Source organism: Orcinus orca, chromosome 14 (genome assembly GCF_937001465.1).
Source record: "Orcinus orca chromosome 14, mOrcOrc1.1, whole genome shotgun sequence".
NCBI lineage: Eukaryota > Metazoa > Chordata > Mammalia > Artiodactyla > Delphinidae > Orcinus > Orcinus orca.
Genome location: NC_064572.1, coordinates 11,766,866 through 12,015,243, shown reverse-complemented (window position 1 = coordinate 12,015,243; position 248,378 = coordinate 11,766,866). Strand labels below are relative to the sequence as shown.

The 248,378-nt window shown below is 40.6% G+C and overlaps 4 protein-coding genes, 1 long non-coding RNA gene and 1 other non-coding gene across 18 annotated transcripts; 4 read left to right on the top strand and 2 right to left on the bottom strand.

Moving 5' to 3' along the window:
- Nucleotides 1–11,532: 11,532 nt before the first annotated feature.
- Nucleotides 11,533–22,949, bottom strand: GGPS1 (geranylgeranyl diphosphate synthase 1). Of its 5 annotated transcripts, XR_007471443.1 has the most exons (5): nucleotides 22,721–22,930; nucleotides 18,896–18,988; nucleotides 13,984–14,054; nucleotides 12,442–13,737; nucleotides 11,533–11,920 (listed from the first exon to the last, which is right to left on the bottom strand). XR_007471443.1 is itself a non-coding variant. In XM_033431272.2 (4 exons), exons 2-4 carry the CDS (start codon nucleotides 18,963–18,965, stop codon nucleotides 12,979–12,981), a joined length of 900 nt encoding a protein of 299 aa, XP_033287163.1. In that variant the 5' UTR covers nucleotides 18,966–18,988; nucleotides 22,875–22,949; the 3' UTR covers nucleotides 11,533–12,978. The 5 variants fall into 5 exon arrangements, 4 of the variants coding, with proteins under 4 accessions (XP_033287163.1, XP_004271594.1, XP_033287164.1 ...); XM_033431272.2 differs by having other exon boundaries at nucleotides 11,533–13,737; nucleotides 22,875–22,949; XM_004271546.3 differs by having other exon boundaries at nucleotides 11,533–13,737.
- Nucleotides 22,950–23,302: 353 nt separating this feature from the next.
- Nucleotides 23,303–149,908, top strand: ARID4B (AT-rich interaction domain 4B). Of its 7 annotated transcripts, none has more exons than XM_033431262.2 (24): nucleotides 23,305–23,561; nucleotides 24,560–24,614; nucleotides 71,023–71,133; nucleotides 73,941–74,006; nucleotides 78,429–78,519; nucleotides 80,943–81,022; nucleotides 85,937–86,028; nucleotides 95,138–95,276; nucleotides 99,030–99,109; nucleotides 100,836–100,912; nucleotides 102,298–102,452; nucleotides 105,630–105,702; nucleotides 107,383–107,477; nucleotides 108,515–108,612; nucleotides 109,398–109,641; nucleotides 109,946–110,121; nucleotides 114,018–114,161; nucleotides 129,049–129,133; nucleotides 131,949–132,147; nucleotides 137,064–138,278; nucleotides 141,526–141,639; nucleotides 144,092–144,307; nucleotides 145,294–145,440; nucleotides 148,142–149,908. In XM_033431262.2, the coding sequence occupies exons 2-24, from the start codon at nucleotides 24,609–24,611 to the stop codon at nucleotides 148,267–148,269; spliced, it is 3,831 nt and encodes a 1,276-aa protein (XP_033287153.1). In that variant the 5' UTR covers nucleotides 23,305–23,561; nucleotides 24,560–24,608; the 3' UTR covers nucleotides 148,270–149,908. The 7 variants fall into 7 exon arrangements, with proteins under 7 accessions (XP_033287155.1, XP_049553298.1, XP_004271593.1 ...); XM_012533692.3 differs by having other exon boundaries at nucleotides 114,018–114,269; XM_004271543.4 differs by having other exon boundaries at nucleotides 23,305–23,727; nucleotides 114,018–114,269.
- A 3,098-nt stretch (nucleotides 149,909–153,006) lies between these two features.
- Nucleotides 153,007–166,222, top strand: RBM34 (RNA binding motif protein 34). 3 transcript variants are annotated; one of them, XM_004271542.4, is made up of 11 exons: nucleotides 153,007–153,149; nucleotides 153,260–153,434; nucleotides 153,657–153,793; nucleotides 156,683–156,911; nucleotides 158,186–158,245; nucleotides 161,401–161,444; nucleotides 162,527–162,610; nucleotides 162,761–162,824; nucleotides 164,094–164,133; nucleotides 164,361–164,479; nucleotides 165,883–166,222. In XM_004271542.4, exons 1-11 carry the CDS (start codon nucleotides 153,097–153,099, stop codon nucleotides 166,159–166,161), a joined length of 1,284 nt encoding a protein of 427 aa, XP_004271590.1. In that variant the 5' UTR covers nucleotides 153,007–153,096; the 3' UTR covers nucleotides 166,162–166,222. The 3 variants fall into 3 exon arrangements, with proteins under 3 accessions (XP_004271590.1, XP_033287151.1, XP_049553300.1); XM_033431260.2 differs by lacking the exon at nucleotides 158,186–158,245; XM_049697343.1 differs by lacking the exons at nucleotides 164,094–164,133; nucleotides 164,361–164,479; nucleotides 165,883–166,222 and adding an exon at nucleotides 163,825–164,081.
- A 4,942-nt stretch (nucleotides 166,223–171,164) lies between these two features.
- Nucleotides 171,165–182,893, top strand: TOMM20 (translocase of outer mitochondrial membrane 20). The gene is made up of 5 exons (XM_004271540.4): nucleotides 171,165–171,419; nucleotides 175,807–175,853; nucleotides 176,439–176,520; nucleotides 179,507–179,649; nucleotides 181,377–182,893. The coding sequence occupies exons 1-5, from the start codon at nucleotides 171,299–171,301 to the stop codon at nucleotides 181,419–181,421; spliced, it is 438 nt and encodes a 145-aa protein (XP_004271588.1). The 5' UTR covers nucleotides 171,165–171,298; the 3' UTR covers nucleotides 181,422–182,893.
- Nucleotides 171,864–171,995, top strand: LOC117202002 (small nucleolar RNA SNORA14). Its single transcript, XR_004484158.1, has one exon. It is a non-coding gene; the product is annotated as a small nucleolar RNA SNORA14 (small nucleolar RNA).
- Nucleotides 182,894–209,923: 27,030 nt separating the features above from the next.
- LOC105748086 (uncharacterized) lies at nucleotides 209,924–220,149 on the bottom strand. The gene is made up of 4 exons (XR_007471449.1): nucleotides 219,964–220,149; nucleotides 213,419–218,436; nucleotides 212,922–213,175; nucleotides 209,924–210,370 (listed from the first exon to the last, which is right to left on the bottom strand). It is a non-coding gene; the product is annotated as an uncharacterized LOC105748086 (long non-coding RNA).
- Nucleotides 220,150–248,378: the final 28,229 nt, after the last annotated feature.

Sequence of the window (248,378 nt, the reverse complement as noted above, 5' to 3'; positions counted from 1 at the left end):
CACCACTGACTTCAGATCACCAAGGTGGTTTCTTAGTCCTCATATCCCTTGATTTCTCAATAGCATAGGTCGATAGGGTTACTTATCCCCCTTTGTTGTAAAGATCATATTTAAAGCACTGTCTCAAAAAAGTGCAAACTTAAAATATCAAGTATTTGTAATGCAATTCATTTTAAGTCTCGTCTTTCATGCATCAGGTAAATAAGAGCCAGCTCTGCAGCAAACACTATTTTTAGGCACTGGAGACCTAGCAGAGAAAAAGAGATGCAATGTTCCAGTTCTGGATAAATGTGTATCTTAATGGTATGAGACAGATGATATATAAATAAAATGAATAAGATAATTTCAGATTATGTGAGGTGCACTAAAGGAAACAGATGGTTCTGTGATATGTTACAAACTGAAAGTAGGAAGTAAGGGGAGGATAACTTTCAAGGTGACATTTGAACTGACAGCTGCAAGATAAGAAGGATCAAGCAATGTAAAAAAAAGAAAAAAGAACTGGAGGAAGATCTTTCTAGTTCTATAGGTAAACAGGAGTGGGAAGCAGGGCTGAGGGAGGATTAAGAGGGTCACTTATGGTGAATTCCCTGGCGGTCTGTGGTTAGGACTTGGTGCTTTCACTGCCAAGGGGCCTGGGTTCCATCCCTGGTTGGTGAGCTAAGATCAGCAAGACGAGTGGCCAAAAAAAAAAAAAAAAAAAAAAAAAAAGAGGGGTCACTTATGAGCTATTGTAGTCATTTCATCTGGGGCACAAAAGGAAATAGTGGCTTAAACCAGAGAGGTTGGAGCAAAACTGGAAGACTGTGGGGTCACCGCTGCTGAGAAGTCAAGCTAGATGAGAAGACAAAACTATTCGCTAGATTTCACAAAATAAATGTCAGTGTCGCTGACAAGAGAAGTTTTGGTAGAGTAGCAGCCTCAGAAGCCACACTACAGTGAGCTGAAGTGGAAAGGAGGTTGAGGGAGCACAACTAAATGACTCTTCAAAGAAGAGACCTTCTAATTGCCATACTGATTGAACACTTTTCAGTCAATATCCTATTGGGTATCTCTACTGCATTATACTTGAATGGTTCACTCCTTGAAACCACATGCTTTCTTTCCAGTGATTATTTTTTGGTTTTGTTTTTCTTTTCATTTCTTTTTCTTTTCTTTGTTGTGGTCGTTTTCATTGACCGGGAGTTAAAAAATAACTTTGGAAATCTGATGACATCTATCCACATACATGCAAATTTCACATATAATTTCAGGGAGTTAATTAACCTTTGAAGGCAGTTAATGGGCCCCAGAGAAGTCCATGGATCACAGATTAAGAACCTCCTGTCTTTTTAATTAGCTGGTCTCTTCCTTCGTGGTTTCCTTATTCCTTTAATTGTTCCCTCCTTGATAACTGCTCTTCTTGGGCTACATCCTCTCTCAGTGACTACATCTACTTTCTTAATTTTTGTCACGGGGACCATGACACCTATTTTACTTTTTTAAAAAAATTTGTTTTATTGAAGTAAGGTTGATTTACAATGTTACATTAATTTCTGCTGTACAGCAAAGTGATTCAGTTATACATATGCATACATTCTTTTTCATATTCTTTTCCATTATGGTTTATCACAGGATATTTAATATAGTTCCCTGTGCTGTAGGACCTTATTGTTTATCCATTCTCTTTTTAAAAAAATATATTTATTCATTTATTTATTTATTTTTGGCTGTGTTGGGTCTTCATTGCTGCACGTGGGGTTTTCTTTAGTTGCAGCAAGTGGGGGCTACTCTTCGTTGCGGTGCGCGGGTCTTTCACTGTGGTGGCTTCTCTTGCTGCAGAGCACAAGGGCTCTAGGTGCGTGGGCTTCAGTAGCTGTGGCACGCAGGCTCAGTAGTTGTGGCTCATGGGCTCTAGAGCACAGGCTCTGTAGTTGTGGCGCACAGGCTTAGTTGCTCTGTGGCATGTGGGATCTTCCTGGAGCAGGGATCAAACCCGTGTCCCCCGCATTGGCAGGTGGATTCTTAACCACTATGCCACCAGGGAAATCCTGTTTATCCATTCCGTGTATAATAGTTTGCATGTGCTAATCCCAGACTCCCAATCCAGTCCTCCCCGATCCCCCGCCTTTGGCAACCACAAGTCTGTTCTCTATGTCTGTGAATCTGTTTTGTAGAAAAGTTCATTTGTGTCATTTTATATTCCACATATAAGTGATATCATATGGTATTTGTCTTTCTCTTTCTGACTTACTTCACTTAGTATGATAGTCTCTAGGTCCATTCATGTTGCTGCAAATCCATGTTTCATTCTTTTTATGGCTGAGTAGTATTCCATTGTGTATACATACCATATCTTCTTTGTTCATTCATCTGTCAATTGATGCTTAGGTTGCTTCCATGTCTTTGCTATTGTAAATAGTGCTGCTATGAGCATTGGGTGCATGTATCTTTTTTGTTTTGGGTTTTTTTGGCTGCACTGCATGGCTTATGGGATCTTAGTTCCCTGGGCCAAGGCAGTGAAAGTGCTGAGTCTTAACCACTGTTTGCCAGGGAATTCCCAACTATTTTTAGTTTTTTGAGGAACCTCCATACTGTTCTCCATATTGGCTGCACCAATTTACATTCCCACCAACAATGCAGGAGGGTTCCCCTTTCTCCACACCCCCTCCAGCATTTGTTATTTGTAGACTTTAATGATGGCCATCCTGACTGGTGTGAGGTGGTACCTGACTGTAGTTTTGATTTGCATTTCTCTAATAATTAGAGATGTTGAACATCTTTTCATGTGCCTGCTGGCCATCTCTGTGCACGATGCCTACTTTAGTACACAAGCCCTTTGGAGTTGTAGGGTAACGTAAAAGAAAATCAAGATCAGTTAAACCCATTCAATTTCTGGAGATTTATTTGATTTCACAGTGTTTTACTGGACACCACAGGAGTTGAGGCTATGAATAATTGTTCATAAGGACATCCTGAAAAACATTTATATAAGAAAAAAAATCAAAAGCTAATTCTTTTATTGTAACATTTTACAGTCTTCTTCCTATCTGTCCTCCTCACAGCTCCATCCCAAGGAGGAGTCAGCCTTCCACGGGGGACTTCACAGTGGCAGAGGTTTATCATACCAAGTTCTCTCCAGCCTGCTTCTAAGGAACTTTTGGTACCTTCTGATGTGCAACTTTTAATCTTGGCATGTGGTTGTGAAGGTTAATTTTATGTGTCAACTTGGCTAGGCCATTGTACCCAGAGACTTGGTCAACACCAGTCTCAGTGTTGCTGTGAAGGTATGTTTTAGATGAGATCAACATTTAAATCAGCAGACTTTGAGTCAAGCAGATTGCCCTCCATTATGTGGGTGAGCCTCACCCAACTGGCTGAAGGTCTTAAGTGACACAGACTAAGACCCCCGAGGAGGAGAGAATTCTGTTTTTCCTAAAACACATGGCCATGCAACATGGGGATAATATCAAAAAGGTTCTTTTCATGAAGTAGAAGTGCGGGATGACTGTTAGGAAGATAAACAACAACAGCGGCCATAGATTCCATTCCATATCCCCTCAGATCTCTCCAGTGACACTACTTACAGATTGTGGTTTGTCTTATTTTGTTTTAAGGTGTTCTCTGTTTTTTCTGTTCCCTCTGAGTTTTTCTGTATTTTTCTTGTTTCATTTTGGTTTTCTTTTTTTTTTTACCTTGGTCTTTCTCTGTCATACTGCAGGTATTCTATAAATGTGTGGGAGTTTCTGGTTGTCCATTTGTGTTTCAGACAGAATGAGGCATGAGAAATCCTAAATGGGAGCTAATGGGAGCTCAGCTTATGCAAGCAGGGCTGGCTGGCTGGCTGGTAAGTTTCAGTGTCATGTGATTGGGAAGGGAGCAGCCATGATGCTCCAGGAAGGCTCCCTGATGCCAGAACAGAAGAATGTAGCTCTTTGACACCAATACCTTTCCTATTTGCTCAAATTCTTCCCAGAAACTCACTTCTACTTCTCTAAAAAGATGTCTTACTCTTCTGCTTGAGGATAAAATATCTGGCAGTGATGATTTAGTTTGCCCATTGGGGTGTAAGAAAGAGGTAGCGTGGGGAGATGTACACTTCCATTTACAGACTATCAATTAATTTCTGTTTTCATCCACATTTATCTCTCCAGTCCTCTTTGTTGACAAGTAGAGAGCTGTTCCAGTTCGTTTCCTATTACCACAAACTTACGGGCTTAAACAACATATATTTATTATATAGAGTTCTGTAGAAGTCCAACACTTCTCAAGGTATCAGCAGGGCTGTGTTCCCTTCTGGAGACTCCCGGGCAGAATCCGTTTCCTTGTCTTTGTAGTTTCCAGAAGCCACCTGCATTCTGTGGCTTGTGGCCCCCTTCCTCCATGTTTAAAGGCAGAAACGGTGGGTTGAGTCCTTCTCATCACACCACTCTGACTTTGGTTCCAATGTCACGTCTCATTCTGACTCTCCCCTTCTGCCTCCTTCTTCTCCTTTGAGGAAGCTTGTAGTTACAGGTGGGTCCACCTGGATAATGCAGGATAATCTCCCTATTCTGAGATCATCAATGAGCAACCATAATTTCTCTTCACCCTTAATTCCCCTTTCCCATGTAATCTAATCTGTTCACCAGCTCCGAGGATGAGGACGTGGGCATTGCTGGGGCTCCATTATTCTGCCAAGTACTTTCAGTTCTCCTGAGCCTGCTGGGTCCCGTTTCAGCCACAGCCCCTTCTCTACATAGCCTTAGCTCTGGCCATATCCCCACTGCTTACATCAATCAGTAGTCTTTCTGCTTTCTGTAGTCCAGACATTTTTTGGAATTTCTCATCCACTAACAAAGCCCTTCCAATTCTCAAGGTTATTTTGATATTTTAGCCTTTTTATTCTTTTTCTTTCCTTTTAGTATTCTCTCAAGAGGGAGAAAAGACAAACACGTACTCAGTCCAGCATCTTGAAAGGACGAATGTTCTTTTTTCACTCCCTTCTTGCAGGGCTAGCAGAAAATTTAATCTCAGTCAGTGTTAGGGCCTCCTTACCTCTCAACTGCAGGCATCAGACTCCATTGGCAGGTTTATTATTGAAGCCAACAGTGATCCCTCAAAGCCTGGCACTTTTCTCCTTCCCTGTCCCAGGAAGAGAACGGGAAGGTTACTGTCTAGTCCATCCTCCATGAAGTCTTGCTCACCTCCTACAGTACTACCAACAGCCATGGGAACTTCTGGCTTTTGTTCCTTCCCAGGAATCTCTCCTCTTTCCTCTGTTCTGTTTGCCCTTAAAGTCACTGCTCCTTTTCTCTGTGTCTCCCTTCCAGTACACCTAGCCTGATCTCTTCAACAGGCTCAGGTTGTAGGAAAATTAATTCAGAAAGGAAGTGTTTTACAAGAGCCTTCTTTTAGCTTTATCATCATAATACTTCCCTGAGGCAAGAAAGTACAAAATGGACTGGGTACCTTTCTGTAACTAAAGATGGAAAAAACAGAGGGAAAAGAACACGAATATCTAAAAATTATCTTGCTACTATATATAGTACGTATAGTATACAGATAGTTTTGCTGCATTAAGTCACTGAACTGTGACTTAATCAATTCATATTGATGAACATTTGTTACTTTTTTTCTATTACAAATAATGCTGCAGGGACTTCCTGGTGGTTCAGTGGAGATCCCACATGCCTCCCGGCCAAAAAACCAAAACATGAAACAAAAGCAATATTGTAACAAATTCAATAAAGATTTTAAAAATGGTCCACATCAAAAAAAAATCTTAGAAAAAAACAAATACTGCTGCAATGAATATACTTTTATGTACATTTCTGTACAACTAAGGGAGTATATCTTAAGAATATACTCCCTCTTCAAAATGTAAAACAAAGGTACCATATGACTCATCTAGGTATTTAACTTTCTTAGTTGGCTTGGGCTGCTGTAATAAAATACCACAAATCAAGTGGTTTATACAACAGAAATTTATTTGCTTACAGTACTGGAGGCTGGAAGTCCAAGATTAAGGTGCCAGCTGACTGGATTCCTGGTGAGGGCTGTCTTCCTGGTTTGCAAGTGGCCACCTTCTTACTGTGTCCTCACATGGTGTAAAGAGAGAAAAGGGCTCTCTTGGGTCTTTTTTTTTTTTTTGGCCGCATGGCACGTGGGATCCTAATCCCCCAACCAGGGATTGAACCTGTGCCCCTGCATTGGAAGCACAGAGTCTCAACCACTGGACCTCCAGGGAAGTTCCCTTGGGTCTCTTCTTGTAAGGAAATCAGATTCCCACCTTTATGACCTCATTTAACCTTAATTACTTCCATAAAGATCCATCTCCAAATACAGAGATACTGGAGGTTGAGGCGTCAACATATAAATTTTGGAGGGACACAAACATTCAGTCCATAATATTACCCAAGACAAATGAAAATATATAGCCACAGAAAAACCTGGACACAAATGTTCATAGCAGCATTATTCATAAAAGCCAAAAAGTAGGAACAATCCAAATGTCCATCAACCAATGAATGGATAAACAAAATGTGGTATTTTCATATACTGGACTATTATTCAGACTTAAAAATTATTGAAGTTATGATATAAGTAGTATGGATGAACCTTGAAAACATTATGCTAAGTGAAAGAAGCCAGTCACAAAAGACCACGTAGTATATGATTCCACTTATATGAAACAACCAGAATAGGCAAGTCTATAAATACAGAGAGTAGATTAGTGACTGTCTCGGGTGGGGGTTAGGGGTGGAGTGGGGGCAATGGGAGTGAGTGCTAATAGTGATGGTGGTTTCTTTCAGGGGATGCAAAAATGTTATCAAATTAGATTGTGGTGATGATTGCATAACCCCATGAATATACTAAAACCCACTGAATTGTATCCTTTAAAAGAATTATGTGGTGTGTGAGCCAATAAAGCTGTTTCTAAAAAATTATATATAAGTATAAATATATATACATGTATATGTGTGTATATATAAGATGAGAAGCAGATTACAGGGAGCTTTGACTGTGAAGCTAAAGTGTTTGTCCTAAAAGGAAACGATTTATGAATAGAGGCATAAAGTGAAAGCAAATTCATTAAGATTAGTTTGGCAGTTCTGTGCAACATGGGCTGAAGGAAGAGAAGGGATTCCAGTAAAACAAGTTAGGTGACATTAATTATCCATATATGCTATGATGATACTCCAAGGCAGGAGGAAATGATTGGTTTGATCTTTTGTTTGTTGCAGCAGTTACTAGCTAAATGATACTCCTGTCTGAGCCATGATGTAACACAGTAAACTGCAATAAATTCTCCCAACAACTTCCTCATTAAAGCGATAGTCATGGGACTTCCCTGGTGGCCCAGTGGTGAAGACTCAGTGCCTCCAACGCAGGGGGCGCAGGTTCGATCCCTGGTTGGGGAACTAAGATCCCACAGGCCACGCAGTGTGGCCAAAAAAAATAAAATGAATAAATTAACAGTCATAGGTGACTTGTGGTCTCAATAAATTGAAAATTTCTCCCAATATTAATAACATTCTTTTGCTGAATCCTCTCCTGGTTTCCTCGGAACTACCAGGAAGTATATTCAACATTCTTCTAAGCCTTATAATAGTGTCTAAAATTATATATTTTATATCTTTAGTGCTAAGTCATTTAGTGAATGCTGTCATTTTATTTTTGTTCTTCTTCGATCCAGAGCTTTACAAACTTAAATTGGCCAGGTTTCAGGATTCAATATATTGAACTTAAAAAAAATTATGCTTTCGTGTCTGTTATCAAACCACAAATGCATTTTCATAAACCATATTAGAAAATCTATTAGTTTGCCTCTTAGGATAGCTACTTTGTTTTGTTTCAAAGGGCTTATCATTATTTGTTTCAATAACCTTCTGCTTCATTTTCAGTTTCCTTTAGTTTAATTGACTTTTTGACTTTATCTGTCAACTTTAATAAATCATTTCTTTCTTGTAAAATATGGACAGCTGTTAGAATATAATTTACTAAAGCTAAATCTTTTTAAATTTTTTACTTTTCAAATATTTAACTATTCTCATTTTGCAATTTCTATTATGTGACTTTACAAGTTTAGGTAAGATTTACAAATTACTTTTGTAGCTTACCATTAGTACTGCTTTGCCCATTGAGGTCTAAATAGCTTCCATTATCCACTATACCAATTTTCAATTCTTCAGATATATTTTTCTTTCTGTACAGTAACAAATATAATTCAAAGAAAATAAATGGGTCATCCTCCTAAAGCATAGAGTGCTTTATAAACAACGTGCATGACAAGGCAGGTAGTGCTGCAGATGTTTCCCAGATATCTCTATGACAAGATGCCCATTAAACATTCTACACAATTAACTTTAACTAATGGGTTAATATGGAAATTTGTATTAGATTTTTGCTTACTGCACATACTATTATAATCTTTACCAAGAGTATAGTAAAATTATGCCATACAACTGTAAGGTCCAATATAGTCAATCACATAAAAGCTGAGGTTGCATTATTACAAGATTTAATGAGATAACCAAGTAAGTGTGCAGTTAGCCAACTGGAGGTGGTGGGAGGTTGAGAAGCCAAATGCCAATTGTATTCTGAGTTCATATTATTGTAGGGTTCATTATCACGAGTCCTTTTCTGTATTCCAGCCACCAAATATCAGCCCTGCATGTATGGCAATAAAGGCTGTTCTAAGTGCCACAGTGAAAATGAAAAGGAAGTGAGAAGGGAAAGTAAGGGAGAGATAAGAGATATCTCAAAGGACAAGTCTATAGGACTTAGGACTGGATAGGAGGCAAGGGTAAGAAATAAAGACACTCCTGGATCACTTTAAGAATGACAATGGTGATAGAAGAGGCGGGGGTAGAAGTGGTTTCATTCCATTATTTGGCTTGGTAAAGGGACAGGGAGGGAGGTATAAGTTGGTTTTAAATATGATTTAAAGCTGATAACAGAAAACTCAGATGAACAGTTAAAATACAGGACTTCAATATGAGGAGGTCAGGGTTTTGATACAATGGTAATTATGGACAAAACTGAAAGTAAACAGTCTAAGAATGCTTTCAGAAGGGAAAACATTGAGTAAGAATCATTAGGGAAAGAATTAGAGGGAGAAGAACCACATTAACATAAAAGCTAACATTTGAAGTTTATGATATCTTTTCACATACATCATATTTAATGGAACCCTTGAGAGGTGGGAGATTAGTTTCAAGTAGATTTATTCATTCACAAGTATTTATTAAGTGCTACTGAGAAGAGGAGGGTAAATCACAGTCCTTGCCCTTAATGAGTTTCTAATCCAATGGGAGAAGCAGACATGTAAACAAGAAATTAGGGGCCCTGATTCCAGCACTAACAATACTGTTTAATAATTGGCTACTTACTTCCCAGTCTCCATTACAAAAAAATCACATAAGGCTAAGAGATAGTGTCTATCACTCTTCTATCTCCAAAGCCTAGCAAAGGATTTAGCTTATAGGCACTCAAGAAGTATTCTAAATGAAATGAATGAAAAACAGAATAGTGTCTCAGCAATGACGAACGTTATTTTCTGGCAGAGTATAACGTGTGTGGGGAGAGTAAAATATTAGGAAATATGGTTGAAGTCGTTTGGAGATCAGATTTTGGAAAGCCTTATATACTCTGCCAAGGAATTTACAGGTGGCAGTATTGAGGATTCAGAGAATTTAAAACATGGGAATGACATAATCAGATTTGTGCTTTGGAAAGACAACTTTGGTTGGAGTGTGAAGGATAGACTGGAGTGGGTAGAGATTATAGGAAGGAAGCTGTTTAGTACATTACAATAGACCAGTGCTTTCTAAACTTTTAAACATATTTAAGTGTGCATTTAGAATGGGAGGCCAACAGTACAGAAGAGCAAAGTGCTCTGACCTGTATTCAAGGTCCTGGCTCTGCTCAGTAAATGCTTGAAGAAAAAACATAAAACAGTGGTACCTAATAGGTCCTTCACAAATATACATTTTCTTCCCTCTTTCCTTCCTCTCAGTGCTGATTAAAACGGAGCCAATGGATAAATCTTGAGGATATAAGGCAGGGAATAAAATAAGGCCCTCAAGAGGCAGAAAGAGGGAATCAAAAACAGGAGAGCTTGTTTGGTCTAGGGCAGGAGGACAAACAACTTTTCTTGAGATGAAAGGCAGACCTAAAGAAGCATAGGGGAGGAAGGTTAGAAGAATTTACATTTAACAGGAGAAGAATGGAGGAGGAGGGAATGCTAGATTGACAAATCTCATTTATTTTTAATTTTTTTGTAAATTTATTTATTTTTGGCTGTGTTGGGTCTTCGTTGCTGCGCACGGGCTTTCTCTAGTTGCGGCGAGCGGGGGCTACTCTTCGTTGCGGTGCGCAGGCTTCTCATTGCAGTGGCTTCTCTTGTTGCGGAGCACGGGCTCTAAGCGCGCGGGCTTCAGTAGCTGTGACACACGGGCTTAGCTTCTCCGCAGCATGTGGGATCTTCCAGGATCAGGGATTGAACCCGTGTCCCCTGCATTGGCAGGTGGATTCTCAACTGCGCCACCAGGGAAGTCCCTAGATTGACACATTTTAAACCTCCATCAGGATTAGATGAAAAATAAAAGGGCTACTGAGGTTTTAATACATTAATTTGCAATGGCTATAGCAGTTGTGAAAACGTTCCCCAGCAGCACTTAGCAACGTGGGAGGAGCAAAGCACGTGGACCGTTGGATTCACGCAAGATTGGGAACTTGCAGGATGAGAGGAGCCTAAGGAAAGGAGGAAAGTGATCCGAGAAAGCTCTTGAAAGGCTCCCTGAAGTGAACGACTATAGGTTATAGGTTAAGAAGAGAAGGAAGTCAAGTAAGGAAGTTGACAGTGGAATAAGAGAAGAGCTGATGTACTTAAAATCTTGCTGAGGTCTGAAAGTCATTTATAGCAACATAACTAGCCTTCATTCTTTTGATTTTGCCAACAAAGAAAATCAATTTGATTTTCTTCTGTATTAACCATCATGACTATGGTTCAAGTGAAAAGAATAGATTTTTGATGATTTAATACATAACTCTTTTTATAAGTCCCCAATTCAATGCCAAGCATTTCTGTCACTGAAAGGCAAGATAAAAATGACAAAAGAGGACTTCCCTGGTGGCACAGTGGATAAGAATCTGCCTGCCAATGCAGGGAACATGGGTTCAATCCCTGGTCCAGGAAGATCCCACATGCCATCGAGCAACTAAGCCTGTGTGCCACAACTACTGAGCCTGCGCTCTAGAGCCTGCGAGCCACAACTACTGAGCCCACGTGCCACAACTACTGAAGCCCACGTGTGCCTGGAGCCAGAGGCCACTGCAATGAGAAGCCCGCATACTGCAACAAAGAGTAGCCCCCACTCGCCACAACTAGAGAAAGCCCGCGTGCAGCAACAAAGACCCAACATAGCCAAAAATAAATTTAAAAAATAAAAAAAAAGCGAAAAGAATAATGAGTAGCACCAGGCCAAAATTAATTTGATTAGCTAAGAAATAATCTACTTAAGCAATCATTATACTTATAGGTAAATAACTTCATTTCTGTCTATATAGTTAGCATTAGATCTTTTTTAATATCAAGTTTGTTACAGGTTCATAAAAACAAAGTTCAAATATCCATAGTATAACACAAATATGTATGATTTTCAGAAGAGGTTTCCTTGGATCAATTAAAACGGAAGATTCAAATTATTCTAAAAGTAAAGGCAATACCGAACTTTTCAAAAAAGATTTAGGTTGAGTATTTTGGTGAGAATTTCTCATACAAAAATATGGTGGGTTTGATTTAAGATAACACACTGTACAACCAATCAAGCAAAATGTAATGCTACTGAGAAGTACAAACTTTCATTCTGGGATGTCAGTGACACTTCTCATACAGAAATCAGGGTCTCTTTTTTCATACCTCTTGTGCCATAAGATGGCTCCAGGGGCTGAGGGCCTAAAATGAAACAAAAGGGATAGTCAGGGTTAAGGCACTATAAAGCTAACTGTGCCTGATAGTATAGCCTTTGGCTAATTTTCAGTCAGGCAGTAGCTCTCAGGTTAACACTTTTCTTTCCTTTAATCATAGAGGTTAAAGATGCCTACTTCCTTTTCCATTCAAGCACCAACTGCCTACAGAGGGATTAACAATGCGGGTGGGAAGGAAAAGGACAGTTCCCCCAGCTTTTGTACTTGTGAGCAAACAGCTTTTATGATTTTTACTACTAATGATAAAGACAGCATAAAATGGTTTAAAGGCTCCTTCCTAAAATACTTTTTCCATGTACCTTTTTTCCCCCCACAAATGGAAAGATAACTGCTGTACCCAGATACTAATTAGTTTTGAGGCACAAGTTACATTAGAAGGAAAAAGAACTTGGGCTAGTGTGTAAATTTCATTCAGTGGAGACTCCTTGGTTAAATAAACAGCAGAATTTGCTGGGTTGGAAGAAAGGAAAAGAGGCCCAGAATGCTTACTGCTTGTCACTGTCAGCTTTCTCATGGAAGACTTCACTAAGGGAGTTTCCAGGGAGGAGAATGAGCTATTCTAAGCAACGACATTTAGGAAGAAAGAGGAGTTCCTGTGGTCTTCGGGCCAGCTAGCTATAGAAACTGGTCCCAAGTAGTCAATGGCTTGGAAATGGGGTAGATGAATTGTGAACTGCCCGTATAGTACAGTTAGGAAGTATGTGGATAAAAATTCCTGGAGCTGAAGTCTTCTTTATTGACAGAATCAACAGAACATGCATGGCAGAGTTGGCCACAACGTCCTAACACAGCACATTCTGACATTCAAATTAGACTCATTTAAATGTGGCTCCTTTTGATTCCTTCAACTTGGTACTATGATTATCTGTACACGGGGATTCTATATTGAAACAACCTCACTCACATCACCACTATCACTCAGTTTTTGGATACTAACAGATTGGTCCAAATTTTAAAAAATGTAATAGGCTAAAAGACAAAAAAAAGTCAACTAAGCTATCAGGCCTAATCAAGAATGGCTTAATATTATTCATCCTCTTTGAACATTTTACTTAAGTGTTTTACTAGAGCTACTAGCTCAGGGTTCCCACCACATGCATCGATTTGTTTATAGGCTTTAGATTCAAGCTCTTTAAGAGTATTCCGAGTGTATTCAAAAGAACCTACGTTCTCAAGATAATGTACACAGTATTTTTTAACATCTACATTTTCGGTTCTCTGGCGCAAGATATTCTGCACCTGGGTGCTTTCAGGCCTAGACCAAATAGCATGAATAGTAGGGAATGAGAACTTTCCCTCTGTTAGATCTTCACAAAAGCTTTTGTTTGCACTATATTCTTTGGAGTGTAGATTAGCATAATCATCCCTAATTTGGAAAAAGAGCCCAAGTGTATTCAGTAGTGGCTTTAAATCTTCTTTGTAATCAGAGAACAACTGCATGAGACCTACTGCTAATCCAAATAGTCCACCTGTCTTTTGCAGCACCATTGCTTTATATTCTTCTTCAGTGGGACAAGTGTAATTATCCCTCCAGTAGATATCCAGGCCTTGTCCCTGATGGAGTTCTAAAAGCTGGCGGGTAAAAAGCTTTACTGCATCTGGGTGATCAAGGGTTAAGACTTTCTCTAGGCCAAGAAAATATACATAATTGGCAGAATTGATGACAGATGGAATTCCATAGATGCTGTGTGCCACTGGAAAGCCACGACGGAGTTTTGAGTTGTCTTCAATATCATCGATGAGTAAACTGGCATTATGCAACATTTCCGTCACTTCAATGATAATCTAACAAGAAATACAATTGAAAAATTTCATTTTATTTGAATTATTCAAAAGAGCTTATAAATACTTAATGTATATTAACAGATAATCAAAGTGTCAGGTGCCTTAGTTTTTACAACTAGTTATTATCTAGCAACCTCAATGTAAGATATGTATGATCATTAAACTGAATTAAGAGCTAGGAGTATTTTTACATGATATCTATTAATTTCTTAGAGATTAAGAATAAGGTTAGAATTGCCTAAATACCTGTAGCTTGTCTTCTGGAACTTTTAGCCAATGATTAAACGCCTGTGAAAGTTTGGTTCTCACTTGTTTACCTGCATTTAAAGAATAAAATTTGGCAATAAATTAATATTTTTAATTACAAGAAACACATTCAGAAACTTCCTGTGAAACTAATAAAACTTGACAAATCCAGCCCCACCAATCCATTATCTACTGTAGAGCTTGTCTTCCACTGCTGGGCCCTACTACCTCCCTCCACCAAAACTCATATCCTAAAATGCACAACCTTTTAAAATTAGGGCAGGCAAAAGAGAGTTCTAGGACTCCAGGGACCCATCAGTAAGCTCACTCCTTTCATCTTAACTTATATCAACAGTTTTGGAATGGAATGTTTTTTTTTTTTTAACATCTTTATTGGAGTGTAATTGCTTTACAATGCTGTATTAGTTTCTGCTGTATAACAAAGTGAATCAGCTATATGCATACGTATATCCCCATATTCCCTCCCTCTAGCTTCTCCCTCCCACCCTCCCTTATCCCGTCCCTCTAGGTGGTCACAAAGCACCGAGCTGATCTCCCTGTGCTCTGCGGCTGCTTCCCACTAGCTATCTATTTTACATTAGGTAGTGTATATATGTCAATGCCACTCTCACTTCTTCCCATCTTACCCTTCCCCCTCCCCTTGTCCTTTATTCCTGTCCTGCTCCTAGGTTCTTCAAAACCATTTTTTTTTTAAAGAGTCCATATATATGTGTTAACATACAGCATTTGTTTTCCTCTTTCTGACTTGCTTCACTCTGTATGACAGACTCTAGGTCCATCCACCTCACTACAAATAACTCAATTTTGTTTCTTTTTATGGCTGAGTAATATGGAATGTGCTTTTAGGGAATTATGATCTAATTCATTCTTTTGAAAAGGGAGCCAGTCTAGTTAGTGGCAGTTAATTAACACCATCCACTTCAGAGGCTATCGGTATTTTTTTTTTTGACATGTAGTTGATTTTCAATGTTGTGTTAATTTCTGCTGTACAGCGAAGTGATTCAGTTATACATATATACACATTCTCTTTTAAAATATTCTTTTCCATTATGGTTTATCATAGGATACTGAATATGGTTTTCTGTGCTATACGGTAGGACCTCGTTGTTTATCCATTCAATATATAACTATAGGTATTTTTTTGTTTTTGTTTTCCTTTTAGTTTTCCTTTTTACTATACTTTCCTCTAACATCAAATGGATGGTTTTGGATAGTTCCTTTTTCTTTTTTGTAACTTACTAGTCCAATATACAATGTAACTGAAAGGAATTTTTTTTTTTTTTTTTTTTTTTTTTGTGGTACGCAGGCCTCTCACTGTTGTGGCCTCTCCTGTTGCGGAGCACAGGCTCCGGACACACAGGCTCAGCGGCCATGGCTCACGGGCCCAGCCGCTCCGCAGCATGTGGGATCTTCCCGGACCGGGGCATGAACCCATGTCCCCTGCATCGGCAGGCGGACTCTCAACCACTGCGCCACCAGGGAAGCCCAAATATAGGTATTTTAAAGTAAATGTACTTTGCTATTGAATTACCTTATAGAATTACCTCTTAAAATTATCTACCATTCCTTTATATTAAGATTTTAGAGACTGGACAGCTCTGCTTCTTTCCTATCAAAAAGTGAATTACCACTCCATGAAGTATTCCCTTTTAACATCCTGAATTTAGTCAAAAGTTAATCTCTTTATTTTGACTAGGGCCATTAGTTTTTCAATATTATCTTTTTCTTACACAGAAAGCTCAAGAGAGGTCTTTGGGTAGTAGTCACCATTAGAAGTCATTTTAGCCCAAATATAAAGGAATGGTAGATAAAAACCACAACCAGTTCATTTAATAAAAATGTTCTTTCTATGAGCTTCCTGCTAAAGCGAATGCACAGTTACACCCTAATTTCAGATTAGGTTTCAGGAAAATAGTTACATAAAGTTTCAGTGAACAAAAACAGTATTTTCTGAGTCCTATCTGTGTTTTCTCTGCACCAATCAGCCAAACAAATGAATACACACACCCTCATCACATACCCAAATGGAACAAAGTTTCACTTTCTGTGAGAAGTCTAAAAGGGAAGGATCTCTTAGGGTTCTGGAAGCAGTATCCTCTGTCTACTAGCCTTTAGAATGTGGTCTGAGTAGCAATTATATCCTTTATCCTTCTGATTTACTTTCCAGTTTGACCAAGGTCAATCTGGGCTATACTGAGAAGGCACAACTGTGCAAAGTAACCCTATCACCTTAAAAAAGAAGATGAAGAACAGAGAATCAATGTGCAGGCACATTTTCCCCTTCACTTCAGAATGTATTTAGAAAACAGTACAATAAATGGCTTAACTTACAGGTACTCAGGTATATATGTATGTATGTATGTATGTATATATTTATTTATGGCTGTGTTGGGTCTTCATTTGCTTCATGGTCTTTCTCTAGTTGCGGTGAGCGGGGGCTACTGTTCGTTGTGGCACGTGGGCTTCTCACTGTGGTGGCTTCTCTTGTTGCGGAGCACAGGCTCTAGAGCGCAAGTGCAAGGACTTCAGTAGTTGTGGCTCACGGGCTCTAGAGCGCAGGCTCAGTAGTTGTGGCACACGGGCTTAGTTGCTCCGCGGCATGTGGGATCTTCCCGGACCTGGGCTCGAAGCCGTGTCCCCTACATTGGCAGGTGGATTCTTAACCACTGTGCCGCCAGGGAAGTCCCCTCAGGTTTTATTTTAATATTACAGTAATTACTGTTTCTTTTTTAAGACTTTAACGTTACTGACTCCCTTTCTGCAGGCCCTCTTCTTCCTCCATTTCAAAACCCACCCTCCACCTCCCACTGCAAAGGCCTGGGGACCTACACTTCTACACTAGAGTAAATAAAGAAACATAAATAAAAGTCATTCTACTTCACTAATTTCAGAATATCCTAATATCAACAATTATTAATTATTATAACCTCTTTTCAGCAAGATTAACTTTACAATAGAATAAATGGCCTGGCCCATCTTTAAGTCACTTTAGTAACTCTGAAGCTCTCTGTGAAAAATAGTTTATGCATAACACAGTTTCCTCTTTCTTTAGGAAACTCTTTTGAGGTTCTATTCTATCATGGGTGCAGGAGTATATTTGATTTGAAAAATAAAAAGATGGGATACCTAATGAGAGTCTTAAATATGTTATCTAACGGCCTAAAACATTACTTCCAAATAATGAGGATTAAAAAAAAGTTAACAGAGGTAGTTCATTACACAGGTAAGCATTACTGTTAAAATGTAACTACAGGCAGTCCTTGTTCTGCACAGTAGTGGAGCAGAGACGCTGGGTGGTGCTAGTTGGACACTTGTCATCACTGGTAACTGGCATGTTTTATGGTAGCCCAGTTCCAACCAGTGTTTGTCAGCGTGTAACAAAATAAGTCCAGCAATAGGTGGGAAGAGTACAAGAGAAATAGTGCTACCTTTCTCAATATGAGACTCTAAAATAAGTAAAGTTACTGGCTGCTGAATAAATGTCACTCAAAAGCAGTCTCTTGGCTTTTTCTTAAACAGTAGGCAACTTTTCCCTTGCATTCTCTGCTTGTCTCTCCTCCATTCTTTTGAAGCATTGACATTAACAAGTATGTCTCCATGAGGGTCTGCCAGAATAGAAATGACACTAATCATGATGGTTTCCAAGGTGGAGGAAGGGAGCTACCACTCTTCTGGCTTCAGACAACAGTACTTATCCTCCCCAGACTCAAGAATAGAAATGCCATTGAGGAGTGCTCATCGAGAAAAGTGTGCACTTTAGAACAGAAATGACAACCTTTTTGTGATTGAGATCATCACTACAGTTGAGCCACACTATGGGCTAAATGGGTTTCTATAGTTGTCAACTTATCACCGTTTTTTTTTTTTTTTTTTGAGCCATGCTGCGCAGGTTGTGGAATCTTAGTTCCCTGACCAGGGATTGAACCCGGGCCCTCAGCAGTGAAAGTGCAGAGTCCTTACCACCAGACTGCCAGGGAAGTCCCAACTTATCACCTTTTAGTTTTTTTTTTTTTTTTTTTTTTGCGGTATGCGGGCCTCTTACTGTTGTGGCCTCTCCCATTGTGGAGCACAGGCTCCGGATGCGCAGGCTCAGTGGCCATGGCTCACAGGCCCAGCCGCTCCGCGGCATGTGGGATCTTCCCGGACCGGGGCACGAACCCGTGTCCCCTGCATCGGCAGGCGGACTCTCAACCACTGTGCCACCAGGGAAGCCCTAGTAACTGGTTTATACATGAAGCTTTATTACAAGAAGCCACGCTTATCACATGCATGAGTTTTTCTTTGCTACTATCATTTCCCAGAAAAGCTTAAAAAAAAAAAAAGAGCAAAATAAAACAAGCACATACATATGATTAGGCAGGTGTTTCTTTAGGAAGCCATGTTCAAGTGACTCATCTTTATATAGGAATAATGTGGGCTATGCTTCCAAGTAATGTGCTTTGGATGCTTTACTATTTGTTTCTTAAAGGAACTAGTAGTATAAGAAATGCAGTGTATGTGATAATGGAAAACCTGAACAGGAAAGTTAAGTGAAGCTTCTTCTTGTTTCACAAATTGGCAGATCATCCCCTAATATCTAAAGAGTAGGGAATAGGAATGTGTGGCATGCATAAAGAAAAAAACTTCTAATGAGATACTCAAATGTTTTAAGTGTTTTTATGTTTTTAGTTGTTATAAAATTGGATATTTTTTAAGGGGTGCCTCAAAAACATCCCTTTTAAGAACAAAAAGTTGTAAAAGTTTATTATTATTTTCCTCATGTGTATCTTCTTACAAAATAGAAAACAGAAACTCTCAAGAGCTGGCAATTCTAACCTTTTCTGTATGCTAATATTTAAATGACGATTACTTTATATAGATGACCCTATATGTACTGTAACTAAACTGTTACCTGGTAACTGAAGTAAGTACTTGTAAGGTTCTAGAAGAATTCTTTGGGCTGTTTCTTGAGTCTTCTCCATTGTTTTTTAATTTCAAAGCTGATCTGTAAAAAAGGAGAAACATAAAGATGATGTAGTTAACTAAATTATCTGAGTATCAAAGTACAAAGGAATTTGTATTTGTATTTCAAGGTGTTGTAGTAAAGGTAAACTTTCAGTTTGGTTTTAAATGAAAACTCTACACCTATGAAATCTTGAAAACATTATGTTAAGTGAAGGAAGATGGTCACAAAAGGTCACATATTATATGATTCCATTTATATGAAATGTTCAGAACAGGCAAATCTATAGAGACAGAAAGTAGACTCATGATTGCATAGGGCTGGGGTGGGGGGAAGAGAGAGTGACTGCTAATGGGGTTCTTTTTTTTGGGGAGATCAAAATGTTCCAGAATTAGATTGTGGTGCTGGTTGCCCAACCTTGTGAATATAACAAAACACACTGAGTTGAATACTTTGAATGGGTAAACTATATGATATGTAAATTATATCTCTTTAAAAAAAAAAACAAAGTCTTCATTTAAGTGATTATATTGGTCAAGGTGTTCACCTGGATTTTAAGTGGTTTCCTTAGTTACAAAACTTACACTAAAAGCCGTTCCTATTTTATCAACCATAAAAGGCTTAAATTGTTGACATCAACATCGAAAGGCAACAACAGAATTAGATACTTCTATACTTGACTGATCACGTAAATTAATAAACATACTTTTTTTTCTAAGAGCATTAAAATGAGTATGTTTTGGGGCTTCCCTGGTGGCGCAGTGGTTGAGAGTCCGCCTGCCGATGCAGGGGACACGGGTTCGTGCCCTGGTCCGGGAGGATCCCACATGCCGCGGAGTGGTTGGGCCCGTGAGCCATGGCCGCTGGGCCTGCGTATCCAGAGCCTGTGCTCCGCAACAGGAGAGGCCACTGTTGTGAGAGGCCCGTGTACCGCAGAAAAAAAAAAAAAAAAAAAAAAAAAAGAGTAGGTTTTATACATTTGACCCTTAAACAACAGCGGGGTTAGGGGCACCAACACCCCCCCTCCGCACACACACACACAACTGAAAATCTTCTGCAGCCACAGATTCAACCAAGTGCAAATCATGTAATACTGTAGTATTTATTAAAAAAAAAAAATCCATGTATAAGTGGAGCCCAGCAGTTCCCACTCATGTTGTTCAGGGTCAACTGTGTATTTAAAATATAAGGAGAAAATCCTATTCTGCATTTTCTTCACTATCAATCAATTTTCGACATTCTGATTAAGACATGCATTTACTTGAGTGCAATTATATTATTAAAAATATTCCCCTGTAGTGACTTATTATTCTGAATTTTATATTTACTTCAATATTTCCTAGAACATCACTCAGTCTTCCTAGAATCCCCCTTTACTATTGAATCTCTACTATTTCTTTGTAAATATCTATTGCTATTTTTGTTTGTCCTCCTATTAGGAGTCTTCATTACTGTTTTTGTTTTTTTTTTCTCTTTTTGGGGGGATGGGAGGGAGTTTTCATTTCTAATTGGCACACTTCAGAAGGTTTCTCACCTTTGTCTACTTTCTTTTGCTTCTTGGGACAATGATTTGGTCTCTAGGATCATGAGCCTAAAAGACTGAAAAGTGTATTTTCTGTATTTTCTTCTACATTTGCCTTGACCAACAATTAATGTTAAGTATGTTGCAAGGGAAAAAAGTTCAGAAAATATTTTGAAATAATCCAAATACCAGTTTAGTAACCTATTACCTATACTGTTTAAAGTTTGACACAGATTATCTTATTCTTAAGAGATTAAAGAAAGAAAAGAAGATGATGCACAGGAAGAATAATCACTTAGGTTAAAAGATTATTGAACAGAATTAAAAGTAGAATTTTAAAAAAGCATCTCATATACTGTTATATTTAAACCAGTTAGTAGCCATCTCTTCCCAACTAGGTTGAGAAAATTATGTTTATCTTTTTCACAGCCTCCAGAACACATGTGACTTAACTTAAAAATCAGTAAGACCAACTTTCAATAATTCTCTTTTGTCTCTGTATCAGTAACAATACGCCACTAGACAGATTTTCAGCGCTAATCTGTTTCAATTCTTAGGGCTTAGCTGGTTGATGTCTTGTTCGACTGAAAATATTAGTTATGAACTTTAAAAAAATCATTCTTTCCTTTGCTCACTCTGGTAAGTTTAAGACTACTCACTTAACAAATAAATCAATTAATGTTCCTTCCCCAGATAATGTTTGTATGCAAGTATTCTCAACAGTGGGAAAACACAGAAGCCTCAATTTTGCTAGGTACTGAAAACTAAAGTTTCCTGTCTTCTGAAGAGTCTGAGGGTTTCTACATTACTGTGGCATATACTCTGATTTGGCTCTTTTTCTTTTCTTCTTTTTTAACCCAAAAGACTCCAATTTATCACACCTAGAAATTTCAGCTATCACATACTGGACCCGAATATAAAAAGGCATTAATGTGTTACATGAACTCTACTAATTTACTTTTTTAAAAGTAATTAATTTTTAAACTATTTTACCGAAGTATAGTTGATTTACAATGTTGTGTCTAATCTACTTTTAGAACGAACCACAACAGGATGCCTCTGTGAGAGTCTGAAACTACTCATTTTCAAAACTGGGAAACTGCTTTACATTTGTTCAAACAACACACGATGAATATTAATTAACACAAAATCAGATTCTCGCCTCCGTCTGGACTACTGAAGCAATATCCCCCTAGTCCTCTACTCTTTAGCCAGTGACCTTTTCGAAATTCAAATCTGGTCCTATCTCCCTTCTGACTGGCAACCCTCCGAAGTTATCCCATGGCTCTTAGATAAGAACAAAACTCCCTAACATAGCGTATCAGGTTCGGACAGCCAAGCCCCGCGCCCTCCCACCCCCGGCCCAGCTGCTCCTCATGGTTTAAAAAGCTCCCTCCTGGAAGAAGGCTTTCCAACGTGATGTTCTTCTCTCTGGAATGTTCTTTCCGTAGTTAACTCCCGCTAACCCTGCCACTCTCGGCTGGATCCTCACTCCCTCGGGAAAGCCTTCCCTCATCTCCCTAAGGCAAACTCCCTATTTCCAATTCTCTTATCACCACGAAACTCTCCTTCGCGGCACTCACACCTGTTGCAATATCACACTGACTTGTGTGGCCATCCTGCCTGTCTCACTAGGCTCAGGCTCATGACGGCAGGGACCACACCAGGCGGTGGCGTTCAAATGTGGGAAAGACGAAATGAATGAAGGGACGTAAGCCGAGTACCTTCCAATGCGTTAGAGGACGAAATCCGGGCACACGAACAGAAAAGGGAAAATATCGTGCAAAGTAATTTTTTAAAAAGGGATGGGTCTGTTTTCAGAATTGCTAAATCGACAAAGTGTAAGCGCGGCTGTGAAGCGTGGAGTGCATCCTTCCACTCGAACTCCGGGAGACGATGGATGGGTGTGAAGTAAATTGCCGGAGAGGTACATGGAGGGAATTTAAATAACTTCGAGGCATATTTTCCACACAGGCTTGGCAGAAGGGCTTCCAACGCCGACTCCGTCTAGCGGAGCCCGCAGGGTCGGTAAGGTTCCTGCTTCCTCTCCGCCCCGAGGCCCCCTTCCGCTCCGCGGGGTCCCCTACCGCTCCTCCCCTTCTCCAGCGAGAGGATGGAAAATTCAGACACAATCCGGTTCAGCATCCGGGTCCTCACCCTCCTTTCTTTCTTTCCTCTCAGCTCCGCCTCCCAACCTCCCCCACCCTCACTCCCCATCCGGGTTCCCCCCAGCCGCCACCACAGCCACTCACGGTTCGAGGATGATATCACAACTTTCACGCCGGGGGTCCGGGAGTAGCAGTACCCAGCATCAACTTCCCACCTTATAGTTCAGAACAAGGCTCCCCCGGATGCCTACATGAATCCCTCCCCTCACTTCACGATAGCACTCTCCGCCTTCCTCACCAGCCAGCAACACCGCATTGCTCGGTGCAAGAAAATGCGCCATCCCGCTCACACTGCGCAGGCGTCGTTGCCACCTCCCCTTTGCTTTGTCGCCCCGCCCCCTTTCCCTCCCCCCCTTCCCTGTCTCACGTAGGCGCGGGGCGTTGCGGGTCTTGCAGTTCTCAGGGGCAAGGCCTCGCGCATTGGCCCCAGAGGCTGGACTACATTTCCCGGGGAGCTATGAGGCGTAACTTTCTGTTTCCATAGAACTGGTGGGAAAATGGCGTCGTTGTTTGTATCGCGGGGACCAATAGGAACAGAGTATGGGCGGATTCTAAAGAAGTCTAACCAATCCGAGGTCGTCTAAGAGGCCATCCGGGAAAGAGGTAGGGGAGGGGAAAAAAGTCTAGGGGAGGGGAGAAAGGAGGGAAGAGGGGGGCACTTGGGGTGGGGGGGAAGCGATGTTTGCCCGTCAGTCGAGTCCGGAGTGAGGAGCTTAGGCGCCGGAGCGGAGGGAGACTCTTGCGCTTAAGCTTGCAGCCGCCACGGCCACCGCCTGGACCTTTGCCCGGAGGGAGTCGCAGAGGGTCTGTCGCCGCCGTCCTCTGCAGGGCAGCGCGACTGGGGGCTCGGACCTCCAGTCCAGGAGGGATTTTTCGTCGTCCCCCCTCCCCCCAGCGAGGGAGCCCGAGCGGCCGCCAAACAAAGGTACCAGTCGCCGCCGCGGGAGGAGGAGGAGCCGGAGCTTTAGCCTCAGCCACCGCTGGACCCGCCGCCCTTCTTCCCCCATCTCTCCCCCGGGCCTGCTGATTTTGGGGGGGAGCAGGGGAGGGGACTCTGGACGTGCCAGGGTCGGAGCTTGCCTCCCAGGAAGGTAGGGGCATTTTCTGGGGCTTTCGCGGTCTCGTAAGGGGGTCTTCAGGGGAGTCACTGGGCCCGGCCGGGGAGCCGGGGAAGATCGCTGGGATGGTGTCCCCCGGCGCCCCAATTCGGGGCCTCGGCCTCCGAGGAACTCGCGCCGCCCCCCTCCCCCCCGCAGTTGCCGAGTCCGAGTCGCCCCCCACCCTGGCGGCCGCACACTCGGCGCTTTAGTGCCCCTCGGCCGCGGTGGGGGGCCCCGACCGCTGGGGGGGCTCTGCCGCCGCCCGGCCCCTCGGCGCTCTCGCCGTCCCCGCGGCCGGCAGACGTGGATCCCGCTCGCACTTGTCGGGTGTCCGCCCCGGAGCGGGACGTGGGCTGAGCCTCTGCGGCGGGTTGGTGTAGCCCGCGGCCCTCCGGCGGGTCCGCCGCCCCCGCCGTGCTCCCCGAGGCCCGGCCCGCGCCCGCTCGGGCGCGGGGTGCGCAGCTCTTCCGAGGGGGAGCGGCCGGGCCGGCGCGCAGGCCTGCGGGCAGGAGGGCGGTCGACCCCGCGCCGGCCCCCGGGCTTGTAGTGAGTTTCTTCTCTGACAGAAATGGCGTCATTGTCGGAGACGGGAAACTCCGTCGGGTCCCGACAATGGGGACGGGAAGCTGTCGAGCTGTGTAGGTGGTCGGGTTTGCGGGGATGGCGGGGCCAGAGGGGGCCCCGGCTCGGCGTTTGGTGGTTCGGGGACTGACGCCTCCTTCGGCTCCTTGTCGGGGTGCAGGCTTCGCACGGTTCCCTCCGCCTCCGCCGGTGCAGAGGGGTGCCCGTGGTGTTGACGGGGTGTCTTTTGTTTCGCCTTCAGGTGCAGGTGAATCTGGTGTTTTCGAGGGGATCGCGGCCCCAGGATCATCATGAAGGTAAGATCACCTCCAGAAAGCCAGCCTCGGGGGCTAGAGGATCCAGGATGTGGGGGGGTTTGATCGAGGTCGTGTGAGCGACCCCGAGTTTTGCCGAGGAAGGTGTGTGAGGTGGCTTGGGGCCCGAGCTCGTCCCCGGGGACGACGGGGGTCAGCTGCCGTGGATCTCGGTGGGCTTTGCTGTGGACTTGGAGCCGGTTATAGGATATCTCGCTGAGGATGATGTTTTTTCCCTCGTATAGAACCTCTTTTTGCCGGGAATGAATGATAGGAATAACTGCGTGAATTTAAGTGTTTTAAAAGCAGGTCAAGTAATCTGACTCTAGAAACTGAACCGTACTGTGGTTCTATCGGTTACGCCGATGAAAGAACATCTCATTTATTGTGTGAACAGTACTGTGAATTTTTAGTAGAAGACCTATTAGATTAGCGAAATCAAATATAATCTTAATCGAAAGATTTTTCAGGAAAATGTTGGTGATCTTTAGACAACTCAGAGATAGCAGTTGTTCCTTGTATTTCCGGGGATTTAGGATTATATGGTGTGTTTTTCTCTACTGATCCATTTGGTCTCTAAATTATCAGATGCTCTATTGTATTGTGATAAAACCGATGTGGAAAACCGATGGTCAGGTTCCTCTTAAACGTAAACATGTTAACTGAATGTAGGATGTTGTCTAAAAAGTACAGTCTACTTAAATGGTGGAAGAAATTACAGTCATAAAAGGACAGGTTTTTTTTTTTCATTTTAGAGAATATGTAATTGAATGCTGTCGTATTTTTTAACGCACTTGAGGAGAAAAGCCTTAGATATCTGAAATGTCTAGATTCAACTGGTGGAACTTAGAGACTAGCAGATATTTTTCATCCATTACAAATTCACAAGTGCTTGAAAGGAGTACAGGGTTTTCACAAGGATAGAAACACATCAGTTAGTATGTTAAAATGTGGGTGTCATCTACTTTTGATAGTTCCTTTGAATTTTTTTTAAAAAAATTTATTTCTCTTCAGAATCAGGACCGCTTTCATAGTACTGCATTCAGATTAAGATTTGCAATACTTATGTTTATGGTGGAAAGTGAAAGCTGTGGCCACTTAAATATTTATCATTATACAAAGTAATTAAATTTCATCCAGTTTTTTGTGTTTTTTGTTTTTCTTTTTTATGTTTTTTTATTCTTGAGTTTGGGATGCTGTAAACTCCTACCTGAAACAGTTTATATCTGCTGAATTACTATTTCGCCTTCATGTAAATGAAAAAAACTGATGTTTCAGAAATGAATCCCTTTTGTTAATCACAGATGCTAGCTACACCTTCTGTGACCTGTATGAATCAGTGACAAGTAAATTTATCAGGGAAAACTATATATCTTCTTTGGTGTTGGACAACAATTTCTTAAGAAAAGTGTCGGGTTGAATAATATATAATAAGATCAGAAGCTGATTAATACGGGATTTAGTTTGGAATAAATGTTGTAATCTGTCACAGTTTCCAGTGTAGTGCCTGGCACATCTCGAGCACTCTGTTAATGTTTGGTTAAAAGAAATGTAGTAAGTTGAAGGTCTTTTAGATTTTAGATTTTCTTACCTTTTCTTTCTTCCTTTCATTTCCTTTTTTTTTTTCCCCTTCAACTTATCTGTTTAAAAAAATGAAAGTACGTTGGAAGCTTCAGCCTTGAAAGTTTTACGGTATTAGGCAAATGCAAATATTTTGGTATCAGTTTAGAACTACTCATGTTAAGGGCTCAGCATTTCCATTATTACTGGCTTATAAAAAAAGTTACTAGTAATGTTAAAAGGAAAGAATTGTTAAAGTAATCTAATTTTATGAAAGAAGAACTGCTGTTATTGTCAGTATAGTAAGTCCTCTCTTTGGGAATCTGCTAGTAATCAGAAGTCCTAAAAATGTAGCTTATTTCTTTCAACTTAATTTTTTATGTTGTGAAAGTTGAGAGGCTGCCCATGATTGGTATTTTGCTTTAACAAAATTGCAATTCAAAAAGTATGTAGTATTGATTATATTAGGCTTAGATTTTCTTGTTTGTGTGTTCCCAGTTTCTATATTGTAATGACAACTGAGCTGTAGAAGGATTTATGCAATTATCAGATCTTATCAAACAGATTTGTATTGTGTAGCAAGCTTTTAAGTTTGTAGTATGTGTCCTACTAGTCACAGAATTAAATTTTATTAAGTGATAGTGTATTGAGGCAATTCAAAGTGTGTAGGAGTACACTTTTTTGGTTGTTGCTTTAAAGTCCCAAAACAAGGAAAAATATATGTAGCATTTTAAGTGCTATATGTTTTAGAAGCAATTTTCCTGTTAGAATTTACTTAAATAAATAAATAAATAAATAAAGGCCTCTTTACTGACGAATATAGTGTATCTCATGGTATTTTTGCCCAGTGTGTTTTTGAGACATGACTGTAATGTAAAAGCAATTTTGTGCTTTAACATAGATCATGATGTTGGTGTTATGTTTAGTTTATTTTTCATCTTTTTGGTAAACCTTTCAATGTCACTGATAGCACATTATCAGGAAATAATAGATTATTGAAGTTTATAAATAATTCTAAGAGTTAATTATGTCAGATACATTTCTTACTTTTTTCTAAAACTTTTTTTTTTTGCTTTTCTATTACGCAGGTTATTAACATTTCTCATTACACTGCAGTAAATTTTGAAGTGGAAATGGACTGGATAGAGTAGACATTTCAGAATCTTTAGGGGATAAGTGATTTAGGTGGTTGTACTTAGGATCTGGGGAGATGGGCTTTTTCAGATGTACCATTCTCTCCTCAGTAATCACTGCCTGAGACCACATAAAAATAATGGATTGATTACAAGTGCCTTTTTTAATGTCTTTTGCTGTGTGAGTATTCTCAGTCCCTTTCCCCTTCCTCCCCCCCCCTTCCTTTTCCCTTTCCTCTCTCTGGATCCCTCCCTCCCTCCCTCTTTCTCTTCTACCTTTCCTTCCTCTCTTCCTCCTTATTCTTTCCTCCCTCCCTCTCCCCATCTCCCTTCATTTCTCCCTCCCCCTTTTATAAATCATTCATTTAACAACATCCCCTTCCATGTGTCAGGCAGTGTGGCATGAAGGTAAATACGCTCTCAGACCTGCTGTCAAGGAGCTCACAATTTAGTTGAAGACGCAGAAAAATAAAGCAAACAGTGCATATTGAATTATAAGAGTATTTTTTGCAATATACAGTATTTGTGATAAGTGCAATGGGAGGGCATAAGAGGACACTTAAAGCAGAGAGCCATTGAAAGTTCTCTGGTGGAACTGGCATCTAAGCTGAGGGTTAAAGCTTTTGCTAGGCAAGAAGAGTAGAAGACAGTGTTTCAGATAGGGAACAACATATTGGAAAATAAAGGAAAGAACAAGATGAGGTATCTGGAAACTGTAAGTAGTTCACTATGGCTGGATTAACTTAAAGCATGATGTGTTTGGGGTGGGAATAGGAGGGCAGTGATGGGAGATGAAGTTAAGTTAGGGAGTTGAAAATTTTCTCGAAAGCTACATGGAACCGCTGAAGGTAAAGACACTGATTTGTACTGTAGAGAGATCACTTTGGTGGTATTGTAGTGAATACGTCAGAAGGGAGATCTGAATGGAAAGTCTGGAGATTCCAGGTGATAAGTCAAAGTGAGAAGTGAATAAGGACCTGAACTAATGTGGTGGGAGTGGAACAGAGGGAATAGATCTGAAATACCTAGGACATAGAATTCAGGGCTAATAACTCACCCTGGGGTGGGAGAAGATCGAGGTTTCTCTCTTGGGGCATGAGATAGATGTTATCGTCATTTGAGTCATGCTGTCACTGGAGTAAACATGAATAAGGTTCTGAGTATTTAAGGGACCTGTAGGAGGTCCACATCCAGGTGGACTTACTAATTAAGATGTAAGGGTAAGAGCAGGTCGAGTGAAGAGAAAGCAGAGACTTGCTTAATCCAGTGTGAATGTTAACCTGTAGTTAATAGTCGTAATATTTCAAGGGATTTAGACCCATAATATGGCAAATGTATTTTGTGCTATAAATTTGTGGTCTTTTCGATGAACAGGTAATTTTATAAAATACCGACTTGTTTTCTGTCCAAATTTCTAATCCTTTGCTTATTGTAATTTTAAAAAGTATGCTGGACGAGTACATATTACACTGAAGAGTGTGTTTTTGCTAACTTAGCTTGTAAATTCAGTCTCTGAAGAGATATTGCATGCCTTCTTTGTACCAGACATGGTTGTAAGTATTGAGGATACAGCAGTAAACAAAATAAGAATTCTTGTGGATTTACTGTCTACAGTTGACCCTAGAACTGCACTTATATGTGGATTTTTGATAAATACAAATATGCAGTGTAAATGTATTTTCTCCTTCTTATGATCTTAATATTTTCTTTTCTCTAGCTTACTTTACTGTAAAATACATATAACACTCAAAATATGTGTTAATCGACTTTTTATGTTACTGGTAAGGCTTTGGTTAACATTGGATTAGTAATAGTTCAGTTTGGGGGAAGTCAGAAGTTATACATGGATTTTCCACTGCATGGGGGTGGTGGCGCCCCTAACTCTTACATTGTTCAAGGGTCGACTGTATTAGGGTAGACAGACACCAAACCAGAAAAAAAGAAGTGATAAGTGGTATGAAGGGAAGTGAAGCAGAATCAGGATAAGAGGGTAGAGTGACCGAGAGTGTTGCTTTAGATTAGATTGTTTGACCCTGAGATGTTTAAGGAACAGGAAGGTGGCCTTTAGGGCTGGAGTGGGAGGAGATGAGGCTTGAGCGGTCACAAGGGCCGGAACAATGTAGGCCACAGCAAGGACTTAGAGTAAAACCTGAGTGTGCTAGGAAGTCACTGCAGAGTCTGGAGCAAGAGAGTGAAGTGGTTGTGTAGAGAATAGAGTGTAGGCAGCAAGAGCGGAAGCAGGAGATGAGTTGCGCGTCAGTTCTGGTGAGAGAGATGGTGGGGGACCAGGTGTGGGAGATGGTTGTATTGAGGGTGGGGACATAGAATTCTGATGGATTGGGTGCGAGGGAAAGGTTCTGCTTGCTGCTGCTTACAGATGACTAACCCTCCCATCCCTGGCCCCTTTAAATAAAAATCTTTTTGCTGTGATTAGTTGGTGGATGGGATTCTTGGAACTGAGTGTAGCCAAGGAGCTGTTCCCCACTCTTAGCCTTCCCTTACTGGTGAGCAGTGAACACTGAGCTGAGCAGTCCTTTGTTTTTGTTTTTGTTTTGAATTTTAGGAAATGAGGTAAAATTCACCGTTTAAAGTATGCAGTTCAGTATTTCTTAGTCTTCTCACAAGATCGTGTATCCATCACTACTGTCTAACTCCAGAACATTCTCACCTCCCCCCCAAAGAGTTCTCTCTTCCCTTTACCCCTCCCCTGGTGATCACTAATCCACTTTCTGTCTCCAAGGATTTGCCTATTCTGGACATTTCCCAGCAGCAGAATCGTACAATATTCCTTTTGTGTCTCACTTCTTTCACTTAGCATAATATTTTTAAGGTTCATTCATTTTTGTAGCATATGTCAGTATTTCATTCCTTTTTATTGATGAATAACATTCCATTTTCTGGATGTACCACATTTTGTTAATCTGTTTATTAGTTGTTGGACATGTGGATTATTTCTACTTTTTGCCTATTTTGAATAATGCTGCTGTGAACATTATTTCCAAGCTTTTGTGTGGACATGTATTTTCAGTTTTCGGGGTGGTGATACTACCTGTGGTAACCCTGTTGAGAGCTGAGTGTTGGACTTCAGATGTTTTGTGTTGCTGTGGCAAATGGCCACCAAGAAGTTGGTCGTTTAAAAAATTCACTTGAGGCTTCCCTGGCGGTCCAGTGTTTAAGACTCCGCACTTCCACTGCCAGGGGCATGGGTTCATCCCCACTGCTTCTCAGTGTGGCAAAAGAAAAAATTAGTTCAGCATTTACTGAGCGCTTACGTGCGAGTCTCCGATCTAGCCATTTAGGATATATCAGGGAATGGGACAGGTAGAAAGTCCTGGCCCTGCAGATGTTACCTTTTAAGGTGGAGAGGTGGGCAGACAAATCAGAATAAACATAGTAAGTAGATTATCTCACCTGTTAGGTGGTCAGCAGTAGGGCAGTAAGCGGGGAGCTCAGTAAGGAGGATTGGGACTGTGGAGTGGGCAGGTTGTAGCACTAAGTGAGGTGGTCACGTAGGACTCATTGAGAAGACATTTATGCAAATGCGTGACAGAAGGATGTAACGGAGCGAGTCATGTGGCTTCAAAGGCATCTGGACATGTTCAGTGAAGTGCACAGAGGCCAGGGTGGCTGGAGTGGAGGAAGGAAGGAAGGAAGGAAGGAAGAGATCGGGAGTGGATGGGGTCAGACAGGTAAGGGGGATGCATGCTGGGGGTGGAGCAGATCAGATCACATCACCTGGGACCTTGCAGGCTTTTGTGAGAATTTTGGCTTTCACTCTGATAGAAATGGGGAGCAGTTGTGGGTTTGGAACAGAGGAGTGATGCAGTCTCATTACAGAGTGGCAGATTTTCATTATATTTTTAAAGGATCACTGACAGCTGTGTTACAAACAGGCTGTAGGCAAATCTACAGGATAGAACCTGACCAGTTAAGAAGGTGTAGTTATAAGGGATGGTGGCTGGCTGCCACCGCGAGGGAGGTGCGGAATGGTCAGATTCTAGATGTGGTTTGAGGGTAGAGCCAAAAGGAGTTCTTGTCAGATTGAATGCAGAGGAAAGGCAAGGAGGTTACCAAGATGTTTTGGCTGAATAACTAGAAAATTGGGATTTTATGATGAAGTTAGGGCTGCATAATTTTTGGAAGTAAACATTTATATTTAATAAATTTATAAGATATATTTTATATTTAAAGTATAAATATACTTCACTGTATACTTCAGCATACAGTGAAGTATGCTGACTGGTATGTTGCTCTGTGAAATGTGGCTGTAAACAAAATGTAGGTATGCTATACAGTGGACCCTTGAAGAGCATGGGTTTCAACTGCTTGGGTCCACTTAGACGAGAATTCTTTGCAGTGAATACTACAGTCATACTACACAGTGTGTGACTGGCTGAATCCGAGAATATGGAACTGTAGATACGGAAGGCCAGCTGTAAAGTTATAGCGGGATTTTCAGCTGCGCCCCTAACCCCGGTGTTGTTCAGGAGTCAGCTGGGTTAGCTTTTTAGTAACAGACGTTTAGAAGCGTTGGAGCCTTTCATTCTTGTTGAATTGTTTAAAAACAGGACTGCTGCTGCCGCCTTCATTTTGGTGCCACAGAACAAGGATGTTTCTACATTCATGAGACACGTGCACTAGTATTCTGTGTAAGATGACACCCACAGTCATCTGTGGGTCAAAAAGGATCAAAATCTTTTTGATATTTAAATGTTGCAGATTCTAGAAGGCGTGGATTTTGATAAGGCATATACTGAAAGTAGAATTATTTAAAATTTGTGTTGATTACCTAAGTGCAAAGCATCACTTTTAGCTTGTAACTTAATTTGAATATAAAAGACAAAATATTAAAAAAACAAACGTGTCACTATTTCTTTTAGTTGGGCCTTCTTTAAACCAGTGGACATTGAATGAAACATGAGCTATAAATAATGAGCTTTTGTTCCCAAGATGATTGAACTTTTTCATTTATTTACTTTACATCAAAATAAGACGGTATATTTGTTATCTCTTAAACTACTAATCAGTATGTTTAACTTAATTTTAAGAAAGAGCTTTTGTTATAAAAATTACTACATTTCTCTTCTTTTAGGAGTGCAGGAAATCTTGACATTTGAGTTTTCCATGGAAGACAATGTGTTTCTAGAAATCTGATAATTTTCATACTAAGATTGGAGACAACATTCAAGTTTGGGGAGGAAAAATGAGTTTAAAAAAGTATGTAAACAGTTTACCAGAAGATAAAAAGATCTGCTAGGGTCAGTTTACAAAAACAGAGAAACCAAACTTCATGTTCACCTTGTATACTAACAGTCATGTTTTAGGCTGGTTAATAGGACTAAAGGGACAAAATAAAAGCTGGAGAAAAGCAGGTTTTAAAACAACACTTGTCTTACTCTGAGGATAATATCCAACTGTGAATAACTAGATGTACTGAGCTTTAGGACAGTTGGAGATAAGTATACAATTCTACTTACTCTGCCTGGTGTGTCTTCCCAGCTTAACATTGGTGCTGGCAGTCAGGTGGTAGAGAGCCCGATTCTCTGGGCCATTATTATGATTAGAAGGAAGAAAATCTTTACAGAAAGTAATGTATCACCTTTAAGTTATAAATTTAGCTATTAAGAGAATAATAATTCCGTACGTAGTCTTTTACTATTCAAATGTGTCAGATTACAGTCCATATGGGACAATGGGATGGATACTTTACCTAGACTTTCCTTATTTAAGCCATTTTTTTCTAATAGATGAATTTTTGGCAGTGTGACTTAACTCTAGGATATCTAAAGTCCTATGTCAAGGTTTTGGCAAGTAACAGACTGCTGTCTCCTAATTTGATAATCTTGAAGGGCGTAATTGCTTATGAGAGTATAGTCATTGATAACTGTTTAATAAGTTTCATTTTAAGTCACACTAATTTTTTATCATTTTCTTTAATAGCAGAAATGAAGATAATAAACTGCCAAACCTTTGATCAAATGGTACTTAAAGAAAAAACTCATACTGATAGTCAAAGTTATACTTAAAAATGGCTATAAAAAACACTTTGTTTAGTTAAAGTACTCAGTAAATAGTGTAGCTTAGTGATTAAGAGCACATGGCTGGGAAAGAGAGAGGTCTTGTCGCCACTCCTGTCTTTCTGTGTTCTTTACTTGGCTGATGAAGTTTAGGTAAAGTTATTTATTTTTGAATTGAAAGTAAACATCAGTTTCATTTTTTGCAAAGTGGGGTAATAATAGTTACATCACAGGGCTGTGTAAGTACTAAATGAAATTACATTTGACATATGCTGTGCTCGGCATTTTTCTGAGCAGTCAGTACATGGTAGCTTCATTATTCTGGTAAAAGCCTGTCATTTCTGTTTTAAATGGATAGAGTGAGGATTCTTTCATCAAGACTGCTTGGGATTGAATTGGGACTCTTGTGCTACCAAGTTGTGAGCAGTTTTCTTAAACTCTCTAGGAAGGCTGGTGTCCTTGTCTAAGAAGAGGAATGGTGGTAGCACTTAACCTCACGGGGCTGTTGGGATGACTAAGTGTAACAACAAGACCTACTCCATGATAAGTTATTACTTATTATGTAAAATTGTAGCTATTATTATTAGTTCATGGAAAGAATGTGTAAACTCTTGTGAATTTAAGTAGACTTTTGGGGTGGTGCAGTGACTCTAGTCTCTTAAAGGTTGATTTGGAAGTTGGGGGAAGAAGTTACAATTTTGCGATTGAGATTAAAGGCTGTTATTGCTGTCTTTATGAAATCCTTAAAAACAGTGTTCAGTGGAAGGTGAAAACCAGATTTCTTTATTCTAAGAACTCTTTGCTCCCATTTCAAACCTTTACTTATTCTAGCACTTCCTGATGCAGAAGCTTCTCTTAGTAAATACAATTCTTGTTCTCTCTTCTCATTTGCTGCTGGCTTGCCCAGATGGGATTCTTTCAAGGGAAAAGTAAATTTTACTTCCAAGCCTAGAGGGTGGTTATTGCATTAAGTGAGCCACAGGAGATCTTCACCTTCTAAGTGGCCATCCACCTCCAGACTTGCTTATGCGGGGACATTTTTTTTCTTCTCAGGGTCAGATCACTGTTGTGATGTGGCAGTTAGTCACCTGAAGCTGCTGTAGCGTGGCGAGCCTGTGGGGATGGGGTGAACGCGTGCTGGGGCCCCTGCCAAGCCTGCGTCTCTACTCGAGAGAGTAAAAGGAAAACCGAACAGGCTTGACGACAGACAGCTACTGTCGCTGTCAAAGTTTAAATGAGGCAGCTTGGCTTACACCTATTTGGGAGTTTTTAAAACATTTAGCTTTTTATATTTTCAGTTTTATCTTGGTAAGTATAGCTCATCCGAGGTCCCATTTCAATTTTTTATCTGAATATTCTTGTTGAAAGTGGTTCACTGATTTTTCTTTTTTGGCCGCACCCCGGGCTGTGGGATCTTAGTTCCCCGACCACGGATCGAACCCGGGCCCCCTGCAGTGGAAGCGTGGAGTCCTAGCCACTGGACCACCAGGGAAGTCCCACGTTCAGTGATTTTTTTAAAAAAGTGGTTCAGTGTTGGAGCGCTCTTGAAAGTTAGTAAGTCACCTAATTTTGCTTTGCCCCAACTTGGAGAAATACTTTTCTAAACTAGTTCTATTCCTAGCAAAATAAAAGAAATTTTCTTTTTTTAATTATAAAAGCAATACAGTTTGATGTAAATATTGAAAATTACAGAAATGTAATATATACAGTGAATAGTAAAAGTCATTACCTTCCCCAGTCTCACTTCCTGTTGGCAATTTGATTTAAAAGTTTGGGGTGTATTCTTCCATACGTTTTTCCTTGCACATATAAATAGACATCTGAGTATTTTTTGATATGCTTGGTTTTACAAAAATGGGCTTATACTATGCATATTGTTCTGTGGCTGTTTTTACATCTTTTTATATCAATATATAACAGATCTGTGTCATTCTTTTTTGCTGCCTTCAGCAAGGTTTTATTTGCATTCAGTGTGCTATTTTCTCTACCACCAAATGATTTATTTAGGTCACCACTGTGTTTCTTTAGCTTTACGTTATGGCAGATATGTATAGGGCTCTCTTAGCAGTGTTCAGCATTCAGTAGATATTCAGTAAGTATTATTAATATATTTGAATATCTAGTATACTAGGTGGTGAATAGTCCCAGTCATCTGTAACATTTATGATAGTCTCTCATAACCCTATAGATTATTATTACAGCTACTATTAATGAAATCTGATTGCATGAGATTGCTTTTTTAAAATGTTTATTTATTTTTTATTTATGGCTGCGTTGGGTCTTTGTTGCTGCGCGTGGGCTTTCTCTAGTTGGTGGTGCGCGGCAGCTACTCTTCGTTGCGGTGCGCGGGCTTCTCATTGCGGTGGCTTCTTCTGTTGCAGAGCATGGACTCTAGGCACATGGCCTTCAGTAGTTGTGGCACATGGACTCTAGAGTGCAGGCTCAGTAGTTGTGGCTCGCGGGCTCTAGAGTGCAGGCTCGGTAGTTGTGGCGCACGGCCGTAGTTGCTCCGCGGCATGTGGGATCTTCCCGAACCAGGGCTTGAACCCGTGTCCCCCGCATTGGCAGGTGGATTCTTAACCACTGCGCCACCAGGGAAGTCCCGAGATTGCTTTTAAAAGGCAAGCTGTGAGAGGTAGTGAGGGAACATCCCGTGCTATATGGCTGCTTCTAAAGAAGCTAATGTTGTTCTTGGGCTCTTATTAGAAAGTTTAATTTGGGACAGACCACTGTAGGCAATGACCCCAACAGATGTTTAGTCAGAATGTGTGGTTTGTAAAGGATTTTGTAACACTACAGTTAGGTTTTTAAATGGCACATTATGTTTGTAAAGTTTCATAATCATTAGTTATTTCTTATAACATCCCTTTGAGGCAGGTCAGCAGCATTTTTCCTCTTTTATGGTTGAAGAAGCAGATGCAAAGATGTTGAGTGATTTGCCCACAGGCACACATTAAACTGATGGCAGAATCTGTTCTCCTGTTAGTAAACTGAACCATGCTGCCTCTGCTAGTTATAAGAGAGTAATAAAGGTGTTGCCATTTAGTGACCTTTTGATGGCTTTATGGAATAGTTAGTTTAGAAACCTTTTACCTACTTTTATTGAAAGCAACAGTTTTAAAGCTAGAATTTATTTGCATTATAGTATTAAATATTTTAGGGAAATCTGTACTATTCTCTTATTAAACAGAAAAAATTATATGAAAATATATTAAAATGAACCGCAGTGGACTTAGTTTTCCTGGGAGAGCCTATACTGGCTTGAAAATTAGTATCGTAAATTAGAGGAAAACAGTACAAGGCTTTGAAGATATTTTAAATAGGAGAAAAATGAATCGTCAGGGTATATTTTCGCAAGTAATTTTGAGTTGAAACACTGTGGCTCATAGAGCCAGAAGAGACTTGCAAAGAATATTTGGACCTGTGGATTTAGACCCCAACTGTTCCGCCATGTAACAACATGGAAGGTTATCTAGACTAAAAAACTTTCTACAATCTTGGTGGCATTCCTTAAGTTATAAGTTTAGTTGTGTGAATCATTCTCTATTTACTTGTTAGGACTTGATTCTATTATTCCATAAATTGCTGTCATATTTTAAAAGAATATTTTAAAATTCAGGGTTAATTCCTGTGTAATTGTTTTCTAGAAGTCAAGAAACTATTATGTAAGAGTATGCAAGTTGAATTTTGAGGCATTGAATGGGACAGAGGTTTTTATAAGCAAATCATGGCTAAATTTTACTGCTTACTACCTATGTTCTTCACAAAACTGTTAAACAAATTCTTGTAGAATGGTGACAGATTTAGGCTTTATTTGTTTCATATTGCTGCTGTAACAAGTTGCCACATATTTAGTGGCTTAAAACAGCACAGACTTTTTATTTTACAGTTCTGGATATCAGAAGTCTGCAGTGGGTCTCACTGAACTGAATTCCTTGTGTGGGCTCTAGGGGCGATTGTTCCTTGCCTTTTCCAGCCTCCGGAGGCTGTGCACATTCCGTTGCTTGTGTTCTTACCTCCGTCTTCAAAGTCAGCAGTTTAGTATCTTCAGATCTCTCTGGCTTTGACACTACCTCTTCTACCTCCCTCTTTCACTTATGTTAGGACCCTTGTGATTTCTTTGGGCCCATCCAAATAATCCAGGATAATCTTCCCATTTCAACGTCAGTTGACTAGTAACCTTAATTCCGTGTACAATCCTAATTCCCCCTTGCTGTTTAACAACAATTTCACAGATTCTGGGGATTAGGATACAGATATCTTTGGGGAGGCCATTATTATGCCTACCACAGACTCTTTAGTTCAGCAAAATCTATTTAACCTTTCAGGCTTTTCTGTAAAATGAGATTAATATTACAGTTTACTACAAAGGAGTTAATGAAAATGGCAATTATATGCCCATGCAGACAGACCATGCATAGAATACACTCAGAAATATTAACTGATGCTTTCTGAGTTAGGTGGATGCTTGCGGATAGGTAGTCTCCAAGGTAACCAGTGAGTGGGCTTGGTAAACTCCAGTCTGAATATCTGGAGTTAAGCCTGGCCTCTGGAAGCAGAACAAGATGTCAGTGAATCAAACGCTTTCCAGAGAATGAGGCTTCATTACTGTTGTTTACTCTTCATTTGCCTCTTATAAAGGCAGGTTTTTGTTTTAGTATTCAGCTTTTCCAGACCTTTGCGTGTCAAGGACAGTGATAATTTATAGCATAGTGTTGAAAAAAATAGATCAGTGCTTAACCGTAATTTGTTTTATGGTTGGAATCTGTTTTAGTCTCAAAGATACAACACATTTTTTAAGCAGTAGGCTTTTCTACTTGCTAGGATTTTTCAAAGAACTACTATGACAATAATTAATGGAGAGGCCTTGAGTAAGTGCAGTTTTAAATCTCAATTGCTTATGATTGTTTTGTATGTGCCGAGTTGGTATTCCTTTTTGAAGTTAAACTTGGAGACTTGCTGTGTTTAATGTGATTTCCTAATTTTTCTTTGTGAGTCTTTCAACTCTCACAACTGTGGTGTTGTGAGGCAAGATTCACAGGGTGAAGTGGTAGATAGTGAAAATGGCTGTTAGAAAACCCTGCCGAAGTGAATTGTAGGGGTAGATATGTCTTCTTTATTATTTCTATATCCAGGTTAAAATTTGAGTTACGTAGCTCTAGAATAAATTTAGCAAAACATTTCCGTGTGATCATTCACTCGTTACCTTGTAGATAGTATAGATGGAAAGAAATCCACTAATTCTGTTTTATTACAGACCTGTTTCAAGTAAGTAAGTGATTGAAATTTTCGCAGTTCTGTGGTTGGAAAAACTTGTTTTTTTCTACGTTGCATTATCATGTATTTCTTTGCACACATAACTGCTGATTGAATATGGTTTAAGTTAGAATGTGTCTAAAGATTGAGTTGCAACCAGTCATTTGGTTCTTGTAGCATGACAGGGTCCTCTGACTCTGATTCTAACCCTTCTCTCCTTTGTCCTATCACTATACACATATTTCTAGCAGTGCCCCCATAACACTCTAATGACAGGCAGTAAATGCTGGACAACTGTTTATTTGCATCCATGCATCAGTACACAAAATAAGTTTCACAAAGTTCTGTCTGCCTGAGTTGTAAATTTATGCTCTCAAATTTCTGTTTTACATATATCAAATATTTTGTCTAGTGTTTCTTAGAATATAGATATATGAATGATTTGAGTTTGATAATGCATATGGTACTGTCTTCAAATTATCTAACTTTTTAAAAATTAGATCTCAGTACCTCATTTTAATGGAGGTGATAAATTCAAGCACCACCCTTCATTGTCAGACTTCATCACAGGTGTATTAGTAGCAAAAGAGCCTGTGTTTCAGGATGTGCTGTTGCTTGCCTCATCACCCTGATGGTAGAGAAATAGTGGATTGAAGTTGTTAGGTTTAAATCCTGCTCTGCCTTAACTAGTTGCAGGGCCTTAGGCAGTTATGGGAAATGGGGAGAATAATATTTATTCTGGATACCTCATACATTTAAAAAGACTGTCAGGGACTCTAAAGACTTCTGCTGCTCCTAAAAGAAGCATTAGAATCCTTTGCAAACTAATGCTTTAGGCAGCTACCACCCATGGATAAGAACTATGAATTCAAACTGGTGTGGGCCAGCCTCCTCGCTTGGATCTCTTGACTCATAATCCAGTGTTCCTGTCCATCATATCACAGAGCCAGCGCCAGGATTCAGATCTCTTCAGATGGCAAGGTTCAATAGTGATAGGCAAGAAGCGTTTTTTTTTTTTTTTTTAACATCTTTATTGGAGTATAATTGCTTTACAATGGTATGTTAGTTTCAGCTTCACAACAAAATGAATCAGTTATATATATACATATATTCCCATATCTCTTCCCGCTTGCGTCTCCCTCCCTCCCACCCTCCCTATCCCACCCCTCCAGGCGGTCACAAAGCACCGAGCTGATCTCCCTGTGCTATGCGGTTTTGATTTTTTTTTTTTGTATGAGAAAATAACTCCTTGATGTATTAGTGTCTGGTGTTAATTTTTTGACCGAGGCTGAACTCTCAGGATTTGTTATTGTAATTAGGATATTAAGCTTTTGGATAATTTTAAAAACACAGTTTATCCCCTAGAAAAACACCAAAAGCTTCTTACGTATATGAGCTTGGATTAGGTTCAGACTTTACGATGGTTCTAGAAAGTACAGTGAGAGACTTAAAAGACTGCAGTTTTTAATGAATGAAACGCCTCTGTGTATGGATCGAAGCCGGCTTTTATGGCAAGCATTAACAATGTGGTTTAGTTCCCCATCTCCATGTCCCTCCAGTTATAACTTAAGTTGCCTTGATTGCATATTAGCTGTGATTGTTAATGAAACAAATATAGGGTCCTAATTAAGCACAATGAAGATCTCAAATAAAGTGAAGCAGTATATTACTAAGCACCAATCTGCTAAACAAATATTTAACCAGTCTAGTGGATAGGCACAGTGACTGTTTATAATGCAGATAGTAATTTATATATGTGTTTAATATGATGTAGTAATTGGCTTTAGATTAATATAAACATATTAATTGAAACAAAGTTTTTTTAATTTGGGGGAAATTCAATGATATTGAAATCTGGGGACTCAAAGTAATAAAAATAGATGGTCAGAGATGAATACACTGGAGGGTAACAAACATGCTGGTGATACACAGCTTTAAAACTTTATTATGGAAATTTAAAACATACTAAAATGAAGTTCAGCTAGTTTTCCCATGCTTATCACCTAGCTTTAGCCGTTGTCCACATTTTGCCATTCTTGTTTTATCAGGGTCACTCGCTGCTCCTTCTCTCCCCTCCCTGCTCACCATGTAGCATTTTAAAGCAAATTCCAAGTATCATTTCATTGATATCTTTATCTAAAACATAAGCGCAATGCTATTGTCTCAGCTAATAATATTAACAATTCCCGAATACTATCCTATAGTTAGAAGTTTTCAAATTTCTCTGTCTCAAAAATACTGATTGGATTATTTACATCAGGATCCAAATAAAGTCCTCATGTTGCAACTGAAGGATATGTCTCTTAAGCTGAGTCTTTTATTCTGTAAAGTCTCCTCCCTTTTCATGCTATTTATTTGATGAAGGAACCATGTCATTTAACCTGTAGAATTTCCCAGATTCTGTGTTTGGCTCATTGCATGTTTTTGATTTTGTTTAACCCCTGAATTTCCTGTAAGCCGGTGATTCTAAAGGCTTTGGTTTTATAATTATATCACTCCTACTACATTTGTTAGCTGAAATTCTTCTATATTTGGTAACTCTACAATACAGAAATGCAGGATAAATGATCGATTATTTTCCCCCTCACTTTGCTGGTTTTTAGATTATGTAATGGGTTGGTGCTCTAGGAACCTCCTAAAACGACCAATGAAGTGTTTTTGCTTTTAGTTTTTTAGTATCATGGATTTTCATGTACTCTTTGTGTCTTAATCCATTGTGGTTGCTGTTTTTGATATTTTAAGTGCCTCATCTTTGGCCATTTGGAGTCCCTTCAAATGGATTCCTGTGTTCTTTTGAATATGATCCCCTTAGTTTTTGATAACTTCCTTACTTTCTGGCACAAGAAATCTCAGGTTCATCTTGTACATTTCTTGCCCCAGACCTGGAATCAGATATTTCTTCAAGGGGCCCTGGTTTCCTCAAGAGGGAAATGGTTTTTAGAAATCACAATCAGGGTATTAGGGGTATTAATTGCTACTGGTTTCGTTATTGCTTCTAGGTTGTTTTTCAGTGTTTAGACCGAGGAAATAAGATTGTTTTTTGTTTGTTTGTTTTTATAGGTTTTTTTTTAATTTTTAAATTTATTTTTGGCTACGTTGGGTCTTTGTTGCTGCGCATGGACTTTCTCTAGTTGCGGCGAGCGGGGGCTACTCTTCGTTGCGGTGTGTGGGCTTCTCAATGCGGTGGCCTCTTTTGTTGCATAGCACGGGCTCTAGGTGCATGGGCTTCAGTAGTTGTGGCACACGGGCTCAGTAATTGTGGCTCGCGGGCTCTAGAGCACAGGCTCAGTAGTTGTGGCGCACGGGCATAGTTGCTCTGCGGCACGTGGGATCTTCCCATACCAGGGCTTGAACCCATGTCCCCTGCATTGGCAGGCAGATTCTTAACCACTGTGCCACCAGGGAAGCCCCCAAATATCTGTTTTTTAATTTAATTTTTCAAATGGTTAAAACACTTACATGGCTGAAAAGAGTTTTAAAAAATACATAAAGTAATATAGGTAAAAAAACCTTTCATCCCACCTTTTTCCTCCATTTGTTGCATTTCCTTCTTTCTGCACAGATAACCACCACTGTTTTTCGTGTATCATTCCTGTGTTACTTATGCATAGAAAAGCAAACACAAATTTTCCTTCTTATTCCTCTTTTTTACCTTCAGTTTTTAAATCATACATACTATTTTGCACTTTTCAGTTTTGTCATTTAGCACATCTGGGAAATGTTTCTCTACCAGTGCATGGAGAGTGCCCTCATTTGTGTGTTCTTTTAACAGCTTTTTTGAGGTGTAATTTTTGACAGCAAAAAATTAAACCATTATAAGTATAAAAGCCAGTGTTTTTAAAATAAATGTGTAGGGTTGCACATTCGTCACCACAATCCAGTTTTGGAAATTTTTATCCCCCCTAGAAAGTTACCTCCTGCCCATCTGCAGTCAATGCTCACTCCCATCGTTAGCTCCACACAACCCTAGATCTCCTCATTTGTTTCTGCAGTTCTGTGCTAGTCAGTTTTATGGATGTAATGTAGTTTATTTAACTACTCCCCTATTTTTGGATGTTTGTGTTGTTGTTGACCTTTGTCTTTTACCAACAGTTCTGAGATGAGATAACTTTGTATATATATTATTTCATACCTATGCAAGAATATAGGATAAATTTGCAGGAGTAGGGTTACTTGTTTAAAGGGTATATATACCTTTTAGATTTTGGTAATTGCTAGTTTTTCCCCATGTAGGTTATACAATTTACATTCTCCCCAGCAGCATGATTGCTTATTTTCCCAAACCTTACCAGCCAAGTATGTTACCAGATTTCTGAACTTATGCCAGTCTGCTATTGGAAAATGGTATCTTGGAGTAGTTTTATTTGCATGTCTCTTATGAGTGAGTTGAACATCTTTTTATATGTTTAAGAGTCACTCGTATTTATTTTTATGTCAACTGCGTCTTCTTATAATATGTTCATTTTTCTGTTAAGTGGTTAGTCTTTTTAAAAATTATTAATTTTGGGCTTCCCTGGTGGCGCAGTGGTTGAGAGTCCGCCTGACGATGCAGGGGACACAGGTTCGTGCCCTGGTCCGGGAAGATCCCACATGCCGCGGAGCGGCTAGGCCCGTGAGCCATGGCCGCTGAGCCTGCGCGTCCGGAGCCTGTGCTCCGCAACGGGAGAGGCCACAACAGTGAGAGGCCCACGTACTGCAAAAAAAAAAAAATAATTTCTAGGTGTTCTTTATATATGGGAGGTTAGCTCTTTGTAGCGATATGGATTACAATCCTTTTAGATTACAGTTTGTCATTTGTGTTTCAATTTGCTTGCTTTGTGTAGTTTTTGTTTGCTTTGTAGAGTTCTTTATTGCTAAATTTATCAATATTTCCTATTATAACTTCTGAACTTTGAGTTTCTTTACTATTTAAAGTAAGGCCTGTGTTGAATATCCTTCCTGAGTTTATTTACTATTTAAAGTAAGGCCTATGTTAAATATCCTTCCAAGGTCATTAACTCATCATCACTTTGAATTAAGTTAGAGATTTAGCCAGATATACTGACTTGCATCTGTGATGAATACCTTTGAACATATGTTATCTCACACATATACAAGCATATCTGTTGGAAAAATGTTGGTATATATTCTTGGGGCTGTGGATATATGTTTTTTAAAAATTTTGACAGTTACCATCACATTGAATACATGTTTTTTCCAAGACTATTAAGATATTGCATTGTTAATAACTGGTGAGGAAATTAATGATGATTTGTGTTCAAGATGCCAGATTGTTAAACTCCTCCAGTACTACTAGAAAAGCTCTGGTTGAAAATAGAATACTTAGCTGTAAATAAGAATCTTCTTTTTTCATTTTGTGTTGTTCTTCAAGGCACCAGAATTATATTTTAGAAATTCTTGAAAATTTTCCATTATCTCTTAAAATAAAAAAGTGCCTATTATGCATTCTCCTTCTTGACATCTGCCCTAGAGCAACACTTGTACATGTGCACAAGGAAGCATGTACTAATATGTTTATTGCAGCCTGTTTGTAATAGTGAAAAACTGGACGCCACTTATATCATTAGTAGAGGAGACGTTAAACCGTGGTAAATTCCTACAATGATTATATCACAAAAGTAATTTGATAGTGTTTACTGATCAGAAAGATCTCCGAAACATTTTTTCCATGAAAAAGCAAAGTTGAAAGGCAGTGTGTTAAAATAGTATCAACTATGAAAAATGTATTCACAAAAATACTATATCTGGACACATATACATGTATATAAATGGAAAAGTCTGGAAAAAAATCTGGAAGGACATATCCCAAAATGATAAAAGTGATTACCAATGGGAAGTGGTTGGGATTGGGTATGGTAATTTAGGACTAACTTTAATGTTTTATTATTTATACAGGGATAAGATATTCATAGATTGTGTAACTAAAAGCTAATTTTACACATACTTTGGCAGTAAAAGTATGCTGTTTGTGCATATGTCCCTGTAAATGCAGAGAAAGGAGACTGGAAGGATATCCTGAGGAGGTGACAGTAGTTGTATTGATGAAGGATGTGAGAACAGAAGATGAAGAGAGACAACGCATACTTTTGTATACATCTGTATTTCTCTATTTTCATAAAGCAAATGAATTCATTAGTAATGTGTATGATACAAAAAAGACTAAACTCTTTGAGACCAAGAAATCATATGAGGATATGATCTCATTTTGTCAGGCTCATTTAACAGTTCTTAATGAAAATACTAGCTGCCAGTTGAATCACTAGGTAGAGAATTAAGATATATTTTACTGATTTGCTGATTAATTTACTTGATGTGATGCATTTTCATCACTTTAGGGCAAATACAAGAATAAAAATAAATAGTTCTTTCCCATATACCATCATGAATACTAGTCGTTTCTAATATCATGCAAGATGGTAAACATAGTCAGGGCTGTTCTCTTCCCCTGTATCCTCATCTGGAATTTTCTCTTGTTCTCCTCTTTGCTTCTACAACCTCTCCTGCAGTCTGGATCTCTCTCTAGTTCAGTTTTCTTAGTTTACCGGCCCAGGATCAGATCTGCTCTTATGAAGTGGGAATTGGCAGTGAGAGAAAAAAAAAGATAAAATTCTTCTTCATCCCTTTATTCAGTGAGTCACTGAACATAAAGATGTTTCCGGTTAGTCCTTCTGTCTCTATCCCTACCTTTTATCTCGTTCTAGATTATGGCAAGAGATTCCTACCTGGTCTCTCTGATTCTGCCTTGTATTCTTCTAGCCTGTTTTCCACATGGCAGCCACAGTGATCTAAGACATACATCAGATTATTGTCACTCCTCTGCATAAAATTTTGTAATGGTTCTCCTGTTGCTGTCAGGCCCTGCTTCCCCCTTGGCCATCAGAATGCTTCTCGATATCATGAATAATTACAGCCTTCTGTATTGCCACCTTCCCTGTGCACTCCAGTTCTCCAGACTGTATTTCTCATTTCAGGTCGTTAAACATCTTGATTCTTTTTCCTTGACTACCAGCTGTCCTTCCCTGATACCCTGAGACTGATTTATGTCCCCCTTTGTGCTCCCCGTATACGGAACTTGATCACAGTAGTGACCTCTGTGTTGCAATTGCTCACTTGTTTAACTGACTCCTCCACTAGACTTCTTGGAAACAAAGACTAGGCCTTAGGCTATATCCCCAGTTCCTAACTAGTCCGTGTATATTCTAGGCTTTAGGTCAGATTTGCGAATCAGTGAATGGTTAATCTTATCATGCGCCCAACCTCTCAGCTGTTTTCCTCTCTTACCCTTGTTTCTCATGTTCTTTCTCCACCTAGTGATAGAGGGAGTGGAAGAAATAGGGAAAAGGGTAGAGGAAAAAGGAGACTGAAGAAGAATGCAAGGAAAGTTTGCTGCTGGGTTCTTAGTATTCTGTGTCTAATTCCTTTTTCCCCCCCTCATACTCCAAGGATAAAGTAATTTATTATCATTATTACAAAGAATGGACAGATGCTATTTCAATATCAGATTTTTGGGCAAGTGATACGGTTTTTAGTTTAAAAACTAAAAAGACAATATGCTGAAGTATTAAGGGAAACTGTACCGATGTCTGCCATTTACTTGAGATTCACTGTCTGAGAGTTCCAACATCTGCCATAGCTGAGGCTGGTTCTGATACATGGTCTCCTTCTTCCAACCGTGTTAGCATGCCTTGTAATTTTTTATTGAAGGCTGGACATGTACTGGGTAAAAGGAACTGAGGCCTTTAATATGAGGGTTTATGTTTAATGTCTAGGAGTTAGGCTGTGTTTACTGTTTGTTGTAGCTGTAGGTGTCAGAGGCTAAAATTTCCTTTGGCGTCCTTGTTTCTGTCTTTGCGTTTTCCTAGAGATTTCTTAAGTAAGGTCTGGTATATGCAGTTCTTTCACTTGTAATCCGCTGTTACTATGCAGGAGTTCTACGGATGTGATGTCAAGGTGTGGGGGGAGGCGAACCACCCTGTAGTCCTATGATCAGGTCTCATTCTTTAGTGTGCTGGTGTCCTTGGGCTGTGACTGTCGCAGGTGCTTCTCCTCTTTAGATGAGACAGGAAGGCTTGAGGGGGCTGGCATTGGGTATTGTACTTCCCCAGGTCAGTTAGGCTCTGGTAAAGTTAGGTTAGGCTCTGATAGCATAGTTTCTCTTGAGGGCAGGCCTTGTTAAGGAAAACAGAATGCTCTGGGCATGCTTCAAAATGGTGAAAAGGTTCTCTCTCTCGCTGCCAGAGCCTGAGGGGGATTTTGCTTCGATCTTCTCTGTGAGAACCTGTGTTCCCGTTTCACGAGGGTGGAGACTGCCTTACTACTGAGTCCCCTTGGAGTTTTTAATTCTCAAGCCGTCCACGCTGAGGCTCCAGCACGTCATCACCTACACCTGACCGGCTCCGGCAGCGGTTTCTGCTCCCGCACTGCTGTTTCTCTGATAAACTGTGATTTTCCGTATTTGGCTGTTCCTCTCTCCAGTTTGGGGGGCAGTGGTTTGTTCTGTGACCTTAGTTCTCTGCTGGATCTAAGAAGAGTTATTGATGTTCAGTTGTTTTTTTTTTCTTGTTGTGGGGATGGCAGTGATGACTTCCAATCTCCTTACAGGCTAGGTGGGAAGTCTCTGACCATTTACTTGCAATATGAATGGCTCACAGCTCGATAGAGGGGTGGTGCAAAGGTGTGAAGTAAGTGGAGTGTGGTAGAATGTGTGTGCTCTGACCAACAAAAGGTAAGACAAACAGAGACGTTGTCTGGAAACTGAGGAAGGGCTTTATATTTAAGCAGAACTTTGGCAAATGGAAAAACTTGGGGGAGGGACAGATAGCACTGTGGCCAAAGGCCCTCTGTGCTGGGAGAATTTAAAGTGGTGAAAGCCTGGCATGGCTGGAGCATAGAGCCTATTCCTGCCCAATTCTTACCTCTGAATATTTGATTAGAATTACACTTTACAATACCCATACCTCTCTAGTTCCTTGCTTCAGGGCCAGTGCTTGGAGTTAGAGTGCTTATCTTTCACTTTGGCCTTAACCCTCATTAAAAAAAAAAAAAAAAAAGGGCACTCCAGGGGTAATATAATATAGTATAAGAAGTCTTTCTTTCAAACTTTTTTTGAGCACAGATTTTGTATAACAACCCAATGTGTGTATACCCACAAACAACGGAAACACAAATTTCCCAAAATAATAACTCTACCATGTTCATTTCACTCTGATATTTTCTGATCTTTTCTATTTCATTTTTTAAAATGCTGGTCAGGACCCATCAAATTACATTTACAATCCGTTAAGAGGTTGTGACTCACAGTTTGAAAACCACTTGTGTAAGGGAAACTTGGTATATGAGTTAGTACTCTCAGAATGAGAGTACTTTCATCTTCTGCCAGAATTATGCCCAAGTATTTAGTAATTTTTTATTCTATTGTAAATGGTATTGTTTTAAATTTTCAATTTCTGATCGTTCTGTATATAGGAATACAATTGATTTACTTATATTGATTATGAATCCTGTGATCTTGCTAAAACCACTTATTATTAGTTCCACAGGTTTGTTTGTAGATTATTATTACTGCTTTAAATGTTTCATAGAATTCACCCGTGAAGCTCTTTGGGCCTCGTTTTCTTTGTGGGAAAGTTTTAAACTGCAGATTCAATTTTTAAAATAGATACAGGTCTGTTTCCAGTTATCGTTTCTTGTTGAATGTGCTGTTGTAGTTTCTGTCTTTCAAGAGATTTGTCCATTTTATCTTATTCGTTGAATTTATTGGCGTGGAGTTGTTCATAATACTCTCTTGTTATCCTTTTAATATTTGTATACTCTGTAGTGATATCACTTCCTTCATTCGTGATAATGATAACTTGCACCTTTCCTCTCTTTTTCATGATCTGTCTAGATTAGCAATTTTATTGATCTCAGCAAGTCAGATTTTGTTTATTGATTTTTCTCTATTTTTTTCTATTTCATTGATATTCATGTTAATTTTTATTTCCTGTCTTCTACTTACTTCAGGTTTCATTTGTTCTTCCTAGTTTCTTTTTTTTTTTAATATTTTTAAAATTTAATTATTTATTTAAGATTTTTATTTTGGCTGTGTCGGGTCTTAGTTGCAGCGTGTGGGATCTTTGTTGAGGCATGCAGGATCTTTCCTTGCAGCACACAGGCTCTTTGTTGCAGCGTGCAGACTTCTCTCTAGTTGTGGCCTGCGAGGTTTTTCTCTTCTTTAGTTGTGGCATGCAGGCTCCAGGGTGCTTGGGCTCCGTATTTGTGGTGCACAGGCTTAGCTGCCCCATGGCATGTGGGAACATAGTTCTCCGACCAGGGATCGAACCTGCGTCCCCCGCATTGGAAGGCAGATTCTTTACCACTGGACCACCACGGAAGTCCTTCTTCTAGTTTCTTAAGGTGCAGGTTGAGGTCATTGATTTGAGAACTTCCTTCTTTTTTTATGTACATGTTTAGTGCAATAAATATACGCCTAAGTACTGCTTTAGCAACATCCCACACATTCCGATATGTTGTATTTTTGTTTTCATTCTTTTCAGAATGCTTTTTAATTTTCCTTCTGATTTTTTCTTTTACCCTTGGGTTATTTTGACATGTGTTACTAAATTTCCAAATATTTGTAGACTTTTCAGAGATCTTTCTGTTATTGATTTCTACATTAATTCCATTGTGGTTATACTTTGTGTAACTTAAATGCTTTCAAACTTATAGATACTTGATTTGCGGCTCAGAATATGTTCTTGATAAATGTTTTGTGTGTATTTGAAGAGAATGTGTATTCTGTTCGTGTTGGGTGGACTGTTATAGATGTAAATCAGGTTGCGTTTGTTGATAGTGTTATTTACCGTCAATGGTTGGGATTTGTTGAACTTCTTGGATCCCTAGGTTTATAGTTTTCATCTAGTTTGGAAACAATTTGGCTATAATTTCTTCAAAATTTTTATAGTTTTTTTTCCTTCTTCTTTGGGGACTCCAACTGCATGTATGTTAGGCTATTGAAAGTTGTGCCGAACCTTCCTCACGCTCATTTTTTGCCAGGGGCGGGGGTTCTTTTTCTTCTTGTTTTATTTTGGATAGTTTCTATTACGGTGTCTTCAAGTTCACTAATCTTTTCCTCATCTGGTGGTTTTTCATCTCAGACATCGTTTTTTTTCTTACTGATTTTTTAAAAGTAATTTTATTTATTTATTTATTTATTGGCTGCATTAGGTCTTCTTTGCTGCATGTGGGCTTTCTCTCTAGTTGTGATAAGTAGGGGCTACTCTTCGTTGCGGTGCGGGGGCTTCTCATTGCGGTGGCTTCTGTTGTTGCAGAGCACAGGCTCTAGGCATGCAGGCTTCAGTAGTTGTGGTGCACGGGCTCAGTAGTTGTGGCTCACGGGCTCTAGAGCACAGGCTCGGCAGTTGTGTTGCCTGGGCTTAGCTGCTCCACAGCATGTGGGATCTTCCCGGACCAGGGCTCAAACCTGTGTCCTCTGCATTGGCAGGTGGTTTCTTAACCACTGCGCCACCAGGCAAGTCCCGTAGTTTTCATATCTAGAAGTTTGAGTCCTTTAAAAATATTTTCCATGTCTCTATTTGACTTTCTGAACATATGGAATACACTTACAAGTAATTGCTGTCCTTAGGTGCTAATTCTTTTTTTTTTTTTTTTTGCGGTACGCGGGCCTCTCACTGTTGTGGCCTCTCCCGTTGCAGAGCACAGGCTCCGGACGCACAGGCTCAGCGGCCATGGCTCACGGGCCCAGCTGCTCCGCGGCATGTGGGATCTTCCCGGACCGGGGCACGAACCCGTGTCCCCTGCATCGGCAGGCGGACTCTCAACCACTGCGCCACCAGGGAAGCCCTTTAGGTGCTAATTCTAACATTTGTGACAGTTCTGGATCAGTTTTGAGTGATCGATTATTCTCATTATGGATCATGTTTTCCTACCTCTTTGCATGCCTTTTTAAAAAATTTTTTTCACTTCTTGAAACTTTATTTTGAAAAACAAAAAAAAGACAATAAAGGTGACCTCAGAAAAGATAATTTTTAAAGAGTGGCAGCAGATCCAGTGCAGCTAAGTAGTTTTATATATGAATTGTTACCCCTCCTCTTCACTCCGACCCCACCAAAAATCTGGAAATAAATTCAGAAGGATAATGGCCTAACACTAAATCATTCAAATTCAGCCTTTTTCACCTAAAATCACAAAATTTTAAATCTGTTCATCAATTAATTTCATCTTTTAATCTTTGATTGGATGCCAGACATTGTGAATATTGCCATGTTGGGTGCTGGATATTTCTGTAGTCCTATAAATCTTCCTGGGCTTTTTCTTAGTATGTAGTTAAGTTACTTGGAAACAGTTTGATCTTATCAGGTCTTGCTTTTAAAATTTGTTAGGCAGGTCAGGAGCTTAGACAAGGGCTAATTATTCTCCACTACTAAGATGAGACCTTCCTGAGTACACTACCCAATGTCCCATAAATTATGAGTCTTTCTAGCCTGGCTGGCGGGAACGAACGCTTTTTTTTTTTGGCTCCATGTGAACCCCAGGCACTGTTTCCTCTAATCCTTTCTGGTGGTTCTCTCCATGGCCTTGGTTGTTTTCCTCACAGGCATGTGCTGATAAATCCTCTGCTGAATTCTTGAAGGGGACCGTTGCCCGTCTCCAGAATTCTCTTTCCCTGCAGCTTTCTCCTCCCTGGTAGTCTGTTGTATGAATTCTGGCTACTTTGGCCTCTCTAGACTCCTACCCCTGCTTCTTCAAAGGAGTCTTAACGGCTTTTGCCTCAGTTCCCTCTTATTGTTCCATGGCCTGATAACGCTCAAGGCAGTAAACTGGGGCAATTATAGGACTCACCTCATTTGTTTTGTTTTTAGAAGAATCTGTCCTTTTTTGCGTGATGTTCAGTGACTTGAAAACCATTGTTTAAAGAATTTTATTTGTTTTTTTGTTTTAGGCTGGATAGTGAGTCTGGTTGCTTGTTACTCCATTTTGGCTGAAGGAGGAGACTAATCATTTCTTTAAAAGAAAATATCTTACACATTAAAAAAAATCAATAAGTCAGGATTCTAGAAACACAGAAATGGTGCATCAAAATTTATGCCTAGTGTCTGGTGAGCAAATGATCAGTTTAGTTTACTATATTCATGGGATTTGGGCTGATAATATTTAACTTTGTGAATTAGACAGAAGGTCAGGTTGTCATTAAGAGTTTCATTCCTTTATCAATCTATTTATTCCTCTGCTTACTTGTACCTTCTTTTACATTATCTCACTGAGACTGTGGAAGCATTTTGGTTAGTGTCATAAATGTTACTTTAAGATTTCATGCTGATTATAGTTAGTAGAAAGTTTGCATTTTTTTGGTAATATTTGAATAGTTATATTACTTGAGGATGCTATAAAACTTAGGTTTGGGGGAACCTTCGGGAAATAGTGAGTCACTTCTAGATACTGAGTACAATTTATACCTTTTTCTAACGTTAGGCCTTAAAATTTTTGAATGGAATTCTTACAAAATGTCTTGGTATTTCATATTGTCTAAAAGATTGTTTTAAACTTAATTTAACCCTGTTCTTGATGATAGTGACTGTATTATTGATAAACCTTAGTGCCCCCTTAAATCTGAGGTATAAAATAGAGTAAATACAGTAGTATTTATATGTTGTATTCTCTGGTTAACCAAATATAATATTTTAACCTTGTGGAAGAAGCATAATTACTTCTTTTTGAAAACCATGGAAATGACAATAGGGCCAGTTATGCAGAAAATAGGGAAATTTTGGCAAAGTTAAAAACCAAGTTGAGGTGAAAATGTATATCATTTACAATTAAAACACTTAATATTTAGTTGAAATAATAGGCCATAGTCACATTGTATTTTTAAAGATATGCTTTAAAGATATGCTTATCATATAAGTACAAACAGATGAAAAAGCCAATGAAATAAATGTAATGAAATTTCTCTATCAGATCAGTTTATCACATTGCATCTTAAGATGATTTTACAGTGTACTTGGAGAGCAGGCAGTGTTAGGCCTTATAGAACTAATGGAGATTCATTTAAAATACAGGATGGATTTCATTTCCTTAGAGTCTAAGTTAACTTTTTAGAAATAAATTTATTTATTTATTTATTTTTGGCTGTGTTGGGTCTTTGTTGCTGCGCACAGGCTTTCTCTAGTTGCAGCGAGCGGGGGCTACTCTTCATTGCAGTGCGCGGGGGCTTCTCACTGCGGTGGCTTCTCTTGTTGCGGAGCACCGGCTCTAGGCACGCGGGCTTCAGAAGTTGCAGCACACGGGCTCAGTAGGTGTGGCTCTCAGACTTTAGGGTGCAGGCTCAGTAGTTGTGGTGCACAGGCTCAGTAGTTGTGGCTCGTGGGCTCTAGAGCGCAGGCTCAGCAGTTGTGGCTCACAGGCTTAGTTGCTCCGAGGCATGTGGTATCTTCCCGGACCAAGGCTCGGATTCTTAACCACTGCACCACCAGGAAGTCCCGTGAGTTAATTTCTTTTTTTTTAGAAAGAAAAGTACAGTCTTGGCAAGAAATCTCGTAACTGACAGCCTTTAAGTAAATATTAAATACTAATGTTTAATATTAATAACTTCGTAATAAAAATAAACATTTTATTTGGTTTCTGGTTATAAAAAACTCATTATAGAAAATGTGGAAAAAATAGAAAAGTAGACAGGAAAAAGATTACCCATAATTCAGTCATTGCAGAGATAACTGCTGTTAACATTTATTATATCCTTTTATATATTTACCTCTGTGTGTGAGAGTGTGTGTGTGTGTGTGTGTGTATTTAGAATAGTTGTTAATAATAATTTTTCTTTTAACCATTTTTAACATTGGCTCCTAAATGGGTAGATCAGTTTAATTTATATATTAGTTATAGATAAATTTTAAAATGTTGATAGGCTGTTACTACCTGATAGGCAGCATGGAATAACATTGAGTAGAAATCTGGGTTTAAGCTCTTTTCCTGCCTCTGATTAGTTGTGACCTTAAAACCACTTAAAGTTCTGTCTCTGTTTGTAAAATAAATTACCAGTGGGCAATAATAGTACCTTTCCTATTGCCTACAGAGGTTTTATTTTTGTTTTTTTTGGATAAAAATGAATGTGCCTTTTTTTTTCTTTCTGACTTAGGACTTCACTCTGTATGACAGTCTCTAGGTCCATCCACGTCTCTACAAATGACCCAAAACAAATATTGTATATTAATGCATATATGTGGAATCTAGAAAAATGGTACAGATGAACTGGTTTGCAAGGCAGAAATAGAGACACAAATGTAGAGAACAAACGTATGGACACCAAGGGGAGAAAGTGCCACGGGGGGTCGTGGTGGTGGGGGATGAATTGGGAGATTGGGATTGACATGTATACACTAATATGTATAAAGTAGATAATAATAACCTGCTGGATAAATAATAAATAAATTAAATTAAATTTAAAAAAATGACTATATTACCCCCAAAAAACCAAAACAAGAGCAGCAACAAAAAAGAAATGAGTGTGCCTTGAAAGATGTGGTGTCAAATGTATTATTTTGTAATAATATTAAAAGATATCTAAGGTAGTAAATATTACCATGTCTGGTTAAATCTGATTAATTTCAAAGCTTTCTTGTTCTCTTCCTTTCTCCCATTTTAATTAGGTAACCTTTATGAAAAGCCATTCCGCAGTAGCAATTCTTAGACTTTTTTGGGTCAGTTGAAAGCACAAGCTTTATTGTATTTGTACATATAATCTCTAAAAATTCTGTCTTTAATTGCCGGGTCTTCAGAGACCTGCAGAAGCACTTTTATGACTTCCAGGATGACTATGCCTGTATATAAAGTAGTCTTCATCCATTGTTCACAGCACCTGGGTTCACCTACTTGTGCTTCCAAAGTCTGACACACTCATGGAACTAATTTTTGTATTGACTAAATTTACAAACTGTTATCCCAAAGTCTACCAAACAGAAGGTTGCCTTTAGCTGGTTGTGTTCTCTGGAGTAATCTAGAGGAAAATATTACCTTCTATGAATTAGAGGCAGCAGTGAGGGATAAAATCAGTGCAGTGCTAAAGTAGGGTCTTGGGTTTACTAGACCATGTAACAAACTTCGTCTGTTGAGGATATGAATAGGTAAAGTCAAGGCTGTAAACAGTTTCATATGATTTCGCAGTGTTAAGGGTCGACCATTATTAGGCACCATTATGCTTTACGTAGTGATTGTGTTTTTGATGATTTTAATTCCTCCAAATATGCCACTAAATTCTAGTACTTCAGTATTTGTCTTTATTCCATACTAGATTCCCCCCTTTCCTGAATCATGGTATATATCCCTAGGCCAGTATTTTACCCCAAATAGGAAAGTTTTAAAGACCATTTTGGTGCCTGAAAATTATTCCATTATTGATAATATTGATACCTAACACGATTAGTAATACATTACTTTCTCTTCAATTGTCTCTCTCTAATATTTTTAGCATTTCTCCTTGGTCTTTTAAATGGTATAAAGAATAGATTTTTGTTAGATATTACCCAGCCTCTCTAGAGTTGCTGACCACTGAGTTAAATAATAACTGCTGCTCACCTGGCGGCATGCTGTGTGGAGTTGCCTTGGTGAGAAGTAGTATGATGGCAAGTCATCCCTTCAATCTGTAGAGTCTGTGACTTTTTATTTTGGGCTCACGTTTGAAACCACTTTGTTTTTTTCTGTTTTTATGTCTTAACGTATAAACCAACAACTAGAAGTTACTCAGGGCTTTTTGTAACTTAGTTTGAACTTTGAGAGGTCATAACTGCCTTCCTTGAGGTGCTTTCCCAATATTCTTGAAGTAAATTTTGTGTTTGCCGAAGAGCGTGATTTTAGTGGTCATCCTTCATTTGGCCACAGCATACCACTTTCCCTTAATGGACTGTCAGTATAAATGCCCTGCCTTTCACTGGCCAAGGACTGAGCATGTAATTCAAGTTACACTTACTAGATATGTTAAAAAGAATAAGAAAATGGAAATTAAATAATGTTAAAATCTTTTATTTTATTAATGGATCAAGTAAGAATAGTATAAATGTCAGATTTGGTGGGCTTGTCGGTGTTTTTAACCCTTTTATGTGACTGTCAAAGAATTCATGTTTGAAGTAAGAGAGTGTGTCAGGAGTCCTCAAGGCCCACCCCCCAGGTTTGGTAATTGGCCGAGAGAACTCACAGGACTCGGTGTATAGTTGCACTTAGGCTGTGCCTTTTTACAACAAAAAGGATACCAAGCGTAATCAGCAAAAGGAAAAGATGCTTGGGGTGAAGTCTTGGGGAAACCAGGTGCAAACTTCCAGAGTCTTTGCTCAGTAGTCACACGGGTCGTGCTTAATTCTTCTAGAAATGAATTGTGACAACACTTCGCAACTGTTGCCAACAGGCAAGCTTGTTAGAGACACAGCACCCAGGGTTTTTACTGGGGGCTAGTCACATAGAAGCCCCACAACGGGCACATACCCAAATTCTCAACTCTGGGAATCAAAGCGGATGTTCAGCATAAACTGTATTATTTGTATATACAGTTTAGGCGCAGTGAGCCACTCTTATCAATTAATTGTGGGAACCCTCCTGAAATTCAAGTTCCCATAACTTCCCAGATGCCATCCAAGGGCCAACCTTGCAAGTAGGCCAAAAATAGCAGTCAGGCCTGCTGTGTTAATAACTCTTTTCTGTAGAGAAGTTTTAGCTTTCACTTTTCTTAGTTTTTACTTTTTGCATTGATAGTTTAATCTCAGATTCTGATTTCTTTGCTAGAACCTTCTTAAGCCAATTTTCTATATTACATTATTTTTACTTATTTATTTATTTTTATTTTTAAATATTTTGGCTGCACGACACGGCATATACAATCTTAGTTCCCTGACAAGGATCGAACCCGCACCCCCTGCATTGGAAGTGTGGAGTCTTAACCTCTGGACCACCAGGGAAGTCCCAATATTATATTATATTATTTTAAATGAGTCTGCTTTCATTGCATTATTTCATTCTGTGTGTATGTTATCTATTTTTTTCATAATCACCATTCTGTCATCTCTCAAGTCTTTAAATGGTAGCCATAATTCCCCAAATTGCTTTTACTTTGGCTGTTCCTACCATAATACCCCATACTATATTGGTTAGGAAACCAAGCAGAGAGTCTGTTAGTTGCTGAATATATCTGTTACAGGTTCCTAGAGAAGTAACCTCTAGGTCATTGGTTTTCAAACTGTGGGGTGCATCACAGTTCTCTGGAAGACTTGTTAAAACACAGATTGCTGATTCCCTCCCCCAGAGTTTATAATTCAGGATGCCTGGAGTGGGGCCTGAGAATTTGAATTTCTAACAAGTTCCCAGGTGACGTTGATGCCGTTGTTCCTGGGGACACACTTTAAAAACCTCTTCTCTAGTTTATAATATAATCCACAAATTCATGTAAACAAGCATAATGTAATCTGTAGAATTTACATGTGTGAGCATACCTAACACAATATGCTGAAAGTGAGTGAACAGGTGATGGCACTATTGTCAACTCCTGTGTGTTGTGCACCTGCTACTTTTCCCTTAGGATGTTCATAGGACACAAGCTCATGTATATCAACATAAGAAATGGTATTAGAAAAGCCTACTTTATTATTTTTTTAAATTAATTAAATTTGTTTTTGTCTGTGTTGGGTCTTTGTTGCTGCACACGGGCTTTCTCTAGTTATGGCGAGCGGGGGCTACTCTTCGTTGCAGTGCGCGGACTTCTCATTGCGGTGGCTTCTCGTTGCGGAGCACGGGCTCTAAGCATTCAGGCTTCTGTAGTTGTGGCACGTGGGCTCAGTAGTTGTGGCTCGCAGGCTCCAGAGCACAGGCTCAGTAGTTGTGGCGCACGGGCTTAGTTGCTCCGTGGCATGTGGGATCTTCCCAAACCAGGGCTCGAACCCATGTCCCCTGCACTGGCAGGCGGATTCTTAACCACTGCGCCACCAGGGAAGTCCATCTTTTTAAGGGAAATAAAAGACTTCTTATGTTTTGTGTGCTCAGTGAATCTTCCCCACACCACTTGGAATTTATCATGTCACTGGGATGATCACAGTCCAGTGGATTCTCTCTTTAATATTTTTTTGGGGAAAATGGATTAGCAAGGGAGATGCTAGAATTTAAGGTCTTTATTGGCTTTTCTTTCCAGCTGGGACTGCTTTATGGAAGGGAATGCCATTGAAATATGTTTCATGACTTCAGTGGAGTCAAAGAATCATAAGTTGGCAGAGTTTATAGCTGGTGGCAAGGTGGGCATGGTCATCATAAAAGATGGCAAGGCGGGTTTGATAATGAAATTCTGAGAATGTTCTGATCTACCTGGGATCCCTAGGTTGATAAGCAACCTAGTAACTCGCTTGGTATAGATTTTTTAAAAATCCAGGTTTAATAATGAAAATCTGATATAAGCTATCCTGTTATATATATCCTTGAGATTGAGTCTATTGAAAGAAGGCAAGAGCCTCAGAGCCCATTGAAAAAAGGCAAGATCGAGTACGCTGGAGGGCCTGTTGTATATATCCCTGTATGTAGTGTGACCCCCTCCTACCTGCCTTCACTAATGATACCTTGTGTTCATTTACTTTAAATAGCTGTGCTGTGGGGAAGGGGAAATACTCAGTTCTTAAAATGTGGGAGGAACTATTGGATATTGGCTCTAGTGTAATGATAACTTCTGGTGACCCGGAAGACTACCAGTGTGATCTAGTAGTAAGACTAGGTGCATGTGGAGAGGCAGGAGATAGAGTTTTGACCTAAGTATATATCTCTACAGCTATTTCTCTACACCTAGAGAAAATTGTTTCTTAGGTGCTAAGTGAATAGATATCCTCAGCAGCTAACAGAATCTCCATTTAGCGTGATAGAGTATGGCAGAAGTAGCCAACCAAGTAAAGCCATTTGATGCCGCCGTTAAAAACTTGAAAGATGCTGGGATGATGATCAGGAGAAAGACCCAAAACAAAACAAAACAAATCCCTAAAATATTCACACATTAAATATAAGGTATTTTAAAAGTCTCACTTATGTTAATATCATTGTTTATCTTGTGTTGTAGACTAATAACCTGTAATAAAAGAATTCTTTTGATGAGATGTATTGGAAAGTTCTTTCCAGTTTTAGTGATACTTATGATACAAATTGAGACTCCATAGGAGGCAAGGACCATATATTATTATGATTTCATTCTTTAAATTTACTGTTTTCCTAGAGCAGTTTCAAGTATCTAACTTTGTATTATAATGAAATATATATACTATGGTTAACAAGAACTTAGATAAATTATTCAATAAGTATTCAGTTCAGTAAGAAAAGAATAGTTAGTAGATTAATAGACTAGGAGTTAATTTTTTCATATTGCGATCTTTAAGAATTGTGGATCAAATTAGTTTTGTAGTGTCTGAGATTTTAATTATAAAGGCTTTGGCAACTCTCCAGCCCCGATCCAAATCATGCTAGCTGGAATATACAGTATTAAATGTGTCCAATTAAGTGTTCTCAGTGTCACAGACCTTGAAGAATTACTTTAAAAAAAATTCTTTTTGACAATATGGCTGAACTTGGAGGGCATTATGCTCAGATAAACCAGACAAAGACAAATACTGCATATTATCACTTATAAATGGAATATTAAAAAGCAAGTAAGTGAATAAATACATAGATTAATTTGAATTTCTTGGGGGAAAGTTCTTTTATCTTTAAACATTGATTTGGTTTTGTTTGCTCATTTTCTTCAACTAGATAATGACTTTTTGAAGACAGGAAAACTATTTTGTTTTTTTGTATGTTCTGGGCACCTAGCCACTTTTGATTTGGTTTGATTGATTGATTCATTCGTTCATTCATTCACTTAGTATTTTATTGAGCAGTTATTATTCCTGCTTTTTTTTTTCTTTTGGGCTGTGCCTCCAGGCTTGCGGGAACTTAGCTCCCCGACCAGGGATCAAACCGGGGCCCTGACAGTGAAAGCGCCCAGTCCTAACTGTTGGACTGCCAGGGAATTTCCTATTCCTGATTTCTTCCTGGTTAATGCTCTGTTTTTTTCTTCTAATTTGGTAAGATACTTCTAAGTTTTGAAAAATATGAGTGGAAAAAGGAGAAAAGTCTGTTGAAAACAGAAACTTTTTTAAGTATAAATATATTTTTAATAAGCTGATAAGAGTGTAGGGCCAGACCTATATAGTAAAGGCTTATAAGTTGATTTTTAAAAATTGAGAACCAGAGGTTGTTTTTTTACTGCTGTCTTCTGATGGTACTAATGCTGTAATAGTGACCTGATGACCTTAAATAGCTTTTTTAAAAACCTGGTTTTTCCATGGGAAGGGTAACCAAAATGTACAGAATAATGGTTTCCCATGTAGAAGAAGCAGGGTCAGTGGTGTTGGGAGTTTTACAGTTGGCAGTAATCTCAAGAATGCTTTATTATGATGTTTCTTTCACATCTTAAACATTCATTACAAATATTTCTGTATTAAATAATAAAGTTTGAATTGCCATAAGAAATCTGTTTTTTTACTTTGTAGGTCCATATTTCATTATTCCTTATTGATCTTCTAGGATTTTGTATATTGTGACAATTTAGATTAAAATTTTAAACTAGAATTGGTTTAATATTTGTATGAATAGGATCTAAGTCCTAAATATCCCAGGACATTGTGGATGTTCAGTAAATGTTTGTAGAATTGCAATTACATTTTATGTCTTCTTAGATACGATTCTGATGGGTTTTAATTAAGGCTCTTTTGGTTACAGGTAATAGAAACCGCCTCAGATTATTGAAAGCAGAAAAGAGAATTTACTTTATGGATACTGAATACCCATGAGCAGAAAGTCCAGTCAGGTTTGAGGAGAGATTTAAGTTTTGGAAAGCTAACAGGAACTAAGGCTAGCGATTCTCTCAGTCACTCAAAGGACACAGTCTCGCATGTGTCCCCTTTTTTCTCTGCATGTCTGTTCTGTTCTTTTTATTGCTCTTCCTCTCTCTCGTTATAGACCGGTTTTCTCTCCTTCTTACTACGCATGCCAGAAAATGGCTAACAGGCTGTATCACCTTGCTCTACTAACAATTTGATTAGCATTTCAGCTTTGAAGTTTTAGGAGAAAGAACCGCTTTGGCACAGTTTGGATCACATAGATGGCTGGCGATCTGTATAGTCCACTTCTTGTCAGCAAAGAGTATTGCCGGAACATAGCTCTTTGTTAAGAGAAATAATCTAGTAGTGGGTGCTTGTCACAACTTATTCTTTATGAAACTATGTGGACTTTCTTTCACTGTAAAAATTTGGTCATCTGAGAAGTTATAAAGCGCATTTTAGATTTATCAGCATATGACATTTTATGTATAACAAGGTCACAACTTTATTATATGTTTATATTATATATTTATGATATATATAAATACATATTGTATGTTTATTATATTACTGTTATCAACCCCACTTTACAAATGTGAAGCTAGGCTCAGAGAAGTTAAAGACCATGTCCCAAAGGTCACCTAGCTAGTACATTACAGACGTGGCGTTTGAACCCAGATACTCTGATTCTAGAGCTCATGCTTTTGAATTCTCAATATATAAGATGCCTCCCAATATAAGGTGTTTTTGAAATATAAATAATTTTTACCTTAAGAGAAATCTCATCTAGCAGGGCTTAACTAATGCCTGACTTTTTTGGTTCAATAAGTGATTCCTGAATTCCTCCTATATGTAGGTGCAATTCTAAGACCAGGACATCCAAAGATAAATAAGATGCTATTTCTGCCTTAAGTTGCTCAATCCAGGAGAGAAGACAGATACAAATCACTGAAATGCAGTGTGAAACTTTCACCTTTACAGAATGATTGTATCCATTTGGGACAGGCAAAGCCAGTATATAGCATGGCAATGAGTATTGTAGCATTGGTTACCAAAGGGGTTAATACATGAGGGCTCTGAAATTATAGTGAATTCTGTGACTTAGAATATTTACTACCTACATACTCCATGGGTCAATTTCTTTTGGTCACTAGACAAAGAATGGATAGAGTTTCAAACGATTGGAGGTTACTGTTTCCTTTTGATGGCTTCTTTCAAGGTCATTTTCTTTTTTTTTCTTTTTGGCGGCACGGCTTGTGAAAGCATGGAGCCCCAACCACTGGACTGCTAGGGAATTCCCAAGGTCATATTCTTGAGCATATAAAACTGAACAAAAGCTTGGTTGGTGGCCCACACAGCCATCAAGTGGGAAAATAGCCATAGCTACATTAGTGGTATAAGGGGTCCAGATCTCTGTGTGAGGCCTAGTCCTCTGGCCACAGGAGGAAATATACATAGGTGGAGTCCTGTGAGCTACAGAGTGATTGGTGGTGCAGAGCTGTGTCTTGCTCATGGGCGATAGAGCAGGAGCAGAGTCTGAGCAGATTGTGGAACAGGACTTTGATGTTTTCTTGGGTGTTGGTCTGTCGTTTCCCAGCTGCTTGAAAGAAATGGAGAAAATCAGTATGAGGTTGAACCGAATATAAAATTGCCAATATTTGACCTTTTTTTGATTTATGAAAAATAGCAATTTCATGTGGTTTAATCTAATGTTTGCCGAGCGTTTACTCAGGACCTGTCAGTCTCCTAAAGATTCTAAATATGCTACCTAATTTAATTTAAAACTTGCAAGCATCCTGCAAGATTGGTCTACAGAGAAGAAGCCAAAAACCAAACTGGTGGGGTGGCATACCCAAAGACAGATAGTTATTAAGTACATGAATTGCAGTCTCTCTGGTTCTGAAGCCAGAGATTGTGCAGATTTGTACATTGAGTAGTTCAAGTAGACAGCAACCATTCTGAAATCATGTAAAAAATAGGAGATGGCTTGTATCCGGAGAGCCAGTGAACCAAGATGCAAACCGCAAGTCCACATGGCCAGATATAAATCATAACAATGCCAGTTTATGGTTTTTCTTTGTGCTTCTGATTTTTGAACTGGCTGCACCACTAATTTCCAGATTATTAAAGTTTAAATATTATAAATAAGCAAGGTATGTTCTGAGAACGATGTTACGCTAATGCAGATTCATTTGAATAAGTTTTTTTTTTTAATTTTATTTATTTATTTAATTTTGGCTGTGTTGGGTCTTTGTCGCTGCACGTGGGTTTTCTCTAGTTGTGGCGAGCGGGGGGTACTCTTCATTGCAGTGCGCGGGCTTCTCATTGCAGTGGCTTCTCTTGTTGCGGAGCATGGGCTCTAGGCGTGCGGGCTTCAGTAGTTATGGTGCACAGGCTTCAGTAGTTGTGGCACACGGGCTTAGTTGCTCCGTGGCATGCGGGATCTTCCCGGGTCGAACCCGGGTCCACTGCATTGGCAGGCAGGTTCTTAACCACTGCGCCACCAGGGAAGTCCCTTGAATAAGGTTTTCTGATCTCACTAGCAAGATTACAAATAAGTTTAACCTCTTCTGAGGGCAAAATAAATTGGCTACCTTTGTGTTAAAAGTGCCTTTGCTTTTTTGGCACATAGAATAATGTTTTAAATACAGGAGGCACTTAATAAATGTCTTTCCCAATATAATTCTCTCTTACCTTTTTGCTGATGATGAACATTCTAGTTAAAATGTCTTTTGTGAGTTATTTAAGTTTCCAGGAATATGCAGACACTCCTCTGTGAATATGTAGGTATCTCTCTGGTTAATAGATGTGGGTCTAAAATTTACTTATAAATAATTTGTAGTTCCATCCCCCAAAGTGACTTAAATTTTAGGAAGAAAACTAAGAAATATATGTACCATCCAGAGAAGATTTTTGTGTTTGGGGGAAAGGGTTGATTTCTTTTTTTTTTTAATATGCAAGAACTTTTATAATCCAGTTTAAAAAAAAATTAGTAACTCAGACAGGTAAAGAACATAAATGAGCAATTCATAGGAAAAATATGCACATGCCCAATAAATATACACTATTTAAAAATTATTTTCATGTAATTTCAAATTTACAGTACAAAGAATTCATATAATCTATGTATGTATACAGATATATGTATCCGTTCGTATTATCTTCAGACTTTTTGAGAGCAAGCTGAAGACATGATGTCCTGTCATCCCTAAATACTCCGGGATGTAATCCCCAACAAAAAAGGACACTATTCTACCTATTCTGCATTCACCCGTCTAAATCAGGAAATCGGCATTGGTATGATACTACCATCCTATTCTCAGGCCCTTTTTAAATTTCACCAACTCTCCTAATGTCTCTTTTTCATTTCTGACCTATGCTCAATCCAGGAATACACGTTGCATTTGATTATCACGTCTCTTCAGACTGCTTCAGTTTGAAACTCCCAGTTTTCCCTGTATTTCATGTCCTTTAGAGTTTTAAGAAATACACACCTTAAATTCCGTAGATCTAATTTTTCTCATTGTCAAAGTTATTCTTGCCAGGTATACCACAAAAACGATGTGCTTTTGTCCTCAGTGCATCACGTCATTCCACCACTGATAATTGAATAGTATTCCAGGAATATGCCAGTATCCTGTTCTTCATCAAACCTTCACTCATCAGTTTAGGATCTGTTGAGAACTCTGTGAAATCAGTCACCTTCATGATGGTTGCCGAAAGATGATTCTCTGTTTCCATCATTCCTACTATATTTATTAACATTTTACTGTAAGGAAGAGCTTTCTTCCTTCTGCATTTATTTATTTATTCATCATTCATTCATGTGTTTGTCAATATGGACTCAGGGATGCGAGTTTTACTGAATGGGTTATAATTTATTATATAAATTATATAATTTATTATATAAATTACAGTAGAATACACACATCTTGAGTTATTCAGTTTTGACATACACATACATCCCTAACAGGATAACAGGACAACCAATCTTTTTTTTGGTGCTCAAACTTTCCCCCCGTTTGGCCAGTAGTAGCCCTTCAGGGTGACTCCTGTGTCCCTTTGAAGTGTCTGCATTATTTTTTGAGCATTTCTTTACTTTCTGGCACAAGATATTTTACATCTTCTTGTACTTTCCCTGCCCAACTTTGAAATTAACCATTTCTCCAAGGATTCCTGGTTCCTTTTAATGTAGGATGGGTTTTAGAAATCAGGATATACGCCATTGATACGCTTTTTGTTTTTTTTTGTTTTTCAACTTCTGACATTTTCATTTAACACATTGATTCTGTTTCCATGTCAGAGGAATGAAATGCCGCCAGGGAAGTGGTAGAGTGGCTCTTGTTTCCCACTTGGGGAGCCTGAAAATCAAAAAAGTGGGAGTAGTCAGAGTTGAGCTGTCAGTTGTTCTTAGTGGACAGAGTTAGGAAAATATATGGATGTATATATGCACACACACAAACACACAAATATATATGCATATACACATATACATCTATAACTATGTGTTCATTTTTCTGTGTGTGTATATATAGTACATATGTATATATATAATATCTACGTTATATATATGTAATACAACCATGAATTCATATTTCTAATTCCATTCCAATACCTTAGACTTCTTTTTAGCCTTGCCCCTTCCTTTTAAATTTCTTTGTCAGTGAGAAAAATGGCCCCAACTATCCTCAGTATATTTACTTACTTGATCATTCAGTTTACTTACTTGGCCACTGTAACAGATCTTCCAACCCTGCTGCTCATTTCCTCTGTCCCTGCTTAGCTCCCAGAATGTTCTCAGCCACAGAGCCTGCCTGTGCTTCCATGTGGCTCCCCCAGCCTCCTCCTTGCCACCTTGGATACTCAGCATCTGTCCCTTACCTCCTGTCCCCAGTACTGACCCCTCACTACCCCATGTCCTTAAAGCGACATGAAAAGGTGGAGAGGGAATGCTCCAGAGAAGATTTTAAAGTTAGATTGCACAGTTTTCTTTATTTCCTCAATGTACTCGTTTTTTGGTATGTCCTAAAAAATTATGTATTTTAGTTTTAAGCTTAGTTTTAAAATGACGTACCCTTATAGATGCGTTTTTCGTTCATTCATCTATTGGAATTATCCACATTATTGTTTTAATGCCTCCTTGGGATTGTCATAAACAGAAAGATTGTTTTCATAGATGTATTGTCACACTGTGTGTTTAAATACATTTATTTAGTGAGGATTTTAGTATCAGATTTAATATCTTGCGTTCTGATTCTCTTGGCTGCATTGGTACTGCCTTAGTAACCAATTTGAATGCTTACTGTTTTTAAAAACCTACCTCAATAAAATGTCAGTGTCAACATTAGCCGTTTGGAGCACTGATTCAACTGTTATCTTTCTGACACTTGTATATTTGGGTACTTACATATTTCCATGGCATTTTGGCTTCTTGAAGGATTATTATCCACCAATATCTAATTTAAAAATTGCTTATGCTTTTAGTGTTTCCATGGAATTCAATGGTTTTTAGGTGCCAGTTAGGACATTTGGTAGATTGACTAGAAAAATAAATGTTTAAGCAATGCTAGGATAAGTATGAGGTAATTGTTGCCTTGACAACTGGAAAACTGTTACGTTTGCTAAACAAAGGGATGGTAATATAGTAGTTTAATTTCTTTTTTGGCATGGAGGTGCTATATAAAAACATTTTATTTTAGCCTCTGAGATGGTCTGTATTTTTGACCAAAATCAGAAAAGCAGAACAAAAAGAGAAGGTAAGAGTTTTGTTTTTTTTTTTTTTCCCCTGGTGATATACATGTACATACACCTAACAGGGTTGGTGTTGGTCAAAGGAATCTTGGTAAACCTGCTGGCATGATTCTTTGTATATCTCTGCATTGGATCAAAGTACAGTAGCCTCAGAATAGGTGTGTATAGTCTTGATTTTGTCTTGCTGCCACACTAAAAGACTGTGATAGACTTTATGGAGCATCCCCACAAACACTTTACCTCTCTTGCTACTAGAATTCAACTTGATTACTTTATTTCTGAATTGAATAGGGGGATAATATTTTAAACACCCCTCCCCCCATATACACAATTATACTGGCATCTGTTCTGTTTATGTGGGATCTCTTTGGTGTAGGACTCAAATTTTTTTTTTTTTTTTTTTTTGCGGTACGCGGGCCTCTCACTGTTGTGGCCTCTCCCGTTGCGGAGCACAGGCTCCGGACGCGCAGGCTCAGCGGCCATGGCTCACGGGCCCAGCCGCTATGCGGCATGTGGGATCTTCCTGGACGGGGGCACGAACCCGTGTCCCCTGCATCGGCAGGCGGACTTTCAACCACTGCACCACCAGGGAAGCCCTCAAATTTTTTTTGAAGTCACAATTATACCCCAGATTTTTGAGTAATAACAACAGCCTTTATTTGGTATTGTATGCTGGGGTCTGTTCTAATAAGCACTTTACATGTAGCAGGCATTTCAGTCTTCATCCCTGTGAGATAGTCACTATTTATTATATCTAGAGGCAAGGTCATCTGGCTACTAAGTGGTAGATTTGAACCTAAGCATCTGATTCAAGAGCCTGTGCTCTTAATTACTGTATTATACTGACTCATTAGTATAGTCATTCCAAGTGCAATGGAGAATATAGACAAGTATTAATACGAACGTTCAAAATAACCCATAATCCCAGTCACTACAGATTATAATACTTTGAGTATTATAATTGAGTTGTTAACTGTGGGAGTCACATTATGAGTATATAGGGGAGTTACTGTACAGTTCTGTCTTCTTTTTTATAAGTTTGAAATGGTCCTTAGTATACATTTTAGAAAGCAAAGGCTACATGCCAATTGTAAAAAACAAAAAAGGAACTTTTTTTTTAAGAAAAGAAACAGGAAGACATACTTTGGATAAAATGTTTTTATATACATACCCCTCCTTTCCACTCCCTTTCTCATAAGTTAATCCCGCTTTAACAGTTGTTTTTATCTTTAATATGTATGTTTTTTCTATATGTATAGTATAACGTATTTTTATTTCTGCATTTCTAGAAGTAGAAAAAGTATAATACTTTAAAGACATATACATAGTACCAATCATCCTGTATTATGTTCTCATTAGATTTAATGCTAAAAAATATTGTATTCTGAGGAGTATTGACATTAGTTGAAAAAGTGAGAACAGTGGTTTAACTTTCTCTTTACACTGACTTATGGTGAGCAATCATTTAAAATGAGGTTTTGCCTTTCCCATTTTAAAAAGGAAAAAAGGAGGAGGTGCCAAATCTGAATTTACATTGGTTTAATGACTTGTTTGCCCAACTCAGTGTTTCATAATAGTAATTGTGAATAGTTAAATACTTCTGGCATCATAACTGAATACTTTCTAATACTGGCCCCATTTTCCTGTAGTGGAAACTGAAGTTTAGGGAGGTTCAGTAGCCTATAAAGACTCATGTAGTTAGCATAGGAATAGAGCTGGGATTAGGACCTTGTCTTTTGCTTTCAAAAACTGTGCCATATTAGTCTCACATTACACTAATGATAGAGTGATAATTTATGGTCTGCTAAAATTACATACACAAATATGACCATGTAGGTTGTGAGTTTCATTTGTTTTTTCTGTAGAAATTCATACTTTGGTTAGCGTAGTTTCACTTCTAGACAATTACGTGTCTCAGAGTATCCTATTCTGACCATCTTTGTAATAACCTTAGTCCTTTAACATAGGCATGTTAAACAAATGTATACAGAATTCAGATTATTTTATTCATCTAATGATGAGAAATTAGGGACAGAAAAGTAACTTACCTAAGATGATACAAAAAAAAAAATACAGGCAGAAATTAAGATCAGAACATAGACCTTTGCTTTTCCTATGCTCTTTTAGAGAAATTAACCCTGCTCTAACAATGTATTTAGCAGGTTTTTGTTAGACTTTGGCTTCCCTTTGCAAGTATTTTTGTAACAGACATTTTCTTTATATACCTTGCTGATTCCTCTTCATGTGTTCTAGCTTGAAGGAAGGAAAATATTACCCTTCAAAAATAATAATTTGCCCTCATGATATTTGAGCTAATTATTACTCTTTTCTGTCAACATGGATTTTCATGTTAGTAAGGATGTAGAATGGGCTTAGTTTTGGGGGAAAAGTTCCCTTTCTCAAATTCAAGATGAATAAGTCTGTTCATTAAGCATGTTTATAGTTTGCTGGGGTTGGAATGTTGCCAGTGTTTGATATTGAATATTAATGAAAAGAATACATAAATGGGTTTCTGTATACTAGTAGTCTAAATATATTACTATCCTATTCCCCCCGCCCCTTTTTGGTTCAAAATTCTCTATAATAAAAGTACCTAAAAAGCTTATCACTTCTTAAATATTTATTTGTTCCTGAGTAGGCACAAACATGCACTTTTAGATGATCTCTTTTTCTCTTCTACATTTCAGAATTTCTTGTTCTACATTTCAGAATTTTACTGGCTAATAAGGCAGGAAGTGTTAATGGGAGAGGTTGCAAGTTGTGGAGAGTAATGAACCTTATGGTCATGAAGAGTGCCCCTCCATTTGGGCTTGTCTAGCAGTAACACACAATACCAATTGAACCACAGAGTGGATTGATATCTTTTGGAAATTTTCCTAAAATTTCTGGGTGAAGTGCTGTGAGTTCCTTTCATATTCTTGCTAAAATAAAGCCACTAGCTTGTCTGGAACTTATTCAAAATTTTGACTGGGAAGATGATATTTTAAGAGGGCTAATTTGTAAAGTAGAAATGCATTTATTAACTTTAGGTGCAAGAGCAGTACAAAGTTATCAAATCATAGTTATATCAACAGATTTTAAAAGTAATAATGCAGAAATGATTATCCTTCTATGAGGTTACACTTCTGTTATGGCATAAATAAATTGAAATATAGGCATTTTCCTAAGTAGATTTAAGAAATCATATACTTGATATGTTTTGAGGGTTTTTTTTTTTAATACTGTTCATGAAATACATAGAATGTGAGGCAAATGTCCATTAAGGAGGGTGACCTGATATTTCTAGTTGTAGCACCCTTGTTTTGGTTTATGATACCTCTCCACCTTTCAAAAAGTGATTAAAATTGTTTGACATATTTATGGTCACTTTTGTTATAGCATTAGAATTTTTTTTTGAGATAAATCTCTTCTAGGTGTATTAGCCACAACTATTAGGGATGAATTTATTTTAAGATCCAAATGAAATTGATATATTCATTATTTATTGCTGTATAACAGCATTTTTCCACCTTATGGTCTGTGGAATTTCTGCAGGATATTAATAGATGTTAATTTAAGAAACGTTCTTTGGGGGCTTCCCTGGTGGCACAGGGGTTAGGAGTCTGCCTGCTGATGCAGGGGACACGGGTTTGATCCCTGGTCCGGGAGGATTCCACATGCCACGGAGCAACTAAACCTGTGCGCCACAACTACTGAGCCTGTGCTCTAGAGCCTGCGAGCCACAACTGCTGAAGCCCACGCGCCTAGAGCCCGTGCTCCGCGACAGGAGAAGCCATCTCAATGAGAGGCCCGCGTACCATAGTGAAGAGTAGACCCCGCTCACGGCAACTAGAGAAAGCCTCTGTGCAGCGACGAAGACCCAATGCAGCCATAAATAAATAAATAAAATAAAATCTATTTAAAAGTTTTAAAAAATAAAAAAGTTTCTTTGGACAAATAGATTGGGAAATGATGAGGCAGAGTAGGAATTCATTCAATGAACTGATTTTCCCAAACTCCCAACTCTTTTTCTTTCTGGTGGAGCATCTTGGAATATTAGTATTTCTTGTAAAACACGTTGGGAAAAGTTACTTACATAATCTTTCTTTGGCTATAGAATTGATTAATATAAGTAGAACTCCTTAGAAATATAGATCCTGTGCAGAAAAGTACCTGATTATAAAAAGAGCAGCTAGATTAGGACTATTAAAAATTAAATCACAAGTGAGGAAACTTAAAATAATATTTATTGTAGACAGGAAGTGAACAGTGAACTCATGCCAAAGCAGTTGAGACATTTTGGCTGAGTTTTTACTTCAGATTTTTCAGACTGGATTTCTTCATGTAGTTTTCACCAGTAGTTTGAATGCATGTGGGTTTCCCCCACCCCTTTTATGCTGTTCTACCTTAGCATTGTCTAGATAGGGATATAACAAAGCTAATCTGAATTTGGGTGGCTGCCAAGATATAGCCTAAATATTAAAAGAAATTTTCTTAGACTGAGTTTTAAGGATCTGCCTTTTCTTTCAGTGGTCATTTAATAAAAAATTTTGAATGAATGGGTAGATGGAGGGGTGGATGGAATGATATACTTGGATCATATGTATTTTATAGAGAGAAAAAAGATGCCTTTATCTTTTATAGATGTACATTTTAGTACATTTAAATAGGCGTTATGATATGTATTTTACTTATTTTTAAGTTAGAGTATTGTATAGATTGTTTTTGTTAACAATACATTCATCTATTACAACTTTTATAGCTGTAACAGGATTAGATCTGCCATTCTGAGGTCTGATTTTGGGAAAGAACTAGAAAGTTTAAATCTAATTATATTTGTTTGCATTTTTAGGCCCTTGATGAACCTCCCTATTTGACAGTGGGCACTGATGTGAGTGCTAAATACAGAGGAGCCTTTTGTGAAGCCAAGATCAAGACAGCGAAAAGACTTGTCAAAGTCAAGGTACAGTATATGTAGATTTTCTAAATTATATGTTTAGTATTTGACGCTTAAACTTTTACTGGTAAGTATATTTAAGAAATTTTTTCTTCTGCAAGATGAGTTTTTAGTTTCTAGGAGTAATGATTGTAAAAATACCTGAAAACAAAGCATTACTTGTGATTTTATTCCAATTGGAATGAAGTTAGATGATCACAGTTGGTATTTTGAATGCCATTTCACTACAGACTTGGTATTGTTTGTATTGTTAGCCTTTCAGAGCTGGAAAGGACCTTAGAAGTCATGTAGTTTAATTCCTTAATTTTATTGTAAGAAAAATGAGGCTCAGTAAAGGGTTAGTGATTTCTCCAATGCCATTATGGCAAATTAGTGGCAGAATGGGAATTACCATAGTACATCAGTTTTAAGACTCGCCCCCCATTTTAACCATGAAATTGAGATGTGATTTATAATTGATGATGGTAGATCTAGTTGTTGCTTCCTTATCCTCTACTTTTCTTGAAAAATCTTCCTAATAACTGTTAATTATTTATTGAGTGGCAAACTGCAGGAGGGAAGGAGGATGGGGATATGAGAATAACCCGATCTCTATTTTCAAGGGGTTTATAATCCACATTAGCAGATACCCCGTAAAATACTGGTTTGAACATCATTGGTTAAACAGGCCGTAGAGATTTTGTACCTCAGGGGAGCGTGTCAGAGTCTTTTCTGGAGCTTCTTCCATGCTTGTATGCTTAGGTTCCTTCCTTATGCATGGATATGTTGAAAAAAGCTTCCTGGGTGATTCTAATTTACACTGCCAGTTAAGAACCATTGTGATAAGGCCTTTAAATTAACCATAAGCCTGTAGGATGCTGTTCTTAGCCCCCTACCCTGTCTTTTTTTTTTTTTTTTTTTTTTTTTTCCGGTACGCGGGCCCCTCACTGCTGTGGCCTCCCCCGTCGAGGAGCACAGGCTCCGGACGCGCAGGCTCCGGACGCGCAGGCTCAGCGGCCATGGCTCACAGGCCCAGCCGCTCCGCGACACGTGGGATCTTCCCAGATCGGGGCCCGAACCCATGCCTCCTGCATCGGCAGGCGGACTCTCAACCACTGCGCCACCAGGGAAGCCCTCCCACCCTGTCCTTAGTTTTCCCATGCTTGGTGCGCGTGAGCTCTTATAGTGGCCTTTCCTGTTCCTGACTTCATATAGCGGTGTTCCCTGAGCACTCATGTTTTGCCATTACTCTCTTAGAGATGAAGAGAAAGCTTTTTATCAGTTTTCTCACTCTTTCAGACAGAGCTACTGCTAGCACATGTAACACCTTAACATGAATTAGACAAAAATCTCTCCCTGCTGGTAGAGACCCTCCTTAGCAGAGCTTGGCCTACAGATAACACTTTTGTGCTGGTTAGAAACGGTGTTCCTTTGGGCAGGAGCAGTCTTACTCCAGGACCCATGCTTCACTGGATTTTAGCTGTGATTTATAATCTCAGCTGGGTGTCTCTGTAATGAATGAACCAGCAAAATGACACATAGCAGTCCTGCCATTTCTTGCTGTCATTGAAAGGAAGAAAACAGTCTATACTGCTTCTGCTGATGGCACAGAGTGCCAGCCAGTACCTTGTGCCTTGTGTCTTATAAGTAGTGGCTATCTAAAATTTGTTGTTAGTTTTTTGGGCTGCTCTAAAAATCTTTTTATAATTCAAAGCTAATGATTTTCTCAACAGATAAGGTAGTATATTTCTATATCAGTTTAATTAGTTTATGATTCAGAGTTAATACATTTTTCTGGGGAAGAAGAACAACACTCCTTCCCCATCAGTTTTCATTTATTGAGCATTTACTACATGCCAAGCACGGTATCAGGTATTGAAACTCTAATATTAAGACTTGGTCTCCATTCTTAAGTGGCTTACAGCCTAGTGAATGACACAGATATCTACACACATAATTTAAATAAAGCTTAGTAGTGTGTTGTGTGAGACAGAAATACCTGGGATGCTGTGAGTACAGGACATCTCCTTTCATAGCTGGTTTGTGACCCTGTTACCTAAATTGATTACCACACATATCAGATAAGACCACATTAATGGTTCAATCCCTGTAAGAACTCTTGCTTTGTATAAGAAAAACAACCTTTTCCATACTGAGTACTGGAAGCTGTTTTGTTTTTTACCAACTAATTAAATATTTAAACTCAATCCCTTTATTTTAACTTACCTCACATCTGGTTTCCCATTCTCTGATTTCTATACTGATACAGAGGGAGAGTACAGTAAAGTTCTGGATCTAGTTGGCCTGAGTTTGCATCTCAGGTCCACCATGGTACTAGTTCTGTGATCTTGGACCAGTTACTTACACTTTCTGTTCCTCAGTTTTCTTATCAACAAAATGGGAATAATCATACCTACCTAATATGGTTGTTGTGAAGATTAATATGTTTGATGCTTGAGCCTGATACTTGGCTGTCAGTAAGTGTTTTTTGCTACTGCTTATTACTAAGCGAGGCCTTCGCAAAATGGTAGAGTACCTAATAGCCTAAGATTGCCACCTCTTTTTTCCTCATTTGTAGGAAAAGAAATTATACAATTAAACTCACAACTAATAGTATTGAATAAAATATGATATGTAAATCATCAGGTAAATTAGTCTGGGAAGTTGTCTGTTAAATAAGAAATTTTTCAGTTAATCTACTTAGGGATTGAGATATTGTATAAACTAGGCAGCCATTTGTTTAGATTAGTCATGATAAAAATGAATTCATGCATTAACGAGCTTGTGTTGCTGTTTTTACTTTTTTGGTGGCTAATTAAATTTATAATCTTTAGGTAACATTTAGACATGATTCTTCAACAGTGGAAGTTCAGGATGACCACATAAAAGGCCCACTAAAGGTAATTCATTTATTTATTCATTATTACTTCTAATGCTTCAGTGGGAAACAGTCATTATCTCAGTCTTTTAAAAAATTCATTGGTTACTCTGTTATTGAGTTGATAAATATGTAATTCTCTCTGAATAGACTAATAGAAAAAAAGTAGACTTAGTGTTCAATAAAACCTATATGACAGTAAAACCTGTGTTCAGAAGTGAAATGAACATCAAGGAAAAACTGATTGCTTTTTATTTACTCATCTGTTTTGGTCTCACCATGTTTCATTTATTAAAAGGTACAATTTCCGGAAATAATAGGTGGTGAACTAGGGATCAGGTGATGTAAGTTCCATGATGATGTGAAAATTGAGAAAACAAAACAAAACAAATCCTCAGAGCTTTTAATTCTTTGAAGCAACTACTGGCATATGAAATTGTTAAAGGGTCATCAGGCAGTTATAAGTGATGAATATGTTCATATATACAGATAGTTTCATTTCTTTGCATTAGTTTTCATTGGCCAGTGAAATTAGTGCTGCTTTACTTTCCACTAGTGAGCAAGCTAAAGGGAATGTGCCGGTAGCCACTGTGTGCTGTTTGGTCCTTTAGAATGTCTGAAATGGACATTGGCCTAGCTGGGTGAATTTTAAGAAATGCTAACAGAATTGAAGAGACATTTGTAGATGCAAGAAAAATCCTTTCCTAATGAAGCTGTACTTTCCAGAGAACTAGATAGATGTGTGTATCTGCCAGTTTTTGTTGGTGGTTGATTTAAAAACTTTTAATTGGATCCCCAGGACATTAGTACCTTGCATATATAGTAGGCACTATGGAGGACTAAAACTTGTAAGTTTTTTTAATCTTGCCTTGTGAAAATTATTTTCCACCCTTTCTGTTTTATAGGTGCCATTTTTTTCAAATTTATTTATTTTATTTTTGGCTGCGTTGGGTCTTCGTTGCTGTGTGCAGGCTTTCTCTAATTGCGGCAAGCGGGGGCTACTCTTCATTGCAGTGCGCGGGCTTCTCATTGCGGTGGCTTCCTTTGTTGCGGAGCACAGGCTCTAGGCATGCGGGCTTCAGTAGTTGTGGCTCATGAGCTCTAGAGTACGGGCTCAGTAGTTGTGGTGCCCGGGCTTAGTTGCTCTGCAGCATGTGGGATTTTCCCGGACCAGGGCTCGAACCTGTGTCCCCTGCATTGGCAGGCAGATTCTTGACCACTGCACCACCAGGGAAGTCCCTATAGGTGCCATCTTTAATTTTACATGCCCATGTATATCACTTGTAGGGACAAAAGGACAAAAACATGGCACATGTATAATTTGATGTTAACCGCCATTTATTTAGCACTTATTAGTATGTGCTAGTACTGTGCTAAGTCCTCTGCACATATGATCTTATGTAACCTTCATAATAGCTCTTTACAGAAGAGGAAACTGTGAAGGGAGGTGGGAGGTAAAGTACTCTGGCTGAAGTCTTGCAGCCAGTAATGGCAGACCGAGTTCTGATGGACGCACAGCCTGTCATTGAAGCATTGTGCCCCCTGGATGATCAGAACACACACGTCTCCATGCCTTATTTGTGTTTTTGCCTCATAAGCACACCAGCGTAGCTCTTCGCTGCCTGACTGCCCTGTTCACCTGGCACAGGCTAGCTGGTACCAACTACAAAAAATGTTCAGTGTTGCAAGGGATAGGAAAGACAATAACTTTGTTTCCTCAAGCCATCTTTCTCTCCTATTGCTCCAGCCTGTTTGATTGTGGCATAGTTGGTTTATTTTTCTTGTTTTGTTTTTCTTATTTATTAAAATTTTCTTTGTTTTTGATTAGGGCTTAGGACCACTTTGATTTTGATGTATGCAAGTGTATTAAATTTCGGTCTCAAAATTGTTAAAATATTTCTCTTGCCTATGGAGGGTTTTTTTGTATATAGATTTTGAATTGTTCCCTAATGTACTTTGTGGCTTTCCATCAGCTGATAGAAAGTATTAGCATTTATGTTTCTCCTAGAGGAAATAAACTTCCCATAGTGATAGTCATTTGATCTCAATATATTTTCAGTGAGTTCACATGAAAATAATACTAGACCACTTGAGTATTAAATTAAAAAAAAATGTACTATGTATTTATTGACAGTAGTCCCTGGTGGTCCAGTTGTTCAGACTCTGTGCTTCCACTGCAGGGGTCCTGGGTTCGATCCCTGGTCGGGGAATTAGGATCCCGCGTGCTGCACGGCGCGGCCACAAAAAAAAAAAAAAAAAAAAGTTCTTTTAATTCTTCAACATTTCCTTCCCTCTTTTGGGCATTGTGTGGGGCTGACAGTCTCTTCTGGAACAAGTTTATTTTTGTTATCACTGCAAAGACCATATATATTTTATTTTTAATTGAGGTGTAATTGACATATAACATTATTATTAGTTTCAGGTATACAACATAATAGTTCAATATTTGTATGCATTGCAGAAGGATCACCACATTAAATCTAGTTAACATCCATCACCATACATGGTTGTAAAAAATTTTTTTTCTTGTGACGAGGACTTTAAGACTTACCCTGTACTTTCAGACGTGCAATACAGTGTTCTTGACTGTAGTCACCATGCTGCACATTACATCTCCATGACTTATTTATTTTATAACTGGAAGTTTGTAGCTTTTGACCCCTTCATCCACTTTGTCCACCTGCACTTCCTTCCCAGCTCTGGCAACCAGCAATCTGTTCTCTATGTCTATGAGCTTGGTTTTTTGTTTGTTTTGTGTTTTAGACTCCATGTATATGTGATATAGTATGGTATTTGTCTTTTTCTTACTGATTTATTTCACTGAGCATAATGCCCTCAAGGTCCACCCATGTCGTTGCAAATGGCAAGATTTCATTCTTTTTTATGGCTGAATTATATGCACGTGCGCTTGCATGCACACACACACACACACACACACACACACACACACACACACGTATCTTTATCCATTCATCCATCGATGGATACTTAGATTGTTTTCATATCTTTGCTATTGTAAATAATGCTGCAGTGAACTTGGGGGCGCATATATCCTTTCAAATCAGTGTTTTCATTTCCTTTGGATAAATACCCAGAAGTGAAATTGCTGGATCATACAGCAGTTCTATTTTTAATTTTTTGAAGACCTTCCATACTGTTTTTCATAGTGGCTGCACCAATTTACATTCCCACCAGCAGTGCACGAGGGTTTCCTTTTTTCCAGCATCCTCCTGGCCAACACTTTTAATTCTTGTCTTTTTGATAATAAGCCATTCTCATTAGGTGCCTGGAGATAGCTCATTGTGGGTTTGATTTGCATTTCTCTGATGATTAGTGATATTGAGCATTTTTCCATATACCTGTTTGCTGTCTGTATGATTTCTTTGGAAAAATGTCTATTCAGGTCTTCTGCCTATTTTTTAAATTGGACTTTTTGCTTTTTTTATATTAATTTTGGAGCTGTTAATATATTTTGAATATTAACACCTTGTCAGTTGCATCATTTGGAAATATTTCTTCCATTCGGTAGATTCTCTTTTCGTTTTGTTGATGGTTTCCTTTGCTGTGCAAAAGCTTTTAAGTTTAATTGATTAAGTCCCATTTGTTTATTTTTGCTTTTGTTTCCTTTGCCTTAGGAGACAGATCCAAAAAAACATTGCTAGGATTTATGTCAGAGAGTGTTCTGCCTATGTTTTCTTCTAGGAGTTTTATGGTTTCCGGTTTTTAATCCATTTTGAGTTTATTTTTGTATATGGTGTGAGAACCTCTGTCCATTTCTCAATTGGATTGTTTGATTCCTTTTTAGCTGTTGCATTGTATGAGTTCTTTATATCTTTCGGTTTTTAACCCCTTATCAGATATGTGATTTGCGAATACATTTTCTCCCATTCAGTAGGTTGCTTTTTCAAATTTTTGATGATTTCCTTTGCTGTACAGAAGCGTTTTAGTTTGATGTACTTATAAAAACCATATAAATTTATAAACCATATAAATTATCAGCATTTTCTTGATGAGATGAAAATATTTCAAATGAGTGTCGCTATTGGTACATTATAACTCATAAGGAGAACCTCAAAGTTATTTGTTAATTTTTCCCCAGCCTTCTTCAAAGAAGAGTCGTAATATGGGGCAAAGATAGTTTCACAGACAGGGACCCCCAGACCTGTGAGGGTTCCCAAGACCCTTTCAGGGAGATTGTAAGGGCAAAACTATTTTCATAGTAATACTTAGATATTATTTGCCTTTTTCACTATGTTGACATTTTCACTGATGGTGCAGAAACAGTGGTGAGTAAAATTGCTGGCACCTTAACACAAATCACATCAGTAGTGATTTTATTCTTCACCATCATGCACTCAATTAGTTTAAAAAAAGAAAGCCAGTTTTTAGTTTGTTTATTTATCTTCTTAAAGTTTTCCTAACTTTTTTTCTTTTAATACTTTAGGTCGGAGCTATTGTGGAAGTGAAGAATCTTGATGGCGCATATCAAGAAGCTGTAATCAATAAATTAACAGATGCGAGTTGGTACACTGTAGGTAAGGGAATACATCTTCTTTTAAAAATATATTTTCAGTGCTAATACAAATAAAGCCGATTTTTCTTGATTTACTTCCTCCCCTAGTTGCCGTACATGTTATTACTGTTAATGTTTTTTTATCTTTCGAGATCTTTAAAAAATTTATTTCATAAATATGTACATAACATATAGTTTGAAATTAGTGTATATGTTATGCAATTGGATTTCTAGCTTTTTTCACTTCAGAGTATATCTTAGAGAAATTTTTTTCATCTTAACCATTTTTAAGTGTGCATTTCAGTAGTGTTCATAATATTCATGTTGTGCAACAGATAAAATTTTTTAACTGCAATATTATGTTTCATAGCATAGGATGTTGCCAGTTACTTGCCAGTTACTTACTCATGATGCAAACAGTTTTCTTGCTGTTGTAATAAATGCTGGATTGAATGTCTTTTGTACATGGACATTATTCTAATATTTCCCTAGTGTGTACATTGAGAACTAGGCATAGATCGAAGGGAAATATCCTTTTAAAGCTGTAGTAGGTTATGAAAACTGCTTTTCTAAAAGACTGTTAATTTACACTTCCATAAACAGTATATAAGTGTGGTGGTTGTCCTAACCCTTGTCAAATGTGATGTTAGTAATATTTTAAAATTTGTGCCCATCTGGACACAAAATAGTATCTCAGTTTTGCTTTAATATGCTCCTCCCATGATTAGTAGTGAGATTGGACATATTTTCATATGTTTATTGAAAGGAACATTATTTCACTTGTATTTTCTCTCGTTTGAATTGCCAGTTTATAGTGTCTTCCCAGTCCGCTCCTTTTCCTCTTGGGAAGGTTATCGTTTTCTTATTTTCAGGGTATGAGTTTATATATTTAAATGTATAAAGGGAATGTTAACCTTTGCCACTTCAGTTGCCAGTGTTCTTCTATTGCTTTACTCTTATCTCTGCTATCAATTTTCAAATCATAGTCCATTTTTCTGTGGTCACCTTTTCCTTTGTCATTTTAGTTTGAGTCTTGTTTAAGAAGGCTTTCCTTCCATCAGTGTTGTAAATTTGTTTTCCAATGTATTCTTCAATTTAAAGTTCTATTTTTTGTTTTACAAAGAGCTTTTTATTTCACCCACAGTTTTTTTTGAACATTCTGAAATATGATCAAATACTATTTTTTTCCAAATTGATAACAGAGTAATTATCCCAGTATTATTTATTGAATGGTAAAAATTCTTACTGTTTAATGATCTCAGAGATGAGAGTAAACATCTAGTAAAATGTCTTTGGTGATGTCAGAATTTGATGGAGCTTTCAAATAGTAATGTTAACGTTTTGTGGTATGAGAACAAAAACCTGGTGGAGAGGGAAAATTTGATTTTGAAGCCTAAGGATATATTTGCATTTGTGTAGGTTACAGGACCATGAGCGGTTCTGTGTCGTTAAGTCTGTTTGATAATTAGGTGTGATTGACACTTTTATCATTGACTATTTTAGTTACTACATTTTTAAAAAGTACGAAGAGTTATTTATCCAGTCTCTTGTGATGTAAAAGCTCACATTATATATAAGAACCTAATTTTGTTTTTTTGGCAAAAACCTCTGTTTATAAAATCAAGGCCTGGTAACTTTATTTAAAATAAAACTTTATTTAAAATAGAGGTACTCTCTTTCCGTGATTTGTGAGGAATGTAGTATATGCTAAGATTATTATATCATAAAGTGTACATCTATTCTGTATATATGTAAACTTACAACAAATTTTCTGGGACATTTTAGTACTTTAAATAAGCAGTTTTCAAGTGAGAGCAAATTAGCCACCCAGGGAACATTTGACAATATCTGGAGACATTTTTGGTTGTCACAACTGGGAAGGGGGTGCTACTGGCATCTAGTGGCTGGAGGCCAGGGATGCTGTTAAATATCTCACAGTGCACAGGTCCCCATGACAGTCCCCATCTGGTCCAAAATGTTAGTAGTGCTGAGGTTGAGAAACACTGCTTTAAATAATAAAAATAGGGTAATTTTTAGGGGCAGTCTGAATATATAAACTTGTACTGTTATTTTTTGTTTATTAGGTAAATTTGTCAGTATTTACCTATAGGAAAATTTGCTTTTTCTTTACCATATTGAGAAGGATTAATCAGCATTTAAAAGCTTTCTTTCTGAAATGCTAACTTCTTATTTTCGTTTGATGTTTTCTGTTCCAGGGAAGATGTTTTCATTACAGGTATATATATATTTTTTCCCTAGAAATTGGAAAACATACTCTACACTTGAAGTTGTTTGCTACAAAACTTAAAATGTGTACTGAATTTCAGATCTAATCTTTTAAAACAATAGCTCTGTTTGCACTGAGAAAGTTAAATGATAATTTATGTCATTTTGTTAATCTTTGAAAAACCCTTCAGTAGTTGCCATTTCTACCTCTTCTCACAGTTTTTGATGATGGAGATGAGAAGACACTGAGACGGTCTTCACTGTGCCTGAAAGGAGAGAGGCATTTTGCCGAAAGTGAAGTAAGTAATCACTTAACGAATGAACATGTCCTAGTATTTAGTACCGGGGGCAGGAAAGTTTTGCTTTCTCAACTCAAGCAGCTTACTTGTTAATCAGGAAAATTCATTAATACATAACAGCATGAGAGTGTAGTCTGTGAAACCTGTTTAAGGCCTTGTGTTTGAGTACCAGGTTCTCTGTGGGATTTTTTGTCTTAAAAAAATGTATTTTAACATTTGTCCATGAAGAAAAAACAACGGGATTGTTTATTACCGTTAGGCAACTTTTCTATAGAGTCCTTTAATTTGTAAATAATTGTAGAAAAGAGATGTCTCATTTGTAATCTACTTGAACCCCATCATCATTAAAGGCTATGTAGATACTGCAAGCCATCCCTAACTACTCCTGCTGCCAACCACTGACATTTACTATAGCCTCTCCTTGAAGAAGGCTTGCTTGACTGCCCTTTCTAAAATAGTCCCTTCCATTCCTCATAGCTCTTTAAGGTTGGTTTAGTTTTCTTTATAGCCCAGATCATTCTCACCACCAAAATATGTATATGTGCTTAATTATGTATTGTCTGCCTTCCTCACTAGAATGTGTCTCAGTGGCAGAGATTTTGTATGTCTTCTTCACCACTTTTTTCCCAGTTCCTAGAACAGTGGCTGGCACAGAGTAGGAACTGAATAAACATTAGCTGGATGAATAAATGAAGTGTTCATATTTGCCAGGGACTTTGCTTAGTGCTTTACATACATCCTTGCATTTACAACATTATGAGGGAGATACAATGCTTATCTCCAGCTCAGAGTTGATGAAAGTGATGATCAGAACTGGTTCTCAAACCAGCACTTTCTGGCACCAAAATCATGCTCTAAAATTGAAAGATGTTATTAAGTTACTAAGAGTGGAGGGTTCACAAAGTTTTGTAAATCAGTAACTTGCAATTCAAAATTTTAAAAATGGACATATTTTTTGCAAATAGCGTTATATTCTCTAGTCCAGCCTATGAATATTAATTAATGCACAGTGTGGCCAAACCAAGATTTCTTTTTTCTAGTAACTATTTAGAACAGTGTTTTTTTGGGGAATTTTAATATTTCTTTTAAATTATTAGACTTTATTTTATGTTTTTTTTTATTTTCCCTTCCCGTAAATGAATTCCCATTTCAACTCAGAATTTGGGACAGATTCTCTGTATTATGATTCTGGCCTGTCTTTTCAGTCTCATACTCTGCTATTTCCCTGTACTTCTGACTTATAAGACTACTTGGTGTTTCCAGATTATGGCTCATACTTTCTTTTCTTGGTTTCTGCTGAGCCCTGCTCTTTTCAAGGCCATGAGAAAGGCTTCCTCCTTCATGACTGTCTTTCATGAGCTCTCTAACCAAATTTGATCTCTATATCTTTGATACTTTTCCACTTCTCTTATTTTTATTTTATGGTCTTTTTGGTTACTTTTATCTTTTTTTCTATAAAATTGTAAGCTGTTTTGGCAGAATAGCCAAGTTTTTGTCATCTTGATGGGCTTTCCTTTTCCCAGTAGTGTTTTCTACACAAAAGCCTTCAGTAAATATTTGATGAATTAATTGTGAAGGTTTAAATATAGGAAATACATATAGCTTTGGACAAGTACAGTGAATTTGGCTTCTTACACTGATGAAGTAACAGAATTCTTTCTGAGCTTATGTAATTCTTAGAAATAATTTCATTTCCCTTAGTTAGAACATGTGATAATTATAGTAGGTTAATGAATATGGGGACTTGAAGACTTGATTTTTTTTCACCTAATTGAAGGTATATGTCTTATGTATTTAATCCAGAGAAATATCGAAGATACTAATTTTGTATTTGCCAGGAGAATTTTAAGTTGGAATTGTTCATAAGACAGTTGTAGTATAAAGGCTGAAGCAATAAGAGCAAGTAGCTCAATGTATCCTTTTTAACTTCAGGAAGGATCGGTTTTACTGTGTGTGACTATGTGTGTTGAACTTCATGTTTTGCTAGAGGGTATTGGAATACTGGTGTATGTTTTGCTAGAGGGTATTGGAATACTGGTGTATTATTCCTTACCCATTGCCATATGCCACGTGCTATGCTAGGTACTGGGAATACATGGGTAAGCTAAGTAGATGTGGAATTTATCCTTGGGTAACTTCTTTTTGCTTTTGAAGGAGACAAAGCATTAATTAATCAAAAATATAAAAATTTAAGGGTACTAGGAGCTGTGGAGACATGGCCAGGAGTATATTTAATCTACCATCTATGTATATTCTTTCCCTTATTTGATATTTCTGCTATTTTCAAAAAACAGTTTTAATTTTTTGGAAGTTTGCTCAGAGAATTGTTATTATTACTAATAACTTTGGCCTTTGAGTGAAAAGCCACATCACACTTGGCAGTATTGGGGGTCACTAATCCCATTAATAAGCTTCATACCTAAACAAAGACTTAAATTCAAAATTTTCACGATAAGAGATGATGATAAGCGGGTCAGTCAGTTTGAATTCCCGCACCAAAATCACTGGTTCTAGCCATAACCAGCTTAGTGAGGATGTTGCCTGTTTCCTGACATCTGTTGGAGTGTTTGGGTATTTCTATAGAGCATTCATAATTTGAATATTATCCAAAAGTAGTTTTATCAGCTGGTATTCTCTCTGTGCATTTACTACATGCAGTTGAAAACTCTGAAGAAAATTTAGATGAAATCCCAGCTCCGTATTTCCTGCAGCCCATTTTAGGTAACAGGGCTATCAGCGTGTTTCCCCCGGCCCTGTGGAATTTTCTTTGAGCCTTTGATATAGCCAGGAGTCTCTGGCTTTGCTCTGTTGGTTTAAGACAGGACAAATCCTACCCTCCCCTTACTCTTTTCTGTCATGTGTAATAAAGGTGTTCCTGCTTTCCAGGATTGGGGCCAGGGACAGAGATATTGCTTCCTATTATTCTAATTCTTTTTTACATACTAGGGAGAGATTGTGGTTTATTTGAGAATTCCTATATGTGATTCCTAGATAACTCTTCAGAAATCCTGTATATTTTCTTTCCTAAATCAAGTGAAATGACTAGCAGATACTTAAAATAGAAATGACAGTACTTAATAGAAATCTCTGCTTTCAAGAGAGCAGCCTTAATTTTAGGGGAGGGGCATTTAATTCTTTTGTTAGCTTGACAGAAAATGAAGCCAAATTAATTTATTTTTCCTGTTTACCAAATACAGTACTTTGAAATTTTCACCCTTGGGAAGCATAATTAGGAGTTAATGACAGGTCATTTCTGAAGAGGTTTTGTCTGGCATATTACTGTATTTGGGCCAGCTTTTGCCTCCAAATATTTTTTAAATGCCTGACTTACAAACTAAATTTGAAAGGTTAGGTTTTCAGCCCTATAAAAGTTACGATTTTTGTCTATCGTTACTGCCTTTTTCCTGTACTGTATTCTTTGTTGTTGGACATCTATATGTACCTTAAATATATTTACATATATTCTAACAAATTATGCAAAATAGGTGAATATGCTTCCCCCTTTCATGTTTTAGTTCATCGTTGTTTCAACAAAATTATCTCAGTTTTAAAAATAAAAGTTAAAACTTTTCTTTTAAATATTAACATTAGTTTGTATTTAGATATCTGATCTTTAAGTTGATGGACACCCTTTCATAACATTCTTGTTTGTAACTTTGAGAAGTCTTTATCCTAAGTAGTTCCTCACCCTCACTTCCACTCTGACAGTTTTTGTGGGCTCTTTAGTTCCCCTTGTGTTCATAAAAGTATCTGCAATAGCAAAGGTTCTGATGGAGGAATAAAAGGAATAGTAACTGGAAAATCATTAAGATGCAGAAAAAGTAAGAATATTACCAACATTGATATTCAGAGAATTAGTTGGGATAGCATCTTCAGACTGATACCTTAACTTTTTAGATATATAAACCTTTTCAGGAAATAATGGCATGAAAAATCCAAGAAGTCTCTGATATGGAGAAACGAAGGGATTTCAGAATCCCTTTTTCTTCATTCTGCTTTTAACCAACAACCAGTTCCTTCCCTGGAAATCATTATTTTTGAATGGGGTGAGGGATAAAAGGGTTGACATGAATTACCAGTTGATAACAGAAGTGATAACAGAAGAAAGAAGTGTTCATTTGTTGATTATTATCTTCATACCAAGCACAGTACTGGATGTTGCAGATTAAAAAGGAAGGGAAAATAAAATATTAACTGTAGAAAAACTGATTTTTACATTTTCTTCAAAAAAGGTTTCTTGCAGGAAATTCCCAGGCCGTCTAGTAGTTAGGTGCTTTCACTGCTGGGGCCCGGGTTTGATTCCTGGTTGGGCAACTAAGATCCCGCAAGCCGCAAGGGACGGGGGTGGTGGGGTCAGAGGTCGGGGGAGAAAGGTTTACTGCAGAAAATGTTTGCAAAGTCATAATATAGGATATCTGAAGCCCTTTTCTCAAGCAGTTGATGCTTATCCTGATAATTTCGTTTCTGTTACTTACTAAGAATTCTATCTTATGGATTGGGATGCCCTATATGCAAAGAAAAATTCGAGCTGCTGTTGGCCCAACCTAAGGGTTAGGTACTTGCACATAGGTTTCTTATCTCTCAAATCTGTTGTTTCCACTGAGTTTTATTTGTTTTGTTTTATATTTTAATCATTCTTAGGAGTCTGTCAATCCTCAAATAGATAATGAAATTATCTAGAGAGAAAAACTAAATTTCTTTTCACTTTTTTTTTTCCAGCCATGGGCTCATTCATCTTTATTCTAATATCTTTGAAATGAGAGTTTTCTATCTTTAGGAAAGTTGTATTTTTGTCTCCCTCAGGGGAAGTTTTAAATCTCAAAATCGAAGCATATTCTTAAACTGATTTGGTTTAAAAAGAAAAAGAAACTTGCAACGTAATAACTTTTGATGGGTTTATGTTCCTACCCACAGACATTAGACCAGCTCCCACTCACCAACCCTGAACATTTTGGCACTCCAGTCATAGGAAAGAAAACAAATAGAGGAAGAAGATCTAATCATATGTAAGTCCATTTTCATAACTGTAAGTTGAACCTGAATTCATTTCTCCTTCCAGTATTGTTTTAGTAGTTATTAATTTTAAATTGTAACTTGCAAAATGCTAACTGAATGGAAGAGTACTTTCAGACTCTCTGGCATGGGTGCTTGAGGTTCTCCATGCTCAGCCAACTTTAACAGCTGTATTATTTATCTGCCTGCCATTTCTCCTTACACGTATCTTGATGTCATTGTCAAAATGGAATTAGTCAATATTTCCTGAATGATACATCCTCTGTTTTCCTGATGTCATGTTTTTTATTCATGCTGTTTCTGTCTTAAATGCCACCCTTCCATGCCACCGGCTCACTCATTCTTCAGTTCTTAACCAGAAATGCTCCCACATTTATGTGAACCATTTTGTGCCTCCCCACTCTTTCCTTAAAAACAGACATGTTTTTTTTCTCCTCTGAGCTCTCTAAATCCTTTGCATTTATCTAATGTCATAGACAGTATTTCACCTATTATTATCACTGTCGTGTTTGTTTTCCCTTCTTAGTAATTTAAATCTTCCTGACAGCCGAACTATCTTACTTATTTTTATGTCTTCTTGCAGTTGTGACACATGTTCTGCATATTTAACAAATTACTTTCAATGAAATGTGCTTAGGCTCCAAAAGGCTTTAAATTAAAAAGGATCACAGGATCAAAGAGTCATGAAATTTCAAGTCATCAGAGAGAAAGAAACAATCTTCAAACAGTTTCAGGAAGAAAAAATAATTTATTGCAAAGGAGTGAGAAGCAGAATGGCATCAGACTTCTCAATAGTAACACTAGATGTTAGTGGTCAGTAGAATGCAGAATGGAGGAATGGAAGTTTCTATTAAAGGGAGGACTTGTTATCTAGTATGATGGAACATTGGGGGGAAATTAAAGATATGATGATAACAGATAGAGAAAAAAATAGTAAAGGTGCTTAGTTTCTCCCCTCAAAATTATATAAGAAAAGAACACTATCGTAATAGGATGGAGGGTAGAGAGGTTGCTTAAATGTAAAAGTTAAGTCCTTAAAACAACAGGAAGTCAATACAATGACGTCTAAAATGTATAAATATAGAAATAGTGGTATAGGACTGTTATTTAGAGATAAGGTATTAACTGTCAGAGCTGAAAGAGTTAAAAGCAGTTGCTTCCACAGAGCAGAAGAAAATGGGAGAGGATGGGGCAAGAGAATGTAGTTTTTAATTTATTCTGTTGGAGGTTAAATTGTTTAAAAACGATTTTGAGTATTTTACTCAGATAAAATTTTTAAAAATTTAATGTGCCTGAGCCAAATATTGTCAGAGTAGCTATTAAAAATATTGACTTGAATTATTGAAACTTGTAATGTAAGTGAATGCTTTCATTCAAAGTAATAGAGTTAGGTATTAAATCTAATAGTGGCTAAGCTTTGGAGATCAAAATTGGGTAAGCCCTCTCTCTCATATAGCTTAGTTGCAGCCTTACAGCGAATTCATGAAGGTAGGTATTATTTTTATCCCTATTAAAAATTGGGGAAATTGGCCTCAGAGACAGCAACTAATCCAAGGAACACAGGAAGGAAGGGACCAGGACTTGACCTCACCCATGTTCCATAGGCCTTTTCCCACTCAATTGATTGACTCTTTTTTATTTAGAGTACTACAGTTACTTTCCAAATGAGTTTTAACAGGAAATAAATAATGACTCATTTGAGGGAGGAAATTAAAAGACTAATCCTTGCATTGAAAAAATATTTAATATTACTTATTTTCCTACTAGTGATTTGGGCCATGCATTTCTTTTTCTCACTTAACTCTCTAAATATTTTAGAAAATGTTTTTCTCAATTAATAGGTGAAAAATGTCTCTCACTTGCAGTGTAACTTGCTGGTCACTTGATTGTTTTTAGGATACTGAGGTTGTAACTATTATTTACTTTTCTTTGTATAACTTTGAAAATATGAGTCTTCTAGTCAGAAAGGAAAATAGATGAAAAATGTGTAATGGCATTATTAGTATGAAAGAGTCCTCTCGTGATTACTAGATGTTATTGTGATCTAATATTGTTTTCAATTTTTTCAGAGGGCTATTATATTGCCATAAAATATTCACTGAAGCACTTATAGGTTAAATCTTTTGACATCTCTGAAAATAACTTCAATTGTGAATTAAAATTTTATCTACCATTGATCATTAGGGTCTTCCCGTAGCTTTATAGTCAACTCTTTTTTTTAATATAAATTTATTTATTTATTTACTGTTTTTGGCTGCATTGGGTCTTTGTCGCTGCGTGTGGGCTTTCTCTAGTTGCGGTGAGCGGGGGCTACTCTTCATTGCGGTGCGCGGGCTTCTCATTGCGGTGGCTTCTCTTGTTGTGGAGCACAGGCTGTAGGTGTGCGGGCTTCAGTAGTTGTGGCAGGCGGGCTCAGTAGTTGTGGCTCACGGGCTCTAGAGCGCAGGCTCAGTAGTTGTGGTGCACGGGCTTAGTTACTCCGTGGCATGTGGGATCTTCCTGTACCAGGGCTTGAACCTGTGTCCCCTACCTTGGCAGGCGGATTCTTAACCACTGCGCCACCAGGGAAGCCCCTAGTCAACTTAATTAACTATGATTGATGATGTCAGAACAGTGAGGTGTGGGTGTATTTAATGTAAATTTATTTCATTGGCAAAGATTTTCCACTTCTCCAGCTCTTGAGAGTGGAAGTGTGGCTAAGAGTGTGAACAGTAGGGACTTCCCTGGTGGCCCAGTGGTTAAGACTCTGTGCTTCCACTGTAGGGGGCACAGGTTCGATCCCTGGTCGGGGAACTAAGGTCCAGAATGCCGCACGATCCCCCGCCCCCCGAAATAAAAGAGTGTGAACAGTGGAGCAAAATGGCATGGGTTTGACTCCTGCCTCTGCCACTTCTTTGCTGTGTAACCTTGGGCAGGATGCTTAGTCTTTTCATGCTTCAATTTTCTCATCTGTAAAATTGAGATAATAGTATTCCCTGTCTCTCAGAGTTGTTGCAAAGGTGAAATGAATTCTGTCCTTTAAAGGGTTTAAGTAGTAAATAATCACTATGTACGTACTGGATATCATCATTGTGTATTGAATGAAAAAATTTTAATGAAATACTAGTATGTAACATGATTTCATTTACATGTAAAAATGTGTTTATAGGTGAGTATGTAAAAATTCTGCTTACTAGTGCTTATGTCCAACAGGAAGGACTGTTTTGGGCTATATTTTATGAATTTAAAAACAGTATTCCTGTATTGTATATTATATACATATTATAGGGAAAACAGTGTTTGAATCAAGAATTCTTTTAATTTTGAAAAAAATTGCATCTAATATTTAGACATATTTTACCTTTCTACAGATGTCATCCAGAAGTGTAAAAAAATTTTTTAAATAAGATAATTTATGGAATCTCACATAGAATGGTCTACAAAAAGGACCAAACGGGAATTCCCTGGTGGTCCAGTGGTTAGGACTCCATGCTCTCAATGCCAAGGGCCCAGGTTCAGTTCCTCGTCGGGAAACTAAGATCCCACAAGCCGTGCAGTGCGGCTCCCCCCAAAAAAGACCGAAAATTATAGTCTATTAAAATAATGTCTGCTATGTTTCTTAGCTGAAGTCTCCCTTTCTTGTATATGAGAAGAAAGCGTGCAGTTGTCACTGAGCAAGTTTATCTTTGCTTTCTAAAGACTCTAGCAAACATTCTGAGTTAGTGATTTTCCTGTTGAGAATCTGTGTGTAATGAAAGATTTGCTGTTGGGATTGTGTTGTACATGGGCAAAGTATGAAGGCAGGCGAAAGGTTGAGAATTACTAGTGTTGGAAGTGAAGCGCAGCCCATCTGCAGTCTTACTTTGCTTGCTGTTCCTTCCGCCTCACTACTGTGCTCTTTCTCACTGTCAACAGACGCCATGATGTTCATGCTTAGTGCTTTAAGCCTTGGTGTGTAAGTGCCACAGGCAAGTACCACAGTTTAAAGTGCTCACCTCCTTAAATTACGCTTCCTCAAAGTTCTTTCTCCCCTTTCTTCAAAGTGATTTTCTGCAACAAAGTCTGGAACCTGGATCTTAAGGTCATTTATCTGACCTTCATTTCCTCTTCCATTACTCAACTCAAAAAGGTCTTTATTATGGTTCTCTGATTGCCGTTTAAAATTTGTACAAAGATAAATAAGGTTATCTCTTCCCAGGATTCCCCAGACTCCATTGTTGCAATGGTATATCACTACCTTTGTTTTCTTTTAAGAACTGTTAATCTACATACATACCAGTTAATCTGCCTCCAGCTATTCCAAAATTATTATTTTTTTTTTTGTGGTACGCGGGCCTGTCACTGTTGTGGCCTCTCCCGTTGCGGAGCACAGGCTCCAGACGCGCAGGCTCAGCGGCCATGGCTCACGGGCCCAGCCGCTCCACGGCATGTGGGATCTTCCCGGACCGGGGCACGAACCTGTATCCCCTGCATCGGCAGGCGGACTCTCAACCACTGCGCCACCAGGGAAGCCCCCAAAATTATTTTTGATACCTTCCTTTAATTGTTTTATTTATATTCTGCTTTTAATCCTAATATATTCAGATATTTTATTTTTTAAAGATTATCATCCTCTAGCTTAATTTTTTTAAAGCAAGTTATTGATCCTTTTGATTATGTATAACTTGAGTGAATTTTGCCCTTATAATTTACATTGTATGCAGAGGTTTTCTTTGATTCTACCTAAAGAATAGAATTTTGAAATTATAGAAGTATTTGTGCCCCCTCCCTCAAAAGTTTTTTCCAATAACCTGGCAAAAGTATATATGCAACTGCTATTGTAGGAAAGCAGTCTACTTGCTGTTATCCTTCAGAAAAAGGATAAAGCAAAATAAGGCTTATAATGATATTTGTTAGAGATTATTTGTGGGTACAGGTTCTACCCAGTGACAGTGCTAAGATTTACCCAATAAACTAGTGATTTGTACCTGGTATACAGGTCTGCAGACCTTTAAAAAAATTTTTTTTATTGAGGTATAGTTCACATGTAAAATTCACCCTTTTAAAGTATTCACTGTTCAGTGTTTTTTAGTATATTCACAACATTTTTACAACCAGTACCACTATCTAAGTCCAGAAGTTCTTTATATTATTCACTGCTTTATTCTGATATGAGAATTTGATTCTAGTTTCCTTCTTGATAAAAATTGGGAAAAAATTAAAACACTTTTATTAAGTCTGTACATGTTCTTATGTTCTGTATGTTTTAATCTCTAAGAAGCTACACGTGTTCAGTCTTCCTGATACTAATACAGATGTTTAATCTACTGTACAAAATTTGAAACTGAGTTGTTTGAAAGAATAAGGATCATTAAAGTCCGAATTTCATTTCAGAGATTGAGCCTCTGCAGTTTCTGCCTCAATTTTATATTTGTACCTCATTATTTGATATTCTTTGGCAAGTGTCTTGTCTAAAGTTCTTCTTACTTGATTTACAATTAATTTACAGTTAATAGTGATGTGTGATCAGCTTTAAGTGTCTAGCTGTTAGTTTGTTTAGTAAACATTCTCATGTAATTAGCTTTGTTTCCAGTGGCATCATCAGACATTTTCAGAGACAGTACGTTATTTTGTTGTGGCTCTATGAACACATACCTGGTACCAGAGAAGCAACAGTGTCAGAGGGGAATAAACACCAAGCAGACTCTCTGCTTGTTCTATCTTTGCTCCCTTAACGTATTTCTGATACTCATTTATTTTAGTATATCAGTTTATTGAGTACTAGTCTTATGTAAACAATTTCCTAGCTAAACTCCACTAAAAGATAAAGTTAAAAGGAGCCTTAGGTATAATGGTATGGTTAATACTGGTTGTATACATTATACTGATTGTATACATTTTGTGATTTCAGGAGAAATAGAAATCAGAAGTACCACAGTAAAAAGAAATAAACCTATTCAGTTCACTTACTTAGTCAACAAATATTTATTGAGCATCTGAACTGTGCCAAGCACTGTTCAGGTACTTAGGATATATCAGTGAACAAAACAGGTATTTATAAAATCTTCAGGGCACTTCCCTGGCGGTCTAGGAGTTAAGACTCTGCGCTTCCACTGCAGGGGGCATGGGTTTGATATCTGGTTGGGGAACTAAGATCCCACATTCCCTGCGGTGTAGCCAAAAAAACCCCTCTGCCTTTAGAGCTTATATTCTCTCGTATGCGGGGAGATGGACAATACAGAAAAAAACAGAAGAATTAAGTAAATTATGTAGTATGATAAATTTGTAGGTGCTGTGGAAATAATAAGAGTAAGGTTGGGCGGGGGAATTGGGATGGGCAGGTTATAAATTTGAATAAGGTGATCAGTGTAACGTAATTGAGGTGACATTTGAACAGACACTTAGAGGAGGTGAAAAAGGTTCCAAATGTCTGGGTATAAAACATTCTAGGCTGTTTCTCTGCCAAGGGGAGGAGTAGTTGGTGGAGAAAGTGAGGCCAGGGGATCTTCTGTTTTTTTAAGTGGGAGAAGTAACAGCGTTTTCTTAGAAATAACACTATACTGGTAGAACTCAATCTAGTAGAGGCAGAAAAATTGATACAGGAGAGAGAAGCGAGCATTGCTGGAATAAAGGCTTGAGTAGGTGAGAGGGAGGAGGAAATCTAGTCCACGAGTGGGGAATGGTTTTGGAGTGGAGTCTGGACATGATGTGAAGTGGATGGATGTTTTATGTAGCCAGTCAGTTTACATTTTTATATATATAACTTTCTCGTGTCTGAAGTCTTCACATTTGTTAAGTCTTATGAAAGAAATTAGAATTTTCATTACTGTTGCAGATGACATTGTTAGCCAAGTGAAGCCCAGTTTTCTCTTTCTATGTTTTACAAATTTGATTAATGTTATTTGTGACATTGTGACTTTCTGTCTTGCTAATGATAATGGCAGAAAGGGTGTCCATAAAACCCCAGCTGAATGAGTCTTCTGTGACTACTTTGAAAAAAGCAATAATTATGGTTTTAAATTTGGTTGTGTTGTCCTTGAGAAGTTCTTCTAATCAAGTAGAAATCAGACTTGTGAAGTCTGTCATTATTATCCCAAGCTTTGTGCCAATTTGTAAGGTTTTATGCTCTGCTAATATGAAGGTGTGTTGATTTTTCCTGCTACCTCCTTTCTAGGTCAGGGTTAAACTGCTTTAAGTGCCATTTGAAGTACAGTAGTTCTACTCAGTAGCAAATTTTGAAGATTTGCTTTTTTTAAAAAAATTATTTTATTTATTGTTTTTGGCTGCATTGGGTCTTGGTTGCTGCGCGCGGGCTGTTCTCTGGTTGCAGCGAGCGGGGGCTACTCTTCGTTGCGGTGCGCGGGCTTCTCATTGTGGTGCGCTTCTCTTGTTGCAGAGCATGGGCTCTAGGCATGCGGGCTTCAGTAGTTGTGGCACGTTGGCTCAGTAGTTGTGGTGCACGGGCTTAGTTGCTCTGCGGCATGTGGGATCTTCCCAGACCAGGGCTCGAACCCGTGTCCCCTGCATTGGAAGGTGGATTTTTAACCACTGCGCCACCAGGGAAGCCCTGCTTTGTTTTTTTATCACGGGACAATTTTTAGGTTAATTGAGTGATCACTGAAATCAGATAGTGATATTCCCCCTGTCACTCTAAAATGTTTAATAGTATTATAATAGGTTTTGCTTCCTTTATATTTACGTCGGAATATATAAATATATATTGGAATACATTGGAATATATAAATATAAAAGGATGACATTTATATTGTCATCCTGTTTTATTTTATAAAAATATCATTTTTATTTTATTATTTTTCTCATTCTCTTGCAGTCTATTTATTCAGCTTTCTTAGTATCATTACTTATTCTGGGCATTTTTTTTTGATTCATAAAGCCCATTTAACTTTTATTGGAGTATAGTTGCTTTACAATGTTGTGTTTCTACTGTACAGCAAAGTGAATCAGCTATACGTATACATATGTCCCCTCTTTTTTGGATTTCCTTCCCATTTAGGTCACTACAGTTATTGTGGGCATTTTGATCACAGTTATTAGAATCTGTTTTCTTTACCACTAATTGTGGGCTTTCTCGGAACCAGATTCAGAATTTTTTTTTGTTTTTCTTTTAGTTTTCCTTTTTACTATACTTTCCTCTAACATCAAATGGATGGTTTTGTATAGTTCCTTTTTCTTTTTTCTAACTTACTAGTCCAATATACAATATAACTGAAAGGAATTTTTTTTTTTTTTTGCGGTACGGGGGCCTCTCACTGTTGTGGCCTCTCCCGTTGCGGAGCACAGGCTCCGGACACTCAGGCTCAGCGGCCATGGCTCACGGGCCCAGCCGCTCCGCGGCATGTGGGATCTTCCCGGACTGGGGCACGAACCCGTGTACCCTGCATTGGCAGGCGAACTCCCAACCACTGCTCCACCAGGGAAGCCCAAGGAGTTTTTAACATAATACAAAAGAACCATATTGTGCATCTTATGAATATGTAGTTTGTGTATATTTGATATTAAAGACAGCGATGGTGATCTCTTACCAGAGTGGTTCCTCTCCTCAGCCTGATCCCCATTAATAAAGATCTGCCTTCCCCTATTTAAAATTAGCTTTGGAGGAATTCCCTGGCAGTCCAAATTTTAGGACTCCGTGCTCTCACTGTGGTGGCCCGGGTCGGGCAACTGAAGATCCCGTAAGCCGTGTGGTATGGCCAAAATAAATAAATAAATAAACTTAGCTTTGTCCTGGGAGTGTAAAACTGCCATCTCCAGAATTCCTTTAATCTGAGAGGAGGATCTAGTATATTTTAGTGCAGTACTGGGATGCTTCGTATGGAACCTTTAGCTCTTTGAGAATTTGGGGACCAGTGTTATTCTGTTCTGATCTTTCCCTTAATGTTTTAAAATAGCACTAAATAAATCCAGAAGATTTTTAGGAAAATGGATTGCTTTCCTCTAATGATAACCTTTTTAAAATTATTATTATTCTTTAGAAATTTAGAAAATTATTTAAAAATTTAAATTAGCCATTCTGTAGGTTGTAGGAAATGGGGTAAGATTTCTAGAATACCTGTATTCATCAGCTTGGTGTGCTTATTCTTTGTGAAGATAAATAGAAATATTTCATTTTTTTTCTTTCCCTAGACCAGAGGAAGAGTCTTCTTCATCCTCCAGTGATGAAGATGAGGATGATAGGAAACAGATTGATGAGCTGCTAGGAAAAGTTGTATGTGTAGATTACGTTAGTTTGGATAAAAAGAAAGCACTATGGTTTCCTGCATTGGTGAGTAACTTCAATATGAAAGAGTTTAATTTTCAACTATATAAGTTCATGAAGAAAACGGTTGATTTTCTTACTAGTGTTTTTTCATAGGTACAGTACAAAATGGGGAGATGGTTTTAGCATCATTCAGTTCACACAAAATTACTTTGAAAGTTATTTCTGAGTACAAAGAACTCCTGAAGTCATCCGAGAAAGGATGAAAATCATGATAATTTTAGAGGCTAGGTATGTTACACTGCTCAATTTTGGGTGAAAAATTCCTCATGCAAACTTTTAAAACTTCTAAATCTAACATGCAAAAGGCTGCAAAAGAAGAACAGAATCTTGTTTTCTACTGTTGTCTACAAATGATATCTATTTTTCATCCTTTTCGGTAAACATTTTGTATTCTTTGTCCCAAGTGTTTAGTGTTTTGCACAAAATAAATGCCCAATAATTGTCAACTCTTACAGTTATAATTAAAACTGATGAGGGCAATTATTTTAATAAGTATAAATACTTTATGATGCCTTTGTACCTCTGCATATATCCATCTATCCATTACACATTTATTGGATGCCTGTTATGTGTAAGGATTGTGCTAAGGTCTTTATGCTGATTATGAGGTATGTATTATTTATCCTCATTTAGAGATAAGGAAACTGAGTGTTAGAAGGGTTAAGTAACTTGTCAAGCTTTGGGTTAATGGCAAGCTAAAAACGGAAGTGTCAGTGTATGTGATCATTTCTTTTTTCCTAAAGCACTAAGATTCTTTGAAAGAATTTCTTTTGAAAACATGTTTTGAAAGAGCTTTGTGTGTCTTTTTCTAAAACAAAAGGAACATTAAAATTTGCACTTTAGTATTTTCAGTATTAATTTAAGATTCTCTCATCATAATTTCTAAATAGTTTCCTTGATGATGAGAAAAATATTTAAAGATATACAATACTGAAAGGTTAGTAATCTGCTTAGTCAACGATTTTATCATTATTTTAAAAATCTTAGCATTAGTGATACATATCATCCTCCCCACAAATTTGAGATCTTTTGGAAAGTGATAAATAATTTTTATCAACTAGAGTGTGAAATTGTGTTTTGAATCAAACAATCTTGACATAATCACATAAACAGTATTTGTATTTCTATTTTTAAAATTAGTGTTTATAAATTGAGTAAATTTTAACAACTGCTTGGTAACATCATGTTAGAGAACAATTGCATACTTCTAGGAACTATTAATAGCCACCATGTTTTGAGCACTCCTGGCCAGGCACTGTGCTAGCTTGTTCATGTAAGCACATGGTCTCATTTAATCCTAATTGAGGCTGAAACATAAGTGGTATTTACCCCCATTTTAAGGGGAGGAAATCTTAGCTTCCCTGACTCACGCAGTCCTCTTTTTCAGTTTCCTTCACTGTTTCTCCTCTAACCAAGCTTTAAAATGTTGTTATTCAAGGTTCAGAATATATCACATTGTATTCTCTTTAGGGTGATCTCATCCCCTTTTATAGCATTGGTTGCAGAGATAATAAACTGAAATGTCTTAGGGACCAAAGAAAATCACATGCATGGGTGAATGGGATAAAATGTGGATTGTAGTTCCTGTAACAGAATGGAGAGTGAACCCACTTATACGCCATTGTCAGCACTGGCCAAAGCTGTCACGTGTGTGGTTTTCAAAATCCTAAGCTCATGAGAAAGAAAAAAATGTGTGATTTTGGCTCACAGTTTTAGAGCCCTGATATTTAGACTGTTTACTCCCAAGTTTATAGCTTAGAGTTCAGACCCCTACTCTGAGCTCTGGACCTGGGTATCTATCTATCATTATCTCCACTTGGCTGCCCTTTAGTCACCTCAAAATTTAATTCACCTCAAAATTTAATAAGCCTAAAGCTAAATTTATTCTCTCCTCCCTTATTCCCAAACATGACCCTTCTCCATTGTTTCCTCTCCCTGTGAATGACACCATTTGCATGAGGCAGAAATGTAAGCATTTCTCTGTCATCTCTCTGTCATCTCTCCACTTCCCTAATTATCTCTAATATTTCTTGTTCCTTTAATTTGCCATCAGCACCACTTTACATCCAGGTCACCATCTCTCACCTGGAAGATTTGCAGTAGCTTCATCTCTTCCAGCTCTTGTCCTTCTCTGGTCCATTTTCTTTATGACAGTCAAAGTAATTTTTTAAAAGGCAATTCTATTATGACATTATCTTGCTTTGGATCCTTCCCTTGAAGAGTTTAGATTTTATCCTCAGAATTAACATGGCATGCAAGATTGACAAATCTGAACTCTGTTTACCTCACTTATTCAGCCCAGGCAGAAAGTTAGCTACATTGACTTTTTGCTTCCTGGAATGGGCTCCACTGCTTGCTGTGTCAGATCCTTCGCATATCTGTTTCCTCTGCTTGCAGCGCAGCCCTGTGGTACACACGTGTACACACATACATCCTTCGTCAAGCCAGTTCCTACTCAGCTTTCAAAGCTGAGCTTAAATGTTGTGTCCTCAAGAAAGTGGTCCCTGACCACCTACATAAAGACTTATCACAATAGCAGTTAAATAAATGTGCAGTTACTTGTTTAGTGCTTGTCTTTCCAGCTAGAATACAAGCTCATTGTGGGGAGGAACGGTGACTGACTAGGCCTCTGTGGTCTAGTACGGTACCTTGATGAAATAGTTAATATTTGTAGAGTGACTGGATGAATGAATGAACAGATATTAAGTACTTACTTCTGGACTTTTTTGAAATGATAGGAAAGTTTTCGTAGATGCTAACGCATGTAAAAGACTTTCATGAGTGAATTATTTCATAATGCCATCAACATTTAAGCAATGCTTAATGCAGTGCAGTTACAATTATGGAAATTGTTAACCTTTTAAAGACTGAACTAGAACTTACCTGTTTCTCACTCCTCTCAAACCTGTGGTGAGAATACATGCCTTTATGTACTATTGTGTCATTTTTCAGAGCTAATGAGACAGTCCTTAAATCTGTCATACTTACTTAGCCCATTTTTCATTAAAAGCTGTAAATATACTATTGTTCTTGGTATATCTAGTGGGCTATCTTGGGATTAAAATAATAAAAATTTATAGGTGTCTTACATTAGTATTACCTTTGGGAAGGCATGCTTTATCCTTTAAATAATAGTTGAGATGACTTCAAATAAAATAAATCTTTATTTTGTTCATAATAAATCTTATACAGACTCCAGGAAGGTACCCAGTTTAAAATGCTTACTTTTTAGAGTGGGTAGTATTATGGAGAAATTTTAGCATGTGTTAAAGTGTATATTTAAATGTAAGTAATCAGTGGAACGTCATCTCTGTCTTTTTTAAGATAGAGACTGCTCTGATTAAGGTTCTGATATCTGATCCCATTTTGGTCCTGCTGTTCTCATAGCCCTGCTGCAGACCCTTTGTTAGGACTAGCCCTCCCTCTTTTTCCACCCCTGAGCTACTCTCATTCCAGCTTTCTATTTCTGCCTAGACTTTGTCCACAGCTTCAGTCTAGTCATAGCCACAGTTCTGCTCTCAACACCGTGCCTGTGTCAGAAAACAATGTGGATTAATCCAGAGAGTGGGAAGGATATAAACTTAAAATTACTTGTGTGTGTTCCCACATGTGTGTGTAGCTGTTTACCCTCAAACTAAAATTAGTTTTTAAATTTTAAGCTGAAACTATTTTTGAAAAGGATTTAAGTAATTGATACTTATATAACTATCTATAAATGTGCTTTTAGTTATAATAGTTTCACACTTTTTTTAAAAGGTGGTTTGTCCTGATTGTAGTGATGAAATTGCTGTGAAAAAAGACAATATTCTTGTTCGATCTTTCAAAGATGGCAAATTGTAAGTATAATTCACTTGGTATGAAAAATATGCTGTTTTTCCAGATTGGGATGGTAAATTATAAATTAGTTATTTCCAATGACCTTATGCTTTTCCTTCTCATCATACACGATGTTTCAGAGTATGGTCATTTTTCATATTATCATTAAGTATAGTAGTCTTATGATATGTCTTTTCTTGTTCATTTGGTCTTTTCTAAACCAGACTCTAAGTGCTGTCTAATTTGTCAGTATTTCCCTGTGTAATAGCTGATGATTTATTGAGGAAAATTCGATATATCTACCACATCTAATGCTTGATTGATATTGATATATTTATTGTTTTTGAATGTCTAATTAGGATTTTCTGTCATTTTTAATTATGTCTAAATGGGTTAGTGTTACCCTGTTGTGTAACATTCGACTTCTGCAGTAGGCTGAGGATTAAAATGAATTACTATAAATGTATGTTAAGTATTAAGAAAGTGACCTTTCATGTAGAACTTTTCTGGAACTGAAAAACTATGTGTTTTTTTCTTTCTTGAAGAATTGTGTGACTAGAAAATGCATGTATTTTATATTTTGCCTTATTGGGTGACTATACTTTAAGAGGATCATCATGCTTTAAGATTGGTGTTTGGGTTTTCAAGTTCTGAAATGTGATTTTTAAAAACAGTCTATATGAAACTCAGTTTCACAAAATGGAGATAATCAGAGAAATTTGAACACTGAAATTGAATACTGGTTTGATGATACTAAGAAATCACTGTGAATTTTTAAATGTGTGATAATGATATGGTTATATTTTTAACAGAATTTTCTTTTAAAGCTCCATAATGAAATATTATAAATTAAGCTGTATAATGTCTGGGATTTGCTTCAGAATAATCCAGTTGGGGTGGGAGGAGGTAGGTAGGGGTATAAATGAAACAGTGACTCTGAGTTAATGATTATTGTAGTTGGGTAACGGATATGTGGGAGTTCATTGTACTGTTCTGTCTACTTTTGTATATATTTGAAATTTTTAAATAAAAAGTTCAAAAAAGCAGGCTGAAAAATGTATTTGGAATAGTTTTTAGGCTTTTGTGGGTTGGTTGAGACAAACCAAGTGCAGAAAAGATGAATGATGATTTATTAGTGTAAAATAGGAAATATGTGATGTATATGATAGAATGAACCTCTCCCAGTTGCTTGCATCCAGCCCCTCCTTACGGTTGCTAAGTTCCATGAAAAACCTTAAATTATATGTTAGAAGTTTGCTTGTGAACCCTAGAATTCAGTTTAAAAAAAATTTGTTAAAAGAACATTTTACATTATAAAATAGTACATGTTCTTCCAGTCTTAAATTTAGTAATTTCTTGTGCTTATCCTAAGATGATGGCCAATTCTTGCTATTCAACTTACTTTTTATTGGATTGATGCATTCTGCTATCCAGACATTTTAATTTATTATTTTCAGTGTTTCAGTGTTCTTAGTATTGCATTTAGCTAAGTCCTCTGATATTTGAGAATACCTTGTTGTTTATAAAACATCTCTTAAGGTGGGGTCCTTCTGTAGGTGATTACATATTTTAACATCCTGCCTAGCATTTTATTTGGGACTTGCAACCGTGTATGCAATCATTTTCATTGTAAATGTCAGTATTCCCATGTCTTCAGTATCTTTCTGTGGTAGGTAATTGGACTCTTAATTAATCTCTGTTGTATTTTTGTGGGTTTTTTCCTTTAAAATTAAAAAAATAATATAGTACTTCAGTACCAAGAAAGGATGTCCATGAAATTACTAGTGACACTGCACCAAAGCCTGATGCTGTATTAAAACAAGGTAAGGATAATCTTGGAACAAATTATAGTTAATTTAAAAACTGATGGGGAATTCCCTGGCGGTCCAGTGGTTAGGACTCTGGAGCTTTCATTGCTGGGGCCTGGGTTTGATCCCTGGTTGGGGAACTAAGATCCTGCAAGTTATGTGGCATGGGCAAAAAAAAAAAAAAGTAAAAAGTATTTCTGAGGATTAAATATTCTTTTGGTCTTAAAATTTTTTTTAAGTCTTTAAAGTTACATTTGGTTCTATGCTACTTATACTTTTGTAAACCCACGTGCTTTTGTTATCATAGGTATTCTTTTTCTTTATTTTAGCTTATAATTGGGACAATAGTCTAAAAATGGGAAAGAACAATATCATCACCTGTTACTGTAGTCTGGCTTTTGCCTAGTAAATAAAATATTAGTTCCTGCGGATGGTAGAAACAGGGATCAAAGTAATTTTGATTTGGCATTTCTTATAACCGTAGTTATATTTTATTAAGGAATACGTGATAATTGCATCTCTTACTTGATTTTTAGCATTGTAAATAGCTGTTTATTTTTTCTTTGCCCATGTTCACTGAGTCGAATGATATGCTATGTAGACTGGTTAAAAATCATCAAGAATTTATGGTTTAGAATTTATTTCCATGTATTATAAAGTGAGAATAACTGTCTAGCTAATTTTAGTTTAAGGTAATTGTTAATATAATTTTAATTCAGGCTTAATGAAAAATGTAGAGGACATATTTATAGTATATTTTCAGGTATTGTGTGTTATTACAATGACTCTGTGCCTGGTATATAATACTGTTTAATAATCTTTTTTTTGATAAAACGATTAAAGATTTACCTATCTTAAAGTATTTTTTATTAGACACTCTTAATTTTCATTTAAAAGAAGAAAACTGCCCCTTTTGTCTTTGTTTGAACCTAAGTCACCTTCAAATGGCAGCAGTTTTGGGCTTCCCTGGTGGCGCAGCGGTTGAGAGTCTGCCTGCCGAGGCAGGGGACACGGGTTCGTGCCCCGGTCCGGGAATATCCCACATGCCGTAGAGCGGCTGGGCCCGTGAGCCATGGCCGCTGAGCCTGCGTGTCCGGAGCCTGTGTCTGCAATGGGAGAGGCCACAGCAGTGAGAGGCCTGTGTACCGCAAAAAAAAAAAAAAAAAAAATGGTAGCAGTTTTGCCATCTATAAAATGGGTGCCTAATGCCTAAGACTGTTAAGATTAAATGAGTTGCTGCATGGAAAAGCAGTTAGCATAGCGCCTGGCTCATAGCAAACACTTCATAAATGTCAGTGGTGGCAACACAATAGTTTTTTATTTCTTTATCCTATTAGTATTTTTAGACAAATCAGTTTTCTTAATTTCTCCAGTTGATATAGTTTATGGTCTCTTTCCAGCCTTTGATCAGGCACTTGAGTTTCACAAAAGTAGAACTATTCCTGCTAACTGGAAGACTGAGTTGAAAGAAGATAGTTCTAGCAGTGAAGCAGAGGAAGAAGAGGAGGAGGAAGATGATGAAAAAGCAAAGGAGGACAACAGCAGTGAAGAGGAGGTGAGTAAACAGTTGATGCCTTTTCAAATGAAGGACACATGTTTCCTTGGTGAGTTGGGATTTGGCTAAAGTCATTAATCACTTAAATATTTTTAACATTAGAAGTATTTCATAATACAGTTGTACTTGTGATATTCATCATAATCAAGTAGTTTGCTTGCTTACCTTAAAACAGAAATATGGTCTTGTGAAATTAAAAATATTAAGTATAGTTATCTCAGTAACCTCAAAAATATTTCTTAATCTTCAGTCCATAATGTATGTGTCAAATCAATATGTTGTACACCTGAAATTAATATAATATTGTATGTCATCTATACTTCAATTAAAAAAATAAAAAGGGAAAAAGTTTCTTAATCTTGCTGTGCTTTTTGTTTATCAGATGGTTAAGGAAATCCCTACCTAATATAGGAAAACTCTACTTTCATATGCGTTTTACCATCATGTAGACAGCTGTCACCTCATAGTATGTTTACATCTGCATATTTTATTAAAATACCTAGTAAAATATAAAATATGTCTTCCATCTAGTATTAAAGGAATAAATAGCAAAAAAAGTAAAGATTAATATCACTTTAATTCAGAGAATCTTATATGACTTTATCTAATACAATTGGGTAGATAGTTCTAATTAGATCATAAATAAGACATCTGTCAATTTATATGGATCAAGGAGCTAAATTTATATTTTATTGTAGCTGTTACTTTAGGTCTAGCAATGACAAGTACCGGGAAAAGATGCTCATAATATTACTAGTGACATTGCACCACTGTGCTTTTTAATGGTTTCTTGGACAACTTTATCAAAGTTATTGGGGTAATGGTGCAGATAGTGAAGCTGCAATACGTGACCATGAAGTGAATTGTATTTAATGTTTTTAGGAAACAAAGATAAGTTAATATGTAATATTTTAGGTAAGTTATAAAATTTTGCCATTTAACTGTAGTAAGCAACTAGTAATGAAATAGGATTGTCTTAGAGTTTATGTTTTATAATATAGTGATCTATGACAGTGTGTAGTGTAAAAGTTTTGCAGGCTTCAGTCTCCTTCCCCACTGCCTTCTATTTAAAATGCTCGGAGCCATCAGTTCCTTGCTTAAAACCTCTGCAGTTGCTTCTTATCACTCTGAAAGTCAAGCTTCACTTTTAGAACCTCCCTTTGTAGTCCCACCCCTGCCTTTTTTTATATCACTTCTCTTGGTATACCTCCTACTTTTTGGGGGGCGGGGAGGGGGGGTTGCTGCATGGTGCATCTTGCGGGATCTTAGTTCCCTGATCAGGGATTGAACCCAGGCCACAGAAGTGAATGTGCTGAGTCCTAACCACTGGACCGCCAGGGAACTAACTCCCTACCCTTCTACTTATGAACATTATGTTGCAGCAACATCAAATTACATACCTCGTTTCTACTCACCTCTGCACAAACCAATACCTCTGCCTACAGTGCCCTCCCCCCGTCAGCCTGACACAGTCCTGTTCGGTTTTTTAAATCCTACTGACATGTCCCCTCTGTAAAGGGAAACCCTCTGAGAACTATCACCTTCCTCACCTTAGGAAAAGTTAATCACTCGATTTGCTAATCTAAACTACTACTATTCCTTGTAGAAATTTTTGCCTACATATATACATGTACATACATATGTACATATATTTATTTTTCTATTTGTTTTCTCTCCTACTAATCTGTAAGCTCCTCAGTGGTAGGGACTCTGTCTTACTTGTAGTCTGTCTGTCATAGTGTGTAACGTGTAACAGATGATCAGTAAGTATTAGTTACCAAAACTTCTGTCACTTAGATTTATGTTTTACAAATGTTTTTATAAAAGCAGATCTGGTTTCCAGTTTAAACTTTTTTTTTAAGTTAAATACAAACTTCACTTAAATTTTGTTGCAACAGGAATACATTTGACAGTTTAAGTCAAATATTGTACCTTGGGGGCATTTAAGATAATATCTAGAAAACAGATTTCCTTAGACTTATATGTGACTACCTTACCACAATCCAGTGTATGTGGACCATGTTTAAGTTGAGAAATACAGATTCATCCTGAGCAAACTAATAATTGTCATTGATTCTTTTCTTCCCAATTAGCAAGCACAATAGTTTATCAACATGAGTTTTTGTTGTTTTAACTTCCTTTCTTTTTTCTGCTAGCTTATAAAATAAAGAGGCAAATCTCACTCAAACAGTGGCTTTAGCCTCATGATTTTTAAAATTCAAATGATTTATTTAGACTACCAGTTGAAAAGTATGCTCCTGACTTTTACTATTAGTAGTACATTTGTTTCAGCCAGAGTAACTGTAAAGCCTAGGTGTATATTTTGAATCACTTCCTCTGCAGTTACTCCTGATCATGTTCTGTAATGGCAGGTGCCATCGCTTTTTTCTCTTTTATTTGACTCAGCACCTTGCATAGTGCCTACACTTACCGGTGCTCATTAAATATTGTTGAATGGCTTGATAGTCACTGAATTGATGAGTTCCTCCATCTCACCTACTACCCTGCTCCTTGCAGGTTGCTTCAGGACCAGCTCCCTACTGCCACAGCCCCTGGCCACAGCAGCAAGAAGCTAGTCCCTCCCTTGTAATTGATAAATCGGGGAACTATTTTATTACTTGAAGATTTCCCTAAGTGTGAATCTTCAGGTATTGTAGATCAAGTTTGTTCCCCACTTTACTGATTTTATAAGCTCGAAGCACTATACAGTGGGGCCATATATAATGAAGGATAATTATAGTCGCAGTTAATGGGACCCACACTTGTTCAGTTCTTTGAGGAGCAATAATAGAGTTAGTTTTGATGGTAAACCCTGACCCAGTTTAATATAAGTGAGAGTAGGTCTTCTTGAGCCTATGACCTAGTCCTATGAAGGACTAGATCTCTGATCTGGTAAAAAGTTCATGAATCATTTTGCTGGTCTCATTTCTTATATGAGCATTTACATTTGGAACTGTCACTATTGAGATAATCTTTTAGGACATATTTCTCTGTAAAGCATGAAATGTCTAGGCTTTCTGGTTTTGAATAGCTTAGTGTTAAGAAATAATTTTAATTTGGTAAAAAGCCTTTGAAATATCCCAGTATTAGTCTTTGCTGTTGGTAGGAAATCTACTTGTGTTAGTAAAATGCTTAACTGAGGAAAATAATATTCTATTCTTCTGTGACTAAAATTAGGAAGAAATAGAACCATTTCCAGAGGAAAGGGAGAACTTTCTTCAACAGTTGTACAAATTTATGGAAGATAGAGGTGAGTGTTTTTTCTTTTATTCATCATTAATGTAGGTATCAGATAATTAATATCTTAAAATAAGAATTCTGTTTATTAAGCTGCATGTCACTGGTAATCATGGCTATCTGTTTGATTTCCAATCACCAGCATCCTCGCACGGTGTCTGTCACATAGGAAGTGGAATGTGGAATTTGACAGTATTTTGATGGATATTATGGCCATGGACCCATAAATTACTGTATTCTGTCCCCCCACCCATTTATGGTATTCTGTCCCCCCACCCCCGCCAAAGAACTCTTACACTAGGAAACAGTAGCAGAATGGGTATCAGAGTACCATTTTATTTGAGCCTACATACATGCCTGTAGAAAAGCCTCTTCTCTAAAATCACTGTTTGCTATTTCCTGCATGTGTATGTGTTTGTGTATGTGAGTGAGTGAGAGAGAGAGAGCGAGCGAGCATACATTCTAAGATGGGCCTTATAAGTCTTCTTATAACCCAGCCACATAGAACTAAGAACAGAATTAAACCATCCATAGAGAAAGGTGACCAAGTATCAAGGTGAGCCTGGGCTTAACTTATCAAATCTGCTTTTGTGGTTTAAGAAATATGAGCATTGGGGGAAAGAGGAATGGGTACCTAACAATAACTTTTAGTTGGCAATGATGACCTAGTCCACCAATAACTATGGCCCTGTTACTCTCTTGCTTATCTGCTGTTCAGAGTATAGTTTCTCCTTTCTTGGGAAGATGCTAGAAAAGGAGTGGTGAGAGGCAGAAAGCTTTCTAGCTTGAGGAGAAGGACAAAATGAATGAATAATACTTGAAAGTGCTACTGTGCTCTGTGAATTAATGTTTTTTTAATCCAGTTTTGTATTGTTGATGAGTAGAAGCTGACTTGGTCTTCTTTTTGCTCTCATAAATCATAGTGGCTACTACAATGTGGGTATCTTTTTATTCTTCAATATAAAATGTCCTTGATTCCTATATTATTTATTTGTATGAATGGAGGCTTGGCCTATGAAGGCAGGCTATTTCTTAAGCTTTTATGTGTAAGGTAAATAAAAAAGTGAAGAAAATGAATAAAATCTAATACTAGAAAAGAGTGAAAAATGTGATTATGCCAGTCATATGTTTTTTGGAAAGGGCAGTAAGTTGTGTATCTCTATCCTGTTGTTTTCTCTACCACATCCTAACAGTTTGATAGTTTTAGTGTCCTTCTGCATTTTCACATGTTAGAATAAACAACACTATAGCTTTATTCTAGAATTATTCTTTAGAATAGTAGAAAATTAGTAAAATACAAAGGAAGTATCATAAAGATAACTCTCATTGTGACGCAGTTGCCCATCAATTATCTCAACACTTTTTTCAGTTCTACCAAACCTTGTTACCCTGATTTTTAAAAATTTTTGTTGGTATTTTATTTTGCTTCATTTAGTATTTATTCTTTTGCTCATCAGGGGAATGAAAGTTGAATGAAATCATATAAATAAGGTTTCAAACATATGATATAGGAAAAAAATTTTTAATGAAATGGGTTTAAGTAGTAGGTATCATGTTTTTGATTAACAAGGGATTTTTTTTCTCATATATACACACTTTGCACTATGTATATTTGGGGTAATGTTTGAATCTTTTCAGAGTTTAAGTTAAAAATGTAGCATGGTTCTAATAGATTTCGTGTTTCCTTTAATAGGCACACCCATTAACAAGCGACCTGTACTTGGATATCGAAATTTGAATCTCTTTAAGTTATTCAGACTTGTACACAAACTTGGAGGATTTGATAATGTAAGTATTACGATCAAAAGTGAAACATGTTTTTCATACATGTTTTCTCATCTAAAAATTATCTAAAATTGTTTATTAATAAAAACCTAAGAATAAAAGGAAAAGAAAATGGAGGGTACAAGTTAGAAACAGCTAGCTTCCTCAGTCCAAATTTAAATTTAATTAAAAATTTTCAAAAATGAGCTTTCTGATTTACTGTTAAATTTGTCAAACTTTCATAAACTACCTGAGTTATAAAACAGCCATATTAGTGGAAATTCTTTCTCTGTCTCTTTTCCATTAGACTATAAGGTCATTGAGAGCAGGGATCTGTCTTAATATTCTTTATATCCTTAATCTCTATCACTGTGCCTTATATATGTAGAAAACATATTATTTGCATATATATGCAGAAGATCTTCGTTGAACTGAAGAAATTATCTTAAGGTTGCCGTGATGTATGGTGCCCATCCAGTTACAACTCTTCTGGAGGAAAAAAAAGTATTCTGCATTACTAAGATTCATAAAATTGCTTTGATTTATTAGCTTATATATTTTATGGGAAATCATACATCATTAAAACTTTTTATCTCTTTGTCTTTTCATTAATATTTTGATTTAGGAATGTGGATGTTTTCTTATTTATTATATATAGCAGGGTTTCTTTAAAAGTCAAATGGGGACTGCTTGGCAGTCCAGTGGTTAAGACTCCGTGCTTCCATTGCAGGGGGCGCGGGTTCGATCCCTGGTTGGGGAAGTGGGATCCTGCATGCTGTGCTACGTGGCCAAAAAAAAAAAAAAGTCAGATGGCCTAGTATTTCAACATTTGTAATTCTGAGATTTGTCAGAATACCAAAACTTAACTTGAAAACGTTGTTGTAAACCAGATTTTTGATTTAGAATTTATCAAGATTGATATTTTTCATTCCTTGAGACTGGAACCAAGAAATATAGGAATATTCGTGTGTACACACACACACACACATATATTATTTATCAAACTTTTATCGCATTCCCACCTTTTAATTTGGGAGTTTTCATTTCACTTTGTCTGTTAGATTGAAAGTGGAGCTGTTTGGAAACAAGTCTACCAAGATCTTGGAATCCCTGTCTTAAATTCAGCGGCAGGATACAATGTTAAATGTGCTTATAAAAAGTAAGTAGGTGTACTTGATATAGCTATATTCAATATTTTACCTAGAAAGCAGGATGGAATTTACCATATAACTGAGGCTAGTAATTTCTTCTAAGAAGAAATCAAGAAAGTTTTACTAGAGTAATCACTCTATAATAGCGTTTTCTAGAGTGTATTCCATGAATACTAGATCTGTGAGAGTGTCTGTGAAGAAAGTTTTTGTGGCCAAGTAAATTTGGAAAGTATGTGTAGAAGTTAAAATGCCAAAGTTTTTTGTTTTTTTTTTAATGCCAAAGTTTTAAAGTCAAATAAACCCAGGTTCGAGTCCTGGTTCTGCCGGTTATTTGCTTTTTGTGCCCTTGGACCATTTATTTGTTCTCTCAAGCCTCGATTTCCTCTTTTTTTTAAATGAGATGATACTATTCGCCTCATAGGATTACTCTGATGAGTTAATGAAATTTTACATGCACTCAGAGGTCCAGTGCCTGGCATATAAGAAGTGCTCAACAAATAGATGCTATTACTAATTCTTCTAATAGCTACTGTTGTTACAATTACTACATTTAAGAGGATGACTGTCTTTTCACTTTTAGCATCTTTTTTTAATGAATTTATTTTTCTTTGAAAAATGTTTCTGTTTGAGTAAAAAAGATTGGGAAGAACTAAACTAGAATAAATTTGAATATTAACATAGCTCAATATCTGAGCACTTAAACAGGAGAAATGAACACATGTTTTAAGAACTACAACTCTACAATAACATTTCAAAATGTTTTCCCAAATGTAACATCTTTTCATATTTCCAGATACTTATATGGTTTTGAGGAGTACTGTAGGTCGGCCAATATTGAATTTCAGATGGCATTGCCAGAGAAAGTTGTTAACAAGCCTTGTAAGGAGTGTGAAAATGTAAAAGAAATAAAAGTTAAGGAAGAAAATGAACCAGAAATCAAAGAAATAAAGATTGAAGAGGAGGAGAATGTAATACCGAAAGAAGAAAAGCCTACTGAAGAGGGTACTGAAAGAAAGGAAAATATTCAGCCCTCTCTGGTAAATAGGATACTGTTGATAGTCCTTTGCCTTCTTTGGTGCATTTTCTACATCCTCTGTAAAGATTACATAGTTAATTTATTATATAATTTTATACTTTATTGTTCATGCACTTTCCTCATTAAGTGCTATTTTTGTGTTTAAAATAGCTGTTAGCTATTTTTGCCTAGTGTTTTAGGAGTTTCTTAAAATAACTTTCTCAATGTTAGTATTCGTTGGTACCTCCTTTTGCTAACAATTAGATAATGGAATGAGGTTGACAATTTTTACTTTTGTTGGTATAGTTCCTCTGATCTTTTTCTAGGGAAGTAAAAAGAATTTATCAGAATCTATACCTACACAGTCTGATCAGGAAAAAGAGGTTAATGTGAAAAAAACAGAAGAAAATGAAAATCTGGAAGATAAAGATGATGAGACAACTGGGGTAGATGAATCCCTCAGCATAAAGGTAGAAGCTGAAGAAGAAAAAGCAAAATCTGGGTAAGAAATTTGTTTTTGGTTAAGATGCATTTTGGCTGAATGAATTCTTATAATTTGCTCTTTGTATGTGTGTGTGTATGTATGAATCTAAATTTGACAAAATAAATGAGTGATTTAAATTTGCATTTATTATGTAAATAGTATTTGCCTCCTTCAGAGACCCTACTAATGCAAATTTGTAGCAAAAGATCATATTTTTGATCCATTATTCTTGCTCTCATCATGGAAATTTATGAAATTTTGAGCTAGAGAAAAGCACTTCTTACTGCCTTAACCTCTGCCGGATAACCAGATAATATAAATTTGGGAAGATGCCTTCTCCAGTGTTTTGTAGATGGTATGTTGGCTCTAGATTTTGAGAATTGTAACCATTTTTTAAGCAAAAAATAAGAATGGAAAAGTGCTAGTAATTAGTTTTTAAAAAGCCAGAATTGTTATGTTGTGTTTTATGTGATAGTAGCATTTACTTGTTTTGGTCAGTTTGGGATAATGAATTATTTAGCAATGTAATCTCTGTACTGACAGTGGACCCCTGGATTTTATAGGTGATCTTTGGCATCTGATTTTGTGTCTGAGGTTTATAAAACCTAAATATTCCCATTGTTAGTGGTTCTTTTAAATAAGTACAACCAAATATTTTTTTGATCATTTTCGTATTTTTCTGAAATTTGGCCACAGCATGCAGACAAGCAGGGAAGAGGAAAAACCATGCTTAGATGAATATAGTAAAAGGTGTTTATTATACTTTGTAATATGTATATCTGTGTGTACAAATGTGTATTTCAAGTACTCCTTACTGATATTGGAAATTATTTCAACTATTAAGAAACTTAGTAAGTATTCAGCTCTTTGCCTAAAATCTCTGCTCATTTTAGTGTTCTTCTGAAATTTTGGCCACAACATGCAAATATACATGAAAAAACGAAACAAAACTGGGTTTAGATGAATATAGTATAAGTGTTTGTTCATTTTACGTGGCTATATTTCCGTGTGTGTTAAATGTATATTTGAAGTACTCTTGCTGCTACTTGGAGACTGTTTTAACTATTAAGAAATTTCGTAAGGATTCAGCTTTTTGCTGAATTTTTAAATACGTAGACATTTCCAGAGCATCTACTGTGTGGAAAGCCCTGTGATTAGCCTGTATTTTCTCTTTGTTACTAATAGTTATCTTAAATTTTCAAGGTGGTACTTCAGCTTCTTTTATGGTATAAACTATATTTTGCAGATTTTTAAAAATCTTTCAACTATATGGCCTTTTTATTTGCCACAGATATTTATAAATGTATCATACAACAAACTGAAATTTTCCTGTTGTGACTGCTTTAGAAGCGTTATGGGTTCTTTAGAAGCTTTACCGGTTAGAAATGTCCAAAACTGATCTCTGAATTTTATTAGATAAGTGCAATAGAAACTTTTATAATTATAAAGAATTAATGTATAAGTATCTTTCTAGTATATAAACTTTCTCTAAGTAATTAGCTGCTACCGAGAACTTTCAATGTCCTTCCCTCGTAGTCCAGGTGTGGGGGAGTAAATCATTTCATTTATGTAAAATGTCTGGTTCAGCGCCTGGCCCATAATAGGTACTAATAAACCAAAGTAGTTTTTTTGTTTTTAATTTGTTCCATTGTAAATAAGGAATATGACATCAAACTTGGGAAATTTGATATTTCTTTGTGAGTTCGGATGAAAAGTTCCTGGTCGATACATTTGGTTTCCCAAACTGTAGTTCTCTAAAAGCTAACTAATGGGGCGTGCATGCGTGTGTTTGTGTGTATGTATGTGTGTGTAATATATACATCAACTTAATTTTTTTAACCTGTGTACTGGCTGTATTTTATACTTTGAAAGGCTCTCTTTCTTGGCATTCTGTGTTCCGTTTAGTTTAGTGCATTTACCTCTGATTTTGCCACTAAGAGGAGGAGGAGGAGAGTATTTGCTTTGGCTGATAACCAGTAATTGTGTTGTTTGCTTCTCTATGATTCAGTGTATTAGTTGAGTGATTCCTGTTTGCTTTGCATCTGAGGTTGACATTAAATGAGAATTTTTAATTTTTGACTGCTTTTTAAAATTAATACGGAATATTAGGTTTTTATTCCAGATTAAATAAAGGATTGTCCTGGCTACCACTTTAAGTCAGATTGTGCTTGCTATCATTGGCATTTACCAGTTGTGCTCAGTGCATTATATAATGTAAGATACAGTTTAGAGTTAGTTTTCGTTTTAAAAATTTTAGACTTTTTATCTCTCATATATTTTTTATCTCTTTTATGATGATTCTGAGGTGCATGATAAATCTCTGGTACATAATCAATCTCTGTTGTAGCCACCAGAATACACTTCCTTTTCTCCCTGATGTGCAGGGATATACTTTTATGATTTAAACAAGTAGTGTTCTTTCAAAAAAAAGTCTTAACTGTTTTAATTTTATATGTGTATACTACATATATAGTATATATAAATCATTTACTTAAAGTTGTTAATAATAGTTTATCATCCGTAACACCCTTTCTGATAATTTCTCAGATATTTTAGCCTTACTAATAAGTTTTTCTTCATTATAGAAATGTTAATATATTTTCAGTAACAGAGTTCATATTTTTTATCTCAGATTACAGCTAGATTCATTTAATTTTTTAAGTACCTATTTGACTGTAAATGAGTCTTTAAACTAGGATTAATTCTTAAGGATCTTTGTAGACTTTGTGATGTATTTCAGAGAAAATTGGCTCGTTTGGTACTTTAGCATATAAGAATATAAAACTAAAGTTATCAGTGGAGGAAGACATTTTATATAAATATTAATAGCCATTAACTTTTAAAGCTTAATTACTTAAGTTGTCTTGTGGTTCTGTTTTATGACATTTATTCATTTGTCAGCTGTAAAGTGATGGATTCTTTTTGAGAGAAAACTGTTGTAATACGTATAGACATATTGCAGAGCAAATTAAAACTAAATATAGTCCAGAGTTTCCTATTGAAATTTATTTTTTTTTGGTAAATCTAGTGCCTGGAAGGATTTATGATGTAAGATTTTCTCCAATTTGTTGAATACAGATTTGTGGCTAATATAAAATGAATATGAATGCTCAGCTTTAGAAGGTGCATGGTATTGAAAAGACCAGAATGGTTTGCATTGCTGCTTCTAGAATGCAAATGACTTTTAGTTTCATATTATTTGGAATTGGCCTCTCATATACCTATTTCTTCAGAACTTTAAAGTTGAGAGAATTGGTAGAAGAGGACTTGCAGTAAATATGTGTTAAAGAGAGCAGAAATTGTGTTGAAGTTTAGAGGAATAGAAAGAAAAAACCTGATGGGATAGTAACATGAAGTTAGTAGGATATTCCTGTGAAAGGTAAAGTAATATTTCATTTAGTATAACTTTTGAAAATTTAGTTGGAATTATTTTAAAGTTATTAAGACTAGCCATTTGGCTAGTAAAAAGTTTTGTTTAAACATCCTGAGGTTGGAAATATTTGAATGAAAAATAATTTTTAGTCAGAAAATGGCTATAAGGTGTGATGATTTTTGTTTTTGTCAACTGAGATGTAAAACACTTTTACAATAAAACATGAGAAAAATGTTACATTCGACCTTACTAGTTTCTTGCTATTCAACACAACTTCTATTCTTCTGGCTGTTGGACATTTTCTTTTAATGCACTACTTTTCCGTTTTCATTTTCTCTGAATGTATCTTTCTGTAACCATCCATGGTCATCCTGCACAGTTTTAGTTTTTCATATTAAATTGAAACTCAGAGAATATCATACACTTGGAACCTGCTGTTCCCGGAACAATCACAGCCACGATTTTTATCATTTTATGTGGTTTGGAACTGAAAAGCTTATGAAGTGTCTTTTATTAACTGCAATTTTTTAAACCTTTCAAGAGATGAAACGAATAAAGAGGAAGATGAAGATGATGAAGAAGCAGAAGAGGAGGAGGAGGAGGAGGAAGAGGAGGAAGAGGAGGACGACAACAGTGCGGAAGAGGAGTTTGAGTGCTATCCACCAGGCATGAAAGTCCAAGTGCGGTATGGACGAGGGAAAAATCAAAAAATGTATGAAGCTAGTATTAAAGATTCTGATGTCGAAGGTGGAGAGGTCCTTTACTTGGTGCATTACTGCGGATGGAATGTGAGGTAACTTGAGTTTTAGCTAGTGATTACTACCTAAAAACACTTGTAAAATAATTTCCTATTTTAATATTTAACGAATTACAGATTTATTAGTATTCTAATTGAGGGCACAGTATACCACACAAAAAACATGTAGTTTTGGCAAGTAAGTGCCTCGCTCAGTGACTTCCTACTTGTTGGTTTCAGTAGTTCAAAGGTATCCTTAGTGTCTGGAAAACTGAAGTCTATGTAGCTGATTTTTATGTTATGCATGTAGATTAATAGAGGCAACATTATTAGTGAAATGATAGAAAAATTTCTTTAAAAGGTAAAAGGGCTTTGAGCTTCTTGACGTCTACAAGCCAGTTATCAGGCTTCTTGCTCTCTTGCATTTTCAGCCAACTTGCTGCAGTAACCTCTTCTTTGTAATCTTGTTTCTTTCCTTTAGTAGTCAGGGATTTTAAAGTTGTGATTTCTTAGGAAGCTTTAGCTATTTCAAGAAAGCCTTATCTCCTCATTAACAGCTCTTGCGTTACAGCCTTGTTCACAAGCCTCCGAAATTAATTTTTATGTTTGAAACAGTATCGTTGAAGTGTTATGAGCAAGTCTGCTTGACTGAAATAGAGTGCACGATCCGACTGCTACTCACCTAGGGAACTGAAAGGCGAGACTGAATTTTCTTCTTGTACAAGTTTGCTTTGGTTTATCCAAAGAAATTTTGTTTGAATTTTATCCAAAGTTGGCAAGCCAGTTTTGGGATCTGAGCATTTTGATATCTTTTAAGAAAAACCTTGTTTATTTTGGAATGTTTGATATATTTGAAGTAGCCTGTGATAGAGTTGTAGCCCTTGAAAAGGTAACCATCGAAGTTTTCAGCGGTAGTTTCATGGTGTACCTAGTGTCTTCTTCAAGGAGGAATACAGTTCTCATACTTTATATTTAAATTGTATTCTGTGGTTTGGGAAGTTTTTAAGAAAACATCATTGCAAATTCTGTTTCTTAAAAAAAGTACACTCTCTCTTTCTTAAAAGTACAATTTGTGTTGTCCTTCTGCAGCAATAGGAAGCTCTATCTAGAAGCATGATCTTCTGATTACCTTTCTTAATTTGAGAGAAGTGCAATTCTGATCCATTCTGAAGCTTAAGTCATAAGGAAATGTTTAGCAGTTTTGTTTGGGACTTTTTCTTTATTATTTCTACGAAGAAGGTTAACAAAGTTTTGGATTTTAAGAATGCCTATCATCAGTATTGTCCTGCTGAAATATAAGCTTTCCAGATACCTCTTTCAACATCGTGTGTAATTTATCCTTTTGGCTGTTGGTTCTTGCGCTGCCCCTGTGGTGCATGATTTTCCTCACCTGAAGGGCTGACTATTAATGATCATGTTCAAAGGAAGACACTTGAGATCTCAGATAGAGCTGTTTTCAGAATATTTTCCTGTTTTTGATGTTTAATCATTTTGATTTTACTAAATGATCTTATTAAATATAAATGTAGAGGGAGTTCCACTTTGGCGTAGGATGTAAATGTAAATGTTGAACATGTTAGTTTAAAGTTAGGAAGGAAAAATTGAATCAGCAAAAATTAATAATTACTGAGTAATGCCCACAAGATAGATAATCTGAGCTGCATCATCTTTTACCTCTTTTTTTCAGTTCTTTTCTTCTGGTTATTTTGCTAGTTTATGTAATGAGGCAGTTTTCTTCGTGGCCTTTATAAAATGCTTTAAATTCTGTGACAAATGGATAGAATTTAGGCCTTCTCAAATTTCACTGTAATGAGGGCTTGATTATTTTCTGTTGATTATCTCATTAAACAGAAGGGGCTTAGTAGATATAAGAATTGAGACATTCATAAAATTATTCTGCAATTAAGATGCAACTTTGTTTTGTTAAGAAAAGATTTACTAAAGGAAAGCGTAATCCTGTCCTAGGAGCACTTGGATTTTAGAGGGTAAAAAGAATGTTCAGTTACTTGAGCTTTGAAATTGATACGGGGTTGGGTAGGGTAAGGAAGGATTTTAAATTGAGGCATTCAAGTTTTTAATAATATAGAAAAGAAAAACAAGACCTAGTTCAACAAGACATGCTTGTGTTAACGAGAAGGATGCCATCTACTTCTGACGACTCACACGTTTGTATGGTAGGAACGTTCAAAAGAAGAAAACTTACCGTCTTGATGAAGACCTGTAGGGTGGATCTCTACAGACTCCAGCATCATAGAGAAAACAATTGTCCTTCAGTAGATGAAGCAGTTAATTTTCTTGTAGTCAACATAACAGTATTCCTATTTCTCTCTGGATTAATAACCAAAGAGTCTGTCTTATTGATGAATAAGCAATAATTATGATTTTTGCTCCTCCTTCATGTCTGAAGCTAATCTAGTGAGGACCTCAGCAAATCCTCATCAGCTCTACAACTGTTTTCCTATTATTTTGGGGATCTTCAGCTTGATCTCTGAATTTACACTTGAGATGTGCAATTAGAAATGAAGATATATGCATGAAGTTTCATAAAAATAGTTTTATCTTTATTGGCAGTTGTTTATTACAACAGCATATTGGAAATTTTGTATGGAGATGTTTGAGTTTTCTTTGATCTGAAACATTTTCCATCAAGCAGGTTTTTCTTAAAGAAAATAATATCTTTCTTAGAAAAATACTGTTTTTCTTGTAATTTCTACATTTTTCCTTTTTTTCTAAAGTGCTGTCTAAACCTTTACATTAATTTTCATTTATACCCTTATTTCACAACTGAAAATCTTAATTTTTTTGTTACACAAGATAGCATTTGGGCCAATTTTTTTTTACTTACTACAATGGGAAAAAAAGACATTTTTACATACTTACATTACATTTATGGGAAATAGCCAGAATTCTGGATCCTAAACCACATAATGACTTATAAATGGTACAGTATTGTTACAGAATTTTTCAGATATGGTGGCCATATGTAAAATGATTGTCCAGTGCTATAGCATTTACTAGTTCACCACATGCTTTTTTACAGAATTTTTAAAAACTCATCTAAAAGTAGCATTCAATATAGAAAAATGAGAAAGTACATAAAAGAAAGGATCACTACTAATACTGTTGTGTGTTCTCTTTTAGTCTTTTAAAAAATATATCTCCATACATTTAAAAATTATAGTCATACTTCAATAATTTTTAATCATAGGCTCTCTGTTATATTTGTTTTAATTTCTCTTAGTGATGTTAATATTTTATAAATGTTTTTAGTATCATTAGCTAATTGATCCTTTTCACTCTCAAGCTTCTAGGTCATGCCATAAAACATGAGATTGACGTTTGAAAATGAAGTTACTTTGAAATTCACTGGCCATAAACTTGAGTGTGTTGGATTTATCCTTGTTCAGTAACAGCTATCCTTGTTCAGTAAAACAACCAAGTGTGTTGGAACTATCTAGGCTACTTGGCATGGGATTTAAAATACATCAATATTTTATTATGTATCGATGCTGATTTATTTTTCTCCATTCATTTCTACTTTGGCTTTCCATAATCAAGGAGTTGGGAGTTTGATTAGAGAACTTTTTTTAATATTGAAGATTCCCAACTGCATTAAATGACACCCTTAAGTAAAAGAAAAAGAAAAGAGACACTAAAATTTCAACTGTAAAGCTCTTAAATAACTAACAACAGTTAGTTCTAGTCCATGTTACAAGTTATAGAAAACTGAAAGTAAGATGAATTATACTTAAGTATATTATATGAAGTGAAAATGAATTTCATTTTAAAAATACCTTATTTTTCTAAGCAAATTGGCTCCTCCTTGGAGGGAGTGGGTGGAGTGGGAACTAGTAAAAAGCTTTCACAAACAAATGGGTTTCATCCCATTTTTTGTGAACATTCAGCTGCTTTTTATCAAATATCTTCCTTTATTTGGCAAACATAAGTTCAACAGCTATAAGCCAGATACTGTGCTTGGCACTAAAGGTACAAAGAAATAGTCCCTAGCAAGGAATTCATTGTCCAGGTGAGGGGAGAGCCTCTCCAGCATGTACAGCCCCCGTCTCCCCCCTGCCCTCATCCTCTCCTTATGTTGCTCGCATTCTTCAGTCATTTGTTAGAATCTTTTTTTTTTTTAAACCCCCATGTTCTTCTGTTGCTCTTCATTGCTTTGTAGTACCTGCTTGACAAAACCCCAAGAAGGCTGATGAAATCTAACACTCCTGCTACTCCCTGCCTGCACCTGTGCAGCTGATCCTGTCTGGAGGAAAGCAAACCACCACAATGAGTGGTCTTATTTTAAATTCGTGACTGTGAACCTCAAGTGGGCGCTATATGTCCTCCTTCCATGCCCTTTCTACTTTCTCAGACTATTTCATTTTTTTGAGAGTAATTTTTAATTATTACAGTTTTTATTGGTATAATTAACATGCAGTATTATATTAGTTTCAGGTATGCAACATAATGATTTGATATTTGTATGTATTGCAGAAGGATCACCACAATAAATCTAATTAACATCCATCACCATACATAGTTACAGAAACAATTTTTTTCATACAGTTTCTTATCTCCTCAAATCCCCAGGAACTCTTCCCCCATCCTCACTTTCAGCTGGTGACCTCATTGAAAAATTGAAATAAGAGAGTTTCTACAGAATTCCACTACATCACCTTCTTACCTACATCTGCTGCCATGTTTTCTGCCTTCTCATCTTTAGCCTTAGGGTGAACAAGCATGCTACTATCTAAAACCCATCTTCCAACTGCCATACCTTCTTGCCTAAATCAGAGATATGGTCCCAGAAATTCTCCCCTTTTTTCTCATTTTCTCACTCTGTTCTAAACCGTTCCCATCCACATATAGACCTGCAGTTATTCCTCTCATCTCATTTGAGCTTCCCCCTGCTTTCCCTACTGTGCTGTTTCTTTGCTCCACTTCCATCCAGCAAAAACAATTAGAGTTATTTACACTTGTTATCCAGTTTGTCTCCTGTTCTTTTTGTGTAAACCCAACCCAGTAAGGCTTTCGCCTCCACCACGCCTCCAGAACGGGGTCACCAGGGACCCCATCTAGCCGAATTCCATCCCTTATTTCTTGACCTCTTGTTACTTGCCTTACCTTAGTGCCTGAGCCAGCTGACCACTCCTTTTGTGGTACTTTTCACGTGGGTTCCGGCTGCTGCAGCTGCAGCTACTTTTCTGGTTTATTTTCCTTTTCTACTTTTCCCAAATTGAAAACCACCCCTCGGTCATTCTGTCATTTCTTATCTTTATGTGTTTTCTCCCTTCTAATTGTTCCCTTCTTTTATTCTTCTGGTATCCATTTTAACTTATTTTACATTCTGTTCCTGATTTTCCAGTCCTGATTTGAGTCACTTTTTCTGATATTGAATTTTTCTGAATTATTTTTTGGAGCCAAAGGGATTTGACCTCCTAGAATATAACTTCCATGTAGGACTGTGGGTAAATTTTTTTCTATTGTTTTAAGCTTTTTATATTGGGACCACATTACTTTACATTACGGAAGTGCATTTAATTTTAAAACATGAAAAAAAACCCCTCAGTTTTCATATTCATTCCATTAATATCCCTTACCACATCTAGAATGTTCTGTACATGCCTGGCATATGGTAACTATTAAACGAATATTGAACTAGATTGGACCTTCTGGCAACAAAATGGATGTAGAGCAGAAATTAAAATCTAAAAAAGGGGACTTGTATATAAAAGTGGTACCTATGGAATATAGAGACAAGTGGGGAATTGGGACAGATGTGGCTTAGTTTTCTCACTGGAACCTCTTCTGTATCTTTGCTTAACTTTTTGAAGAACAAACTGTTTTTCACAGAGGCTACACCATTTTACATTCTTACCAGCATTGTATTAGGGTTCCAATTTCTCCATATCCTTGCCAACACTTGTCATTTTCTGTTTTTAAAAAAGTGTTTATTTATAGCTAATCTACTGGGTATCTCATTGTTGTTTTGATTTGCATTTCCTTAATAACTAGTGATGTTGAACATCTTTTCATGTACTTAATTTTATATGATCATTTGTATATCTTTTTTGGGGAAATGTCTATTCACGCCCTTTGCCCATTTTTGAATTGGTTGTTTTTTGTTGTTGTTAAAGAGTTGTAGGAGTTCTTCATATATTCTGTATACTAATCCCTTATCAGAGATGTCATTTGCAAATATTTTCTCCCATTCTGTGAACCCACAGAATTGTCCTTTCACCCTTAATAGTGTCTTTTTAATTGTGATAAAGTCCAATTTATCTATTTTTTCTTTGTTGCTCATGCTTTTTGTGTTGTATCCTAGAAAACATTGCCAAATCCAGTGTTATGAAAATTTCCCCATTTTCTTATAAGAATGTTATAGTTTTAACTCTAATGTTTAGAGTTTTGGTCCATCTTGAGTTAATTTTTATATATGATTATGGTAGTCAGTTTTTTATATGATCTCTTTGGGTAATATACAGAGCCCAACTCCTAATTAGCAGCCAAAATGGGATTGAGAGTAAGAGACTTGAATGAATCTGATTGGAAGTGCTCATGTCCTGTGACCTTTCTTCCAGTCCCTGTCTCCTTTTGTTCCTTTGAAGAATTTTATGTCACTTTCTCAGCTTAATTTCCCTGTTCCTTCCCTGCCATACTTACATTGTACATGCCTTTGGACTTAGGAATATTGATAAGAGTACAAAGTTTTTCTACTCGTATGCTTTGAAATAATTATTCTGGTAATGATAGAAAGGAAAGCAAGGTACTCTATCTAGGAAGTTGTCTGCTTTATTTTTATAGTTGAAAGTTAAAGAACTATAAATGAAGGCCATTTGACAATGGTTTCCAAGGAAATATCTGTCAGCCTGTTTTAAGGGGAGAAAGGGAACATTGCCCATATCTCTTTCACAAAGTCTTCCTATTATCTTTGCACACTCCTGCTCCTCCTGTGTGCCATTCTTCTTTTCTTGATACCTCACTGTCATCTCCAAACTCTTGTCTCCATAAACCGTTATGTCACAGTCTCCTAGCCTATTTACTTCTGTTTATGCTATAAAGCATTAAAATTAAAAACTACTAGGGAAGTCAAAGGACTGTATGTTACTGCTCATGTGAAAAATTCTTTTACAGCACGCAGATGCTTTGTATCAGACAGTCCTACATGTAGAGAAATTTAAACGAAAGCTTATAAGCAATGAACAAGGGGAACATAAAAATGAATTTCGGGGGCTTCCCTGGTGGCACAGTGGTTGAGAGTCTGCCTGCCGATGCAGGGGACGCGGGTTCGTGCCCTGGTCCGGGAAGATCCTACATGCCGCGGAGCGGCTGGGCCCGTGAGCCATGGCCGCTGAGCCTGTGTGTCCGGAGCCTGTGCTCCGCAACGGGAGAGGCCACAACAGTGAGAGGCCTGTGTACCGCAAAAAAAAAAAAAAATATATATATATATATATAAAATTTTACTTAAAAAATGACTTTGGAGTTGGTTAGTTTTTCAGTGCAAGTGAAAATAAAAATTTCATTTGTGAAGAAGATTAATAAACTCATATATTTTTGCACTCAAATGGCCTCTCTCTCTTTCCTTCTTCCTTTTTTTCCTTTCTCTCTCTCTTGTTCTCTCTCTGCGTGTTTACTTAACTGGGCCTGTTCCATTTAGTATTTTTTGTAGATTGACAGGTACATTTAATGTAAAGCATTAACTTGGACCTATTCCATTTCATAGTTTTGTAGATTGGCAAGTTACATCAGTATGTTTGTCTAAATGTGCACAAACAGACTAATCCCCTAAGCTTATCAAATATTAATAAAACAAACTTTGGGGATACTTTTAGAAGTCAGTATCTGCATCACAAAATACGAGTGCCAGAGTTGTTAACCATTTGCAGTGGTCCTTATAAGCCTGTTACAATGCTCTGTGATGTGTTCTTAACATTATATATTGATACTACCTCTGCCTGAAGACCTACACCTTTGTTTCATTTTACAAAGTTAAATTCTCTAGGAAAACAGATCTATATAATTACAGTACGTTTCTCTTGGGCTATTTGTGTCAAATCTTTAATATGATGATGCTATAATATTCATGTTTTTATCATCCTACTATTATATTCTTTATTACAATGAACACCATTCCTGTTTCTTTGATGTGGATTTAACAGTGTTGTATGGAGTGGAAATATGAAATGTTAATAGCATGCTTAGAATTTTATTTTTTCAATAATATGATGCTTTTATCTTTGTTTTATCCTAAGTACATGACTAAAAGCATTAAACTGTAGTCAGTAGGTCTCTATAAATTTTGCTTTAGATATTCTCGCACATTAAAAATAAATACGTAAATTGAGATTATTATAGAAAATTCATAAAGTAGGTAAATATTGATTAAACTGCTTATAAAGTTTATAATTGATAATAACTAGTGCTGCTCTTCATCGTGACTTGGCCTTTTTTTCTATTACAATATCATATTTCTTCCCTCCTATTTTCTTACTCAATTAAGGGGGAAAGAATTCCTTTCCATGCTAAAGAGGGCCTAAATTTCCACTTTAGATGTGAGGTTTTTAAAAGCTAAGTTAGTTTTATGACATATATTAAGTTTTTTGCCTATAGATAGGCAGGATATAAAATATATTGTTCAGCAATTATGAAATGAGTCTCTCCATTACAGAAAACGACATACAAATGATGTTAATATTTCACTTACATTAACGGTTAGTTATTAGATTTTATCTTTTATAATCTGTATGCATATTTTAAATAATGAGTTTTTAAGTATTTTGTCAGTTCAGTTTTGTTGTTGAAATTATTTGTACGGTATCCTTATTCTGCATGTAATTATTCTGTGGGTTTATATTAATACATGGCTGATGATATTTCTTTGAAAGTGGTTTAGTTAGGTTTAAGCAGAACCAAAATCTGAACTGATGTGGGCACAGTAACCATTTTGGTATCTTATGTCTGGTTGACTAATGTTCTTTTCCATTTTTATTGTTGCTAAATGATTTCTTAGATGATTTGCCAACAGATCCAAAAAAAAGTCAAAACGTTTTCTTTTTAGAACTCTGTTTTTCTCTGGTGAGAGCAAGTATGCTATGGTCTCTGAATGGTTCCTTTTAGCTTTGTATAAATATTTTAATTCGACACATTAAAATTTCAAATATTTATGTAGCAACTTTGTTTGAATGGTTCAGAGGTTTGTATTATTACTTACGTAATGACTGATTAGTGTGGTCCTCTCTGTTAAATTGTAAACAACTCGATAAGGAGCTGTGGTGCATTTATTACCCAGTGCCTAGCGCAGAGCCTGTCACATGATAGGTACCTAAGAAGTATCTGTCGAGTGAATAAGCCCTGTGTAGACTTCTAGTCTGGGAGTTTCATATAATTTTTTAATTTGGGGGATCATCTGTTCTACCTTCTTCATTTTAGGTAGGTCAGGGAACAGACGGCTAGAAGTTAAATGAGTTGCTCATGCATCTGGTCATTCATGTTTATTCCGTTAGTTGAATGTTAGATGATCTCAATAGACTGTTCTCAAATAAGACAGCATATTCTTTGAAAATATTTTCCTTAGTACTTTAAATATCAGATAAGATACTTGTCTAGACTCCACGCATTAATTACAATGAATTTATTGATAACTGAATTGAAAAAGTATGGGCTAATCATTAACAGACTTAGTCTTCATTTTCGAACTCAGTGTTTGTTAATATTTGTCCCGATATTTGTTTTTCTTTGTTTTTTGATATTTTTTTTAAATGGAAGCATTTAGTAATCTTTTCCTTGTGCCCTGGCAAACTGTATTTCCTTTTGTCACAAACAGGCCAATTACTCTCTTCTGTTCGTAATTTCTAAATTTAAAGTCCAACTAAAGGTAGTATAGTTTATATCAATAATCCAAACTTCCTTGTTTTCCTCAGACATTCTCATAAAACTCTATTGCTTGGATTAAAGGTGCAGGTCATTTTGTTTGTAGGCCAACCACTTAGCTTAAATTTCTCTCCTAGTTTTCAAGCTACATTATCACAGAACATGAGAGCTGACAGCAATAGGCCTGCTAGCCTTGGGGAGAAATCTAGGTATTTAACAATAACGTGGTTTCTTTGAATACCTGTTGCCCTAAATAGCTGTTTGTAGTTCCTGCACAGTAGAGAGACCCCATCAGAATATGCGTTCTAATGTCTTGATTCACTTTGTGGTACTTAAAGCCGAATCAAGAATATTGGAGAGCCATTGTGAGCGAAGTACAGCATGTCCATGTATTTGGGAATGTTTCAGAGGATGGAAGCATTTTAAAACCAAAAAATTTATATTTGACTTAGTTTTTTAAATTCTTGTATTCTTTTTTTTTTTTTTTTGCGGTACGCGGGCCTCTCACTGTTGTGGCCTCTCCCGTTGCGGAGCACAGGCTCCGGACTCGCAGGCTCAGCGGCCATGGCTCATGGGCCCAGCTGCTCCGCGGCATGTGGGATCTTCCCGGACCGGGGCACGAACCCGCGTCCCCTGCATCGGCAGGCGGACTCTCAACCACTGTGCCACCAGGGAAGCCCCAATTCTTATATTCTTTAAGAATGTATTTTGAGGGATGAATGGATACTGTACTTGGTATGGTGCCCCAAGGAGAAATGAGAAATATTTCATGGTCTTCTATTTCTTAGCTACAATTTTCTGCTGTTTGCCACTTCCCTGTAATTTCGATTTCTATGGTGTCCAAGATATTTGAATTTGAACTAAATTTTCCCATTTTCTATCTTCTTTGACTATTTTCTTATGCCTAAAGTAAATGTGCTGTAATCTCTTTTTAATGTATATTAAATAGACTATATAAAAAGTTTACATTTATATAGAATAAACAGAATCAGTGGCAGCTTTTTCTGTAGTTCTGAACTAAATTCCCTTCATTCAAGTCTTTATTCTTGGTATTTGATAGGGAATCAGAGATCTTAACCCACTAATATTACTTAATTTAAATTAACAAACACTAGTAAAATAAAAATTAAATTGACCTCTTTCTTATATAATTTAGTGTCAGTAGGAAATGTTGCCTTTCGGGGTGTATCGTTTTGCTTTTTTCCCACATGAATTTATGTTTCTCTCCTTCCTGGTCTTTGAAAGTATACTGTAAAGAAAATAGAACTCATGGACTTCCTTGGTGGTCCAGTGGTCAAGACGCCATGCTTCCAGTGCAGGGGGCGCATGTTTGATCCCTGGTTGGGGAACTAGAATCCCACATGCCTTGCAGCCAAAAACAAAAAAGAAAAGAAAAGAGAATAGAACTCCTGAATAGTACTGTAATCAGTAATTACATAAAGGGAAAGAACATTTCCTATTTTTAAAATATATACAATGATCAGTTATAGCTATCTCTATTTTCTGATCATCGTTTTTTTTTTTTTTTCCTTGTAAGATTAGTCAGGCAACTAAAGTGCTACTTGGAACTTCATTACATTTTGAAATATTTCTGTTAATTTTTTTTTTTTTTTTTTGGTTTTGGGTTTTTTTGCGGTACGCGGGCCTCTCACTGTTGTGGCCTCTCCCGTTGCGGAGCACAGGCTCCGGACACGCAGGCTCTGTGGCCATGGCTCACGAGCCCAGCCGCTCCGCGGCATGTGGGATCTTCCCGGACCGGGGCACGAACCCGCGTCCCCTGCAAAGGCAGGCGGACTCTCAACCACTGCGCCACCAGGGAAGCCCTTCTGTTAATGTTTACATCACTGGTCTCAACCTCTGTTTGGTTAAAGGCATTTGTAATTTGAAAAAGCTACCTTAACCAAAATTCTCACGCATTGTTTTCATCCGTTCTCCCTCCTCGAGGATTGGTTCATACTGTGCATTCTTTTTTTTTTTTTTCGGTACGCGGGCCTCTCACTGTTGTGGCCTCTCCCGTTGCGGAGCACAGGCTCCGGACGCGCAGGCTCAGTGGCCATGGCTCACGGGCCCAGCCGCTCCGCGGCACGTGGGATCTTCCCGGACCAGGGCACGAACCCGTGTCCCCTGCATCGGCAAGCGGACTCTCAACCATTGCGCCACCAGGGAAGCCCCATACTGTACATTCTTAATGAGGCTTTTTCAGTTGCTGGTCTGGACTCTTCTGTATGCTTACTCTGAACAGGACCTGGCCTGCCTAGTAGTAATCATTCTAGTATTACACTGTTGAACAGGCAGTCCATTTCCCGTTCTTCTCTAACTCCTCACATAGTGGTTTTTGGCAAGCCTGTAGCTTGCAACGTGAGTTCGCTTCCATGGTTTGAGTTTCTCAATCTGTGAAATAAATTCTTGATAGATTTTTAAGGCATGTTCTAGTTCTGAAGGATATTAATTATAATAACAATAACAACATTGTGTTATTACATTTTATGAAAGGCAGCGTAAATCTAGCTGAAAAAAGAAAAAAAATCTAAAAGAATAGTATTAGAACAAGGGAATGCCTGAACAAACAAAAAGCACTGAGAAAGGAGAATAGAAAGAGGCAAATAATAAACGAGTCACAGTTTAAATATTAGCTAATACTTATAGAACCATACATTACCGTGTAATTGCTCTAGTAGGAAACATATCTAAAGAATTTCCCAAGGAATCTCCTAAAACCATACAGAACATTCAGTAGTTTTCAAACAAAATTGTTACGTAGAATAGTAAGACCATCATGTTTAATCACTGCTGTTCAAGTATTTTAGAAGCGTACATAGTTTGTTTCTTCTAATTCCAGAATCTTTCTTTTTTGTTTCCTGCCTGGCTCAACCCTCTTTCCACCCCCAAACTCACTAAAGTTCTTCTGATAACCAGTCCTCTTATATACCATCCTTAGTTTATGTTTGGGTGGAGGAGGAGAAAATAGTTATCATATAGTATCCGTACTCTTGTGGAGCTTTAGGCAGTGAGCATCAGCCTGTACCATGTGGAGTAACCACTATTTTATTTATGTATATGTTCCTTATACCTTGTTCCTAAGAGAATTTAAGCAAAATACATTACCTCTGACTCGTAAAGAAATCTTTCTCTGTCACGGTGAACATTGTAACTATGGGGACAGCAAGTATTTTTTGCTTGTTTGATGTGTTTGGTGCTCCATCAAAGCTACAATATCTTGGTGATATTCTTGCATTGAAAGCCACTGTTTCACCCGAATTTGAAATATAATAATTCATGTCAAAAATCCAAGTGGAATTGAATAGTACTCTTACTGGTAGTCAAAATGTCTGGTATTACAAAATTAATTGTACAACAGGTAGTCTTTGGTTAAGAAAGGTAAAAATCTCTTATATCTTCGTTTAGCTTATGCTGATGTTATGTGTAACCATCATGAACTGTTTTTAGTTTATCTCATAAGAAGATAGAAAGCTTGTTTTGTTTTTTCTTAAAGTACATAGCACTGATTTCCATAACTATATTCAAGTAAGAGCAACTTCTAGAAGTTCACATTCAAATTTGTAGAGGGCAGATATATTTTCTGTTCATTCTTCACCTTCACTCTAATTTTGGAAGGAACTAAATTGCTTTCTTGTCAAGCATCATGCAATTTTGAGTATTAATGGGAAAATTAAAATTACTATAAATGTACAGGTAGGTGCTAGTGTGCCAGTATATATACCAGAGGAGTGTGTTTAGTAGAAGAATAATATTTGACTTAAACTGTTTCAAAGCACTTATCATATATTTGATCCTCAAAGAGCCATATGTGATATGCAGTCTTATTTTTTATTTTATCTTTTTAATGTGGTCCTTATACAGAACGAACTAAGTCTGAGGTTGAGAACGTCTTGACCGGGGCCACATAACTAGTCAGCAAGGATATGTAAAGACTTTTCTAGAACTCATTCCATTCTTTCCTCGTCCTCTCCAGTTATCACTGTGGCCCTCAGCAGCTTCTAGCAGACACTGCCGTAACCATTGTGGGGCTGAGCCCTCAGCTTTGCCACAGCCCGTGGTTTGCACCAGCAGTATAGCTCTGCCTGGGACTTGTTACAGATACAACTAGGCCTATCTAGAGCAAGAATGTAATTTATTAATAAGCTAATGACCCAGGTCATTTGCTTCCTGACTTAAGGTCTTTATTACTTCACTTAATACCTCTGGTAATGAGGACATTTTAATTTAAAAGCTCATTTTCAGTTGTTCATTTTCTTGAGTTAAAAATGTCAGTGAGTTTTCCCATTTTCCAGAATAAATGTAGATAACTTTCAAACATAAAAAGAGGTTAATTTGTTTTTAATGTTTCTTCTTTCTGGCTGAGTTTTTACGAAAATAAACTGTCTTTTTTTTTCCCCTTTAAACAAGTAGATTTATTGCAGTCAGTACTGACTTGCACCCTGTAAAATCATGCAGACTGCCAGCACTGAGTGGAGAGGCCATCACGACTGTTGGCCCTCAGCTGCCTGCACACGTAGGAAGTGTCTCAGCACTGGAGGCTTGGCAGAGCTGTGCTTCCCCTTATAGCTTCCTGACACGGTTAGGAAAAATGGGCTACTTGCTGCTTACGAACACAACAAAGTATACAAAAAAGTATAGGATTTCTATATGGGAGTATGGGATTTCTCTTCATAGCTGTTGCACGGACTTGGTTTCTCATTGGGGCAGCGGAGCAAGGAGTGCGCGCTAGTCCAGGAGTCCAGAGACCTTGCTGAGTCTTAGCGCAGCCAGTAGCTGACATTGTGTCCTTGGATAGGTCACTTCATCTCTCTCTTTGAGCCATGGTAACTTTATTTCTTGAACCAGGTGGCCTGCAAGGCCCTTTCCAGTTCTGAAATGTTCTGATTCTATTTACAAGTTTCTCTGTAATATGGCATGGTTCCTTCTGTGGTATGTGTTTTATATTTATGTTAATTTCCTTCAATTTTAGATATGATGAATGGATTAAAGCAGATAAAATAGTACGACCTGCTGATAAAAATGTGCCAAAGATAAAACATCGCAAGAAAATAAAGGTAAGTGCTTATTTTGCTGTATTATAGCTCTTAATGAAGGAACGTTGCCTCCAAAATGAGTATTGTGTGTGCATTAGTGTTAGTAGAATGGAAATACTCTCTTGAAATAGCAAATTTATCAAATGCTAGATTTGCGTACAATTAAGATTGTCAGCTTATGGAAAGGCATTTTGAAAACAGTACTAAATGATCTTTGAGGCTTTTTCAGTTCCAACATTGTATAAGTCCACTCAGCCAGATTTCACTTACCCATTTCAACTGTTTCCTACACCTCTAGTCTCCCAACTAGGAGTCATTAAATATTGTGGCTGGGAGCCCTGGGGTTACTGTAATAGCTGTAAACCGTTAGAGGAAGAGAAGGAAGTGTCTGAAGGCAGAGGAGAGCCTATCTGAAGCTCTTCTTTTTTCTTCATCTTTCTCTGACCATATATGTAGTGGCTTAGAATGTGTTCACAAGACACTATTAGGCAAACTCTACATAGATACCGTGGGGAATCTATTAATGAGCTTGTATGGAAATTAAGGTTACTTTTATGTATGATAGAATTACGCTTATTCATTCTAAGACTGAATCTTTCTAATGTTTTATTAGAAAGTAGAACCATTAACTAGGTTTTAGAATATTTTTAAATCTTTTTAATGGCTCTTTAATACTTTGAATGGTATATATAGTTGAAGTGTTTAATAGTTCTCCTGAAATTCAATTTTCATATTAAAAGTGAGGAGCTATTTACTTTCTGGCTAAATGATACCCTAGTGGCCCTAAATACTGAAAGGTTTCCCCTAGAGTGATTATTCTTTTCTCACTGTGAAATTGGGTCCATATTTTTAAAGTTTTGGTATAGCAACTCAGTAGCTACAACTCAGGACACTCTTGGTCTTTATTGGAAGTCATGCTACATTTAGCATCGCTCTAAGCTACTTAGAAGAGCTGTGTGTGTGTGGCACTAACAAGCCAGTTTCCTTACACAGAGCAAGTTTTAGAAGTAGTATTTCTCAGGTAGAAGATAGGGTGGGGGGTAGGAGAATCAATGTTAGAATATTACACTTGGAGAATTTTTTCTAAATATTTATTTAATTCTCAATTTAGTTTTCGGCCCCTTCCAGGCATTTAAAATTCTGGGTCATAAGGGAAGAGGCATGTGAATTTTGAAAAAGCTTCCTAGAAAATATTTAATATTGTATACCCATCACTCGATCTCATCTGACTGTGAGAACCACTATTTTCAAGGCTGTCCTCTGATAGGCGTTAAAAGCCATATTTGAAATTTGCGTGGGGTAGACTATTTTTGCCTTCACAATGCATGGTATATTATGATCTGTGGTATAAAGTGATGAAAAGGCTGGCAAGAATAGGAAAATGAGAAGAGCACTAATCATTGAGAGGTTTTGGTAGTCTACCTACACATAAGCCGCCTCAGTGCATCCAGAGAATTCAGCCCACGTGCTCTAAGTCAGTGGATCTCACACTTGAACATGTGTTACAGTCACCTGAAGGACTTGTTGAAACTTAGATTGGCCCATCCCCAGCGTTTCTGATTCACTAGATCTGAGTCTGGTTCGAGGAGTTTTCACTTCTAACAAATTCCCAGGAGATGCTAATGTCGCTAATGTCCACACTTAGAGAACCACTACCCTGAACAGAATAACTTCTCCTCTAGTATCCAGAATGATACTAATTATGTACCATCTTTGGGAGAATTGTAAAAATAGCCAGTCATGTTCTATATTCTCACTATATAACAGGACTTCAGAATTGTTTACTTCTACGTAGTGCTCTACATTATCATTTAGAAGCTTGTCTAAATTATTTTTCCTATAAATTTTTTTTGTAATTATTTTATTTATTTATCTTTGGCTGCATTGGGTCTTCGTTGCTGAGTGCGGGCTTTCTCTAGTTGCCATGAGTGGGGGCTACTCTTCGTTGTGGTGCGCGGGCTTCTCATTGCGGTGGCTTCTCTTGTTGCGGAGCATGGGCTCTAGGCACGTGGGCTTCAGTAGTTGTGGCACGTGGGCTCAGTAGTTGTGGCTTGAGGGCTCTAGAGCGCAGACTCAGTAGTTGTGGCACATGGGTTTAGTTGCCCTGCGGCATGTGGGATCTTCCCGGACCAGGGCTCAAACCCGTGTCCCCTGCATTGGCAGGCGGGTTCTTAACCACTGTGCCACCAGGGAAGTCCTATAAATAATTTTTAAAACAAATTTAAAAAATAGTTTCCAAGAAATATATTAACCTCTGCTCATCTGTTCGTAAATAGAGAATTTCAAAAATTTTCTCATTTTTTCCTGAAACATTATCAGTCATACAGGAGGGTTGCCCCACTGACTTGACTTTATAGCAAGTCATTTGTTTGTTACTCCCTGCTGTCAACTGAATGAAGATATTTGAAGTTGTGTAATTCCCAACTCTCATTTTATATTGAGAATCTTACAGGTTTTAGAACTATCAGCTTGAAATTATGTTTCTGTTTTTTTTAGTGAATATTTAATTTAAGCCTATTGTGATTTAATTTTTACAGACTTTGTAACACCAATTATTAGCAGTAGGGAAGTTTGCTAGTCTTAATTGCCTATCTGATTGCTAATTTATTTCCACTATTAAAATATAAATATTAGACAAAAACTTATTTCTCATCCTGTAAAATAACTTTGAAAAAACATTTCTGACTGTTTTGTGGGACTGTTTGTATTCTTTCTTTGTATGTTTTTTAATAATAGTCTAATGTTGAGTTAAAAATGAATTTTAACATTGTGACTAATAAATGCCTCATGATCTGTTATGGCTAACATGGGATACCTTTTTTTTTTCTTAACCTAGAATAAATTAGACAAAGAAAAAGACAAAGATGAAAAGTATTCTCCTAAGAACTGTAAACTTCGGCGCTTGTCAAAACCACCATTTCAGACAAATCCATCTCCTGAAATGGTATCCAAACTGGATCTTACTGATGCCAAAAACTCTGATACAGCTCATATTAAATCCATAGAAATCACTTCTATCCTTAATGGACTTCAAGGTAAACATAACAAATATCCTGTTGCATGCAAGTATTTGTTTTAATTTTTATAAATCAAATTCTATAAAGGTAATTCAGTGACATTATCAAATTCTCTGTTTTTAATTGAACCAGAATTTTGTTGACTCTGTTATTACTTGAAATAAAATCAGCCATTGATTGAGGCTTGGAAATATTTCTGTTATTAGTAGAGCTGAGGGCACCATTAGATTTCAGTTAAAATTTAATATTCAACCTCTGGTACTATTACTGTGTTCTTTTCAGGTACCATCCTTTCTGTAGACATGTAAAACATAGTTTGTATTATGCAATATCAGAGTATAAAATTATACTGAACTTTTTGTAAAGAATACCAAACTTTGCTTATCTTGATTATATTTATTATGATCTCTTTTATGATGTCCTTATTGCTTAATGTTTAAGGCAGAATGAAGTTTAACAAATAATAAAAGTGATGAGTACTGGAGGGGAAGATTTTTGTAAATCTGACTGGCAGGAAAGAGAGAATCTGATCTGTCAAATGAAATAAAAGAATGTATCTCCATAAAACTGCTTTACATTTCTTAAAAAAAAACACAAACTTTACATTTCTTATAACTTAAGAGAGTTTGAATTTTTATTGATTTTGAATGTAATGGAAATTGTTTTTCTCTCTTATTTCAGACGGATATTTATTATTTGTAAATATCTAAATATTCTAAAGTTCATTTTTCGTAATTTTCTACTATATCAGAAATACAGAACAGTATATGGAAATATATATATAATTTAAAGAATAATGATACGAATATTGTATGTCTACCACAGTGGTGACCAAGTAGTATTTACTTAAAATAGTTATGTCTCCCTGAAAAGTAATTAATATTCTGACTTAATCATTCTTTTACTTTTCTTTAGAATTATATTAAACCTATATATATTCCTAAAGAGGATATTATTTAGTTTTCTGAAAACCGTGGTGAGCGTAAACCTAGCTATGTAAAAAAGGCAGTATTTCCACTTAGATGAAGGCTCCCTGAGAATGTTATCTGAATAGACTCTCTAGGTCATATTAAGCTTCTTTGTGAGTCTACAAAAGCCTCTGGAAGGGAATTCAGTAGGGCAAGGTGATGAGGCCGTTCTGGGAAACATCGGGGCTCCCCACAGGAATATCTGACGTAGTCTCAGAGGGTGACCAAAAGGAATATGTTCAGTGGGAGTAGGAAGGTCCTGTGCGTTTTCAGACTCCAGGCTTCCCAGACATACGCCTGGCTTTCAGGCGTAGGTCAAAACAAAATGTTTTTGCTGGGTAAAGTGACGTCATTATCTGATTCAGGTTATGGCACACAAGACATTGAGGGGAGAGCTGGAATTTCATCACCAAATGGTGGAAACAAGCTAAAATACATACAAAGAATCTAGTTGATGGCAGGAGGCATCTTGGGGATGATAGCCCTCCATGTGACTTCCTTTGGAAATACACTGCACGGTCTGCACTGGTTTCCTTCTACATCTGATGCACAGTTCTCTTCCTGGGAACTTTTTAGAGCTCTCTCTTCAAAGCGGTCCCTAGAATTTCTTTGTTTTGGATAGCTGATGTGTTTTTTTAACCTTCTTTGGTATACTCATTGTGGTGGAGCACATTCTCTAGTAAATTTTAAGAACAAGTGAATAAGAGGGAAGATACATTTTTAGAGACTATCCATATCTGAAAATATCTTTATTCATGGTTTAGTGGGGTTGGACGTTTTTCCTTAATTATTTTACTGACATTGTTCCACTGTTTTTTTGCTTACAGTGTTATTTCTGTGAAGTCCAGAGCTCTTCTAGTTTCTGATTCTTTGTATGTGACTTGTTTTATTGCTTGTTTTTGCCTTTCCCTTTTTCTGGAATCTTGAATCTTTGTTTCTAATGTCCTAAAATTTCACAGGATTATACCTTGTGTGGATGTATTTTCATCCACTGTGGTGTGTACTTACTAAGTTGTTTCATTCTAGAAACTTGTGTCTTTCTGTTCTGGATAGTTTTCATGAATTATTTTGTTGATTTCCTCCTCTGCATTTCACTGTTCTCTCTCTCTCTCTCTCTCTCTCTCTCTCTCTCTCTCTGTCTCTCAACCTGCCATTATATTGCTATTGAACCTTCTGCATTATACTCTAATATTCTTATCTTTTGGCAGGGACATATTACTTATTCTTTTGTCTTTTTCCTCTAATTTCTTAGAAATTTTCTCAACTTTATCTTTTAGTCCTTTTACTATTTAATTTACTGCTGTAATGCTTATTGACAGCTGTAATGTTTTTAATTTTCAAGAACTCTGTTTTCTGCATGCTTTATACAATTCTGTTCTTGTACAATATCTTATGTTTCTGATTTTATTTTATTTTTTATTTTTTTTTTACTGAAATATAGTTGATTTACAATGTTGTGTTAGTTTCCAAGTACAACAGAGTGGTTCAGTTACACATATATATACATATTCTTTTTCATATTCTTTTCCATTATGGTTTATTACAGGATTTTGAATATAGTTCCCTGTGCTATACAGGACCTTGTTGTCTATTTTATATATAGTATTTTGTATCTGCTAATCCCAAACTCCTAACTTATCCCTCCCCACCCCCTTTACCCTTTGGTAATCATAAGCTTATTTTCTATGTCTGTGAAATCTGTTTCTGTTTCATAAATAAATTTATTTGTGTAATATTTTAGATTCCACATATAAGTGATATCATATGGTATCAATATGTCTCTCTCTTTCTGACTTACTTTGCTTAGTATGATAATCTCTAGGTCTCTCCATGTTGCTGCAAATGGCATTCTTTCATTCTTTTTTTTATGGCTGAGTAGCATTCCATTGTATATATGTACCACATCTTCTTTATCCAGTCATCTGTCAGTGGACATTTAGGTTGCTTCCATGTCTTGGCTGTTATAAATAGTGCTGCTATGAACATTGGGGTGCATGTATCTTTTCAAATTATAGTTTTCTCTGGATATATATTATCAGGAGTGGGACTGCTGGATCATATGGCAACTCTGTTTTTAGTCTTTTTAAGGAACCTCCATACTGTTTTCCATAGTGGCTGGACCAAGTTACATTCCCACTAACAGTGTAGGAGAGTTCCCTTTTCTCCACACCCTCTCCAGCATTTGTTATTTGTAGACTTTTTAAATGATGGCCATTCTGACTGCTGTGAGGTGGTACCACATTGTAGTTTTGATTTGCATTTCTCTAATAATTAGTGAGGTTGAGCATTTTTTCGTGTGCCTGTTGGCCATCTGTATGTCTTTTTTGGAGAAATGTCTGTTTACGTCTTCTGCCCACTTTTCAGTAGGGTTTTTTTTTTTTTTATTGAGTTGTATGAGCTATTTTTATATTTTGGTAATTAAGCCCTTGTCCGTTGCATCATTTGCAGACATTTTCTCCCAGTCCATAGGTTGTCTTTTCGTTTTGTTTGTGGTTTCCTTGGCTGTGCAAAAGCTTGTAAGTTTGCTTAGGTCCATTTGTTTATCTTTGCTTTTATTTCTGTTGCCTTGGAAGATGAACCTAAGAAAACACTGGTACAATTTATGTCAGAGAATGTTTTGCCTGTGTTCTCTTCTAGGAGTTTTATGGTGTCATGTCTTATACTTAAGTCTTTAAGCCATTTTGAGTTTACTTTTGTGTATGGAGTGAGGGTGTGTTCTAACTTCATTGATTCACATGCGGCTGTCCAACTTCCCAACACCACTTGCGTAGAAAGTGTGGCAGAAGGGAGTAGAGGTATTAATAAGAGAGAAAATCCTCACTGCTTATACGTATCAACGAATGGCATATTATTAAGAGATAACGATAGTAACTATCAGAGGAAATAGTTACAACATTTTGGAGGCTGGGGAGGGAAGAAAAGAGCTTTTGGTGTTTTATTATGAGTCTAAATTTATTATGAGTCTAAAAACCATGTACATGTATTGCTTGAATAATTTTAAAAATTCAATTATTTAGGAACACATTGAAAAGATTAAATGTTTTTAACCATCTTAACTGTATCAATTATTTTTTACTTTTAACAAATTTAGCTAAAGAATATACATGGACTACTCTGTAGAGTGTAGTGTAGTTAAGATTCTAAATTCTGGAGTCAGACGACTTAGATTTAGATTTGATCTTGACTTATTTTAGCTCTTTGGGGTGGTTTACTTAGCCTCTCTAACTCCTAGTCTCCTAAACTATAAAATGGGGCTAATAACACGCTCATAGGGTTATGGTGAGATTGAATGAGATGATCTGTGCATTGCATTTCAAGGTACCTGACATATAACAGTTTCTCAATAAATGGTATGTTAAAATCATAATAAAAACTATTATTTTTTAATAGTTAATTGAATTTATTTACTAAAATGACCATTTAAGAAATAAATTCTATAGATATGTTTATATAAAGTCTAAGTTACTTAATTATGTTGTTCTTTAAAGCATCTACCGTGGAAATACATTGCTCACAAAATCTTTGAATGATCATTGCTACATTAAAAATGAAGGCTACGCTTTTATAAGAATATAGACTTTGGAGTTAGAACAACCTTGGACTACATCCTAACTCCCCTATTTTGTGCTCATAAATTTGTAGAAAATTCTTTCTTTTTTATAATCAGCTTTACTGAGGTATAATTTACGAACAATGAAAGTCACCACTTTTATGTTTACAATTTGATGAGTTTTGGCAGAAGTATACAGTAGTGTCACTACCACTATAGTCATGATATAGAACATTTCCATCATTGGGTGAATGTCTTCACTTTCTGAAGCTCAGTTTCCTCACTTGTAAAACGAGGATAAAACCTAGCAACCTGGGGTAGTTATAAACATAGGAGCTAGTCCATGTTTATGTTAGCTGGCACAGAGAAGACATTGCTAGTGTTCTGATCATACTCGTTTTCTCTTTCTTTTCTAGCTTCTGAAAGTTCTGCTGACGACAGTGAGCAAGAGGATGAGACAGGTGTTCAAGACCTAGATAACAATGGCAAAGAAGAGTCTAAGGTTGATCATTTGACCCACACCAGAAATGATCTTATTTCAAAAGAGGAACAGAACAGTTCATCTTTGCTAGAAGAAAACAAAGTCCATGCAGATTTGGTAATAGTCAAATCCGCGTCGAAATCTCCAGAAAGATTAAGAAAAGATATAGAAGGATTATCCGAAGATACGGATTATGAGGAAGAAGATGACATCACAAAAAAGAGAAAGGATGTCAAGAAGGACGCCACAGACAAATCTTCAAAGCCACCGGCAAAACGTGGTAAGAGAAGGTATTGCAATACCGAGGAGTGTTTAAAAACCGGATCACCTGGCAAAAAGGAAGAGAAGGCCAAGAGCAAAGAACCCCTCTGCATAGAAAACAGTAGCAACAGCTCTTCAGATGAAGATGAAGAAGAAAAATCAAAAGCAAAGACGACACCAACTAAGAAATACAACGGTTTGGAGGAGAAAAGAAAGTCTCTGCGGACAACTGGTTTCTATTCAGGATTTTCAGAAGTTGCCGAAAAAAGGATAAAACTTTCAAATAACTCTGATGAAAGACTTCAGAACAGCAGAGCTAAAGATCGAAAAGATGTCTGGTCAAGTATTCAGGGACAGTGGCCTAAAAAAACGCTGAAAGAGCTTTTCTCCGACTCTGACACCGAGGCTGCGGCCTCCCCGCCCCATCCTGCCCCGGAGGAGGGCCCGGTGGAGGGGTCCCTGCAGACCGTGGCCGAGGAGGAGAGCTGCTCCCCCGGCGCGGAGCTGGCTGCCCCGCCGCCACCCAGTGCCGACGACAAACCCACCGAGGAAAAGCCGGCGGAGGTCAGTGACAAAAAATCGGAATTTCCGAGTAGTGGCAGTAACTCAGTGCTCAACACCCCTCCCACGACACCCGAGTCGCCTTCCTCAGTCACCGTGACGGAAGCCAGTCGGCAGCCGTCTTCTGTAACAGTATCGGAGCCGCTGGCCCCAAACCAAGAAGAAGTCCGCAGTATCAAGAGTGAGACTGATAGCACAATCGAAGTGGATAGTGTGGCCGGGGAGCTCCAGGACCTCCAGTCGGAAGGGAACAGCTCGCCCGCGGGCTTCGACGCCAGCGTGAGCTCCAGCAGCAGTAATCAGCCCGAAGCAGAGCATCCTGAGAAAGGTGAGGTGCGCAGGGCTCTGTTCCCTTACGGGTTTATAGTATCTCTCGTTACAAGTGTGAGGTGTTTACATGGAGTACTTGTGTGAACGTGGCAGAAACAGAAATTTGGAAGGTAATTTGTTGTAAGGAAGAGTGGAGTGTGTTTAAAAGCTTGAGAAGAACTGAATGTCCTCTGCTTCAGCTGCCCCTGCCATTTCACAGCCGACCAGACACGTGCTAGAAACTGCACCCAGGCCCAAATTCAGACCTACTTGAAAACTCACGATGCACTGAGTGACTGTATGGCGTGAGCGGCTTAAATATATTTGTGTAACATTGTGTTTACCCTTGCCGTGTGCAGTTTCTCACAAACATTTTGATTTACTGACAGACCCCTCCACCCTTAACCAAATACTGTATGTGCGAGGTTGGAGCAACCAGCTCTGCAGGCACTGCTTTCCTCAGACAACCGTGTCAGACTGATTTTCAAGCCTTTGTAAAGGAATTTGATGCTTTCTGAGATGCAGAGCTTCCAAATTTGAAGGACCAGTGTCTCTGTTAATAACCTATAGTAATACTCTTGATTTTTCCATGAAGTTGAAATTAGTACTTCCCGAAAGTATTAGTGGCTTTTTGATGGTGCTGTAGCTCTACTTCTGCCATCATTTTACTTATAAACCACTTCACTGAGGTGTCTTTAAATTAATATGCTCTAGGCTGACACTTGGCTTTGAAACACACTTTTCCAGTATAAAGATACAGCACTAGGGTATGTATTTTATATAACATACCAGATTTTATTATGCTAACTTCAGGTGTTTAGCTAAACTTAAAAAAGAGATATGATCCAGACCAAATTAGTTAATTCCAAGTTTTCTCACACAAACCTTTTTTTTTTCTTTTTCTAGTTTCCTTGAGATATAATTGACATAACATTATCACAAATCTTGACTTAAAACGTTTAAAGAAATTAAGTAAAAAATATAGTTGCGGGCTTCCCTGGTGGCGCAGTGGTTGAGAGTCCGCCTGCCGATGCAGGGGACACGGGTTCGTGCCTTTGTCCGGGAAGATCCCACATGCCGTGGAGCGGCTGGGCCCGTGAGCCATGGCTGCTGAGCCTGCGCGTCCGGAGCCTGTGCTCTGCAACGGGAGAGGCCACAACAGTGAGAGGCCCGCGTACCGCGGAAAAAAAAAAAAAAAATATATATATATATATATATACATATATATATATATATATATATATATATGTAGTTGCAGTAAATTTTCTTTTTTGTACATTCACACACACAGCTACTGTGATTATGTTTGTGTGCCATACTATCTCATGGAACTGAATTATCCAGGCATAAATAGAGTAATCCTGAAAATGAAAGAAGCATTTATCACAGATGATTAGAGAGGCTTTCAACTATTTCAATAATATGATAAACTTTTTTTTTCCTTGTAAATTTATTTATTTTTGGCTGCATTGGGTCTTCTTTGTTGCTGCGCGCGGGCTTTCTCTAGTTACGGCAAGCGGGGTCTACTCTTCCTTGCGGTGCATGGGCTTCTCATTGCAGTGGCTTCTCTTGTTACGGAGCACAGTCTCCAGGTGTGCAGGCTTCAGTAGTTGTGACACGCAGGCTTCTCTCTACTTGTGGCATGCGGGCTCCAGAGTGCGCAGGCTCATTAATTGCAACTCACGGGCTCTCTAGTTTGGCACGTGGGCTCCAGAGCGCATGGGCTCTTTAGCTGTGGTGCACCAGCTTAGTTGCCCCGCGGCATATGGGATCTCAGTTCCCTTACCAGAGATTGAACCCGCGTCCCCTGCATTGGAAGGCAGATTCTTAACCACTGGACCGCCAGGGAAGTCCCAGAATTCACTTGATTTTAAAAGTAAAAATGTAAGGGACTTCCCTGGCGGTCCAGTGGTTAAGCCTCCGTGCTTCCACTGCAGGGGGCATGGGTTTGATCCCCAGTCAGGGAATTAAGATCCTGCATGCCTCCTGGCACGGCCATTTAAAAAAAAAAAAATGAAAATGTAAGTTTTACAATTTAGATTTATGATTGCCTTCCAGTGTAGCCTACAGTAAGCTTTTTATTTCTTGTAGCTGAAAGTTTCAGAAATAAACTCTTAGAGAGAAATCTGGCAATTGTTTTTAAGATTCTGTACTTTAATATAGATAATATCTAAATCACTTTCTTTATGTTTCATTTTGTTATATTAAAAGAGCATTAGGAAAAGTTATCTATTAGATGTAACCCATTAAAAAAACAGAAAACTGAGAACTTACAAACAAGACATTTAATAGCCTGTTCCATTTTTTACCAACGAAGCCATGTCTTGTATATTCATGGTTGATTTTACCATTGTAACAGGACTAAGAAACATTTTTTTTAAACAAACATGGCATAATTCTATCATGGTATTAATTATATTGTGTTATTATAGTATCTGACTTCGGAATGGAATAGAGATTAAGACTTCATTAATGTCAGGAAAAAGATTACTGTATAGTCTGAGAAACAATGCATATAATTAGGAAGATATAGAAAAACAGTAGATGCTGAGGATCAGATTAGTGGCTGAGAAACTATAGTTTGGAGTAATGATTGATCATTGAAGGTTGGGCATCGGGGAAGGTAGGACTTGGGCTTGTCCTTGAAGAAAGGGAGACATTTATAATATTTTGGAATAAACTACTATGCTAGATTTGTAAATGGTATACGTGTTAACCATTGCCCTGGGAGCTAAGTTATTGTTGTTGTAAATTTATAATAAATTGTCTGTATAATAAATTTGTTATTATAATTGTGAATTACTACTAAAATTTATTCCATTAATATTGTCATTAAAATTTTCATTAATATCATTATAATACATATAATTACTATTTTAACCTGTAGTTAAATCTTAATATTTTGGTTTTATTGAATTTTAACAAATTTCAGCTTTTATTTTCATTATATACCTTTTTTTGAATTACTAGACTCATAAACTCCCAGTACTATATTGAGAACTATATTCAGTTTATATCTGATTTTTCTAAGAATGATGCGCATACTTTATCTGCTTTTTAAAAAACTCTAATTATGTGTAATAATTCAGCTCATTAATGATGATTTATTTTAAAAATTGTGGTAATTTCTATGACAAATTATAAATCTCATAAAAAACAGGTATAGTCTCAGAATTGGTCTATTCTTCTAGAATGTGGAATTAATTTATACCTGGGGCAAGCTTGATTTTATTTTGTGTTACTTAATAATTTCTTTCCCATCAAAGCCTGTACAGGTCAGAAAAGAGTGAAAGAAGCTCAGGGAGGAGGAAGTTCATCAAAAAAGCAGAAACGAAGCCATAAAGCAACAGTGGTAAACAACAAAAAGAAAGGCAAAGGCAGTAAGTGTGAAATCTCTAAATTTTTTAAATATAAAGATAATGGTGGATATGTCTTTTCCCCATTAAGAAAAGGGTATTCAGGATACGGGACAGTTAATATTTTGATTTCGTCTCTAACAAACCGCCCCCCTCCCCCACCAGTAAAATCACACAGAAGTCTTTTGATCCTAGGTAAATTCTAGGATTAAGCAATTTATTATTCAGCAGTGGTACTGATTGCTGATGAATGATCAGGTAATCTTTTTAAAAATAGTAGCCAATATAATATAAACATCAACATCTTCGTTAGTTTTATGTTCAACTGTTCTTTTGCCATTTTATATATATTACATATTATGAAATGCTTGAGTTATATATTATTTTTATTACAAGGAAATTGATTGCTTTGTAATTCTTCCAGGCAAAATCTGCCTGGAAGAGAACAATCAAGATAGCTTTAGAGCTGTAAATCCAGTAACTCCCGTGCACTACCTTTATCTTCGGTATCCTAAACTATGTATCTAAGAGCAGCTGTAAGAATACTCTGGTTAAATATGTTGTAACTAATGACTTTAGCAATGATTCTGTTTATCAACCTACAGGAATATATATACTGTATTTCTCCTGAGAGCTGCACATTTTATCTCTCTTTTGTAGACAAAGTAAGAAGCAGAAAATATGTAAAGAATTTCTTTTCAGGTGTCCCACACTGACCTCCTGCTGCTCTTCCAGGAGACTCCTGCCACCTCCACTGCCTGACCTTTGCTATCGGCCGGCTTGGCTGCACTTCAGTGCAGAAAAGGGTTATGCGGCCAGTTCCCCGAGGTTCTGCTGAGCCCATATGACTTCCAGGCGGTGAATATGGCATCCTTTGGGGCCCCGGGCGGCTGTGTTCAGCAAGGCCATGAAAGCCAAGCTGAGGCAGACCACTGCATCAGAGTGGGCCCAAGCCTTGGGTGGCTTAGCTAGGAGTTGCCAGGGGTTCCAGAGCAGCAGTGGGGGGACTGGGAAGGGATTCTTTAAACGTATGTATAAAAGAGTGGTGGAGATTCTTTATTCCCAAAACACCACAGTGGGAGGAGTTGCTGTGTGTCTTTCCTATCTGGAACACTTTTCAGGCTTTTAGAGCTTAACTATACTTTTTTTTTGGTTAAATGAAGAATCAGGAAATGAAAATCGATAAATTTGATGCCAAATTGATCACTTATTTGGAGTAACTGATAGGATATTCAGAGTGTTTTTTATTACACTCTGATGTTTTTATCTTCAAGACTTTTAAATGACATTCTCTAAGAGGGCTCATCGTCAGCAAGTCAATTAACATATTCATATAATTGAGAGATAATAGCAGTTGACCGCATATTCTTCCATTTTAATTATTGGGCTTACGACTTGATAAATCAGAATGAGGAAACAGTTCTCTGAGAATAATTTAGTAAAGTGAATTAACTCTCATAGAATCTACAATAATGCTTTGCATCCAGAAAGAGGTAATTTATGGAAATACCAGTCCCATAACCTGTTCACATGTCAAGGTGTTAAGCATTTCCATTCTAGTCCTGAGGCTTTAATCAGCAATGGCAGATGTAACATAATTATTACATAGACTTCTGCATTTATTTTTTTATTTATTTTATTATTATTATTTTTTTTTTTTTTTTTTGCGGTACGCGGGCCTCTCACTGTTGTGGCCTCTCCCACTGCGGGGCACAGGCTCCGGACGCGCAGGCTCAGCGGCCATGGCTCACAGGCCCAGCCACTTCGCGGCATGCGGGATCTTCCCGGACCGGGGCACGAACCCGCGTCCCCTGCATTGGCAGGCGGACTCTCAACCACTGTGCCACCAGGGAAGCCCTGTATTTTTTAATAAATTACTGAATATATTTACCAGGGTAAAACTGATGGTTTATTTTAGTCAACAACTATGATGTAGGAGTTTCTTAAAGAATCATTGTATGTAACAAAGTTTAGAGTTTATTCCCAAAGAATTCTTTATTAAATATGATGATTATGCATCACTGTTTGTGGCCAAAGGAGTAGGAAAGTGTGACATGTACACAATCTGTACACAGTTTAAATTATGAAAGTTAAGAGGTTTCCATTATGAGTCATTTTAAAAGATGCTGTATTCTACTTTATATATATTAACGTAATAGAGTTAAAAGCCATTTAAATAATTACTGTATATTTGATAGTCTACCAGGTGTAATGAAAGATTAGTTTGAGTGTTTTTTAAAAATATGTTATTGACAATTCAGGTAAGAAGAGTTTTTGGTTTTGTTTTCCTTAACTGAGATACTGCTGTGTTTATACTTAATGATTTTCCAGGTTTTTAGGCAGGGTCTGTAAAGCAAGTTGTTTACTGTAGTAATAAACTCAAATGGTTAACTTTAAATTGTCCACTAAGATCTGTGACACTGTGTACTTTTCTATTTACTAACACTTTTCTTCTTCTTCTTTTTTTTTTTTTCAGCAAATAGTAGTGATAGTGAAGAGCTTTCTGCTGGTGAAAGTGTAACTAAGGCTCAGCCCGTCAAATCTGTTTGCAGTGGAATGAAGGCTCATGGTACCAAATCTCCTGCTAGGACGCAGTCTCCAGGAAAATGTGGAAAGAATGGTGATAAGGATCCTGACCTCAAGGAACCTAGTAATCGATTACCCAAAGTTTACAAATGGAGTTTTCAGATGTGTAAGTGACATACATTAAATCAGCAGTTAAGCAGCAGAAACTGCATCCTAGTAATTCTTGATGCCAGTAATTCTGGAAAAGTGGCTGTAACCAGACTGAGAGACATAATAACCATTCACTGCAGTGTAGCTTATTTGGATCTTGATTTGAACAGAAAATTGCTGAAAGATAACTTGTAAGGCATTTGAGGCACACGTCAGCATTGATGAGGTATTTCTGCTGTGTCAGCAGTTTGCTGTAAAAGCCTGGTGTAAGGTGGGGAGTGGATGGAGGCATAAGTGAGGCAAAGTCTGCCATGAATCACTGGTCACTGCAGCTGAGTGACGGGCGTGAAAAAGAGACTACCGCAGTTTCTCACACAGGGAAAGAGTCTTAGGGGACTGAAAGTGCTTTAGAGCGTGTGAAAGCTTTCCTCCAACATAAAAGTATTAGAAGAATCTAAAAAAGAACGAAAGGAGGGGACTCCTCTGGCGGTCCAGCGGTTGAGACCCCATGCTTCCCCTGCAGGGGGCGTGGGTTCCATCCCTGGCCGGGGAAGTTCCACGCGCCATGCGCTGCGACCAAAAAAAGTTGATGGGACATGCATTAAGAGATAAACTTTAAGAAAAGAACAAAAAGCAGACGAAAGACAAAAATTTATCCGCAGTCCTAACATTCAAAAAAATATGCAAATTAATGTTGTACTGTGGTGATACTGTACATGAATGTGGGATTTTTCTTTCTGGTAAATGTGGAATTTTTAACCTCTATGTTTAGGTCCTAAGATCTTTAATTCTACACACTCATTCATTCAAAAAATACCATGCATGTGTTAGTGCCGAGCATTGCTCTAGGCTAGGGAAAAAAAATCTTCGGCAAACAAATGTTTACAAGCCTAATTTTAGTTTATCTGTCTTCCTCATTCTACAGCCACACTATATGTTCTCTCTCTTATATATTAAAATTGTGTTCACAAATGCATATTAATGAAAGTTTTAAATTCACAGCGGACCTGGAGAATATGACAAGTGCTGAGCGTATCACAATTCTTCAAGAAAAACTGCAAGAAATCAGAAAACATTATCTGTCATTAAAATCTGAAGTAGCTTCCATTGATCGGAGGAGAAAGCGTTTAAAGAAGAAAGAGAGAGAAAGTAAGTGTTTTTACCTTACTTAAACATAAAGCAGTTTGCGACTGTGCAGTTGGGCTCACGTGAGTTGTGTTTGTGTATCTTCAGGCAGGCTCTTTAATCCCTCTGGCTTATTTTCCTCATCAAGTGGGAAAATTTATCAAAAGAAACAGTTATCTCAAACCATAATATTCACTTTCACGGAGCTTACAGTCTGCTTTTCCGCCAAAACTAATATTTCAGACTGTGAAGAGACTAGGGCAATGTTAAGGCAGTGATTGGGTGGCTTGCATTAGATTACCAATGGCTGGGACATTTTCTTTGAGACCCGAATGACCAGAGGAAGTGAGAGAAGTTAAAATCTGAGGGAAGGGTGTTGTCTTAGTTTTCTGGGGCTGCCGAAACAAAGCTCAGGTCTACCTCAGAGATGTTGCGGGTTCTTTTCTAGAATACCACAATAAAGCAAATATCACAATAAAATGAGTCACATGAATTTTTTGGCTTCCCAGTGCATATGAAAGTTATGATTACACTATACTGTAGTCTGTTAAGTGTGCAATAGCATCACGTCGAAGAAAAGAAACGATGTACGTACCTCAGTTAAAAATACTTTATTGTTAAAAATGCTAACCATGATCTGAGCCGTCATTGTGATCTTTTTGCTGGTGGAGGGTCCTGCCTCGATGTTGATGCTGCTGACTGATCCGGGTGGTGGTTGCTGAAGCCTGGGGTGGCCGTGGCAGTTTCTTACAATAAGACAACAAGGAAGTTTGCTGCATCAAGTGGCTCTTCCTTCCATAAACGATTTCTCTCCAATGCTGTTTGAAAGCATTTTACCCACAGTGGAACTTCTTTCCGGATTTGAGTCGGTGCTCTCACACCCTGCTGCTGCTCCATTAACTAAATTTATGTAATATTCGAAATCCTTTGTTGTCATTTCAACAGTCAAATAAGTTCACTGTCTTATATGGGCATGGTTCATGGCATCCCAAAGCAATTACGGTAGTAACATCAAAGATCTGTGCTCACAGATCACCATAACAAATATAACATAATAATAATGAAAAAGTTTGAAATACTGTGAGAATTACCAGAATGTGACACAGAGACACAAAGTGAACAAATACTGTTGGAAAAAATGCTGCAATAGACTTCTGGATTCAGGGTTGCCACAAACCTTCAATTTGTTAAAAAACACAGTATCTTTGAAGGGCAATAAAGCAAAGCATACTACAACGAAGTAGCCTTTATCGCAGGCACAGTTATCTTGGGAAACTCTTTGACTGTGTGTTTGGAGAACTAGCTACTTTTAGTTCTAAGAATAGGTCCCAAGGAACAATATGTGGTCACAAAGACGCTTGTTATGGTAATATTTATAATAGCAGATAGAAATCATTAACTTGTATTCTCCAGTAATATATGGCATTGGTGAAAAATAAGTAGCCGTTTAAATTTTTATTTATAATGCTCAAAGTATTCATTTGATGTCGGTAACAGCAAAAGACTAGGAATTATTTAGTTACAATTCATAAATATAGTGGAACACTATTCAGCTTTGAAAAGAAAAAGAGGTAAATCTATATATGTACTGATAAGGAATCATCTCCTCAGATTGTTAAGCGTAAAAACCAAGAGTCAGACTCTATACTGTGCTTCCACTTGGGTTTTAAAGCGAAGTTACTAGTGTTTTCATTTTAAATGTGCATATCGTATCTCTAGATTCTACGGAAAAAATTCCTCTAGAACTGGGGTTGTAGACATTTTCTGTAGAGACAGATAGTAAATATTTTGGGCTTTGTGGGCCTTGTAGTCTCTAGAACTACTTGACCTTATGAAATTTGCCGTAGGCAAGATGTAAAGAAATGGGCATAGCTGTGTTCCAATAAAATTTTCTTGACAAAAACAGGCAGGCCAGATTTGGCCCTGGGGCAATAATTTGCCAGTCCCTGTTGTGGAGTTTTAAAGATTGTGAAGCAGCTGGTAACAGTGGGGAGGGGAATTTGGAGGGTTAGGAGGGTCCTGGATGAGAGGGAGATTAGCTTTTCCACTTTAATATCCCAGCACTGAACGATTTCGTTTACTTTGTGCATGTATTCATTAAAAAATAAGTTTTCAAACACTGATTTATAGCAATGAGAGAATTTCTGTGAGGAAAATAACTAATGTGTCATTTGCTTTGTAAACCAAGTGGAGGAAAATGCAGTAGTTATGATGTGATGTGTGGTAGTAGTTATTTTTCCCAACTTTAAGAAGCAATTAGCTTTCCCTTCTCATCACCATTTAATTTTATAAGGAACTCCAGAAGCAGAAACATACAGGAATTGGGAGGGGGGAAAAGATGTGGGGGATGGATTACAAATTTTTCCTGTTGAATTGGAAGATCTTTTTGACATTTGTTTCATTATTACGGAAGTCTACCTTTTGTTTTATTTCCACGTCTCTGTAGACTGAGAACACTGTTCATTTTCCTCTTTGATCCACGCAAGAGCGTTCCCTGGTCTGTCCTTTGTCGTTGCTTCTCCTGTGGTTTGGCAGTGCCTCGTTACTTGAGATGCACTAGGTTTTCATTTCTTTACATAATGGTCTTGTAAGAATTGACTGCTCTCGCAGTAAGCTAAATGATTTTGGAGAACACAGCAGAATTTTAGTTTAGAGGACAAGTGCTTTACTTCCTTCTACTGTTGTATATGCGTGTTATTAAGCTGTTGGTTTCCCTTCGCCTTAGGTGCTGCTACATCCTCGTCATCGTCTTCACCTTCGTCCAGCTCCATAACGGCTGCTGTTATGTTAACATTAGCTGAACCATCAATGTCCAGCACGTCACAGAATGGAATGTCAGTTGAGTGCAGGTGACAGCAGGACTTGCTAAAGCACTTTGCACTTAATGGCTGTTGAGAGCCACGTCTTTTTTTATACTGCACAGTGGCACAAAAAATAAAAAATCAGACAAGCACTATTTTATATTTAAAAATTGTTTCTTGACAAGCTGACTTGGCACTTAAGTGCACTTTTTTTATGAAGAAAAAGTACAATGAACTGCTTTTCCTCAAGCAATAATTGTTTCCAACTTGTCTGGGAATTGTGTGTCTGGTAACTTGAAGGCCTTCCACTGTGGCAAATGGAGGCTTTTCACTGCCTGTAGAGACAATACAGTAAGCGTAGTCATTGGGTGGCCACAACATGTTAAGATAACTTACTGTATATGTATTCCCTTGTATTTTGTTAAAGCTGGAACATTTGATATTTTTCCATTTATTTATGAAAAAATATGAACCTATTTTCATTTGTACAAGCTAATTGTTTTTTAAAGCAAGTCACCTTAGGGTGGCTTTAATTGTATAACTCAAGCACATGTAATAAATTCAGAACCTGCAGTTAACAGGATATTAGACATCAATCCTGATAACCAAATATTAAAGATTCTCTTTAAAAAAGACTGAACATGTTTACAGGTTTGAATTAGGCTAAAAGGTCTTGCAGTGGCTTTTCACGCCCCTTCAAATTGGAATGGAACTACTGTACTTTGCCATTTTTCTATAAATCAGTATTTTTTTTTAATTTTGATATAATACATTGTGTGAAAAAAGAAAATGGCTAATAAACTGTATTAAATCTTAAACAATGTGTAAAGATTGTACTTAGCCAGTTCAAAGTGTATATTTATTCATAATGAATTATAACAGTTATATTTTTGTGTTTTCTTGTAAATGTTTCTTTTTCCTTAAATACAGATAATTCATTTGTATTGCTTATTTTATTATGAGCTACAACAAGAGGACTTCAGGAACAAGTAAACTTTATCGGTATGGTTCAAGGCTGTTGCTATGAACTGTCTCAAAAGGATGGCTGTTATTTTAAGTATAAATAGCTAATCGGGGTGGTAGGCCTATAAAAATTAAATGCCTTGTATAAAATCCAAAATGAACGCAAAATTGTTTTCACCTGTATTGACTTTACGTTGTATGGTTCCAATCTCTGTTCTGTTTGGCACTTGTATTTAATTCTACACCTTTGTAAGACGTTTGTATATTGCGGATGTGTTCATTCAAGCTATTTAATACCTGGCACTGTTAATACACAGTACTTTACTGTACAGACTGTTTTACTGTTTTAATTGTAGTTCTGTGTACTTTTTTTGGACGGGGCTGGCATGTTTTATTTGTTTTCTGGCAATACGACGTGAGAATTTCGAAGCGTTTTGTTGTAGATGCTAACGTGTCAGAATCCTTTACATTCAACTTTTCTAAGAAAAGCATTTTCAGTCTTGCAGTGTGTGCTTACAGTAACTAATTTTGTTGAAAATGGTTTCAAGTTATTCAGATTTGTACAGGACTGTAAAGATTTGTTGACAGCAAAACATTGAAGAAAAGCTTATAGAATAAAAGCTATAAAGTATATATTAGGATCTGCAAACAATGAAGAATTATGTAATATATTGTACAAATGTAAGCAAAGGCTCTGAAATAAAATGCCATAGTTTGTGAATCCTTGATTTTGTTTCTAAAAGATTAAGTAATTTTAGTTCATTTCTGTCTCTGATGCCTGACTGAAACATGTATCTCCAGCATGTATTATCAGAAAGGGTAAAATTGACATCCAAAAAAGGGAATATTCTGCCTGTAGGAATTAAAAGTCCATTAACCAGATTTATGTACAGGATTTGTTAAGCATTCTTATATCTTTGCATACTAGCTTGAGTCTGAAGATGAATACTTCTGACTTGGAGGTTTGTCTAAAGAAGAAAACCAAGATTTTTTTTCTTTAATGCTTGAAACCATTACTAGCGGCTTTTTTTTTCCCCTTTTATTTCTTTTCTCTTTTTTAATTTTTATTTTTGGTCTTTTAATGTAATTGGACCTTTGTGGCTCTCTTACACTTTCAGTGCACTCTACCCCATTGCACTTCGGAATCATCTGGGTATTGTTAAAACACTCATCAATACTCCAGCCCCACCCTCAGTCATATTTAATTGGTCTGGGATGGTACCTGGATGCTGGTCTTTTTTTAAAGGTGGCCAGTGATTATAATACTCATCTGGGTTGAGAACCACTGCATCACTCCAAACCTTTAAAATCAATAATTAGGTTTTCTGCCCAATTTAATGAACTTCCCACCAAGAGAAAATTTTTTCTTTAAAACAAAAAGGAAACTTTTTTAAGGCCTAAAAAGCCCAAATGTGTATTTTTGATGCACCTTTGTGACGACCCTTCATTTTCACAGAAATCAGTTTAACGTTTAAAGGATGAGTTTTAAAATCTATAGAACAGTGCTTCTCAAAATGAGGTCCTAGAATACTGCTCCCTGGAAATGCTCTGGGAATTTATTACCAAACATATTTTGGAAATGCTGTATATAGCAGCACATCCCCTTCTTAGAGTTTCAGTGTTCGCATGTTAAAAACTTTAAGAAGTTTTTTTAAGGAAGTTTTTTCATTTAACTTACTGATTTTAGACTTACCTGATCATGAAACCCTTTTTTTCAAGGAACTCGCAATATCACCTACTTGTTGGGTTACAGAAACGGTGCTGTAAAGGAGAGTGATTCCAAACTTTGTTGGAGTTGAGGTTTATACCCTTGGGCTTTTCTGCCTATTTCTCGCTTCTCCGGAGAGTTTGAGAATTTCATGGCATTACTAGAATTTGACTTAAGTCTTTCCCTGGTCCCCTAAACAACATTTTATCAAACTAGTTTACAATCTCTGATAAAATTAAGATGGTACATTTTTTTACAGTGTTCTCCAAAACCTTTTTTTTATTCCTACTGAAATAACCTGAGGGTGAGGTCTTGTTAATTTTAATAACCTGGGAAGGTTGGGGATGGTGGACCAGATTCCAGAAACCCCTAACATTTTTTACAAAATGTATTTGTATTTTTTTTAATGAAAAGAGCCCCAATAAGTTTAAGAAACTCTTCAAAGGGGTTAGTGATCTCTAAATGGTTGGAAAGCAGTTCTTAAGAACAGTGGGAATCATTTTTTAACTATCTCCAACCACAGTCTCTTTCATACTTATCACCTTTTCCTCTAGAAGTGTGTGCTGCCTTTCATTCTTTGTGAGTCCATTTCTTCACCTTTCGTCTAATTTTAACCTGCTATTTACGGATTTTTGTCTAACGTCATATGATGGGTTTTGTATGTATAAGATGTAAATCCCCCGGAGGAATAGTTCATGGTTTAGTTGTGGAAGTAATAGATATATAAGAGATCATAAAATTAAGCACTAAATTGTATGGGCATTAGAGTTTAAAGAGGGCAGTGTATGAGCACGCAAGGAATGTGATGACTGATGTGATGGTGACATAGAGGAGATGGCAAACCTTAGCATTTAACTGAGATTCATCTGGAAATGGAATGTGTAGGTAGTCTAGAGTGGAGAAAGGCCAGATTCAATGACATTGCGGTGTTCCAGAGAGGAAGTGATTCTTGGAATATGCTAGGGAGAGTGAGGAAGGAATCTGATTGGAAGACATTCTGATAGAAAAATGAGTAGAATGTCGTCATTGGATGGTATAGGATAGATGGAGATGCTAGAGTTGCAAATATGGACAGTTGAGTTTTTCTCATCTTTGTGTGATACCACATGCCAAAATAAGGGACTCAAATCAAAACCAGTGCCAAGCAGTTGAATATTGTTTTTCCATCACATTATCTGATGTGGACTGTAAAAAAGATCGCATATATTCCCAGTGACTTCTATTAAGCAGCTCTCCAAAATTAGCAAATCTGTTCCCATAGATTCAAAGTCAAGTTTGATTTTACCACCAAAACTACTGGTTCAGTGATTTATCTAATGATAATCTAATATTTTTTATTGCTTAAATGTCAATTTACCACATATTTACTAGGTACGGTGAATGGGGATACAGAGCACAGGCTGAATAAGACAACCATTTACGTTTAGAGAGACTGTTATATCTCTACTGTAAATAGCTGGGAAATTGTCCTAAGTGGGCTGGGCCTTGAAGGATGGGTACAATTTTGCAGGTGAAAATGAGGGGTAAAGAGGGGGGCGATTGTGGGGGAAGGAATAACAAGAATAAGAAGGAATGACAAAAGGTGAAGGAATAAAGAGGTGGTGGAAAAAAGCGGACTTTGGGAAGGTAGGCCAAGAAGACAGCATAGTTTTGAGAGCCAAGAGCCCCTTTTCTTGGTAGAATAGAGCAGAGCAGCTTAGAGCTGTGGTCTCTATTTGTTTTTAACTTTATTTTAAAATAATGTCAAATTTCAGAAAAGTTGCAAGAGCAGTACAAAGGGAGTCCCATGTATCCTTCAACCGATTCACCAGTTGTTAATACCGTGTGACATACATCCCTGTAACTTAATTTCCCGACAAACCTCCCTCCTTCCTCTTCGACAACTCAGGGGTTTTCCTAAGTGTTTTCCCTTTGCTTGGACTGACACCCCAGTACCAGCCTGGCTGATTCTTATTCGTACTTAAGGCCTCAACTACCCTCGGAAAACTTCCCTCCCAAGACTAGGTCTCAGACAGAGGTACAAACTGGTCCGGAAGCCTGGACCCGACTCCTTCGCTCGCTGTCTCCGCCCCCATGCCCGCCGTCTCCGCCCCCCGGGCGTCCGCAGAGACTCTCGGGGCGGAAGGGGCGTGGCTCCGAGAACGGAGAGGCCGGGACCCGGAAGTGCGGGCTCACGTGCTCCCGCCCTCTCGGAGGCCTCGTATTAGAATGGCCCTGGAAGAGAAGAACAAACGGAAGAAAAAGAGGAGTGCGCGGGAGGGGTGAGTGGCGCGTGGCTCGTCTGCCTGGGCCGGAGTATGCGTTCGGGACCTCGGGGCGCTAGGGGTGGGGCGTGGCGTCATGTCGCTGAGTCTCTGATGTCTGTGTCTAGAGAGAACCCGGAGGACGGCGCTTGTGGGAATCTGGCAGGAGACTATGAGGTTGGACAAGTCGCCAGTAGTTTATTCAGCGGCAAGCGGCCCTCCAGAGGCAGCACGGGTCGGCTGGCTTCCCTCTTCGGCTCTTTGGAGCCTCAGCTTCAACCCGTGTATGTGCCTGTTCCTGAAGTAAGTCACTGCGTTATACCCCGAATGGCCCATTAGAGCAACTTTAGAAGCAAGCAACCTACCTTGCAGGGCATGCTTTCTAAAGTGGGGCAGATAAGGATCAATTTTAAGTAACCTTTCATTACTGGACATATCAGTGAGAGAGAAAAGATGCTACTTTAGAAAGACCACTAAATTATTAAGAAGGATTAGGTCTGAAACGTAACTTCAAACTTTTAAAAGGAAACCACCAAAAAAAGGAAACGGGATGAGGAGGAAGAAAGTTCATCCCAAATCCAAAGACCGCTTTTGCAAGAACCTGCCAAAAAAATGAAACTGAAGAAGAAACTTTCTGATGCAGACCGAAAGTTGGCAAACAGGTTGGTAAAATTTCTCTCCTAGTTGATGTTACAGAAATTAGATGGTAAAGAAATTGACATTCTTATACCAGCAATGTTCATCTTAATTTCTTTTCTCACTTCATAGTTATAATTTTAAAATTTTTATTATGGAAAGTCCCATACATTTTCAAAAGTTGAAAAGGATAAGGAACCCCAAGTACCCAGCATCAGCAGTTATTAATATTTGGCAAATCTTGTTTCATCTTTACCCTATTCATTTTCCCCTCATTATTTGGAAGCAAACCTAAGACTTAGGTTTCATCTATAAATATTTCAGCACGTATGGAAAAGATAAGTTTTCTTTTCTTAAACTTATTCAGTCAGAGATCAAATTTCCCCCATTAGTTTAATTTTTTTAAAAAAACAGTTTATTTGAATTGAGATCCATATAGCAGTACCATTATAGGTTCCTCATTAACTTTCCTCAGCCTGTCAGGCCACTCTCTTCATGCCCTTTATCTCTCTGTTCTCTCTTGGCAGGTGATCTTGTTACCTAATCTGATAACTTTTTTGGGGGGGGCTGCCCCAGGGAGCTTGCGGGATCTTAGTTCCCTGACCAGGGATTGAACCTGGGCCCCCAGCAGTGAAAGCCTGAAATCCTAACCACTGGACCGCCAGGGAATTCCTCTGAGAGTTATTTTTTTTAATTGCTAACAGTTGTGAGCTACTGCTTCTGGTTCTCCTACTGCTTGTAACTGTGCACATCTTTAATTTCTTCCCCTTTCAGAGAAGGGTGTCTTCCTCCTTGTCCAAGATTAATTCAGTCACCTGTGCTGTTTGTATATAGCACATACCTCTTCTGCCTCCTTAGGGTTTATGTCATCAGAGATAGATAGATATATATATATATATCTGTATCTTTGATCTGTCCTCTCAAGATTCTCATCTTAAAAAAAGACATCCAGCAAAACCCCATCTGCAGTCATGTGTCCCTGTTTGCTCCATCCCCTCAAACCTTCCCTTCATTGCCAAGCTTTTAGAAAAAGATGTTTATACTTGCGCTCTCTTCCTTTTCTTGATTTGTTTTCTTTTCCATGAACTTGCACTCTGTTTGTTTGTTTGTTGTGTTCGTTTTTATGTGATATGACCATACTTCTGAAACAGTGCTCAGGGAAGCCATCCTGACCTAGGTAGGTGCCATATTTAGTAGGCAGTACAGCCTTTGTCTGAGTCCTTGCTTTTACATGTCACGTGGTTGCTTTCCTTCTCGAAGCTGTTGGAGTCTTTGATAGCAGTCTCTTCTCTTCCTCCTCTTGTCTTTCTGCTCCTTCTCAGTGGTATTGTGGGCACTTTCCTTCTGACTGTTCCTTAAATGTTGATTTCCCTCGGGATTCTGTTCTTGGTCATCTTCTCATGACTTTTTTCACACCCTTCATTCTGGGCAATCTCCCGGTCCTCGTGGCTCCACAATTCTCATCGCTCTTTCTTGATCTATAAACCTGTATATCTGTTTGTCTACTGGCATCTCTAGCTCTATATTCATATACACCTCAAATTCAGGATGCTTCAAACCGAGCATATTATCCTCATCAAACCTGTTCCTCTGCATGAGTGGTACCATCAGCCTTCCTGTTGCCCGAGCCTGTGACTTGGGAGTCAACTTAGACTCTTTCTTTTCCCTGCGTACCTAATCATTTGCCAAGTCCTAATGATGCTGTCTTTTAATTATCTCTTTTAATCTGCTTCCCCTTTCCACCTTCTCCCTTGCCCTGGTGGGTCTGTTGTCTTCTGAGATGCCTGCAGTTGTAACTGTCTCCTTACTGGTCTCCCTTATCCAGCCTTGTCCCTTTCATAATTGTCTTCTGCTCTGCTGCCCAAATGATCTCTTTTAGGCACTTTCAAAGTCTTCAGGGGCTCCCCATCCTCTGTGGGATAAAAATCTAAGCACTTTTGCATAACAGGCATGGTCCTCCTTGACATACTGTCTCATTTCCTTTCACTCCTACTAGGTATTTTATATACCATAGTGAACAAAAAACTAGACATTGACCCTCTGCTTACTGGAGCTTGTGGTCTAGTGGAGGGATGAAACGGTCAACATTTACTGAGGACTGACCATGTGCTATACACTGCCTTTCCTCCTCTGAGAGCCTTTCTTGTTTCTTTTATGTTTCTACACCATGTATTATACACATTAACCATTTTATGGTGAACCTTGCCTGTTGCTCCAGAGACTGGACTACTGAAAGGCCTCTAATAGTCTCTTTTATCTTTGTATCCCCAGAGGCTAGAACTGAGTAGTAAATATTTATTGAATGAATGAGTTTTATGACTCCTACTACCCATTCTCTCCCCTCACTCCTAAGTTCCTGTTCCATTTCTCTTTTTGGACCATTTCCATTTTCTCTTTACCCAAGTGCACCAGTACTTCACAATATTGGGGGAATTTGCTTTTGACAAGCAGTCCTTGAAATACTGCAGTAGGAAATCTGATTTCTCCTCTTCGCCAGATTGCTTTTACAAAGCTAAGTACTTTGCCGGCATATTAACCTTCATAGACTCCCTGGGAGTGCTGCAGTAACCCTGGAATTCTAGAGCAGAGAATGGAATTAGGCATTGGTAGAGTGTCAACTAAATCCCCAAAGCTTTACTTGAGCCAGCTTCTGTTTACATGAACTTTTGTTGCTCTGTTTATTACCTGGCAGTTTTAACCGATCTTCAGAAATTGACCTTAACTTTTTCTAACTCTTGAGTTTCCTAAAGATACCCGTCACTTTTTGATAATGCTGTTTAAATGTAGATGTATTTGTGAATGGTAAGTTGATATATAAGAGGGCCAGAAGTAGATGGGAAATTTTTCTAATCAATGTGCTTTGTCAAATACGAGACCTGACTTCCATGACTTTTTTTTTTTTTTGACTTAAAAAGAGAAAATGCTTTAGCAAGTGCTGATTTAGAAGAAGAAATTCACCAGAAACAAGGGAAGAAAAGGAAAAATTCTCAATCTGGTGTTAAAATTGCCGATAAAGAAGTACTTGATGATGTAGATCACACAGCTGTAAATCAAAGAAAGAAAATTCAAACCAACCAAGAAGAGAGATTAAAGAATGAGAGAACTGTGTTTGTTGGGAATTTGCCTGTCACCTGTAATAAGAAGGTGAGTGTGTAGTCTGTATATTGTTAACATGCAGAGAAATTAATAATTCGTGATTTTGTTTACTGTCACTTTATTAAATAAATCATTAATATATAACTTCATTATAAATGACTACATATATCATTCTATAGATTGATTCCAGTATCCACCTGCTCCTTTCCATTCCCAAAGTCACTGCCCTAATTCAGGCTTTTGCAAGTCTTGTCTGAAATATTGCAGTGGTCTCCTATCTGGTTTTTTCCTCCAGCTCTATCTTCTCTTATATGCCACTAGAACGGAAGCGCCATATGTGCAGGGATGTTTATCTCTTTTCTTCACTGCTCTGTCCCTTAGCACTTGAAACAGTGCCTGGTGTGTAGTAGAGGCTTGTTGAATATTTGTCGTGTAAATGAATGCATACATCCTAAGTTTCTTCCGTTATGTGGGGTTCACTAAACCAAGACATGCCCTTTACTTTCTGTGTGTTTATGTGATAGTCACCCTGGTGGCAATCCCTTCGGTTAAAATCCTGCTTATCTTTTGAAGAACAATTTCAATTCCACTTTCTTAAAAACAAAACAGTACTAGAAAGTTACTTCCTGGTTTTTCCCTTTCCCCCTTGCCCTTTTGTCCCCTAGCATTTGATGTGTGATTATTTTGTAGAACGTAACCCATTTGACTTTCTAGGGTAGTTTTGGTTACTTACCTTCCTCAAGGGAAGGGAGTGTTTGTGGTGCTTTACACATTTAATAAGTTATTTTTGGATTAAAATTGCTTATAGAAATTATTGTGCAAGCTGTAAAACATATACCTTCTTCACATCCTGAGCCAGTCATAAGAATAATGTATAAAATTCATCCTAAGACTTTTCTTCAATCTGATGGTCTTAATTCCAGACAGTTGGGGAATTTCCCATGGTGACATAAAGGATCCTTAAAATCCATTTCTGGTTTAAATAAGCCAGGGTGAAAAGATGAGAGAATTTATGGAATATATAATCTTAGTTTACCTGTAGTAAAGATTATAAAAGATTGAAAGAAAAAATGTTGTGTGCCTTATAGATACTAACATGAACTTGAATTGTGTTTTCTTTTTATATAAGTTTCAGTAAAAGTTTTTTGTCTTCTAACTGAATAGTTACCTACTTTTCCTGAAATATTCTGAAAACATGGCAGGAAAAGATTATCAGACCGTTTTACTTAATTCCTTTTTGTGGTATTTATTTGATGTTCTGAAAGTGGACTGAAATATATATATATATGAGTGTGTATATATATATGTTTTTTTTATTTTAGAAGCTGAAGTCATTTTTTAAAGAGTACGGACAGATAGAATCTGTACGATTTCGTTCTCTGGTATGTGTTCCGCCCCCTTAAAATTGCATAATCTTAAAATGTTTTGCATTTAAATCCAACTTATTCATATGTCGGTTTTAGTGAGTTGGAGGAGCCCTTGACTTTAACCTTTAGAACCGACAGGCTCAAATCTAGCCCCAAAGAAGAATCACACTAGTATCGATTGCTGACTCTTGGACTTTGTTAGCTAATTTAATGAGTTCAAATATAAAATGCTGTCCTTACTAAGTGTACTTCGGAGGGTGGATGGGTGACATTTGTTTGTGTGTTAATTGAGTAGGTGGAAACGTTCACACCTGTTGAGTAGCATTTCTGGAATCATAGGTGTTCATATGAGGGGTTTGCATGACGCTGCAGAGCAGTACTTATGGTCTGACATAGAAAGATAAAGTATGTTTTAATCAATTTAATGTTAAAACTTTATGGAAATAAATGGTATCTGATTTCACCAGCTGAGCACTCTGTAGACCAGTTATAGCCATGTTCCGTGGAGCATGAATAAGCATCACTCATATGTTTTTTAATGTAATTAATATGTATTAGTATAGTGTAGGAGATGTTTGTTCCTTGTTTCCAACTGCGTTTTCTCAACGTGATTGTCTAAAATGGGGTTTCTCAGCCTTGATACTATTGACATTTGCTGCTGGTTGGCTCTTAGTTGTTGGAGGCTGCCTTGTGCAATGCAGGACCCCTGGCCTCCACCTGCTAGGTGCTGGTAGCATCCTCCCCACCCCAGTTTAACAGCCAAATATATTCCCAGACATTGCCAGATGTCCCCAGCGGGCAAAACCGCCCACTTCTCTGAAAGGAGACATTTCCCAAGGTTTTGGTGCAGTCTCCATAATTCCTATCATGGTGTTTGTTCCTCACGCTTATCACGTGTGTATTTTGTCTGCCCTTCTGAGTCCTGTTTCCTCATATCAGATCCTTGCCTGACACATCCACTTGGGTGTCCTGCCCATTTTCAGCGCGTCTGTGCTTTACCTCCGTCAGTCCCCCACCCCAGCCTATGCCACCTGCTGTTTTTCAGCTGTGGTTTCTTCCCAAGAGGAGTTCTTTCTTTTTCCATTGTTCCACCTTAGTGTTCACAGCTCTTGCCAGAAGAGTTGCAGAGGCCTTTTACGGGTCCTGCTTTCAGTCTGCCTCAGATGCATGCATCGCACCACCGTCAGCTTAATCTTCCTAAAGTACTTCCTCCTGGACCTCCTGCCCAGAATTCCTCCCCTCCACCTCCCCTCCCGTGAATATTATACACACCACCACCCCTGCCTTGGCCTGGAGTTCCCTTCGGGGGGCCTGCCCTGATTCTTCCTTGTCCCTGGATTACTGGTAAGTCAGGTGACCCTGCTGTGCGCCCTGCAGCACCCTGTGCTTCACTATAGTCCTTATGACACCGCTCTGTCATTGTTAGAGCTCCTGTCCCACCAGACTGAGCTGTGACTACAAACACCCTGTTTGTGTGGCTCCTCCTTGGTCACTAGCACCTGCACCTGGTGCACATCAAATATGTATGGCGTTCCCTAAAAGCTTTTCATTTTCTCGCTGTCAGTGTCCTTGGTTCTTTGCCTGACAGCCTGCACAGGGTGGCCCTGGGGCCCTGCGTTCTTCTACATGGGACTGTCCTGCAACCCGGGAGCTGCCCTCGTTGCCAATCATGTGCTTGGGCTTTCCCACCCTTGTCCTTTTGCTCAGTTCATTTTTTTATTTTTTTAATTGATGTCAGATTGGTATGTAACATTATGTTAGTTTCAGGTGTTCAACATAACAGTTCAGTCTTTGTTTACCATGCAGTTGACCCCCTTCACCCATTTCACTCACTTTCAACCCCTTTCTCCTCTGGTAACCGCCAGTCTGTTCTCCGTATCTCTGAGTTTTGTTTTGTTTGTTTTCGGCTGCACTGCTTGCGGGATCTTAGTTCCCCGACCAGGGATTGAATCCAGGCCCTCGGCGGTGAGAGCTCAGAGTCCTAACCACTGGACCGCCAGGGAATTCCCTGTTGTGTTTTTTTGATTGCACATATAAGTGACATCATACAGCATCTGTCGTTGACTTAGTTCACTTAGCATAATACCCTCAGCATCTATCCATGTTGTCTCAAATGGCAAGATTTCCTTCTTTTTTAAGGCTGAGTAGTATTTCACTGTATATATATTCTTTTTGTACTTTATTGCCTTATATTTATTCATTCGTATCTTTAATAACAGAACACAGGTCCTTGAGAGCTCCTAGAAGGCATCCAATAGATGTGTTTTGATGACCAGCATTCCCATGTCAATTATTCACGTGGGCATTTCTCATGTGTCATACTGTTTTCCCGTCTACATTTTGAGAGTTTGACCATATGTTAGTTTGAGCAGAACAGACTGAGAAGAAATAGTTCAAGTTTCTTAGTTTTACTATATAAACTATTGAGACTAAAAGAAAAAACTCTTCCAGAGATTTATAGTAACTGCCCTAAATGGGGTTGGCATTTATAGACACCCCTGGACTTGTGAACTTGCAGTCTGTATCCTTTTACCTTTGTGTTCTCTGTACCTGGTGGTATTTGGCACACATTGCTGACAGTCACAGTTGCTGACTTGAATTTCCACCTCTCTGTAAAGTTTTCCCTACCTGCCCCCTTCACTCTTAGGTATGACCCTTATATGACTGACAGTAACATGACTCTGAATATAAAGGAGATTCCCTTATTTGTCCAATTACAGATACTGAAGTAGTATCTTCTTATATTATTTATCAAATGATATATTTAAAATCATATAGCATATACGGTATTAATTTAGAAGTGTCCCTTTTTTCCATGCTGATTTTATAAAACGATTTTCCTTAACACTCTTCACGTGTGTCTTCAACATCAATGCCCCCTCACGACCAGAGATCCCTTCAAGTCATTTGTAACTTCCGCCTGGTTTGAGAGTCACTGCCTGTGAAATCTGAATGTGGCACTATCATTGGAAATGTTTGTCCTCAGCCACCAGGTCCTGTTCATACAACACTAGGACAGTTGTTTCTGATTCATTATTTCCTTAGAATGTTTTTAATCACATCATATCAGACTTAGATATTTAGAATTCAACTAATTAAAATATAATTATTTTGAAATAATATTTTAAACAATGATTTTTCTTTAATACTTTTTTTTTTTCTCTTAAAAGATTCCAGCAGAGGGAATTTTGTCCAAAAAGTTGGCAGCAATAAAGTAAGTTTATAATTAGAGAAAGGGAGTAGTCATAAATTCTCTTCCATTTTGGTTAAAATAGAGATCATTTCTTAACCTCATAGATGTTTGTATTTGGATAAAACATCATGTTTTATTGTTTTCTTATGTCTGTAATAACATATAAATTTGTCAGATGTTCGTCTTCAAGCCTCAACATAAATTGTGGAGTCAAGGATAAGAATTGCAAAATAACTTAAAATGTGTCATGAGAAATGAGAAATTTCAAGGACGTTTAATCAGGCATAGTGTTTGAAGAGAATAAGAAACTTTTGCACCTAAAAATTCTATTGTAAATCATAAGTATCATATTTCATCAATTCTAAGATGACATTTCCCATACCTTAACATTTTTAAAATCAAAATGCATCTTAAAATCAGAGGGGCCTCATGGTTGCTATTGGCTGGCCAGGTTTTTCCAGGGAAATTCTATAGGTCACACTATAAGATGGAGAGATAAATGGGGAATCCTACAGTTTAAACAGGAGTCAGAAGACTTCTCAAGTTGAAAACTGGACAAGACCAAAGTATGTCTAGGAATAGACACTTGGGTGATAAAACCACATAGACACGCAGGGAAGTGGTTCCTATAATAATTCCCTAAGCTGTACATGTCTGTGTAGTTTTTATTTTACAGTAAAAAGGAAAAAGCATGTTGTCTTTCCCATCTGTGTGTGCCTTAGATACAGAGCTGCAGCTAAGGTGATGCTGGGTTAGCCAAAAAGTTCGAGTTTTCCCGTAAGGTGTCACTCGAACGAACTGTGTGGCCAGCCCAGTAGTTGTAGTGTGGTGGGTTGCCCGGGGGCGCTTGCTGGTCTCTCACAGTGATGACTAGTAAGGAGGCCTGAGTCACGTGTATCAGCCCATATCTGTGTAAGTTGTGTGTTATTTTTTTGAGTTATTACTAAATATTTATTAAAAGAGATGAAACTCCCCCCAGAAATTCTTGTCATATGTGTTGAGAGTGGAAAACAAGCTATATTTATTTCAGTGACTTTGAGATTAACAAATTTTACATTGTCTTTTTTTTCTTTTCTTTGTTTTTTTTTTTTTTTTTGGTGTAGACGTAAAATTCATCCTGATCAGAAAAATATTAACGCTTATGTTGTGTTTAAGGACGAGAGTGCTGCTACAAAAGCACTGGAAAGGTAATTTCATCTCTTTGAGGTTTGGACAGAATTATTGTAATTTAAGTGTGTATGAGTCCACGCTTTATTCTTTGGCTTCACTTCAGAGGAAATATCCCAGTAACTCAGCACTTGTTTTTAACAACAATTTTCCCTTCGTGTTTATACCAGAAATGGGGCCCAAATTGCAGATGGATTTCGTGTTAGAGTGGATCTTGCATCTGAGACCTCATCTGTGAGTAGTTCTTCTGAGCTTGTGCTGGGAGAGCAGTGGGGTCAGCAGGGAGCATGCGGGAAGCACAGAGGAGACAGCCTTTGCCCTCTGTGGTCTCAGCTAATGCCCTCTAAGTCAGCATCAGCTTCAAGAAAGTGGTTCCCACCCGTACGTTAGATCCAGTAGTCCTAAAGAGAGAGGCCAGAAGTTACGTTAGAGAGCATCGGGGCCAGCACCTTATTTTATAGACTGAGGTCTAAAGTTAAATCAGTCATTAAACAGTTTTTGAGTCCGTCCTCTGTGTCAGGCATTCAGTGCTGAGATACAGACTCAGTTCTCTAGGAGTTCACAGGATAAAGGTAAAGATGAGCAGACGATTTTATGATAAATACTGTCATAAATGCCCAGGATGCTTTGTCAGCTCAGGAATGGAGCACTTGATTTGGGGGGTTGCCAGCAAGAAGGGACAAAGGAGGGTTTCGAGGAGAACAGGTGTTCTGTCAGTCTTGCAAGATGAGTCTGTTATCCAGGCAAAAAAATTTTGAACAGTATGAATGGTGGGGACCAAAACCTAATTTGCTGAGGGAATGGCAGAGCCTGATGCAGTTAGTAGTGGCTGGCGTGTGAGGAGGGGCGGGATAAGAGTAGCTGTTGGAGAAATAGGTGGAGGCCAATCATGAAGACCCTGGCCTGCCATGGGGAGGAGTCTGAGTTTTGTCCAAAGCTGTTCCTCAAGGTCTCTTGAAACGGATGAAGCGTGAGTTGCAAGAACTCATCGCAGAAACAGAGTGCGTTACGGTCGGCGTCAGGGTGACTAGTTGAGAAATGACAGAGGCCTGGCTGACAGCCCTGGCTTTGATTGTGGACCTGGCACGGGGTCCGCAAACTGGCTTGAGGGCCCAATCTGTTTGCGGCCCGTTTCTGTTAATAAAGTTTTACTATCACCCAACCAGGCAGGTAGGTACAGCAGAGACCACGTGGCCCACAAAGCCTAAAATATTTGCTTTCTGGCCCTTTCCAGAAAAAGTTTGCCCACCCCCAATAGAGCAGGCCTTCCTTGAGCACTGCCGTGGGTCAGTGCCAGCTGTGAACAGAAGCACTCCCCGCTCTGGGGCTCGCTCACACTCCGGTGGGGAAGGCGGAAGAAAGGGAATCAAACGGGCCCGGAGGGCGGGGAAATCAGGAGATGGAGCTCCGTCAGGTGTGTGGGGTGAGGACAAGGGTGGACTTTAGGGTGACTTCTGTTTTCTGCTCCATGAGTGATTTTTATTAACCCTCTTTGTGTTTCAGAGGGACAAGAGATCTGTATTTGTGGGGAATCTCCCATACAGTAAGTTTGTTTAAACAAATAAAGTACCTGTTTATCACTGAAGTAATGCAAATAACATCTGAGTTGGTAACATAACGTTTCGCTTTAAGACTACCTTTAAGAAGCGCGGGGTGTAACTTGACTGGTTACCTTGAGGCTGTGCTTACCCTTAGTGTATTATGAAACATCTCCAGCTTCCTAAGGCGATTCCAAGCCCTCACTTCCACTGGGGTTGAATCTGTTTTTAGAAGCTGAAGAATCTGCGGTTGAGAAACACTTTCTGGACTGTGGGAACACTGTGGCTGTAAGGATCGTGCGGGATCAAGTTACAGGAGCCAGCAGAGGCTTTGGCTACGTGCTCTTTGAGGTAGGGAGGCTGATGTATCCTCACTGTCCTTGAAGTGTGCCTGGAGAGGCTGTCACTGCTGCCCCATCCTGCAGACGTAACTCTCACTGTCATCCTCAAAATTCCACCTTAAGAAAATTACATTCATAACCCGCCACAGTATAATAGACTCCTGTTCGTATAATTGCATCCAACCAGGAGATGTTCTAGTTATTTCTCCACATTAATGTTGTTAAATAATGTTTTAGATACTGGATACTAAAGGTATTAAATCTCTGAATCTCCACCTTCTGTAAAATGGAGAGAAGAACTGATCGTTCACTCAGGTAGAAGAGAACGTTAGTCTCTGTACAAAATTGGTTATATTTAGTGCACTAAATATTAGCCAGTGTCTCATGCCTATAATTATTAGAATACACATGTGGCCTTCCCTTCACAACAGCCCATCATGTACTTCCTTTTTTTATCTGCGCCGCCTTTTTTATGGTCAAACTTAATATTTGTGAACATAAGATTCTGCAAGCTGCTTTATGTTGTTTTCTGTCGTGTAAGTATGTTCCACTGAGCGTGTATACTGTCTTCCCTAGTGTGTGCCAAATGTTGCATGTTTGCAGTGTTCTCTCTTTCTCTGTAATAATGAGATCAGAGTGGTTATGTTTTTTCCTTCAAATGTTTGCCTCCATTTTTGGATTACTTCTTTAGGAAAGCTCCCCAATGGGTTACCACTAACCAGGTCAAGACATCTGACCATCTTTAAGGCTCTTAGTACGCATAACCAGGCGGCTTTGAAGAAACGTGGTCACAGCCTGCCATCATGACTGTGATGTAGTTATCTCACTGTTTCTCTGCTCTGTCTTCTGACTATTGATAAGTTTGTAAAGTCCTTTTACAGACATGTCATGAATATTCAGGGTGGTTAGCATTTAGTGGCTCTCTATTAGAATAAAAGAATAATAGAATTTTGGGCCTAAAGGGAACCCTACAAGGCATCTAGTCTGACTGATCCATCTCAAGGACTGTAATAGAGAGTTCTCTGCTCTCAAATCAACTAATACAGCAGGGCTTTTTCAGGAAGAGCCTTGTGAAGAGGAGGCTTATTGGTTTAAAAGACACTATAGGACTGACCTTGTTAATTGAATTTACATTGAGAAAAATGAAGCCTCTTGGATTGTGACTTATCTGATTATTTGACAGGGCAGCTTGAGTGCTTCCTGGGGAGAAACTCATGAGAGGGAGCATGATTAAAACTACAAGAACAGCTGCTTGTAGTTCAGTACTTTGGATTGGACTTCTTGGCTGTGGAAATGAGAGGGGTTTCTATATGCAAGCTTGAAAGTTGTTCTAATCCAGAAAAGTCACCATTTTACTTGTTTCTTTGCACATGAGTTTCTGGTGAAAATTTAATATTTTGATTTTTATTGCAGAATACAGATGCTGTTCATCTTGCTCTGAAATTAAATAACTCTGAACTGATGGGAAGAAAACTCAGAGTCATGCGTTCTGTCCATAAAGAAAAATTAAAACAAAATTCAAATCCTAGTTTGAAGAATGTCAGTAAACCTAAGCAGGGACCTAATTTTTCTTCAAAAAATGCACAACATTCTAAAACTTTGTTTATCGGAGAAAAAGCTGTTCTCATGAAGAAGAGAAAGAAAGGACAGAAGAAAAGTGGACGAACTAAGAAACAGAAAAAACAGAAGTAGCTATCCGAAGCCTTCTTTGTTTTCCCCACTGACTTCTGGTAATAAAAGTGTGGTAAATCCATGTATTGAATTTCAGGATTTTTTTACATATTGTGAAACATGGACACTTTTTCAGTTATTCACATTGCAGTAGTACCTTTGTATCATTTGTTTCAAGGTGTAGGCAGATCGGTCACCATGTTAATACTGCTGATGGTATGAGAGATGATTTTAGATGTAGGGTGAACATTTAGAATTTTAGTGGTTATGTATTATTTTACCATATGTTGGAAAAAATTAACACTTCAGAGAGTTATTTTAAGAATTAATTGGGATGAGACTAAATTTAAAAGTGAGTAAATTTAAAGAAAGTGAAGTAACCTTAATACTGATTGTATCTAGACAAAGTAAATAATTAAAGTGGGAATACTGATTGATCTAAGGTCAAATCATAATCCCTAAGAAGTAAAGTTTTGAGGTTTGGTATATAATAGCCACTCATTTTTCTTTCTTCCTCTTGCACTTAGGATAAGTGGAGTTCTGGGTTTTAATTTTATTTCATCAACCTAATAACTAACCAACAGGGATTCTGTATCAACTGTTGCTCTGATTTTTTATTCTTAATTGGTGATTAGACTGGTTATTAAAGTTCTTGGTAAATTGGCTATAAAGCAGATTTTTACTTTTACATCTATTTTTAATTTGAAAAATATTCTCCCAGGAAAACTTTTGATTCTTCTTTTTTTAATATAAATTTATTTATTTTTATTTATTAATTTTGGCTGCATTGGGTCTTCATTGCTGTGCACGGGATTTCTCTAGTTGCGGCGAGCAGGGGCTACTCTTGTGATGTGCGGGCTTCGCACTGCGGTGGCTTCTCTTGTTGCGGAGCACGGGCTCTAGGCATGCAGGCTTCAGTAGTTGTGGCTTGCAGGCTCTAGAGCACAGGCTCAGTAGTTACGGCACACGGGCTTCAGTAGTTGTGGCTCGTGGGCTCTAGAGCGCAGGCTCAGTAGTTATGGCACATGGGCTTCAGTAGTTGTGGCTCGTGGGCTCTAGAGCGCAGGCTCAGTAGTTACGGCACATGGGCTTCAGTAGTTGTGGCTCGTGGGCTCTAGAGTGCAGGCTCAATAGTTATGGCACATGGGCTTCAGTAGTTGTGGCTTGTGGGCTCTAGAGAGCAGGCTCAGTAGTTGTGGGGCACGGGCTTAGTTGCTCTGCAGCATGTGGGATCTTCCTGGACCAGGGCTCAAATCCGTGTCCCTTGAATTGGCAGGTGGATTCTTAACCACTGCGCCACCAGGGAAACCCAAAACTTGTGATTCTTAACATCACTCAGTAGAATGAAACAATATTTTAAAAAAATCGTGTTTAGGGCTTCCCTGGTGGCGCAGTGGTTGAGAGTCCGCCTGCCGATGCAGGGGACGCGGGTTTGTGCCCTGGTCCGGGAAGATCCCACGTGCCGCGGAGCGGCTGGGCCCGTGAGCCACGGCCGCTGAACCTGCGCGTCCGGAGCCCATGCTCCGCAACGGGAGAGGCCACAACAGTGAGAGGCCCGCGTACCGCAAAAAAAAAAAAAAAAAATCGTGTTTAAAGGAAACATTTGCTGAAAAAGTATGGTAATGAAGTCACAAGGTATAAAGTTCAACAAAGAGAAGGAATACCCCTCCATATCCTTGGGACTTAACCTCGTGGTATATAGCCGGTGCCCCCTCCCACAAACCTTGCTGAGCTGGGCCTGTATCCAGGAGGGAGGAGTGGCGGTATACCAGAGGCCTGATCTGAGGTAGGCAGATCTGTTATACACGCATCTTATTACTTAAGTAAGAGAACTGGGGGACACTGAGTTATTGGTGATTATTTTGAAAATCCTGTCTTTTGGGCGTAGCACAGGGAAAACCTAATGGATCTTTAATATGTAGCTCTGTGGAAAGCAGAAAGAGCTCCATTTTCCTGTATCCAAGGACTGGATATTTTATGCTTAGTATCTTCTACGGTGCTTAGAATCTTGTTTTTCATAAGTAGGGTTCAGTAAATACTTGTCACTTGATAGCTCTTGAACGTTTTTTCATATATTTCCAGTTAAATTTATATAAAGATGCTTTATCTGTAGACTACATAGACTATCTCTATAGACTATAATTTCATCGTGTATTTTCTTTATAGTGTATATTTTATTTATATGCTTTTTAGTGTATATAAATAGATATAATTTTAGTGTCCTTAACATAGAGTGTTGGTCTTTAGGTTTTCATGTAAAGAGCCCTGGAGTGGGGTGTAAGGACATCTGATTCTTGACCCATCTCTCTGGCTGTGCATGCATGACCTTGGACAAGCCTCTCAACCTCTTTATCTAAATATCCTGATTGGTGAAATAAGGGGCTTGGACTAGATCAGTGGTTTCCCTCTTTTTTGACTGTGATCTGCAATAGCTTTAGTTTTACACTGTGATCAGTACAAACATTGGTATATTTAACTGACACACAAGTTCACAAGACAGTACCGGTCCTTACTACACATGTTGCCATCTGATATTTTTTATCCTTTTTTTTTTTTTTTTTGCGGTACGCGGGCCTCTCACCGCTGTGGCCTCTATCGTTGCGGAGCACAGGCTCCGGACGCGCAGGCTCAGCGGCCATGGCTCACGGGCCCAGCCGCTTCGCGGCATGTGAGATCTTCCCGAACCAGAGCACGAACCTGCGTCCCCTGCATCGGCAGGCGGACTCTCAACCACTGCTCCACCAGGGAAGCCCCTATCCTATTTTATTTAAAACACTGGTGATGGTCCACTAAGGTCATTCCACAACCGATTAATGATTCCACTCACAAGCAACATGCCTCAGGGATTTCCAGGCTGTTTCTGTTTCAGGATTCTATGCTTATAGGTATGTTACAAATGTAAAAAAAAAGAAGTATTAAAAACTGTAGTGTGGTTGAGAGATTCAAAGGCACGGGTGTTGCACTAACTGTGCTTTGTATAAATGTGGTGCCTGGTTTATTGGACTCATAGCAGTGACCTCCCATTTACATGGTATTTACTCTGTACAACACAGGGATACAGAAGAACAGCATGTTCTTTGTTCAGAGTCGTAATCTAATGGACACAGTCTCAGATTTCCAAGAGGCCTCATGTCATCTGTGGCCTTGTGAGTCTTCTGTCCCAACACCCCTGAGGCTCAGGACCTACCTGTATCAGTTGAGGTACACTTTTTGGGATAGGAAGAATCTGTATGTGTGCAGGATATAAGGAAAAGCTTTTTTTTTCCTGTTGTGTGCAATCCTCTGATCTCAATCATTTGCTTTGCTTTGGTGCATATGCCCCTTCACACCCCACTGCAGTCCTGTCAATGCACATGTACCTTTGATCTAATTTCCAGTCTTTTATAGGGTCTCAGGTCCAGGCAGAAGGGCTTTCGTAGGCTTTTGGACTAGGTTAGGAGCTCCAGCTAAATGTTTCCATAGGTACCCTTGCAATAACTAATGACACCAACTACCACAGAGTTGAGCCAAACTAAATAGGTTAAGTGGACAGTCCCCTACAAGACTGCCCTCATGCACCAGTCACAGATGTGGGGGAGGGGTGGTGTCTCCAGGCCACTCTTCTGACCAGCCAGCTACTAATTTGGAGGTTCCTGCTACCCTCTCAGGTTCAATAACTCACTGCAAGGACTCAGAACTCAAGAACATACGTATGATTACAGTTTTATTGTAGCAAAAGGATATAAATCAAAACCAGCCAGGGGGCTTCCCGGGTGGCGCAGCGGTTAAGAATCCGCCTGCCAATTCAGGGAACACGGTTCGAGTCCTGGTCCGGGAAGATCCCACATGCTGCGGAGCAACGAAGCCCGTGTGCCACAACTACTGAGCCCGCCGTGCCACAACTACTGAGCCTGCACTCGAGCCCCCGAGCCACAACTACTGAAGCCCGCACGCCTAGAGCCCGTGCTCCCCAACAAGAGAAGCCACCGCAGTAAGAAGCCCGCTCACCGCAACTAGAGAAAGCCTGCGCACAGCAACGAAGACCCAACACAGCCAAAAATAGAAACAACCCAGCCAGGGACTTCCTTGGCGGTCCAGTGGTTAGGACTCAGTGCGTTCACTGCCAAGGGCCTGGGTTCCATCCCTGGTCAGAGAACTAAGACCCTCCAAGTCCCGTGGGGCAAAAAACAAAAAACAACCAGCCAAAGGGAAAGACGAGGGGCACAGGGAGAGGTCTGGCAGAGTCCCAAATTCAGAGCTTCTGTTCCCTCCCTGTGGAGACCGAAACTTACCCCTCCTAGCACACGGCACACTGACGTGTAATACACAGAGTAGTGCCAACCGGCCAGACCCCATCAGGAACCATCTCCTTAGCCTAAACTGTCAGGATCCACTATGAATAAAACACATGCCTATCACTCCAAGGTTTTAAAGAGGATCCCGCCTCTGCCTCTTTAAATTTAAACTACATACATAATGTTTTCAGTGGCTATGACAACTTGACAACTCAGTTTTCTATGTTTTTCCTTCAATCTCTTACCCGTTGCACTTTTCCAGGAATCGCTCCATTTAATTTTCTTCCACTCCTGAGGCTATACTGTAACATCATTTGAAATCGTATGGTTTCACTCTTCTGACCAGCCAGCTACTAATCGTATGATTATGGTCCTTGGGGCACAACGGATTGTGACTGAACTTGAAAAGCAAATTCCATTAAATTCAAACAAGAGTCACGCGTTACCTGCATTCTATAAAAAGAAGCATTTGTGGTCAGCGACCTTCCTTCTTTGACACAAGTAGGGAGGTCGGCTACGCACGCTTTGGAGTGTGCGCACGACCGCCACGTGCCGCCCTGGTTACATCACGCTCAGCGGCTTTTACGGGAGTGCGCGGCCTCCAGCAAAATCCCGACTCCTACGCGAACGACGGCGGCGGCGGCGGCGGCGGCGCCCAAGCCCCTGCGCAGGCGCAGAAGCAGCGCGGGAGCCTCCGCTCAGGCACTGCCGCGGACATCCTAGGGGGCCTCGGCCACAGGGGCCGGAAGTGACGCATCTCCGCCTTTCCGCGTCCCTCGCGGCGGGCGTCGGGGCTCAGCGGCGCAGTCCGCTCCGAGAGTTCTGAGCCAACGGCTTCTTTGCGGGCCCCGCCGCCGCCGACCCCACTCCTCGTTGGAGAGACGATGGTGGGCCGGAACAGCGCCATCGCCGCCGGCGTGTGCGGGGCCCTTTTCATCGGGTACTGCATTTACTTCGACCGCAAGAGACGGAGTGACCCCAACTTCAAGAACAGGCTGCGGGAACGTGAGTGGGTCCCCTGTCTCCTGGGCCTGATGCCTCCCCACCCCACCCCGGCGTCCCCATCCCCTCCTGCCCCTCGCCGGGCCACCGCGTGCTGGGCGGCCGCGTGGTGCTGCCGGGTCTGGGGCGGCGAGCGAATAAGCCAGAGAAAGGTGATGGCGCTGGCCGCGCGCTCCCAGGGCTGCTCCCGGCCCTTGTGCCCCGCACGAGTCCCTCCATTTTGGAGGAGGGAGCTTTCCCATTTTGTTTTCCCCAAACACTTTTCGGCGTGTAGATGCATATTTGTTTGTATTATGATTTAGGGCGGGGGTTGTGGTCCTTTTTGCTGTTGATCTTTCTAAACCTCTATTTCTAGCTCGAAAGTTGCGGGGTTTTTTTGTGTTTTACGAATTTGTGCTTGAGACCAAATCTGCAAATCCAGCTCGGTATCGTTCTCAAACGATAAGGTTGCATTCTTAAACCCTCTTGGTAGCTTCGTTCTAAAGGCTTCCAAGATATGAGTGAATGCTATAGAGATTGCAGGGGAGTCCAAAGGGCTTTGCTTCTGTGGCTCAGTCTTATTTCATACCTGCGACATCTTTTAAGAGAGATTTACAAGAGGGGAATCGTGTCGCCAAAACCTTTGTGATCTTTGAATTTCGGAGGTATGCTCGTTTGCAGCAATAGAAGGGCAAATTTGTTGCATTAAAAAATAACTTTGGTAACTTACCTAGGTTGCTCAGTCAAAACAGTTCATAAAATTAGAATTTATATGTAAGTTATTAAAGCCCAGGAAGTACGAAGAAGTGATTATCCTATTTAATGATTTACTGCTTAATTAAGCTAAAATAAGGCATTTCACATGTTCTATAGTCACACGTGGCTAGTGACTACCTTACTGGAAAAGGTGCTCTTATACCATCTACAATATGATATCTGATTCTAGCTCTCCTATGTCTCAGGAAGAAAGGGATATGGAGATAATTTATTTTATTTATGGTTAGGTGGAGTAATGGAAATAGTGCTGTTTTGGATTCAGACACTGAGTTTTCTGGCCCAGGTTAGTCACAGATTAGCATAATCTTGGGCTGAGTCTTAATTTTCTTAGCTTGCAAAATCAGGTAATGCCTCTAGTTGGTTTTTTGAAGATTAAAATATTTGAGGTGCCTGCCACCATTCCTGACATGGAGAAGGCCCTGTAAATGCTGGCTGTAAGTGTAACTGTTGGAATTTAGATAATTTTCCTGTAGTTTCAGAAATAGCTGGGGGGTGATGGCGTGGATGCAGAGCTCTGTAAAGAATGGATTAACCTTTTTTTCTTTGGAAACACTACAGTCCTATTGTTAAACCTTGAGAAAATGAATTTTTGGTTGAAGAAATCATGAAACTAGCATTTTGGACAAATTGAGAAATCTGTTATTTTCAGAATTTCTTTTCCATCATCCTCAATCCATAAATTTTTTTTCTAGTTTCAGCAGTATCCTGATGACTTAAGTGGTCAGGCTTGAATTAGTAGCTGAATAACCCTTGAGCAACGGATTTCAACCTTTAGTTTTCCTCTGTTGTAAAATAGTATAATGTAGAGTTTAGTACAGTACCTCTGGCACATGGTAATGGATGAACGCTGAAGATTGTTTATGAATATAATTATTTGATATTTTCTTTACCAGGTAAACCTTATTCAGAGTAATTTTGCAGTCTGTTTAAAGTCTGTATGGTTGACTGATTTTAAGAACTTGATGGCGTTTTGTATTTGTGGAGCGAAATTGATTTCAGTTTAGTTTAATTTAGTGTTTTTCTAGCCTAATTCCTAATAGAATATTTACATCTATAATAAAAGGGCAGCGTTTTTCAAATCAGTGTTTCTGGGGTTTTGTTTTGTGTGTGTGTATTTTTTTTTTTTTTTTTAAGGAAAAGAGTTAAGATGTTTAAAATAGGTTTGAGGTTAGATCTGGGATTCTAATTTATTCAGTTTTTTTTAAACCTTCCATTAGTAAGAGCAGATTACCAGAACTCCTACAGCATAATTTATATCTAAATAATCACTAATAAATGAAAATTAATCTACAAATTCTAGTGCCAACTATAGATGTTTTTCATTATACAGCACTGTGTAAAATGATTCATCATTTTAAGATATATTGAGTAATCTTCTCATTTAAATGAATGCTTTAAGAATGATTTAGATTTGGGGCTTTTTGTAAGTTCATATTTTATGTAGTTTTTTTTAGTCTGTTCTAACTTGTTAGGTTACACAGTAGCACTTTGGACTGATTTCTAGCAAATCTTGAGTCGATTTGCTGATTGACTGTGTAACTCCTTGGTTTTTCAGTGTGTTCTGTGTCCTTTTGTCACAGAGATCCTATTTGATACTGTCCCTGAAAATAAGTTAATGTAACAATTGTCTTATAAAAGTAAAGGCAGAATTTTAATCTTATAGCTATAAATTTATACAAGCTAATTGTCTTATAAATTAAACCACAATTTTAATCTTAACAGCTATAAATTTAAAGCAACTAAGTGATCTTAAAATTTGGTAACTATCAAATATTCAACAACAATCATGCGTTCTTCTCCACTCCATTTAAAAAAAAAAACCTGTAAGATTGGAAACTAATACTGTTTCATTATCATTTTTGTCATTTTCCATAATTCTGACTTAGCATATTGTATTTCTCTGTTTATTCCACAAACTTTCCAGGTTTAACTTCTGAGGTGCTGTAACATGGCGATGATAATAGGGTTACTATGAGGATAAAATAAACTAATTAATAACATTTAGAATAGTGTCTGGCATGTAACATCTAAAACAGGTGCTTACCCTTAACATCCAAGTGTTCCATGTCCAATTCCTCTGTGAGGGCTTTCTCTTCTAGTTGTAGTACCCTCCCAGCACTAGGCTGTACCGTGATACTTAGTAATTAGTTAATATAGTCTGGTTATCAGTCATTGTTTTCTGCCTAAAGAGGGCTGAACGAAACCCTTAGTTAAGCAAATTGGGGGTAGAATATATTATGCGTTCTGTTTCCCCACAGTTGCCCAGTGATGAACACCTAGCAAAGGTAGCTGGTGGGGAAAATAGGCAGTCTTCAAAATAATATGTAAGATAGCTTTAACCTATTTTTTTTTGTTGAAAGTGCTAAGACAGTTTTTAAGCCTTAGAGTTGTAGCACTTTATGTAATCTGGGGGCTAGAGTTGGCCAGAGACACTGGTGTGGTTAAACCTAGTTTGTAAGTGTAGATAAGAAAAGGTTCCCTGACTGTAGTAAATTAACCATCTGTCTCTGCACTTAGGCAAACAGGTCACTGCCTCTTTAGTCATGTATTGAAATTTGGATTTATAGAGTGCTTTAAGGTTTTAAGAGGACATTTGCACTGTCTCAATACACTGAATGTTTATATCTCACGATACCAACCAGGCACTGTTTAAAAATACATTAACTCATTTAATCCTCATATCAACTCTATGAAGCAGGTATTGTTCATAAACCAGTTGTTACATACAGAGAAGGGGAGACACCGGTTAACTGTAACTTGCCCAAGGTCACACTGCTAGTCAATGGAAGATCTGGGATATAAAGGAAGCCCGAGCTTCCTTGTGCCAACACTCTTTCACACAGGGTGTACAATTAAACAACAACTTAAAATACTGTTAGTGTCCTATTATTGATTTGGTTTTAAGGGTTGACTAACAGATTTAAACAGCATCACTTACTCCTAAGATTTGTAGTATTGCTATTTCATATCAAAAAACAAACAAAAAACCAAAACAACTTACAGACTTTAGGGAGAGGGGTTTTTTTCCTTAACTAGCTGGCAGTAGTTGAATTAAGAATCATTTCTGAGTGCTACCCTTCTTCCCTCTTATTTTTGCCAAATGCATAAAAACTATGCTTTTTTTTCTTTTTTTTTTTTAAAGAAAACTGTCAAATGCTGGGGGTTTTGTTTTGTTTTTTTGTTTTTGTTGTTGTTTTGATTTTTTCCCTATTTAAGAATGCCAGGTAGTTTTCAAAAGTCAGTAAAGACAGAGTCTGTTATATTTCAGCAATAAAGCTCCGAAACAACAGTGGCTTGAGTTTTGTTTGTGTTTCATGTCCTGTGTAGGTTGAAGGTGGGAGGAGAGGCTTGCTTTGCTTATGATAATTACTCAAGAGACCCAGCTGGGGGAGTGTCTCCATCTTGTAAACTGCTCATCCTGGTGCCTGAGAAGGAAGGAAAGCGCTTCTGCCCAGAAATGTCCTAGTGTCCATAGCTCATTGACCAGAACAATTTTTATGACCCTGACAAATCACAAGAAGAGAGCTTGAGTCAGGCATGTTTTGCAAATAGAATGAATGACTGCCACAGCATTTAGACTTCCTTTGATTCCCATTTTAATAATGATGAAATGAAAATATTACCTTTCTTGCAGGAAGAAAGAAACAGAAGCTTGCCAAGGAGAGAGCTGGACTTTCCAAGGTAATAATCTCTTTTAGAGAAACAATTATTTTACAGTCTACTTCAAATGTGTATTTTGAGAATGCTAATTGGTATCAGACATTGATTTTCTGTTTAAAATATTTTTTTTTTTTTTTTTTTTTTTTTGCGGTACGCGGGCCTCTCACCGCTGTGGCCTCTCCCGTTGCGGAGCACAGGCTCCGGACGCGCAGGCCCAGCGGCCATGGCTCACTGGCCCAGCCGCTCCGCGGCATGTGGGATCTTCCCGGACCGGACCGGGGCACGAACCTGTGTCCCCTGCATCAGCAGGCAGACTCTCAACCATTGCGCCACCGGGGAAGCCCTGTACTCTTTACCTTTTACTTTAGGTTTGATTCACAGTTTTCTAAGAACAAATACCACTTTGATCAAAAAGTATTTTTTCTTGCATTTATTTGAATGTAGATACTAACCTCTAATCCTTGCGAGTGTTGTTGAAGAGTGAATTTCTTTTTGTCAGTTTTCATAATGAGCTATTCAGGTTTTTTTAGTGGCATGATTTTTTGTATTGTTTATATTCCTGGAGTAATTTTGGTATCAGTTACTAAATATTCTATTTCTAAACAGTTACCTGACCTTAAAGATGCTGAAGCCGTTCAGAAATTCTTCCTTGAAGAAATACAGCTTGGTGAAGAGTTACTAGCTCAAGGTAATTAATATTCATTAAAAGACTAGGAAACAAGGTAAAATTCTTCACACTAATATAAACTTATGGTGGTGAGTGGCTTTTTTAATGTAGTGTGGGCTATTTTTTAAAAAGATACGGTAAATACTTCAAGACAAGTTTTTAGGCATTTAATAATATGAGGACAAGTAATCTTTACAAATGAGGTTGCTTTTAAGTACTTTAGAGAATACAGTCATAGTGTAATATATAAATAGTGACTGAAAGAATATCTGGGAGTATAATTCCCTCAACTCCTTCATCTAACCTTCAGGTCTTTTCTAGTACTTATAGGAAGGAATGGCTAATATAATAAGTCCCAGAGAAGGTTGAAGGTTAATTTACCTGTTCAGAAGTATTTATAAATATTTTTACTGTCAAATTAGCTTTTATCTCAAAGTAGCTTTGAAGTAGTTTCTGTCATTAATAAAAATAGTATCACGTGTCAACTTGTTTTTCTTATTCTCACTGTTATAATAGATTTAGATAGTATTGAACTACATGATGCAGGTCATTTGTGGGGTGTTTTTTTTTCCCCTTTTTTTTTATGGGGAGACATTAAAGGTTTGCGATGGTGATATTACTTTTTATCATGTCTCCTGTTTCATAAGAAATAATTCTTGAGAGAGGTAAGGGAGGCACTAATTGTTTTTTATTTGATTGGTATAGTAAGCTGCTAATATTTATAAATTAAAATGGAAACGTCTTGCTAGGAAATAATTGACTTTTTTCATGGTATAAGAAAAATATGAAGTTTAATCATAGGGCAAGGTAAAGCACTTAAATCCTCATTAGGATCGTTTGAGAGGCTATGACTGTATTACTTTAATATCTAAAAAGAAAAGCATGTATAATGATATGTGTCTAAGGATAGAGCGTATGTTTGGGTTATATTGGAGATCCATGTACTGTGGGCATCTGTCTATTTGTCTTTAGCCTTTAGATCCAGATGGGAAAGAAAAGTTAACTCATGGTGGTGGGGGGATGGGGGGGTCAAGGAAGGGTAGGGAAGAGTTGTTCTTTTTCCCAGGCGTATGTTGCTCCCGTTTCAGCCCAACACACCCAGAGGGGTACTTAACTCAGCTGCCAAGCTGCCTTTTCTTCTGGTGGAATCTACCAACCCAGCCTGAGGTAGAAGACTCAGGTGGTTAGAATTTGGGAAAAGTAAGCCATGAGAAAGCATAAGCAGCTTAGGCAGTGAGCGTCATTGCTTGGCAAGGCCTCCTGCGTCCAGGGGTCTTCCATAAGCATACTCGCTTAGCTGGGCAAGAGCTCGTCTCAGGATATGTGAATGCAATTGGAGCTGCAAGGGCAGAGGGGAAGCGGTTTGTTTCACTGCGCTGAATTGCTGTGGTTGTTCATGAGTGGTTTCCAGTGTGTTTAGAAGTTTTAGGAGGTGTCTCAGAGGATCCCCTGTGTTCTACACATAGCCCTCTGGTATAGTCACTCTATTTCCGTTCAATAATCGGAATTCATATCCTCAGACAACAGTGTGATCCCGTCTGTTGCCTGTAAGTTCAGTGGCATGAGGATTCACTGGCCATGTGGCATCTTAATTTCCAAGTCAGTGGAGCCATTGTGTCCCCGATGGAAGTCCCGTCTTATGTGGAAGACCTAAGTCTTATATTTTCCGTTTTTAATGCTTCTTTGTAGAGTTAATGGTTTCTTCAGTTTGAATACTTCAAGTGGAAATGCTAGGTGGAGGCAGTTCCTCCTCATTTACCAGAGTCTTTACTCCCTTGTTTGGTCACATTCTTACTCAGGGCTGGAAAACTTTGTTTACTGGTTTATTATATTTGTTTTTTTTTTTAAGTTTAATTTTTATTTTTTTGGTTTATTACAGATGATAGTACTGAGGAGCAGCCAGACAGAAGAGAGGCGTAGGGTTAGGGGGTAGGGACTTCCACGCCTTCTCTGGAGGTGCCGCCCTCCTAGTACTTCGATGTATTCACCAACCCAGAAGCTCAGGAAATAATTTCTTGACATAATCAGAATTTGTTCAGTTTCACGGAAAGAGTTACAAATGGCACAGTCCCTACATTAAATTGCCAACAAACTAAGATTAAAAATCAGTGAGTAGGAGAACCAATGAAAAAGTCTACAACAGAAAATGAGTTAGCTACCAATCAGGGAAACATTTTCACGTCTCCTTCAGGCTGCACCTTGAATTCCCTGAGAGGGAGGGCCTAGGCATTGGGGAAACGAGAGCATTCTGCTCAACACAGCAGTGTTTCATACCAAATGGCGACTTCCATCTTGTAACACTTGGTTTGTTCTTCCTCTGCTCTGTCATAAAAGGATTATATGGTGCTTTCAATGCTGTTGGTATTATAAAACATACTACTTGATATCTGGCTATCAGGTCAGCAAAAGTTGTAGCAACATCATGTGCGAAGGTAGCTCAAGATGACAAGTTGACTGCGATTGAGGTCCTGTAAATGTGTAAATGTATCCAGGATTGCTTGGCATTTTTTGCTGTTGGATCTGCAGAGAGGTTGACTGCCAGTGATGACTAGGTTCAGAAGAGATTAAAGGCCTTTAGGGTGTCTACTTACATGTGGTGATATTCATACAGTATAAGGGATTAGTTTAAAGTGAAATTAGGCCTGTCTACCTCAGTCCCCCAATCTTCCAGTTCTCTATTCTCATAGAAAAGATTGTTTCATTGTTAGCAATTTCTTATGTATTCTTAGTATATAAATAGTAATAAACTTGGACATTTCTGTACCTTATTTTCCCCTCTTTGTATGTGTGTTGGAGTCCCTTCAATATCAGTACATATAATCTGACTCATTCTTGTTCATGGCTTCTTAATCAGTTATATGAGTGTACTTACTATATTTTCTAGGTTTTACTTGCACAATGTTTTTGGTCATTTTCACTTGGAGATACAGTGAAGACTTTAGGGTTGAATTTTGAACAAAGGCAAAGGCTTTTCCAGTCTCATGTTATGTTTATGTAAATCTTCCAGGTGAATATGAGAAGGGTGTGGACCATCTGACAAACGCGATTGCTGTGTGTGGACAGCCACAGCAGTTACTGCAAGTGTTGCAGCAAACTCTTCCACCACCAGTGTTCCAGATGCTTCTGACTAAGCTCCCAACAATTAGTCAGGTAAAGATTTGAAATGTTATGAAATGAGTAGTATCTGAGAGTTAAATGTTTAGGGACATTGGCATTTTAAAAAGGAGCCTAGTGGACATGATGACATCATGAAACTCTCCTCCATGTAATGAAAAGGAGATTTCAGTGCTTGACCTTTTCTTCCCTAAGAGAAAAGCATCCAAATGAGGGGGCATAAAATCTAGTGATTGTGCCCAGGAAGTCGATTAGGAATTATGTCTCTTAGTGTTAAATCTCAGGCCTTAGTATTCAAATCATCAAATTCAGGCCACTCCCAGCTACTTTCTGAACCTAGCTTTCTGCCTCTTGTGTGAAACCACGCATGCAGTTAAGGGGCCTGGCAGAGGCCAGAGGAGCCAAGGTGGCATGGCTTGGAAGTCAGGTCATAAAGGGCTCTGGGTTCCCTCTGACCTCACTTGTCTGAAGGCCCCAGTGTCTCTGCTGCTGCTGAGGTGGGCTTCAAGTTTGGAGCTATTCGACTACATCCCATTTAAATAAGAGGTTAAGCATAACTTAGGAGTTAATTAAAATGCATTCCTTTTAAATCCTTCTCAAGGAGCCCGAATGAATCTACTTTTTGGAATATCGTGTCTATTAAATGAATTTTCATCTTTGATATAATTAAAAATTAGTAAAATGACTGGTTAATTCTTTAAACTCATCTTTACAATTCTTTAATCTTTACTCATCTAGATTGGAAAGGGACTGAAAAGAAAAGAGTCCTAAAGATTTAAGGGAATGGACCTAGAATCTGTCATACAGAGTGTAGTAAGTCAGAAAGAGAAAAACAAATAACCGTATGCTAACACATATATATGGAATCTTAAAAAAAAAAATGGTTCTGATGAACCTAGAGGCAGGAATAAAGACACAGACGTAGAGAATGGACTTGAGGACACGGGAGGGGGAAGGGTGTGAGAGAGTGGCATGGACATATATACACTACCAAACATAAAATGGCTAGTGGGAAGCAGCCACATAGCACAGGGAGATCAGCTCAGTGCTTTGCAACCACCTAGAGGGGTGGGATAGGGAGGGTGGGAGGGAGATGCAAGAGGGAGGGGATAGGGGATATATGTATACGTATAGCTGATTCACTTTGTTATACAGCAGAAACTAACACAACATTGTAAAGCAGTTATACTCCAATAAAGATGTTTAAAAAAAAAAAGGATTTAAGGGAAAGAGTTGGAAAACCAAGGAGTTTCAGTCTTTTTTATTTTAGACTAATGTGGTTCCCAGTCAGTTGTCAGAATCCTCTAAGATTATCTGTCTTTTGAAAGACAGCATAGCATAGTGCTTTTGGGAAATTGACCTGAGGATGATGTCTTTGTATAATGACTGTGACCATTTACAGGCAGAAAAGGGAAATGTTTGGAGGATAGAATGATCAGTATAGCACTAATTGGTATTTCTTCCTGTGGGAGTGAAAAGAGATCTTAAATTCTTTTTGGTTTTAGTTACAAAATTGACTAACATGTAACACGATATAATGTTATGGTTCCTTTGTTGACTTGAATTTTGAGATGAGACTGACAATGATCATTATTTTCTCAGATAAAAACGTATGAAGTGTTAAATGTTGATATCTCAGTATGGGTAAACCTCAGCAAGATTTGATTCAGAGATTTGATACAAAGGGCATTTTATGTTGAACTTAGAATCCTGATTAAATGCTTATCATACTTCTAAAAATTAAAAATTCTTTTCTCTTTCAGAGAATTGTAAGTGCTCAGAGCTTGGCTGAAGATGATGTGGAATGAGAAATATGTCAACATAATAATCTCAATTTTAAAATATTTTAAAAATCTGAACTTGGAAGATGATCAGCTCTGGGGGAGTAAGGGCAAATACGCTTGTTATGGACTGTCCTACACTGAGATCTACCAAAGTTAATTTTTACTTTGTGTAGATCCATTTGTCTGTTTTATTTATTTTTCTCAGTGAAAAGTGTATTTTGATAGGTTTTGATTTTATAAATACACTATCAGTTACCGAGATATGGATTTTGTTTATTCCTAAAATGTGCAGTTAGAATGTACATGTATAACATCATATTACTTACATTAAAAATACCCAATGCTCAGTTTTGATAGGCCAAAAAAAGTGTAGAAGAAAACTGAAGAATGCAATTTTTTCCTTTAAGCTAGTACAGTTTGCTGTACATCAGATGATTGGATGGAAACTTGATTGTGTATTAAAACTGAGCATTAAAATCTTTAAGAGATTCTTTCTTTCCATTTAATCTCTTAAATATGTCTAATGTGCTGCTGTGCTATAGTAACTTCACTCCCACCGTTGATTATATCAGTGGGCCTAATGTGTTCCGGATATTTATCTCCTTGTAATTTAGATATGTGTAGTTGCAAATAGCACCAGGAATTAGATCTGTGTACACCCTTAATCTAGCTGAGTAAGCTTTGCCAGTTAATGTCTGCCCGCATTTATAAAATGAGGGAATTGGTCTGCTGATTCAGCTTCTAATTCCTTTGGTTCTGTTCAGCATTTTCAAATCCCTTTTTCTGAGGGATATATCTGTTTGGGCAACCAGCCCTTGCATTTTTTAATACTCTGAATTTTGCATGCTTGCCTGACTTAGTATTTCTGAATTGATTTTTTTTAAGGTATAACTTGTGTTGATTTTCAGTGAAATCATGTTTCTGTCACTACTTTTGTAAATTAATCTGAAATTTAACCTTCAAGGTAGCTGGGACAATATGCTTGTAAAAGTTTGTGTTCCCCTTTGCTTTTATCGTCAGTGTACCTCCTGAATCCCCTTCCAGCCTGATTCACTTATCTTGTTATGGGAATAAGGTATAACTTTGTGGCTGAAGACTTGCAAAGAATGAAGATAATGGGACCTTTTATTCTCAAAATAGTGACATTATCTGCAGCCACAGATTCAGTATCAGACCTGAGAATAAAGATCCTTGGTACTTAGTGGTGTTTGTTGAGCATTTCTCGTTGTACCGGTTGCCTTTATTCTGTCGGAATGTAGAGAGACCTTTTCTGTGTATTAGACATTTTGTTTTTCTTAAAAACTTTAACTGCAGGGTTTTGTGGTGGTTGGGATGTAGTGGGATGAGTTTGGAGTGTGGTTCTAGTTTCTCCCTCTGGATAGCTGCCAGCCTTGGGCAAGTCCACATAACATCTCAACTCCAGTATTCTCATCTGTAAAATAAGAACATCAGACTAGGTCCCTTGCACATTAAAGGACTCTTCCTCAGGAACCTTCCAGGTTTGTGAACAGTGTGCTTTTTTCAGTGACAAGCCTGCATGCTTTTTGAGGGGTGAGGTGGAGTGGGGTGACTAGTTCAAACATGTGTTGGTAGGTTCATTTTCCTAGTAGGATCCCAAATCCAAAACAGTATAGTGGTGATTCGTCAGTAATTGACCGTGCAGCTAGGAAACACTCTTCTGCCCTGCATCTTCCCAGACGGGGGATGGACTTGGGACAGTCAGAAGGATTGTAGGTGGGGAAAGAGCAAGGGGCAGACAGCTTGGCAAGAGAGGAATGGACCCAGGAAAACTTAAGGACTGGCTGGAGGAGTGTGAGGGGTCAACTTAGGTTTATTTTAGGAGGGAATGAAGACTATGTGCCCTTGTGAACTGTAGTGCAGCCCAAGCTGGGTATCACTTGGCTTTCTGAGAAATAATCAGCATTAATGCTTACTGAAGGTAGTGATATCCTTACTTGAGAGCTGATTATGCCAAGTACATCTTATTTGAGTGACAGCTTTGGTGCTTTAAAATTAAGTACCACTTTTGAAAGCTAGCTATGTTGTGTTAAAAACAACAACCAATACCAAAAAAGTTTTTTCCGTCTAGACAAGTAATTGCTGAACACTGTTTACTATGTAAAGTTTTACACAGTAATGGAACCAGGCGGTGGGGATGCTGGGTGAATGGTGCTCAACCCAAGATTTAAGTAGAGTGATAATAGCTTGGTTGTTCCCATGTGCTAATGTTGCAGCACACTTAGGTCTTTGGAAATGGAAATGTTAGTGCACATTGGCATGCTTCCTTGGGCAGAGATCTTTTGTTTTGGTTCCACAATTTGTGCTTAAATTCTTCAACTCTTATTTGGTTGGTCTTTATGTTTTCTAACTCTGCTAAAATCTTCTTGGAACTTCTCGCACTGTGCATCCATTCTTTTTCTGAGTTCTTGGATCATCTTTACAGTCATTACTTGAGCTCTTTCCGGTAGATTGGCTGCTCCACTTTACTACTGAATTTATATCGAAATTCACCATATCTGTATAAATTCACCAGTTCCACATCTGTGAAAACTCCAGGCCTTGCCTTCGTTTCTGCTGATTCTCGGAGTCGCTCATGGCCCCTCGTGCCTCTGGCTTCCGCGTCCGCGTGTGCTGTCTTTGCATTAGCCTCTGTCAACCTATACGTAGTAGCTTAGTTACATTTCTCGACCTGGGAGAAGTGGCTCTCTGTGGGATATGTCCTGTGTGTCCCACTACAGGACATGGGTAGGTAGTGAGCTGTGTTTGCAGACTCAGTAGTTTCCCGGCCGCTGCCGTCTGTCCCCTAGTGGCCGAGGCTGGTCTAGAGGTTTGCGCGCGCTTCCTGCCGGTGCCCGGAAGGGGAGGGGCTGGTGCCCGCCCGCTGTTGGGCGGGGCTGGGTCTAGGCCTAGTGGCGTGTGTGGAGGTGGCCCTGGGCTCCAGTCGAGGCGGCCTGTCTACTCATGGGTGGGGCTGGGTGCCCGCCCTTTGGGTGCTTTGGCCTGAGGCGCCCCGGCGCTGGAGCCTGCAGGCAGTTGGTTGGACCAGGTCTCCGGGACCAAGGACCCAAAATGTCTGCCAGCAGCATTTATGACCCCAGAGAGAGCCGCAGACGGCCGCTACCTCCCGAGGAGACCCTCCAAGACCCGCAGGTAGGTCGGGCTCAGGCTGCTGTGCAGTCATGCCGTTGTCACGCGAGGGAGCTTGCGTGCGCCCTCCCGGAGCGGAGTCTCTTCTTCCTTCCACCCCGTCCTGTGGGGCTCCTGCGATCGAGCCGCACCGGCCTTCACAGCCACATGCGCTCCCGATGCCAGACCCCCCCGGCTGCGGAGCCTCCCATGGGGCTCCGCGCTCACGCGGGGGTGAGGCTCTGCGATGTTAGTGTCCTCTAGCTGGGGTCGCCCGCTCAGGTGGTGTGGGACTTGATGGTGGCGAGAGGGCGCCTCTCCAACCTTCTCGTGCTTTCTTTATGTCCTTGGGTGTAGAATGCCGCCTTCTGGTAGCTGCCAGTTGTTTTAATCGACGGTTGTTCAGCAGTTGGTTGTCATTTTGTTGTGCTCCTCCGCTGTCGTCTCCACGGTTTGTACTTCAAGAGCACTTAAAACGGGGGCTTACCTGGCAGTGTCAGCGCTGTTCTGTTAGATAGATAGAAATTAGGTTCACACCTCACTTCTGTAAAGTGTGTAAAACCTGGTACAGTGTGTGTGGTGGGCAGTCGGTAAACATTGGAGTCCTCTTCTTAGTAAACTTGACGGTTTCTCATCTTGCCTGCCTTTCTGACTTTGTTGACTCAGCCTGTGGACCAGAGTGTGTGTGAATGTCAACGCAGAAGAGATTTTTCAGAAAATTGGTATATCATGCAGATACACAAAATTTCCTTTCTTGTAACATAAAAAACGCAGTTTTATTATTGCTTGTGCCTCAGCTGCGTACGTGATATTAAAAGGCTTGGAGAAAACTTTGGCTTGGTGTATGTCTGCAGAAGTGAATTCTGCTGAATTTGATGATTCAACGTAGAATCAAGTTTCTTGGTTACCATCCCTTTGAGAAAGTTGACGGTTCTGCAGCTTCTCCCCAGGAAAATGCACACTTGCCTTTGACTTAAGGGGGATCACAGATCCCAGGTTAAGAACCCCTGCTTTAGTGTCAACAGGTGAGGATTCTGTAGTAGTGTTTTCCCAGCCTTAGATGTATCAGAATCATCTGATTCTGATGGAAGCCTTGTTAAAGCAGATTGCTGGGCCCGACACTGGCCAGCAGGTCTGGGCCAGGAACACATATCAATCAGCATTTCTAGCAAGTTCCCTGGTTTTGGTGATGTTGCTGGTCTCAGGTCATGAATGTGACGCAGATGGTGACGCTCAGTGGTGAAGTGGAAAATGTGAATAGGAAATCCTTATTAGAGAACACCAGCTGTGATAAGGTCACAGATGATGTACTGTATGTAGCACTCTGAAAGTGAGACATGTGCTTAAAAAAACCTGCCGACTGTAGCAGAATGTAATTATTTGGGAGCTCCCAGTACAGACCATCAGTTATCAGACTTTATGTTCAAGATAGGCCAGACCATTAAAAAAATGCATTTTAGGAATTTTTTTCAGAAAATAACCCATCGACTAGACAGGTCAACTAAACAGAAATCATGTTCCCTAAGCATGTAAGTTGTGAGTTTTTAAGTTTTTACTCCATATTTATGTCTTTGAGTGAATCAAATGGATTTTTTCCCTTTTTAGATTCAGGTTTTCTGGAGCATCATATATATATATATATGTTTACATATATATAAAATGTTTACATATATATAGATTGTTTAAATACTAATTATACTATGTATTTAAATTACATAATAAATTGTATAATTTTGGAGGTACTAAATCCTTGTTTAATTTCCGCTAATATTGATAAGGGAGTCAAGTACTTTGGCATAATACTGACAAGCTAGAGGTGGGGAGTGAAGGGTAGAAAATGGGGACGAGAGGCTGTGGTGAAGCTGGAGCTTGATCTGAGAAATGGAGTGGTGCCTGGCACTCAGCATGCGCCTCCGTGTGTCGTGTGCCCGCGTGTGCTCTGCACATTCAGAGAGAGAGCCAGAACAACTGCATCCCCCTGGAAGTTCACCGAAGTCCTCAAATCCAGGTATCCCTGCCTTTTATCACATGAGAAAGTAGACTGAGCTGGCCTTTCAGTTTGTTCCTTGGTTGAGTGGGCATCTTTGAAGTTATAAAACCAGAGCCTGTCTCAGTTTACCCAGAGTAGTACACCAGACTAGTCCCCAGAGAGGCTGAACATACTCAGTGACCTCTCGACAGTGTTCACGTCACACATGCAATTGCTCAACCTACTCACCATTTGAAGAGGACAACTTAGGTTGTCGGCAGAGACTGATTCTTTTTTAGACCTCTTTTTTTTTTTTTTTTGGCCACAGTGCTTGGCTTGTGGGATCTTAGTTTCCTGACCAGGGATTGAACTTGCACCCTCGGCAGTGAAAGTGCGGAATCCTAACCACTGGACTGCTGTGGAATTCCTTATAGACCAATTTTATCCATACCCCATTCCCAGAGAGCACTGCAGTGGTTTATAAAAGCTTCCTTTACAATCCCCTGTATTAATTAGGACCCTAGTAGCAAGTATAGAAACCCAACTTGAAAAAGCTTGAGAAATAGTGGCATTTATTAGCTCCTCACGAAGAGCTTTACGATTAGCACAAGGATCTCCACACCAGGACAGCTCCTTCCGTCTCTGCTCCTCACTGGGCTGTGTCACTTCTACAAGCAGACTTAAAGAGGGGGCTGGAGCTCTGGGCCCTGGCCGCTCCAGGCACATGTGCACGGTGCCAGTCACACTCCCTGAGCTCTAGAACATATTAACTCACCACTCCTTACAGCCTTACACAGGGTGTGCCCAGTGTTGCATGGTAAGTGGAAGATTCAGGATTTATTGAAGTAAAAATTGTGTATGTATGTTACATTAAATATATAAGATGTACGGTGTGACATTTGATGTCTGTAGCCCTTGTGAAATAGTTACCACTGTCCAGCTAGTTAATATCTCCATCACCTCGCATAGTTCCCTTTTCTCGTGTGAGTGGTGAGAATACTTACGACCTACCCCCTGCAAATTTCAGGTAAATATTAACTACAGTCACCATGAGATATGTTAGATCTCTGGAACTTATTCATCTTATAACTGAAAGTTTGTACCCTTTGACCAACACCTCCCCTTTTCCCCTGTCCCCCAGCCCCTGGTAACCACCATTCTATTGTGTTTCTATGAGTCTTGATTTTTTTCAGATTTCACATATAAGTGAGATCATGCAGTATTTGTCTTTCTGTGTCTGGCTTATTTCTCTTAGTCTAATGTTCCAAGTTCATCCGTGTTGTTGGAAATGGCAGAATTTCCTCTTATAAAGTGTGTATCACATTTATCCATCCATCCACTGACAGACATTTAGGTTATTCCCTTATCTTGGCTCTTGTGAATAATGCTGCAATGAACATGAGGGTGCAGATACCTTTTAGAGATAGTGATTTCATTTCCTTTGGGCTTAATACCTAGAAGTGGGATTGCTTGATCATGCAGTACTATTTTTAATTTTTTGAGGCATTTCCGTACCGTTTTCCATGTGGCTGCACCAGTTTACATTCCCACTAGCGGTGCCCGAGGGTTCCCCTTTCTTCATGTCCTCACCAGCACTTGTTATCTCTTGTCTTCTTGATGAAAGCCATTCTAACAGGTGTGATACTCATTGTGGCTTTGATTCACATTTCCCAGATAACTAGTGATGTTGAGTGCTTTTTCATACACTTGTTGACCATTTGGTTATCTTTTTTAGAAAAAAATGTCTGTCTAAGCCCTTTGCCTATTTTTAAGCTGGGTTATTGTTATTTTGCTATTGAATTGTATGAATTCTCTTATGTTTTGGGGGTATTAACCCCATATGAGATATATGGATTGCAAATATTTTCTTCCATTCCGTTGGTTGCCTTTTTCATTTTGTTCCGTTGCTATGCAGAAGCTTTTGGTTTGATGTGGTCCCATTTTTTAATTTTTTTATTTTGTTGTTTGTACATTTGGTTCAAATTAAAAAAAAAAAATCATCACCAAGACTGATACTGAGGGGCTTCTCCCCTAATTTTACTTCTAGGAGTTTTACAGTTTCCAGTCTACATTTAAGTCTTTAATCCATTTTGAGTTGATTTTTGCATGTGGTATAAGGTAAGGGTCCAATTTCATTCTTTACATGTAGATATCCAGTTTTCCTAACACCCTTTATTGAAGAGACTGTTACTGTGTATTCTCAGCACCTTTGTTGAAGATTAGTTCACTGTAAGATTCAGGACTTGAATTAAGGGTAACTTGCACTGTACTTGGCTACCTTACTTATTTGATAGGATAAAGGAGGAGGACTGGAGTGTTTTGGGGTTTTTTTATGTTTTTAGAGAATGGGGGTACTTTTCACCAAAGATGAGAGACATGATGAGCAAACAGGACCAAGTGGCCACTATATCATTGAAGTTGCGCATTGAATGGATGCCTATTTCTTGTGAGAATACAGAGCCCGAGGAGTTGAAAGCAGAAAACATCATTGAAATCTTACATCTTTTTTAAAAAACGAGAGGTTTTTTGGTGTGCTTTCTGCTTTATAATTTTGCAACGTGTAAGATAAAAATCTCTGCCATCTCTCAAGTTACTGACATAAAGGTAATGCTTCGGGAAGGTTGCCATGACTTCTGAGCTCCTATCACAGACTGGACCAGATAAGTGGGAGCAGAGTTTGGAGAGCAGATCATCTTGGGGGTCTGGGATGAAGTTGGGCGAGAGCCAGAGGCCATGGGAGCTGGGGCTCAGGGCTGGGAGTGAACCTCTGCCAGAACTTGCTCCTCTCTTGGCGTCTCTTTCCTGGAGATTCTCCCCAGTTTCTCCCTCCTTCCTGGGTGACTTCATTCTCTGTGGCCAAGTGGTGCCTGTACCCGATGACCCCTCCTGAGCGCAGGCGGGTATGGCTGTCTGCTTGCTCAGCACCATGTGGATGTCCACAGACACCTCAGATGACATGTTCAGACTTGACTTCATTCCACTGAACCTGCTCCTCTGAACTGCCCTCTGCCCCGCTGTTTCCTGCTCAGCACGTTCCAACAGTGCCCAAACCTGCCCTCCTCTTCTTTTTTCTTTTTTAAACTTATTTATTTATTTTTGGCTGTGTTGGGTCTTGGTTGCTGCATGTGGGCTTTCTCTAGTTGCAGTGAGTGGGGGCTACTCTTCCTTGCGGTGTGCGGGCTTCTCACTGCAGTGGCTTCTCTTGTTGCGGAGCAAGGCTCTGGGCACGCGGGCTCAGTAGTTGTGGCTCGCAGGCTCTAGAGCGCAGGCTCAGTGGTTGTGGCACATGGACTTAGTTGCTCCGCGGCATGTCGGATCTTCCCGGACCAGGGCTCGAACCCGTGTCCCCTGCATTGGCAGGCGGATTCTTATCCACTGCGCCACCAGGGAAGTCTCACTCTTCCTCTTCTTACTATGTCCCTAATCCATTCACTTCTCTTGACCTCACTGTCACTCTCTTGAGTCATTTATCTATATAGTTACTGTACAGCCTCATCCCCTCTGATCCATCCTGCTGCCTAAGGAATTGTTGGGAAACATTTTGTCCCTCATGTAGCATCCGAGCCCCTTATTATCAGACCTGAGTAATTAACTCTCTAACGTCATCCGTCACATGTCCTCCTCCCCTCCCAAACACACAGAAACAGAAGTTCTGGTCAAACTGAACTGACTTCCCCCAGAAGTACCTTCCTCTGCAGCTAGGATCCTATCTGTTGCCTCAGGACTTTTGCACATGATAGGTGCCCTGTGCTAACCGCCAAGGATCTCTGGATAAACAAAATAGTCCCTGCCCTCACTGACTTTACCATCAGGTTGAGAGAGAATTAGTGAAGGCTTCCAAAATGCAGGGGTTAGGTGCCCTTTGTTGGAGATTCTGTAGAACCCTGGGATATTAACCATGGCATTTACCACGATTACTGTAATTTCTTGGTAACTTGGCCCTCTTTCTCACTAGACCACTCCTAATCCTAAGGACGTATGTCTTACCGACCATTGGATTTCCCAGCATAAAGCATACTTAAATGCTTAGTAAATATTTAATGGATGAATGGAGATTCAAATGGGCAGAAGTTAGTTGGGGATTTTTCACAATGAAATTAAGATAAAAGATTCTTTGACATTACACATGCAGGGTTAAGTGGAAGGAAAAAAGCACATGATTGTGAGGGGTGATGAGGTCTATTTTATTTATTTATTTATTTGTTTCTGTGGTACGCGGGCCTCTCACTGCTGTGGCCTCTCCTGTTGCGGAGCACAGGCTCTGGACGCGCAGGCCCAGCGGCCATGGCTCACGGGCCCAGCCGCTCCGCAGCACGTGGGATCCTCCCGGACCGGGGCACGAACCCGTGTCCCCTGCACCGGCAGGCGGACTCCCAACCACTGCGCCACCAGGGAAGCCCCAGTGAGGTCTGTTTTAAAAGCTGCTTACCAAGTCACTGGGTTAGAAGTAACACAGTTTGAGAATAGAAGGGAACGTATCTATTTAGTTTTCCTCATATGTCTTGACAGCCTCCTGGCTTAACAAAAGGCAAAAAAAATTTTTTTAAGCAAATCTGGCAGCCATGGAAGTAGCATTTATACGATTAAAAAAAGCAACTCAGAGTCATTCCAAACTGTTCATCCTTTCATTGAAAGGTTGTCAAATGTGGGGTGAATGATGTGTAGTTGTCACTTAAATCTGTTATTCTGTGGACAGTCCATACTCTGCCCAATTCCTTTGAAAGGACAGGATTGTTTTGTTTTGTTTTTTACCTATCCTTTGAGCAAGAAGAACTTTACACAGCAGTCCAGGGAACTTGGAAGACTGGGAATCCTATATACTTTCACAGATGACTCATTCTGAAATTCACTTTATATTCAGGAAAAACGCTAGCTAAGATGACCATGCCCTCACTAAACATTTGTGATGAAAGACAAGACTTTCCAAATTTTCTTTAACTTCCTAGGTACTACCTTAGACATTCAGCAAGCTCCACTTAAATAACATTACTACTTAGAATAATATTTCGAGGGACTTAGTCTCAGTCGTAGGTATTGTGGTTTGTCATGTACTGGCTGTCTGATGGTAGGTCCTTTAATTTCTTGGGTACTTCATTACTCAGGAATACTTTCTGAGTCTTGGGTCCTCATCAGTAAAATGGACAAAAAGTGAAATGACATAATCATGTGCTTATATGCTTTCTTCCCTGATAGACCAGGAGTTTTCTTGACATAAGAGCTGGATCTCATTTTTATTTGGATCCTGAGTATCTTCTCTGGCTTGTCAGTAGTCAGATAGTAAATATTTATTGAACTGAAATCAAAGAGGATGGACGCGTTTATTTGACCTGAATTAAAATATTCCAGCACCTGACAAAATTAGAGATGGCTTTCCTTTCTGGGCTAGGCCTTGCACTGATTGTTTTAATTAAATAGAAGTTTCAGGATGGGATGAGAGGTCAGCCTAAATGTTTTTACTACACTTTTATTTTATCAAAGACAATGCCAAGCAAAATTCAGATATTTCTGTTGATGCTTTCAGGTCTCGGTTAAACTTGAGATTTCTTCCTAATGCTCTTGCACCCAGATATTCCTTGATTTTGAGAATAGGCACAGGTATTTATCTGAGGCTCACACTAAACTTGCATGGAGTGGAAGAAGTGGAAGGGGAGGTGTCCTGACGCTTAATTTCCTCGCGGAGAAATCGTTGGCCCATAGTCCTTACATTTGGGCCTCTGAGAGGGGGTGTATTTCTCTTGATGGTCAGTAGAAACGCAAATTGGCCAGCCAGTATGCTTTCTAAATAAAGGACTTTGAACTGGAAATTTGCAGGATTTACAGACCGTTTCTTCTGCCACATGCAACTTCTCTCCTGCAGAAGGTCATACAGATCTTACTGTACTTAAGAAAAATAGAATTAATATTCGACCTCTTTCCTATGAAAAAGGAAAGATCATTCCCTGTGAAGCCTCGAGGTGATGGGGTTAATGGTCAGGATGCACGCAGGGAGGTGGGGAAGCTGAGAGCACCAAGGCATCTCAAGGGGGGGGGGGCAGGGAGGTGCGCGGCGGGGTTGTCACTCAGTTCCATTGATTCCTCATCTGGGATGCACCCCAGGCCTCGGCAGCCTAGACAGCGCATCTTCAGGATGCGTCTTATGTCTCGTCTTCTCTGTGCCTCTCACGTTCATCATACCTCCTGAGAGAGGCTCTGGATTGTCCTATATTGGAGAGTCACACAGAGACACCTCAGAGGCCGCTGACCTCTCGTGTCACCTCATCTGCGGTGGCCTTGAGCTTGGTCAAATCAGAACAGCTTGGGCTGGCAAGGCTGGTTTCCATTCTACATTTTTATGCAGAAGATCTGCCTGAAGCTGCTCTCCAAGGGAGGCTATCTGCTAGGAGGACACCTAATGCTCCTGGGCTCCTTTTCAGGGCTGACAATGTGCCTCAAGTCTGATCTCTTTTAAGAGATATTTAGAATATTCTGCCTTCCTAAGATTTTGCTTCAGAGAAGTAAATAATGGCTGAAAGTAAACGGTACTCCAACCTCTGTTGGAGTTCTGGCCTCATCTTACAAGTCTTTTGACTAATTTTAAGAATCATCAGTAATCAAGTGTTCCTTTATTTTAGCTTATCTAATGCTCTCTTTAAATACTAAGTTTTGTAACATAAAAAATGTAAACCTGCATTTGTGTAACATTCTTAACGCTCTAGATGTTTTATCATTGAATTCTCAAAGCTATGAGGAAGGTAGGATATTACCAGAGGATATTAACTGAGGCATGGAACTGTGACAGGAGTTGTTCTGAATCACCTGAATTAATGATAGAAACGAGTTCAGGCTCATCTTCCTGGTTTGTACCCGAGCCATCGCAACCACAGGTCATGCTACATCATGATGCTTTGAGGACAGTAAGTTAATAAATATCCTGTCTTAACAGGATGCACAGTTAAAAACTTACTTGGTGGTTTCCTCTGGTAGGATGTAAGCTTTAGGACAGCAGTGTTTTTGTTTTGTTTGTTTTTTACGATTTTTGTTCATTGCTGTATCCCCAGTGCCTAGAATGGTTTCTGGCACAAGATGGACACCTCATTAAAAGCTCAGTGAATTAATTAAAAAGACAGTTTCCACATACAAAAAAATTTATGGAGTCTGACAGAAAAGGCTGTTATTAGTATTAAAAAAAAAAAAGAGTGCATGAGAAAAGGACATGGGTTCCCAGGGGTACTAAGCAATGTGAAATAGTTCTCATAGTCAAGGTGACATCTCCTCAATTATACTTTACCCTGTTCCCTCAGCTATCATCTCCCAAAGCCGAGATATTCAAGTTAACTTCAGCATGAGTTAAGATATGTGATAAAAATCATTCAGTATGAGGTAAGATATGTGATAAAAATGATTCCAGGAAGGACTTCCCTGGTGGCACATTGGTTAAGAATCTGCCTGCCAATGCAGGGGACACAGGTTTGAGCCCTGGTCCAGGAAGTTCCCACATGCCACGGAGCAACTAAGCCCGTGCGCCACAATTACTGAGCCTGTGCTCGAGAGCCCGCGAGCCACAACTACTGAAGCCCACGTGCCTAGAGACCGTGCTCCGCAACAAGAGAAGCCACCCCTCACCACAACTAGAGAAAGCCTGCGCACAGCAACAGAGACCCAACTACAGCCAAAAGTAAATAAGTAAATTATTTAAAAAAAAAAAAAAATGATTCCAGGAAACATCTAAGCCAGCCCTGCAAACATCAGCTCTAGAGCCACAGTATGCCTGGAAGGCTCCTATTATAAACAATATTTACTCTGACTTGTTTAAAATAGTTTATGATTAAAAGTTTTTAGTTTATTCCGTGCTGAATAGCATTTTCCAGATACCCTACAGTGAAAAGAATGAGTTCTCAAGTCTAGAAAAAGCATCTCCCTTAACCAATTGTCAAAGGGGTCTGGGGTGCTTTAATTATAGATAATATTCTTCATACACGGAGCTATTGCACCTTGCTGTCCCAGCGGCACGCACGAGTTTTTCTCAAGGATGGACTTGTCAACCACAGGTTACTCTTTCCAGCATCTGTAAGTTGGTCATGTTTTGTGCCATGGTGGTGTGTCACCATGGAACAGAAGAAGTAACAGGTGAACTCATCTGAAGATGATTTAATGCCACCAGCTGCTCCACAGGGGAAATTCCATCTCCATCGCATAGGGGTCAAGGCAGCTGAGTTATTGGACACTGGACCAGTCTTTGTGAGAAGCAAATATCAGCAAAGTATGTGTCCAGTAGTATTTTTACAAAAACCTCTTCCTGCCTTCTCCCTACACCCACCGAGTCCTGCACTGCCATTGGCTGAGTGATCCCGGCCGCTCACGGGCTCATCTGTCAGGCAGAGGAAGACGCCCGCTCCATCAAGTCAGGAGGAGGACGGAGAGGACCACGGGCGGCGTGCTCTCCACGCTGCTCAGCTTCCCAGCCGGGGCGGGGGCGTTGCACACGTGAAAGAACGCATCCTGTGAGACGTGCGGGTGCTGAGCGATGCTCGCTGTTGAGCCACACTGGACGGGACCGCAGCCCCATGAGAATCCCGTCAGGTTAGAAGCGGAGGCGAAGGAGAGCTCTGGTGCCACCTGGTGGCCGCGTTCCCGCTAGCGGCCCGAGCTCCTGGCCGCGCCCTGTCCCCGGGCTCTGTGGTCCTTGCGGGGCACTCGCCACCCGCTAGCCGGCGACCTGGAGCAAACAGCCCGCAGCCTCTGGGCTCCGGCCCTCGGTTTTCCCTTGCCGGGAAGTGTGATTCTGTAATGTATACCGGTCACTAATAGCGAAGTGAAAATGCTAGGACACGGGAAAAAAATGTTCTGCCTGGAAAATGTACCAGCATGGCATTTTGTCAAGTCTTGTTTTAGGTCCCCATAAGTTAAAATTTTATATGGGAACATGCCCAGTGAGAGAATGTAATTCAGAAAAATAGTTGGAAGGACTGCTGACTTGTCAAAGAAGAGGCATAATTCCAGGTTACTCTTGCTTCAAAGCAGCCTATGGATCTTCTATATAATAAAGACAAAGAATAAAGTTAATGCCTATATGGGGAATCTAGAAAAATGGTACAGATGAACCTATTTGCAGGGCAGGAATAGAAACTCAGACGTACAGAATGGATGTGTGGTCACGGGGGGAAGGGGAAGGTGGGATGAATTGGGAGATTAGGTTTGACATAAATACACTACCATGTGTAAAATAGATGGCTAGTGGGAACCTGCTGTATAGCTCGGGGAGTTCAGCTCGGTGCTCTGTGATGACCGAGATGGGGGTGGTGGGAAGGAGGTCCAAGAGGGAGGGAATATATGTACACGTATAGGTGATTCATTTCATTGTACAGCAGAAACAAACACAACATTGTACAGCAGTTATACTCCAATTTTAAAAAAAAGGAAACAAATGAGGCAGAGGGTTTCTTGAACTCCTTAACCTCCCAATTCTGTATGATCACCATGCAAAAAACAAACAAAAACTTTAGAATCAGAGTCCTGGGCTTGAGTCTCAGATCTGCCACTTACCAGGGACCTTACCTTCTTTGAGGCTTAGTTGCAAAGAGGAGATAGTATCTTCTCAAAAGGAGAATTAAAACTCCAGCCACGCCTACCGTCTACTGTGCCTATACTGTTACCTTTCCTCCTTTTCCTATGGATTAGCTGTCCATGCTCCTCTCTGATATCCATCCCCTTTGGACCACTCATGGACATTGCCCAGCAGTTCTTCCTCCCTTCTGCATCCTCAGTTTCCCCCTCTCTACCGATAACTTGATTGGCACACAGACATGGTATAATTTCTCCCATGTTAAAAAAAAATCTACTGGCTCCTCACCCCTGCAGCTAGCTCCGCATTTCTCTTCTCACATTTATGTCATAGAAAAATGTCTCTGAAGTGCTGTCCATACTCACTGTCTCTGCTGCTTCCACTCTGTCGTGACCCACCCTATCAGACTTTTTGCTGCTTTTGCCAAGGAAACGAGTGCCCTCCTCATGCTGAATTCTGGTGTCAGTTCTCAGTCTTTATCTTCTGCGGTTTATCAGCAGTATTTGACGTGATCATTCCCTTCTCCTGGAAACCCTCCGTCCTCTTGGCTTCAGGACACTACACTCTCTTAAGTTTTTTCCTGCACTGGCCATTTCCCAGTCTCTGGGGCTCAGTCCTTGTGTGTCTTTTCCAGGTATGCCCACCCCTAACTGATCTCATCCAGTCGCAAGGCTGAAAATACTATCTGTATATTCTGAATGCTCCCAGGTAGCATCACCAGCCTGGACCTGACCCCTGAACTTCTGGCTTCCGACTTGACATTGATGCTTGCTTGTCTCAGAGACCTCTCAAGCGTAACCTGTCCACATGGAACTTCTGACCCTCCCTTCCAGGCCTGTTCTCTTTGGGGTCATCTCCATCCTGGTCAGTAGTTTCTTCAGGCTTCTGGATGCTCAGGCCAAACACCTTGGAGCCATGCTTGACCCCTCTGTTTCTCTCACACCCTGTCTCTTTCTTCCTAGTGTATCCTGAATCCATCATTTCTCACCCCGTCTGCTATCACTGTGGTCCTGCCCTACTGTATTTTCCTCCAAAGCCCATATGTATATTATATATTTTGTTCTTGTTTATCTATTTAATGCCAGTCTCCTCCACAAAAATGTAAGCTTCATGAGGGCTGCTTCCCCTCTCACCCTAGTTTTGTTCATTGCTGTATCCCCAGGGCTTCAAACTGTGTCCTAATTGGTCCTCAATAAATACTGGCAAATTGAATGAATGAATGAATGAAGAAATTGGCAAATAGCAGGTGTTTAATAAATGGATAAATGGTAGCTGTCATTTTACATTATCCTTCTTAGGTATCTAATATGAATAGGAAATTAAAAGAACAAAATGCACTGTGAAGGAGCCATCAGACACATCCAGAGATGGGATATTGTACTGGACCAGTTTCTTTCAAATAGTCAGTATCTTTAAGAACGGGGCTGGTGGGGCAGGGGACTGTCCTGGATGAAAATACATTTAAGAGATGGAATACCCTGGCAGTCCAGTGGTTAGGACTCTGTGCTTTCACTGCCGAGGACCCAGGTTCGATCCCTGGTCGGGGAACTAGGATCCCACAAGCCTTGCATTTGTAGCACAACTGAAAAAAAAAAAAAAGAAAAGAAAGAAAGAAAAAGTACATTTAAGAGATAAAACACCAAATATATTGTGTGGTCCTTGATTGAGCAAAAGAACTTTAAAAGAAAATTTTGTACTATTTGGGGACAATGTTGAAAATTATATTAATTTTATTAGCTGTTTTAATACATAGTTGTGATTATGTATTATGATAAGCATTTCATTTTTATATAAATATATTCATATATATGAAATTTAGTTTTTAGGGGTAAAATGTGATGTTTATAATTTACTTTAAAAAAGAAGAAGAGAAATACATGAAGCAAAGCTGGCAAAATGTTAATTGTGAAATTGAAGCAACGCACACATGGGTGTTTGTTATACTATTCTTTCTGTATGTTTGAAAATTTTAATAGAAAAGTTACACAAAGCATGCTATGAGCTTTAGTGGGAAACTGGTTGCCACAGACTTTGATGGCGCTATTGCTTCAAAGCGATCCGGGGGCCAGGAACTGCTGGCGAGAGCCCCGCAGCTCTGGAGGACTCCTCTTACCTCCCAGGGCGGTGCAAAGGAGCATCCCAGCAGCTTGGCAGGCTCCGCCCCGCCTCCACGCATCTTCCAAAGTCGAAGGGCCGGCCTGAAAAGCCAGCTGCTGCTCGGAGACAGGCGGCTCTCAATCAGCTCAGCTGTTGTAGCAAAAGGCCTTTGGTGCCCGGCCAAGCCCAGAGTCGGGAGGAACTCCGACACCGTGTCTCTGGTTTCTAGTAGCGCAGATGTGTGGCTTTTGGATTTGGAAGGGGAAAAGATTCCTTAAATCCAAGTCAAAAGCTTGCTAGAACCACCCTCCTAAGCTAAACAGAAACAGACGAAAAACTTTCCCTCCGTGCAGTTTTGTTTTTGTTTGTTTTTGTTTTTAGCCCCAAGGCTTGAGGGATCTCAGTGCCCCCAGCAGGGATAGAACCCACGACCCCTGCAGTGGAAGCGCAGAGCCCTAACCACTGGACCGCCAGGGAATTTTGAGCCTTCCGTGCAGCTTGAATGGGATAACTCCAGGTGGTGTCAGGCTTTGTGCGACCGTACATGTGAAGGTGCTCAGGGATGGCGCTCTTCCCTTCTTCAAAGTAAACGGGAAATAGTCCATTTTCTCATCATCTCTAGGTTATGGGATTTGGGGGTCATATTGTTTTCGTATTTATACTTTGCTGTACTTTTCAGAATTTCTGCCATCCCCACGTACTCTTCTCCCAGTAAGCTTTTTGGTCTCTACCTGCAGTATCAGCTGCACCCGTTCTGCTGTGACTAACAAATCCAGAGGAAACTGAAGCACACTGGGAAATTGTGGCTTCACGGGCAGGGGCGGGTCGTGGGCACCGCTGGGCCTGGGGTCTTTCTCTCTCTTCATCCCGCAGGTCTCCCTCTCGAGTTGGCTCCACTCTCAGGCAGATGCTTCCCTTGTGGTCACAACACAGCTTTAGACGTGCCTCTTTCCAGCGTCAAGTCTAGTGGGAAAAACTTCTGGCCCATGATTCCTGGCAAAATGTTCTTTGCGTCTCCTTGGCTCATGTACCCACCTAAAAACCAATGCTGGGGCAAGAAGGATAGAGCAGCTGATCAGTTCCTGTCCCCTGAGATGGAGGTGGGACCACGCACATGGGCTAGGAGAAGGAAGGGTCATTTCCCAGAGGCAGTGTGGTGTCCAGTTAGCAAAATGAGGGAATGCATGAAACATAACCAGAAAATCACACATACTTCGTCTTCCTGCTCCCAGAAAGGATTTGCAAGGATGCAGGAAGGAGGACACTTAGGCTAAGGAAAGCTGCTTTAAGTGAACCCAGAATTTAGCTCTGAGGTTCCTGGCAACCAAGGCAAAAGGGAAAGGCTAACTCATCAGAATGAAAGAGTAAGTTAGGATCGACAACCCTGATGATAAAACTTGCCTAAGAGTCCAATGCTCAGTTAAGCTGTCCTCTTCCGCTGTCTTCTCTCTCCATTTCCAGTGTTTCTTACTGTTTCACTTTTTGTCTCTCTTGGGCAATCTCCGCCTTTTTTCTCATGCCGCTGAGATGAGTCCTTGTCCCCTGTCTCTGCCTAGAGCCACCATATTGTCTCTCGACCTTTCTTCATATGTTTGTTGAGTTGGAAACCATAAGGACCTCCAGGGACTTAGACTAGTGCTGTGATAACATTTCCTTATGCTCCTGAAGGGAGGGGTTAACCTTAAAACTAAAGGCTAAAAATCCACTGCCCTCGGAGGGTCAGCCCGGAGTTTAGTCCAGTTTCTCTTTTCGAGTCATCTACCCTCCCTGGACCCTTGGAAAAGGGATACACTGGATCGGATGCCAGCATCCCCGTGTAACTCTGCAAAGTGCTTTATGCGGTGGGAAAGTAGAATTCTCCCACAGAACCCCATTTCACAATGTCTTTTGCATCAAAATGGTTTTCAGAGATTTTCTGCCCAGACCACGCAGTTTCTCACAGATCCTAAGCAGTTCACACTCCATTCTTCTTCCTGTGTTGACAGCCGGAGGAAGCACATCTGCTCCGGGGCAGGCGTGGTGCTGGCGTCCCCTGCCCTGTTCTCCCAGGGCAGCCAGCAGCTGCAGATGTGCAGAGGGGCCGGCCCTGTGGGAGCCTTGCTGACAAACACCACGGGTGCTCTGGGGAAAGAAAAGGTTGACCCCTGTTTCCTACTCCTAGGCTTCAAGTTTACAAAGTAGCTACAGGCAACTGTGGGATCCCAAATATGGGGGAGAGAGGGGCACCTTTTGGCCTTACTCCTGCTTGGGGTCTTTTCTTTCCTAGATTTGTTCTATTTGCACCTTTTTAAGTGCCAGCATTTTTTTCTCCCCCCTGGAAAAGGCAGACAGGAGAACAATTTGACTGCGGCAAGGGAATGATTTGTAACTGTTCCTCTATAATCTGTCGAGTCTCTCTTTTGTGTTATTCTTTTTTTTAATTAATTAATTAATTTATTTATTTTTGGCTCGTTGGGTCTTCATTGCTGCGTGCGGGCTTTCTCTAGCTGCAGCGAGCGAGGGCTACTCTTCGTTGCGGTGCGTGGGCTTCTCATTGCAGTGGCTTCTCTTGCTGCGGAGCACGGGCTCTAGGCACGTGGGCTTCAGTAGTTGTGGCCCGTGGGCTCAGTGGTTGTGGCTTGTGGGCTCTAGAGCGCAGGCTCAGTAGTTGTGGTGCACGAGCTTAGTTGCTCCGCGGCATGTGGGATCTTCCCGGACCAGGGCTCACACCCGTGTCCCCTGCATTGGCAGGCGGATTCTCAACCACTGCGCCACCAGGGAAGTCCCTGATTTATAGTCTGGATTTAGTATTTAACTTGGAGTTGTATGGTCTGTGGAGCATCTGTTTGTTTTACTTCACAGAACATATGTGACGGGGCAACAGCCACGTTCATCTCCAAGGGGAGAACCATTGCTCAGAATTGGTCGTAATTATTTCAGCTTTTCTTTTTGTTTTTTTCAACCCCAAACTCCCAATCCATCCCTCTCCCTCCCGCCCCCTTTGGCAACCACGAGTCTGTTCTCTGTGTCTGTGAGTCTGTTTCTGTTTTGTATATAAGTTCATTTGTGCCATATTTTAGATTCCACACGGAAGTGATATCATATGGTATTTGTCTTTCTCTTTCTGACTTCACTTAGTATGATAATCTCTAGTTGTATCCATGTTGCTGCAAATGGCATTATTTCATTCTTTTTTATGGCTGAGTAGTATTCCACTGTATATATGTACCACATCTTCTTTATCCATTCATCTGTCAATGAATATTTATTTTGCTTCCATGTCTTGGCTATTGTGAATAGTGCTGCTGTGAACACTTGGGTGCATGTACCTTTCTGAATCATAGTTTTGTCCAGGTATATGCCCAGGGGTGGGATTGCTGGATTATATGGGAACTTTATTTTTAGTTTTCTGAGGAACCTCCATACTGTTTTCTGCAGTGTATTTCAGCCTTTTGTTGGGGACAGGGTATGACCTAATAAGGCTGTGCCTAGGTTGTGTGTTGTGGTAGAAAGACATCCCTACCATACAGAACTTTTTCTCTGCTGCCCTGTCCCTTCATTCTCTCCTAGGTGGACCAGGGGGCAGGCCACAATGGCTTTCTTTCAAGACAGAAGCCCCACTAAGTCACTGATGTTATCTAGTTAGAAGCCTTATTTTAAAAATTGGATTGCAAAGTAGAGTGTATCTCGTATGATTGAACATGGTTTTTTCCTCCCAGTGGTTTTTATGAGTCTATTACAAATGGACAGATTTCGCTTTAAACAAAAGGTCTTTTATTACACTGACCGTGTATAAACACCGATTAAAGGGTTTTCCTGAGAAGGGTTGTTTAGAAACACCAACACGGAAGAATCCTGAGTGATTTTACTGATGGCGGAACCATTGGCAGTTTTATGGTGAAAGAAAATAATTTAGCAGCTAAAGCAAGTTTGTGCCTCACCTAACAAAGGGTCCTTTACGAAACTGCTGCGTCTGTGCCTCCACTCTGGGCTTTCTGTCAGTAGAGAGGTTGGAACAATTACACGGAACTCAGGAGACTTCCTTTAAACAAGCAAAGGTTTCTAGTTGACAACAGGAGTGTAAACGTGACTCCAGTTAGTGAATTTGCTAACAGAGCTTTCCTAGCTGTGATTTTAGCTGTGAGCCGCTGAGAGAGTGAAATTTCTCCTTTGTCTTCCCACTTACTCATCTCTAATTAAATTTCTTACAATCAATTCACAAGCTTTTAGGGATTTTCAGCTAATTTTTAAACCTTGACTAAAATTCTTCAAACAGTATACTTAAGCCCCACAGGTTAGGATGGTGCCCCAGAAAGTTAGTTTATAACCACGATCATGGGTCATATTCCCTGCACTGCCTTCTGGGGGTGGTGCATGTGGGAAAAACACACTGATAGTCTAAACTTTGGATTTTTGAGGGGAGGAAACAGGGTTTTGTTCTAGCACTTTGCATTCATTACAGGGCTACTAGGAGAGGACAAGAGAGAGGCAGGCCTCTATGCAAGGTCACGGCCACTCTGGACCAACAGCTCAAAGGGTGTGTGTGGTGATTAATTTTATGTGTCAGTTGGAAGGTGTTTTTGGATGAGATTAACTTTTAAATTGGTGAACTTTGAGTAAAGCAGGTTGCCCTCCCTAATGTGGGTGGGCCTCATCCAATCAGTTGAAGGCCTGGATAGAACAGAAAGACCTGACTCCCTAAGCTGGAGGAAGTGTCCAGCTGACGGCGCAGATTTGGGACTTGCCAGCCTCCGTAATTGCAGGAGCCAATTTCTTATAACAAATTTATTTCTATACATAGCCTATTGGTTCTGTTTCTCTGGAGAACCCTGATTAACACAGTCGGTCCTGCTGAGGCTGGCTCATTTGTGCAAGATTGCAGACTTCCGGTCAATGGGATCTGCTCCAATCTTCCTTAAAACCCCCAGACCGAAAAACACACACCTCCTGCCCGGCTCGGAAGCGTCTTCTTGGTGTGCTTGGGTGCCATCTAGTGCCAAATTTAGGTACTGCAAAGTCTAGCCATCCCTCTACTCACTGTTTTCATCCCCATCATCACAGATTTAATTCCCTGAGCACATGTTAGTAGACCTCCATACTCATGTACATCTTTCCCTCTTTTATTCACTCAACAAACGTTTAGTGAAGGCTTCCTTGTGCGCAAGGCTTTGCAGCAGGCGGTCTCTCTCCGTCACGGAGCTCACAGCTAAGCTGGAGACACGGAATAAAAGCAGATGATTGTAATCACGTATGCTCAGGGCCAAGCAAGAAACGTGAACAAGGAGCTAAGGGATGAACAAGGAAGATTTGTGGGTGAGCACTGTGGGATGGAGTGTTTTCCTCTGCTCCAGGCACAGTGTTGGCTCTGGACAGAGGGGGTCATGGCCGCTTCCCTCCAGCAGCTTTGGGCCTCCTGGGCCCGTTCACCTCCCCTGCTTGCTTGCTTCCCAATGCATTCATCCTACAGTGAGCATAGCTGTGACGGCCAACGGCAGGAACTCAGCTACCTTCAGTCTCCTTACTTTATGCTTGAGGCACGGCGGCCGCAGAGAGGCACGTAGCCCCGAAGTGAGGACAGTGGGCTTTGGAGGTAGACTGTCTAGGAGCAGATCCAAGCTCTGGAGAGCTTGCCTTCATTTGCTTGTGGATTAAATGCAAAGAATAGTATTGCCTGTGTTAGGGAAATTCAATGTGATAACATGCATGACTGGTCTGAGTTTTTCATTGCAAACACCAAAAATCAAACCTGGCCAACTTGAGTAGAAAATGCGGTTTCTTGGGGAAATGTCAGATAGCTCACAGAAATGCAAGTGGACTTAGAAGTGTTTCTATTAAGTTCTATTCTTTCTCTCTCGACTTTTTCTTTCTTTTTTCTTTTTTCTTTTTTTTTAATTGAAGTATAGTTGATTTACAATGTTGTGTTAGGTGCACAATAAAGGTGATTCAGTTATACATATATATATACACACACACATATATATGTGTATATATATATATATATGTGTGCGTGTATATATATATTCTTTTTCAGATTCTTTTCCATTAGCGGTTTTTACGAGACACTGAGTAGAGTTCCCTGTGCTCTACACTAGGTCCTTGTTGGTTACCTGTTTTAAATATAGTAGTGTGGATATGCTATAATCCCAAACTCCTAATTTACTGACCCCCCTCCCTGCCCCCTCCCTTGCTATCCCCTTTGGTAACCATAAGTTTGCTTTCTGTGTCTGAGTCTATTTCTGGTTTGTAAATAAGTTCATTTGTATCATTTTTTTAGATCCCACTTGTAAGTGATGTCATATGATATTTGTCCTTCTCTGTCTGACTCACTTCACTTAGTATGATCATCTCCAGGTCCATCCGTGTTGCTGCAAGCGGCATTATGTCATTCTTATTTATGGCTGAGTAATATTCCATCTCTCAGCTCTTACTCTTGTACCAGCTTTGTTCTGGCCTCTCTCTGCAGAAAGACTCTCTGTTCCACAGTCTCCGTGGAGGATGGCAGGGCGGCTCACAACTCCAAGTTCACACACTGTACGTTGGTCCTCTAGGGAGAGACCGCACCTCTCAGCAAATCAGATCCGTGGGCAGAGATCCTGAGCAGCCCGGCTCAGATCAGGTGCGGGTTCTGGGCACACCTGGATGCCCCCTCCTGTGAGGCTGGGCAGAAGGCAGGGCCGGGAAGGAGAATCCACAGGGGCTGCCCTGGTGCCGGTCAGTGCCGCAAGAGTGTGGAGCCCCCCTCGGGGCCGGTGCCGGTCCCCTTGGACTGGCGAGTCCATCCGAGATGAGGGAGCCGAGAGTCGCAGAGGGTCCACTCTGCTTCCCGGGGTGGGTGGTGGGGAATCAGTGGACCTGAGTCTTCCTGCAAGTTCCCCCTTTGCCCATCAGGAACTTCTGCTGGGCCACACGGTCCTGGCCTCAGAGCCCTGGCCCCCCAGGGAGCTGCTCTGCCTCACCCCTCACGGTGACCTTCCTGCTGATGTGCGACTCTTGTCACAGGCAGGCCTGGCCTCAGACCTGTTTGGATTTGGTGTCTCAGAAACAGAGGACACTTGGATGCTGTCCTTCAGGCACCGGGGTGATTTCCTTGCATCTGCCAGAGTGTGGCAGTGGTTCTTTAAAGATCAGGGCCCTGCACTCCTAAGCACCCTGCAATGCCAGTGCGGGAGCTCTTGGGAAGGGGCGGGACGTCCCTCAGGAGCCAGGCTGTGCGGCTGGGGTGAGGGCTGGACCCAGGGTAGGCGACCCCTCACTCCTCTCCCTGGCGGGGTCTCTGCCTCCTGCCCCTACTCAGACCCCCCGAGGCCACCCTCCCTCCCTCACACGGCCCCGTCCCGCTCCCGTGTGCCGCTCACGTGTGCTGAGTGAGCGTCCTGAGGCTGGAGGGGGTGCTCCTTCAGGCCAGACATGTAGGCACTGCTTTATTGGAGAAGCCACCTTAAGCCCATGGTAAGGACCACGTATTGAGCACCTACTATATGCTGGGCGCTGTGCTGGGTGCTTTCCTTACGATTACATTCTCTCCAATATCCTGGGCACTTGGTGGGTGCTTTTGTCTCCATTTTACAGATGGGACGATTGTCGCAGAGTCTGGGGGTCGTTGAACCCAGACAAGCGTGAGCAGCAGATCGAGGTCCACCCAGCCCCGGGTTCTTCCCACTTCTCGACCTGCTGCTGGAGAATCCCAGATAAATTCAGGCATCATTGGACGGCCCCCCACAGGGGCTTATGGTGGGTGGGGTATGGTCACCTCTTCTGAGATCCGCCTCCCACCCCACGGGTGGGAGGGCTTGCCTGCCGCCTCCAGAGTCTCAGGCCCAACGAGGGGCCGGTACCCTCCTCACCCATCCCTTCCCTACGCAGTCTGCTCTGTGCTAGACGCTGAGGCTCCCGCCAGGAAGGTGCTGCCGTGTGATGGCCTCCGGTCGGGGGCGGCCGGGGGACGTGGTCAATGTCCACACACTCAGGCTTGTCCTGGGCATGGGCCCATCTCTCGCAGGCAGCTGAGAGCTGGAGCTGACTGCCAGCCTGCCGGCCGCTAATGACTGCTAGAAACCAGATGCTTTAGAGTGGGATATATTTTTGTCTCACTCTTCATTTTATTCCATGATAAGATGACTTTTCAGTGAATTCATTGGGAACCCTGACTTTGGTAGAGCCAGGTGCCTGGACAGGATCTGGGCTTGACCCCGGGTGGGTCTGGGCCACGGAGAGAAGGGCCGCTACGCCTCACCCAGGGCAGGCAGCTGAACCAAGCTCTGCTTATACGCAGCAAAAAGAGCGAGCGCTCAACCCCTCTTCTGTTTAAACCGGCCCCCGGGCCACATGCACTGGAATGCTTCGGTTACCACATTGCTCTTCCTAGACGGGGACCATGATTTCCCAAGAGCCAGGAGGAGGTGGCCCTGCTCACTGCAGCTTTGCTCCAGAGCGTCTGCCCTGCTGCACGTGGTTGCTTCTGTGGGGGAGGATTGGGGCTGTGTGGTCTCCCTCTGCACATTCCTCTTGGGAAGGTCAGGGTGCCTCAGTTGGCCCGCCCTGCTGGCCTCTGGTCAAGGAGGAGCCGTGTGGCCATGGTGACAACCACAGCCAGTGGGACTGGTTCTTCTGCTGAGCTCCCCCCCCCCCCGCGCTCTGCTCAGCTGAGCGGAAGTGATGCACCAGTCGCCCAGGGTCACTACCATCATGGCTGCTGTAGGCATTTGGACCAGTGGGCTGATTCCCTGCAGGGGCGCAAGCCCGCACCGTGTGAGGGAGTTGAAGGCGGCTGCGGGTTTTGCCTACAAGTCATGGATCATTTGGGAGCCTCAGATGAGAATCCCAGCCGGGCTGCCTGGTGATACAGCCTGCCTTACACTCCCCTTCCTGCTGCGAGGCAGGGGCTGCGGTGGGATCAGGACAGAGTGTACCCTTGTCCTGCTCTCTGCTTGGAGGGACCTTGGTCTCACTGTTCTGGGGGCTGGGGGTGGGCGGCGGTTATGAGGGAGTGGAGGATTTTTTTTGTCTGTTTTTAATGGCAGATGACCAAGCGAAGGTGCTTTCCCATTGAGAGGCTGAGTCGTTGGGGGGTGGGGGGTGGAGTGGAGGCCTTGGGGTGCATTCTCAGAGCTCAGCCGCTGTTCCTGGTTATCTGAGTGGTGCGTGTGAGTGAGGGGTGGAGGCAGAGAGAGGCAGGGTGACAGCATCAGGGACCCGGGCCCTAGTCTCCATAGCAACTGCTTCTGAAGGGGTGAGCCTGCTGCGTCCTGGTTCCCAGTCTTGACCAGGAAACCTCGCTGTGCTTTGGTGACACGTGATAGAGGGCGAGGGGCCCCAAGGGTCTGTTCTCCCTTCCCCTCCCTGTCTTCATCAAGGTGGGCACCTGGGCTCTGGGTGAGGTGTGGGGGTGATCCGTGGGGGTGGTGGGGGAGTCCCAGTCCCAACAGGGGTGAAGCTGACCACCAGCTCTGGGCCCAGGGTGGGAATGAGCTGGGACCGGGCAGGGTTTGTGGGAACGGCAGGAATTAGGATAGGAATCCTGATGGAAGGGCCAGGCATGGAACATTGGGTGAGGGGATGTGTTCCAGATTTTTATCAACACTAAACCAGTTCCTTTCCTCTTGGGGCTCACAGGTCAGTAAAGCTGAGGGACATTCCCAGAGGGCAAGGCAAAGGGGAGATTTTGCAGGGGAGCGTAGTTGAGCTCAGAGGCATGGGAAAGCTGCCCCATGAGGAAGTGGCCAGATGCCCACTGCTTATACGGTCCTCAGCCCTGGCTGGGGCCACCCGTGTGGACCTCCTACCTGGATGACATTTCCTACAGGCAGCAGAGGTTAGAGAGGGAGCTCTGACCGGCTCTGAAGACCTTGGTTCTCTGGAACCTTGTATCTCACTCTTGACCTGTTTCCTCATGTTTAAAACGGGACTTCCTAATTCGCAGGATTGTTATGAGGTTTCAACAATGTATATTAGGGACTTCCCTGGGGGTCCAGTGGTTAAGACTCTACGCTTGCACTGTAGGGGGCACGGGTTCAATCCCTGGTCGGGGAACTAAGATCCCGCAAGCCGTGCGGCCCCCCAAAAAACAAACCAACAAACAAACAAACCAACAAACAAAAAACCAAACAATGTATATGAAAGTACTCCAGATGTTGGAGCACACTGTGGAAATATAAGGGCTGACTTCCCATTCAGCAGGTTAAACTTTACACTGTTTTTTTTTTTTGATCTCCCCGTCCAAGGGGGACGTCACCACGCCCCAGCCCAGGCCTGTTACCCACAGATGGCAAGACTGAGGTCAGGGAGGTGGCTCTCCTCCCTTAGAGCCCCCAGCGGCAGGCAGAGTGGGGCTGGAGCCCTGGCTTCCTGCCTGTGGTGCACCGGGCATCTCCACCCAGGTGATAATGGGCTTTGAGAGGCCAGAGTATCCCTTGTCCTGTCAAGGGGCCAGCGTGGGCGGTGGAATCGAATGACAAATCCGGCCTTCGATGTGGGAAACGTCCGGGTCATGGGACCCACCCCCCCCCCCCCCCCCCCCCCGCCCTTAGCGAGGTTGCGTGTGTCCTCAGATCCAGAGCCCGGGTCTGGGGCGGCTGGGGTGACAGTGCTGCCACCTCCTCGTGCACATCAGAGGCTTGCTCCCTCAGACAGCAGATCCTCTGTAAATGAATGCCACGCACCCAGCTTTCCCCGCCGGGACCACATAAATCTTCTCATTCTTGCCGTATCACTGGCTCTCGTGACAGCTCAAGATGTTTCTCTGCTTCTGAGTATCCCTTTTGTTAAAAGACGTCGGAGCCCTACAGACGTGTTAACCGGTGGCCCCGCTGGTGCCCCCGGCCTCTCCGTTTCCCCAGCTCAGCTTCTGCCTCTTCGCTGCTCCCACAAGTCTTTCCACATCATTCATTTTGACATTTAAAAGTTTCCAAGCTTGTTCTGAAATGGCACAAACACTGCCTTTGTTATTTGCCGGGCTCTGGAATGCTGAGAATCCCAGGACTGGGGGAAGGGCGGGCCTGCCTGCCAGGTCAGGACGCAGGGGGCCCGGAGCCTTTGCTGGGAGGTGGGCTTCGGGGTCCAAGAATGTGGGGCAGGGTCGTGGCTGCTGCCGCCTTCTGCAGGCCCACCGGCCGGATGCTGCTTGCCTTTCAGGTTTCCTTCCTTCTCACCATGCCAGGATCCCAGAATCACTCCCAGTGTTCCATTTCTTCAGGAAGGTCACTCCTATTTACCGAGTGGCATGATGTCCTCACCTTCTACCTAGTTCCTGCTCATAACAGGCCCTCCAGTTTTCAGGAGAGGATGTCAGAGAAAACAAACCCAGGCATGTTTGGGTTTCCAGTCATGCAGGTGTTTTCTAATGGTTCTTAAGCGGGTCTGAATGCGAGGGCCATGTTTATAAGACTTCATGTCCAGTTTGCTTTGGCCAGAGGGGCTCATTTCCCAAGCACATGGCCTCTTACACCGATCGGCTAGTTTGTGGACGTGCGGGGGGTCCCGGGGTGCAGGGGGGGTGGGCGAGCCTGGGCTCCGGTGGGATCTGGAATCTGGAAGGCCACCTGGAATCTGGAAGTGCAAGCCGGCCTGCTGCCTTCCCGGGTCTATGTGCGAGCAGCGTGTGATGCTCCTTACAGAGGGGGCACTCCTTGGAGTTTCCAAGACTATGAAAGAAAGGCAAGCACTGCTGTACCTCTCATCTTCACGTGGAACAAATAGTGCTTTCCAGTTCTGCTTTAGACGGCGCAGAAATCAGCAAGACACGCTTCTGACTTCTACTAGTTGTTCCCAGGCTTTCGGGTCCCTGGGCTAGAAAAAATGACAACGTGGAAGGCATAGGTAACCAAGTTTTATTTTTGACTGCTGAACACATGAAACAAAACAAGACAGAACTACATCCACAATCACAATCAGTCTCGCTTCCTCAAGCACACTTTATGCCTAAAAAGTAGTAGGAAGGGAATACAATCAGAGTGGAAGATGGCTTTTGCCAAGAAAGGACAAATTTCACACTGACATTTTCATGTGGACCAGTGAAAACTCTACCGAAGCTGCGTGTCAGTTAGTGGACCAGCACTTCTGAGTCGGAGCTCCTCAAACTTTAAATGCATGCACCAATCTCTGGGCCCGTGTTAAAATGCAGATTCTTATTCATTAAGTTGGGATGGGGCTTGGGAGTCTCCTTTTAATAAGTTCCCAGGTGAGGCCAAGCTCCCAGTTCCAGGCTTTGAGTAGCAAGATTCTGCCCTGTACTGTGCCCCAAGTAATCCTGAGCTTCTGTCAAGCCTGCAAAGGACAAAATCAGGTAAAATGGTTATTTTGTGTCATGTAAATAAAAACATCACTTAATCAACTAGATTCTCTGCTATTGTGTGGCCGTGGCCATGGCTGTCAGAGACCACCGACTGCTGTCCTGCCAGGGGTTCAGTACGGTGATGGGCGAGGACCTTTGTAGCTCTCACACGTGTAAGAATAACGGCTACTGGACTGTGCGCATCGTCCAGGCCCAGCGCCAGCACCACCAAAAGTGACCGGGGGTTTCAAGCCTGGCTTCCTGGACTCTGCTCATCCCACCAGCCACCTGCCCCTTGCCACCCCCCAACCCACAGTGAGACATGCATTTGACATTGTCACCCTGCACATCCATTTATATGGCTGAAATCAGGTTTTACATAACAATACTTAGCCTTGTTGCATGTGACACACACTAATTACAAAAAAAAATCTAATCGGTAATATGTGGAACCTAAAAAGAGGATACAAATGAACTTATTTACAAAAACATAGAAAACAAACTTATGGTTACCAAAGGGGAGGCGGGGGAGGGATAAATTAGGAATTTGGAATTAACATATACACACTACTCTATATAAAATAGATAACCAACAGGGACCTACTGTATATCACAGGGAACCATATTCAGTATCTTGTAATAACCTATAATGGAAAAGAATCTAAAAAAAGAATGGATATATGTATAGCTAAGTCATTTTGCTGTATACCTGAAACTAATACAACATTGTAAATCAACGGTATTTCAAATTTATTTATTTGTTTATTTTTGGCTGTGTTGGGTCTTGGTTGCTGCGTGCGGGCTTTCTCTAGTTGCGGCGAGCCGAGGCTACTCTTCATTGCGGTGCGCGGGCTTCTCATTGCAGTGGTTTCTCTTGTTGAGGAGCACAGGCTCTAGGCACGTGGGCTTCAGTAGTTGTGGCATGTGGGCTCAGTAGTTGTGGCTCGCAGGCTCTAGAGCGCAGGCTCAGTAGTTGTGGCGCACGGGCTTAGTTGCTCCACGGCATGTGGGATCTTCCCCGACCAGGGCTCGAACCCGTGTCCCCTGCATTGGCAAGCGGATTCTTAACCACCGCGCCACCAGGGAAGCTCAAATCAACTGTATTTCAATAAAATTTTTTTAAAAATCTAAAATGCTGGTTCTGATCCACTAAATTGATTTCAGGGTCCACCATTAGGTCGTGGCCCAGGGTGACAAATACCCAAGCGCCTTGAAAGCCTTTTCTCAAATTGACAATATGTGACTCTTTGCTCTGTTGTGGAGTAAGGCACAGGTCTTCTCTAATGTAAGAAAACCTAATTTAGGAAATACCCACTTAAAATTATGATTTCTTCAAATTCTACCCTGTAAGCTCTTTTAAAAAGATTTTTCTTATTCCATTTTTAAATTTAATTTTTATTTTATATTGGAGTATAGTTGATTTACAGTGTTGTGTTAGTTTCAGGTGTACAGCAAAGTGATTCAATTATACACATACCCATTATTTTTCAGATCCTCTTCCCATACAGGTTATTGCAGAGTATTGAGTAGAGCTCCCTGTGCTCTACAGCAGGTCCTTGTGATTGTCTATGTCATGTATAGTAGTGTGTGTATGTTAATCCCAATCTCCTAATTTATCACCCACTCCCCCACTGCTGCATTTCCCCTTTGGTAACCATAAATTTGTTTTCAAAGTCTCCCAGTCTGTTTCTGTTTTGTAAATAAGTTCATTTGTATCATTTTTTTTTTTTTTAGATTCCCCATATAAGTGATGTCATGTGATATTTGTCTTTCTCTGTCTGACTTACTTTGCTTAATATGATAATCTCTAGGTCCATCCATGTTACTGCAAATGGCGTTATTTCATTCCTACCCTGTAAGCTCTTAGTGAAGGGATTTTTGTCATCTAGTTCTTTGGTAGATCTCAGAGCATCTAAGAAAATAGATGAATGAAAGAACTAGCATATTTACAGATACTTAAGTCCTCGGATGGAAGATTTCAGGATTAATAGATTTTAAAAAGTGTTATCGGTAGGTGTGGTTCAAGGAGCTATGAACAACAAAATGTTTTTGAAATTAAAATGTATAGCAACGGAACAGTATGACCGATTTATAAAGGACTTTTGAATATATCAATAATAGAGGTAATGATAATGTTGCTACTTACTGAGTCATTATATGCCTGCTCTGGTAAACATTTTTGTTCATAAGATTACATAGTCTATTTAGAAACTGCCCTTAAAAAACGAAACAAAACAGAATGTGGCTCTGGGGAGATGAGGTGTATCGCACTGGGCTGGGTGATCTTGCTGTTTCCTAGGGACGGGAAGAAGCTTTCAGAGGGTGTTGTCTAGAGATTTGGAAGCTTTTAACCCGGGAAGTTTATGCAGGGGAACGTAGGGCGGGGCACCGTGGGGAGTGGAAAGCTGGGGCTGCTGTCAGGCCTCCTCCATCCCATGATCCCAGACGGCCACCCCCAGTGGCCACTTCAGCTCTAACGGAGACTGACTTGGACCCAGTCTGACCCAGTTTCAAATTCTGGGGAGGGGAATCAGGTTGGCTCACCAGGAGCAGGTGTCCGTCTCTGTGCAGTCAGTCCTCATCCGGGTCTGCAGTCATGAAGTACAGAGTGTTAGGGCCTCAGCTCTGCTGGCGGGGTGGACCATCATGAGAGCCGTGGTCTGGGCAGGTGCCCCCAAAGTGTCTATGACGGGGACTTCCCTGGCGGGCCAGTGGCTAAGACTCCGTGCTGCCGATGCAGGGGGCGCGGGTTTGATCCCTGGTCAGGGAACTAAGATCCCACAGGCTGTGTGGCGTGGCTAAAAGATAAAAAAAAGGAAAAGATGGTTATGACACTGTGGAACCCTTTGTTCACATAAGATCTTACCTAACAGCCAACTATGAAGGATGGATAAAGGCTGAGTTGTTCTGGTAAAGGAGATGGTGGCCAAAGTCCCACCAAACTGGCATCCCTCCCCTGGGACTGAGGAGTGTTTTGAAAACTGTGGCTCTAGCTGTGTCCCCTGTTTTTACAGAAAAGTGAGACTAGAGCCTGAGGTTACCTCCTCAGGGGTACACAGCAGCTTAGTGTTAGGGCTTGACGAGCATCAGGCACCTGGGCTCCTGGGGGGATGTTCTCCCTGAGCATTGCCCCATCTGCTGCTCTGTTCCGGGTACCAAATACACAACTGCTGGCAAAGTCTTCTGTTTCAGTAAAATGTCTCTCTTTAGAAAGAAAAACAACTTGTGGAGTTCCAAGGCGAATTGATTTTTATTTGCAGAGTTAAAAAAAGAATGCAACTACAGTTACGTGAAATGCCAGAAGACTTGTGTCCCTGGCCGGAAGTTTAGCTTGAGGGATGCTGGCCAGGCTTCCCCAGGTGTGCTCACCTTGCCTAGTCTCGCCCAGCACCCTTCAGCCCTCAGCTCTCCTTTGAACATAGACAAGGGTCTGATGGCCCAGACAGGCTTGCTCTGGTCACTGACCACTTCTCTGGTTGGAAATGTACTTCTGTGCCTCTCGTGGGACCATGACTTCTGTCCTAATGCCTCCCAGTGTTGCAAGTGTGTGTGGGCAGAGGCTAAATGAATCGGGAACCTGGTGAACTTGGTCGCCGTATGCATTGGGGTGACTAAGGGTACACCTGGGTAGCTACCTCCCCCACCTCCTTGCCGGCGATCTAGGGAAAGGTGTTTGGCTCTGCGGCTGAGAGGCGAGAGGCTGGCCCCTGGCAATCAGCAGGGTGCCCTTTGTAAAGCCCCATCACTCCTCTCTCCACGGGGTCAGCGCGGGCTGTCCGGAGGCTCTGCCCTGCACCTGCTTGCACAAGCCACTTGGTGGCACTGTTAGAACTGGAGAAAAGAGGCTGCTTCCCCTGAAACCGTTTTCCCTCATTCTAATCCTCTCCAAACTGTCATTTCCACCCACCTCCTTCAAAACAGAACAGAAGAAGATCATTTCATAGCCTGTTCCCTCTGCTCTGCACCTCCCCCCCTGCACCCCATCCATTCCTGACTGCCTGCAAAGATGAGTAGCCCCTCTGCCCTCTTTCCCGCCCTCAGGGTCCCATCCTTCCATCCTCTTTTCGGATCTTTGTCATTCTGTGTGTTGTGGAGGCCTCTAGGGTTCCAGGTGGCCTACGGAAGGAGAAAGGGCCGTGAAAAACTTACAGGGACCTGGGGAACTAAAAGAGAAAGCAGAAGTGCCTGCAGTCCTTCTGGCCGCATGACCTGTGTTCTAGAAGAAAGAAGAAACTAGTGCTGCGTGCACAGAGGCTGCGCGGAGAGGGGTCACTGGGAGAAGGTGCTGGGAGGGAGAGAGGGAGGGGGGAGGAATGTGTGGAGCGCGGGAAGCGGGGGCTCTGGGCGCGGAATCTTGGCATCGGGTCGCGCTGCTTAAAGGCTTTCTGTTCTTGGCTTTCCAGCTGCCGCCGTGTCAGAAACCCCCTCCACCGTGTGGTCCCGAGCGACCCTCGCCTTCACCCACTGGTTTTGGCCTCTGGTTCCCAGTTCTTGCTACCACTTCCTCTTCCTGGGAGATGTGAGCGGGGAGCAGACTGGGCAGACCAGGGGCTGGAGACGAGACAGCATAGCCGTCACTGGTCCTGGCACCCTGACCTCAGGTCTCCCAGGCTGCCCAACTACCACCCCAGCCCGCCTTCCTCCAGAGGAAGGAGAAAAACGGCATCGCTTGGGAGGAATTTGCTGTGAGAAAAGCATTTTCCCCTAACAATGACCAGGAAATACTGTCTCGACTGATAATTCTGGAGGTAACGCTGCCCTTTTGGCGGAGTCATTTGGAGGCTTATTCAACCACGCAAACGCCCATGACACACGGTTCCCAAACTCTGGGCCCACATGGCACAGGCCATGGAGGCGTGCTGGCCACACCCCTCCCCTTGGCCAGCCCTGACCTTGAGCAGGGACTCGGGCCAGCGCGCCTAGTCTGCCTGCAGGAGGGAGGTCTCTCTGCTGACTCAGGCCCAGACTGGGGCAGGTGCCTGCCTTCAAGCCCATGAGTAATACCCTGCTTGCCACCTTCAAAGGGCCTTCCCAGGATTAACCAGTTAGTCACCCCCAGGAAAGCCACAGAGCTAGGTATTATCATCCTCATTAAGGCCGGGGGGGGGGCGGAGGGAGGCAAGTGGACGCCCCGTCCCCGGGCCAGTGAGAGTCTGGATTTGGGCGCAGGCGGGCAGTGGCTCAGGGTGTCCCAGGGTGATGTCCCTCCACGGTGCAGAGGAGGCTGGAGCTTCTCACTGGGCAGCTTTGCCCACCCAGGGGCTAGGGGAGGGGATTGGAGTCTCAGGCCAACGCGAGTAGATGCAGACGGTTTGACACGGGCTCAGCCACGCGGCTCCACCATCTGCTCTGGATGGTTCAGAAAGTGAAGCTGATGGGCCTTCCCATCGCTGCGCCGCCCACCCCTGAGCCACCCAGACGTTTGTGAGATGCGCCTCCGAACACTTTCCTTTTTGTGTCTGCGTGGGGATTTCGAACGTCTAAAAATGATAAAGCACAGGTCACTAAAGCACCTTGCAAATCAAAAGTGGGATGTGAACACCTAGAACGGCAGGGGCCCCATGTCCCTCCAGGTCACGCCGCGCCGTGGCTTTGTCCTCTTTCAGGTGCACGACGCAGAAGGTGAGTTTTAGGCAGTAAGTCTGTGTCCTGTTGACAGGCTGAGGACCTAAGCACCTTCTGGAAGCCAGACAGCAGAGCAATCCTTTCGGTCAACCCTGTCTGCAGCTGCTTTTTATAAACTTGGCATAAATATGTGCTTGGGAAAGCCAGGGCAGCGTATCTGGAAAATATTTTCTACCATTCGAAAACACACACACACACACACACACACACACACACACACACACACACGCTTGGAAAGGAAGAAAAAACACAACAGAAATTGTGCATAATACAGAGCGGCTTCACTTGTGGTTTTTTCCATTACTTCCTCAGTTCATTTTTCTGCTGCCAATTTTAGAAGGCCATAAGTCATAGTTGTTGTTAAACTTTGTCAGTTAAAATGTAACTCTAAGAACAAGTCATATGATACATTGGAGCCAAATGGCCCTTTGGAGAGCATGGTGGTGGGATACAGCCCACACGAGCCGGTCCTGGCATCTCGGGTCTTCTCTGCTGCGTTATGCTTCGTCATGCCCACAAGGCAGCAGAGTAACTTCTGCCTCGGCTCCAAAGGGCCCCCTATAAGGGGGAAGGAGGCTTTTCAACAGTACTTTGTGTGACCCGGGAACAGAATGTGGTCATATTGAAGGGTGATTTCGATACCAGCTCCTCACTTTTCTTTCCCCTAGAAATGGCTGGATCCATTTTCTCATAAACTTCAACCCAGCAGAATCAGAAAGTTAGAGGCAAAGGAGAGGAATTGGCCACTGGAGGCTGGGACTGCCCACTGCCCCCTTCCATCTCCTTGGAGGAGATGCAGACCCCGGGGTGGTGACAGTCCAGTGGGTGCCTCTGTGCCACACAGAGGTGGGTTGCGCTGGGGTTTCCCCACCTGGCATCATCGGTGGGCTGGGAGCCTTCAAGGGCTGGGCCCTGTGTTTCCCCAGAAGTCCTGGTTTGAAGGCAAAGCCAGGGGTGCAAACAGCGCTTACAGATGCTTGTGTGTAGAACCAGGATAAAAGACACAGCAGCGGACCAGCCATCAGAGGTCCCCTGCCTCACGGGGTCCCCATTTTTTACATGTCTTTCTGTCCTGTCCCTTTTTCTTTCCCTCAGTCAGTCTCACTGTCACTGAATCCGCCTTGGGGTCTCGGAGGAGAGCAGGGGAAGCTGGGCTGCAGAGCCGGGAGGCTTTCTCAGTGGCCAGGCCCTGAAACTTTGAGCCTGTGGGTCATCTTTGTGCGGCTCAACTGGAACTGGGACCATTGCTCTGAAAACCAGATCATTGCTTCAATCCATGAGCCCATCAGGGACTTTATGGGCAGGACTGACGGGTCTGATTCCAGGCTCTGCCCCTGAATTGCCAGGATGCCTTTAGGATAAAGTGCAGCTCTCCCAGGTCCTGAGTGTCCATCCGTCCCAAGGGTGTTGGCCCCCATCTGCCGCCCGGGGGTCCGTGCCCTGCCCACGCTGCACAGAACCTTGACAGGAAGGGCAGAGCTGCCCCAGGCCTGGCAGCCGGGTGCCCTGGCCGTGGAGGCTCAGTATGGGCTGGCTGCTGCCGCTGGTTTCAAAATGAACCCAGCTGTGTCACAGCTGGCACGCTCGGAGTTGCCATGCGTCTCTCCTGGGCCTTCTCTCCTCCTTTCAGGCGGAAGTTTTTGGTTCATTCATTCATTCCTTCACTCATCCGACAAATACACACGGCAGGGCTGCTGTGCTCGCGGCTCTGTGCTGGTCCCACACACGCCGGTGAGAAGGCGCGTCCTTGTCCTCGTGGAGTTTTTATCCTAGTGGGGCAGAGAAACAGACGCAGGCCAGCTCACCCCGCAGTGCCATTTGCGCATGATGCCAGCTACAGCCCTGAAGGAAAGGGACAGAGGGCTCGGAGAGCCACCCGGGGAAGATGGCTTAGTCTGGGGCAGAGGGTAGGATGCCCTCGGATCTGCTGCGTACCCGCCAGAGCCTCCCCTGTGGAACGGGCACAGTGCCACTGCTCGTGGGGTAAAATAGCATGTGTGAAAAGCACTCCGACAAGCGTTGGCTGCGCCCGTAACTCCCTCCTGGCTCCCTGATTTATCAGTCACCGGGTCCATTTTCTGCCTCCGCCTTCAGATAAACTGAGTTAATCATCCAACTTTGCCTGGAAAAACAGGTAGACCCATTCCAAGAACAGCTTGCCTTAATGACATTTCTGGGGACCTGCCCCCCCAGGTCATTCCACACACCCTGTCTCTGAATCTGGTTTCCCCGCCGACGGCCCGTTAAGAGCATGGGTGGGGACCAAGTTCCGCTCTGCACCTCAGGTGTGCTGCTGCCCGGAGCCCGCCTTGCCCTCTGGTCCTGGCTTCTCAGTGCTCTGTCTACGGAGAAATATTTAAAAGACTCAGGAAATGAACTCACATTTTTTCTTTTTTTTGTCCTCCCCCTCCTTTTCCAAAACAGTGCAGCCTTCCTGGAAGAAAGCAAACAAAACAAGTGTGACTATTTTAAAAATTATTGGAAAACCCGTTCTGAACGCTATGGCTTTGAACGTCTCCCCTGGGCGGATGTGTCGCCTTGGGTCCCCTTTGTTCCTCACTCCACGGTGTACGTGTGGCGAGAAGGCAGGGCAGCTGAGCGCCTTAAAGTCGGAGGAGCTGATGGGGCCCGAGGAACACCCCTGCCCCAAACGCCCGTGTGCGCCTCACACACACGGATGCGGAGGGGAGTGCACACGTGTGTGTGGCCCGCGTCCGCTGGTCAGACAGCCCAGCGCTCTGACCGCCTCCATAGTGTGGCCGGCTTCTGCCAGGCATGGGGGTGACTATCTTGGGTTTATAGGTGTTCACGGTGTTGTTAGAAATAACATCGTGGGCTGTGTGGGGATTGAAATTGAAGTCTTTTCATTTCGGCCATCTGGGCAGAATGCTTTTCCTTTGATGAGGAAAAAAGTCTTTCCTGTGTTTCAGCTGGAACGCTGCCTCCCAGTTGAGGTGACAGCAGACGCTTGCATGGCCCTGTCTTTGCAGGAGGGAGGAGGCCCAGCCAGCTGTCAGGCTCTCCGGCGGAGAGAAGGCCTTTCAGCTGCTCAGGCGCCCACTTGAGGGGCCCCGGGGCGAGGAGAGCCATCGCGCCGTGTTCAGCAGTGTAGCTGGCTCGGCTCAGGTTTTCCGTTGTCAGGCGGTGACAGCCACGTGTTACAGACACCCTTGGGAGACATGGCTCTGCTTTCATAACACCGAAGGGTTTTTTTTCTGACTCATCTTCAGAAGATCCCCCTCCCCGCCGCCCCCCTCATTTGAAAATAAATATAATTAGTAACAGGCAGACATACTGTATATAGCCAGCCCTTCCTATCCGGGAGAGTTATAATTAAATGTACATGCTGCCTGTTGTTCACCGTCTGCTAAACGCCTTGCCACCCGCTTTAGGGAAGCAGCAGCCCCTGGGTGGAGGCTGCAGGGAGAGAGATCTGGGGGCGCTGAGTCCAACATCCAGTCGGGAGTGAAGGCCGGACTGCTGGCTGAATGGCAGGTGTGTTCCTTGTCCCCTCATACTGCCCAGCCCTTGGCCTTTCTCCATCATCAACCTCAAGCTGCTCCGGGAAATGCCTGGTCAGTGCTGGGGGTCGTCCCCTCCGTGGGGGGAGGGGGGGGCAGAGAGATGGTTGCCAAGTATGGTTGTCATGGCAACGTGGTGGCCGCTGCATCTGCAGCCGATGAGGGGCACCTGAGTGCCTGCAGGCTGCGCTCTGTCCTCCCCAGGCCAGGGGCCAAGACCGAGTTCCTCTGTTCCCGGCTCCTGGCCTGAGAGGCTGGCACCGAGGCCTCAGCCCCACCCCACATGGCCAGAGCCTGGGCAGGTTATCCCCAGGTAACCCTTGGCTCTCCTTCCTGACAACAGGGCAGGCTGGGCACTCGGTGGCCAATGTCCAGGCCCACGGAGAGCTCATATTCTGCTGAAATCAGTGGGTCAGGCGGCCCCGGGAATGCACACGTACCTCCTGGGCTTATTCTGGGACCACAGTGTGGCCAGTAGGCTTGGTGACACAGGCCTGGTGACACAGGAGAGGCTGCGCACCTCCCATCCCTCAGGCAGGCAAGGCGGTGACCGGATGATGAGTTGGAGGGCCCCGGGCCTGGACCGAATACAGCAACGTCATCTGAACCACAGGCACCTTTACCCAAGTTGCTCAGAGTGTTTTCCAAGCAAACTGTAGTTTCACAAGACCGTGAGAAGTAGGTGGGGTGACAAAGCATTCTTTGTCCCTGTCTTATAGATGGGGAAATGGCAAGGCTTGCCTGGCTGGGTGGTGAGGCCAAGAAGGGGAGAAGGGTGCTCTCCTCCCTAGGGCTCTGGGGCGTGGGCGGCCTGACTCCTGGAGGGAGGGGCCGCCCCGCAGAGAAGGAGGCCGTGGGTGGGGGAGGCTCAGGACTTCTCCTCAGCACTGACGGGCCTTGGCGGCCACCCCGGGAACTCGGTCGCAGCCCTGTGGTCTGAGGTGTTGACACTGGCCGTTGGTGACCCCAGGAAGTGTCAGTGTACTGTACCAAGCCCAGTCTGCTCGAAGTTGCTGGGCTCTCAGAGGTGGTGATTAAGTACTTTTTGAGCAGCCCGTGCTGGCCCAGGAATGGCTCCAGGTGCCAGGGATGCGGTGGTGAATGAGGCAGTCATGGCCCCTGGCTTACGGGGCTCACAGGAGACAGATAATCAACACATCAAATGAAAAGGAAAATAAAAATGCATGATGTAACAGAGATGGGCTGGAGGGGAGGCTGCGAGGGGAGGACCGACTTTAGTTAGGGGAGCAGAGCAGTCTACATGAGCTCATCCCAAATGATGGGGAAGGGCCAGACCTGGGACGACCATTCCAGAGGGAGGGGGCAGCCGGGCAGAGGCCCTGACAGGGAAATGAGGGTGGCCTGTTCACAGCTTAGGGAGAAAGACACTGCAAGAGGCGACGCTGGGAGTAAGCAGGTCGTTGGCCAGGGGACCGGGCGAGGGGAAGGAGTACGTGAGCCCGGATTTCTTAGAGAGGCAGTACTGACATACGATTGTGATGGACAGGACACGAGGCATGAAAGAGGGAGGAATTAAGGATGACTTCTGGGTGTTTGCTGGAGCTGGAGCATGGAGCCGTGGATTGAGATGGGGAGGACTTAGGAAGAGCACATGGAGAGGGGAAACGAGAGGATGGTCTTGGACATGGGGCGTTTGAGATTCCACCTTCTAGCTGGCTGCAAGTGGGGCTTGGGTATTGGCGTTTCTAAACTCTCCCTCTGAGATCATGGAGAAGAAAGATGGACGGTTCTACTGCAGTTGGTTTTGAATTTACTGGAGCCTTCCAGCACTCACGCCCCATATATATATATATATATATATATATACACACACACACACACACACACACACACACACACACACACACACACACACATATATTGGGGTTTTTTTGGGGGGGGCACACTGCACGTGGCATGCAGGATCTTAGCTCTCTGACCAGGGATCGAACCCAGGCCCCCTGCAGTGGAAGCACGGAGTCTTAACCACTGGACCACCAGGGAAGTCCCTCACACCCCGTATTTTTCAAGGAGGATCAGATTCCTACTTTCTGATGTGGGGGAGGTCTCTCCTACTGCTGGGGCAGGAGACTAGCCAAGACGGGTGTGTGTGATGTGGTGAACATCCTTCTGCAGACCCAGCCTGCTTGTCCCTTCCTGTCCAGCCCACCTCTGTTCACAGCCACATCCTTGGTCATTTGTCCTTGGGCATCATAATTAGGCTGATGTTATTACCTGTGGGTGAGGAAGGACCTGAGTCTTGCCTCTCTTTTGGTTGATAAAATGGAATGGTGAAAGTTTAGCAATTTCCTCTAAGAAGAGGCATTTGAGGAACATGGACCCATGTGAGCAGCAAGGGTCATTGACCAGGAGGGCAGGATTCTTTGTGCAACTCCAAAGCATGTAGCTTCGAAGAACTTGTTCATTCTTCTCTCATAGTATAAATTGTAAGCTACAAACAGACTTGTTTCAGAGAAAACAGCCTAAGGCCCTATTGGGCCCCAATACTGTATCTCATTGCAGGGTCAACTCATAGCCAGTAGTGCCATGGAAGTTCCAATTCTGGGTCTGCAAGGAATTATTTTGGAGCAAAGAGTATATTATGATGTTTACATCTATGGGGATCTCCTGACATCTTATCATAATGCTCTACAATGTGGCATGGAGTTTATATTTTGGATTTTACCCCGGAAATTTACTTGCTGATATACTAAAAACATTGAAGTGGATTCAGGGATATCATTTCTCATAACCCAAGAGCTCCTTGGGTAAAAACTCAAAAGTTCACCCATTAGGATCAATTTTTCAACCGGACAGGACTGTCACTGGTGTGGTGCATTCAAACTAACAAAGTGCTTTCACGGCCATTTTCTCACTCGATTTTCCCCACAACTCACATGCGGATACAGATGCAGCAGCTCAGAGAGGTTGAGTTATTCGTCTAAAGTCACACAGCAAAGGGAGAGCTGGGAATCGGCCCCAGTCCTCCAGCCTCTACCTCCCCAAGGCCCTGCCATTGCACCTTTTGTGGCAGCGGGCCAGGGTGGTTCTGGCACGTGGACCGATCGTTTGACAGTGAGTTTGGTAAGCCTAGACTGGGAGGTGTTTGACATTCCCTGAGCTGGCCCTGGGAACTAGTTCTTCCTTCCAGAGGGCTGTGTTGCAACGTGACCAAGAAGGTTGAGACTGAAGGCCATTATTTCACCGACGTGAGTCAAGGTCACTCATCACCTCAGGAAGCACGTGGACCTGTGATGTTCAGGAGGGAGATGCCCTGCCCCAAGCGAAGGCACGGTGTGGCCTGGCACCTTTCCACGTGGCGGGGAGAAGGGGAGCTTCCAGAAGGAAGTGTGTGCAAGGCAGCCAGGACCAGGAGCCCAGAGCCCCGAGGACCCTGGCCATACCTGAACCAGCCCCTCTTCCGAGAAAGGGACCAAATACTAAGTGGGGTTCACACCCAAGAGCTGGGGCAAGGGTGCCAGTTACAGGAGCTGGCTGACTGCCTCCATTGGCTGAGGTCTTTTGGATCCTGTGATGGATGTGACTGGAGGGTCAGCTGGGGAAATCGGACCAACTGTGAGTTACCAGAGTGTCCTCGCAGGGGTGACCTCTCTTCCCAGTTGAGCAGGCCGTGCTTGCTTTCCTTTTGTGAGGAAGTCCACAGCGTGCCACCTATGCTGCTGTCCATGAAAGCCCTGTGCCTCAGGGGTCGGGGGGTGGGGACAGAGGCCCGTACACTGTCACAAATGTTCCGGGCAGTGGGTGTCTGTATCTTTTTCTGGCCAAGGGATCTTAGTTCCCCGACCAGGAATAGAAACCATGCCCCCTGCCGTGGAAGCTCGGAGTCCTAACCACTGGACCGCCAGGGCAGTCCTGGGCGCCTGTATTTGATGAGCTGGGACAGTGCTGGGGCCTTCTGCGTCACGCCTGCGACCTGGCCCTCCATCATGGCTTCCTTTTGGGCTCTCCTGCTCAGGGACCAGAGCTGAAGTATCCCTGCAGGTCATCAGTCAGTCCTCAGCTCAGTGTCCCCTCTTCAGAGCGCTTCCCTGGTATTAACACCCATGCCCCCAACGATCTCGATGCTCTCCATGGCACTTACCACCACCAGAACCTGGTTTCTTTGCTTGTTTGCTTCTGACATCTCTTCTCACCAAGAGGTGAGCTCCATCAGGGATGGGACTGTGCCTGGTTTACCTCCCATCACATCCCTGACACCTGGCAAAGCCTGCCATTGGGGACGTACGGTACCTATCCCCCCGAATGAATGAATGCAACCAGGTCGCTGACACGGAGGTAGGTGGGCGGGGGTGGGGTGGGTTCATATGAGCAGGTGCCCAGCAAGCGCCCTCGAGGATGCTCTGGGCACCAGCATCGGGCAACCTGTGCGCTCCTGGACCCCTGCAAGGCTGCCCCTGGGGCTGAGCTGGAGGCGCCTTCCAAGGGCACGGCCACTCCCTGATGGATGAGTGGATTGTGCAGAGGAGTAAACAGGGACTGGCTAGAGGTCAGGGGTCATTCAGCCTCAGAAACTGCATGTGCCAAAGAATCAAGGCGCCCAGGAATGTGATTTTCGTTGATGTAAACCTGCCGCAGTGGACCACACCTGCTTCTCAGCCGAGGGACGTGGGAAGGAGAAAGACACAGTGCTGGAGGAGCTGGTCACAGTAGAAGCATGCCCTTCCTCTGACTCAGAGCAGGTGCCCTGCTGTTGCCTCAGGACTTCGGGGACGTCGGTCCAGGGCTCCTTGCCCTTCCCCGTCGGCACTCGGCAAATCACATGTTCCGACAAGTACCCGCTTTGGGGATGGGACAGCCTCTCTTTTGCCCAAAACCCTCCTTTGAACTCAAGATGTACAAAAAAACCTTTCCAAGAGGAAAATAATGCAATCAGGAAGAGGAGACTGTCTCATTTGGACGCCCAAGTCCTCAGCTTTGCGCGGAGGGTTTCTGCCATCTGCTCCTCGGGTGCCTGTATCACACCCAGCCTTTGGGCTCCCAGCCCGGTGCTGCATCCAGGGTCTCCTCCTTCCCAGGAGGCAAGCACATTTCCCGAATCTTCTTCCTTTCCTCTCCTGCCCCCAGTTATCCTGCTAAGAGGATGTGGCAGTTGAACAGTGAGCTTCTGGAGCCAGAAGCCTACGTGAAGACCCTGATTTGATCCCCCAAACTCTTGAGGCAGAGAAAGCAGGACTCCTGAGAAGCACAGCCAGAGAGTGACTCGCTGAAGGGCTGGGATTCGCCTGGTGCCAGGGGACACGCTCAGCCCCCTGCCTTCAAGTCCTTTCTCTTGCCCAAGTGCTGCTGGTGGGGAGGTATGAGCTCCTCTTCTCAGGCAGTGGGAGGGGCTACCTTGCTCCACTCTGGACCACATCCCTTATCTCTCACAGCGCCCCTATGTGGCAGATGCTATAATTGCCTTGCAGCTTGTCCTGCAGGGTGACGCCAGGGTGGTGGGACCTGCGTCTGTATAGCGCCTGCACCGTGCTCTGCAGAGGCGGGTGTTTGATGGATGGGGCCCAAATGTGGACCCGACACCCACTCCAGTCCTCAGCGAGTGATGGTTTAAAAGCCCGTAGCCATGGCGATCCACTTTGGATTCAACCTGCATACCAAGGCTTTTGTAAGTCTCCCCTTGGTCAAATGAGCAGTTTGATGCCTTGGTTCTTTAAGATACTGGAAATGTTTATTTCGCCTTGCTTCTGTTCTTTCAAGGTTCAGATTTCTCTGCACATCAAAATCTTCCAAATGCCCTCAAATTTGTCTCCAGAGGCATTTTTACTTTGCGCGATGGGAGATGCTTCTCCTTTGGGAGGTTGAAGCTTGTGTTCTGCTCTCGAGTTTGGTGATGGTTGGAAGAACAGATACCGAGACAGAGAGCCCTTTTCTCAGATGAGCAGAAATTTATGTTATATTTTCATGGATTTTGGTTATTCTAAGTAGGGGTAGCCAAAGTCTACATGGTGTTCGATAGGCAGTGGTTTTAAAACCCACTGGAACCTATTGTCTTTATGGTTTTAAAGAATCTTACAGTGTTGTCAGATCCAAGAGGAGTTTTACCCTATGGCATTTCGTGTATCACGGATGTATGTGCATACGCTACGGAGAGGTATGAGCATATTATACTTAGAATTAGTTTATCTTTCTAAAGACTCTCTTACCTGGTCACTTTAAAGTGTAACCTAATTACCTAGATAACTTTTTCATTAAGCCCATTTTTTATAAAGAAGAACAACATATAGTTCTCGATTTCTTGTCCCCCTTTGTTTCAGCTTTTTACCAAGTGATGTCTGCCTTCATGCATCTGTCTCTTGTTCTCTCCAGGAACTGAGAACGAGCTGCCCTTTCCTATTCCTGGCCGCCCATCTGCACGTATGCCTGCATCCTGGCCCCAAGGCCACCCCTCACTCCCTCCGGCTCTCTGGTGTCGCAGGGAAGTCAGTTCCGTGGCCCTGCAGGACTTTGATATCCTTCTCTTCACCCTTAGCTGCACTAACTCAGGACTCATCTACACTCTTGTTTTCACTTTCTCACAACTCCCCTACCAGCCCACGGAAAACACGCTTGCTAAGGTCACTCGTCTGTGCTCTCTTGCACACTCACATTTCCAGGTGCACAAGGGGCACCTGGACAGGACAGTCCCACGGACATCTCAAATCCAAGATGGCCAGGAATGAACGCACCATCCTCCTAAGTCTGCTCATCTCCCGGTATTTCCCACGTCAGTCAGGGATGCTACAACTCATCCAGGTGCACAAGGCAGGAAACCTGGACATCATCCTCGACTCTGCCGCACCTCCCCTATTCTAGTCTACTGGTCGAGTTTACTTTCTAACTCTTGTCACCCGAGGCAGTCCTCCCTTCAGCAGCTCGGCAGCCCCACCTGGGTCCACATCTCTTTTGCCTGGACTATGGCAATAGCTGATCTATTAGTCTCTTTGCTTCTCCTTTGAAACTCTCTCCAGACTGTGAGTGGAGTGACCATCGACAGTGGGAATCTGACCATGAGCTCCTGGTTTTTTTTCCCCCCATTATAGTTTATTACAGGATATTGAATATAGTTCCCTGTGGCTATACAGTAGGACCTTGTTGTTTATTCATCCTATATATAACAGTTTGCATCTGTTAACCCCAAACTCCCAATCCAACCCTCCCCTACCCCCCGTCCTCCTTGGTAACCACGAGTCTGTTCTTTATGTCTGTGAGTCTGTTTCTGTTGCATGGATAAGTTCATTTGTGTCATATTTTAGATTCCGCATGTAAGTAATATCATGTGGTATTTGTCTTTCTCTTTCTGGCTTACTTTGCTTAGTATGATAATCTCTAGGTCTATCAATGTTGCCGCAAGTGGCAGTATTTCATCCTCTTTTATGGCTGAGTAATATTCCATTGTACATATGTACCACATCTTCTTTATGCACTCCTGTTGAAATGCTTCCATGACTGCTGATTAGTTGTGGGTCACATCCAAGCTCTTAGCCTAGCATGCCAAGCTGGTGCCATGACCTGGACCCTGTTTATATCTCTGGCCTTATTTCCTGTCACTCTGGGATCTAGAAGTACTGAGCAACTTGTGTTCTCCAGCATCTGCGTGCTGGTCATGCCCATGGCCTTGATAGGTATGATTGCCTTTGCCAGGGATAACTCCCAATTTCTCAACTGCCTGGCAAACTCCTATTCATCCTGCAAAATCCTCACTCAGTGTCACCACAGCTTCCTCCAAAGACAGCTTCCTCCCTAAGGCAGAATCAGTCACACTCCTCTGAACTGCACAGAGACCTCTCTCATTTTCCCCGTGACTCTATTGCCATTATCTCCTTTCTTGCTGCTCTCATCTCGGGGACTGTGGCCATCCTGAGGGCAGGAACTGTTACTGTACAACCCGGTTTCTAGCACGACGTATAGCATGTAGATTCTCAGTAAACGTGTTGAATTGAGACCTCAAATATTCTAGGAAATTACAAAGAAAAGTCCTTGGTCCTGGTCCTTAGGCCTCTTTACGGCTAATAATATTCAAAGAGAAACACGTTGCAGGGCCCCAAGAGACATTACAGGGCTCTTCTCCCCCTTTCTGGGGTGGTTGACTGCTCTCACATTTCCTTTTTCGGTCAGAAGACCTGAGCTTGATTTGGCTTTGTCATTTTCTGACTCTGAACCTCTCTGAGCTTCGGGTTGCTGAAGGAGACAAGGATTTGATAGGATAACGCAGCCAAGAGCCTTCTGTGAACCTCGGGGGCCGCTGCAGAGTTCTCTTCCTGCCATCAGCACCTGGGCCCACATCTTAGCTGGGAGCACAGGGGTATTGTGTGCCCCTGGCCTGTGGGCAGGCCTGTTTATAAAGGCCGAGGCACTGACAGGATGTGGCTTCAGCTGGCAATGGTTAAGGACATTAGCAGCTGTGTTTCTCTATAGGGGCGATGGCTGAGGAAGGTAATAGCGCTGTTTTGGGTCATCTAAGGTTAGACAGTATGATGGAGCCGCAAAGGGGAGGCCGTGGAGTGGACTCTGTTTTGACTCAGTGCATTTGTCAGCAACTCCTGGGTGAGAGTGGAAGGTGGGACTTGGGTGGGAGTGGCCGGTGGGGGATTTGGTGGGAGTAGGTGGGAGTGGGTGTTGGAGGATGGGTGGGAGGTAGGGATTGGGTGAGGCCCCTGTACGCAGGCAGATCTCCTTTCAGCGCTGCTGCAGGTGCAGGCGGGTGTCACACATGTGGGGAAGCCCAGTCACCGGTCACGGCCGTCAGCCATGACACAAGCCCACCCTGAGATGGCATGGCGCTTAGGTGTGCAGCTCCGATTGTACCTGGGCAGCATTTGAAGGACATGCCCATCGGTGAGGGGACTTGGGCCCAGCTGTTGGCCTCCATAGTACCTGTCAGGGATGGGGGGTGGTCCTGAGTAGCACCTGGATGGACTCGATCTTGATCAGTGTGTGTAATCCTGGCATTAGCCACCAGGTCGGCCATTGCTACACTTCCTTAGTCCTCCATATTTTGCCCCCCAGGAAGACCCCTAGAAACTAGTCATACAAGATGCCATGTGTTGTGTGCCAAGCTCCTCAGCAGATACTTACCTCTTGCACATTAGGCAACCACAGGCAGCAGCCCCCTTCTGCCCCTCACGCTCCCCTAGTGGGGTTTCCCTAGTGGCCACAGCCTTCCTCCCCGACCGGCTCGCTCTCTACGAAGTAGACTTTGCTTTTCTGTCCATCCCTACACACCTTCACCCACTCACTCCTGCCCCAGTGCTATTGAGCACCCGCTAAGCCAGCTGCCCTCCTCAGCCCAGGTAGGGAAACAGGATGGGCTCAGTCCTGCCCTCCAGAGCTTGTGAGAACCAGCCACAGGGAGTGAGCTAAACGCTCAGAACAGCTCCTGGGGCCCACGGTTATCAGTACAGCGTTGCTCAGCGCCTTTCAGGGAGAAAATGCAACAGCATCTGTAAATATGAAATACTTTTTATACATAGGAACATACTTAGCACCATCGAGAATCTTCCAGGACAGGTGCTACCTTGATGTGAAACTCTTGGTGCCCTTAGGTGCCTCATCACCTAATGACAGTCCACACATACGAATGCAAACATATTAGTGTTTTTGGTTGAAACGTGGCTCAGTGAAAGATTTTTGTAGATGAGCTGTGTGTACAAGCAGAACTTCCTTTCGAAACCCTCTTTGGGTAGCCGTGTGACACAGGAATCCCAGGATAAAGGTGAAATGCAGAATGGGAACCTACCTCAGGTGCATCTCTCACAATGCACCTCACCTTTGCATATCAACGTATGGATTACAGACGCTTCCTTTTCTCAGAACTAGTCGGTGCCCTGTTGCACACACAGGTGGACAAACAGCCAGTGAGCTTTCAAATTCCCTGCAATATGAGAGCAGAGGACTCAGGCCTTCAGAACCCCAGAGGCCAGTCCTATGTAGCGATTTCTTTACGCTTTCCCTGAACGCACGTGATTCTGTTTGGTAACTGGCCCTGCCTTCAGAAGTGGGCCCGGCCTGCACTAGCCAGCCAAATTTTGAAATTCTGCTGGGAGCCAGTCATTATAAAAAGCCTGGAACTTGGAGAGGAAGAAAGATGGCTTTGATGGTTATTGATGAGCTCACCAGGTATGGATGGAACTTTCAAACAGGCCAAATGAAATACCAGGCCAAATTGAGCTTAGGGCCTCAGGCTGTTGCCATGAGGAGCAGGTGGGAAAGCTCCGGGAGTATCAGCTGTGTCAAGCACAGGTGAGGGGGTAACCACATCGCCGCAGGGGCCCCCAGGCGGCAGGGGCACTGTGTGTGATTCGTCGAGGGAAGCGGTGCCGTGGGTCAAAGCTGCATCCCTCTTACCTGTAAGCAGTGGGGCTCATAGGTTAACCCAAGCCTGTTCCTGCAGGACTGACATTGCCTTGTTCCAGTAGATGGAAGTTGATGCAAATCACTGCCATTTCCTCTGCAGCAATAATTAACGCGCAGGAACCTTGCAGGAGTAGGTAGTTTCAGGAGAATGGTGTGGAGATGTTGGAGGGAGATTAGCATTTTTCAGCTCTTACAGTGGTTTGCGCTACATTTCAGTGTGTGTGTGCGCGCGGTTCCAACTCATTACCATAAAAGAACCTCATAAATTAAATCGCTAGGCAGGGAAAATCGACTCTTCACACGGAAGGCCTGGGGTGCTAGTCTGTTTTGAGGAAGTGTGGGAGGCTTGGTCCCCACCTGGGTGTCCTCAGTTTCCGGATCTGTTAGGGGAGAGCTTTGGCCTCACTGACCTCTAGAATTTGTCCAGCCCAGGGACCTACGATCCTATTCACTTTAATGAATCAGAGGCCTGTCCGGAGCCTGAGGAAGCATCTAGCCCATCTGCCTGAGCTGCAGCCAACGGATGACCTGTGACCTTCATTTCCTGTTGCTTGGAGGACAGCACCGCTTCCTCAGGCCCTGTGAACATGAGCTGCCCCATGATTACAGGTGTTGGGATTATTTTGGGGGGATTGTGTGGCCCAGTGAACTGATTACTTGCAGAGAGTGGACCCTCTATTTTGGTCACTTTGATCACAGCACTTAGCACAAGGTACTCAAGACCCAAGAACCACTTGTGGAAAGAGGGAGGAAAGAACAGAGGGAAGAAAACTTCCCCAGAAATCCTGCCGCCTTCAGCTCAAGTCACGTTCTCTGTAGCTTACTCTTATTTCGGTCAAGCATCTAGACACATCTTTAATTGGTACTTAACACTTCTCAAGAATTTCAATGAGAGAAATCAAGTCCGTTATCCGCATTTCATTGATCAGGCCGTGCAGGCACAGAACAGGGACGGCTGGTCTCCCATGGCAGTGGTGTCTGGATGAGAGCTTGGTTTACCCACGTGCCCTTCCCCTTCCTGGAGGGTGTGCTTGGAAGGGGTCAGTTAGGCCAATCCTGAGTGCCCGAGTCCCTGGTCAGGCTTCTAGAAATCTAACACTTACTCTGGTTTCCAGAATGATAAAGTTTGCATTTCCTTTTGGGGGTCCTCTTGGTGTGAGTGTGGTGAGCATACATCAAAGTGCCTAAAAACACAAAGACAGATGCCAGGCATAATTATTATCTTTTAGCTACTTTGAAGTTGAGTTTCATAGGAAAAGAGTATTAAGCTATTTCGTTTGCATTTAAGCCTATGTTTAACCATGGAATGAAGGGCTGGCTTCCCTTTACAGGGATTTCAAGTCGTAGAGGTCACCTGGTGCTATGGACTGCATGTATGTGTCCTCCAAAATTCATATATTGAAACCTAACCGCCCAGTGTGAGGGTAGTAGGATGTGTGGCCTTCGGGAGGTGATTAGGTCAAGAGGTGGAGCCCCTGTGAATGACATTAGTGCCCTTATAAAAGAGACCCCGGAAGCTCCCTCATCCCTTCTCACTGTGAGGACACAGTGAGAAGGTTGCTCTCTGTGAACACGGAAGCAGGCCCTTACCAGACACTGAGCTTGCTGGTGCCTTGATCTTGGACTTCCAGCCTCTAGTACTGTGAGAAATAAATGTTTGTTGTTAATAAACCACAGAGTTTATGGTGCTTTTGTTATAGTAGCGTGAATAGACTAAGACACACCCCTAGGAAACTGATACAGTGTTCCCAAGGGACATAGTTTAAACAGATTCTGACAGAGACCTTTAATGTGTGTGTGTGTGTGTGTGTGTGTGTGTGTGTGTGTGTCAGATAAGTGTGTGGCAGTGGCATCTCTGTGTTTAACTGAAGACATCCTTTGTCATCCTCTAAGCAGTCTGAGGAAGGAATCAGAGAACTTCAAGCTCCTGGTTCTATTTTGTGCCTCAGAATGCTTGAAGGCCTTCCCAGCTGTTCTGTGTTTGGGTTTGGCTCTCAGGCCTGAACATGGAGGTGGGGAGGGTGGCTGGAGCTAGTCCTGGGTTTCTTTGAGCCTCTCAAGAAACATTCTGAGTGCATAAGAGACCATCTCTGTACTACCTGCAAGAGTAGCCATGCTGCTGAAAAACAGTGGCAGACCATGAATTGAGAAGAATTCTGAGCTCAAAATTACACCCCCCACCAGCATATACAGTTAACTAATATTTGACAAGAAAACCAAGAACACCAATGGAGAAAGGATAGTCTCTTCCACAGTGATGTTGAGAAAACTGGATAAACACATGTAGAAAAACGAAATCGGACCCCTGTCTCATACCACTTACAAACATTTACTCAAAATGGATCAAAAAGACTTAAATGTAACCTGATACTATAAAACTCCTAAAAGAAAACGTAGAGAAGAAGCTCCTTGAACTTGGCAGTGATTTTTTTGGATATATGACACCAAAGCGCAAAAAACAAAAGCAAAAATCAACAAGTGGGACTACATCAAACTTAAAAGCATCTGCACAGCAAAAGAAAAAGATCAACAAAATGAAAAGGCAACATATAGAATGGGAGAAACACTTGCAAACCCTGTACCTGATAAAAGGTTAATACCCAAAATAACAAAAACTCCCAAACAATTCGATTAAAAATGGGCAGAGGAACTAAATAGACAGTTTTCCAAAGAAGACATCCAAATGGCCAACACGTACCCGAAAAGATGCTCAACTTCACTAATCATTGGGGAAATGCAAATCAAAACCACAGTGAGCTATCACCTCACACTGTTAGAAATGGCTTTCATCAAGAAGACAAGAGATAACAAGCATTGGTGAGGGTGTGGAGAAAAGGGAACCCCTGTGCACTGTTGGTGGGGATGTAAATTGCTTTAGCCACAATGGAAAACAATATAGAAGTTCCTCAAAAAGTTAAAAAATAGAACTACCATATGACCCAGCAAATTCATTTCTGGGTATATACCCAAGGGAAATGAAATGAAAACAGGATATTGAAGAGAGATGTGCACTGCCATGGGTATTGCAGCGTTATTCGCAGTAGTTAAGATATGGAAACAACCTAAGTGTCCACCAACAGATGAATGGGTGAGAAGATGTGGTGTATGTATACAGAAGGGAATATTATTCAGCTATGAGGAAGAAGGACATCCTGCCATTTGGGACGACATGGATGGACCTTGAGGACATTATTAGGCTGAGTGAGTCAGACAGAGAGAAACAAATATTATGTATCACTTATATGTGGAATCTAAAAAATCCAGATGCATACAAATAGTAAAACGGTGGTTTCCAGGGGTTAGGTGTGGGGAATTGGAGAGTTATTTAAGGGTACAAACTTGCAACTAGCAGATAAATGAGTTCTGGGGATCTAACGCACAGTATAGTGAATATAGACAGCAACATCGGGTGTATTATATTCATCAAACTTGCTAAGAGACTAGATCTTAATTATTCCCACCACAGAAAAGCAATGATAATTATGGGACAAGACAGAAGTGCTAACTATCGGTACAGTGGCAATCATGTTACAATATATAAACGCCTCAAGTCAACGTATTTTACACCTTTTGTATCAATCTTTTTCAGATTCAGCACATAAGCGAGACTTCGTGATATTTGTCTTTCTCTATCTGATTTACTTAGAATGATAATCTCCAGGTCCATCCATGTTGCTGCAAATGGCATTAAAAAATGTTACAGATGAACTTATTTACAAGACAGAAACAGACTCACAGATTTAGAGAATGAATTTGCGGGTGACCAGAGGAGAAAGGTCGGGAGGAGGGATAGACTGGGAGTTTGGGATTGACATGTACACACTGCTATATTTAAAATAGAAAACCAACAAGGACCCACTGTAAAAAAAACCCAAAACAAAACATGTTGTACACCGTAAACTTACAGTGTTATATTTCAAACAAACAAATAAATGGAGGCTTCTGCACACTTGACTTCCAGCCTTGAAAGTGTAGGAAGCCAGGGTCTCATTCTCCCCCTGAACTGTGATCCTGGTGGTTCACCAGGAGCTCAGCTCCCTGGCTGTTCCCCTGTCCCCAGAGACGTCACCTGCCATGGTGGGGTTCTCCTATTGCCCTGCCTCATCCTTCTGGGACCCTCAGTAGACAGGTCTTGGCTTGGTGACGGGAGCAGTAGGAAGACAGTCATTCTGAGGTGGAAGAATTTCACTGAACACACAACAAATGTTTGTTCTGCGTCTGCCCGGTGCCAGACATAGTGTGATAATGCTTTTACATCTATTCCATTTCATCCTTTTGACAATCCTGTGGGATTGGAGTTCCCTTCTCCATTTACGAGATGAGGAAACCGAGGCTCAGAGGGCCAAAGGACACACAACTGGAGAGGTGGGATGGCTCCGGAACATCCATCCTTTGAGGCCAAGGGGAGTTAATACAGATCACCTGAAGTTACGGCCATGTTCACGTCCTCAAACGTGTGATCTGCTTCCCGTTCCTTTGAAATCTGCATCGTGGACTAGATCCCTGTGTCCTCGAGGGTGGAGTCTGCTGCTCTGAGAGGAGTTGGGAGGGTCTGACCCCATTGGAGCCGGGGGTGGGGTTCCAGGGACAGCTGCCAGGTTTAGCAAATAAAAATGCAAGATGCTCGGTTACATTTGAATTGAATTTCAGATAAACTGAATACTTTTTAGTCTATGTCCCATGCAATATTTGGGATATACTTATGCTAAAAAAGTATTCTGGTTATCTAAAATTCAAATTTAACTGGGGGTCCTGTAACTAGCTAATCCTAGTTTCAGGTGAAGCTCGTAGCTGATCTAATGCTGAAGGAGGCCTCCGTCTGCAGAGGCTGGGACTGGATTCAGCGTCGCTCTTTGGCTTTGCTGATTGTCCAGAGCTTATTCTGAAATCAGCCTCACCATCTACAGCTGAAGTTTCAAACTGGCAACTTGGGCAGAATCTAACCAGCCGTGTTTTGTTTGGCTGGCATGATGTTAATAAAAACAATTAAGTCAATTTTTAAAAATCAGGAGCTCTCACATACAAACCTAAATTTCCAACATTCTTAAAAAAAACTCAGATCAACCACGCTGAGCCATGAAGACCACATGACGGCAGTCAGTCATCTGGAGCTAAGTGCCAGAACCTCTCCTAGGCAGGGCTTGCACTTGCCAGCCTGTCCTGTTCTTATGGTTCCCTGTGGTTATATCCGTCCCACATACTCATTCCTACCTGTCTAGCCCCTGAAGGTATTGCGTTTTTGATTCCTGATCTATACTATACACCAGAAAGTCTCCTTCTTCTTGCAATGACAGCAGAAAACACCAAGAGTCTTCAATACACTGGCTCCACCCGTTTCTCCCATTTTATTGCATCTCCCTCCCTGAACCCTTTCTCGATGAAGGAAGGCTCATACACTGGTTGCCAGTTACCTCCTCTCCCCATGGCTCATGCTGTCCCTTCCCCCAAAGAATGCCAGCCTGACCCCTCAAGGCCAACCCATGGGCATGGCTTCCTTCAAGGTGGCGCCAGAAAGCCCTCCCCCACCCCTGAAGCCCTCTGAAGCAAACTCAGAATCACATTGCCATTTGGCTGAATTTCTTTTTTTTTTTCTCTTCCATTATGGGTTATTACAGGATACTGAATATGGTTCCCTGTGCTATACAGTAGGACCTTGTTGTTTATCCATCCTATATATAATAGTTTGCATCTGCTAATCCCAAACTCCCAGTCTTTCCCTATGCCACCCCCCCTCCCCCTTGGCAACCACGAGTCTGTTCTCTATGGCTGCGAGTCTGTTTCTGTTTCGTAGGTAATGAACTTTCGTAGGTAATGAACACTTGTGTCATATGTTAGATTCCACATATAAATGATATCATATGGTGTTTGTCTGACTTACTTCACTTGGTATGATAAGCTCTAGGTCCATCCATGTTGCTGCAGATGGCATTATGTTATTCTTTTTTCTTATGGCTGAGTAGTATTCCATTGTATATATGTACATCTTTTTTTAACATTTTTTAAACATCTTTATTGGAATATAATTGCTTTACAGTGGTGTGTTAGTTTCTGCTGTATAACAAAGTGAATCGGCTATACATATACATATATCCCCATATCTCCTCCCTTTTGCGTCTCCCTCCCACCCTCCATATCCCACCCCTCTAGGTGGTCACAAAGCACCAAGCTGATCTCCCTGTGCTATGTGGCTGCTTCCCACTAGCTATCTGTTTTACATTTGGTAGTGTATATATGTCCATGCCACTCTCTCACTTCGTCCCAGCTTACCCTTCCCCCTCCCCGTGTCCTCAAGTCCATTCTCTACGTCTGCATCTTTATTCCTGTCCTGCCCCTAGTAGGTTCTTCAGAAGCATTTTTTTTTTTTTAGATTCCATATATATGTGTTAGTGTACGGTATTTGTTTTTCTCTTTCTGACTTACTTCACGCTGTATGACAGACTCTAGGTCCCTCCACCTCACTACAAATAACTCAATTTTGTTTCTTTTTATGGCTGAGTAATATTCCATTGTATATATATGTACCACATCTTCTTTATCAGTTCATCTGTCGATGGACACTTAGGTTGCTTCCATGTCCTGGCTATTGTAAATAGAGCTGCAGTGAACATTGTGGTACATCACTGTTTTTGCATTATGGTTTTCTCAGGGTATATGCCCAGTAGTAGAATTGCTGGGTGGTACGGTAGTTCTATTTTTAGCTTTTTAAGGAACCTCCATACTGTTCTCCATAGTGGCTGTATCAATTTACATTCCCACCAACTCTGCAAGAGGGTTCCCTTTTCTCCACACCCTCTCCAGCATTTATTGTTTGTAGATTTTTTGATGATGGCCATTCTCACGGGTGTGAGGTGATACCTCATTGTAGTTTTGATTTGCATTTCTCTAATGATTAGTGATGTTGAGCATCCTTTCATGTGTTTGTTGGCAATCTGTATATCTTCTTTGGAGGAATGTCTGTTTAGATCTTCTGCCCATTTTTTGGATTGGGTTGTTTGTTTTTTTGATATTGAGCTGCATGAGCTGCTTGTAAATTTTGGATATTAATCCTTTGTCAGTTGCTTCATTTGCAGATATTTTCTCCCATTCTGAAGGTTGTTTTTTTGTCTTGTTTATGTTTTCCTTTGCTGTGCAGAAGCTTTGAAGTTTCATTTGGTCCCATTTGTTTATTTTTGTTTTTATTTCCATTTCTCTAGGAGGTGGGTCAAAAAGGATCTTCCTGTGATTTATGTCATAGAGCGTTCTGCCTATGTTTTCCTCTAAGAGTTTGATAGTGTCTGGCCTTACATTTAGGTCTTTAATCCATTTTGAGTTTATTTTTGTGTACGGTGTTAGGAAGTGTTCTAATTTCATTCTTTTACATGTAGCTGTCCAGTTTTCCCAGCACCAATTATTGAAGAGACTGTCTTTTCTCCATTGTATACTCTTGGCTCCTTTATCAAAAATAAGGTGACCATATGTGTGTGGGTTTACCTCTGGGTTTTCTATCCTGTTCCATTGATCTATGTTTCTGTTTTTGTGCCAGTACCATACTGTCTTGATTACTGTAGCTTTGTAGTATAGTGTGAAGTCAGGGAGCCTGATTCCTCCAGCTCCATTTTTCTTTCTCATGATTGCTTTGGCTATTCGGGGTCTTTTGTGTTTCCATACACATTGTGAAATTTTTTGTTCTAGTTCTGTGAAAAGTGCCATTGGTAGTTTGATAGGGATTGCATTGAATCTGTAGATTGCTTTGGGTAGTATAGTTATTTTCACAATGTTGATTCTTCCAGTCCAAGACCATGGTATATCTCTCCATCTGTTTGTATCATCTTTAATTTCTTTCATCAGTGTCTTATAGTTTTCTGCATACAGCTCTTTTGTCTCCTTAGATAGGTTTATTCCTAGGTATTTTATTCTTTTTGTTGCAGTGGTAAATGGGAGTGTTTCCTTAATTTCTCTTTCAGATTTGTCATCATTAGTGTATAGGAATGCAAGAGATTTCTGTGCATTAATTTTGTATCCTGCTACTTTACCAAATTCATTGATTAGCTCTAGTAGTTTTCTGGTAGCATCTTTAGGATTCTCTATGTATAGTATCATGTCATCTGCAAACAGTGACAGCTTTACTTCTTCTTTTCCGATTTGGATTCCTTTTATTTCTTTTTCTTCTCTAATTGCTGTGGCTAAAACTTCCAAAACTATGTTGAATAATAGTGGTGAGAGTGGACAACCTTGTCTTGTTCCTGACTGTAGAGGAAATGCTTTCAGTTTTTCACCATTGAGAATGATGTTGGCTGTGGGTTTGTCATATATGGCCTTTATTATGTTGAGGAAAGTTCCCTCTATGCCTACTATCTGGAGGGTTTTTATCACAAATGGGTGTTGAATTTTGTCAAAAGCTTTTTCTGCATCTATTGAGAGGATCATATGGTTTTTCTCCTTCAATTTGTTAATATGGTTTATCACATTGATTGATTTGTGTATATTGAAGAATCCTTGCATTCCTGGGATAAACCTCACTTGATGATGGTGTATGATCCTTTTAATGTGCTGTTGGATTCTCTTTGCTAGTATTTTGTTGAGGATTTTAGCATCTATGTTCGTCAGTGATATTGGCCTGTAGTTTTCTTTCTTTGTGACATCCTTGTCTGGTTTTGGTATCAGGGTGCTGGTGGCCTTGTAGAATGAGTTTGGGAGTTTTCCTCCCTCTGCTATGTTTCGGAAGAGTTTGAGAAGGATGGGTGTTAGCTTTTCTCTGTTAGCATTTGCCTTGATAGAATTCGCCTGTGAAGCCGTCTGGTCCTGGGCTTCTGTTTGTTGGAAGGTTTTTAGTCACAGTCTCAATTTCAGTTCTTGTGATTCGTCTGTTCATATTTTCTGTTTCTTCCTGGTTCAGTCTTGGAACGTTGTGCTTTTCTAAGAATTTTTCCATTTCTTCCAGGTTGTCCCTTTTATTGGCATTTAGTTGCTTGTAGTAATCTCTCATGATCCTTTATATTTCTGCAGTGTCAGTTGTTACTTCTCCTTTTTCATTTCGAATTCTGTTGATTTGAGCCTTCTCCCTTTTTTTCTTGATGAGTCTGGCTAATGGTTTATCAATTTTGTTTATCTTCTCAAAGAACCAGCTTTTACTATTTATTTTTTTAAAAAAACTATAGTTTATTTCTTTCTTTATTTAATTTATTTATTTTTGGGTGCATTGGGTCTTCATTGCTGCACACGGGCTTTCTCTAGGTGTGGCGAGCAGGGGCTACTCTTCGTTGTGGTGAGCGGGCTTCTCATTGCAGTGGCTTCTCCTGTTGCGGAGCACAGGCTCTAGGCCCACGGGCTTCAGTAGTTGTGGCACGCAGACGTCAGTAGTTGTGGCTTGCAGGCTCTAGAGCGTAGGCTCAGTAGTTGTGGTGCACGAGCTTAGTTGCTCTGCGGCATGTGGGATCTTCCCGGACCAGGGCTCAAACCTGTGACCCCGGCATTGGCAGGCAGATTCTTAGCCACTGCGCCACCAGGAAAATCCCAGAGAACCAGCTTTTAGTTTTATTGATCTTTGCTATTATTTCCTTCATTTCTTTTTCATTTATTTCTGATCTGATCTCTATGATTTCTTTCCTTCTGCTAACTTTAGGGGTTTTTTGTTCTTCTTTCTCTAATTGCTTTAGGTGTAAGGTTAGGTTCTTTATTTGAGATTTTTCTTGAGGTAGGATTGTATTGCTATAAACTTCCCTCTTAGAACTGCTTTTGCTGCATCCCATAGCTTTTAGGTCGTCCTGTTTACGTTGCCATTTGTTTCTAGGTATTTATTGATTTCCTCTGTGATCACTTGGTTATTTAGTAGTGTATTGTTTAGCCTCCATGGGTTTGTATTTTTTACAGATTTTTTTCCCTGTAATTGATATCTAGTATCATAGGATTGTGGTCAGAAAAGATACTTGATAGGATTTCAATTTTCTTAAGTTTTCCAAGGCTTGATTTGTGACCCAAGATATGATCTATCCTGGAGAATGTTCAATGAGCACTTGAGAAGAAAGTGTATTCTGTTGTTTTTGGATGGAATGTCCTATAAATACAATTAAGTCCATCTTGTTTAATGTACCATTTAAAGCTTGTGTTTCCTTATTTATTTTCATTTTGGATGATCTGTCCATTGGTAAAAGTGAGGTTTTTAAGTCCCCTACTATGATTGTGTTACTGTTGATTTCCCCTTTTATGGCTGTTAGCATTTGCCTTATGTATTGAGGTGCTCCTATTTTGGGTGCATAAATATTTACAATTGTTATATCTTCTTCTTGAATCGATCCCTTGATCATTATTTAGTTTCCTTCTTTGTCTCTTGTCTCTTGTAATGGTGTTTATTTTAGTCTATTTTGTCTGATATGAGAATTGCTACTCCAGCTTTCTTTTGGTTTCCATTTTCATGGAATATCTTTTTCCATCCCCTCACTTTCAGTCTGTATGTGTCCCTAGGTCTGAAGTGGGTCTCTTGTAGACAGCATATATACAGGTCTTGTTTTTGTATCCATTCAGCCAGTCTGTGTCTTTTGGTTGGAGCATTTAATCCATTTACATTTAAGGTAATTATTGATATGTATGTTCCTATTACCATTTTCTTAATTGTTTTGGGTTTGCTTTTGTAGGTCTATCCCCTCTCTTTTGTTTCCTGCCTAGAGAAGTTCCTTTAGCATTTGTGGTAAAGCTGGTTTTGTGGTGAATTCTCTTAACTTTTGCTTATCTGTAAAGGTTTTAATTTCTCTGTCGAATCTGAATGGGATCCTTGCTGGGTAGATCAATCTCGGTTGTAGGTTTTTCCCTTTCATCACTTTAAATATGTCCGGCCACTCCCTTCTGGCTTGCAGAGTTTCTGCTGGAAAATCAGCTAATGCCTTATGGGGATTCCCTTGTATGTTATTTGTTGTTTTTCCCCTGCTGCTTTTAATATTTTTTCTTTGTATTTAATTTTTGATAGTTTGATTAATCTGTGTCTTGGTGTGTTTCTCCTTGGGTTTTTCCTGTATGGGACTCTCTGTGCTTCCTGGACTTGATTAACTATTTCCTTTCCCATATTAGGGAAGTTTTCAACTATAATCTCTTCAAATATTTTCTCAGTCCCTTTCTTTTTCTCTTCTTCTTCTGGGACCCCTATAATTCGAATGTTGGTGTATTTAATGTTGTCCCAGAGGTCTCTGAGACTGTCCTCAATTCTTTTCTATCTTTTTTCTTTATTCTGCTCTGTGGTAGTTATTTCCACTATTTTATCTTCTAGGTCACTTATCTGTTCTTGTGCCTCAGTTATTCTGCTATTGATTCCTCCTAGAGAATTTTTAATTTCATTTTTGTTTTGTTCATCATTGTTTGTTTGCTCTTTAGTTCTTCTAGGTCCTTCTTAAACATTTCTTGTATTTTCTCAATTCTATTTCCAAGATTTTGGATCATCTTTACTATCATTATTCTGAATTCTTTTTCAGGTAGACTGCCTATATCTGGTGGGTTTTTATCTTGCTCCTTCATCGGCTGTGTGTTTCTCTGTCTTCTCATTTTGCTTAACTTACTGTGTTTGGGGTCTCCTTTTTGCAGGCTGCAGGTTCGTAGTTCCTGTTGTTTTTTTGTCTGCCCCCAGTGGCTAAGGTTGGTTCAGTGGGCTGTGTAGGCTTCCTGGTGGAGGGGACTAGTGCCTGTGTTCTGGTGGATGAGGCTGGATCTTGTCTTTCTGGTGGGCAGGACCACGTCCAGTAGTGTGTTTTGGGGTGTCTGTGACCTTATTATGATTTTAGGCAGCCTCTCTGCTAATGGGTGGGGTTGTGTTCCTGTCTTGCTATTTGTTTGGCATAGGGTGTCCAGCACTGTAGCTTGCTGGTTGTTGAGTGGAGCTGGGTCTTAGCGTTGAGATGGAGATCTCTGGGAGAGCTTTCGCTGTTTGATATTACCTGGAGCCAGGAGGTCTGTGGTGGACCAATTTCCTGAACTCAGCTCTCCCACCTCAGAGGCACAGGCCTGACACCCGGCTGGAACACCAAGACTCTGTCAGCCACATGGCTCCAAACTCCAGAACTCCACACTCCAGAGGCCCTCCTTTCCACATGCTGCTTTTCCCCTTCCGTGCAGGTCCTCTGTGTACCACATCTTTATCCATTCATCTGTTGATGGTCATTTAGGTTGTTTCCATGTCTTGGCTATTGTAAATAGTGCTGCTATGAATATTGCGGCCCAATGTGTCTTTTCGAATTAGAGTTTTCTCCGGATATACGCCCAGGAGTAGGATTGCTGGATCATATGGCAACTCTATTTTTAGTTTTTTGAGGAACTTTCATACTGTTTTCCATAGTGGCTGCACCAATTTACATTCCCGCCAACAGTGTAGGAGGGTTCCCTTTTCTCCACACCCTCGCTTGGCTGAATTCCTTCATCGTACAGATTAAGAAATGGAAACTGTGACTCTCGAGGATTGTGCACAACTAAAACTGTGTAAAACTGTGAGTAGAACTCAGGCAACTGGGAAGCGGGACTTTCTCACCGAACCACGTGCTCTTCCTGCAGATCCAGCCTCGGTGATCGCAACGTTTCCAGCATTTGTGCTTAATGAGTTTTCTCTGACTGATTGATTGATTGATTACTAAAGCACTCAGTGGCAAAGCAGTTCTCATTCTGTGGAACACGTTATCTTGATGCATGGCAGCCTCTAGAGCTTGGATTGGGGGAGCTCAGGATAATCTTCAGATCATGTCTTGGAGCCCCTGGACCTGCTATAAGGATCTAAGAACAGTGCTGGCTGTTGGCATGTGGAAAGGGGCAGGGGGCACCGTGTCGTAGGGGATTTCAGGTTTGTTTCCTAATCTAAAGCAGGGGTGGGAAGATTACTGCCTGAAGGCCAAATCTTGCCCACTGCTTGTTTTTATAAATAAAGTTTTATTAGGACATAACTGTACTCACTCATGTACGTATGGTCTATGGGTGCTCTCATGCTGCATTGACAGGGTTAAGTAGTTGCAACAGAAAACGTATTTACTACCTGGCTCTTTAGAGAAAGTTTTCTGACCCCAGATGTAAACCATTCAGGAGCCCATCAGGTTGGATGTTATTAATCCCACTTGCTTGCCTCCCTCAACCCCGATCTCACCACCCACAATATTGGGTGGGGATGGAATCCAACTATTCGATTCCAGAACCCATTGTCTTTTGACCAAATGCCCACAGGACAAAGTCCAAATTCCTTAGCATGGATCAAATCCACTTGTCCAGCTCTTCCCTCCTGTGAGTCCCTCAGGCCAAAGACTTTGAACCCCTTGCTGGTTTCCAAACATGCCATGCATTTAGGTACGTGTTGGTCTCTTTGTGAATGACATCTCCTTTTCACCAAATCCCCGGTCCTCCTTTGTAAGCCCTGATGCATCTAAAATCTTACCTCCTCTGTGGAAGTGTCTGACTTTGTCCGACAGGTGAAGAAGAATGAAAGTCAATATTACTGAGTATTTTCTTCAAGCAGTGATCTAGGCTGGCCACTTTATTGTATGTTCTATTTAATCATTTTATGATAACCCTCTGAGGCAGGCACTGATAGTCTCATTTTCAAGGGGCATGAACAGGTTGAGAGAGATTGAGTAACTTGGCAATGGTCCCAGTGCTAACAAGATTCGGACCCAGGGCTTGGCCCGGGTCTGCCTGGTGTTTGGGTTGAGCTGTTACCACGAGCCTCCATGTAGCATCCCCTTTCTGTGCCCACTGCTCCTCCAGACCTGACTGTATAGCATTTGCTCAGCCTGGTGTGACAGTGTCTCCCAGAGGCTGGGAACTCCTGGGGGACAATGAGTGCGTCCCCTTACAGTTGTGACCTGACACATGAAGTGGCTCAATAAATGTTTGCTGAGGGAATGATGGCATCTTTTTTTTTTTTTCCTTTGGCCGAGCCATTCGGCATGTGGGATGTGGGATCTTAGTTCCCCCACCAGGGATCGAACCCGCGTCCCCTGGAGTGGAAGCACGGAGTCTTAACCATTGGACCGCCAGGGAAGTCCCATTAAATTTTTTTTTTGACGGCATCTTGACTTTTTCACGCCAACCTTGAACCTCCTCTCATTGTTCTGTCCATAGTATTTCAATAGCATTTAGCACCTGGGGGGAGACAAGAGTTTCCCGAACTCCTTCCCGTTGGTGCCACCATCTCTCTGCCTCTGTGTGGCTCATGTGCACTGGACAACCCCGGCCTGTTCCCCACTCAGCTTTTGGATTTTTACTTTGGTCCCTTGGTACCCACTCCTTTCTTAGCATTTCAAAAAGGTTCTTACGTTTCATCCGTAATTGAGTAAAGGTTTGCAGCTGTGAGTAAAAGATTGATTACAAGTAACAACAGCAAAAATAACTCCTTCTTTCAGTCTGCCTTCCTCCAGAAAAGTCCCCCAACTTCGAACAGAGAGTGCCGACAGTCCGTGATGTGAATCCGCAGCATCTTATGGGTTTACTCAGATTCCAGAAAGGGAAACGTGGTTATTTATCATTACAGTAAGTCCCCTACGTACAAACAAGTTCCCTTCCGAGAGTGCGTTTGTAAGTCCAATTTGCTCCTAAGTCCAACAAAGTTAGCTTAGGTACCCACCTAACACAATCGGCTATGTAGTACTGTACTGTAACAGGTTTATAATACTTTTCACACAAATAATACATTAAAAAGAAACAAACACAGAAAATAAAGAAAACTTTTTAAAAAATTAATTATTTAATTTATTTATTTTTGCTTGCGTTGGGTCTTCGTTGCTGCATGCGGGCTTTCTCTAGTTGTGGCGAGCGGGGGCCACTCTTCGTTGAGATGCGCGGGCTTCTCATTGCGGTGGCTTCTCTTGTTGCAGAGCACAGGCTCTAGGTGCATGGGCTTCAGTAGTTGCGGCTCACAGGCTCAGTTGTTGTGGCTCGCGGGCTCTAGAGCGCAGGCTCAGTAGTTGTGGCGCACGGGCTTAGTTGCCCTGCGGCATGTGGGATCTTCCCGGACCAGGGCTCGAACGTGTGTCCCCTGTATTGGCAGGCGGATTCTTAACCACTTCCCCACCTGGGAAGTCCCCAAAGAAAACATTTTTAATCTTACAGTACAGTCCCTTGAAAAGTACAGTAGTCCAGTACAGCAGCTGGCATACAGGGGCTGGTATCGAGTGAACAGGCAAGAAGAGTTACTGACTGGAGGAGGGAGAGGTGGTGGGAGATGGTAGAGCTAAGCAATCATCAGCAATAGGAGACGGAGGGCAAGCTGCAATTTCACTCATGCCTGATGTTGATGGAACGCGTGTTCGCATCTTTGAAAGCTCGCAACTTGAAGGTTCGTGTGTAGGGGACTTACTCTCCTAGATAAATAACAACAGTGCAACAACAACAGTAACATCTCGACTCTTTTTCTGAGGTTGGCATACTTCATTTTGCATTTTATGTGATGGGGTTTAGACAGGGCACAGTCCCCACCCTCCCGTGGCTCACAGCCAACTGGGAAATGCCACGGCCCACTGCAGCCAACCATGATGAGGGAGGTGATCTCAGATGAAGGGTCCCACACAGCCTCTGGGTGGGAGGCACAGGGGAGACCCCCAGGAGAGGGGAGAGGGAAAGTCCAGCAGTAGCTGGACCTTGAGCGTTAGCTGGAGCTTGGTGCAGTGCTCAAACCAACACTGCTGTGTCCAGAGCAAGTGATGGCACGCGGAGGAATCAGACTCAGGTCTCTGCTGGCTCTGAGTGGGGGGGTTACCTCTGAGGCACACCCACATGTTTCAGGTCCCTGCTGAGAGCATCTGAAGACCACAGAGAGGTGTGACCGTCATTCCAGCCTCCCCCAGTCCCTGCTTCCTTCTCTCACATCCCTTCTCTTCGCCCAACTCACTGGCTTAATTAGGGAAGAGCATTACTTCCTGCAACTAAACAAATGAAAGGGATAAAGAATCTACTGGCCTCTGCTGAATTTTAACAGAGGAGGCACCAAACAATAGTTACCTAAGGGATGTGTCTGAGCAGCCTGATGGAAAGATGTGGAGTTACCTACCAGCTTGACAAACCATCTGTCCCACCAGGATTTCTGGAGAAGAACTGGCTCTTTGCTGCAGGAACCATCTCAGCTGGGCTTTGCCTGCCCAAGTCTCCTCCTGGGTGCGGGGAGGGACCAGAAGGTTCCAGGTAGAGTTGGGGTCCCGGCTGCAGGTTCAGGGCGGGCCGCATGACAATCAGCTTTGCCACCATCAACACCAGCCCTGCTACACCCCTGCGAGGAGCCAGGGAGCTCATTTCTCATCTTGCTTTGCTGATGCTTTGCTGTGAGACCGGAGGCAAGGGGGCGCTCATCCAGGGCTATGTAGCCCCATCTCTCTTACAGCATGTGAGGACAAAGCAGCTTGGGGTGCATGACCGTGTTCTGAAAGGTGTATAGATCCTTCTCCTCTTGTTCCAGAAGAAAGGCAAAGGATGTAATGACCCGGCTCTGGGCTGGGTCCCAGATGATGCATCATCCTGCGTCTGGCCTCTCTCTGGGGGCTGCTCCTCGGTTTTGAGAGGGGACTAAGCATTTATTGTTCAGGATTCCTGGTCCCAGTGATAACAGGGCCTGTGAATTATGGACGCAGCAGCAAATGTTTTTAATCTTCCGTGAAACAAAATCAGCGTGTTGTGCACCAGGTTTCGAGGCCGTCGAGGGAGGAGGTGAACAGCTGCTGGGATCTGGCTAACTTGCGCTGACGTCAGTGCGAGTCTGTCAAGGCCAAGGGCTCTGCGCAGGAAGCTTCAAAGTGACACCGAAAACAAATTTGCATTTTTTCCTTTCACAGGAGCTCAGCGATGCTCCGTTCCACTGAGATGTTTTCACCAGCCTTTGCAACCAGCATGTTGAATAAACCTGGCTCGCGGTGTACTGGGCATGCAACTTCAGGGTTTCTTTGCTGCTGCCCCTTTGAAATGTGTTCAGTGGGATTAATGTTCCCTGGCCTGGGATGAAAACGCTGGCAGACGCTGCCTTTTCTGCTCCTCTTAGGAAATAGTCTGTCCTAAGGTCGCTTTAAATGGAAAACAGTCTCAATTTGGAATTTGAATGTCCAGGCCAAGATATTAGTCAAAACTCTCAACTTTGACATTCCATTCCCCCCGCCCCCCCCACCCTCCCACCCCCACCCCCGCTCCAGCTCTCCAGCTTAGCTTGCTCAGGGCTGGAGCCTTGCGTGGGAAAGGGGGATTCTCTGCTGGGCTTCTGTCTCCTTCCTGCTCTTCCCCAAGGTGGAAGCTGGGGCTCGGGGCGAGTGGGAGGCATAGGATAGCTCTTACTTAAGTGGGTGTAGTGGGAACCCACTACAGTTTAAGCTGACCTTTCTCCTGGTGGGCTCTTCTAAGGCTCTGTGTGTCTTTGACCCAGGGGGAGGTGTCCCTCTTCTGGGTGGTCACTTGGGACTTTTCCCTTAGGGCTTACCTCCAACTTCTTGCGGCTGGGGTCTCTGCCCCTCCAGCCAGAGATGATGAGTTTGGATGAGGCCATCCTGGTTCCCGCCCTGTGTGGCCCACATCTGGCTCTAACCTTCATGCATCGCCTGCCCTGACAAATTCCGGGATGGAGGGTGACCCCAACTCAGACGCTTGCATCTGGCGTCACCACCCAAGCAGGAGTCACCCTGCATGTTAATTAGTGCCCTGTGGATGCTGTAACAAATAACCACAAACTTGATGGCTGAAAAGAAATGTCCTCTTCCACAGTTCTGAGGATGGAAGTCTGAAATCAGTTTACTGGGCTGAAATCCAGTGTCAGGAAGGCTGAGCTCACTCTGGAGGCTCTGGGGGGAGAATCTGCTCTTTGTCTCTCTGGGCTTCTGGTGGCTGCCAGCGTTCCTTGGCTTGTGGCCCCGTCGCTCTAATCCCTGCATCTCTGGTTACATGGCCTTCTCTGTGTGCGCTTAAGTCTCCCTCTGTCTCCCTCTTACAAGGATACGTGTAATTGCATTTAGGGCTCATCTGGATAATACAGGATCACCTCCCTGTCTCAAGAGCCTTAACTTAATCACACCTGCAAAGACTCTTTTTCCAAATAAGGTCACATTTACAGGTTCCAGGCATTAGACTTGACATCTATGGGCCTTTATTCAGCCCACTGCAGCCTGACCGCCCCTGGATTTCCTGTCTGGGAAAGGGCCCCAGCCTTTTCTGCCCTCAGCGGGAGGGAGTCACATGGTAAGATGGCCAAGTGGCTTTGTGGAAACCCCCAACGCGTTTCAGATGAGGGGGCAGGCCCTCACCTGCCCAAGAAGCACAGCTTTCTCCAAAGATACTCTTTTCAGAAAATCCTCTCTTTAAAATCCCGTCTCTTAGACTTCCCTGGTGGCTTAGTGGTTGAGAATCCGCCTGCCAATGCAGGGGACACGGGTTCGAGCCCTGCCCTGGGAAGATCCCGCATGCCTCAGAGCAACTAAGCCCGCATGCTACAACTACTGAGCCTGCGCTCTAGAGCCCGTGAGCCACAACTACTGAGCCCACGTGCCTCAACTGCTGAAGCCCGAGTGTCTAGAGCCTGTGCTCCACAACAAGAGAAGCCACA

What these genes read in the sequence shown, in the direction of transcription:
- ARID4B (XM_012533692.3), top strand. An exon ending in AACATCGCAAGAAAATAAAG is followed by an intron (nt 129,134 to 131,948) that starts GTAAGTGCTTAT and finishes TTCTTAACCTAG; the next exon opens with AATAAATTAGACAAAGAAAA. An exon ending in AAAGAAGAAAGAGAGAGAAA is followed by an intron (nt 145,441 to 148,141) that starts GTAAGTGTTTTT and finishes CCTTCGCCTTAG; the next exon opens with GTGCTGCTACATCCTCGTCA.
- RBM34 (XM_004271542.4), top strand. Translation starts at nt 153,097, where the DNA reads ATGGCCCTGGAAGAGAAGAACAAACGGAAGAAAAAGAGGAGTGCGCGG. An exon ending in CTGTCACCTGTAATAAGAAG is followed by an intron (nt 156,912 to 158,185) that starts GTGAGTGTGTAG and finishes TTTTTATTTTAG; the next exon opens with AAGCTGAAGTCATTTTTTAA. An exon ending in GCTACAAAAGCACTGGAAAG is followed by an intron (nt 162,611 to 162,760) that starts GTAATTTCATCT and finishes TGTTTATACCAG; the next exon opens with AAATGGGGCCCAAATTGCAG.
- TOMM20 (XM_004271540.4), top strand. Translation starts at nt 171,299, where the DNA reads ATGGTGGGCCGGAACAGCGCCATCGCCGCCGGCGTGTGCGGGGCCCTT. An exon ending in CAAGAACAGGCTGCGGGAAC is followed by an intron (nt 171,420 to 175,806) that starts GTGAGTGGGTCC and finishes CCTTTCTTGCAG; the next exon opens with GAAGAAAGAAACAGAAGCTT. An exon ending in AGCTCCCAACAATTAGTCAG is followed by an intron (nt 179,650 to 181,376) that starts GTAAAGATTTGA and finishes TTTCTCTTTCAG; the next exon opens with AGAATTGTAAGTGCTCAGAG.
- GGPS1 (XM_033431272.2), bottom strand. Translation starts at nt 18,965, where the DNA reads ATGGAGAAGACTCAAGAAACAGCCCAAAGAATTCTTCTAGAACCTTAC. An exon ending in GTACTTACTTCAGTTACCAG is followed by an intron (nt 14,055 to 18,895) that starts GTAACAGTTTAG and finishes CTTTAAATGCAG; the next exon opens with GTAAACAAGTGAGAACCAAA. An exon ending in TTCCAGAAGACAAGCTACAG is followed by an intron (nt 13,738 to 13,983) that starts GTATTTAGGCAA and finishes ATTTCTTGTTAG; the next exon opens with ATTATCATTGAAGTGACGGA.